Consider the following 256584-nt stretch of genomic DNA (forward strand, 5'->3'; position numbering starts at 1 on the left):
TTTTAGAGCTTCAATGGTGCCATCCTGCTTTAGTAGTGCAAATGCTTTCTTTTTACTGTTAATTGCCTGTCTTACTTCTTTGTTTAGCCACATTGGGTTTTTCCTATTTCTAGTCCTGTAGTAGGAGGCAGTGGTCAACTGTGGAAAGAAGAGGACAGGTCTAGAAGGAGTATAGAGTATTGATAGTTAGCTTAGGATAACAAGTAATCACCAGTCTTGTTGTGTTGATTGCAAGTCAGCAGCCAGGAAGGGATATTTAGTCTATAAGCACTTTGTGCCACACAAGATTTGACAAAGAATATATAAATTGTAAATGCTTACCTTCAATCGTTGTGCAAGGATGAGCACAACCCTATTAAAAAGTATGGGGTGCTGCAAGATGTTCCTTCTACTCGGAGCTTGTTGGATGAAATGCTGCACTGAATATAGATTTGATAAATCTTTCAAGGAAGAAAAGGGATACATCCAAGGGCACACTTGTGAAAAAAAAGCTCAAATGTGGTGGTATACTTTCATTAAAAATGACATTACTTCTAGGAGGAGCTAGATTTTCAGTTCTAACACTTTACCAATGGAAAAGTGACTACAGCATTTTAAGCACCCAAGAACCATAGACAAACATGGTTTTTTTCACATGAAATTGAACAGAACACAACTTTATTCATATAAAATTTTTTATTAATATTTACTCTTCATACTCAGTTTTTTACAGAAAAAAAAGGATCTAGTGGTATTGAATTACAACACAATCTCACAATTCAAGGCCGTACAGTTACTTATAAACCTGTCAATCAGCACAAAAGATCTTTCAGGCTGGTCATATGGAAGTATGTGTCCACCTCCCCTGACTATTACCTAGAAAAAGAAAGAAAATGGATTAATTCAGCAGTAATAAAAATGACCAATGAAGTGAGTCAGTACAAGTACATAGGACACATGCAATTAGCATGCAAATACATGAAATCATTAGGGGCACAGAACATTGCAGCATTTTAATGTGGCAGAACATTTTTCACAGTCAGATGTTTAAGTCAGTATGAAGCCATGTTCTCTTCCCTTGTAGTGGAAAAGTTACCGGTTCAAGCAAACAAGCAAAAGCACAAAGTGGATTTGCCTTCATGAAACTCCCTTCCACGGTGCTTAAAAATGTTGTGAGACTGGTATTTTGGTGTATATTTCCATTTAACTATATTGGGAGCGCCCACCCCCAAAAAGAAAAAAAGATGTACTTTAGGAACTGCAATTGTGTTTCTAGAGTGCAGAACAGCACTTTTCACATTTGAAAGTCCATAACTTTGTATTATCTTATCAGAGAAATCGGCTTTTCCTTTATCAGGACTAATTACAGATTATATCTATGAATTTTTGAAAATGACAATTCAGTAAAGTAGCTGCCATCAACTTTCTCAGCAATGAAAAAATTTGTAACAATGTCTTCATTTAGCGCCTTGACTATTCATTAAAATGTGGGTGCCTCTAAAATCAGCGTGTAGATCACTTGTTTTATGAACCCAGGATATTATATATAATATAAATCTGTCTAGGCCCCAACAATCAGACTGAATCAAATGCTTTGTCCCAATTAATTTGCACAGCACTGTATAAGTAAAATCGTAAGTTGGTTACCAGTCATTGATTCAAACCAGTTTTAACCCCTTCCCAACCTGTGACACAGCGTATGCGTCATTAAAGTCGGTGCCAATCCGACCTGTGACGCATATGCTGTGTCACAGAAAGATCGCGTCCCTGCAGATCGGGTGAAAGGGTTAACTCCCATTTCACCCGATCTGCAGGGACAGGGGGAGTGGTACTTTAGCCCAGGGGGGGTGGCTTCACCCCCTCGTGGCTACGATCGCTCTGATTGGCAGTTTCACTTTCAACAGCCAATCAGAGCGATTTGTAATATTTCACCTAAAAAACTGGTGAAATATTACAATCCAGCCATGGCCGATGCTGCAATATCATCGGCCATGGCTGGAAATACTAATGTGCACCCACCCCACCCATCGCCCCCCCAGCCCCCCGATCTGTGCAGCGCTCCCCTCCGTCCAGTGCTCCGCTCCCCCGTCCTCCTGTCCGCTCCCCCCGTGCTCCAATCACACCCCCGTGCTCCAATGAAACCCCCCCGTGCTCCGATTCCCCCCCGCACAGCGATCCCCCCCCGTGCTCCGATCCACCCCCCTGCACAGCGATCCCCCACCCCGTGCTCCAATCCACCCGCACACCGATCCTCATCCATGCTCCGACGCCCCCCCCCGTGCTCCGACGCCTCCCCCCGTGCTCCGACGCCCCCCCCCTTATACTTACCGAGCCTGCCGGTGTCCGTCTTCTTTCCCGGGCGCCGCCATCTTCCAAAATGGCGGGCGCATGTGCAGTGCGCCCGCCGAATCTGCCGGCCGGCAGATTCGTTCCAGAGTGAATTTTGATCACTGAGATATAATCTCAGTGATCAAAATAAAAAAAATAGTAAATGACCCCCCCCTTTGTCACCCCCATAGGTAGGGACAATAAAAAAAATAAATAATTTTTTTTTTCCACTAAGGTTGGGGTAAGAACTAGGGTTAGGGGTAGGGGTAGGGTTCGGGATGTGCACACGTATTCTGGTCCTCTGCGGATTTTTCCGCAGAGGATTTGATAAATCCGCAGTGCTAAACCGCTGTGGATTTACCGCGGTTTTTCTGCGCATTTCACTGCGGTTTTACAACTGCGATTTTCTATTGGAGCAGTTGTAAAACCACTGCGGAATCCGCAGAAAGAAGCGACATGCTGCGGAATGTAAACCGCTGCGTTTCCGTGCAGTTTTTCCGCAGCATGTGTACAGCGATTTTTGTTTCCCATAGGTTTACATTGAACTGTAAACTCATGGGAAACTGCTGCGGATCCGCAGCGTTTTCCACAGCGTGTGCACATACCTTTAGAATTAGGCTATGTTCACACGGTGCGGATTTGGCTGCGGATTCGCAGCAGTGTTCCATCAGGTTTACAGTACCATGTAAACATATGGAAAACCTAATCCGCTGTGCCCATGGTGCGGAAAATACCGCGCGGAAACGCTGTGTTGTATTTTCCGCAGCATGTCAATTCTTTGTGTGGAATACGCAGCGTTTTACACTTGTTCCTCAATAGGAATCCACAGGTGAAATCCGCACAAAAAAACACTGGAAATCCGCGGAAAATCCGCAGGTAAAACACTGCCTTTTACCCGCGGATTTTTCAAAAATGGTGCTAAAAAATCTCATACGAATCCGCAACGTTGGCACATAGCCTTAGGGTTAGGGTTGGGTTGGAATTAGGGTTGTGGTTAGGGGTGTGTTGGGGTTAGGGTTGTGATTAGGGTTCTGGCTACAGTTGGGATAAGGTTTAGGGGTGTGTTGGAGTTAGAATTGAGGGGTTTCCACTGTTTAGGCACATCAGGGGGTCTCCAAACGCAACATGGCGCCACCATTGATTCCAGCCAATCTTGTATTCAAAAAGTCAAATGGTGCTCCCTCACTTCCGAGCCCCGACGTGTGCCCAAACAGTGGTTTACCCCCACATATGGGGTACCAGCATACTCAGGACAAACTGCGCAACAATTATTGGGGTCCAATTTCTCCTGTTACCCTTGAGAAAATAAAAAATTGCTTGCTAAAACATCATTTTTGAGGAAAGAAAAATTATTTTTTATTTTCACGGCTCTGCGTTGTAAACGTCTGTGAAGCACTTGGGGGTTCAAAGTGCTCAGCACATATCTAGATAAGTTCCTTGGGGGGTCTAGTTTCCAAAATGGGGTCACTTGTGGGGGGTTTCTACTGTTTAGGCACACCAGGGGCTCTGCAAACGCAACGTGACGTCCGCAGACCATTCCATCAAAGTCTGCATTTCAAAAGTCACTTCTTCCCTTCTGAGCCCCGACGTGTGCCCAAACAGTGGTTTACCCCCACACAAGGGGTATCAGCTTACTCAGGAGAAACTGGACAAAAACTTTTGTGGTCCAATTTCCCCTGTAACCCTTGGGAAAATAAAAAATTCTGGGCTAAAAAATCATTTTTGAGAAAAGAAATTTTTTATTTTATTTTCATGGCTCTGCATTATAAACTTCTGTGAAGCACTTGAGGGTTCAAAGTGCTCACCACACATCTAGATTAGTTCCTTTGGGGGTCTAGTTTCCAAAATGGGGTCATTTGTGGGGGATCTCCAATGTTTAGGCACACAGGGGCTCTCCAAACGTGACATGGTGTCCGCTAATGATTGGAGCTAATTTTCCATTTAAAAAGCCAAATGGCGTGCCTTCCCTTCTGAGCCCTGCCGTGCGCCCAAACAGTGGTTTACCCCCACATATGGGGTATCTGCGTACTCAGGACAAACTGGACAACAATATTTGGGGTCCAATTTCTCCTATTACCATTGGCAAAATAGGAAATTCTGGGCTAAAAAATCATTTTTGAGAAAAGAAATTTTTTATTTTATTTTCATGGCTCTGCATTATAAACTTCTGTGAAGCACTTGGGGGTTTAAAGTGCTCAGTATGCATCTAGATAAGTTCCTTGGGGGGTCTAGTTTCCAAAATGGGGTCACTTGTGGGGGAGCTCCATTGCATAGGCACACAGGGGCGCTCCAAATGCGACATGGTGTCCGCTAACAATTGGAGCTAATTTTCCATTCAAAAAGTCAAAAGGCGCGCCTTCCCTTCCGAGCCCTGCCTTGTGCCCAAACAGTGGTTTACCCCCACATATGAGGTATCGGCATACTCGGGAGAAATTGCTCAACAAATTTTAGGATCCATTTTATCCTATTGCCCATGTGAAAATGAAAAAATTGAGGCGAAAAGAAATTTTTTGTGAAAAAAAAAAAAAAGTACTTTTTCATTTTTACGGATCAATTTGTGAAGCACCTGAGGGTTTAAAGTGCTCACTAGGCATCTATATAAGTTCCTTGGGGGGTCCAGTTTCCAAAATGGGGTCACTTGTGGGGGAGCTCCAATGTTTAAGCACACAGGGTCTCTCCAAACGTGACATGGTGTCCGCTAAAGAGTGGAGCCAATTTTTCATTCAAAAAGTCAAATGGCGCTCCTTCCCTTCCAAGCCCTGCCGTGCGCCGAAACAGTGGTTTACCCCCACATATGAGGTATCAGCGTACTCAGGACAAATTGGACAACAACTTTCGTGGTTCAGTTTCTCCTTTTACCATTCGGAAAATAAAAAAATTGTTGCTGAAAGATCATTTTTGAGACTAAAAAGTAAAATGTTCATTTTTTCCTTTCATGTTGCTTCTGCTGCTGTGAAGCACCTGAAGGGTTAATAAACTTCTGGAATGTGGTTTTGTGCACCTTGAGGGGTGCAGTTTTTAGAATGGTGTCACTTTTGTATTTTCAGCCATATAGACCCCTCAAACTGACTTCAAATGTGAGGTGGTCCCTAAAAAAAATGGTTTTGTAAATTTCGTTGTAAAAATGAGAAATCGCTGGTCAAATTTTAACCCTTATAACTTCCTAGCAAAAAAAAATTTTGTTTCCAAAATTGTGCTGATGTAAAGTAGACGTGTGGGAAATGTTATTTATTAACTATTTTGTGTCACATAACTCTCTGGTTTAACAGAATAAAAATTAAAAATGTGAAAATTGCGACATTTTCAAAATTTTCGCCAAATTTCCATTTTTATCACAAATAAACACAGAATTTATTGACCTAAATTTACCACTAACATGAAGCCCAATATGTCACGAAAAAACAATCTCAGAACCGCTAGGATCCGTTGAAGCGTTCCCGAGTTATTACCTCATAAAGGGACACTGGTCAGAATTGCAAAAAACGGCAAGGTCTTTAAGGTCAAAATAGGCTGGGTCATGAAGGGGTTAATATTTAATAAATATTGGTTAACTAGCCAGTGGAAAAAAAAGTAATTTTCAGAATTCGTATGCAACAGTGCACTATTTTTTGCTTTGTCCCAATTAATTTGAACAGCACTGTAAATGGGTCACATGGGTACATTAACAGGAAACATACAGATATTCTGGAAAATAACTTCTAGTCAACATATTCGGAATGACAGATGTGACTATTGGAACCAATCACAATCTGCCATGGTGATTAAGGTCTTTTTCACAAGGGCAGCACGGTGGCTCAGTGGTTAGCACAGTCCCTTGCAGCACTGGGGTCCTGGGTTCAAATCCTGCCAAGGAAAACATTTAAGTAGTTTGTTTCCAAGTTGGTATGTCCTTCCACACTCCAGAGACTGAGCCCCAATGGGAAAAATTATGCCTGTAAAGTGTTGTGGAATTAATGGTGCTACACAAGAGTTGTACCAATTCTTCATATGTTTAGTGTGACTCCGGCCTGAGTCTCCCTGCCGAAAGCTGCGCAAGTGTCATGCGAGTACAAACTGATTTCACACCCAGCATCCAGTTTACATCAAAAATCGCATTGCAATCGCACTGCATTCTAACATGTGCTTTTGCATACAGCAATTCTGTCATTTACAGTTTTCAAAAGCTAGAAAAGGCTGTCTTCCTGGAGCACAACAATATTGTATCATACAATTATTAGGTTCTGTAGAAGGACGTAGATCTGGGGATTTATTATGATGGAATATAGGCTGAACTGGATGGACAAATGTCTTTTTTCGGCCTTACTAACTAGGTTACCCTGTTACTATGTAGAAATGTATAAAAAAAAAGCACATCCGCACTCTGAATGCCAAGGAAATAACTTCCAACTGCATTGTCCCTCAGCAAGATGAATTGGCCAATTCATGTGTGCCCATCAAGCACAGCAAGGTGACACTTCTGATGGGTCTCAACCCTTCCCAACCTACTGTACATGCCACTTTTGGGCTAAAAAGCCTACAATAATGGACAAACATGTCTTTCCTGGGCTGCAAGCCTACAATTTGAATGGGCAAGTAGAATTGGTTGAGAATACCTGCCGGTCAAGGGGAGGAAGTTTTCCCACGGAGCTCACATTGACATCAGAAAGGTGAAGAGAGTTCATTGGCTGTGAACTCACAGGACCTGTCTGACAGCACCGTGAGCAGGAGAAATTTATGCTCGTGTTGCCATCACATAGTAATAGGAGTTCACATGGAGGCACCAAGAACACTGCTCAGTCTCTGCTGGAGGACAGGCTGTACGGTCGCATCATGCAACCATAGTATAGTATCCATGGCCCCTTCCTAGGCTATTAAATTCAGCCCACAGCTATATGCTTAGCCTTTGCTGGTTATTAATTATAGGGGACCCTACATCTTTTAGGGTCCCTCATTTTAATAGCCAGTAAAGGCTAAGTATACAGCTGTGAGCTGAATTTAATAGCCTGGGAAGCTCCATAGGTATTACCCCCTTGCCAGGCTATAAACATTGACCCTCAGCCATCAGCTTTCCTTCTGCTGGTTACAAAAATTGCTTTGGAGCCCACGCCATTTTTTCAGAAAAAAAAATCTAATACATGAACAGTAAGCTACTGTACCAATTGTATTAGTCAGACATTTATATATCTACTTATTCCATTTGTATATACTGTATGTAATCCATCTATCCTGTCTGCTCCTGCAGTGATTTTACAGTATGTGGCTGATGACTTGCCGGCTGCATGTGTATGTATATACATATGTGTATATACCATACATATACAGCAAGTGTGTCACTGACATCTATATATCTATGTATTCTGTCAATTCTATTTTAACCTGTCTGAAAATCTGGCAATTCACATGCTGCATACAGTAAAATCAAAAGGACACTGAATAAAAATTTTACAGCACTCATTGTCCGAGTGCTGTGCGATTTTTTTCTCTCGCACCCATAGTCTTGCAGTGGGGGTCTCAGACAATATGGGTACAATGCCAGCCTGCTGCGATTTTACACGCATGTCGAATACACCTGAGAAAATAAATGGAGACGTGAGCTGCTCCATAGATCAACACTGGTCCGAGTGCTATGCAATGTTTCCTCGCATAGCACTCACCCATAATCTATAGTAGCGTGACGCAGACCTAAAATAAAATGGAAGCAAATGAGCTCAGTTTATTATGGGATCTGTCTAAATGCCATTTAGTGTAGTATTGCCATTTTTTATTTTAAAAGGAAAACAAGTAGAAAGTCCTGTATGTTGCACTTTGGATACCACGCAGTATCAGCTGTTGGTAAAACCCACTTGGCAGTGTCTAATGAGTTGGCTATTAACACAATTTTCTTATGCAGAAGAGCCAGGTAGTCTTCATAGAACAAGTTACAATAAACAGTTTCAGTTCGAGAGTAAAGAATATTCCACATTAAAGTGCACAACAATATTCCCAATCTACACCCCATCCTTACAATAGTCCCTCATCCCTTATTCTTCACATCCCCCTACATTCCTAAATTACAACCAGCCAACATGAGATAATTACTCCACAAAACTTGTACAAATACAGCCATTTCCCATAGCTACACTGATGCTATACAGATGTAGAAGAGCATGTCCAGGAAAGGCCATACTGGGCCCCTGGCCCTCAAGGGAGGCCAGCATGACAGGGTCACAGGGAATGGCAGAGCCTCAGGGTGGGCAAGGGCAAGTCGGGGTTAAATAGTTTACTTAGGCTGTGTACTTTTGAATTTGGACAGAGGGGGCACGCTTTGGATGAGGCAGGGAGGAGCAAGGGGGGGGGGGGGGAGCTTACTGAGGGGGTGATTTGGATAAGAAACTGCCAGTTTCACCTCAGCAACTGCCACGCTCACCTGCTGGTCCGGCGGTGGCTGAAATCCACACCCACTCCTTTTTTCTTGCTTCGATTTTGTTTAATCGAGTTTATTTTAAGGTTATGTTTTTGTTTAAGGGGAAGGAGTAATTTTTCATGATCTTCTCTACTCATCTCTTCCTCCCACAACCGCATCCAAGACTTCTCCCGTGCTTCCCCCATACTCTGGAACTCTCTACCCCAACACATCAGGCTCACACCTAACATGGAAACCTCCAAAAGGAACCTGAAGACCCACCTCTTCCGACAAGCCTACAGCCTGCAGTGATCCCCAGTCTACTGAACCGCCACATGACCAGCTCTACCCTCACCTAGTGTATCCTCACCCATCCCCTGTAGACGGTCAGCCCTCGCGGGAAGGGTCCTCTCCTCCTGTACTTGTGTGCGTGCCTTGTTTTACTCATGTGTACTTGTCTATATTTGCCTTATTCACATGTAAAGCGCCATGGAATAAATGGTGCTATAAAAATGTATAATAAATAAATAATATCTGGTTCAGGTGATCGCTCCCCTTAGCGAAAAACAAACAAAAAGACAAGATTCTTCCTAGACATCAGTTGATTATTGGGGTATGGAATCTTGCAGGCAACAATATGGCTGAATCACTTGAAAGTTTGCTCAGAAGAAGTACCACCTATGGAGCAGCTATCGAAAGTCCATGATCCATTAATTCTAGCAACCTGATCAGGGAGAAATACCATGCCAGAAATTAATCTGCAGACACTGATGCTTTTACCCCTCATCAGTGCAAAGCACAGATCAGCTGGTTGAGAGCAATGTCCTTGAGGTGACATGGCAGGGGGAGAGCTGGCTTTTTGCTTTAACTTTTTAATTTTGCCCATCTGGCAATAGACTCCACATGTTTCAGTATTTTACCCCTTCAATGTAGAACAGTCTGCATGAGCATCTGGCTTGCCATTCATCCTTGGTCATGTTGCAAGGCTCTTTAGAGGGTCAAACATTAAATTGGAGTAGCTGATGGGGTACACATATATACACACGCTCTAACACATTTATGGGTATGTGCATGTAATATGCAGGTACTGAGTATGTCACCACGGAGCAGACAGACCAACAGTTGAGGGGTTTAATAACAGTAATAAGGTTCTCCTCGCAGGGAGGAAGCAATGGAAAATAACTAGCAATAAAACAGTGCAAAAATATGGGAGTCAAACAGTGACAGAATTAAGCAGGAATTTTCTTGAGAAAAGAACACTTAGTCTGATGGGGACTTGCTTGAAGGGTTGTCTTCTCCTACGTAGGCGCCGAGAAACAGCGGCACTTGTCGTTCTTCTGTTCTCCGTAGGCTGAGTAGTCTCTAGGAGCCTGCTGCCTTGGGTTTCAGGAGTTAATGAGATATGCACAAGTTCCGAGTCTTTAGCCTTTACAGCACAGCAGGAAACAGGGGCTCTGCACGGTTAAGTCTCTGTACCAGGAATCACAGTCTCTGGCCCGTATAAATACTGATTCCTGGTACAATTGTACTCTCAAAGCGCCCCTCACCATTCACAGCAGATATGGCTTTCAGGTACTCACAAGATGCAGTCTTTCTGGACAATCTCCCTGTATTTGTCCTCTGACCGGGGGATTTCTCTCTCCCAGAGCGCAGCTGCACCATGCTCTGATCTCTGCTCACGCTGCTCTGTCTCTTGTCTGCGTGCCTTTCCCGCTCTCTGCCTGGCTTTCTTCCTATACCAGTCTCTAAGTCTGTCCCCTCGGGAACCTGCAGCACAGCTCAATGGTTCCAGGCACAGAGCTGAGAAAGTAACCACCCCCCAGACTCATTGTGCTTCACCTCCTTACATGCACACATCGCGGATTTGGCTACGGATCAGCAGCAGTTTTCCATGTGTTGTACAGTACAATGTGAACCTATGGAAAACCAAATCCACTGTGCACATGATGCGGAAAATTCAGCGTGGAAACGCTGCGGATTTTCCACAGCATGTCAATTCTTTGTGCGGATTCCACAGCATTTTACACCTGCTCCATAATAGGAACCCGCAGGTGTAAATGCAGGCGAAATCCACATCAAACCCGCAGGTCATTTTACCTGCAGAATCCACACAGAAATATCCACAATGGAATCCACAACGTGTGCACATACCCTTAATGGTCCCCTTCTTGCACTGCCTGATCTTAGTTAAGAGACTGCTGATCTGTTTAAAGATTGCTGATTACCATAATTTGCAGGACAACCAGAAACCTAGTTCTGTGCATAGAACGATAGATCATGTAAACAATGCATACAGAACAATGTTATCTAACCAGTGAATATGGGACTTCTGCTGTGATGCACTTACAAGTTACATTTTTTAAAGTGCGCTTAAATTGTACCCTTAAAACAAGCATTTTGCTTATTTAATGGCCAATAGAGGGTCGCTATTATCAGACCTTTTAAACGTGCTCATCTGAAACAAGTATTCATGCCCATGATCAGACCATCTAAATGGGTTTATCGTTTTAGTTCTGTGAGCCAACTTGCATAACTTCATGCCTTTAATTAGCAACATTAAGTGCAAAGACACAAATTAGATCCATTTCTATGCATGCCGAGAAGTTCGTAAATGTATGACAGATACATTTCTATGTATAGTAATAATTTGTGAATGATTTTGAATGTTGGGCTAAATTGATAATTGTTGGATCAAGTCACTGGAGAGAAAATCAGGGCACATTTTACAAAATTTTGTGTTCTACTCCTATCAAGGTTAGAAGTTAAGAAAAAAGCAGAGTCTGATGATCACATCCTCATGTTTTCCCCGTGTATTTGTTCTTCTCCTCATGGTCACAGAAGACCAAATGTCACCCTGTAGAGCCAACAGCAGCCCCTTGATAAACTGCAGCAGATGGAAACTGTAAATATGGTTTTTATTTTGTGGGATTCTCATGCTCATAAGTTAACCCTATCGTTATATTGCAGACTTCAGCCATGTATAGTCGACAACTTTCTTCTAGAATATATATATATATATCAGAATCCCAACAGTGATTTTCTTTGGAGGTATTGCAGTAATTGTGTGGGGTATAAATCAATTGCTTAGAGCTTCTGCACAACAATTAACCATTTTCTGAGAGCGTGAATAGTCAAAGATGTGAGTAGGTGGTAGATTCTCAGATTTTATACAATGCCCTGGAGAGCTGACCATTGGCACCAAGGTATCAGGGCTCCGGGAAGCAGCATCGAGCCCTTTTCACTGAACAAATGGACAATGACTTACATGGTCCGGCAGTGCACCTCACACATTGTTTGCGTAGCTGCCAAGTAACTAGTCCTCATCAAAAATGTTCAAACCACTTTTCCTTTGCAGTGTCTGCTAGACTTTATCAAGCCGAATGCCTATACAAAGGGCTCCATATCCATCCAAGCCCTTTCTCATACGATGCTAGAGATCGTAGTGGGTTGTACACCAGATCCTTCACCCCGCTATCCTTCAGGATGGCAAAATATCGTTATTTTATTCATCCTCAATCATACAGAAAGTGCATAAAGCTCATGAAGAGCTAGCTACAGCTCCACTAGCTACTGACACCTCAACCTGTCTATGTATAGACATGTGGATCATGAGATTTGATGAAGATGGATGGCATATTTGAGGACAGGCTAATATTTAGAAACCATAAGCCCTCTTAATTCAGTGTTCTATTAGCAGTGACCTCGATAGATCAATAGTTCATGACCGAAGAGGTTTCTTTGGACTGCCATGTATACATATTTACAATGGACTTGTGTCACTTATGCAGGATGTGAGAAACAGTATTGACTTTTTGGGGAATAGACCATGCTGCACATAGCCATATCATTTAAGTAAAAACTTTATGGCACATTCATCGTGGTGGTGTCTTACCTGAGCAAACTCTCCAGCCACACGGACATAACCAGCCACCTCAGTGTCTGTTGACCTGATCTTCCAGACTGACCGCTCAGCCGCCTTATATTCTTCAAGTCTTGACCAAGGTACAGTTTGCAGGAATCGTTCAGTAAGCGGAGCTGCGACTATAACATCTAGCTGACCACTGTACATCAGGACCTGATGAAAAAGGAGGTGATCACTTTTCCTATACTATATTTGAATTAAGTTATTGGTACTAAACCATAAAAATAATGCATTAGAAATTCATCCTAATAGGTAGGTAGCCTTTAATACATTACCTGATCCTGGCCTGATTCAAATTCACAGCTTGTATTACAGTCCAGCCAATCCTATCCATACTAGTGTACTCGGTGAACAATTCAACTACATTGACATCACTTTAGGTTTACCTTTGGCATTTGTATCTAGAGAGCTGGGGGGTGAGTAAGGAGTAGATCAGAAATAACAGATGCTTTATGACTCAATATTAAGATCAATGGCCCCACTCCCCATAAAGACTGCAGTCTGTCAAAGCTGGAGTTGCGATTTAGCAAATTGCATTATCTTACCATAATGAAAACCTGAATTCTTAGGGTACTTTCACACTAGCGTTTTTTTAAATCCGTCACAATGCGTCGTTTTGCAGAAAAAACGCATCCTGCAAAAGTGCTTGCAGGATGCGTTTTTTCCCCATAGACTTCTATTGATGCCGCATTTGCGACGGATTGGCACACTTCGCATCCGTCTTGCAACAGATGCGTCGTGCTTTGGCGGACCGTCGGAAGAAAATACCCTACATGTAACGTTTTTTTCTCCCGACGGACCGCCCCTACCTCCCAGGACCTTACAATGGGGCAGCGGATGCGCTGGAAAAATGCATCCGCTGCACCCATTGTGCAATGCAGTAAACGCTAGCGTCGGAAGATTCCGACGCTAGTGTGAAAGAAGCCTTAAATGACAAAAAATGCGCCTTCTAAGGCTGGTCATATGTTTTACAGTGAGCTCCTCCATCATGGAAAGTCATGCCTCAAATGACATCCTCACACTGCAGATGGGATACTATGTAGAACAATGGGGTATAAGAGGAATTACTTCCATACTACATGATGGCATACTGTAATGCTTGAATTCATGGTGCCGACTAGTTCTGAATGCACGAGTAGCCGAAGCCAAGAGCGTTCAGTGGATGACCACAAACCGGGCATCAGTAGTCATGTGTAAAATATTATCAGGCCAATAACCTATCAATATGAAGTCATTAAACAAAAAAAAAAAAAAAAAAAAAAGCAAAATGTTCAAAAACACATGGTTATGCCCATATCTGTGCTTTTAAAAGTAAACAATTCAAAACAGATATGGGCATAGCCATGTGTTTTACGTGGAGACTTCTAAAGGAAGACAGTCTCCAATTCAAGAGTTTCAGAAAACAAAGAAAAAAAAAAAAAAAGATTCAGGTCCATGACTAAACAAACAAAGGCTCACAGGAGAACGAAAAAAAAAAGTCAAAACATCTTTACCTGACTGCAGAAAAACCCCCCAACTCTGCTATATAGTATAAGTGCTGATAAATATGGAATGTGTACTGCATCTAATCCATTATCCAAGCTCCCAAGCCAAATCGAGAGACCACATAGGAGACATTTTTCTTCACATAGGAGGTTGAGGCCTCCCTTTTCTCTTGCAGATCTCACTCCACATCTGCTGGCCAGAAGATCATTGTGTGGGACAGTGAAAATATCAGCCATGGGGAATATACAGCCATAGGTCTAAGCGAAATGCAAAGCTTACATGGACAGTGATCCAGCAGTGTACAGGGTCTTCCAAGGACCAATATCTCTTATACAATGCCTCTGTGTGTATATATTAGTTTCTTCAGAAACGGTTAGGTCCCTTCCTCGGGCATGGTATAAGTCCTGAAAGCTTGTTTTGTAGCATCATTTATTTTATTTTTGATAGCAATAAACAAAATCATCATAACTAAGATTATCTTGTTTTGCCCACAGATCAAGATTTTATCAACTGGCTAACACTGTACAAAACCCCTTTTTTTAACTATAATATCTTTATATACATACACTTGATGCATGATCATTGGTGGGGAAAACTAAAGTGTTACAATGTGCAGGATTCAATTTCTATGCACCTACATCTGTTTCTACCACCAGTGTGATTCTGGTATGTTGGGGGGCTGGATCTACCCGACATCTGAACGTGCCCATGAAATATAGTGGGCACATGTTCTAGCCATGAAAAACGCAACTAGAACATGTATGAAAAAACGTGTTGATGGGGCCTTTGACCATTCCTGACATTGCCGATTTCAGTTTAGAAAATATGTAACTAATGTACCCAGCTAAAATTGGTAGGAACTCAATATTGAATGAAAGGCATCAGAAGCAGCTCCTGCCATAGTACGAAGCTGTAGTGACTTCCTGCTCATTTAAAGGGCTTCCCCAGATGGGTCATCAATAGATTGTTGGGTGGGGCAGCACCATGGGCGCCCCCAACAATTGGCTATGCTCTCCGGCCAGATGAAAACAGAGCTTAATAGCATGGCTCTACAGGGCATTGTCCTGTGCCAGGAACTGCAGATCAGCTCTTATTCTCAGCAAATTCAGTCAAAGAACCACATTTTGTTATAAAGAAAATTGCTTTAAAAAAAAAAGTATATATTTTTGGGAGGGTGAGAAGGAGATTGCCAAAATGAATTTACTGTATGTAGGGATAACTGGAGTCAGGCTTTGCAATCTAGAGCAATTGCTGTGGCTCATCCTATAATAAACTTCAAACCTGTTTGTCCTTTCTAACAAGGCAACAAATGGTCCCTTAATTATACTTTTGTGAATGAAGTGTGGCAAACTGAGGCCCATTTTCTTTTAAAGGTACCGTTACACTAAACGACTTATTAACGATCACGACCAGCGATACAACCTGGCCGTGATCGTTGGCAAGTCGTTTGGTCGCTGGGGAGCTGTCACAGACAGCTCTCCAGCGACCAACGATCAGGGGAATGACTTCGGCATCGTTTAAACTGTCTTCAACGATGCCGAAGTCCCCCTGCAGCACCCGGGTAACCAGGGTAAACATCGGGTTACTAAGTGCAGGGCCGTGCTTAGTAACCCGATATTTACCCTGGTCACCATTGTAAAAGTAGAAAAAAAAAAACACAACATACTTACATTCCGATGTCTGTCACGTCCCCCGCCGTCAGCTTCCCGCACTGACTGTCTCAGCACCGGCCGTAAAGCAGAGCACAGCGGTGATGTCACCGCTGTGCTCTGCTTTACGGCCGGCGCTTACAGTCAGTGCAGGGAAGCTGACGGCGGGGGACGTGACAGACATCGGAATGTAAGTATGTTGTGTTTTTTTTTTCTACTTTTACAATGGTGACCAGGGTAAATATCGGGTTACTAAGCGCGGCCCTGTGCTTAGTAACCCGATGTTTACCCTGGTTACAAGTGAAAACATCGCTGGATCAGTGTCACACGCCGATCCAGCGATGACAGTGGGTGATCAGCGACCAAAAAAAAAAAAAAGGTCCTGATCATTCCCTACGACCAACGATCTCCCAGCAGAGGCCTGATAGTTGGTCGCTGTCACACATAACGAGATAGTTAGTGGGATTGTTGCTACGTCACAAAAATTGTGACGTTGCAACGATATCGTTAACGAAATAGTTATGTGTGAAGGTACCTTAAGATTGCCCAGGAGCAACAGTTCACACAAAGGTAAACTGACGCCTCCTCTGACAAGTGGCAGCAAATCAATTGCTACATGGATATGTTTAACTAAGGCCAAGTTCACATTTGCGTTGTTAGGCGCAGCGTCGTCGCAATGCACAACGCAGCGTTTTTTGACGCATGCGTTGTCCTATACAATTGAAGCTCAAAAACGCCCCCAAAAAATACATTTAGTCAAAAGGCGCATGCGTCAAAAAACGCAGCTCAATGCAGGCACCTGCCCCCTATGTGTTTCAGACACTTTTTGGCGCATTTACGATGCAGGTGCGTTGCATGCGTTTTTCTTTGGAAATGTGACGCATCAAAACTGTCAAATGTAGAGTCGTCCGCGCTTTGTCTGGTGCGCCAAAAAAAGCATGCATCATACAACGCATGACAAAGCATACCGGCGCATGTCCATGCGCCCCCCATGTTAAAGATAGGGGTGCATGACGCATACGTCGGTATCCGCCGACGACGCTGCGCCCAAAGACGCAAATGTGAACGTAGCCTAAGAGGGAACTCATTATGGTGATCAAACAGAACACGACCGGATGGTGCCACAAGTTATGTCAGGCATCATGTGCACATTTCAACATTTAGCTCAGTTCACATTAAAAAGCACATTTAGAGGAGTCCATAATCAGCAAACCATCGGGTGATCAGGCAAGATGTAAAAGTGAGGAAATAAAATGCTTGATTAAAAAAGTAAACGGAGCAAAGCAAAAAACTGCACACAGGAATAAAAAATGAATAAATGAATAGTAGTAAAGGTTGAGATTTCAGGACAATAATGTTCTATACGCTGCCAAAAACTTCAAACCACTAAGCAGCAAACAAGAAGGCAATTAGATGGGATTTAACGAGCTGCAGATGAGAAAATGACAGTTTCTACAGCTTTATAACCATCATTTCCTGCCTAGGTAATCTCTAAACAGGCTGCTCCTGTCCTGAGGCACATGAACCATCACAATGTAGCCTGCATGTCCTGAACTAATGTCATTAACATGGGGGATTTTTTTACTGTATGTTTAGGTATCAATTATTTACTATTTAGCAATCTGACAATTCTGTCCATAGAAGAATTTTCCAATGTAAAATATTACATAGTCAGCATTTAGTGCAACAAAGACCAGAGGGTCCATAGCACAAATGGCCAAATGTGGCCATAGGTTACACATACGAGCTGCATTTGAGATAGTTAAAGTCCTGGATAAACCCTTGAACAATGCGCCCAAAAACTAACAGGCAGGTAGTTAACTACCTGCCTCTTCTACTGTGCGCTAGGACAGACCGGTTACTGACTGCTCCTGCCAGCGATTCAGCTAATCAGAGCAGCTATTTTCCAGGCTGCTGTCGACAGGGGTGCGACTGCCAAAATGCTGATTGACAGACCGCTCCTTGCAGTCAGGCAACGGGGAGCCGGCTGTCAAACAACGCCAGCAGTCATGCTCCGTCAGAGCAAAGCATTAGCCACTGCTCTGTAGACATGACATCAGTGGAAATTACTGAGTCACTGGCCTGTGTGGTCTTATCACTGCCAGCAGAAATCGGGATTGGGCACAGTCAGGTAAGGCTACTTTCACACTAGCGTTTTTTGCAATACGTCGCAATGTGTCGTTTATGGCAAAAAACGCATCCTGCAAAGTTGTTTGCAGGATGCGTTTTTGCCCCATAGATTAACATTAGCGACGCATTGCCACACGTCGCAACAGTCGTGCGACGGTTGCACCGTGTTGTGGTGGACCGCCGGGAGCAAAGAATGTTAAATGTAATGTTGTTTGCTCCTGACAGACCGCTTTTTCCGACAGCGCATGCGTGGCTGGAACTCCGCCCCCACCTTACAATGGGGCAGCGGATGCGCCAGAGAAATGCCTCCGTTGTGCAGCGCATCAAACGCTAGCGTCGGAATCTCGGCCCGACGCATTGCGACGGGGAGATTCCGACGCTAGTGTGAAAGTAGCCTAAGTAGCAACTACTTGTCCCCTAGTTTATATGTCCATAGTAATATGCCAAACATGGAAATATGGGGCCCCATTTATAGGACAATGCAATATTACTACATGGCCATACCAAGTCTTGATCTGTTGACCACTTCTAGTATAGAAACTACATCAGAACAGCTACATACAAAAAAGCATTTGTGTCCAGATGGTTGGGGCTGCACAAACTGGCATTGTTGACCACACATCTCCCCAGGATGTAGGTTGTGTTGTGTACTCCTACTTTAGAAGGCTCTCACTTGATGCATGCTGCCCAAGATTTGACAAATGCTGGAGTGTTTCAGAGTAAATAGTTTGAAGACACTGAGAACCGTAGGGGAAGACCCAGCTAGTCGTTTAGTCTGGTGCCACCCTTGGCAATCAGGCCAGTCTCAATCACTACAGTCCCCAGCCAGTTCTTCAAACTATGAACAACATATCTGGATATAACTGCAACAAAGCTCAGATTCATCCTGCCTGTGGTTTGGGCAGCATAAATTGTGTGTCAGATTCCCTGTAGATACAGAAGTACATCACTTGTACTTTTATGTGGGACTTTATGTGCAACTTTAGTTGCTTCTGAACACTTGTTCCTCTAATAGCCATGCTGTACAAATAGGCTGCTCCTTCGTAGTGTGGAATGATCTTTTGGGTTGCTGAGAAGATAGATTTTGACAGCATGTGTAAATAAAACATGGGCAGCTAAAAAGAAAGAAAAATTATGCATATAGAACAATTACGGTTTGTTCGGAGAGAAAAGTAAAGTGAACCTGTCAGCAGTTTTGGCTGATATAAGGAATTGTCACCTTTCAGGGCCGATATATGGCATTCTAGAATGCTGTATATCTGCCCCCAGCCTGACCTGTAAGAAGATGGATAAATTACTCACCTGTGGGGCAGTCCAGACCAATGGGTGTCACTGGTCTTGGTTCAGCACCTCCCTGAGGCCACGCTCCTGCTTGCTTTGTGGATGCTACCCTGCATTGCGCTCCTGCACAGGCGCACTTCTGTCCTGTTGAGGGCAGAGCAAAGTACTGCAGTGCGCACGTAGCGGGGCTCTGACCTTTTCCCAGCACCTGCGAACTGCAGTACTTTGCTCTGCCCTCAACAGGGCAGAGAAGTGCACCTGTGCAGGAGCGCAATTCCAGGGAGCCTGTGTGGATGATGCAGGGTCATGTCATCCACAAGAAGCAAGCAGGAGGGTGGCGATCATAAAAAGGGAGGCGACGGACCAAGACCAGCGACACCCATCAGGCCAGACCACCCTGCAGGTGAGTATAAGACTTATTTTTCAATTCTTCCAGGTCAGGTTGGGGGCTTATGTACAGCATTCTATAATGTATATCAGCCTTGAAAAGTGATGACCGTATCTTATAGCGGCCAAAACTGCTTTCAAGTTCTCTTCAAATTCAGTCTGAATCTGAGGTTGCCAAATGTGTTTGTATAAAAAGGCCATTAGACAGTCATTTAATGGTGCTGATAGGGTAGTGAAAATCTGGCCACATGTAGAGGACCATCACCACGGAGGTTAAAAAAGGACAACTTTGTAGTTTAGTCACCAGTGAACAATGAGACCAGAGACCTAATTTGTACATTAAGATTTGGAGCATGCATGCACATTAGAAAGCTACCCAAGTGAAAATGATCATGTAATTGCAATAGTCAAACTATTTCATACCTCCCAACTTAAAGAAGGACAGTATGTGGCACACGTAGCAGCAAAGTTTTAGACTGACTAAGCACACCCATTTAAATTTTTCAATCTCGCCTGGCCAAAGATATTTGGAAATTGTTAATGGACAACCGTTTGAAGGCCCTGTTGACACTACTGCTACACTTCTGTCCATTATAAGAGCAGAACAATGGAAATCTGCAGGGGATGGATCAGCCATAAAATGCACAACAGAGCAGGACCATCTCCACTGACTAATGAGTCCCTATCAACTTTGTCCAGGCGTCCACCATATTTCAAACAAGTTCTTGTTCCCATCATTCCACACTCAGGCAGTCTCCACCGAACACATTTCATGTATCCACATGTGTTTTGTTGTGGGGCATTGCTACCTTTAAAAAGCAGAGTTCATAGATTTCTGGGGGACATTTCTTTACCACCCAAGTTTTCCACCATCTGAGGCATCTAGGAGCTTCAGAAAACATTTAGTGAAGTCACTGGCATAGATGACCTGGGTGAGCTACGATCCACCAGTTCTGCTCTGCTAGGCAGGGACCAAACAATTGTGGGAGAACTTGGGTCTAAGGGTACCGTCACACAGTGCAATTTTGATCGCTACGACGGCACGATTCGTGACGTTCGAGCGATATAGTTACGATATCGCAGTGTCTGACACGCTCCTGCGATCAGGGACCCGGCTGAGAATCGTACGTCGTAGCAGATCGTTTGAAACTTTCTTTCGTCGTCTAGTGTCCCGCTGTGGCGGCATGATCGCATGGTGTAACATATATCGTATACGATGTGCGAATAGTAACCAACGTCTTCTACATCGCACATACGTCATGAAATTATCGCTCCAGCGTCGTAGATTGCAAAGTGTGACAGCAGTCTACGACGCTGGAGCGATATTGTTACGATGCTGGAGCGTCACGGATCGTACCGTTGTAGCGATGAAAATTGCACTGTGTGACGGTACCCTACAGAAGCCTGGGTAAAGCTTTGCAGAGGCCAATATTCAGCACACAGGGGTCATTGAGCGCTCTGTCTCTAGGTCAACTGCTTTTGTAGTCTCATGGAGATGCTGAAGCTCCTGGCAGTGCTGTAAAATGCTGCACACAAGTCCACTAATCTATGCAGTGCTGCCCAGAGCAAATTCAGTGCTCATGCTATACAGCACTACCCTGATGACAGGCTGGGACATTTAACATCACCTGGAACAGAGACCCAATTCCAGGATGGTTTTGATGGATCGTTGGGGAGCTGGGCCATTTTAAAAATCAGGATTATTTGAAGGACAGCCATAGGAAAACCAATCAGTGCTCTTGAGGCATTGTAGTCGAGGGTGTCTTGATTTCTACAAGTGATGTGAGTATTAACAGCAAAGATGCACTGAATGCTTTTTTAGTAAATTCAAAAGGATAGGCAACTATGGAAATTTGATAATTTAAAAAACAAAAAACATTGTCACCAGGCTAATCCTGTTATCTACAAGATTATTGTAGCTGAAAATGAGACAATATACATGTTCATTAAACCTGTATAAAAAAAAAAAATAAATAAATCAATGTAATTTTATGTTCTAAAATATTTTTGTTACCCAGGGTTTAATAACTGAAGGCATAGAAGCCTATATACATATTAATGAATGTCTAAGCCCACTGATTGGACCAGCTTTCCATTTGATGGAAGTGGGGGCCTTTCTGCAAAGGATCAGGCAAGAGAAAGATCATGAACTGCTGCCAGAGCCTTTCCTCCACTACCTCCCCCCATTAAAACCTGTGAACACTCAACCAAGGGCTTCTGTCTGTGGGAGAGTCAGGACAGCCATTTGCTGCAAACAGCAAATACAAAACCCGGCACTCAACTTTGTGGTGTGAAGAAATTAAAGATTTATTATCCCAAATCAGAAAACGTTTCGGTCCCACAGCTGGACCTTCATCAGGCTGCTGTCGACAGGGGTGTGACTGCCAAAATGCTAAAAAGTTACAGCCTATATAGGTGCTGTGATCGCGGCGTCCACCGCTGACCTGCTATTCAGCGGTGGACGCCGCGATGACAGCACCTATATAGGCTGTAACTTTTCTCTGGATATCCAATACTATATTGGTAGCAACCTCTGGGCAGGCCATATAGCCACTTGAATCTATACATTGTCCCAGTAAACGTTACTGATGAAGGTCCAGCTGTGGGACCGAAACGTTTTCGGATTTGGGATAATAAATCTTTTATTTCTTCACACCAAAGTTGAGTGCCGGGTTTTGTATTATTTGCTGATTACGGTTTGGGAACCTACCCGTGCACCTCATACGGTTGTGCACACGTGTTTCTAACTACATTTGCTGCAAACAGGCATCTTGTATGGTCATTTGTAGACTAGAAGGGGATTTGGCTCTTGGCACCACCATCCAATAAATTGTCTGAAGAGGCTGCAGAGTTCTGATGAGCGCTGTAGTCTCTTCAGTTTACATCAGCTTTTATGCTGCACATTTCATAGGGTTCGTGCCAAGTGTTGCAGTAGGGACATGTACACAGTGGAAAAAAAAGCGTGCGAGTATGAACCACTAAATCTGATTTATACAGTGAAGAACTAACATGGCTCCGTGCAGCACTGCAGCCTTTCTAGCAGCTTTTTGGCAAGGGTGCCAAGATTTAGACTCCCAAATATTCATGGGCTATCCACAAGAATAAAGTTATTTTGGAGTCAAAATTACTGGAACAAGTGAACAAATCACGTACCACAAACCTAACAGTCTCCAGCTGTGGAAGGAGAACTATGACATGTAGTTCAAAGGCCATTTAATGAGATGCACCAATGTCCACACTTGTCAGAACAGGCATCCCTGGAGCGTTGATCACCTCATTTTGGTGTGGTGTGCTATAATGCAATAAATCATTGTGAACTTCCCATATTGCAGAACCCTTTTCCTGCTCTGGCTCATGGGGAGAAGTGGAGGGTTCTGCTTTCATCTTAATTTAAAGGCCAGTTAAACCTACTGACCTTGAAGCAACAGAGGCCTTCTCCTGATGGTTAGAGAGTAATGAGATTTAAAGCAGCAGAACACTTACCCTATAATTATCCATTAGCACCACCAGCCATGGCGTTATGGTCTTCATCACATCAGAAAGCAAATGTTTTGCAACTTCAGATCCATCATTAAAGGTCAGGTTACCAACGTGGATTGACCGCCTCACTTCTGAGCATGCCAAAAATGGCACAAAATACCTCTGATCTGTCGGCTCCTAACATACAATTTGAAAAGAGGGTTAGAGACAAGAAATTTAACAAAAAAAAAAAAAAACACTATTAGTTCATTTCATAGTTCCAGCTTGCAGCTTAATCCATTGATGTGAAAAGAAAGACTGAAAAATGTTGTCATTAGATGGCACCCCCACACGATCACCTCATCTTCATGGTCTAGAATTCACTGCAGACTTCTAGCATAGGTATTTTAGGAATTTTTACTACCTCACATTCAAAAGAAAAAACACAAACATAAACACCAAGTTTGGCATTTAAGTGGTGGAAAAAATGTGGAATTTCGTATGAATATTATTAAATCGTACTGTGCTTTAATGGATTAACATTAACTGAGTGCTACCAAAAAACTCAGTTTTAAAGCTTTGTTACATAACAAATATTTTTGATAGCTTGGACCTTTATGGCTAGAGCAATACCAAATATGCATATTTTTGTAGCCATCATAAGGTGGATATGGGTGGGAAAGCTTAAAAACTAAACCACAATTTCAGCTTTAGTCTAACATGATCCCAAGGTCATAGTTACTTGTACTCCATATACTATTGTATTGCAATGTGTATATTGAATTATGGCAGGTTGGTCTTCAGCAGAGCCAGCTGCTATTGCAATGCATTGGCAGCCCACAATCCGGTTGTGTGGGGGGGGGGATGAGTGGCTCTATGGGTGCATGTAACTGCGCACCACCAGGCCCCGCACGGTAATGGCTACTGTTAGAGACTGACCGCAGCAAGTAAGTGGTTAGTAACAGGCAGAGCTGCAGCCACTGATAATGGATGCACAGCTCCTCAGCTTCCATAAGAACAGGGACCAGACGTATGACGCACTAGTAGGCCAAGTGTCAGGAAGGCGATAAAGGTTGTTCCACTAAGGAGATCTTGATTACGCAGCCTTAAAAAGATGGCACAGTCTACACAGATTCAGTGTTCAAACCAAGCTCCATCGCTTCACAGCAGGGCCGATTACACCTTCCCACCTGCTTGTTTAGATGGAAACCACACAGGTGGGAAGGTGTCGTTAAATCATTGGCCCAACTGAAGCACAGAGTGCTGTGCTTGGTTTGAACAGTCATTCTGTGCCAACAGTCCCTTTAACCCCTTTACCTCCAAGGGTGGTTTGCACATTAATGACCGGGCCAATTTTTACAATTCTGACCACTGTTCCTTTGAGGTTATAACTCTGGAACGCTTGAGATCCAGGCACTTTTCTCGTGACATATTGTACTTCATGATAGTGGTAACATTTTTGATATTACCTGCATTTACTTGTGAAAAAAACGGAAATTTGGCGAAAATTTAGCAATTTTCCAACTATGAATTTTTATGCCCTTAAATCAGAGATGTCACAAAATACATAAGTAACATTTCCCACATGTCTACTTTACATCAGCTCAATTTTGGAACCAAAATTGTTTTTTGTGAGGGAGATAAGGGTTAAAAGTTGACCAGCAATTTCTCATTTTTACACCATTTTTTTAATTTTTTTATTTTTTAGGGACCACACCACATTTGAAGTCACTTTGAGGGGTCTATATGATGGGTATTTCTAAGTGTGACACCATTCTAAAAACTGTACATCTCAAGGTACTCAAAACCGCATTCAAGAAGTTTATTAACCCTTCATGTGTTTTCACATGAATATTTGGAATATTTAAAAAAAACACATTTAACTTTGGAGCTGAAGTAAAAAATTTTGCGACAATTTGTTTTATTTTACCAAGGGTAACAGAACAAATTTGACAGCAACTTTTGGGGTCCAATTTCTCCCGAGTACGCCGATACCCCATATGTTGGGGTAAACCCCTGTTCGGGCGCACAGGAGAGCTCGGAAGGGAAGAAGCACTGTTTACTTTTTCAATGCAGAATTGGCAGGAGGTGAGATCAGATGCCATGTCGCGTTTGGAGAGCCCCTGATGTGCCTAAACAGTGGAAAACCCCCCCCCCCATTATAACTGAAACCCTAACCCTAATCCCAACTGTAAATGTAATCCAAACCCCAACATGGAAATACATACATTTTTTAAAGTTGTATTTTTCTTTAACTTAGGCCGATTTCACATTAGTGTTCACCTGATCTGCGTCGGACTGCAGACTTCCTCAGTGAAGCCCTGCCCTCGGCTGCACCTCCGCCGCTAGCTCTGCCTACTTCTGCATGCGGCCTGCGTACCTATCTTTAACTGTAGGTACGCAGGTCATGCGGCTGTATGCGGATCCTTCCGCATGCGTCGTTTTGACGATGCGGCGACCAGGGTAGGACGCAGCCTGTAGCTTTTTTTTCTCCGCATCGTCAAAACGATGCATGCGGAAGGATGCGCATACAGCCGCACGACCGGTGTACTTACAGTTAAAGATAGGTACGCAGGCTGCATGCAGAAGTAGGTGGAGCTAGCGGCGGAGGTGCGGCCAAGGGCGGGGCTTCACGGAGGAAGTCCGCAGCCCGACGCAGATCAGGTAAACGCTAGTGTGAAACTAGCCTAAGGGGGTGATGAATTTTTTATTTTTTTATTTACTTTTATAGCTGGTTTCTTTAGAGGATTTTTATGATTGGCACCTGTCACAATAAAAGATGCTTTTTATTGCAAAATAGAGTTTTTGCGTCTCCACATTTTGAGAGCTATAATTTTTCCATATTTTGGTTCAGTCATGAGATCTTGTTTTTTTGCGGGATTAAGTTGATGTTTTTATTGGTACCATTTTCGGGCACGTGACATTTTTTAATCGCTTTTTATTCCTATTTTTGTGAGGTAGAATGAAAAGCCAGCTATTCATGAATTTTTGGGGCGCTTATACTGTTTCAAGTCTGGTAAAATTTATAAAGCAGTTTTATTCTTTGGGTCAGTACGATTACAGCGATACCTCATTTATATAATTTTTTTTATGTTATGGTGCTTTTATACCATAACTTATAAAAAAAATTCTTGCATCGCTTTATTCTGAGGACTATAACTTATTTTTTCGTTGATGACGCTGTGTGGCGCCTTTTTTTCCAGGACAAGATTACGTTTTCAGCGGTACCATGGTTATTTACATCCATCTTTTTGATCGAGTGTTATTCCACTTTGTTTGGCCATTTTGGATCCAGCCTGCAGGAAGGAGGAGGTAGGAGACCCTCGGAGCAAGGCGATCACATCGCGTTGCTCTGAGGGTCTCAGGGAAGCACGCAGGGAGCCCCCTCCCTGCGCAATGCTTCCCTATGCCGCCATAACGCTGCGATCATGTTTGATCACTGTGTTCTGGGGGTTAATGTGGCAGGAGCGGTTTGTGAATGCTCCTGGCACAGTGCTGGATGTCAGCTCCGATAGTCAGCTGACACCTGGCCCCGATTGACCGCACTCCCCCCCGTGAGCACAGCTGATCGGTGATGACGTAGTATTCCGTCGGTGGTCATACGGGCCCATACCACCTTGACGGGATAGAACATCATATGTCAGATAGGGGTTAAAATGAGTAAAAGATTGTGGGGGCCTAGCACCCCCAGAAAGTCAGCAGTTCCCAGCACTGGCCAGATGCAAGTAGTTGCTCACCTGAACAGTACAGCTCCATCAAATGTTCAGCCAGGGCCAGCAGAAAGGAGGAGGATCCGCAGTGGTAACTAAGCAGTTCAGCTCTGCAACTACTTGTTTCGGACCGCTGCTCGTGCTGACAACTGATCGGTGGAGGTACCAGGTTTAGAACCCCACCATGACTAGGACATTATTTTAAGCAGAGGAGAATGATTGATGTGTCTGGTCACAAGCACCTGCATCAGTCATGTGGCATACAGGAGAGGTGTGCAGTATGGAACGAGTAACCCCTTTATAGGGTGCAGTTATCCAAGCTACTGAAACGGGACTCCTACATTGGACTTCCAGATGTATGAAAATAGAATTAGTTCTTACCGGTAATTCGGTTTCTAGGAACCTTCCACAACAGCCACTGCGGAGGTTGTCTTACCCGCCCTAATAGGGGACAGGAACACAAAGAGGTTAAATACCCCTCCCCTTCTTGCACCGCCAGTGTTTTCCTGGACACAGTAGCATGTATAATTACCACAAAAGTGCAGGAATCATCCAATAAGGATATCAGATAGGGAGGGAAATTAGTGCTGTCGTGGAAGGTTCCTAGAAACCGAATTACCGGTAAGAACCAATTCTATTTTCTCTAGTCACCTTCCACGACAGCCACTTCGGAGTAGTACCAACAGCTAATTTCTCTAGGGAGGGACCACAGCCTGCAGAACACGTCTGCCAAATGTTAAATCCCTATTGAAATTTAGCCGGTAATGTCTGGTCAACGTATGGATGGATGACCAGGTGGCGGCTCTGCATATCTGCTCTGATGAGGCATTCCCCCTCTCTGCCCATGATGATGCCATCGCTCGGGTAGAGTGCTTTCAGAGAGGCAGGTGGATCCAGTCCCTGTGATGAATATGCCAGACAAATAGACTGTTTGATGCAGTTTGCTATAGTGTTTTTTGCCGCCTTCTTTCCCTTGTTTCATCCTGAGAACTGGATGAATATATTTTGATCAGCTCGCCAGGCTTCAGTCTGTTGTAAGATAGGACCACCCTGCGAACATCCAAGGTGTGGAAGGTCTGTTCTTTAGGGTTGGAGGGGTTCGGACAAAATGAAGGTAGTAGAGTGTCCTGATCTCTGTGGAAATTCGAGACCACCTTAGGTAAAAAGGATCGGTCTAGTTTTAGTATAATGCTATCCGTAGTGAACGTTCGATCAGGTTATTGTATTTACAGGGCCTGTAACTCACCAATACGTCTAGCCGTAGTGATTGCGACTAGAAAGACTGGTTTCAAAGTTAAGTTCTTTATTGTTATAGCATCCAGGGGTTCAAATGGATCCTGGGATAGTGCGTCAAGTACTCTATTGAGGTCCCAGGAAGGCACCCTACTACGGAGCGTAGGACGAATTCTGGATGCTGCTGTCATAATTCGCTTGATTTAAATTCGAATCAAAGCTACTAAGGGCCGATACTTGCACTTTGAGTGTGCTAGGGGTAAGTCCTATTTCCAAGCCCTTCTGTAAAAATTGTAAGATTTTCACTATATCAGGATTGAAGGGGTCTGGAACTTCTGGGGAGCACCAGGACGTATTTTTTTTCCAGACCTTAGTATAGATGGCATTGGTTACCGCCTTTCTACTTTTTTGGAGGGTCTGATTTACGTAATCCGAGAGTCCTTTAGCTTTTAAGATGGTGGCTTTAGTAGCCATGCTGCCAAGTTCAACCTGTTTAGGTCCAGATGTAGTAGGGGACCGTGGTGTAGGAGATCGAGCTTGAGGTAGAAAGCAGGGACCTTCCAGGGCCATATCTAATAGGGCACCATACCAACTCCTCCCGGGCCACAATGGGGCAATCAAGACTGTGGTCACTGTCCGTTCTGATCTTTTGCAGAGTTTTTGCCAGCATGGGAATGGGAGGAAAGGCATATGCAAGGTTGAACTTCCACTGCTGTGAGAAGGCATCATTCCCTGTACCTTGTCTTTGTGATGAAGGGAGAAAAATGTTTCTACCTTCGCATTTTGCCTGTTGGCGAATAGATCTACCTCTGGGAGTACCCCATTTTCAGGTTTGGGACCGAAACACCGTTTGGTCTAGGGACCACTCTCCTGGATGAACGTCTTTCCTGCTGAGGAAATCCACCTGAGACTTGTCCAAGCCCCTCAGATGTACCGCTGTGACTGACAAGGTTTTTCTCTGCCCAGAAAAATATTCTTGCAGCTACTTCCTTTAGAGAGGCATACTTTGTTCCCCCGGTGTTGTAGATAGGCTACTGTGGTCATATTGTCCGAGTAAATACAAACGTGATGATTTTTGATCAGTGTAGATGATGCCTTTAGGGCTTCCTCTACAGCTTTCAGTTTTAGATTCTTGGAGCTGCTGTGGATATTAGAGTCCCATTGTCCCTGAAAGTGGAAACTACCACCACACCCCAGCCTCTTTTGCTGGCATCTGAGCGGAGTGTTTTTAGGAGAAGGTGATCCCAGCTGACTCCTCTGGAGATTTTGGTAATCTAGCCACCATTTTAGAGCCGATATCACATGGCCAGGGAGAAGAATCTTTTGACTCAATGGAGTCTGGTGTCTCCTGGAATGTAAAAGCTCGTACGTCTGGAGAGCTCAGGGCCCAGGAAACTGATTGTATACATGCGGTCAGGGACCCTAGTACAGACCGATTCTCTGAGGGTCGGTGCACGCTGGCCTCTGAATTTGGCTACTTTGCGGACAAGGTTGATTTGATGATCTTTGGGCAGAAACGATGTTCTTACTTCCGAGTCCAATAGCACCCTCAGAAATTTCCTTCTTGTGGAGGGATGGATCTCTGATTTTTCCAGATTTGGGATCCAACCCGGGGTTTGTAATCTCTCTAGGGTCTTTGATAGGTCTGTTTCCAGACAGGGGGCAGATGGAGCCATAAGGAAGTCGTCTAAATACAGGACGATGCATATTCCTGGTTGACGGATGAAGATTATTGCTTCTGCCATAATTTGTGAAAACCCGTGGGGCCAAAGATGCCGAAGGGGAGAACATTGAACTGGAAATGTTCGATCTGGTGACCCTTGGAGACTGCAAATCTGAGGAATTTCCTGTGCTCTGGGTGGATTGGCACATGGTAATACGCATCCCTCGGATCCACAGTTGCCATCATCCAATTTTGACCGATGACTGGGCTTACTGATTTGACTGTCCATTTTGAATCTCCTGTACCGGACTGATTCGTTTAAGGGTTTCAAATTTATGATAATTCTGTTCTTCCCTGGTGGCTTGGTTATCAGAAAAAGGCGTGAATAATGACCACGTCCTTCTTCCAATTTCGGTACCTGCGAGTTCACATTTGATTGCAGTAGTTTTTGTAGATCTTGTAACAAGGAGTTTGAGGTCTGGGTTTTGAAGGGAGGTTATCCTTAAGCATTGTGGGGTGGTCTCACGAATTCCATTTTTAGTCCCTCTTGAACGGTACGAAGGACCCACTGATTTGAGGAGATGGTCTGCCACTTGGTGAAAAAAAGTGAGAGTAGACCCCTGACCGGAGCACAGTCATTGCTTATCTGGGGTTTGCTGGGTCTGAGGGGCCAGGATATTTTTGCCACCGCCTCCCTTGGGATAGCTCCACCTTCCCGTTTTGCCTTTTCCTCTCTGCAAAGATTGGTCACGGGAGGGACGAAAAAAGCATATAGGAATCTTCTGCTCAGGGAAAGATTTCTTTTTATCTGCCGCCTTATCCAAAATATCATCCAGAACGGGTCCAAATACATTATGATCCTGAAAGGGTATGCTACATAATTTGGAATTTGGATAAAATCCTGGGGAGGCAATTTTGTTTCCAAGTGCTCTCCTGGAGGAGTTAGAGAGGACAGCAGCTTTCGCGGCTACTCGGAACGATTCAGCAGAAGCATCGGCTAGGAGCCCCGTTGCTTTTTGTAGCAAGGGTAGAGAGTCTAAAATTTCCTCTCTTGGGGTGCCCTATGTCAAGTGATCCTCAATCTTGCGTAACCAGACAAAGATCTGGCCATGCAAGTGGAGGCTATATTGGACTTCACTCAATTTGTGGAGGTGTCCCAGGGCTTTTTTAATAAACTATTTTACGATCCATCGGATCCTCGAGTTGAGAAGAGTCCTCAAAAGGGAAGGGTTGTTTTGTTAGTTACCCTGGACACCTGTACATCCACTTTCGGGGTCTCCCACAAGGAGTTATCCCCGTCCAATGGACACCGGTTCTTTAGCTCTGATGGCACAGTCAGACCTTTTTCAGGGAGGTCCCATTCATGCAGAATTAGATCTCGTAAATTCTTATGTACTGGAAACCATTTTTGATCTTTGGGTTTCAGACCCTCAAACATCTCATCTTTTACTGTGAGTGTAACTTCATCCTCTACCCCCATGGTGCCTCTTACTAAACTGATTAGGTCACTCATGACCTCAGAATTAAAATAGTATTTTTTGTTTTCTGGTTTAAAAGGTGGGAGTAGAAGTGGAGCCTTCATTTTCCCAATTATCCTCCGAACCAGAGGACTGGATCTCTCCCGAGTCTGGGTCGGATTCTACTGGGGCTTTTATCCTCTTTTGGAGGGGGTGGCTGAGGCACAGACATTTGTGAGAAGGTGGCCATAGAAGAATGGACCTCATCTTTAATGAGTGATATGATGCTATCCAGCAGCGAGGGTTGTTCAGCATGTAGGACCTCATCCGTACAGGACTGGCAGAACTTTTCCCGTATGTTGATGGAAGTTTGGCCGTACACACTTTACATTTGCGGCTTGACCTCTTAGGATCAGAAACCTTTTCTCCCTATAAGAGAAAGAGGGTTTGCTAAGCCACTTAGGGGTATATAGCTACATTTATACAAACGCATATACGGGATAGCTGGGCCCGACACATGCTACCTTCTTTGGTAGGAGGTGGAACGCTGGCATCTGCAGATGCAGAGCAAGGGGGTCTGTCACCGTCCATGTCCGTCATGTAGTTTAACAGTCAGACAGCTTACCTGGCTACCCGGATCTCTTATGTAGGATCGATGGCCCAGCGTCATGGTGCTCCTCTCCCCCCCCCCCCATGTTGCCCGATTGGGGAGGGTCCGCTGGAACACCCCCAAAAACGCTGCCTGCATGGCATGTTTGCTGCTCGGACACCATTGAGCACGCCGACCGGTGTGCACTCCATTCTGGAACGCACTTGGGTGAACCGGAAGTGACGTGCGTTAACCCAGAAGTGACCCAGCCATCTCCCGGCCACAGACTCCGGGACACGCGCCACCTCCAGCGCTGCAGCCAGGGAGGAGGGAACCGGGGGGCTGCAGGAGGCCCCGGGTACGCACATCACCGCTCCGCATTACCCCGCAAAGGGAGCGCAGGAGGGGCGGGAAGGTCCGAGTCCCTCCAAAGAGAGGAGACGGGAGCAGCGTTTTGAGGAGGGAACGCAGACCTCCAGCTGCCCGGCTTATCTGGTAAGTGGAGCTCCGGTCGCCGGCCACCCCTTCAGAATTTCATGCCCTATAGGGGACAGGAAAACACTGGCGGGGCAGGAAGGGGAGGGGTATTTAACCTCTTTGTGTTCCTGTCCCCTATTAGGGCAGGGAAGACAAGCTCCGAAGTGCCTGTCGTGGAAGGTGACTAGAGAAAGTGTTATTGCTCATGTCTGGACACCTTAGACCAAATGTATTCTACTCAACGCTCTAGAACTACCCTTCCTGGATACATGTGCCAGTGTTGATGGGATGGTGAGCACAGAATGACTGCTGAAACAAAGTCCCGCTGCCCTGTGAGTCATGGCAGGGCCAGTCATTTATATACACCTTCCCACCTGCTTGTTTTCCCCATCTCCACACCCCTCTGACTTCATAGAGCCAGAGAAGGCCAGAGGGGGAAAACAAGCAGGTGGAAAAGTAAATAAATGACTGGCCCCGCCATGACAGAGCAACAGGACTTTGAACAGTAATTCTGTGTGGACCGTCCCTTAAGTTCATTACAGGCCTCAAGATCAGTGACACTTACCCGACATTGCAGAAAGTTTAAGTAATTTGTGCAGCCTGTAACATTTTGATAGAAGGAAGGATATGAAGACCGGTCGCCAAGCAGTAATGCATCAAATACCTACAAGAAAAAAAATAAATACCATATATACTCAAGTATAAGCCAACCCCCCTAATTTTGCCACAAAAAAAAAAAACCGGGAACTTAATGACTCGAGTATAAGCCTAGGGTGGGAAATGCAGCAGCTACCGGTAAAGGTTAAAAGTAAAAATACCAATAAAAGTAAAATTAACACATCAGTAGGTTAAGTGTTTTTGAATATCCATATTGAATCAGGAGCCCCATATAATGCTCCATACAGTCACTTGACCCATTTGCTGCGATAAAAAAAACAAACAATAAACAAACAAAAATCACTCACCTCACCGTCGCTCAGGCCCCTGACACTTTCAATATTCACCTGACTTCATTCCAGCGCCGCTTCATCTTCAGCGTCTTCTGCACCGACGTTCAGCAGAGGGCGCTTACTAACAAGTCACCGCGCCCTCTGTTCTGAGCGTCACTGCAGAAGACGGAGCGGCGCCGGAATGAGGAGCAGGTGAATATCGCACAGCGATGCATTCCCCTCCCTGTTATACACACCTGCTCCTGGCGCTGTCCCTGCAGCTGCTTCCTGTACTGAGCGGTCACCGTTACTGCTCATTACAGTAATGAATATGCGGCTCCACCCCTATAGGAGGTGGAGCCACATATTCATTACTGTAATGAGCGGTACCATGTGACCGCTCAGTACAGGAAGAAAAATTGACAAGAGATTTCAATGCAAGATTGTGTGGATGTTGGATAAAGAACCTCAACTAACATCCAAATAAGTTCAAGCTGCCCTGCAGTCCGAAGGTTCAAGTGTCAACCCGTACTATCCATCGGCGTCTGAATGAAAAGGGACTGTATGGTAGGACACCCAGGAAGTCCCCACTTCTTACCCCGAGACAAAGCCAGGCTGGAGTTTGCCAAAACTTACCTGAAAAAGCCTAAAATGTTTTGGAAGAATGTTCTCTGGTCAGATGAGACAAAAGTAGAGCTTTTTGGGCAAAGGCATCAACATATTTTACAGGAGAAAAAAAAAGGCATTCAAAGAAAAGAACACGGTCCCTACAGTCAAACATGGCAGAGGTTCCCTGATGTTTTGAGGTTGCTTTGCTTCCTCTGGTACGGGACTGCTTGACTGTGTGCATAGCATTATGAAGTCTGAAGACTACCAACAAATTTTGCAGCATAATGTAGGGCCCAGTGTGAGAAAGCTGGGTCTCCCTCAGAGGTCATGGGTCTTCCAGCAGGACAATGATCCAAAACATACTTCAAAAAGCACTAAAAAATGGTTTGAGAGAAAGCACTGGAGACTTCTAAGGTGGCCAGCAATGAGACCAGACCAGAATGCCATAGAACACCTGTGGAGAGATCTAAAAATGGCAGTTTGGAGAAGGCACCCTTCAAATATCAAGGACCTGGAGCAGTTTGCCAAAGAAGAATGGTCTAAAATTCCAGCAGAGCATTGTAAGAAACTCATTGATGGTTACCGGAAGTGGTTGGTCGCAGTTATTTTGGCTAAAGGTTGTGCAACCAAGTATTAGGCTGAGGGTGCCAATACTTTTGTCTGGCCCATTTATGGAGTTGTGTGAAATGATCAATGTTTTGCTTTTTGCTTCATTCTCTTTTGTGTTTTTTCATTTAAGACTAATTAAGTGAAGATAATACCAAAGAATGTGTTTGCAATCATTTTCAGGAAGAAACTGAGTATTTGACAGAATTGCAGGGGTGTCAATACTTTTGGCCACAACTATATGCTCAGGTTGTTTTATCTGTAACCACCGAAACCAATTTACCTTCAACTAAATTTTCCTGAGTTAATGCAAGACATTAGAAGTAGAGCAATTTAAGTGCATAATAAAGAAATCTAACCTCAAATCTAGAACACTCAAATCAGGCTCAATGGAGAAAGCATTAAGCTACTTACCGGTAGTGTTTTCGGAGGCCCATGACAGCATCACGAGAGAGGGGGATCTGCCCTTCAGGAACAGGAAACCTACAGATACAAAAGGGCGGCACCTCTCCCACGTATCAGTTGTATTTCAGAGCCCGAGAGGACTACCGTGGTTAGAAGCACAAATATAATATACACAATCTTATATAATCTGCAAGCCAGATATCACATGTGAAGAAACGCTTTATATTTACTTAAGGAAGTGCAAGCCCCACATGAAAAGGGAGGGAACTAAGGGTGCCATCATGGGCCTCCAAAAAACACTGCTACCGGTAAGTAGCTTAATGCTTTATTCAGACTCCCATGACAGCACCACAAGAGATTTACAGAGATGTAAGCCACCTTAGGGAGGGACTATAGCCTGCAGCACCCTTAACCCGAAGGGGAGATCTGAGGAGCAACCCAAGTCCAACCGATAGTGTTTAAAAAGGTGGAAGGGGATGACCATGTGGCCGCCTTACATATTTGTTCGATTGATACTCCAGATCTTTCCGCCCAGGATGATGCCATGGCCCGGGTGGAATGCGCCCTCAGATTCTGTGGAGCCGGACCCCCACCTGCTGTATAAGCCAGAGAGATAGCCTCCCTAATCCATCTAGCTAGTGTGCACCTTGACGCTCTAAACCCTTTCCTCGTACCTTGAAAGGATAAGAATAACGCATTCTCTCTTCCAAGTATCAGTGACATATTGCAGAATACATCTTCTGACATCTAATGTATGGAGTTCCTCTTTAGAGTTAGAAGGAGTAGGGAGAAATGATGGTAGAACTATTTCCTGAGACCTGTGGAAATGGGGTGCTACTTTTGGCAAATAAGCTGGGTCTGTCCTGAAGACCACCCTATCCTGCAAGAATTCAGTATAAGGGGGAAGCCTGGAAACTGCCTGGATGTCTCCTACTCTATGTGCAGATGTTATCGCTACCAGGAAAGCCGTTTTAAGGGATAGCATCTTTATTGAGGCTGTTTGTAGGAGTTCGAAGGGTTCTTTTGTCAAAGATTAACCCCATCAAGTCGCGGCCCTTTTTCATTTTTGCGTTTTCGTTTCACTTCCCTCCTTCCCTGAGCCATAACTTTTTTATTTTTCCGTCAATATGGTCATGTGAGGGCTTATTTTTTGTGGGACAAGTTGTACTTTTGAACGACACCATTGGTTTTACCATGTTTTTTTACTAGAAAACGGGAAAAAAAAATTCCAAGTGCGGTGAAATTGCAAAAAAGTGCAATCCCACACTTTTTGTTTGGCTTTTTTGCTAGGTTCACTAAATGCTAAAACTGACCTGCCATTATGATTCTCTAGGTCATTACGAGTTCATAATAAATATAGAAAAACTGACTGAACAGCAATCTAATCTGAACTGGTGCATAACCAAAAAAGTCATATCAAATAGATTAATGGCTGCACTCAAAATGAATCTGTGCTAGTGCAAGGAAATGTGTGATACATGAAATGGGAATAGCATAATGGCTTGTGAAAAATATGAAAAAACACGAGATTCTTAGCACAAGATTTGGCCAAAAGTTGTGAGCCCATCCACCAATCGTCAAAGTAATCTCAGAACGGATGGGTACCTGAGCTGACTTGTGCTAAGAATCTCATGTGTTTTCTCATATTTTTCACAAGCCATTATGCTATTCCCATTTCATGTATCACACATTTCCTTCCTCTAGCACAGATTCATTTTGAGTGCAGCCATTAATCTATTTGATATTACGAGTTCATAGATAAATAACCTAGTCATGTTAGGTGTCTAAGTGGTGAAAAAAAATTCCAAACTTTGCTAAAAAAAAAAAAGCCAGTTTCCGATACCCGTAGCGTCTCTATTTTTCGAGATCTGGGGTCGGGTGAGGGCTTATTTTTTGCGTGCCGAGCTGATGTTTTTAATGATACCATTTTTGCGCAGATACGTTTTTTTGATCGCCCGTTATTGCATTTTAATGCAATGTCGCGGCGACCAAAAAAACGTAATTCTGGTGTTTCGGATTTTTTCTCGCTACGCCGTTTAGCGATCAGGTTAATGCTTTTTTTTAATTGATAGATCGGGCGATTCTGAACACGGCGATACCAAATATGTGTATGTTTGTTTTTTTTATTGTTTTATTTAGGATGGGGCGCTGCTATGTAGCTGAAGTGCAGGTGTGCTGTGAGCGCCGACCACAGGGTGGCGCTCACAGCAGGCCTGCATCAGTAACCATAGAGGTCTCAAGGACCTCTATGGTTACCTTCCTGATGCATCGCCGACCCCCGATCATGTGACGGGGGACGGCGATGACGTCATTTCCAGCCGCCCGGCCGGATGCGATAGTTAAATGCCGCTGTCTGTTTGACAGCGGCATTTAACAGGTCAATAGCGGCGGGTGAATAGCGATTTCACCCGCCGCTATTGCGCGCACATGTCAGCTGTACAAAACAGCTGACATGTCGCGACTGATGTGGGCTCACCGCCGGAGCCCACATCAAAGGGGGATTCACGGCATGCGCAGTACTAGTACGGCGCATGTTGTGAAGGGGTTAAAGGACTAGATTAAGATCCCACGGAACAGTCATTCTTATGTATGGGTCTAGATCTGCCAACAGCCGTAATAAACCTCGAAACCCAATAATTGTTGGCAATATTACAAGAGAACAGGGCTCCCAGGGCTGAGACCTGTTCTTTTAGTGTACTCGTGGAAAGATTTCCAATCCCTTCTGCAGAAATTCTAAGATCTGCACGCCATCTTTTACGAGAAGTCTGATATGGACAGGAACTTCCAAGTTCTAGAGTCGATCATAGTTGTGATCTGTTTCCTACTCTTAAGAAGGGCATCTACAAAATTCAGGGAGAAGCCTCCGTCTTAACAACGACCGCTCAAACTCAATGCTGTTAAGTGGAGTCCCTTAACGTGTGGATGGCTGATCAGACCTTGGTAGAGCAAGTTTGGGATGTCTAGAAGTACCCAGGGATAGTCTACCAACATTGTCCTGAGCCATACGAACCAGGTCCTCCTGGCCAGAATAGGGCAATCAGTATAACTTTTGCCCCATCCTCCCCGATTTTCCTCACCACTAGAGGCAGCAGGTTCAATGGTGGGAAAGCGTAGGCCAAATGAAAATCCAATGTTATCAGGAAGGCGTCCACAGCCAGAGGATTCTCCCTGGGATTCAAGGAACATTTTCTTACTTTTCTGTTGCGTTTGGTGGCAAAGAGGTCCACCTCTGGTTGACCCATTTGCGGACAATCAGATTGAAGATGTCCCAGTTTAAAGACCATTCTCCTTGCCTAGGGTATTGCGGCTGAGAAAGTCTGCCTTTACATTTTCTTTTCCTCTGATGTGGAGTGCAGTTAGAGATTGAAAATGTGTCTCTGCTGTCTGGAAGGATCCTGACGTGGTGACCCTGTAGATATGAGGAGTTTAACCGATAACTCAGCCATCAACTCCCTCTGGTTGGATGAAGCCATTGTGAGGGAGTCCCACTGTCCCTGAACCACAATGTCACCCATGTCTGCCCCCCACCCCAGGTGGGTAGCATCTGTGGTTATCACGCAAGTTATATCTGTTACCTAAAGAACACCTGCAGCTAATTTATCCCTGTCTGAACCCATTAACCCTTAGAATGGTGGCTAATGTCATCTTCCCATGTAAGGACCCTCCCAAGGCCCTATCATTAATCAAAACCTTTTTGAAGGGGTCTAATGTGAAGCTAAGCCCACTTGACAGCCGGAATACATTATGTCAGGAACCCCAAGAGGGACATGGCCTGTCTAAGGGTCATGGTGGGTTTATTAATTGCTTTTAACACCTGATGCTGAATCTGGACTGACTTATCCGGGGAAAGACAGCACTGCTGGGTAGCTTAATCCAACAGCAGACCCAGGAACCTCTGAACTGGGGCTGTAACAGATTTCTCAATTTATTATCCAGCCTTAATGATCTAGCTTCCTCCCAGCCACCTCCAATTGCGATAGTGGGGAATTCCGCGGATCATTGCCTATGAGAAAATAATCTAACTATGGGATAATGAGAATATTGGATTCCAGTAAATGTGCCATAACCTCCGCAACTATTTTTGTAAGTACTCTGGGGGCAGCCGACAACCCAAAGGGAAGCGCCGTATATTGAAAGTGGCGAACTACTCCCCCCATAAAAAGCACCACCCTTAAGAATTGTTGGGAATCTGCATGGATGGGTACATGATTATGAGTCTTTTATCCACTACTACCATGAAATAGTCTAAACAGCAGTTTTATTGTTGAACTAATAGTTTTCTGGTCAAACATACATTTAAAATGGAATCTATTAAAGGACCTAAGGTTTATGATGGTCCTAAAGGTTTTATCGGTTTCTGGATAACAGGAGAGTAAAATCCTCTCCCTCTTTCAGACTCTGGAATTTCTATCAGAACATTTTTTTTTTTTTGACAGAGCCGTGACTTCCGATTCAAACGCCAATTGATCAAGGGGAGAAGAGCGCAAGGGAGTAAGTTTAAAGTTCTCCTGGGTTACGATTAAACTCAAGTTTGAGTCCCTGAGATAACACATCACACCCAGTCACTATTTGTGATTTCTGACCATGCTGCAGAAGAGGCCAACAACCTCCCCCCTACGGCATTGCTAGTCATTCGTCTGGCTTCTTCCTTTCCCTCGAGGAATGATGGAACATAAATCCTGTACTTCTATGCCTTTCTCCCCCTCGGTCTCTAGAGGGTGAAAATGTACGTTTTCTTCCCTGACCAAATATTTTCTTGTTGAAGGGACGGTAGGATATGGATAAATTAGGGAACTTCTTATCGTCCCCAGCATTCTCTAGCAATTCATCCAATGCCGGACCAAATACTCTCCTTTGCATGGAATGGCGCAGAGTTTTGATCTTGCCTGAATGCCCCGACCAGCATTTCAACCACAGGGCTCTCCTAGCAGCATTAGAGAGACCCACCGCCCTAGCCGCCATCTTAATTGAGTTGAGAGAAGCATCTGATAAGGCAGCGGCCTCCTGGATCACTGGCAGAGCACTATAGTGTCTCTAGAAGCCCCTTCCTTTAATTGGGATTCTAATTGGTCCAGCCAGACCATCTTTGATCTGGCCATACATATTGATGCTACGGCTGGCCTTAAGGAGCCAGCTGCCATTTCCCAGGCTCCCTTAAGGATCCACTTGACAGAAAGGCAGACTCCTTCCTTAAGAGACCCCATATCCTCAAAGGGCAGCGAGGCTCGTTTTGAAACTTTTGCCACTGCCACATCTAGCTTAGGGGCCTTGTCCCAAGTGCTGACTGCTGGGTCGTCAAAGGGGTATCTACGCTTTAAAGCTGGTGGCAGGGAACCTTTCTTCAGGTTTCTTCCGTTCCCTATAAATAAGTTCCTGAATCTTTTCATTCAATGGAAAAAAAAACACTACGTTTCTTCTGTTCCAGTCCACTGAATATGATCTCTTCCCTGGATAATTGTGGTTTGGGATCTGCTATGCCCATCATCCCCCTGACTGACTTGACTAACTTGTCAATCCTATCAAGGGGTCAACAAAAGCGGCCAGAATCTTCTTCCAACGAGGAGGCCGAGTTGTAGGAGCCTTCATCCCCTGAAGAATCAGAGACCAGGGGGCCCTTGGATTTTGAGGATCCTGCTTGAGACAGGGACTTCGAGACTGCTTAACTTCTGCCCTGATCATCTCCTTCAGGCTTGCCACCATATTAGTAGATTCTTCTGCTACCTGAGGGAGTATAATAAGGCAATATAGTCTTTCTAGACCTAGTGCCACTCCACCCCTTCCCCTCCGAGACCACAGTCTGCTGGATACAGGGGTCACAGTTTTGAGCATGAATCTGTTAAGGGGACTCCACAGAGGGCACATTCCTTACCGATGCACTTCTTCCCCCAAAAAAACAAATATAAGGGGGACTGCGTCACTGAGTGAACTTTCTCAGATCACTTACCAGTGGCCGCAGAAAACAAAGATACCGGAATACGAGGGGGGTCCATTCTGGATGATGCATTCAATCCTTGTTTGAAGGAGCTTTTACAACCGTCACTTCTCCTAATATGGTCCTTAGCTTTGGGCTTCTGACGAATCTCCTCTGCCAGCTGGGCCTGCTGCTCATGGTCACTCCATCCTCACCTTGAGGCCAGAAGCAAGGGTCCAGGTCTGGAGCCTGCTTAAATCCCCTTCTGTTCAGCAGAATTGCACGGCACTGCCCCCTGATTCACTGTCTGCCCCCAGGTGCAGGTGACAGCCTCCAGCACCACCATACACCCCATGGAAAACAATGAGGGGGAACATACTCACCTCACGCCAGCTTGGAGATGGAAAAGACCGCTGGCCACCGCTCCCTGTTGTGAGCATCACCGCCGTGCAGCCCTGCCAGGACCACCGTGACGCCTTCAGGAACTCTGCACCGGCTGAGGTAGGAGACCCCCCCTCGCTACCCGAGTCGGCCGGCCTGGAATCCATTCTTTTGTAGGATCCAGTCCTTATAGGAACAGGAAGCCAACTGATACGTGGGAGAGGTGCTGCCCTTTTGTATCTGTAGGTTTTTTGTTCCTGAAGGGCAGATCTCTCTCGTGGTGCTGTCATGGGAGTCAGAATAAAATCTATGTCTACATTTACCTTAAAATTGCTAACAAGACTGAAACTTGAAAAAAGTTGACTTTTGATTCAAGATTAATTTGTACATCGCCAATACATACGTCAAAAGAATCAATCCACTTCTGCTGCTGGATATACTGTATCACTAGGTCACACTGCTGTTGGACATAGGCCTTCTGGTTTTCGTCCACGATGCCAATTTGGAACATGAAGTCCGCGTAGCCAGCAAACATCTGGTAAACACACAATAGTCATTAGAATAATTGATTGCCCTTGCCGTGTGGTTTGTGTGTAATCCTAATCAGCTAAAGCAATAAGAAACATTAAATCCTTTTCGACCTAAACTTTGTAATGCATCGTTAAGTGTTTCAGATCAGAAGTCTTAAGGGGACGAGCATACTTTATGAAAACAGTGTGCAAGGGAAGAAAGGAATTCCACCCCTTTTAGTAGATCACAAGAAAGAAAATGGAATTAAAATGTCCTACCACTTCAGGATCACAGAGCCCGTCTCCAATGGCTATCCCCTTGAAGTTGATTTTAACCTTAGCGGATGGGTTGAGAGTGTGGATATAATAGCCGATAGCAGGAACATACTTCCCAGCGTAGGACTGGAAAAAAAAAACAAATAAGCCATGATAATATAGGCCAACGACTGCGTACAACACTGAGGATGGTGCCCACATGTTCACAATACCAACATTTGTGCAGACAGCATTACGGTATGTGCAGTGTGTTTGAAGTGGATTTTTCCTATGCGTTTTGGTGCATTTTTAATGCCAATTTTAGTGGTGTTTTGCAGTACCAGCTAGGTCAGATTTCAGAAATCTGTTTTTTGCCCTTAGGTTTTGCAGAATAGTCATTTTTTTCACCCACTGATGAGCACAATGGCAGCCTAGACACTGAGCGATCTATTGCAAATTGTTCAGTGCACATGGTTAAGTGTAGATTGTTTAACACTGCCAAATCAGGTATTGTAAACCCAACTAAAGACATTACAGATCTCACGGACTCCGGACTGTAAATATGGAGGAGATGGGAGCAAGAGTCATGCAGCCTGCCATTGTCACAGATCTTGAACATAAAGGAATGGAGGATCGAGCCTTTTGCCCTTCTGCCTAAAATTTTAGGTAAGATTACCACTGTATGGCCATGCAGTCATTACATAGACAGCAAAGATATAGAAGTGTCATGTTAATAGCTGGAAGAAAGCCAGAAGTAGGAATAAAGTGAATACTTCCAGAGACATTTGCCATGGAGCATAAGGGGACAGCATGGATCGCCTTCCTCCACTTGTATTCATGTGTAAAGCCTTTTTCACACGCTTAATGTAAGGCCATAAACATTGCAGGCAAACGTGGACAGACATTGAAATTGAACTTAAATAACACAGATTCGCCCACAGTACCAAGGCATTCTTATTTTAATTGTTTGCTGCCACTAAACAATAAAGATCTCCTCCTGCTGTGCAGCTAAAACTTCCTTTTCAATGCAATAAACTACCAAGAATGGCCTCGGCTACAGAGACAGAAGAATGCCAGGAATATTCAATGCCTCTACAGTCCCTCGCAGCCATAAACTGCTGGTAAGGTTGGTCCATTTCTACCAGCAATGTTCTTTTTAAATTCCCTCACTGGAGACATGATGAGTGACTACCACCAGGCTGGTTTTACATTCTTACAAAGCGCCATTAATTCCGCAGCACTTTACAGACACTGTCCCCATTGGGGCTTGCAATGTAAGTTCCCTAGCAGTATGTCTGGAGTGTGGGAGGAAAAAGGAGAATCTGGCAGAAACCCACGCAGACATGGAGAGAACAGACTCCTTGCAGATATTGTCCTTGGTGGGATTTGAACCCAAGACCCCAGAGCTGTAATACCGTCCCAACCACTGATGCACCATGCTGCCCTGTATTACAGGGAACCTGTCACCCCCAAAATCGAAGGCGAGCTAAGCCCACCAGCATCAGGGGCTTATCTACAGCATTCTCTTATGCTGTGGATAAGCCCCTGATGTAGTTGGATTGCCCCCAGACGCAGGGCCATGGGTTACTCGGTACCGGTCCTCTGTCTCAGTTCTGGGGTTGTCACGGTGGCTGGACCTGGTCCGTGACCCTGCTAAGGGGCGTCCAATAAAAGGAATGATGAAAGTCGGCCAAGGTTTCGTGACGCCACCTGTGGTATTCGGTCAGGGTGACCGACGCTGCTTGGGGCTCACTGGGGTGGTGTTATGGCAGCTAGATGGTATTCCTTACCACAGGTGAAGTATATCCCCAGGGCTTCCCAGTAGTGTAGGTGGTGATGGTGTGAGGCACAGTTAATCACGAGGACACAGGATTGCAGTCTTTTTACCTTTTACTGAAGACTTCAGGATCCGCAATCCAGAGCACTGCTTACCGGGCTGGCTGAGTCCGGCCGGTCCGAAGGCACATCCAGAGTTCCCTTTGCAGGTGGAAATCTGTGCCTACCACTAGCGCCTGTGTGTTGTAGTTCTACCCTGCTGAGCATTTGGGATGGTCCTCAACTTCTGTTCTCGTTCTCTCTCTCTCTCTCCCCGTCCCCCAAGTTTATCTGGATAGGACGCACCCGTTTGACAGGCAGGCTCGGAGCTATTCTGGGACCCTAGAGACGCCCCTCTCCACGCTTGCCCCCTATGTCTGCTTAGGTGATGTATGGTAGACAGCCAACCTATAATCAACTGTCCTGCGGTATTTGAAGTAATTCAGTTAGTAAGTCAGTTACTTCCTTGGCGTTCTGGTCACCGGCTACACGCCTCAGTAGGGTGTTGCCGTTCTCGGGGCACGACTCCTACTGGCTCTCCTTTGTGCCTTGATCTTGTTTCTCACTCTTCCACTATATCCTTCTCTTCGTGTCCTTTCTTAGGATACCGCTGCAAGGTAGTGCAGGCGCGGTTCCATCCCTTTCTATTCTTTCCGCTAGGCCCCTGTCAGGAACCCACCCCTTACAGGTCCTCCCTGGAGCTCTCCCAGGTTGCGTTCTCCCCAACTTCCTATCCAACCCCTAGTTTTACTAGTGTGAGGAGTGGGCCAATACATAGTGCCTTTTGCTCCCCCTGGTGGCCGGAATGTGAAGTGTAATGTGTGACCGATACCTGGTCAGGTGAACTACTTTAGTGCAATCAGACACAACATCACTCCCCTTAGTGGCAGAGTGACATTACTGCAACGACCAGGACTCTGGGGCGCGGTGCTGCACCCCTCTTCCCCCCGGTTAAATCCAGTACTCCCAGACTGGGAAAAGAATAGATATTAGAAAAAGACATGCAAAATTTTGGGAATGCTTTGAACAATGTAAACATTACAATACTTCCCTTTATGGGAGGTGAGGTCACTTAAACGTTACAAACAGAAACATGTTTAAATTTTTAAATAACATTCTATTCTACTGACTATAAATAGTAGAATACCCGGCTGGGTAATAGAAACTAAGTGCAAATCTTTGAACAATAATTTAACTTCTCCTTTAAGGGCGTATACGCTGAACCCACTAAAGGCTTACTATAAAACATTACAGTACAAATCTAACATTTTCTTTATTTCTTCTAACTTCACACAGATGTAGGACTGCCTGGTTATTCGTCCGGGCCTACTGCCTTTCTTGGTCCACAGCAACCATCTCTCTATGGTTCTCAGACTCACTAACCCCTACAGGTTCACTTTCTAGCTCTTCTAGCTACATGGCATCTACTATGCAAACATCACTATCATACTACTTAAGGCATCATTATCAAAAGGCAACAAACATTCCCTTTAGGAGGGGAAATCAGTCTTCTCTGAGGTAGTGCAAACAATCAACAAGTCACTAAGGAACTGCAAGACTCAAGAAACTTCCACGTAGTCATCTGCAATAGTTTCTTTGCAAAGTCTTCCTTCCTTGCAAAACCAGTAGAGAGCACCTTTAAGAAGGTGCAAACTATTTACAACACAGTTTGTGAATCATTCACAGTCCATGATTCAGCAGTCTTTAGTAGAAAAATAGCAAAACTTGAAATAGAGATCCCGGGTCAACAAAGGGATCCCTTTAAGAGAACCTTAAACGGGTTTAGGCAGCAAAAGAGCAGGAACCAAACAGTTAACCATTTACATTTGTCGGGGTTTCGAGGTTTATTCTCGCGACGGTAGGTTGCAAGGCATCAGTTGGTAGCAAACACTTCCTGGCCTGGGAAGATCCGTGTTCGATTTCTCATCCGATGCGGTATCAATGTCACTAATCGGTTTTTCAGGTATAATCTGGGTTCGAATGTCAATTTTGGTAGGTTCAGTAGCGGCAATAATGCCCACTGTGGTAGTATTAGGATTTGTCAGTTCAGAGTTAGTCTTAGTCATGGCAGCAGGCGGCGCTGCTACGGGGCCTTCCAGTAGGTCTTCTGTCACTGGGGCAGGGTCGGCGTCCTTACCTGCCACCACGGTGTCCCGGGGGTCAGCCGACTCCCATCTCTGCTGGGATCTGTAATGCCGACTGCGGGGTCTTGCACTGTGGCATTGTCATCTCCATTTGCAATATCCCTCTTTCCGGCAGGGCCTTGCTTTCAGGCTTCGGAGCGCTGGAACTTCTTTCTTGCTTTGGACCAGACGAGGCTGCAGACACATCTGGTGATGCCCCCAGTGACGGTCTCCTTCCACCTGGCCTCAGCTGCGTCTGCCGGAGTTGATCGCTGAGCTCATCCACTCCAGCCTGCAGGAAGTCGGGGCTCACAGGTGATGCTTGGCCGCGGTATCTCTCTGGGTAGCTGGGGAATTCCTCTGCTCCGACCCCACGCTCCGATCCCGGTCGGCTGGCCATGGCATCTCCCACGTGGCTCACTTCTCCCTCGTCCTTTTCCCGCTCTCTCCTCTGTGGGCGGTTTCGTTTTCTTTGTCTCTGCCCGCCATTGATGATCAGGAGGCGGATCTCGGCTGCTGATGGACATGTCCTCAAGGTAGAGAAATATTTAGACTGGGTGGCCATTACTTTTCACGCTTCTCAGTTTGTTCAAGCCCTTCTCCTGCGCTCCTCGTGGCACTGTAATGGCAGCAGTTTTGGCAGGAATCATGGTGGCAAATAGCAATACACAGTCTTTGCAATAAGTTACAGTTCCAAGGCACACATGACCTGATTCTTCAGGCTTAAGTACATCCTGTTCGTGACGCCAAGTTGGAGCGCCCCCAGACACAGGGCCGTGGGTTACTCTGTACCGGTCCTCTGTTTCAGTTCTGGGGTTGTCACGGTGGCTGGACCTGGTCCGTGACCCTGCTAAGGGGCGTCCAATAAAAGGGGTGATGAAAGTCGGCCAAGGTTTCGTGACGCCACCTGTGGTATTTGGTCAGAATGACAGACGCTGCTCGGGGCCCACTGGGGTGGTGTTATGGCAGCTAGATGGTATTCCTTCCCACAGGTGAAGTATATCCCCAGGTGTGAGGCGCAGTTATTAACGAGGACACAGGATTGCAGTCTCTTTACCTTTTACTGAAGACTTCGGGATCCGCAATCCAGAGCATTGCTAACCGGGCTGGCTGAGTCTGGCTGGTCCGAAGGCACATCCAGAGTTCCCTTTGCAGGTGGAAATCAGTGTCTACCACTAGCGCCTGTGTTGTAGTTCTTCCCTGCTGAGAATTCAGGATAGTCCTCACAACTTCTGTTCTTGTGTTCTCTCTCTCTGTCCCCCAAGTTTATCTGGATAGGACGCACCCGTTTGACGGGCAGGCTCGGAGCTATTCTGGGACCCTAGAGACGCCCCTCTCCACGCTTGCCCCCTATGTCTGCTTAGGTGATGTATGGTAGACAGCCAACCTATAATCAACTGTCCTGCGGTATTTGAAGTAATTCAGTTAGTAAGTCAGTTACTTCCTCGGCGTTCCGGTCACCGGCTACGCGCCTCAGTAGGATGTTGCCGTTCTCGGGGCACGACTCCTACTGGCTCTCCTTTGTGCTTTGATCTTGTTTCTCACTGTTCCACAATATCCTTCTCTTTGTGTCCTTTCGTAGGATACTGCCGCAAGGTAGTGCAGGCGCGGTTCCGTCGCTTTCTATTCTTTCTGCTAGGCCCCTGTCAGGAACCCACCCCTGACAGGTCCTCCCTGGAGCTCTCCCAGGCTGCGTTCTCCCTAACTTCCTATCCGACCCCTAGTTTTACCAGTGTGAGGAGTGGCCTAATACATAGTGCCTTTTGCTCCCCTAGTGGCCAGAGTGTGAAGTGCAATGTGTGCTTGTGATACCTGGTCAGGTGAACTCCTTTAGTGCAATCAGACATAACATCACTCCCCTTAGTGGCAGAGCTTTTCTACTGGATTCTAAGCAACTTCTAAAGGAATGTAGTTCCCTTAATTGGGAAAAAGATTATTTCTTTATTACACTAGATGTGAATGCTTTATATTCCAACATAGAACACAATAGGGGAATCGAAGCAGTAGCATACCATTTATCCGGGATTCTAGATATGCCACCAATCCAGAGAGATTTTCTCCAACAGGTTTAAGATTCATATTGGAGCACAATGTTTTTGAATTCCAGGGTGAGCTGTTCCTGCAGCAATTTGGCACCACGATGGGGACTCTTGTCATGCCCAGTTTTGCAAATCTCTTTATGGGGCGATTCGAGTCCTCATCGCCTCAGCTAAACACCTTATAAAGAAGACATTGCTATACAGGTGTTATATAAGTGATCTTATCTTTTGGAAGGGCACTGAAAAAAAATTAGCAATCTCACTTGTAGAAGAACTCAAAAATAATTGGGGCGTTTCCTTCACATACAATATAAAGAGAAAAGCTATTTTGATCTAGAAATCAGTCACTCAGGCAAAAAAAAAAAAAAAAATTATGACCAAAACAGATTCTAATGGTTTTTTGGATTTTCGGAGCGCACACTATTCTAAATAGAAAATATACCGTTTAGTCAACATCGGCGCATCCGTAAAAATAATACGGTAGACAGACTATGTAGAACAATCCAAAATTTAGACAAAAAAAGTTCTTGGATAAAAAAATACCCGAAAAAACTCATAGCAGAAGCTTATGAAACAAACTTAAAAAAAAAAAATCAAAATTAGTGTCTGTACAAGAAACAAACCATAAACAACCTCCTAGTTCAAACATCGAACAAACGAAGACGTGCAAAAACAAAAATGAAAACACTATAGAAGAAAATACTAGATGGGAATATAATTTCATCACAGCTTTTAATCAGGGAAGCGTGCAAGAAAGACAGATTTTAAATAAGTATTGGTACATCATAGGTAACCATTGTTTTAAAAAAAGAATCTTTTCTTAAGTATCCCGGTATCACATTTTGGAGGGGAGTTACAATTGAAAACATCATTGCTCCTAGTAATTTGGGGAAACCCCTTTCCTCTTTAAATACTAAAGAGACTCCTATACAACATCCTTTTGGAGTTTTCAAATGTGGATCTAAAATGTGTCACTGCTGCAACATCAGCCATAAACAAGACTGTATAATATCAAGCAGTACAGGAGAAACCATAAATATAAATCAACAACTCACTTGTGATAGTAACTGTTATTTATGTGATCACTTGTGCTTGTGGCCTTCAATACGTGGGTCGCACCACACACAGTGCGATTGCGTATGAATGGCCACAGGCACAACACCAAAAAAGGTTTTTTTAAACATAGTCTGTCCAGACACCTTCTGGTCAAACATCACAAAAAAATACATGAACAGAATCCAGAAATTAAATAGAAAGGAGTCCTATTGGATTTTCCGATTGAAAACCTTATATCCCGATGGCCTCAATGAAACAGTGGAAAATGTATAGAGATTTGCAATGGAGAGGGAGAAGAGGTAAATGAAAGATGAAGGGGAAAAGGGAGAGAAAGAAAATGGAGGAAAGATAAAAAAAAGGGATAGATCGATAGATAGAAGTATGTGTGTGTATAAGTATGTATATTTTCTCCCTTCTGAATTCTGCTAAAATGTTATGTAATTGAAAGGTTTTATAAATATTTGTGGAAAGGATTACAGGATTTACTGTGTAGTTTTGCAGTTTATAATGTGCTTCGCATATTTATTAAACTTATATTTTTATTTAAATTTTTTATTTTTTCCTAACTTTTAAATTTTGCTAAGACGATATGTAATTTAATTGTTTTTTACATACTTTTCAAAAGGATTTACTGTGTAACTTTACACTTTATAATGTCTTGTATATTTACATATATATTTTTTTTTTTATTATACCATTATAATATTTGATACACCAGGATTGGTTTAAGATCTCACTGACTCACTTGGGGTGGAGTGTTAATCCTAATTAATTCAGGCACACCCTGCTATGTGTTAGGAGTCACCAGTCTATGAAGAGAACTTTCTTTTAAAACATTTTTAAAAGCACATATAATACCTGATGAAGGCTGTTGTGGGCTGAAACGCGTTTTGTTCTGAAAGTGTCCTAATAAATTTGGTACTGAGCAAGTTCTCAACCTTCAAAACTACACTTATCTTCCGGAAGCGCCAAGAAAGGAACATTTTTTTTCCCCTCTAACCATTGTATTCACATGTAATCCTTGGATCACGGCTGGCATAGTTCCTGCAATAGTGCTGCATACCGGAATATTATAAGGCGTGGATCCATCATACGGATCAATTGAATGTACATACAAAACATCCAAAGGGTGAGTGCAACAATATATATCTCTTGCTGTGAATATACACCTACATTTAGACTCTGCGCCCCTTTTATATCTCCTTCCAATATCCTTAGTGGCAGAGCGTCATTACTGCAACGACAAGGACTCTGGGGCGTTGCATATCCTAAAAGATGAGAAAAAGGTTCGATTATACTCACCCAGGGGCAGTCACTGTTCTGATCTGGTCCGATGGGAGGCCCTGGACCGCAACTCCCCATCTTCTTACGATGACGTCCTCTTGTCTTTACACCTTCACAGGAGCCGTAGCGTGCTTTGTCTGCCCTGTTGAGGGCAGAGCAAAGTACTGTAGTGTGCAGGCGCTGGGCCTCTGACCTTTCCTGGCGCCTGTGCACAGCAGTACTTTGCTCTGCCCTCAACAGGGAAGACAAAGTACGCCTGCGCCGGAGCATGAAGACAAGAAGAGGATGTCATTGTAAGAAGATGGGAGGCCCAGGGCACCCATCGGACCAAACTGCCCCTGGGTGAGTAAATATAACCTCTCATCTTTCAGGATACATCAGGGGCTTATCTACAGCATTACAGAATGCTGTAGATAAGCCCGTGATGCCGGTGGGCTTAGCGCACCTTTGATTTTGGGGGTGACAGGTTCCCTTTAAGAGAAGATCTTGATATAATATAGGGACACCTATTCACAGGATGAGGGGCCCCACTGATCACTGGAATAGGAGGTCCTGAACTTCAATTACTACATACTGAACGACGTCAGTGAGGAGGAGTGATGTCCTAGTTAATTCTGTGCCATGCATCTCCATTCATTTCTATGAGACCCTTAACAGTACATCACTTGGCAGTGTCTCAGGCTCATTAGGTGGGAATACCTTTTTAAATGAACATTTTTCGAGTGACTAACCCAGAGCCAAGCCCAGGAGAGGATCTGAGTAAGGAATACACATTTAGGAAGTTTTAACATTAAAGCTCCAGAAGGGGCAAACACTTCTAAGGCAGCTTATGGAAAGGAGATTCACCCATTTTAATGCCCTTATGAAATGTGAAAATATGCATTTTGTCAGAAGACGACAATGATCACCTCAAATAAGCTTTAAGATTTGCCATGTTAAGTGCCTCTCACTCGAAATCTAAATGTTTGATCAGGTATTTTTTGCCCACCCCAACCTACTGATTCTACCGTGTGTGACTGACAAGTGGGTGTTTTCAAGGGGAAAACAAATGTTCAAATTCTTTAGAGAGGAAGAGTATGTGAACTCTAGTGCCACCTATTGGAAGCAGCAATCCTACAACTGCCACTTCCAGTAGGTGGCACTAGAGTTCAAGTCCTCTTCCTCTCTGGGAAATTAAATACACAATGTTCTCTTTTCAGAGGAGCATGCAAGGTGTTCAAGCCTCATACTGGCAGGCCACTCTCCACAAGGAGAAACCTTATCCCATAGATCCACAGGGAGAAGAGAAAGTCAGTGCCAGACACATCTGGCAGAGGCTAGTCTCTCCTGAAAAAAGTGTACTTTTAGGCCAGCTTCACACTCAGCGTATGAAAATACGGTCTGTATATTACAGCCGTAATACGCTGAAAAGTCCCGAAAATAGTGGTCCGTAGCTCCTCCGTAGGCAGGGTGTGTCAGCGTTTTTTGCGCATGGCATCCTCCGTATGTAATCCGTACTGCGTGTTTTTATCGCAGGCTTGCAAAACCGACATACCGCTATAGAAGGGATCCATGTGTAAAAAAAAAAGAGAAAAAACATACTGAGAGAGATAGAGAGAATAAAATTATATATAAAGTCAGTAGACACATATGTATATATTAATATTTCATTTAGCGCGATATAGCAGAAAGCCGGTAATTCAATTACCGGCTTTTGCTTTCTCCTTCCTAAACCCGACATATGAGACCTGGTTTACATACAGTAAACCATCTCATATCACCATTTTTTTGCATATTCCACACTACTAATAGTAGTGTGTATGCAAAATTTGGCCGTTCTAGCTAGTAAATTAAGGGGTTAAATGGCAGAAAAAATTGGCGTGGGCTCCCGCACAATTTTCTCCACCAGAGTAGTAAAGCCAGTGACTGAGGGCAGATATTAATAGCCTGGAGAGGGTCCACGGTTATTGGCCCCCCCCTGGCTAAAAAACCTGCCCCCAGCCACCCCAGAAAAGGCACATCTGGAAGATGCGACTATCCTGGCACTTGGCCACTCATCCCATTCCCGTGTAGCGGTGGGATATGGGGTAATGAAGGGTTAATGCCACCTTGCTATTGTAAGGTGACATTAAGCCTAATTAATAATGGAGAGGCGTCAATTATGACACCTATCCATTATTAATCCAATACTAGTAAATGGTTAAAAAAATACACAAACACATTAAAATTCATTTTAATGAAATAAAAACAAAGGTTGTTTTAATATTTTATTGAACACCCAATCCAATCACTGAAGACCCTTGTTCTGTAACAAAAAAAATAAACCAACAATATCCTTACCTTCCGCTGATCTGTTAAGTCCAACGATGTAAATCCATCTGAAGGGGTTAAAATATTTTGCAGCCACGAGCTTTGCTAATGCAATGTTGCTCATGTCTGCAAAACCCCGGAGAATGAAGGTAAAGTAGGTCAATGACCTATATTTACCTGCATTTGCGGTGAGGCGCCCTCTGGCTGTTCCTAGATCGTGGGAACTTTCCTAGAAAGCTCCCTGGCTCGAGATCATAAGAGGGCGCCCTCTGCTGGTTGTCCTCATATGAACTCGAGCCAGGGAGCCTTCTAGGAAAATTCCCACGATCTAGGAACAGCCAGCAGAGGGCGCCTCACCGCAAATGCAGGTAAATATAGGTCAATTACCTACTTTATGTACACATTTATTCTACCTATTCTACTGGAAGCTGTCAGTGCGATTTTACTGTACACCGCAATGAATTACCGACTTTTCTCTCTAACACTGCTGCGTATTTCTCGCAAGTCACACTGCTGGTCCGTGTGTGATCCGTATTTTTGGGGCTTCCATAGACTTTCATTGACGTTTTATTTGCGCAATACGGTGACAAACGCAGCATGCTGCGATTTTCTATGGCCGTAGAAAGCCGTATAATACTGATCAGTTTAATACGGCAGATAGGAGCAGGGGCATAGAGAATAATTGTGCCGTATGTTTTGCGAGTTTTACGGATGTAGTTTCTGCGCTCTTACGTCCGTAAAACTCGCAAGTGTGAAGTCGGCCTTAAGATGTATTTATGCAGATGGGTGAAACTGGGTCAAGAGACCTTCACTGATTAACTGAAACTGGGGGGAAGGGAGGGGTAGACTTTGCTCATTTTTTAATTTATTGTTTCATCTAAAACCAGGTCAGTATGAAGGTTCTGTCCTGGTTATAAGGAACAATTATTAGATGTCCTTGTCTGTAGGACTTAGTATTTTTCAGGCAATTGGGCTATTAAATCTGCACATATTTAAAGGGGAAGTTGCTACAGCAGAAAAACTACTAGGATATTGGGTAACATTGCTGCAGCAGTTTTTGGTTCACAAAGGCCTGAAGCAAGAGACAGATTTACTCAGCAATAATGGTCTACATGCTTACTGTACAGGGTAGGCAGCTTCTCATTTCTGTTAGAGCACCACCTATTGGCAAGACAAGCTTACAGACTGGATGCGTTACTATATGGCTCATTCTCAAAATACTCACTTGTCCTGTGGCATAAAAATCATTTTTCTGATATTCTGGGAAGATCTGGAAAAATTGAGTGAGTGCACTAAAAGTGAAAAAAAATAAATTACGAGTTTGTGGACATGACGACCATCCCTTAGTTCAACTAGAATAAATTTTCCACAAATAGTCCAAGATAGCAGACGGTGAAATCAGAAAACTGAGCCTATGCTTAAAACTAAGGGTAGCGCTCCTGCAAGAATCAGTGCCGAGCTGTACTCAGGCAGGAGTTTCTTCCTGAAATACATTTTGTCTAGTGACTGTTCTCATAGCCATGTTTGTTAAGGGAGCATTAACAATGACCAAACCATGCACAGGAGACTAAAGGTACCGTCACACTAGACGATATCGCTAGCGATCCGTGACGTTGCAGCGTCCTGGCTAGCGATATCGTCCAGTGTGACAGGCAGCAGCGATCAGGCCCCTGCTGTGATGTCGCTGGTCGGGGATGAAAGTCCAGAACTATATTTCGTCGCTGGATCTCCCGCTGACATCGCTGAATCGGCGTGTGTGACGGCAATTCAGCGATGTCTTCACTGGTAACTAGGGTAAACATCGGGTTACTAAGCGCAGGGCTGCGCTTAGTAACCCGATGTTTACCCTGGTTACCATCATTAAAGTAAAAAAACAACCACTTCATACTTACCTACCGCTGTCTGTCCCCGGCGCTCTGCTTCTCTGCACTCCTCCTGTACTGGCTGTAAGCACAGCGGCCGGAAAGCAGAGCGGTGACGTCACCGCTCTGCTTTCCGGCTGACCGGCGCTCACAGCCAGAGCAGAGAAGCACAGCGCCGGGGACAGACAGCGTTAGGCAAGTATGAAGTGGTTGTTTTTTTTACTTTAACGATGGTAACCAGGGTAAACATCGGGTTACTAAGCGCGGCCCTGCACTTAGTAACCTGATGTTTACCTTGGTTACCAGCGAAGACATCGCTGAATTGGTGTCACACGCCGATTCAGCGATGTCAGCGACGAAATAAAGTTCTGGACTTTCTTCCCCGACCAGCGACATCACAGCAGGGGCCTGATCGCTGCTGCCTGTCACACTGGACGATATCGCTAGCCAGGACGCTGCAACGTCACGGATCGCTAGCGATATCGTCTAGTGTGACGGTACCTTTATACCCTCTTGCTTTTTAATCCAGCGCCACCAACCTTTGGCTATTAAAACCAGAGCTGGTAATCCAGAACTGCAGATATGGATGGCAAACAAGTAGCTGGGAAGTTGTACTGAACAAGTTGGCAACACTAGGGTTGGACAAGAAGTGAACAGTGGCTCTTGGACTGAACTTGCCTTAGAGATGTATTCCCATCTTCAAGATCCTATCCCAATATGTAGTAATAGCAAATACCTCCAATTAGAAATGTAGTATAGTTCTTCTGATTTACTGTCTTTCCTCATGTGCAGGCATTGCAAGACCACAGGTATCCATGGTTAAGACCACTAGCAACTAGCAAAGTCACTTCATGAGTAGATGCAACTATAGATATTTAAGGTCCTGCACATGAGGAAAGAAAGCAAATCAGGAGAACTATACTAAATTTCTAATTGGAGGTATTTGCCAATATACCCACTACATATTGGGATATGATCTTCGTGATTAATTCTTATTTAATGAGAACATTGATAGTCATCTCTGCAGCAAGGTGAGCAACCACCACAAGGAGTATTTTAATTTTATTTTTTTATTAAAGGCTATTGCCTCTATTTAGGAACTAATCTTTAGATCTTCGAAAACAAAACAGAAAATCACACATCAGATCTGCTGGAAACCTTTAAAATAGCATTTTATCCAATCCCGGAGGTGGAACTTTGTTACCTGTACAAATCTCTGCCGACATCATCCTGATTTACCGCATAACCCTGGTCATCTTTTGTGAAGCTAAAACCAGTTCCAACCTAAAAGTAAGATAAGTTACAAACTATTCGTTAGTATCAGTACGCTTTACTGAGTAAAAAGATACAATGCAGACTGAATAATCTAGGTTTGCCTTCTTAGTTTAGGCTACTTTCACACTAGCGTTTTTCTGCAATATGTCGCAATGCGTAGTTTATGAGAAAAACGCATCCTGCAAAGTTGTTTGCAGGATGCATTTTTGCCCCATAGATTAACATTAGCGACGCATTGACACGTCGCAACCGTTGTGCGACGGTTGCACCGTATTGTGGCAGACCGCCAGGAGCAAAAACGTTACATGTAACGTTTGCTGCCGACGGACTGCTTTTTCCGACCGCGTATGCGCGGCCGTAACTCTGCCCTCACCTCCCAATGGGGCAGCAGATGTGCCGGAAAAATGCATGCGCTGCCTCCGTTGTGCAGCGCATTCACTGCTAGCGTCGGAACCTTGGCCCGACGCACTGTGACGGGCCAAGTCCGACGCTAATGTGAGAATAGCCTTAGGCCCACCAGCTTTATAGGAAAGTAGTCCGTTCCATGCACAGAGCTACAGTGGCTGTCAGTTAGGTAAGAAGTAAAAGACCCTGCTAAACCATCACTGTGCACCCCCCACACCCATTCTTCATCAGTGGGCTACCTAGTGGGCAGACCGCTCCCACAGTAAGGCAATTGCAGATCCTTGTGAAACCTCAACACTTTATATGCTGGGAAACCCCTATTGGAATGGATGGGACTGTAAGACCACCAGCAATACCGGCATCTGCAGGTCAGTACTGCAGCTGTGAAAATGAATCTGGGTTTAAGGCAGTGTGCACACGTTGCTTTATTTTTATAAAAACGCTATAAAACTGCAAAAAGAAAAAAAAAGGCATACAATAAGCATCCCATCATTTAGAATGAATTCTGCATGTTTTGTGCACATGATGCGTTTTTTTCCATGAAAAAACGCATTGCGGTAAAAAACGCAGCATGTTCATTAATTTTGCGGGTTTTTTTTGCAGATTTCTTACTACAAAATGCATTGGGAAGTGTCTGGAAAAAACGCATCAAAATGCACCAAAAACGCATGCAGATTTCTTGCAGAAAATTCAGGTTTTTCTGCGAGAAATCCTGAACGTGTGCACAGCCTTAACCTTTTATACAGAATTTCCAATACATCAAGCCCTATCCTGTGCCATTTATGATTTAGACAAACATCACAGAAGTGTTGACTATCGTCCTAATGCCCATAAGGTGATGGAGAGTGCCAACAGTGTCCATAGTTCGCCCATAAAGAGACTCCTATATAGCAACCACTGCCGTCATCTTTATAAACCATGTTGCTGAGTATATTTAGGTCACTTTTGTATCTATAGTTCTATAAAAATCGGAGCGCTCCCTTAAGAGCCAAAGTTCATTAATTGATTTATGCCCTTAAATAGAATAAATTACTTACAGGGTTATCAATATACAACATGGAATATTTGTTTGTCCAGGCAAACTCCCGATGAACCACTATAAGGACAAAAGAGCAGGAACATGTGGTCATTACTGAACGTGATCATGAATATCCCCAAAGCAGATGTTTCACTACAAATCCCCCTCAGTAGATGAAGCAGTGACCTCCCATAACCACTTGGAGGAAAAAGATTCTTTAGCTATTTATTTACAAGAGGAGGCCTGACCCCCCCCCCCTATAGTCTGCATTGGAGATCCTCCCCCCCTTCCATTTCAGAAGAGTTCATTACTGGATTCTATGTGTAGCCATTCCAGTGTAACCAGCATTAAAACTAACTAAGCCTTCCAAAATTGAAATGAGTGTCAGCAGGATTCCATGCATTAAACTATGTGTGCTTGTAGTTCTTTGAAAGACAAGTCCAATAATACCTTTACATGGCCGGTCTGTTCCTCCATTACTGAGAAATAAGCCTCTTTGCATATCAATACACATACTGAATGCCGATGGTAGATGTGAAGCCTCTGTCACTCCAGCTCTATTCCCGCAGTGTGCCGCCTCCTCCTTGATTGACCGCCTCTATGCAGAGTGACTTCAGGCAGAGTAGCCGTCAAGCAGGCGGTAGAGAGTCACTAGCGCTATTCTCCGGTCAGAGGATTCAGATCAATCAGTCCTCTTGCCTCATTTGCATATTAGCGCAAACACTGGGTTTCTTTTTAAACTGGTCATGTAATGTATTGCTGGACTTTGAAAGAACTACAGATTCATAGATTTGGGTGTGAAATCCCAATCACTAATTCTTTAAGGTTTAATAGAGAAGATAAACCCAAAACGACTACTAGTCAGCAATAGACTACTGGCCTTAGGCTACGAGTCTGCAATCACTGACTGCAGACTTGTGAATCCTCACATGTTCACTGTGTTCTGAGGATTCTCTGGCGCCAGGAGCGGGTGGTCATGTGCCCACATGTGCAATCTGCATCCTTCCAGACACATCGAGTGGGCACACGCTCACATGTATGCAAGTTACATCTTGGGCACATGCCGGCTGCTGAAGTCTGCAGACATGTAGCCCAAGGCCAGACAAACCCCAAGGCTCTTTTTCACTTTTGCGCAAACTCAGTATTTTACAGTAACTAACATTAATGCATTTTTTTTAAAAACTGCATTCCATTCACATGGTGCTTTTTCTTTTTTTTTTTTCTTTACAGAGCATGTGGAGGGGAATCCAATTTGTATTTAGCTGGGCTTGCACTGCTAATTGTAGAAAATCCTGAGAATCTGTGAGCATGACTAAGAGCTTTCAACTAGTGATGAGCGCATATACTTGTTGCTCGAGATTTCCTGAGCACGTTCGGGGGTCCTCCGAGTATTTGTAAGTGCTCAGATTTAGTTTGTTGACGCAGCTGAATGATTTACAGCTGCTAGCCAGCCTGAGTACATGTGGGGGTTGCCTGGTTGCTAGGGAATCCCCACATGTACTCAGGCTGGCTAACAGATGTAAATCATTCAGCTGGGACAAGAAAAACTAAAACTTCGAGCACCAAAAATACTCGGAGGACACCCGAGCGTGCTCAGGAAACCTGAGTAACAAGTATATTCCCTCATCACTACTTCCAACTCAACTCCCTTCTTCTGAGCCGACTGAAAGCCATAAAGTGCAGTTCAAGTTTCATGTGGTAATATATCACCTCAGAAGCCAAGACCAAAATTTAGAGGCACAAACTATTAGTCAGTGAGCTCTGGTATCTGCATCCAGCAGTAATGCAACACAGCCTGTAAAACACTAAGGAAACCAAAGGGCAAAAAAGGTAACTACGGGAATCCAAAAATACACAATACAGATATTCAGAGTTGTCCATGTTTACATCCCTGAAAGATACTGGGCAGCATGGTGGCTCAGTGGTTAGCAGCACTGGGGTCAAGTCCCACCAAGGACAACATCTGCATGTTCTACATGTTTTGTGGATTTCCTCTGGAATGGGAGGAAACCAGAGACCTTGATCGGCATTCTAGAATGAGCCCCAGTGTGGACGGGGATAATAAAGTCTATGAAGTGCCGTGATATGTGATGGTGCTATGAAAAATATTTTAAAAAAAAGGATTAAATGTATATTTTATTTTTCATTTTTAGGTCTGGGGTAGTGGTTTTACCTCATGCCAATATTTTGGTGTGACTTCACTGACCCCTCTTCTGGCTGTGATACTGTATATACACAGCTCACATCTAGTAAAATGGACATAAAAGCTGTTAGCCGGAGTATTACCACAGCAGCGCGTGTTACTTCATATAAGCAGCAGAATCCAACGTAAGGCAAACTGTGTTTAATATATGCAGCTTGAACTGGAACAAAAATAAGAAAGCTTTGACAGTAACTACCGATATAATCTAGTCCATGTAACACATGTCTCTCTGTGAAGGAAACAGCAGCAGAATGATGCAATCAGTGAGAGTCCTCTGACCTTTTTGTACAAACTTTAACAATCACAGCATAGCTGACAAATGAACACTCATAGACATTCAATGCAGACTACAACAGGAATGGAGTTGTTGCATTTAAACTTATTCCAACACCCCCACTCAACAACTGCTTATCCTGTTAGTCCCATTGCAGTTCTGAATTCTTCAAACTTGGCTCTTGACAATGGCTTTGTCAAAACATCTGCTAACATCTTGTCAGATTCACAGTAAACAAACTTTAGAACTTCACGCTCTACTAAGTCACGCAAGTGATGATGTTTAACATCAATGTGCTTTGTTCTTGCACTTATCCTTTCACTGCTGGCGAGCTTGATACATCCTTGGTTGTCCTCATAGATAACAGTTGGTTCAGCTAGTGGTTTGCCGAATTCTTCCAAAAGTTGCTTCAACCAAATTAACTCTTGACTTGCATGAGCAGCTGATGTATATTCTGCTTCTGTAGAAGACAATGCAACTGACACTTGTTTTCTACTGGACCATGAGATTGAAGTGTGTCCTAACTTGAACAAGTAACCACTTGTTGATCTTCGATCACTTGAGTCTCCAGCCCAATCTGCATCTACATATCCTCTGAGAATTAGATCTCCTGATGCAGAAATCTTTAGACTTAACTCTTGGGTTGCCTTAAGATACTGAAGAAGTCTCTTAATTGCATTCCAATCTCTTTGGCGTGGCTTGCTTACACGTCGGCAGAGAATTCCCACTGTGGCTGAGATATCTGGACGGGTTGTGGTTGCTATGTATAGAAGTGCCCCCACTGCTTGTCTGTAACTGTCATTTGTGGGTAGCAGATCTTCTTCTCCTTCCAATTTTAGGTAAGATGGATCCATTGGAGTTGATATGCCTTTGGCTTCTGACATTCCAAACTGGTTTAGAACTGTGGAGATTTTAGAATTTTGATTAAGAAGAAAACTTCCATCTTCCTCTCTCTGGATTTGGATTCCCAAATAGTATGTCACATCTCCAAGGTCCTTGGTCTCGAAATGCTTGTTCAGAATTTGACCTAGTTTTGAAATTTCTCTCTCTTCTTGATGCGCTATTATTACATCATCCACATATAGAATAACATACATCCAATCTTGTGATACACCTTTTGTATACAAACATGGATCCGCTTGAGACCTTTTAAATCCTTCGTCGATTAACACTTTGTTCATCTTAGTGTTCCATGCTCTTGCTGATTGCTTAAGGCCGTAGAGAGATTTTTGCATTCTGCAAACAAGGTTCTCTTTACCCCTTTTAACATAGCCTTCTGGTTGAGTCATGTACAGCTCTTCTTCAATGTCTCCATGTAGAAAGGCTGTTTTGATGTCAAAATGTCTTACTTTCATCTGCTGAACAGCAGCTATGGATAATAAAGTTCTGAATGTAGTTTGCTTGGCAACTGGAGCAAAAGTAGCATCATAATCTTCACCATATTTTTGTGAATATCCTTTTGCGACCAATCTTGCTTTAAAACGGTGAACATTACCTTCGGAGTCATATTTGTTCTTAAAGACCCACTTACATCCAATTGCTTTCTTGCCTTGAGGTAGCTCTGTGAGCTCCCATGTTTTGAGCTTATGAAGGGATTCCATTTCTTCATCAGCAGCTTTTATCCATTTTTTGCTTCTTATGAATAGGCAGTTTTTGCATTTCCTGCCATGACTGTGGCTCTTCTTCTGGAATTGATCTGACCATATAAGAAAGGCGTTTAGCTGGAATTCCTTTATTTGATCTTCCTGATCTTCTGATCTCCTGAGGTTGGCTTGGTTCTTCTGTTTCTTTTTCAGTACTTTCAGAGCATATCCAGACTTCAGTATTTTCTTTGAGATTCTCTTCAATGTCTGGAATCACTGACTGAAATTCTTGTTCCTTAGGTTGAATTATTTGCGTAACCTCATGAAATTTGAGCGATACTGAGTTTTCATCAATCACTACATCTCTGCTGATTGTTACTGTGTTGGTCTGTGGGTGCAGGATTCTGTATCCTTTCTGAGTTTCACTGTACCCCACAAGAACTCCTTCCTTTGCATGAGATTCCCACTTAGAACGTTTTTCTTTGGGAACATGCACAAAAGTTTTGCTTCCGAATATCCTGAGATGCTTCAGGTTGGGCTTCTCACAGTTCCATAGCTCATATGGAGTTTTACTTGTAGCTTTACTTGGCAGTCGATTTTGAAGATAGGTAGCAGTCATGATGGCTTCTCCCCAATATGTTGTAGGTAGGTTTCCATCAAATAGCATACTTCTTCCACTTTCACAAAGAGTTCGGTTCTTTCTCTCTGCTGTGCCATTCTGCTCTGGGTTGTATGGAACGGTTGTCTGGAACACGATTCCATTCTTTTTCAGGATGGTTTGCACTTTACCACTTGTATATTCAGTTCCATTATCTGCTCGCAGTACCTTTGGTATTCTTCCAAATTTGTTAAGAACTGCAGCAAGATATTCTTCAAGTTTCTGTGGAACTTCATCTTTACTTTGAAGTAGGTAAGTAACAGTATATCTGGAATAATCATCAATGAATGTGAGAAAATCTCTTCTTGCTGGGAGTAAGAACACTCATTGGACCACACACATCTGTATGTATCAAATCCAGTATCTGTGCAGATTTAGTAGTGCTTACTTTAGGAAACGATTTTCTGGACATTTTCCCTTTTAGGCAACTTGTGCACTTCATTGTTTGATTACACTGGTTGATTGCAATACCATTTGCAAGTTGAGCTAGTTTCTTTACTGCTTCTGGATCTCTGTGGCCTAGGCGTCTGTGCCACACATGAATACAGTCCTTATGAAAATCTTGTCTAGCACTGTAAACAGTTTCATTGCATTTCAGCTGATAAAGTTCATCTTTGATTTTTCCTTCGGCAAGGGTATGACCCTTCTTTGAAATGATGCATCTGTCATCCTTAAATGTAACTATATTTCCCTGTTGTGCAAGCTTCTTTACAGATAAAAGGTTACTTTCAAGTTTGGGAACATACAGCACGTCTTTAACTGGGATTTTTCTGACTTGTGCTGAGGATTGAACTTGACAATGGAGATAACCATCTCCTATTCCTTCTGATGTCATATAGTGACCATTAGCTAAAATTACCTTTTCAGACTTGCTTTCATCTAGATTAATGAAGAAATCTTTATCACGTGTCATGTGAGCAGTCGCTCCAGAGTCAATACACCAAACATGGTTTGCATATGGGCTTGTGCTGACCCCAAATGCAGTCGCAATACATGCATCTTCCTTCTTTACAGCTGTTTTAACCTTTTGATGACTGTCCTGCTTTTTAAACTGATTCATTCTTGCTTTCCACACTCTGCAGTCTGCTTTAAGGTGACCAGGCTTTTTACAGACAAAACATTCACGAGTTTCCTTTAAATGACTCTGAGCTTTAGAAAAGTACTGTGTCTTTAATGCTGCTTCTGCTTTGCATATATTATTGCTAATAGTCTCTGACTTTCTCTTGTATTCATCTGCAAGTTTCCCTTTCACATATTCTAGTGTGAGTTCATCATCTGGTCTGGCATCTAATGCAGTCACAAGCGTGTCATAACTTTCTGGAAGACCACTTAATAGTAATGCAGCAACATGAAACTCTTTAATTTCTTCACCAATACCCCTTAGGCGCTCCACAATCTCTAGGGTGTTTCTGATATAGTCCTGCATATGCTGGCCATCACTTAATTTAGACTGATACAGCTTTCTCATAAGATATAGCTTATTGCTGAGATTTGACCTTTCATGCACTTTCTGTAATTCTTCCCACATTTTCTTTGCAGTATCACATTTGCATACATGTACAATCTGGTTATCATCTATGCTGAGGGAAATAGTGCTTTGTGCTTTCTGATCAGTCTCTAGCCAATCACCCGGTACTGGGTCAGGCACAGGCTGTTCAATACATTTCCATGTACCCTCTCTTATAAGTAACATCTTTACCTTGAATTTCCAGGAGCTGTAATTGTGATTTGTGAGACTTGGCACTGTGTACTTCACTGCATTCCTTTCTGTAGACATTCTTGTCTCTTGTACCTTTTTTTTTTTTTTTTTTGTTACTGGCCCTTTAAGCTGCGCTGTCCGGTGCTCTGTACACTGCGGTACCTTTGCGTTCCGGTGTCCTTGTATTCCGGGGGTTCCTCTGTGCTGTCTGCGCTTGGCTCGCTGCTTATTCCGGTGACTGGGCTTTTTACCATTTACTTTCCGGTGGCTGGGCCCATAACCTGTTAGCCGGAGTATTACCACAGCAGCGCGTGTTACTTCATATAAGCAGCAGAATCCAACGTAAGGCAAACTGTGTTTAATATATGCAGCTTGAACTGGAACAAAAATAAGAAAGCTTTGACAGTAACTACCGATATAATCTAGTCCATGTAACACATGTCTCTCTGTGAAGGAAACAGCAGCAGAATGATGCAATCAGTGAGAGTCCTCTGACCTTTTTGTACAAACTTTAACAATCACAGCATAGCTGACAAATGAACACTCATAGACATTCAATGCAGACTACAACAGGAATGGAGTTGTTGCATTTAAACTTATTCCAACAAAAGCGCTTACATGTCAGGTTCTTATTCACAACATAAGGTCCATGCTCCACGAAGAGGCCAAACATGGATGAGCTTCCTGGTCCTCCCTGTAGCCAAAGCAAAACTGGGGCAGACTCCGGACTGAGCTATAGGGAGGGGGATACAAGAAGAAAGTTCACAGTAAGGCATGGCGGTGTGTTCTTATTCTTCTGTTGCACCAAAAGAAGCCATTAATTACTATACCATGCTGTAGATGTTTTCTACTGGACAAAAAAAAATATAAAGTAAAACATGATGAATCTAGCAAGAAGAACAGTGTCATTTAACTCTTTTGACCAAGCTCCTTGTTTTGGCTCAAATAATTGCATGTGTGACTCCAGCCAACAACAACTTACCTTTGTGGTACATAAAAGCAGGTGTTTGTATGTCAGTAAAACTATGCACCCACTAACAAAGCAAGTGCGTCTTTAGAATGGAGAGTTGACAAAGCAAATAGCATCAATATCAAGACTTAATAGCATCATGTCGCTATAAGTAGTAAGACATCGCCATCTGCTGCTCAAACTCCATAATGGAGAAAAGGTTCTCAAGTGAATCAATCCCAGAATTCATAACGTTTCAGTCTCACATTTAGACCTTCATCAGACTAAGAATAAAAAAGATAAATAGAACACAAGATCACATGAAGTTGCAAAGCATAACATTATATGGTATACTCGAATATTCCAAAAGTAATAAGGATGAATCCAATATCACTGACAAATCACCAAATAGTCAAACATAATATAGTATAATACATACTATGGAAATTAAGCCATGCGGTCAGTTGTATAACCACACGCTATGGTACCATATAAAAACTAGTGGCTATACAACTGACCACATGGCTTAATTTCCACATGTATGTTATACACTGGCTACCCATTTGCTACAGGGTCCAGTATAAACTCATCTCACCCACAAAGCTCTCCACAGTTCTGCACCGCCTTAGGCTACTTTCACACTTGCGTCAGTACGGGTCTATTGCAATGCATCAGGCTGACATACATTGTGAAAGATTTGAACAGGGGTGGCGGATGCAGTTTTTCAACGCATCCGCTGCCCCATTGTAATGTCCGGGGAGGAGGGGGCCCTCCGTTCTACAAGTGACCCAAGACTAACATCCCTGTAATCCAAACCTCACATCTCTGTCTCCAAGACTTCTCTCGTGCTGCGCCAGCTCTCTGGAATGCTCTTCCCAGACGATCAGACTTTCTTCAAAAAAGCCTACCACATCAACTACTCAGTAAACTACTTTGCCCTGTTCCCTCCTTCCAAGTATTATTTTGAATTTGCACCCTACTATTCATCTGTCTCCACACCCTACATGCACACGATAACTGCACTTGATACTTGACTATTGCACTTATACACACGGGCTGATGACCGGATCATGCAGCTTTATATGAAAATCCCCATTTATTATAATTGCCAGACCTGAAATAACAAGCACTTTTCACCTATTGTGTCCCCCCATTTCCTTGTAGATTGTGAGCTTGTGAGCAGGGACCTCACCCCTAATGTCACTGTTTAAATTGTCTTAGCTTGTACTGAATTTATTGTTTGTACATGTCCCCGCTTAATTGTAAAGTGCTGCAGAATATGTTGGCGCTATATAAATTATATTATATGTTTGATTATTTGGTGATTTATCAGTCAGTGACATTGGATTCATCTTTATTACTTTTGGAATATTCATGTATACCATATAATGTTATGCTTTGCACCTTCGTGTGATCATACAATATATATTCTTTTTGTACCTTATTGTGTGGAAGGCATGTACTGATGCACCGGTTTATTCATTTTCTGTTTTGGTCCTAGTCTGATGAAGGTCTAAATGTAAGACCGAAATGTTATGGATTCTGGGATTGCTTCACTTGAATATACTTTTTTGCTTATCATATGAGTGATGCAATTTTTGATATGTATTGAGGGAGTGGTATCCTTCCCCGAGCACCTACTTGAGTACGGAGTGATGTGTATCCAATTCTTTTTTTATGTGACCACACTGCTGCCGTCACTCCTCGGCACTGCATATGTGAAGGAGTTGTGTGGCAAGTGCTCCACTGGAGCTGAAGACAGTGAAGATTTAAAGTAATTAGAGCAAGGGAAAAGAAATGCAAGTACATCGAATGGAGAGGGACGTGCATGGACAGTATGGAAACACTAGCCGACTCCCCTGTTCTCTCCCCCTTTTTTGGCCGGATGGAGAGGGTGTTGGGGAATGGGTGCAGACAGTATGGAGTGGGGGGGGGGGGGGGAAATGTGTCAGGAGACCATATAGGATGAGAAAAATGTGAGGAGCACAGAATAGAGACTGGGCAGTATGGGGGAGGTAGTATGGAGAGGAGGGGGGATAGTGTGATGCCACAGCAAAGGGACAGTATGCTGATAAGGGGTGGGGGGTGATGAGTGCAGTAGATGCTGAGTAGTATAGGGGGACAGTGAAGATGGGCTCCAGCATGGCAAGGAGAGGGTAATGTGGAGTGTGTCATTTTGAGCAGGGAACACGAGCAGCAATTATTTACTCAGGGACTCCATGTAGGGTAGAATTTTTTTTTATTTTGGAGCATTATAATGACACTGCTATTTAAAGGGAGCCCGTCACCCTTTTACAATTTGAGATAAAAATATGGTGCAATTGTGTATGAGCTCTGCATTACAGCAGTACCTTTCATATCCTCCGATTCCCCACATTTGCTGAGAAAACACCTTTGTAATTTCTCCGTTTTTTAATGTAAATTACCCTGGTTCGGTCTGATGGGTGGGGTCTATTTGCCATCTCCCCCCCCACTCCTCGGCATTTGACGTAAAGAGGCACAGATCCCGTACAGTTTGTGCGTGCGCATTGAATTGGCCCCTAGCGCCTGCACAGCATGCTTTGCCCAACTGTGGTCAAAGCATAAAATCACTATTGCACATACGCCCACATTTTTCATTATGTTTTATGCCCCTTTGGATGGCAAGACTTCCGAGGCACAGAATGTTATGTAAAATTGCGCATGCGTAATAATGATTTTTATGCTTTACCCACTGTTCGGCAAAACTTACTGCGCACGCGAGAGGCCACTTCAATGCACAGGAGCAGGAAAATAACGCCAACGGAGGAAAGTAGAAAAATTAATGCGTAGAGCAAGGCAGGAGATGGGGAGAAATGGTGACTAGGCCCCGCCCAGCGGACCAGGGTAATTTACATAGGAAAACGGAGAGATTACAAAGGTATTTTCTCAGGAAAGGTGGGGAATTGGGGGATATGAAAGGTACTGCTGTAATGCAGAGCTCATGCACAATTGCACCATATGTTTATCTCAAATCGAAAAAAAAAGGGCAACAGGTTCCCTTTAAGGGCTTTGTGTGAGGGATGTGCTGCACGACACCAGAAAAGATGATAGTCTGAAATAAGCTGTGGCTGTTAACGTACTCCTGGGGTCTGGACCAGATTAAGAAAAGACAAACAATGTCATGTATAAAATGTTAGTGATGCTGACTAATTCTCATCACTACAGTGGTTCCTGTATCACCCACATTCAGATGACAAATCGCAACAACTGTCAGTATCTCCTACCATTGTTAGGGACGTACTGGAAGTTGTAGGTTCATGAGATACAAATGTATATTGTCTGACCTGACATTACAGTTGATGTACTGATGGTGGTTGTGATGGTGTGATATGCTATGTGGGTATCATTTTTCTGTATATTTCTATTTTACTTGTTGTCATAGTTTTCTCTTGTAGAAGGAGTTGTTTGCTAATTGATGAATGGTTGTTGCTGCCATCTGATCAGCCCCCACAGTATTGTTTGCTAATATGCTAATGACATATTGAACTAGCTTGTTGAAAGAATAAGCCCCTGCGACCCACCCCACTAAAGGTACAGTCACACTAAGCGACGCTGCAGCGATACCGACAATGATGTCGATCGCTGCAGCGCCGCTGTTTGGTCGCTGGAGAGCTGTCACACAGACAGCTCTCCAGCGACCAACGATCCCAAAGTCCCCGGGTAACCATCGGGTTACTAAGCGCAGGGCCGCGCTTAGTAACCCAATGTTTACCCTGGTTACTGTTGTAAATGTAAAAAAAAAACAAACACTACATACTTACATTCCCGGTGTCTGGTCATGTCCCTCGCCTTCAGCTTCCCACACTGACTGAGCGCCGGCTGTAAAGTACAGCGGTGACGTCACCGCTGTGCTGTACTTTACGGCCAGCGCTCACCAGTCAGTGCGGGAAGCTGACGGCGGGGGACATGACCAGACACCGGGAATGTAAATATGTAGTGTTTTTTTTTACATTTACAATGGTAACCAGGGTAAACATCGGGTTACTAAGTGCGGCCCTGCGCTTAGTAACCCGATGTTTACCCTGGTTACCAGTGAAGACATCGCTGGATCGGCGTCACACACGCCGATTCAGCGATGTCAGCGGGAGATCCAGCGACAAAATAAAGTGCTGGACTTTCCCCAGTGACCAACGATCTCCCAGCTGGGGCCTGACCGTTGGTTGCTGTCACAACGATTTCATTAACGATATCATTGTGTGGCGGTACCTTTACCTGTGAATGAGGAGAGGGACACAGTCCTGTGTGGAATGTGGACACAACAGATGAGTGAGAAGGAAGAGAATATGGGCTACGCCATCCTCTGCTGGATTGTTAGACTTATCCTGTTACTGAACTGCAACTGAACTGCATTTGTGTTCTGGACTATTTTATCCTTTGTGTGGTGGATCATATATGGACCTTTCGTATTTTTGCCTAAATAAAGGTCTTGGAATTGTTTACTATACTCTAGCTCTGTTGATTGTGTGGTATTGGAGAAGGACCCCGTGACAGTGGTCCTAGTGATGTATGCATGTAGTAATGGTAACATGACAATTGCACAACCTGTGTAACGAGGGGGGGGGGGGGGGTTGTGGCAAACATCCTACATATACCACTGTAATCCTCTACAGAGTCCTAAACAGATTAGTAAACCCAAACTAAAAACAAAAAAAACAAAAATTATAAGACTTTTAAGTCCTATCAATGGTCTAATTTTCTAGTGATTGTCCTAGTGAGGTGATATACAGGTGAGCGAGCTGAATAATCCAGTGCCTGCATTTCCACAATACCTGTCAAGTGGCCACATACACCATGGAGTTCTATAGCATTTTGTAGCTGGGGCTTCATTGGCAAGAAAACGTAGAAGTGGAAGAAATGCAGGAGTCAAAATAGAGAAGGCAGATTCCATTCCTACCAGTGCAGGGACAAACCAGAAGAAGAGGTTGCTGTCATAGGTCTGGTTCACGGTGAGGTATCCCGAGTAACTTCTCACATTTGCTCCTGGCAGTTCTCCTACAAGGCTCAACTCCCGAGCTGAAATTAAAGTTATTACTTGTCAGGCAAATATAAGAGAAATCATACAGATCAGAAAACCTATGAGACCTTGTGTTATTCAGATTTACATTGATTGCCATTCATAGTGGTATACATGAATGAGGGGGTGGTGTGACATTACATGGTGGCTGCCTTGAAAGACAGGATTTGTAGGAAGGCCCCTTACTAGTTACTAGATCTTGCTTTTGTGGTCTGCCAAAAAAAAAGAAAAAAAAAAGTGATTAAGGTCTTTCAGTACCAGCTACTTTAAGTTGGACTCCTGGCCTTCATGAAAAAAACATTTGGCCACAAAATTTATTGCATTTGCACCGTGGTCTAGTTTTTGGTGTTTTTCCCCAGTTGCACCTTATTAAGTCATTGTGGGCAGATTAGGCTTTTTGGATTAATTCATCAATTGTGACTTGTTAAAATTGTTGTACACATGTACTGCAGACCTCTGCCTGCAGTGCACACCTGAGTTCTTGCAACATTTTAGCAAAAAACAGACTCAGCAGGGTATGGCACAGTACCACTGCAGCCATCACTGCTGCACGGCAAAGACCTCCAGGAAGCAACAGAGCAGCTGCAGGGAATTTATCAGGTAATAAATGGTTATTTGCCATTTTATGGCTTTTCACCCCTTCAGCCAATTTTTTAATCTCAAACCTTTCATCCGTTTTCTCAGGAATGGTTTGTCATTTGCCACCTTTGATCTTATGTTCTGTGTGTCTAGATGGTTGGCATTGAACAGCAGTCTGGCTCTCGGTGTGAAACTGATGGCACAGCATGCTGGGAGTTGTAGTGTCACAGGTTGGCAACTGCTGGAGCAGCACAATATAGTTAAGAGATTCAGAGTTTGCTCCCATTCTGCTTAACTAATGCCTCCAAAAACACAAGTACTAAATATGGGGAACTCAAGGAAAATGACAATTGTTCCTCACCTTCATCGATCTTCCCACTGTCCAGATAAGGAGTGAGGAATAGAGGATTCCCCGGATCCTTTTTAGTTGGAGGAACCTTCTCTCCATTAATCCGATGACTGAAGAAACTCCTAACATGTCCTGATCCCAGGTTAACCACCACCAACACAAGCGTCAGAAGTCTGAGACCGTCCATTCTGGTTCTCTGGAGGGAAAAACAAAGATGTACTAGAAATGTGATGAATCTGAACCTCACTCAGGACCAAGTGGTTACAACACTTCCATTCAGCATAGATTACGCCTTATTCATACTGTACATTTTGAACCTAAACATAACATGTTTAATGCAACTAATCTGTTATTTAAATTAATTATTTTTTTATGTATTTATTTATTTTTTTTTAAATTACATCAAAGCTGGATGTACCATACTTGGGTGTGGATAAAGATAGTCAATTGCATTAGTTGCCTTTACACAACAGCCAGGAAACCATTTATAAGATTGCAAGAAAAACACATTCAACAAGAACAAGCAGCACCGTCTCAGGGGGCAAATCCTCTTCCATTTAATAGAGCAAAGGCAGAGGAAGCACTTCAAAAGTTAGAGATAAAGAATATGCTTTTAACTCCAAAAGGAAAAACAAAATTATGCATTCCCAATTCTACCAAGTCATTTTCATGAGCATGGAATTAAATCAGGAATGACAAATCAACGTGAGCAGTGGGTGCAGCCGGCCATGGGTTGTAAGCTAGGAGCACTGAGCCAACACTGGTTCATGTGCAGCAGCCACTCAGTCACTACTGCCGGCATGGTGCCAGGCATAGTGGTGTGGGTGTAGATGAGAGCTTCCTTATCCCCAAAACACTGTACATTCCTGCACTGCTATGAGTGCACCTCCTGCTACACTGGTGAAGGGGGTGGCACAGCATAGTTCAACTGCCACCCCACAGGTGTCAAGATGTCCACTACAGCAGTGTTTTTCAACCAGTGTGCCGCGACACATGGTCGGGTGTGCCACGGGGAACGGGCTGTTCTCTGTGCCGACTGTCAAGCTGACAGCCGGCACAGAGAAGCTGCAGCGTGCCGGCTCCCGGAGATCAATTGTACTCGCAGACATCTACCAGCTGCGAGTACAATTCAGGCTCTGACCGCTGGGTCAGAGTGACGCCAGCAGCGTGATCAAGTCATGTGATCACGCTGCTGACGTCACTATCCGGCGCGCAGGAGACAGAAGACACTTGGTGGTAAGTGCTCCTGTGCTGTGGAGCTGAAGACACCGTAGATTCAGCATGGGGTGGGTTTATGGGGAGTATGTGGGGGGATTTATTAAGTGTGGGGGATTTATTCAGTGTGTGGGGGGGATTTATTCAGTGTGGGGGGGGGATTTATTCAGTGTGTACGTGGGGGGGGCTGGAATTTATTTAGCATGTGTGGGGCAGGGTGCATTTATTCTGTGGAAGGGGATGGATTTATTCTATCGGAAGGGCAGTGGATATATTCTGTGGGGGTGAGTGGGGAGATGGGGGTGGACACAGTAGCGAGGGGAAAAATGTGTGCTGACAGTACTGGGAGCAACGGTGATTTGATGTGTGAGGACAGTATGGGGAGTCGGGGGAATGTGTGAGGGGGGAATGTGTGAGGAGGAAATATGGAGAGAGCAAAGGGGTATGTTAGCAGGGGGGGGGGATGTACAGGAGGAGGCTATTAGAAATGTGTGCAGACAGTATGGGGGGATGAAAGTGTGAGTGGACACATAATAGATACTGAGTAGTGTGAGGGTAACAGCCAGGAGGAGACAGTATGCCAAGTAGGAGGAGTGTAATGAAGGGGCACAGTAGAGAGACTGGGCTCTCTATGAGGGACACCGTATGAGAAGGCAGTGTGAAGTATAGAAAAGAGAGAGGGTAGTGTGGATAGCATGTACCATAAGAGGGACAGTGAGGGTCATATTATGTGCTGGGAATAAAGTGAGGGGCAATTATTTACTCAGGGGCTCAGCCTAGGGCAGATATTGTTATTCCGGAGCATTATAATAACACTGCTATCTTTAAGGGTGTTGTGTCGGGATGTGCTGCAGAAGACAGGAGAAGATGGAAGTCTGCAGAAACGAGCTCTGCCGGTGGATGAGAAGAGTCATCATGGCATCTGGACAAGGTGAAGATGAAAAGAAAGAGGCGACTCCACAAACAACGTCATCTATCAGGTACCTGGATGTAAATGTGTTTTTTTTGTGATACTAATTCTCATTTTTATTTGTTAGGAACATTAAAGGGGATGTCCAAGGTTGTGATGAGTCTGCAGTCATACTATGTGACTGCAGACTTCTGAATTCTCACAGTGCACACTGCTATCATAATTCTCTGATGTTGGTGATTTACATACATGCGGTCACATGCTGACTAGACATGTGTGGCCTCATTCAATGAAAATGAATTGACTGAGGCCGGACACGTCTAGTTAGAATGTGGCCAGAAGTATCCAAATCACATACTTGTGCTGTCATGACCGTCCACTCTGGCCACCCGCAAGGGAGAATCCTGAAAGTGTGCAGTGCTTGCGCTGTGAGAATTCAGAAGCCTGCAGTCACATAGAATGACTGCAGACTTTCATCTCAAACCTGGACGCACCATTTTGTGCCATTTTGGTTGGTGGTGTGCCTCGGGATTTTTTAAGTATAAAAAGTGTGCCGCGGCTCAAAAAAGGTTGAAAATCACTGCACTACAGTATAAACAATTAGGTGTAAAAGGTCCCCCCTCCAATGGCCCAAAAAATAAAAATGTCAGTAGCATGGCATATGGTCAGGGCCGGACTGGGACTAAAATTCAGCCCTGGCATTTGAAGTTACACAGGCCCACTTGTCACATGGTGACGTATAATATCTTTGTACACTTTTAGGTTACAAGTAGTGAGGGGAGTGTAACACTATATAACATAATTACAGCTGTATCCAGCATTACAGCTTAGTCCTAATTATTGCTTTTAGTTGCAGCACCAAGAAAAGCCGCTACTTTACCTACATAACTGGATCTCGTAGATAATGAAGGGATTGAGACGACCAAAGCTATGGAACCTCATCCTGATGCTCCATATACTTTGCTTACAGCCACTTTTGGTTCCACTGCGCAGCACGAGACCCGACGACATCAGTAACGTCACCACTTCAGATATTCTGGGTATTGCACGGAGCTCGGCAACTGTTAAGAGCGGTACTGTTACTACTGCCACCGCTCTTCAGAGTCGCTCGGTCTCGCGACACCTCTCCATTACTTACACCATGGATTGATAGCTGACATTATGCAGCTGACCAACCCTAAAAATTATTACACATATCAGAATTAAATGCTCTAATGGCTGAAAAAGTAGTAGAGTTAGCACTATTCCCAGGCGCCATCTACAACGGTAGTCATCCTTGCCTCATCTCCCTGCGAAGCATTTCTATTGTATTTACATGCGCCGATCTCAGGCTGCTAAACGAGTGATCAATACTGAAGTCATTCGCTTGTTTCCCAGCCTTATAACACCAACTGAGAGAATGAAGGGAACAGAACAATCACAATTAGATCAATCTGTCCCCATACAGTATCATGTTAGCAGCACATCTCCAGTTTACACCGGTGATGTGCTGCTGAGAACAAGGATTTCTGTTCCCACAAACAATCCAATCACTGGATGAATAGGCAGCATTTTGCTTGTTTAGTATAATACACCCCATAGTCCTCCATATATTATAATGTGCACCTCAGTCCCCCATATAGTATAATACACTCCTCAGTCCTCCATATAATAATAATAATAATATAAATAAAGATTATTATTATAGCGCCAACATATTCCGCAGCGCTTTACAGTTTAACAGTTTCAAACACAAAAGTCATAAGTAACAACATTAACAATACAATAGTTAAAGCAAAATAAGACGACCCTGCTCGTGAGAGCTTACAATCTACAATGAGGTGGGGGAGATACTCCATATATTAAATTACACTGCAATCCTCCATATAGTATAATACACTCCTCCATATAGTATAATGTACTGCCACAGTCCTCCATATAATAGAATATACTCCTCAGTCCTCCAAATAGTATAATACATTCCTCAGTGCTCCATATAGTATAATGCCCCGCCATTGTCATCCAAGTAGTACAATTCATTTCCCATAGTATAATGCACCTCATAGTTCTTATATTATAATGTATTCCCTTCCCCATAGTCCTCGATACAGTATAATGCAGCCCACATAGTATGATGCCACCCCACAGAATATAATGTAACCCCCGAGAAAATAATGCAGCCCCTGCATATATAATATATGGTAGCCCCCTCAGAGCATAATGCAGCCCCATACAATATGATGTAGCCCCTCCATAGAATACAATGCAGCCCTCATAGTATAATGCAGCTCCCCATAGAATATAATGTAGCCCCCGGAGAATGTAATACAGCCAGCCCCCATAGAATGTAATACAGCCTCCCCAATAGCCCCACAATCCAGTTATCTATCCAGTTAATCCATGATCTTTAAAAAAAAAAATTCCCCTCTCCTCAGGCCCTGCGCTGCTCCTGGCTCCGGTCTCAGCTGCAGTCTGCCCGACACAGCAGGTGCACGATGGTATGATGTCATCGTGCACCCGCAGTGTCAGAGGCAGAGTGGGGAATGATGGGAAAGTGAGTGACAGCGGATGCTCTCCATTGCATTCAACTGTACCGGTGTCTCGTCGGTATAGTTAAATGCGCTGGTGGGGGGGTGGAGAGTTGGCACTGGTGGGGGGGTGAGGGGAGTGTCTGCACTGGCGAGCGGCCCACTACTGCCACAGGCCCTTCTGGCATTTGCCAGAAGTGCCCGATGGCCAGTCCGGCCCTGCATGTGGTCATCCAACCACATGATGGCAGTGTTGGTTACAAATGATGTGGTGCACCTGGGGTCCAGTCGCCACAGAGGTACTATACCGCATCTAATGGTGTATCCACTCTTGCAGGAGCACTACCCAGGACAAACTCACATCCAACACACCAGTTCAGTTGGGGCAAATGGGTATACCCTTAGGGAGGAATGCCTCATCCCAGGCTGGATAGGAATGGGTGTTGGGAGGGGTGGGATAGGTAGAGTAGGGGAGGAGCTAATCAGGGTGGGGGGGGGGGGAGTGAGTGAGAAGGAGGAAGTGGAGGTCTGCAGCTCCTGATGGACAGAACAGAAGAAGTGGAAATGGAGATAGAAAGAAGCTCCCTGAAAGACAGAAGGGGTCCTAGGGGCATGGAAAGTGCAGAAGCAACCTGTGGGGCCCGCATGCAGAATCGGAGGGACCAAGTCACTGTCAGGGGACCAGCCCCAACTTAGTGAGAAACTGAAAGTCTAGCTAAGGAACCGGAGGCTGTGGCTTCTGCAAGAGTCAGTCTCATCCACCCATACTTTGCCAAAATGGCAGCCATAGAGAATCCAGGGGACAGAACATCGCCCGACCAGGTTCATGGCTGCTGACTTGGGACACTGTGGGTAAGGCGCTGGGCAGGAGAAGAGGAAAGCCAGCATAGAGAGATGGCTAAAGGAAGGCATATGAAGGGAGTCCTGAAGGGTGCATCCCAAACTACCTGAGAGTTTGCTGGGCCACAGACCCAAAGAACAGCACACCCAGCTGGGTGCCATAAGGGCGCAAGCGCCGTCTCCTAGTTCACCCCAGAAGCTTTTGCTTCACTTCTGGGGGATGACACCGGGCCAAATGACCACGCGTATGCCTGCCGAGCATGGCGACGCGCTTACCTGTGTGTGCTTTGCCCTCCACAGGCCACACCCCAAACCTGGCCTCATGGTGCCTGCCAGCAAAGGGGGGAGCTGACGATAGGACCCCCGACGCTGCTCCCAGCTCTGGAGCCCTTGCTGTCCTTAAGGTAAACTGCGCAAGTGGCATCCAGGCTAGGTATCCTCTTCTCTCCATGAGTTCCCTTAGGAACAGGAAACCAACTGTGAGAGTGAGAGGGACCGCCCCTTTTATCTCCATAGGGTTTCCTGTTTTTAGGTGTGGATCTCCTCTCTTATGTGGGTGCCGTCATGGCGAAGAGAAGAAAAAAAAAAAAAAGATACAGATAACACCCATCAGAGGAATATAGCAGCCTCACCAGCTAAGGTGCAGGTTCCAGCCTCAAGGTCTGAAGAAGCCCACAACAACCCGCCTTGTTATTCTGCATTAAGAAAAAAAGACTCCAGTTGAGAAGCCGGTGTCAGCGAAGTGTTGTAATAGTTCTATTAGCAAATTAACCACAGTACCAGGACTGCACACAAGATCTGCAGTAGCAGAAGGCAGGGATTTCCAATAGAAAATCCTCTTATTAGAATGTGGTAATGCAGCATATAGGAAAGCTCACGACATTGCCTAGAATATGGGAATAACTTGCAGCTGTGTGTGAACAGGACAAGTTCAGTCTAGAAAGTTGTGAACAAGGTGTACGGGACAGGTACAACCAAAAATATAAATAAGCGGCTTTTGATCAACAGTGGATTTGCAACACAACAGTTCTACTCCTAGAGTAGGTAGGTGATAAAGTTATGTCAGCTTAGGTCATGAAACACATGAAGTTAGCAGTTTTTTTTTAGCACATCCAGCAATACATTTTGCACATACCAATGCCATGGCTCAAATACGCATCAGCTGTTCTTCCCCAGGTTGAAAGCCCTGTGCAAGCAACTCCTTTCTTAAAGGGTTGTTCACTAATGGGACAACCTCTAACTAAATGTTCAGTCCTGAAAACAGCCTATACACCCCCGCCCCCCATGCCAGTGCTCAACCCATGCTGTAAGCACTTGCTCTCCCTGGGGCTGTGATGTGGAGTTGTGCCACATGTTGCCAGTGCCCGATCAGCGCTGGGGTCACTGTCTACACCTTTGTACAAACTGAACATTTGGAGGAAGCCAAAGATGCAGCTTATCCCTGGATTCCTCTTCATGTTCAGTAGTGTCTGTAGGTGAAGACTGACGCCAGCGCCAATTGAGCACCGATCACCACGTGTCATTTCACTGCATCACAATCCCCAAGACCACAGGTGCCAACTCTGCTGGACCGCTGCCGACATGGGAGGAGTATAGGCTTGGTTATTTTATCGGGATCTGAACATTTAGTTTAAGGAGGGACTGTCCTAGTAGTGGACAAACCCTTTAAAGATGTCTTCCCATCTTGCCAACAATGAGGCTTAGTAGCAGATCCACAGAAATGGATGTGCAAAACTGGCCTAAGGCTATGTTCACATGTTTTGTAGGGTTGCAGGCAAAACCTGCTCTCTTGGCAGTAAGGCTGTGTGCCCACGAGCCAGAGTAGCAGTGGTTTGGACACCGCTCACCTGCACTGCATCCAAAACGCTGCGATCTAGGTTACAAGCACAGTGGACTGGATTAATAGAAATCACATGCCTGCTATGCTTCTATTTGACGCTGCGTAAAACATTGCTATATCCTGATCGTGGGCACTTAGCCTAAAGAAGCTGGGTTGTGCTCGTTGGAGGTTTTTTGTTTGGAGTATGTGTTTGTCTATAGTATGTTTAATAAAGTTAATCAAAAATGCACTGGAAAAAAAAGTCTAAAAAAAAATGTATAAATGCTGATAGAATTGACATGCTGCAGATACAAGAACACTGCAGTTTTTCAATTCAGTTGGGTGTGCATGAGTTTACAGAAATTGTTTTTTTCTAGTAAAAAGCAGCTTTTAATTTGTCTAAAAATAAAATGTGAACATAGTCGTTATGGATTAATTTGTCCCGTTAGGCTTTTGTTGCTCCTCAGCCTTGGAAGTGCAGAGTGGGTGCAGATCAGGAAGTTTTCAGTCAGACTATAAGGAACTAGGCCAGGTGTGTACCAAAGGCCAAACAATTTTGGAAGTCTGTTCCACTACTGCTCCAGGTAATTCAACTATATCCGTTTTTCACGACTTCCTTGTCACAGTGCCCCCCTCAAGGTCAGAAGGCGACCCCATTTGCTGTATATTGTTTTGTGATGTAACAGCTGCTAGAGGTGCAAAAACCAAGATTTATTGATTAAGAAAATAAAGTTACAGGGCAAGGAAAATTGCAACAAGGAGAATTGTATTTAAAAAAATAATACTGCTTGTTACTGCTGTAATCCCTGTCCTGGAGAATCATTGCCAGGTAAAAAAACAACTGAGGAGTTTTCCCTTTCGGTTTGTATGTGGATAGAAAGACAGTTACAGCTCTTGCAAGAACAGAAGGAAAAAACTAAAGCACAGAAGGCTCACTCACATGAGCACATAACATGGCGGCGTGCTGTCCGATGCTTTATCAGATAGCCCTCAGCCCAATGCTATACTATGAGGAAGTGCAGATCCGCCATTATTTTCTCATGCAGATTTGGCATGAGAAGATCTCAGCATGCTGGGGGTGCAGCCGAGAATCAGATCGCACTCACCCATACAAGTTTATGGGTGCATGCCAAAGTCTTAGTTACTCACCGGTTAACAGTGTTTTTCAGAGTCCATGCTAGCACAACAGAGGGGATCTGCCCTTCAGGAACAGGAAACCTACAGATACATAAGGGCAGCACCTCTCCCTCGCATCAGTTAGTTTACAAAGCACAAGGGGACCACCAAGGTTAATAGCATACTTAATAAGCAACGATACAACTACTAACTATTCACTACCGTGAATTATTTAAACAAAGGAAGAGGTGTACACCCAGAACTGAAGACGGGAGGGTATGTACGGGTGTTGTCTTGGACTCTGAAAAACACCATTAACCGGTGAGTAACAGACCATCGGTCGTCCATGACAGCACCATGGAGAGAATTACAGAGTAACTGTTTTAGGGAGGGACTACGGCTTGCAGCACCCATACACCGATAGAGAGGTCAGAAGAGGCACCCAGGTTCAATTTATAATGGTTATAGAAAGTGTTTGGAGAAGACCAAGTAGCAGCCTTAAAAATTTGATAGACACCTCCAACCTTTCCACCCACAAGGCCGCCATAGCTCTAGTGGAATGCGCTTTTAGACCTCCAGGCGCTGGTTTGCCTTTTGAGATGTATGCCAGCGAAATAGCCTCCCTGATCCATCTAGCTGATGTAGATTTTGATGCTCTATGACCTTTCCTGCTACCCTGATGGACACGAATAGGGCGTTATCCATTTTTTAAGGATCAGTCACTGCTAGATACATCTTTTTACATCTAAAGTGTGTAGTTTCCTTTCCCTATTAGTAGGATTAGGGAGGAAAGATGGAAGAACCATCTCCTGTGTTCTGTGGAATCTGGACACTACCTTAGGAAGATATGCTGGATCAGGGGACAGTATCACCATCATCTCTAGGTTGCATGTAAGGGGGAACCCTGTATAACGCCTGGATGTTGCCTATCCCACACGCCGACGTTAGGGTCACCAGGAAAGCTACTTTAAGAGACAGGTCTTTAATAGAGGCTGAAGAGATTGGCTCAAATGGGGCCTCATGCCTGAGAGGACTAGGTTTAGGTCCCACAGCATGACCCTATTCTTCACCATTGGCCTAGACCGTTTTGTTGCCCTGATGAGTCTCCTGACCCAGTAATTTTCAGCAATGTTGCAGCCAAAGAGGACCCCTAAGGCTGACCCCTGTACTTTTAAGAGTATTTGGGGATAACCCCATATCCAACCCCTTTTGCAAGAATTCCAAAATCTGGTCTATTGGTGTTGACTGACCAGCTACTACCCCTGAGTTGTGATATTTAACTGATGCTACCACTACACAATGTCCCATCTTTTTATTCCCTACCGTCTGTCGCACACACAACTGACAGTCTTTTAGGGTAGGCGTCTGGCAAAGGGCAACCGCATAGTGCGCATTCCTTATTCTTTACCAGCGCATTTTTTCCCCTAAGGAAATAAACATAGGAAAAAACTGCATCAGGGTGCGTTCACAAAGATCTCTTAACCAGGCAGTAGCGGTAGGTACTGGATTACTGGGGGAGCGAACCGGATCCTTCAGTTTAGATCTGCCACTGGGCTGGTTAAGGCATCTGCGGGTCTTTGGCTGGGGGTTTGCAATGGACCTTTCTGAGGCTCTGCCCTGCTCCAGCAGACAGATGGCAGCTTCTGGCTCATCCATAGCTGCAGATGGGCTCACAAGCAGCCCTGCAGCGTTCTGTTTGGCTATATATAGCCCTTCCCCCAGATCCTGTGCAGGTGTGTGGCCAGCCACCCAGTGCCGGTCACTTCCCCACCCCCTATGGCCTCTGACCGCTCCCATCGCTGCATGAGGCTGCAGCACAGCGGTGCTCCTAGCAGAAACCAGCTGGCGTTTGACTTCCAGTCCCGACTCCGCCCCTTGCGTGTCACCTCCGGTACCGGACTGTGTACAGGGATGCGCCGGGAAGCTGGGGTACGGCGCCGTCGGCCGACCCCTCCATTGCTGCACATGGCCGCAGCCAGGGGCAGATTATCAGAGGGTCAATATGTGCAGTAGCCCAGGGCCCAGTGGTGTGGGGGGGGCTCTGGGCTACTGCACAGATTGCTGGCGCCATTTGTGTGCCCCTGACACGGTAGGCAGAAAGGGGCCCCGCATCGGGCCCCATCTCATCTGCTCACCAAGCCCCTTCCGGCGCTGCCTGCGGCAGTTTCCTATTGACGTGTGGGTGCGCACCCGCACATCAATAGTTAACAGCCGCCAGCCAATTGGAGGCTGGCAGCTGATGTCAGCTGCAGGCGCAGCACCCACGTTGACGGCGTCTGATGTCATTGTCAGTCACCGGCGAGTGTGCGCTGCTGGAGGGAGCTCGCTGCTGGAGCGCACAGGTCAGGTGAGGAGACTGTTTTTTGTTTTGTTTTGTTTTTCAATAACATTGATGCTGGACACACCGGGGGCAGATTGATGCTGGACACACCGGGGGCAGATTGATGCTGGACACACCGGGGGCAGATTGATGCTGGACACACCGGGGGCAGATTGATGCTGGACACACCGGGGGCAGATTGATGCTGGACACACCGGGGGCAGATTGATGCTGGACACACCGGGGGCAGATTGATGCTGGACACACCGGGGGCAGATTGATGCTGGACACACCGGGGGCAGATTGATGCTGGACACACCGGGGGCAGATTGATGCTGGACACACCGGGGGCAGATTGATGCTGGACACACCGGGGGCAGATTGATGCTGGACACACCGGGGGCAGATTGATGCTGGACACACCGGGGGCAGATTGATGCTGGACACACCGGGGGCAGATTGATGCTGGACACACCGGGGGCAGATTGATGCTGGACACACCGGGGGCAGATTGATGCTGGACACACCGGGGGCAGATTGATGCTGGACACACCGGGGGCAGATTGTATCATGGGGCAGGATGGAGACGGATGGGGCAGGATGTGGAGATCATATGGGGCAGAATGGATACTCATGAGGGAAGGATGCGAGAACATATGGCTGGAGCCAGGAATGAGATAAACGGGGCCAGGGTGGGGAATATTATTACCATAGGGTCTAATTAAGGGATATTATTACTGCAGTGATGTATATTTTATTTTTTGAGGACACTGTTTTAAATGGGGGGTGGTCCTGTTACTGTGCAGAGTGATACTATATCGCTTTTTTTCTTCATGTGGTGTAATGTAGAAGTTGTGAGAAATTAAGTAATGTGTTCAGCAAACGGAGCTCGAGATAACTGTTATTTCCTGCAGAAACGAGTCCTGGCTGGAAGAAATTATAGCGGTCTGTGCTGGATTAAAGATGAAGGACTTCACCTAGAGACGTCACTGGTGAGTCAGTGTTACCTATACACTGACACTACACTGTATACTATATACAGAGGTCCTGTGTACAATGTCACCAGTGATCACTGTATTACCTGTACATTGTATACAGAGCTCCTGTGTATAATATTACCAGTGCTCTCCATTACCTCTACACAGACACTGCATACAAAGTACAGATCTCCTGTGAATACTGGCACTTGTGATGCATTGTGTTTTGTTTTTGTTTTTTTATTACTGATCAGTATTGTAGTATTCAATCACTATGTGGTGGTAATATGTGGTCTGGAAGTGGTGTTGTGGTATTTGTCCCTTGTATGTGCTATTTGGTCACCAAGTGGTGGTAATATGTGGTCTGGTCATGGTGCGGTGGTATTTGTTCCTTGTATGTGATATTATTGGTCAAAATATACCTAAATTGTATTGCAGATTTTAACAAATATTTAATAGGTTACAGTAGAGTAGGGCCCGGCCATTTTTCTGGAATAATCTGGTTTGGGTATATCATGACCCCCGTCACATGACCGGGGGGGCCCACAGTGTCTGAACAGCCCAGGACCCTGGCTACCCTTACTCCACCCCTGGCCGCAGCATAGTGGTTTTCACAGCAGAAGCCAGCCCGCGTCTCACTTCCGGTCCCACCACATCATTTCCGGTCCCGGAAAGAGCGCACAGGGATGTGCTGGGAAGCCTGGGCACGGCGATGCCGACCAACCCTGCCGCACAAGCCCTGCCCCTCCAGAGGACAATGACCAGATGTAGGGGTAGTAGAGGCACCAGGAGACTGAACGGACCCCCAGGGGGAGAAAATACTCACCTTCACTGGCATCTGGAGACAGACCTCCTCTGGACTCTGCTCCTCTGCACTGCTCACTGTCATGGAACCCTACCCAGACCCACCGTGGCACTTCCAGGGACCCACACTGCCCGAGGTAGGAGACCCCCTCACTACCCGAGTCGGACAGCCGGCCTGGGTATTTACAGATTAAACTGCAGATATCTGTAGGGCATCCTGTCCTCCAGGAACAGGAAACCAACTGATGCGTGGGAGAGATGCTGCCCTTATGCATCTGTAGGTTTCCTGTTCCTGAAGGGCAGATCCCCTCTCTGTGGTGCTGTCGGACGACCGATAAACATCGGACGCACTCACCATCGCCCATGTTGATTGTGTTATAAAATGGCAGCCTACAGCCCATTAGAGATTTTCAGCTGACAAGGTGCAGACAACACCCACACAATGCAGATGAGGACACAGAAGTCTAAACAGTTATTGTTGTGGTAAATGTAGTGGTGGAGGAGACAGCAGAACAAGCTACAGAAACCCAGACAACTTATCACTTCCTATTCCAATAGAAAAAGGTCATAAAAATTCCAGGAAACTTAATTGAATCAGAAATGCTGTATGCAAGGTAAAATGCCATCACTTTTTCAGTTTCCCATGTATGACATAAGCCATCAGCACAGGAACTGCTGAAGCGCAGCAAGCACGAAACGGCCGTCTTCATTCTTTCCTCCATAATTCTCCCCATCTCCATGCTTTTAAGGACATAACATTTACTTTTTTCTCACAAGTACATTGAGTGCCACCTGTCTCTCCTTCTCTAGACTGAGGTTTTGTATTTTTCCAGTGAGCACCCAGTCTGTGCCACATAACAGTGTGGATCCACTGAGCTTACAGATCATTACAGCAACAGGTGACTTTGGTGCCAGGCTTTTTTCTGTTACAAGCTGACATATCAGTATCCTGCTTAAGTACAGACTGGGGCAGAAATTCAGCCCTGGCATTTGAAATCACACAGACCCATGTTGTCCCCATCCCCATGAACCAGTTGGGATATATTACCCTGGATGGGGGAAAGGAAGATTTACTATAAGACCACCATTTCTAACTATATGGAGGCCCGATGCCATCACATCGGGAGGACGGTAATGTCGCGATGGGGTAGGCTTTGCAACATTTAGAATCTATGCCCCCATGTGCACAGCCCCGCTCTCCACTCGCAGCCCCGCTTTGTCCCTCCAAAGCCCTGCTCTCCACCCACTGACCCGCAATCTCAACCCCACTGTCCACCCACCGTCCCACTGTGTTCTATCACATACCCCGTGTCCACTGGCCATCCTGCTTTCTCCCTCAGCAGCTCCGCAGCCCAGCTGTCCATCTACCACCACACTTCTGCAGCCCCACTCTACAATCGCCATCCTGCATTCTCCCTGCACAGCTCCGCTCTCCAATCGCCGTGCCCCTCTGCCTCCCATGTGTCCGCTGGCCGTCCTGCTCTCTACCTCAGCAGCCCCGTCGATGACTCGCTGGTGGTACTGCGCAAGGGCCCGGTACCACCAGCAGGTGCCATATTGGAATACCTATCACTTGGGTATTCCATTACGGCGGTCGGTGAACTTCCAGTGTGGCGCAGTGGATTGTGGGATTTGAGGACGTCCAGATGGAAGTGGATGACCGACAATTTAAGGCAATTATTGGCCTGCTGGGGTAAGTGATGGAGTCAGCCACTTTGTGCTCCATCACAACTCTTAATATGGGTGTCTTGAGAACAACAATTCTGTTAATATTGTAGCAGACAAGGCGGCCCACAACCAGACAGGCCCTTCTGTTATTTGCCAGATGGCCAGTCCGGCCCTGATCCAGCCTAAAGTATCTACAAACTGAACTGCCACAATACTGCTGTATGGGTACATGGAGAGATAGGGGCACAGGACATATGTTTTGGAGTATTCTGTTCCAATGTGTCTTAAGATAATAGAAATAAAGCGTTACGCTTTTAAAGCCAAAGTGCTGGATTGAGATATATAGATATAGTCTGTATACTGAAAACAAGTCTTAGACCTGCTGACATATCCATACTTGCATAAATCATGAGTCCAACTGAATTGTACAGTTTTGCATCAGTGTCCTTTAGTTGTAAGTGAATCGTGCATTTCTATGCCACCCACATTAAAAAACACCACATTATGATAGGTCACAAATTATAATATATTCTGATCAGTACCACCAACATGTAGCGCTTTCCTGGGACATAACGAGGCCTGCAGCTCACAGTACCACCATCATGCAAAGTGTCTTAAAAGGGAACTTTTCACCTACATTTTTGACCCCCTTCCCTCTGCAGCCAGTTTTGATATTTACACTGTATTACCCTCACGTATCACAGGGGTCATAATTTAATACTCCATTGACATGAAGAGGGGTTTTATTGTTAGTAGGAAGATCTGGCGAGTCACAACTATCAATGGCACCAGTCACTTTGCATATAATATACTCTTAAATTGGGAGAAAAATTCCAGGCACAGAAATGACCTGATATTTCAGGTCAGGAAAAGTAGCGTGCATTTGGCAATCCCGCTAGCGCAGATCCCCTATCTGCGCTAGCGAAGAACGGACCCTGAACACTACAAGCAGCGTTCGAGGTCCGTCCGAAGCCAACAGCACATTGCTGACGCATGCCAAAAATGGTATACGTTAGCGATGCGTTAGCACATTGCAGTCAATGGGTGCGCTTATGGATCTGTTACATGACGTTAATTGTGACAATTTCACCATGTAACAGATTCCATTAGCGGACACCCACTAACACAATGTGAACCTAGCCTTACAGCAACTACTCTATATGTGGTTTATTCACCACTTCCTGCTGACCTAGTTATTTTAGTTACTGTACATAGAGTGAAAAACCTCATTCCATCAAGTTCAACCTTCTTCCACCAATTGTATATTTGGTGACTAAATTACCTATAACCCACAATATTAAGTGTAATGAGGAAATCACCCCCGCTGCGTCACTTACATGCCCCCCTCACACTACACACGGCCGGCCATAGCCGGCAGCAGAGCCCAGCCTCACCTCCATAGCTCCAGGCGGCAGCAGGGAGGCAGTGGCTGGCAGCGGCTTATTATACTGCTCACATGAGAGCACAGCTGCCTCTGCTACAAACACAATTAGGTGCAATCTCGCACTTGTCCAGTAGATGGAGCTGGAGATCACAGGGATTCTGGCGCTGTGCAGTCATTAGAGACTTCACAGGTGTAACTAGAATCCATAGGGGTCCAGAGCAGAATGAGGGGGCTGCCAGCCTCTAATGGTGGGAAACGGAAATACCAGCAGAAGTAGCAAGAAATACAGGTATGGATAATGGAGTCATATATGTGACGGTGTGTGTAAAGCACTAAGGAACTTACTGGCTCTATATGTGTGTGCAAATAAAAAATAAATGAATAGCAAAATTCACATAATATTGTCAGAAAGCAGAAAAGTCCCAACCTGTAATAATATTATAGGAATTTTTTTTTTTTTGCACTTGAGTGCACCCCTGTAACCCGTGTGGAGCAATAGCCCCTGATATTGGAGATCAGTATTTGGTCAGTATTTTACCTCAGTATCTGTAAGTCAACACCAGGAGTGGGTGATAAATACAGAAGGGATAACATGTTTCTATTATTCTTTCCCTCTGATTGTTCCTCTCCTGATTTAGGCTTACAGATCCTGAGGTAAAATACTGACCGTGTGAACGTGGCCTAAGGGCTCGTTCACACCAGTATATAATCAGTATTGTCCGTACGCAAAATTGATAACACACAGACAGAACACTGACCAATGGAAGTCAATGTAGTAGCTCATATGAACGATTTTCTCGATGGTCTGACTGTAAAAAGCCGCAGCACGCACCACTTTGATCCGCATTTTGGATCACGCGCTCCCATTACAAGTCAATGAGTTGAAAAATAATGGGTCATATACGGGGTTAACATTGTATGACATCTGTGTCTCTGCAATTATTAAGAAAACTGTATTTCACCTTTTATTATTAATGACATTGTTGATGTTTTTACATGTTTTTACCTGTTTTTACATCAGATGCCGTATGTATCTATAAAAGAAAACACGGACCTACGGATGGCAGAAAATGGTCTGGTTTTTCTGGATGACAGTCGGACTGTTTTCCACTTGTTGTTCTGGATCCGGCTTTCCACATTGGTTAAATTTCCATATGGCGCATATTGCATGCAGCACCCTGCCGATAAATAGGGTTATCCAGCCGCACTCACAAACCATGGAAAAAAGCCGAATGAACTGTACTGAGGATTGTCAAATCAACAAGAAGCGTTTGCCATGGATCTGCGCATATTACGATCAATTCACACTTCTCAGTCACATCATGTTCATTGTGAAGATTTTCACATAGTCATTAACAAATGTCATACTGCCAAAAAACTATGATCACAAGGTATTAACCCCTTCATGACCTTGGGATTCTCCGTTTTTCCGTGTTCGTTTTTCGCTCCCCTCCTTCCCAGAGCCATAACTTTTTTATTTTTTCCATCAATATGGCCATGTGAGGGCTTATTTTTTGCGGGACGAGTTGTACTTTTGAACGACATCATTGATTTTACCATGTCAAGTACTACAAAACGGGAAAAAAATTCCAAGTGTGGTGAAATTGCAAAAAAAGTGCAATCCCACACTTGTTTTTTGTTTGCCTTTTTTGCTAGGTTCACTAAATGCTAAAACTGACCTGATATTATGATTCTCCAGGTCATTACGAGTTCACAGACCCCAAATATGTGTAGGTTCTCTTTAATCTAAGTGGTGAAAAAAATTCCAAACTTTGCTAAACAAAAAAAAACTGTGCCATTTTCCGATACCCGTAGCACCTCCATTTTTCGGGATCTGGGGTCGGTTGAGGGCTTATTTTTTGCGTTCCAAGCTGATGTTTTTATTGATACCACATTTGTGCAGATACGTTCATTTGATCGCCTGTTATTGCATTTTAATGTAATGTCACGGCGACCAAAAAAAACGTAATTCTGACGTTTCGAATATTTTTCTCGCTACGCTGTTTAGCGATCAGGTTAATGCTTTTTTTGATTGATAGATCGGGCGATTCTGAATGCGGCGATACCAAATATGTGTAGGTTTTATTTTTTTCTATTTTATTTTGAATGGGATGAAAGGGGGGTGATTTAACCCCTTTACCCCCAAGGGTGGTTTGCACGTCAATGACCAGGCCAATTTTTACAATTCTGACCACTGTCCCTTTATGAGGTTATAACTCTGGAACGCTTCAACGGATCCTGGTGATTCTGACATTGTTTTCTCGTGACATATTGTACTTCATGATAGTGGTAAAATTTCTTTGATAGTACCAGCGTTTATTTGTGAAAAAAACGGAAATTTGGCGAAAATTTTGAAAATTTCGCAATTTTCAAACTTTGAATTTTTATGCAATTAAATCACAGAGATATGTCACACAAAATACTTAATAAGTAACATTTCCCACATGTCTCCTTTACATCAGCATAATTTTGGAACCAAATTTTTTTTTTGTTAGGGAGTTATAAGGGTTAAAAGTTGACCAGCAATTTCTCATTTTTACAACACCATTTTTTTTTTAGGGACCACATCACATTTGAAGTCATTTTGAGGGGTCTATATGATAGAAAATACCCAAGTGTGACACCATTCTAAAAACTGCACCCCTCAAGGTGCTCAAAACCACATTCAAGAAGTTTATTAACCCTTCAGGTGTTTAATAGGAATTTTTGGAATGTTTAAATAAAAATGAACATTTAACTTTTTTACACAAAAAATTTACTTCAGCTCCAATTTGTTTTATTTTACCAAGGGTAACAGGAGAAAATGGACCCCAAAAGTTGTTGTACAATTTGTCCTGAGTACGCTGATACCCCATATGTGGCAGTAAACCACTGTTTGGGCGCATGGGAGAGCTCGGAAGGGAAGGAGCGCCGTTTGACTTTTCAGTGCAAAATTGACAGGAATTGAGATGGGACGCCATGTTGCGTTTGGAGAGCCACTGATGTGCCTAAACATTGAAACCCCCCACAAGTGACACCATTTTGGAAAGTAGACCCCCTAAGGATCTTATCTAGAGGTGTGGTGAGCACTTTGACCCACCAAGTGCTTCACAGAAGTTTATAATGCAGAACCGTAAAAATAAAAAATCATATTTTTTCACAAAAATTATATTTTTGCCCCCAATTTTTTATTTTTCCAAGGGTAAGAGAAGAAATTGGACCTCAAAAGTTGTTGTCCAATTTGTCCTGTCTATGCTGATACCCCATATGTGGGGGTAAACCACTGTTTGGGCGGATGGGAGAGCTCGGAAGGGAAGGAGCGCCGTTTGACTTTTCAATGCAAAATTGACAGGAATTGAGATGGGACGCCATGTTGCGTTTGGAGAGCCACTGATGTGCCTAAACATTGAAACCCCCCTCAAGTGACACCATTTTGGAAAGTAGACCCCCTAAGGAACTTATCTGGATGTGTGGTGAGCACTTTGACCCACCAAGGGCTTCACAGAAGTTTATAATGCAGAGCCATAAAAATAAAACATTTTTTTCCCACAAAAATTATATTTTAGCCCCCAGTTTTGTATTTTCCCTAGGGTAACAGGAGAAATTGGACCCCAAAAGTTGTTGTCCAATTTGTCCTGAGTACGCTGATACCCCATATGTGGGGGGGGAACCACCGTTTGGGCGCATGGGAGGGCTCGGAAGGGAAGGAGCGCCATTTGGAATGCAGACTTAGATGGATTGGTCTGCAGGCATCACATTGCGTTTGCAGAGCCCCTAATGTACCTAAACAGTAGAAACCCCCCACATGTGACCCCATATTGGAAACTAGACCCCCCAGGGAACTCATCTAGATTTGTTGTGAAAACTTTGAACCCCCAAGTGTTTCACTACAGTTTATAACGCAGAGCCGTGAAAATAAAAAATCTTTTTGTTTTCCCACAAAAATTATTTTTTAGCCCCCAGTTTTGTATTTTCCAAAGGGTAACAGGAGAAATTGGACCACAAAAGTTGTTGTCCTATTTGTCCTGAGTACGCTGATACCCCATATGTTGGGGTAAACCCCTGTTTGGGCACACGGGAGAGCTCGGAAGAGAAGGAGCACTGTTTTACTTTTTCAACGCAGAATTGGCTGGAATTGAGATCGGACGCCATGTCGTGTTTGGAGAGCCCCTGATGTGCCGAAACAGTGGAAACCCCCCAATTATAACTGAAACCCTAATCTAAACACACCCCTAACCCTAATTCCAACGGTAACCCTAACCACACCTCTAACCCTGACACACCCCTAACCCTAATCCCAACCCTATTCCCAACCGTAAATGTAATCTAAACCCTAACTTTAGCCCCAACCCGAACCCTAACTGTAGCCCCAACCCTAACCCTAGCCCTAACCCTAGCCCTAACCCTAGCCCTAACCCTAGCCCTAACCCTAATCCTAGCCCTAACCCTAACCCTAGCCCTAACCCTAGCCCTAACCCTAGCCCTAATTCTAGCCCTAACCCTAACCCTAGCCCTAATCCTAACCCTAGCCCTAGCCCTAACCCTAGCCCTAATGGGAAAATGGAAATAAATACATTTTTTTAATTTTTCCCTAACTAAGGGGGTGATGAAGGGGGGTTTGATTTACTTTTATAGCTAGTTTTTTAGCGAATTTTTATGATTGGCAGCCGTCACACACTGAAAGACGCTTTTTATTGCAAAAAATATTTTTTGCAATACCACATTTTGAGAGCTATAATTTTTCCATATTTTGGTCCACAGAGTCATGTGAGGTCTTGTTTTTTGCGGGACGAGTTGACGTTTTTATTGAAAACATTTTCGGGCACGTTACATTTTTTGATCGCTTTTTATTCCGATTTTTGTGAGGAAGAATGACCAAAAACCAGCTATTCATGAATTTCTATTGGGGGAGGCGTTTATACCGTTCCGCGTTTGGTAAAATTGATAAAGCAGTTTTATTCTTCGGGTCAGTACGATTACAGCGACACCTCATTTATATCATTTTTTTATGTTTTGGCGCTTTTATACGATAAAAACTATTTTACAGAAAAAATAATTATTTTCGCATCGCTTTATTCTCAGGACTATAACTTTTTTATTTTTTTGCTGATGATGCTGTATGGCGGCTCGTTTTTTGTGGGACAAGATGACGTTTTCAGCGGTACCATGATTATTTATATCTGTCTTTTTGATCGCGTGTTATTCCACTTTTTGTTCGGCGGTATGATAATAAAGCGTTGTTTTTTGCCTCGTTTTTTTTTTTTTCCTTACGGTGTTTACTGAAGGGGTTAACTAGTGGGACAGTTTTATAGGTCGGGTCGTTACGGACGCGGCGATACTAAATATGTGCACTTTTATTGGTTTTTTTTTTATTTAGATGAAGAAATGTATTTATGGGAATAATATATATTTTTTTTTCATTATTTTGGAATATTTTTTTTTTTTTTTTACACATTTGGAAAAAAATTTTTTAACTTTTTTACTTTGTCCCAGGGGGGGACATCACAGATCAGTGATCTGACAGTTTGCACAGCACTCTGTCAGATCACTGATCTGACTAGCAGCGCTGCAGGCTTCACAGTGCCTGCTCTGAGCAGGCTCTGTGAGGCCACCTCCCTCCCTGCAAGACCCGGATCCGCGGCCATCTTGGATCCGGGGCTAGAGCAGGGAGGGAGGGAGGTAAGACCCCCGCAGCAACGCGATCACATCGCGTTGCTGCGGGGGGGCTCAGGGAAGCCCGCAGGGAGCCCCCTCCCTGCGCGGTGCTTCCCTGCACCGCCGGCACATCACGATCATGTTTGATCGCGGTGTGCCAGGGGTTAATGTGCCGGGGGCTGTCCGTGACCGCTCCTGGCACATAGTGCCGGATGTCAGCTGCGATAAGCAGCTGACACCCGGCCGCGATCGGCGGCGCTCCCCCCGTGAGCGCTGCCGATCGCTATGACGTACTATCCCGTCCAGGGTCAGATAAGCCCAGGGCACCTCGACGGGATAGTACGTCTAAGGTCACAGAGGGGTTAAAGTTTTATATATTTTTTTCTTTTTTTTCACATTTTTTTAACTTTTTTTAGACTTTTGCAATTCTTCTATAGCATCCATGGGAGGCTAGAAGTTGGCACAACTAGTTCGGCTCTGCTACATGATGATCGCTGCTATGTAGCTGAATTGCAGGCTTGCTATGAGCGCCGTCCACAGGGTGGCGCTCACAGCAAACTGGCATCAGTAACCATAGAGGTCTCAAGGACCTCTATGGTTACTATGCAAAAGCATCGCTGACCCCTGATCACGTGACGGGGGTCGGCAATGCGCTCATTTCCGGCCCGATGGCCGGAAGCGCTGGTTAAATGCTGCTGTCTGCCTTTGACAGCGGCATTTAACTAGTTAATAGCGGTGGGTGAGTCGCGATTTCACCCGCCGCTATTGCGGGCACATGTCAGCTGTTCATAACAGCTGACATGTCCCGGCTTTGATGCAGGCTCACCGCTGGAGCCCGCATCAAAGCGGGGGTTCTGACCTCGGACCTACTATCCCGCCCGAAGTCAGAAATGGGTTAATTGTCCTGTAAGGCCAGGATCACACACAGCGAGATACGGCCGAGTCTCGCAGGTTAAAACCAAGCTCTGGCACCTGCACTCCAGAGCGGAGCGTGCGGCCGTATAGCAATACATGGAGCCGCACGCTCTGCTCCGGAGTGCCAATGCCAGAGCTTGTTTTTAACCTGCGAGACTCGGCCGTATCTCGCTGTAGTGTGACTCTGGCCTAAGCCTGTATTCACACATTAGCAGATTTGTTGGAGATTTTTCTTCAGTAATGTGCATTCGATAATATCTCGTTTACTACAACTGCTGTAAATTCGTAACGTGTGTATTTTGCTATAATAGCAATCAAAAAATATCTTTTCTAAAATACAGCTGAAACCAGAATTTTACATACACTATATGAAAAGACACATATTCATGTTTTCCTCAATATTGGACATGAAATCAGAATAAACCTTTCCCGTTTTAGGTCAATTAGGATTACCATAATTATTAATATTTGCCAAATGACAGAATAATGAGAGAGAGAATGTTTTAAGGCATTTTTATTACTTACTGCAAAGTTACAAGTTTACATACATTTCATTAGTATTTGGTACCATTGCCCTTAAACTGAATGACTTGGGATATCCTTCCACAAGCTTCTCACAATAGTTGGAATTTGGTCCCATTCCTCCTGACAAAACTGGTGTAACTGATCCAGGTTTGTAGGTCGCCTTGCTCGCATCGGCCTTTTCAGCTTTCCCATAAACTTTCAATAGGATTCAGATCAGGGCTTTGTGATGCCACACCAAAACATTGACTTTATCATTAACCCCTTCATGACCCAGCCTATTTTGACCTTAAAGACCTTGCCGTTTTTTGCAATTCTGACCAGTGTCCCTTTATGAGGTAATAACTCAGGAACGCTTCAACGGATCCTAGCGGTTCTGAGATTGTTTTTTCGTGACATATTGGGCTTCATGTTAGTGGTAAATTTAGGTCAATAAATTCTGCGTTTATTTGTGATAAAAACGGAAATTTGGCGAAAATTTTGAAAATTTCACAATTTTCACATTTTGAATTTTTATTCTGTTAAACCAGAGAGATATGTGACACAAAATAGTTAATAAATAACATTTCCCACATGTTTACTTTACATCAGCACAATTTTGGAAACAAAATTTTTTTTTGTTAGGAAGTTATAAGGGTTAAAATTTGACCAGCGATTTGTCATTTTTACAATGAAATTTACAAAACCATTTTTTTAGGGACCACCTCACATTTGAAGTCAGTTTGAGGGGTCTATATGGCTGAAAATACCCAAAAGTGACACCATTCTAAAAACTGCACCCCTCAAGGTACTCAAAACCACATTCAAGAAGTTTATTAACCCTTCAGGTGCTTCACAGCAGCAGAAGCAACATGGAAGGAAAAAATGAACATTTAACTTTTTAGTCACAAAAATTATCTTTTAGCAACAATTTTTTTATTTTCCCAATGGTAAAAGGAGAAACTGAACCACGAAAGTTGTTGTCCAATTTGTCCTGAGTACGCTGATACCTCATATGTGGGGGTAAACCACTGTTTGGGCGCACGGCAGGGCTTGGAAGGGAAGGAGCGCCATTTGACTTTTTGAATCAAAAATTGGCTCCACTCTTTAGCGGACACCATGTCACGTTTGGAGAGCACCCGTGTGCCTAAAAATTGGAGCTCCCCCACAAGTGACCCCATTTTGGAAACTAGACGCCCCAAGGAACTTATCTAGATGCATAGTGAGCACTTTGAACCCCCAGGTGCTTCACAAATTGATCCGTAAAAATGAAAAAGTACTTTTTTTTCACAAAAAAATTCTTTTAGCCTCAATTTTTTCATTTTCACATGGGCAACAGGATAAAATGGATCCTAAAATGTGTTGGGCAATTTCTCCTGAGTACACCAATACCTCACATGTGGGGGTAAACCACTGTTTGGGCACATGGTAAGGCTCGGAAGGGAAGGAGCGCCATTTGACGTTTTGAATGAAAAATTATTTCCATCGTTAGCGGACACCATGTCGCGTTTGGATAGCTCCTGTGTGCCTAAACATTGGCGCTCCCCCACAAGTGACCCCATTTTGGAAACTAGACCCCCCAATGAACTTATTTAGATGCCTAGTGAGCACTTTAAACCCTCAGGTGCTTCACAAATTGATCTGTAAAAATGAAAAAGTACTTTTTTTTCACAAAAAAATTATTTTCGCCTCAATTTTTTCATTTTCACATGGGCAGTAGGATAAAATGGATCATAAAATTTGTTGGGCAATTTCTCCCGAGTACGCCGATACCTCATATGTGGGGGTAAACCACTGTTTTGGCACTCGGCAGGGCTCGGAAGGGAAGGCGCGCCATTTAACTTTTTGAATGGAAAATTAGCTCCAATTGTTAGCGGACACCATGTCGCGTTTGGAGAGCCCCTGTGTGCCTAAACATTGGAGCTCCCCCACAAGTGACCCCATTTTGGAAACTAGACCCCCCAAGGAACTTATCTAGATCAGTCCAGAAAAAAAGAAATCACGGGTGGCACAGCTTGTCAACGGTACAAAGTGTCCACTAATATCGACTGTTAGTTAATCCGACTCCATGGAACACAGCTATCGTATCCGAGTCCGAGTTCTCCCCTGCTCACACGACCTGCGGCGCTGCAGGCTTTGACCATGTTTTTTATGTGAAGACGTTTAAATAAAAGTTTCGAATCCTGTGAAGACTGGTGAGTGCCCTCATTTCCTTCTTCTGCCGTATAGACTTATCTAGATGCATATTGAGCACTTTAAACCCCCAGGTGCTTCACAGAAGTTTATAACGCAGAGCCATGAAAATAAAAAATAATTTTTCTTTCCTCAAAAATGATTTTTTAGCCTGGAATTTCCTATTTTGCCAAGGATAATAGAAGAAATTGGACCCCAAATATTGTTGTCCAGTTTGTCCTGAGTATGCTGATACCCCATATGTGGGGGTAAACCACTGTTTGGGCGCACGGCAGGGCTCGGAAGGGATGGCACGCCATTTGGCTTTTTAAATGGAAAATTAGCTCCAATCATTAGCGGACACCATGTCACGTTTGGAGAGCCCCTGTGTGCCTAAACATTGGAGATCCCCCAGAAATGACCCCATTTTGGAAACTAAACCCCCAAAGGAACTAATCTAGATGTGTGGTGAGGACTTTGAACCCCCAAGTGCTTCACAGAAGTTTATAACTCAGAGCCATGAAAATAATAAAAAAAAAAAATTATTTTCTCAAAAATGATCTTTTAGCCTGCAATTTTTTATTTTCCCAAGGGTAACAGGAGAAATTTGACCCCAAAAGTTGTTGTCCAGTTTCTCCTGAGTACGCTGATACCCCATATGTGGGGGTAAATCACTGTTTGGGCACATGCCGGGGCTCGGAAGTGAAGTAGTGACGTTTTGAAATGCAGACTTTGATGGAATGCTCTGTGGGCGTCACGTTGCGTTTGCAGAGCCCCTGATGTGGCTTAACAGTAGAAACCCCCCCACAAGTGACCCCATTTTGGAAACTAGACCCCGAAAGGAACTTATCTAGATGTGTGGTGAGCACTTTGAACCCCCAAGTGCTTCATAGAAGTTTATAATGCAGAGCCGTGAAAATAATAAATACGTTTTCTTTCCTCAAAAATAATTATTTAGCCCAGAATTTTTTAATTTTCCCAAGGGTAACAGGAGAAATTTGACCCCAATATTTATTGTCCAGTTTCTCCGGAGTACGGTGATACCCCATATGTGGGGGTAAACCACTGTTTGGGCACACGTTGGGGCTCGGAAGTGAAGTAGTGACGTTTTGAAATGCAGACTTTGATGGAATGCTCTGCGGGCGTCACGTTGCGTTTGCAGAGCCCCTGATGTGCCTAAACAGTAGAAACCCCCCACAAGTGACCCCATTTTGGAAACTAGACCCCGAAAGGAACTTATCTAGATGTGTGGTGAGCACTTTGAACCCCCAAGTGCTTCATAGAAGTTTATAATGCAGAGCCGTGAAAATAATAAATACGTTTTCTTTCCTCAAAAATAATTATTTAGCCCAGAATTTTTTATTTTCCCAAGGGTAACAGGAGAAATTGGACCCCAATATTTGTTTTCCAGTTTCTCCTGAGTACGCTGATACCCCATGTGTGGGGGTAAACCACTGTTTGGGCACACGTCGGGGCTCAGAAGGGAAGTAGTGACTTTTGAAATGCAGACTTTGATGGAATGGTCTGCTGGCGTCACATTGCGTTTGCAGAGCCCCTGGTGTGCCTAAACAGTAGAAACCCCCCACAAGTGACCACATTTTAGAAACTAGACCCCCGAAGGAACTTATCTAGATATGTGGTGAGCACTTTGAACCCCCAAGTGCTTCACAGACGTTTACAACGCAGAGCCGTGAAAATAAAAAATCATTTTTCTTTCCTCAAAAATGATGTTTTAGCAAGCATTTTTTTAGATTCACAAGGGTAACAGGAGAAATTGGACCCCAGTAATTGTTGCGCAGTTTATCCTGAGTACACTGATACCCCATATGTGGGGGTAAACCACTGTTTGGGCACACGTCAGGGCTCGGAAGTGAGGGAGCACCATTTGACTTTTTGAATACGAGATTGGCTGGAATCAATGGTGGCGCCATGTTGCGTTTGGAGACCCCTGATGTGCCTAAACAGTGGTAACCCCTCAATTCTACCTCCAACACTAACCCCAACACACTCCTAACCCTAATCCCAACTGTAGCCATAACCCTAATCACAACCCTAACCACAACCCTAATTCCAACCCTAACCCTAAGGCTATGTGCCCACGTTGCGGATTCGTGTGAGATATTTCCGCACCATTTTTGAAAAATCCGCGGGTAAAAGGCACTGCGTTTTACCTGCGGATTTTCCGCGGATTTCCAGTGTTTTTTGTGCGGATTTCACCTGCGGATTCCTATTGAGGAACAGGTGTAAAACGCCGCGGAATCCGCACAAAGAATTGACATGCTGCGGAAAATACAACGCAGCGTTTCCGCGCGGTATTTTCTGCACCATGGGCACAGCGGATTTGGTTTTTCATATGTTTACATGGTACTGTAAACCTGATGGAATACTGCTGCGAATCCGCAGCGGCCAATCCGCAGCCAAATCCGCACCGTGTGCACATAGCCTAATTCTAAAGGTATGTGCACACTGCGGAAAATGCTGCAGATCCGCAGCAGTTTCCCATGAGTTTACAGTTCAATGTAAACCTATGGGAAACAAAAATCGCTGTACACATGCTGCGGAAAAACTGCACGGAAACGCAGCGGTTTACATTCCGCAGCATGTCACTTCTTTGTGCGGATTCCGCAGCGGTTTTACAACTGCTCAAATAGAAAATCGCAATTGTAAAACCGCAGTGAAATGCGCAGAAAAAACGCGGTAAATCCGCCATAAATCCGCAGCGGTTTAGCACTGCGGATTTATCAAATCCGCAGCGGAAAAATCCGCAGAGGACCAGAATACGTGTGCACATACCGAAACCCTAACCCTAGCCCTAACCCTACCCCTAACCCTAACCCTACCCCTAACCCTACCTCTAGCCCTACCCCTAACTCTAACCCTAACCCTAGCCCTACCCCTAACCCTACCCCTAACCCTACCCCTAACCCTACCCCTAGCCCTACCCCTAACCCTACCCCTAACCCTACCCCTAACCCTACCCCTAACCCTAACCCTGCCCCTAACCCTAACCCTATTCTAACATTAGTGGAAAAAAAAATGTTCTTTATTTTTTGATTGTCCCTACCTATGGGGGTGACAAAGGGGGGGGGGGGGTCATTTATTATTTTTTTTATTTTGATCACTGAGATATAATCTATCTCAGTGATCAAAATGCACTTTGGAACGAATCTGCCGGCCGGCAGATTCGGCGGGCGCACTGCGCATGCGCCCACCATTTTGGAAGATGGCGGCGCCCAGGGAGAAGATGGACGGGACCCCGGCAGGATCGGTAAGTATGATGGGGTGGGGGGGACCACAGGGGGGGGATCGGAGCACGGGGGGGAATCGGAGCGCGGCAGGCGTGGAACGGAGCATGGGGGCGTGGAACGGAGCACGGGGGGGCTGGAACGGAGCACGGGGGGTGGAACGGAGCACGGGGGGGTGGATCGGAATGCAGGGGGGGTGATTGGAGCATGGGGGGAGCGGACAAGAGCACGGGGGGGAGCGGAGCACTGGATGGAGGGAGCCGGAGCAGTGTACCGGCCAGATCGGGGGGTTGGGGGGGCGATCGGTGGGGTGGGGTGGGGGCACATTAGTATTTCCAGCCATGGCCGATGATATTGCAGCATCGGCCATGGCTGGATTGTAATATTTCACCCGTTATAATAGGTGAAATATTACAAATCGCTCTGATTGGCAGTTTCACTTTCAACAGCCAATCAGAGCGATCGTAGCCACGAGGGGGTGAAGCCACCCCCCCTGGGCTAAACTACCACTCCCCCTGTCCCTGCAGATCGGGTGAAATGGGAGTTAACCCTTTCACCGGATCTGCAGGGACGCGATCTTTCCATGACGCCACATAGGCGTCATGGGTCGGATTGGCACCGACTTTCATGACGCCTACGTGGCGTCATGGGTCGGGAAGGGGTTAAGCCACTTTGTTACCATTTTGGCAGTATGCTTCAGGTCATTGTCCATCTGGAAGACATATTTCCGCCCAAGCTTTAGCTTCCTGGCTGATGTCTTGAGATGTTGCTTCAGTATTGCCACATAATCTTCTTTTCTCATGATGTCATCTATTTTGTGAAGTGCACCAGCCCCTCCTGCAGCAAAACAACGCCACAACATGATGCTGCCACCCCCGTGTTTCACAGTTGGGATGGTGTTCTTAGGCTTCCAATCCTCTCCCTTTTTCCTCCAAACGTAACGATGGTCATTATGCCCAAAAAGTTCAATTTTACTTTCATCAGACCACAGGACATGTCTCCAAAAATTAAGGTCTTTGTTCCTGTGTACATTTACAAACATTAAGCTGACTTTTTATGTTTCTTTTGGAGTAATGGCTTCTTCCTGGCAGAGTGGCCTTTCAGCCCATGTTGATACAGTATTTCTTTCCACCATCATCTTGACAATGTCTTTTGCTTTTGTTGTTGGGTTGATATGCACATGTCAGGCGAAAGCATATTCATGTCAGGGACACAGAACCCATCTCCTTCCTGAGCGGAATGATGGCTGGACATTCCCATCTTGTTTCTACTTGTGTATAATTGTTTGTACAGATGAACGAGGCACCTTCAGGTATCTTGAAATTGTACCCAAGGATGAGCCAGGCTTGTGCAAGTCCACAATTCTCTTCCTGATATCTTGGCTGATTTCTTTAGACTTTCCCATGATGCTACACAAAGAAGCAGTGTTTTTCAGGTGTGCATTAAAATACATCCACAGGTATTTCTCTATTCAACCCAGATATTGCCAAAAAACAGAAGCTTCCAAACACATGACATCATCATATGGACAGTCCAGAATTGTTTAACCCCTTTACCCCTGAGGGTGGCTTGCACGCTAATGACAATTTTTACAATTCTGACCACTGTCCCTTTATAGGGTAATAACTCTGGAATGCTTCAATGGATCTTGGCGATTCTGAGAAAATTTTTTCGTGACATATTGTACTTCACATTAGTGGTAACATTTCTTTGATATAACTTGCGTTTATTTGTGTAAAAAATGGATATTTGGCAAATTTAGCAATTTTCAAACTTTGAATTTTTATGCCCTTAAAACAGAGTAATATGTCACACAAAATAGTTAATCATTAACATTTCCCACATGTCTATTTTACATCAGCACAATTTTGGAAACAAAATTTTTTTTATTAGGAAGTTATAAGGGTTAAAAGATGACCACTGATTTCTCATTTTTACAACGAAATTTACAAAACCATTTTTTAGGGACCACCTCACTTTTGAAGTCACTTTGAGGGGTCTATATGGCAGAAAATACCACAAAGTGACACCATTCTAAAAACTGCACCTCTCAAGCTAATCAAAACCACATTCAAGAAGTTTATTAACCCTTCATGTGTTTTCACAGGAGCAGAAGCAACATGTAAGGAAAAAATGAACATTTAACTTTTTAGTCACAAAAATGATCTATTAGCAACACTTTTTTATTTTCACAAGAGAAAAAGAAGAAAATGAAGAGAAAAAGTTGTCCAATATGTCCTGAGTACGCTGATACCCCATATTTGGGGGGAACCACTGTTTGGGCGCACGGGAGGGCTCGGAAGGGAAGGAGTGCTGTCTGACTTTTTCAAACCAAAATTGGCTGGAATTGAGATCGGACGCAATGTTGCATTTGGAGAGCCCCTGATGTGCCTAAACAGTAGAAACCCCCCACAAGTGACCCCATTTTGGAAAGCAGATCCTCCAAGGAACTTATCTAGATGTGTGGTGAGCACTTTGAACCCCCAAGTATTTCACTAAAGTTTATAACGTAGAGCCGTAAAAATAAAAAATCTTATTTTTTCCACTAACATGATCTTTTAGTCCCCAATTTTTTATTTTCCCAAGGGTATCAGGAGAAATTGGACCCCAAAAGTTGTTGTCCAATTTGTCTTGAGCATGGTGATACCCCATATGTGGGGGTAAACCACTATTTGGGCGCATGGCAGAGCTCGGAAGGGAAGGAGCACCGTTTGAATTTTTCAAACTCAAATTGGCTGGAATTGAGATCGTGCGCCATGTCGCATTTGGAGAGCCCCTGATGTGCCTAAACAGTGGAAACCCCCATGTAGCAACTCTGCTGGCATCACGGCATGGCCTCTCATCTCTCACACTATCTTACCCACTGCTCCAGGTCATGATGTGGCTTCTGTTTCTTGCCAGCTCCATATTCTGTGCCTCTGCTCTCTGTATGCTTTCTGGCTGTGTGCATAGGGGGGCGGCGCCTAAACTCTCTGGTTCTTATAGGAATCAGTTGCACCTGTCTGGTCTGTTCTTGACCAATTACCAAGAGGCCTCCAGTATTTAGTGCAGCACCACATAGTGGACTGGGCCTGTGCAATGTGTGAGCTCAGTTTGTGTTTAGCTTCTGAGTTTGCCAGGCCTTGCTCTGTGTTACTTCCTCTCTAGAGGCTTTTCTCAGTGTTCTTGCCTTGATCTTGTTGTCCGCCCTTCAGGAGACAGAATATCCAGGTCCCTGTGTCTTTGTTCTTGTACCTTGTTTTGTTCCATTACATTGTCTGAACTTAGTCCTATCTCTGTCTCCTTGTCTGTGACTTCCTTCCCTGCTGTGTCTTTCCTTGTGTTCTCAGTCTGCTTATGCTCCGCAATCTTGCGGCTCTGCCTGCTCTGAACCCTTGTGACTTTGACTGGGCTCTGCTCTCTTGCACCTTTGCCTTTGCTCTGCACTCCTGCAATTCTGCTCTGTTTTACTCTGCCGTACCTGCCAGCCCTGTGTCTCTGCTGTACCTGCCAACCTGTGTCTCTGTCATTCCTGCAAGTCCTGTGTCTTTGCCAGCTCTGTGTCTCAGGCGTGCCAGCCTACTCGTCTGAGTTTCATCTGTGCTCATCTGTTATTCCTGCCTGATGCCCGCACCAATCCTGGTGTTCCTGTTTCCCAAGTAGGATCAGCAGCCACAGCCAGACACCCCCCTGGAGTAGCACCTGGCAGCTGCCTGCCGCACAAGCCTGACCTAACCATCAGAGGCTCCAGTGAAGACCAAGGCAGCTGTCATAGTCATGCCCCTTCCAGGGTTGTCTGGTTCGTGGCACAGTGGGGCCACAAACCCCCGAGTTCACGCCCACCAGTCAGGACGTGAACGTGACACCCCATAAGTGACCCCATTTTGGAAAATAGACCGCCCAAAGAACTTATCTAGATGTGTGTTGAGCACTTTGAACCCCCAAGTATTTCACTAAAGTTTATAACGTAGAGCCGTAAAAATATAAAATCATATTTTTTCCACAAACATGATATTTTAGTCCCCAATTTTTTATTTTCCCAAGGGTATCAGGAGAAATTGGACCGCAAAAGTTGTTGTCCAATTTGTCTTGAGCATGGTGATACCCCATATGTGGGGGTAAACCACTATTTGGGCGCATGGCAGAGCTCGGAAGGGAAGGAGCACCGTTTGACTTTTTCAAACAAAAATTGGCTGGAAATGAAATCGGATACCATGTCGCATTTGAAGAGCCCCTGATGTGCCTAAATGGTGGAAATGCCCCCCACAAGTGACCCCATTTTGGAAACTAAACCCCCCAGGAACTTATCTAGATGTGTGGTGAGCACTTTGAACCCCCAAGTGTTTCACTAAAGTTTATAATGCCCAGCCGTGAAAAAAAAAAAACATTTTTTCCCACAAAAATTATTTTTTAAGCCCCCAGTTTTTTTATTTTTCCAAGGGTAATAGGATAAATTGGACCCCAAAAGTTGTTGTCCAATTTGTCCTGAGTACGCTGGTACCCAATATGTGGCAGAAAACTTAGATAGGTATGTGAATTAAAGACAATTTTTTGTTGTGGGGTTGGTGAGGGCAACAAGACTATGCTTCTCTACAGGTTTTGTATAAAAAGATAGGTGTGCTATCAACTTTGCCAAAAACAGGAACAAATCCCAGTTGGAGGGAGAAAGAAACAAATTGCAGCTTCCTGCTGTTATGATCTGTTCCTATTTTTTTTGCAAAGAATATGGATGTAATATGATTATGATACCTGTTGTGAATTCTGTGGCAGAGCTCCCTCCTGTGGTCACAAGTGGAACTTCGGCTGATTCTCTCTGTGAGCTTCCGTTGGTGGAGGAAAGTGGTACTGCGGCTTCTGAGTTTCCTTCCTCAGGTGATGTGGTGAAGTTGTTAGGTGCTGCTCTATTTAACTCCACCTAGTGCTTTGATCCTGGCCTCCAGTCAATGTTCTAGTATTGGACCTGTTTCCTCCTGGATCGTTCCTGTGGCCTGCTGCTCTGCATAGCTAAGTTCTGCTTTGCTATTTTGTTTGCTGTTTTTTCTGTCCAGCTTGTATATTTGTTTTTTCTTGCTTGCTGGAAGCTCTGGGACGCAGAGGGTGTACCTCCGTGCCGTTAGTTCGGTACGGAGGGTCTTTTTGCCCCCTTTGCGTGGTTTTTGTAGTGTTTTGTGTTGACCGCAAAGTTACCTTTCCTATCCTCGCTCTGTTCAGAAAGTCGGGCCTCACTTTGCTAAATCTATTTCATCTCTACGTTTGTCTTTTCATCTTAACTCACAGTCATTATATGTGGGGGCTGCCTTTTCCTTTGGGGTATTTCTCTGAGGCAAGGTAGGCTTATTTTCTATCTTTAGGCTAGCTAGTTTCTCAGGCTGTGCCGAGTTGCATAGGGAGCGTTAGGCGCAATCCACGGCTGCCTCTAGTGTGGTTGGAGAGGATTAGGGATTGCGGTCAGCAGAGTTCCCACGTCTCAGAGCTCGTTCAATGTTTTTGGGTTATTGTCAGGTCACTGTATGTGCTCTGACCTCTATGTCCATTGTGGTACTGACTTGCCTTATCATAACAGATACCTAACACTAAGGGGAAGCAGCAGAAGGGAAGATGAATATTGAATTCTGAAATGTTTTCACATATAAGGACTCGCTCACACTAGCGTTTAACACAGCCGAGTGATAATCCATGTTTTATCAGATTGCATCCGATAATTGGATCATGTGCATCCATACAATTCTATGGGTGTAAAACATCGGACTACACGCTGATATCATCGGACAATGCAGAAATTAAGTTCTCCATCTAGTCCACACCTGTGCTGCGATTCTCGCATATGAGAGAATAGGACAGTGCTCAACTCTGACAGTTTGAGAAGAGTGTCATTAGCATAATCAGCCCAATTTCCTCGCATGAGAGAACATATGGCCGTCTGACCGTAGCCTAAATGTAGTCTTTTCTCCATAGACTGGTAAAAATTTGCATCTAGAGTTGGAAGCTAAATACAGTGGGGCAAAAAAGTATTTAGTCAGTCAGCAATAGTGCAAGTTTCACCACTTAAAAAGATGAGAGGCGTCTGTAATTTACATCATAGGTAGACCTCAACTATGGGAGACAAACTGAGAAAAAAAATCCAGAAAATCACATTGTCTGTTTTTTTAACATTTTATTTGCATATTATGGTGGAAAATAAGTATTTGGTCAGAAACAAAATTTCATCTCAATACTTTGTAATATATCCTTTGTTGGCAATGGCAGAGGTCAAACATTTTCTGTAAGTCTTCACAAGGTTGCCACACACTGTTGTTGGTATGTTGGCCCATTCCTCCATGCAGATCTCCTCTAGAGCAGTGATGTTTTTGGCTTTTTGCTTGGCAACACGGACTTTCAACTCCCTCCAAAGGTTTTCTATAGGGTTGAGATCTGGAGACTGGCTAGGCCACTCCAGGACCTTGAAATGCTTCTTACGAAGCCACTCCTTCGTTGCCCTGGCGGTGTGCTTTGGATCATTGTCATGTTGAAAGACCCAGCCACGTTTCATCTTCAATGCCCTTGCTGATGGAAGGAGGTTTGCACTCAAAATCTCACAATACATGGCCCCATTCATTCATTCATGTACCCGGATCAGTCGTCCTGGCCCCTTTGCAGAGAAACAGCCCCAAAGCATGATGTTTCCACCACCATGCTTTACAGTAGGTATGGTGTTTGATGGATGCAACTCAATATTCTTTTTCCTCCAAACACAACAAGTTGTGTTTCTACCAAACAGTTCCAGTTTGGTTTCATCAGACCATAGGACATTCTCCCAAAACTCCTCTGGATCATCCAAATGCTCTCTAGCAAACTTCAGACGGGCCCGGACATGTACTGGCTTAAGCAGTGGGACACGTCTGGCACTGCAGGATCTGAGTCCATGGTGGCGTAGTGTGTTACTTATGGTAGGCCTTGTTACATTGGTCCCAGCTCTCTGCAGTTCATTCACTAGGTCCCCCCGCGTGGTTCTGGGATTTTTGCTCACCGTTCTTGTGATCATTCTGACCCCACGGGGTGGGATTTTGCGTGGAGCCCCAGATCGAGGGAGATTATCAGTGGTCTTGTATGTCTTCCATTTTCTAATTATTGCTCCCACTGTTGATTTCTTCACTCCAAGCTGGTTGGCTATTGCAGATTCAGTCTTCCCAGCCTGGTGCAGGGCTACAATTTTGTTTCTGGTGTCCTTTGACAGCTCTTTGGTCTTCACCATAGTGGAGTTTGGAGTCAGACTGTTTGAGGGTGTGCACAGGTGTCTTTTTATACTGATAACAAGTTTAAACAGGTGCCATTCCTACAGGTAATGAGTGGAGGAAAGAGGAGACTCTTAAAGAAGAAGTTACAGGTCTGTGAGAGCCAGAAATCTTGATTGTTTGTTTCTGACCAAATACTTATTTTCCACCATAATATGCAAATAAAATGTTAAAAAAACAGACAATGTGATTTTCTGGATTTTTTTTTCTCAGTTTGTCTCCCATAGTTGAGGTCTACCTATGATGTAAATTACAGACGCCTCTCATCTTTTTAAGTGGTGGAACTTGCACTATTGCTGACTGACTAAATACTTTTTTGCCCCACTGTATATGTAACCCTTAACATTGCAAGTGCCCTTACTCACGCCCATACAAATGTTATAACGTTATGTTGTGTTGTTACAACAGGTTGCAGCGAGCAGTTGTGGGATTGACAGTTTTTGGCGCTGTGAGTTATTAAGTAGGATGGTATAGATGGAGCATCAGTTCAGAATGAGCTTATTCCAGGTTATGCATAATAAAGCTAATGCAGCGTGCCACCATGATTTAACAGGGCCATCGATTGCAGGATTTTTGAGATGCAGATGAATGGAAAGATTTGCCTGAGAGAGCTTATCTGGATGGTTTATTGAGCCTAGTGAAGATGTTATTGGCCTGAAAGCTACAAGGCTTCAGCCTGTTTCCCTATTGGAAAGTGGGAGGCAGATAGCAGAGAGAGGATGTTATTGTGGTCTGTGAAGGAGATTCAGTGGCCTGAGTGGAGTTAGTTCTGATGTGACGGCCTTTTGTGGTTGTGAAAATTGTCAACCTAAAAGAAACAAATGTGTGGAGTGAGCGTGGTGATGAGCTCAGACCAAGGATAGGCTATTACCAAGCTTGATCAGGGTTAAATGTGCCTATATTAAGGGTGTTAGAATGCAGTTATGTGTATGACTTCTTCCCTGGGGGCCTGGAGAGGGACCTAGTTGGTCCAGTTGCATTCAGGCATCTTCTAATACAATGTGAAGTATTCACGTCAGTTGCCTGGTATATTGGTAATGAGTGAACTGTTGTTTTGGACAGGTTTGATTGAATAGTGTCCTTGAGAGGATAGTCTTAGGGTACCATCACACAGTGGCATTTTGATCGCTACGACGGCACGATTTGTGACGTTCCAGCGATATATCCGTGACGTTCCAGCGATCTCGCTGTGTCTGACACGCTCCTGCGATCAGGGACCCCGCTGAGAATCGTACGTCGTAGCAGATCGTTTGAAACTTTATTTCGTCGTCTAGTGTCCCGCTGTGGCGGCATGATCGCATGGTGTAACAAAGGTGTGCACGATATTGTATACGATGTGCGCATAGTAACCAACGGTTCTACATCGCACATACGTCATGAAATTATCGCTCCAGCGTCGTACTGTTATGGCTGGCAATCAGGCAACACAGCGTGCAGTAATCAGCGCACATACAGAGATCTGGCAATAACCAAAAACAATAGGACGAGCTCTGAGACGTGGAATCTCTGTAGACTGCAGTACCTGATCTATCCTCACACAACTATAAGCAGCAGTGGATTGCGCCTATAACTACCTATGCAACTCGGCACTGCCTGAGGAGCTGACTAGCCTGAAGATAGAAATACAAGCCTGACTTACCTCAGAGAAATACCCCAAAGGAATAGGCAGCCCCCCACATATAATGACTGTTAGCAAGATGAAAAGACAAACGTAGGAATGAAATAGATTCAGCAAAGTGAGGCCCGATATTCTAGACAGAGCGAGGATAGCAAAGAGAACTATGCAGTCTACAAAAAACCCTAAAACGAAAACCACGCAAAGGGGCAAAAAGACCCACCGTGCCGAACTAACAGCACGGCGGTGCACCCCTTTGCTTCTCAGAGCTTCCAGCAAAAGATAATAGCAAGCTGGACAGAAAAAACAGAAAACAAACTAGAAGCACTTATCTAGCAGAGCAGCAGGCCCAAGGAAAGATGCAGTAGCTCAGATCCAACACTGGAACATTGACAAGGAGCAAGGAAGACAGACTCAGGTGGAGCTAAATAGCAAGGCAGCCAACGAGCTCACCAAAACACCTGAGGGAGGAAGCCCAGAGACTGCAATACCACTTGTGACCACAGAAGTGAACTCAGCCACAGAATTCACAACAGTACCCCCCCCTTGAGGAGGGGTCACCGAACCCTCACCAGAACCCCCAGGCCGACCAGGATGAGCCACATGAAAGGCACGAACAAGATCTGGGGCATGGACATCAGAGGCAAAAACCCAGGAATTATCTTCCTGAGCATAACCCTTCCATTTGACCAGATACTGGAGTTTCCGTCTAGAGACACGAGAATCCAAAATCTTCTCCACAATATACTCCAATTCCCCCTCCACCAAAACAGGGGCAGGAGGCTCCACAGATGGAACCATAGGTGCCACGTATCTCCTCAACAACGACCTATGGAATACATTATGTATGGAAAAGGAGTCTGGGAGGGTCAGACGAAAAGACACCGGATTGAGAATCTCAGAAATCCTATACGGACCAATAAAACGAGGTTTAAATTTAGGAGAGGAAACCTTCATAGGAATATGACGAGAAGATAACCAAACCAGATCCCCAACACGAAGTCGGGGTCCCACACGGCGTCTGCGATTGGCGAAAAGCTGAGCCTTCTCCTGGGACAAGGTCAAATTGTCCACCACCTGAGTCCAGATCTGCTGCAACCTGTCCACCACAGAATCCACACCAGGACAGTATGAAGACTCAACCTGTCCTGAAGAGAAACGAGGATGGAACCCAGAATTGCAGAAAAATGGAGAGACCAAGGTAGCCGAGCTGGCCCGATTATTAAGGGCGAACTCAGCCAACGGCAAAAATGACACCCAATCATCCTGGTCAGCGGAAACAAAACATCTCAGATATGTTTCCAAGGTCTGATTGGTTCGTTCGGTCTGGCCATTAGTCTGAGGATGGAAGGCCGAGGAGAAAGATAGGTCAATGCCCATCCTACCACAAAAGGCTCGCCAGAACCTCGAGACAAACTGGGAACCTCTGTCAGAAACAATATTCTCAGGAATGCCATGTAAACGAACCACATGCTGGAAGAACAAAGGCACCAAATCAGGGGAGGAAGGCAATTTAACCAAGGGCACCAGATGGACCATTTTAGAAAAGCGATCACAGACCACCCAAATGACCGACATTTTTTGAGAAACGGGAAGGTCAGAAATGAAATCCATCGAAATATGTGTCCAAGGCCTCTTCGGGACCGGCAAGGGCAAAAGCAACCCACTGGCACGTGAACAGCAGGGCTTAGCCCTAGCACAAATTCCACAGGACTGCACAAAAGCACGCACATCCCGTGACAGAGATGGCCACCAGAAGGATCTAGCAACCAACTCCCTGGTACCAAAGATTCCTGGATGACCGGCCAGCACCGAACAATGAAGTTCAGAGATAACTTTACTAGTCCACCTATCAGGGACGAACAGTTTCTCGGCCGGACAACGATCAGGTTTATTAGCCTGAAATTTCTGCAACACTCTCCGCAAATCAGGGGAGATGGCAGACACAATGACTCCTTCCTTGAGGATACTCGCCGGCTCAGATAACCCCGGAGAGTCGGGCACAAAACTCCTAGACAGAGCATCCGCCTTCACATTTTTAGAGCCCGGAAGGTATGAAATCACAAAATCAAAACGAGCAAAAAATAACGACCAACGGGCCTGTCTAGGATTCAAGCGCTTGGCAGACTCAAGATAAGTAAGGTTCTTATGATCAGTCAAAACCACCACGCGATGCTTAGCACCCTCAAGCCAATGACGCCACTCCTCGAATGCCCACTTCATGGCCAGCAACTCTCGGTTGCCCACATCATAATTACGCTCAGCAGCAGAAAATTTCCTGGAAAAGAAAGCACATGGTTTGAACACTGAGCAACCAGAACCTCTCTGTGACAAAACCGCCCCTGCACCAATCTCAGAAGCATCAACCTCGACCTGGAACGGAAGAGAAACATCAGGTTGACACAACACAGGGGCACAGCAAAAACGACGCTTCAACTCCTGAAAAGCTTCCACGGCAGCAGAAGACCAATTAACCAAATCAGCACCCTTCTTGGTCAAATCGGTCAATGGTCTGGCAATGCTAGAAAAATTACAGATGAAGCGACGATAAAAATTAGCAAAGCCCAGGAATTTCTGCAGACTTTTTAGAGATGTCGGCTGAGTCCAATCCTGGATGGCCTGAACCTTAACCGGATCCATCTCGATAGTAGAAGGGGAAAAGATGAACCCCAAAAATGAAACTTTCTGCACACCGAAGAGACACTTTGATCCCTTCACGAACAAGGAATTAGCACGCAGTACCTGGAAAACCATTCTGACTTGCTTCACATGAGACTCCCAATCATCTGAGAAGATCAAAATGTCATCCAAGTAAACAATCAAGAATTTATCCAGATACTCACGGAAAATGTCATGCATAAAAGACTGAAAAACAGATGGAGCATTGGCAAGTCCGAACGGCATCACCAGATACTCAAAATGACCCTCGGGCGTATTAAATGCCGTTTTCCATTCATCTCCCTGCCTGATTCTCACCAGATTATACGCACCACGAAGATCTATCTTGGTGAACCAACTAGCCCCCTTAATCCGAGCAAACAAGTCAGAAATCAATGGCAAGGGATACTGAAACTTAACAGTGATCTTATTAAGAAGGCGGTAATCAATACACGGTCTTAGCGAACCATCCTTCTTGGCTACAAAAAAGAACCCTGCTCCCAATGGTGACGACGATGGGCGAATATGTCCCTTCTCCAGGGACTCCTTCACATAACTGCGCATAGCGGTGTGTTCAGGTACGGACAAATTAAATAAACGACCCTTAGGGAATTTACTACCAGGAATCAAATCGATAGCACAATCACAATTCCTATGCGGAGGTAGGGCATCAGACTTGGACTCTTCAAATACATCCTGAAAGTCCGACAAGAACTCTGGGATGTCAGAAGGAATGGATGACGAAATAGACAAAAATGGAACATCACCATGTACTCCCTGACAACCCCAGCTGGTTACCGACATAGAGTTCCAATCCAATACTGGATTATGGGTTTGTAGCCATGGCAACCCCAACACGACCACATCATGCAAATTATGCAGTACCAGAAAGCGAATAACTTCCTGATGTGCAGGAGCCATGCACATGGTCAGCTGGGCCCAGTACTGAGGCTTATTCTTGGCCAAAGGTGTAGCATCAATTCCTCTCAACGGAATAGGACACCGCAAAGGCTCCAAGAAAAATCCACAACGTTTAGCATAATCCAAATCCATCAGATTCAGGGCAGCGCCTGAATCCACAAATGCCATGACAGAATACGATGACAAAGAGCACATTAAGGTAATGGACAAAAGGAATTTGGACTGTACAGTACCAATAACGGCAGAGCTATCGAACCGCCTAGTGCGTTTAGGACAATCAGAAATAGCATGAGTAGAATCACCACAAAAGAAACACAGTCTGTTCAGACGTCTGTGTTCTTGCCGTTCTACTTTAGTCATAGTCCTGTCGCACTGCATAGGCTCAGATTTACTCTCAGACAATACCGCCAGATGGTGCACAGATTTACGCTCGCGCAAGCGACGACCGATCTGAATGGCCAAGGACATAGACTCATTCAAACCAGCAGGCATAGGAAATCCCACCATTACATCCTTAAGAGCTTCAGAGAGACCCTTTCTGAACAAAGCCGCTAGTGCAGATTCATTCCACAGAGTGAGTACTGACCACTTTCTAAATTTCTGACAATATACTTCTACATCATCCTGACCCTGGCATAAAGCCAGCAGATTTTTCTCAGCCTGATCCACTGAATTAGGCTCATCGTAAAGCAATCCCAGCGCCTGGAAAAATGCATCAACATTACTCAATGCAGAATCTCCTGGTGCAAGAGAAAACGCCCAGTCCTGTGGGTCGCCGCGCAAAAAAGAAATAATAATCAAAACCTGTTGAATAGGATTACCAGAAGAATGAGGTTTCAAGGCCAAAAATAGCTTACAATTATTTCTGAAGCTCAGGAACTTAGTTCTGTCACCAAAAAACAAATCAGGAATCGGAATTCTTGGTTCTAGCATCGATTTCTGATCAATAGTATCTTGAATCTTTTGTACATTTACAACGAGATTATCCATTGAGGAGCACAGAGCCTGAATATCCATGTCCACAGCTGTGTCCTGAAGCACTCTAATGTCTAGGGGAAAAAAAAGACTGAAGACAGAGCTAAGAAAAAAAAATGATGTCAGGATTTCTTTTTTCCCTCTATTGGGAATCATTGGTGTGGCTCCTTGTACTGTTATGGCTGGCAATCAGGCAACACAGCGTGCGGTAATCAGCGCACATACAGAGATCTGGCAATAACCAAAAACAATAGGACGAGCTCTGAGACGTGGAATCTCTGTAGACTGCAGTACCTGATCTATCCTCACACAACTATAAGCAGCAGTGGATTGCGCCTATAACTACCTATGCAACTCGGCACTGCCTGAGGAGCTGACTAGCCTGAAGATAGAAATACAAGCCTGACTTACCTCAGAGAAATACCCCAAAGGAATAGGCAGCCCCCCACATATAATGACTGTTAGCAAGATGAAAAGACAAACGTAGGAATGAAATAGATTCAGCAAAGTGAGGCCCGATATTCTAGACAGAGCGAGGATAGCAAAGAGAACTATGCAGTCTACAAAAAACCCTAAAACGAAAACCACGCAAAGGGGCAAAAAGACCCACCGTGCCGAACTAACAGCACGGCGGTGCACCCCTTTGCTTCTCAGAGCTTCCAGCAAAAGATAATAGCAAGCTGGACAGAAAAAACAGAAAACAAACTAGAAGCACTTATCTAGCAGAGCAGCAGGCCCAAGGAAAGATGCAGTAGCTCAGATCCAACACTGGAACATTGACAAGGAGCAAGGAAGACAGACTCAGGTGGAGCTAAATAGCAAGGCAGCCAACGAGCTCACCAAAACACCTGAGGGAGGAAGCCCAGAGACTGCAATACCACTTGTGACCACAGAAGTGAACTCAGCCACAGAATTCACAACATCGTACATTGCAAAGTGTGACAGCAGTCTACGACGCTGGAGCGATATTGTTACGATGCTGGAGCGTCACAGATCGTGCCGTCGTAGCGATCAAAATGCCACTGTGTGACGGTACCCTTAGATAGTACGCCATCAAATGGTAAGTTGTAACCCTATGTGACATGCAGAAGTAGTGCTGAGTGCTGTTGCTTCAAAAACATCCAGCAAACATCTAACAACTAGAGGGGTTAACAGAGACACAGGAGACAGGGAGTGGTTAGCAGAGCCCCAGGGGGATTGTGGGGAACTTGTTTACTATTCTAGCAGCAGCCGAAGGGATGAGTGGTGTGTGATCTGTCTCTCACAAAAGTTCAGGCAAGTGAACCATAGGGACGCAGGATTCCTTTAAAGGTAAGGTACCGCGTTTGTAGATCATTAATAAATCACTGTAATGTAGTTTAACATGCTGCTATAAGCAAGTCTTAAATGCATGTGAAACAGATTTCATGTGTTATATGAGTTTAAAGAATGCACTGTGGTTGACATCTTGGTTTTGCAGCAGTAGCAGGTCAGATTACGGCACTCCATGGACATAGGAGATAATAGACCGCCGAGGACCCTATCTCTAACATTGTAGCAGCATTAGCAGTGAGATGGGCACGCCTCTGTGGGCTGCACAACTCACTGCTGTAGGTGTGACTAGCTGCCATTTTATTACAGCCCTGTGCTATCTGCCGAGCTCCACTTACTCTCTATCGCAGGACAGAAGAAGCCCTCACTGCTCCTCTGTACTCCAGGCAGGCACACATCCTCTGCTCCTCACATGCTGCCCTGTGTGCTTCTCCTGCTGTCTCTCCGCCTCCCACTCACACACAGTCCCGGTGATCTCCGGTAAGCTGCGCTCACAGCCTGCAGAGAGAGGAGGTGACACCTGGAGAGAGAGAGAGCAGGGCAGCTGACAGGACAGGGATTAAGGTGGGGGAAGGAGGATGACAAGAATGTTATTCACAAAAAATGCTGCTGAGCCCACTGTGTTCTGTTCCTCTGTAAACAAGCTGTGCCTCTGATGCAGTAACTGCTGGTGATAGCAGGTCACCGGGCAGTCACACACAAAATGGCGCTGCCCTGTGATGCTGCTCTTCATTCTGCCCCGGGATATTAGACCACCCAGAAGGGGAGGGAAATGGTGATGTCAGCAGTTACTGCCCCAATTTTTCTGCTAACAGTAAAGCTCGTAAATCTTACTATAGCTGCTTGAGGTCTAAAACGGAAAATGCTCCCCCTAGTGGTAAATATGTACATTTGTAAAAAAATATATATATATAATATTTTTCATATAGAAATGTTTGCAAACAGTGCAACCATTCCATTAATACATTTTAACCCCTTAATCCCATATGACATACTATCCCGTCGAGGTGGGGTGGGCTTTAATTCCCACCGACGGGATAGTACGTCATAGGCGATCGGCCACGCTCATGGAGGGAGCGCGGCCGGGTGTCAGCTGCCTATCGCAGCTGACATACGGCACTATGTGCCAGGAGCGGTTACGGACTGCCCCCGGCACATTAACCCCGGCACACCACGATCAAACATGATCGCGATGTGCCGGCGGTATAGGGAAGCATCGCGCAGGGAGGGGGCTCCCTGCGAGCTTCCCTGAGCCCCCCGCAGCAACGCGATGTGCAAGGGTCTCCTACCTCCTTCCTCCTTGCTGGAACCGGATCCAAGATGGCCGCGGCATCCAGGTCCTGCAGGAAGGGAGGTGGCTTCACAGAGCCTGCTCAGAGCAGGCACTTTGAAGCCTGCAGTGCTGCATGTCAGATGGGTGATCTGACAGAGTGCTGTGCAAACTGTCAGATCATCGATCTGTGATGTCCCCCCCTGGGACAAAGTAAAAAAGTAAAAAACAATTTTCCAAATGTGTAAAAAAAAATTAAAAAAAATATTCCTAAATAATGAAAAAAAAAAATATTATTCCCATAAATACATTTCTTTATCTAAATAATAAAAAAAAAACAATAAAAGTACACATATTTAGTATCGCCGTGTCCGTACCTATAAAACTGGCTCACTAGTTAACCCCTTCAGTAAACACAGTAAGAAAAAAAAAAAAACGAGGCAAAAAACCACGCTTTATTATCATACCGCCAAAGAAAAAAGGGAATAGCACACGATCAAAAAGACAGATATAAATAACCATGGTACCGCTGAAAGCGTCATCTTGTCGCTCAAAAAACGAGCCACCATACAGCATCATCAGCAAAAAAATAAAAAAGTTATAGTCCTGAGAATAAAGCGATGCAAAAATAATTATTTTTTCTGTAAAATAGTTTTTATCGTATAAAAGCGCCAAAACATAAAAAAATGATTTAAATGAGGTATCGCTGTAATCGTACTGACCTGAAGAATAAAACTGCTTTATCAATTTTACCAAACGCAGAACGGTATAAACGCCTCCCCCAAAAGAAATCCATGAATAGCTGGTTTTTGGTCATTCTGCCTCACAAAAATTATAATAAAAAGCAATCTAAAAATGTCACGTGCCCAAAAATGTTACCAATAAAAACTTCAACTCGTCCCACAAAAAACAAGATCTCACATGACTCTATGGACCAAAATATGGAAAAATTATATCTCTCAAAATGTGGTAACACAAAAAAATATTTTTTGCAATAAAAAGCGTCTTTCAGTGTGTGATGGCTGCCAATCATAAAAAACCCGCTATAAAAGTAAATCAAACCCCCCTTCGTCACCCCCTTCGTTAGGGAAAAATTAAAAAAATGTATTTATTTCCATTTTCCCATTAGGGTTAGGGTTAGGGCTAGGGTTAGGGTTAGGGCTAGGGTTAGGGCTAGGGTTAGGGCTAGGGTTAGTGTTAGGGCTAGGGTTAGGGATAGGGTTAGGGTTAGGGTTGGGGCCACAGTTAGGGTTGGGGCCACAGTTAGGGTTGGGGCTAAAGTTAGGGTTAGGGTTGGGGCTAAAGTTACGGTTAGGGTTTAGATTACATTTACAGTTGGGAATAGGGTTGGGATTAGGGTTAGGGGTGTGTCAGGGTTAGAGGTGTGGTTAGGGTTACTGTTGGGATTAGGGTTAGGGGTGTGTTTGGATTAGGGTTTCAGTTATAATTGAAGGGTTTCCACTGTTTAGGCACATCAGGGGCTCTCCAAACGCGACATGGCGTCCGATCTCAATTCCAGCCAATTCTGCGTTAAAAAAGTAAAACAGTGCTCCTTCCCTTCCGAGCTCTCCCGTGTGCCCAAACAGGGGTTTACCCCAACATATGGGGTATCACCGTACTCAGGACAAATAGGACAACAACTTTTGGGGTCCAATTTCTCCTGTTACCCTTGGGAAAATACAAAACTGGGGGCTAAAAAATATTTTATTCAGTCGCCATGACAGCACAACGAGAGAGGGGATCCGCCCTTCAGGGACAGGAAACCTACAGACATAAAAGGGCGGTACCTCTCTCCCACGTCAGTTGGTTTCCTGTCCCTGACAGCGGAACCTCTTCAGACAGGCCTGTGAAGAAGGTCGAAGGTATGACACGTCCCCACCCCTGGCAGGCCGATACTGGTAGCGGGGGCCCCCTACCTCGGCCTGATCAGGGGGCAGGAAGCACCACACGGCAGGGGGACTGTTGGTGTAGGTGGTAGCAGGAGGAAGCAGCCTCACACATATATGCTGGCTTCTATGGTGTCCGCAGTAAAGGGGTACCTGTGGAGGATCTGGAGGAGGGAGTCTACGCTTGGTGCGGCTGCTGGGTCCTCGGAGTCCGTCTGTGCCTAACGGGGGTCGGTATCGGTCCGGTGAGGTGTCTGCTGCCGTCCTGGTCCGCGTGTCTGCTTGGCGCCGCTGCCGCGTCCGGAAGGGGCGTGTCCGGATGACGCGGCGAGCGGCGCGGCCGAATGACGTGGCCGGGCATGCGCAGTAGCGCTGGTTTCTTCCGGCCAATGGCGGCGCCCAGCTGGGGGCAATCCGGGCTTCGGGGATGGTCTGACGGAGGTTTTTCTGTCGGGCGGGGGCGGCGCAGCACGGAGCGGTGGCGGTCCTTCATCGATTAAGGCGGCACCTAGGATTCCCTGCTAACCCCCATCGGGGGCGGTACCCTGGGGGCCTTTTTTAAACGCTGCACACATGGTGGCTGGTGTTCCTGTTCCATTCCGTAATGGAGTCGCCAGAAGGAACACAGAGCAGCCAGCAGCAGCAGCACCAGCAGCAGCAGCAGGAGCTTCAGCAGTTAGAGAAGCCTCGGAGGAGCTCCCAGCGTCGGTCTAGTGGCAGTAGCCGCGCTGGTGGAGCTAAGGAGGCTCAAACTTTAAGACCAAAGTCCTCAAGCCGTAAGGAATTGCCGGCTGCGAAGGACCCCCCATCTACGGTACCACTCATTACTGGCGGGGTAAGTGATCTTCGTGAAAGTTCACTTAGTGATTATTTGTTCCCCTTATTTTCCCTCTCTCCTTATTAGGGGAGGAAAAGTTTAACTAAGGTCAAACATAGGCAGTGTGCCGAATGTGCAGAGCCACTTCCAGACGGGCATTTAAGAAAATTGTGCAAATCATGTATACAACGTTTGCTGGAGGATGAGGCTCCTGATCTGACCTCCACAATTAGAGAGATGGTTAGACACGAAGTGAGAAGTTCTGTAAAGTCCAAGTCTCGGGTGACGGAAGTTGAAAGGTCATCCCCTTTATGTGATGTAAATTCGGACTCGGGTGAGCTGAGCTCTGGGTCCCTCCCGTCTTCCTCCTCCTCTGAAGATCTGGAGTCTAGTCGGGCCTGTTTGTCCTTGGATAGGGTTAACCATCTTGTTAAAGCAGTTAACAGTACAATGGGGATAGAGGACGCCCAATCAGAATGCTCCATTCAGGATGTTATGTTCAAAGGTATTGAGCGGAAGTCCCGTAGAGCCTTTCCAGTGGTTGACAAGATTAAATCACTAATTTCAAAAGAATGGAAGAAACCCGAGAGAAAGGGGTCACTTCCGCCTGCATTTAAAAGAAGATATCCCTTTGAGGAGGAGGCTTCATCCTCATGGGATAAGGTCCCAAAGCTGGATGCGGCAGTCGCCAAAGCATGCAAAAAAACATCTCTCCCCTTTGACGACTTGGGGAACCTAAAGGACCCATTAGACAGGAAAGCTGATACTTTTCTTAAAGGAGCTTGGGAGACTTCGGCTGGGTCCTTGAGACCAGCTATAGCAGCCACCTGTACAGCCCGGTCCTTGATGGTATGGTTAGGACACCTCGAAGATCAGCTCAAAGATAAGGTTCCCAGAACTGAAATATTATCCTCTATGCCTATAATCCAGGATGCGGCAGCTTTCCTTTCGGACGCATCAGCAGACTCGGTCAGGTTGGCCGCCAGGTCCTCAGCGTTATCTAACGCAGCCCGGAGAGCGCTATGGATAAAATGCTGGCCAGGGGACTTACAGGCCAGAACAAAGTTATGTAGCATCCCCTGTGAAGGAGCTCACTTATTCGGACCGGTCCTAGATGAATTATTGGAAAAAGCAGGGGATAATAAAAAACGCTTCCCTTTCCTAGGAAGACCCTTTTACAGACGGGACTACAATAGAGGATGGTCTAGCCGTAGAAGGCCGTATAGAGATTCTAACAGGGAATCTACCAGATACGACAGCAACAGAAGAAGGGGTAAAGGATTTATGTTTAATCCTTCACGAGAATTTAAGAAACCGCAATGACTGGTGGACCAGGTGGGGGGTAGGCTTTCGGCCTTCTACCCGGCCTGGGTACGGATCACGAGTAGCCCATGGATTCTAGGCATCGTGGAAAAAGGCCTAAAGTTTGACTTCCACCATATTCCTCGGGACAAGTTTATGTTGACACCTGTTCGTTCCTCCTCTACAGAGCAGTTGGCGCTGGAGTCTGAGGTCCGGGAACTTCAACAAAAGAAAGTTTTGGTCAGAGTCCCTACGGGAGAGGAAGGTAGGGGGTTTTATTCCCCTCTATTCCTGATCAAAAAACCTGACGGTTCATATCGCACTATTATTAATTTGAAAGGCCTGAACAATTTTTTGTTGGTTCCCTCCTTCAAGATGGAGTCGGTTAAAACAGCAATAAAGTTACTCTTTAACCATTGTTTTATGGTTGTCTTAGATCTCAAAGACGCCTACTACCATGTTCCAATACATGTAGATCATCAAAAGTTTCTTAGGGTGGCGGTTTCACTAGCTGGCACGATAGAACATTTTCAATATCAGGTACTTCCCTTCGGAGTCGCAGTTGCACCCAGGGTGTTCACAAAAATCATGGTGGAGGTTATGGCACACTTACATGAACAAGACATATTAGTAATCCCATACCTAGATGATTTACTAATTGTAGGTCACTCAGAATCACATTGCAAGGACCAGCTAGAAAAAGTGATGAGAGCTTTGAGCGACTTGGGCTGGATAATCAATCTCAAAAACTCACGTCTTCAGCCCCTAAAAATACAAGAGTTTCTGGGATTTATTGTAGACTCTAGTCGGCAGGAGTGTCGCCTGCCGGACGCAAAGGTAGCTAAGGTTCAACAGCTGGTCACCAGGGCGATTGGCAATCCCTTAGTGTCAGTTAGAAGTGCAATGTCTCTCTTGGGCACTCTTACGTCTTGCATCCCGGCGGTCCTCTGGGCCCAGTTCCACACAAGGACACTACAATGGGACGTTTTACACAATTCCCGTCGTCTAGGGGCTCACCTCGATAGTAAATTTACACTTTCTGCGGAGACTACACATTCACTTGTTTGGTGGACTCACGCTTCAAATCTACATAGGGGGGTCCCTTGGATAAATCATGTTTCTAGAGTTTTGTCTACGGATGCTAGCCCTAAGGGATGGGGGGCTCACTTAGGGGAGGATTGGGTTCCGGGGCTATGGCCTCAGTCTGAAGAGGACTCCTCCTCCAATCTAAATGAGCTGTTGGCTGTAAAACATGCCTTAAATAAATTCCTTGTACCCCTACAGGGTCGACACGTCAGACTATTATCGGACAATCGGGTAACTGTGGCCTACATTAATCGTCAAGGTGGTACACGATCCAGTTCATTGATGAAGGTCGCAAATCATATTTTTCAGGTGGCCGAAGAACATCTTCTCTCTCTGACGGCACTTCATATAAGAGGAAGTATCAATACCAAAGCCGACTACTTAAGCCGCAACAGACTCAGACAGGGAGAGTGGTCGCTAAATCCAGCCGTCTTCAAGCAGATCATTCAGTTATGGGGTTGTCCAGAGATAGACCTTTTTGCCAGCAGGGGGAACAAAAAATTGCACCATGTCTGCTCCCTAAATCCAAAAGACAACCCATATGCGGTGGACGCTCTACTAATATCTTGGCGCTTCAGTCTCGCATATGCCTTTCCCCCTCTAAACCTAATACCATTAGTTCTGAGGAAGATTCGGGAGGACAGGGCCCAGGTAATCTTGATAGCCCCATTCTGGCCCAAGAGGCCATGGTTTCCTTGGCTGAGGAAGATGTCTGTCTGCCAACCATGGATTCTCCCAGAACTGCCAGATCTAGTCTCCCAAGGCCCAAACCTCCATCCACGAGTAGCCAACTTACACCCAGCGGCATGGAACTTGAAAGGTCTTTACTGAGGGGGAAGGGATTCTCTCAGAATTTAGTAAATACACTCCTTAAAAGTAGGAAACCCTCTACAACGAGCATCTATGTTAGAGTGTGGAGAAAATTTCTGTCATGTTCAGGGGCTCAAATTGACCAGAAACCATGTATAAACCAGATTCTTGAATTTTTACAGAAAGGACTAGAGATGGGCTTGGCCGCAAGTACTCTCAGAGTACAAGTGTCGGCTCTGGGGGCACTATACAATCTTAACTTAGCCAGTAATCACTGGATATCCAGATTTTTCAAAGCAGTCACTAGGTCCAGACCAATCATCAAACAAAGGTTAGTCCCATGGGATCTGAATCTGGTTCTCTCAGCCCTAACGCAAGCCCCATTCGAGCCTATCGATACCATTCCTATAAAAATCCTTTCAATCAAAACAGCCCTCTTGGTTGCACTCACATCTCCTAGAAGGGTTAGTGATCTGCAGGCTCTTTCCAGACATCCACCATACATACAGTTCAGGGAGGATAGAGTAATCTTGAAACCCGATCCCCTCTATCTTCCGAAAGTTGCGTCAAAATTCCACAGGGTACAGGAGGTAGTCCTACCCTCATTTTGCTCCAACCCTGCTAACGATAAAGAACGTAAATATCATTGCTTAGATGTAAGAAGATGCCTCCTTAGATATATTACAGTTTCAGATTCCTGGAAAAAAGATAACTCTCTGTTTGTAGCCTATCAAGGGGTGAGGAAAGGTCTTAGAGTATCTAAAAACTCTCTAGCTAGATGGATCAGGGAGGCGATCTCTCTCGCTTATACAGCAGGTGGCAAAGAAGTTCCAGATGGTATAAAGGCACACTCCACGCGGGCTGTAGCATCTTCCTGGGCGGAGAGGTCAGAAGTATCGATCGAAGATATATGTAAGGCGGCCACATGGTCTTCTCCTTCTACCTTTCTTAAACACTACAGATTAGATCTGGGTAGTTCCTCAGACCTTACGTTTGGGAGAAGGGTGCTGGAGGCTATTATCCCCCCCTAGTCTTCCTTGTTTTCTCTGAAAGTCTCTCGTTGTGCTGTCATGGCGACTGAATAAATACGTACGCTACTCACCTGGTAGCAGTGTTTTTTCAGGAGCCATGACAGCACCCGTAGATTCCCTACCCTATTTTTTGGATGATTCAACACCCTTTCTGTTTTCCTTATAATTGCTTGTTCACTTACATAATAAAATGTATTGGTTTATATGCTGCATCTGTGTTATTAACCTTGGTGGTCCTCTCATGCTCTGGAACCAACTGACGTGGGAGAGAGGTACCACCCTTTTATGTCTGTAGGTTTCCTGTCCCTGAAGGGCGGATCCCCTCTCTCGTTGTGCTGTCATGGCTCCTGAAAAAACACTGCTACCAGGTGAGTAGCGTACGTATTTTTGTGACAAAAAAAAGATTTTTTATTTTCAAGGCTCTGCGTTATAAACTGTAGTGAAACACTTGGGCGTTCAAAGTTCTCACAACACATCTAGATGAGTTCCCTGGGGGGTCTAGTTTCCAATATGGGGTCACTTGTGGGGGGTTTCTACTGTTTAGGTGCATTAGGGGCTCTGCAAACGCAATGTGACACCTGCAGACCATTCCATCTAAGTCTGCATTCCAAATGGCGCTCCTTCCCTTCCGAGCCCCCCCCATGCAGCCAAACAGTGGTTCCCCCCCCACATATGGGGTATCAGCACACTCAGGACAAATTGGACAACAACTTTTGGGGTCGAATTTCTCTTCTTACCCTCGGGAAAATACAAAACTGGGGGCTAAAAAATAATTTTTGTGAAAAAATATGATTTTTTATTTTTACGGTTCTGCATTATAAACTTCTGTGAAACACTTGGTGGGTCAAAGTGCTCACCACACCTCTATATAAGTTCCTTAGGGGGTCTACTTTCCATAATGGTGTCACTTGTGGGGGGTTTCAATGTTTAGGCACATCAGTGGCTCTCCAAACGCAACATGGTGTCCCATCTCAATTCCTGTCAATTTTGCATTGAAAAGTCAAACGGCGCTCCTTCCCTTCTGAGCTCTCCCATGCACCCAAACAGTGGTTTACCCCCACATATGGGGTATCAGCATACTCAGGACAAATTGTACAACAACTTTTGGCATCCAATTTCTTCTCTTACCCTTGGGAAAATAAAAAATTGGGGGCGAAAAGATAATTTTTGTGAAAAAATATGATTTTTTATTTTTACGGTTCTGCATTATAAACTTCTGTGAAGCACTTGGTGGGTCAAAGTGCTCACCACACCTCTAGATAAGTTCCTTAGGGGGTCTACTTTCCAAAATGGTGTCACTTGTGGGGGGTTTCAATGTTTAGGCACATCAGTGGCTCTCCAAACGCAACATGGCGTCCCATCTCGATTCCAGTCAATTTTGCATTGAAAAGTCAAATGGCGCTCCTTCGCTTCCGAGCTCTGTCATGCGCCCAGTGGTTTACCCCCACATATGGGGTACCGGTGAACTCAGGACAAATTGTACAACAACTTTTGGGGTCCATTTTCTCCTGTTACCCTTGGTAAAATAAAACAAATTGGAGCTGAAGTAAATTTTTTGTGAAAAAAAGTTAAATGTTCATTTTTATTTAAACATTCCAAAAATTCCTGTGAAGCACCAGAAGGGTTAATAAACTTCTTGAATATGGTTTTGAGCACCTTGAAGGGTGCAGTTTTTAGAATGGTGTCACACTTGGGTATTTTCTATCCTATAGACCCCTCAAAATGACTTCAAATGAGATGTTGTGTTGTAAAAATGAGAAATTGCTGGTCAACTTTTAACCCTTATAACTCCCTAACAAAAAAAAATTTTGGTTCCAAATTTGTGCTGATGTAAAGTAAACATGTGGGAAATGTTACTTATTAAGTATTTTGTGTGATATATCTCTGTGATTGAAAATCCAACTAGCCTATCCCACTTCCTCTTGTTCCTGGAAAAGATCTAAGTAGCAAATCAAATAACCACTTACAAATATGCAACGAGATCGCATCATAATCCAGCGCCATCCAGCGGGTCACATGACCATAGAACACTCAGGGACACCATGTCGTATATGGCTGCGCACCATAGCAACAGCCGGCCCCCTCACGTGAACTCAAGGAAAGGATCCGCCCCGCCACCACGCGACCAGATGTCATCCCTGCGAGAGAGGAACCGCGGTCGTGCGCACGCGCAGCACCGCCGGAACCCGCAGCATCGCAAACGCGATACAAGCATATCCAGCGGCGCCGCGAGCGCCACAGCCCCCCGGACTCCTCCCACAAAAAGGAGACACAGGCGCGCCGCCGCCGGGACATCCCAACCGCGACGTCGCGATCTTTTCCAGGAACAAGAGGAAGTGGGATAGGCTAGTTGGATTTTTGGCGCTATCCACAGGAAGGATCTGGATTGGCTAAGAGGATCGACGCTATGACCTTCTCATTGGGCCCTTGTATCCATGGTTATGACTATGCCGGAACCTAATTGGTTGGACGGAATATAAACACTGCAGTATGGTTATATTATCTATGTGTTGAATTCTGCTTTTCTCTTTTTATATACTGCAGACATTGTGTGTATCCATTTTAACGCTTTTTTGTGTTGTCTGATGGATGTTATTTGTTGTGCCTATATATGTAATTAGTGGCTGGTTGGTGATTGGTGCCTTGCATGGTATCCACACCATTTAAGCCGACACATTGTACTCAGTTGTATGCTTGACAAAGACCAGGATACTGGTCGAAACGTTGCTCTTTCATGGACCAATAAAGATTTCGTTTTGATACTACAACACCCGTTTGGAGCGCTGTTCATCTCTTCTCTTTGGATTACACGTATATCCAGGTTGGTTCCCTGGACCAAGGAACGAGCGCCCTTCTGTGTGAGTGCTGTCAGCCCCATCTTTCTTTACTACATGGCAACTCTGAGGTCAAACCTGTCTCCTGGCAGATCGGAGAGTTTGTGTCTCTGGCGTTCACTTTATAAGATGTCATTGAATGTGCTTGATATATTGCAATAGACAGAAGAACTGTCTGAAATGTTGCCTTCCACTCAGGAGGCTTGAAATATAGGAGTACCCAGAAAGGGCAGTCGGCCAAATTACTACCAGCTAATCCTTGACCCAAAAGAACATCTGCAGAGCTAAGGAAGCTTTTGACAGAGTTTAGAGTATATCTATTCTGTGCAGTTTCTAACCTCCGTCCTCTTTTAATCGCCAATCCCACTCTACCCACGTTGCAAGAGCACTTAATTAACAGCTCCAAAAAAAAAAGAATTAAGCATAGAATTTTAATTGCATCAAACAGACGCACAAGCTGTAATCCAAATGTGGTTGGTAATAGTAATTAAAAGTGATGAAAGTGATCTTCACTTGATAGAACTTTATTATATGTTTGGCTCAAGAATGAGAAAATTAAAATGCGCTTTTATTTAATATGGGCATGTAATTTGTACAACTGTCACTTATACCAGGCCTAATATAAAGCAGTTCCATAAATGCATACTATATTATAGGGAAACAAGGAAGCTTTATGCCAAAAAAACAAGTATATTTTATTAATCAAAAAAGGATTAAAAAACCTTTCAAATTGTATGTCAATCAATGGGAATACATATGTAGAATATACTGTCTGCACCAGAAAATACACCACCATATACCTATAAATAATCAAGTGATCAGAATGCCTATAACAAAAAGTATGCAGAGACCACAATATAATACACCCAGCTGATATACAATCTTCTATATATATAATTGTCTAAGGGTCACTTCCGTCTGTCTGTCTTTCTGTCACAGATATTCATTGGTCACGGCCTCTGTCTGTCATGGAAATCCAAGTCGCTGATTGGTCGCAGCAAAACAGCCACGACCAATCAGCGACGGGCACAGTCCGGCGGAAAAATGGACGCTCCTTACTCCCTGCAGTCACTGCCCAGCACCCGCTCCATACTCCCCTCCAGTCACCGTTCACACAGAGTTAATGCCGGCGGTAACGGACCTCGTTATGCCGCAGGTAACGCACTCCGTTACCGCTGCTATTATAAAGTTGGGAACAACCCTGTGTGTCCCCAACTTTTTACTATTGATGCTGCCTATGCGCCATCAATAGTAAAAAGATCTAATGTTAAAAATAATAAAAGAAACAAAAGATCATTATATACTCACCTTCAGCCGCATTTCACGCTCCTCGCGACGCTTCGGTAACCGCTCCATGCAAGCGGCAGGTTCCGGTGGCAAGGATGCTATGCGACAAGGACCTGCCATGACGTCACAGTCATGTGACCGCGACTTCATCACAGGTCCTGCGCGCCTGCGCGAGAAGGACCTGCCATGACGTCACAGTCATGTGATCGCGACGTCATCACGGGTCCTGCGCTACCAACCCTGGGACCGGAAGCTGCCAATTGCACCGCACACAGGCGACATGACTACAAGGGCTCCTTCGGAGGGTGAGTATATGTTTATTTTTTATTTCTTAACCTGTGACATACGTGGCGGGGCAATATACTACGTAGCTGAGCAATATACTACGTGACTGGCCAATATACTACGTGGCTTGGCAATATACTACATGGCTCTGTGCTGTATACTACGTGTCTGTGCAATATACTACGTGTCTGTGCAGTATACTACGTGTCTGTGCAGTATACTACGTGGCTGGGCAATATACTACGTGGCTGTGCAATATACTACGTGTCTGTGCAGTATACTACGTGGCTGGGGAATATACTACATGGCTGGGCAATATACTACGTGGCTGGGCAATATACTACGTGGCTGGGCAATATACCACGTGGCTGGGCAATATACTACGTGGCTGGGCAATATACTACGTGGGTACGTGGGCTGTGCAATATACTACGTGGACATGCATATTCTAGAATACCCGATGCGTTAGAATCAGGCCACCATCTAGTAAAAAGATAAAGCACCCAAAAATCACAGCGGAAAAAAAAATATATATATATATATATATATATATATATATATATATATATATATATATATATACTAATACATAGTCACCTTGTTGGAAATATGCATACACAGTGTAAAGGGAGCGAGCCAAGTGGACAAATAAATAGTAAAAGCTCCTAGATGAACATATGTTATGCTGTCTAGATTTAAGTGCAAAAATGCAAAAAAATATATATATTTTTTTTCAAAGAAAAAACAGATTGCCGCACCAACCGCTAGTGGATCTACCTGTGCATATGTGTGCCAGATATCCAGCGTGAATGCCAATTTCAGGAATCGGGTGCTGCCACAGAAAAATAGTCCATAAATAGCAAAATCATAGAAAAGAGTGGGCACTCACCATCCGCTAATATTCAGTCTTTATTGTGACCACATGTCAGTTGCAGGAATAGCAGGGAGAAACGTGATATAAAAAGACGACGGCCGTTTCGCGGTGCCGCGCTTCCACGAGTCTTGATGGTTTTGCTATATATATATATATATATGCCCCAATGGACAAAAATGGTATAACATGTATCTATATAAAGCGTGGGTGTTTGTGACTATCCCCCTGGACGAAGCATCACGCGAAACGCGCGTCGGGGACCCAAACTGCGCTGCATCTATAGGTAGTACACCCATGCCCTATTTCATGCCTTTTACTACGCACTAGAGACACTTTTTTGCTATATGTTGCACATATGTGAGTCTTTTCCATTGAGCTATGTGCCATATGTATACCTCTATGATTTAGCTGCAAGGACTTGAGACGCCATATTACTTGTACTTGGCACATATATATTCTTGAGTTAATGACCTAATGGTAATTCTTCCACTGAACCAGGTGTTGTATAACTATTATCACAATCTCATGGCGATGATTAGGAACTTTATCAACATGTATGAAGCTGAAGGAAAAGAAAGTAAATAAATCTTTATCCAAATTTGATCAATAAATTAGTTCCAAAATAACCAAGTCTCTATGAATTTATCTGTAGAGTTGGGAAGCATGGCTGTAAAATGTTCCATTGAATGCATATCTTTTATTCAGAAGAGATCGGACATAGTGGGAGGTACAACTTTTTTTCCAAAATTAAGGAATCAAACTTTTTTACTGCTGTTAGTAGTCGGTAGTAAGAGTAAAAGTCTGGCCCTAGGCTAATCCCTGTCTTTCAGAAACACGTTTAGTGTATATCAGGATCTAGAGGAATATGCTTCCCTAGCACATTTTTGGTGAGGTTCTCCACCTTCTTACAATAATTTGTTATCAAGGGGTATGTGGATTAGGGAAATGCAGTAGATATAGTATATTTTGACTTCAGCAAAGCATTTGATAAAGTATCTCATACTATCCTTATTGAAAAAATGACCAAGTAATGGATTGACAAGGCTATGGTTTGGTGCATTCATAACTGGCTCAGTGATCGTTCTCAAAGAGTAGTGATAAATGGTTGCACATCCAATTGGAAAAGTGTTTCTAGTTGGGTACCACAAGGCTCTGTCCTGGCCCCAGTGTTGTTCAACATTTTTTTTATAAATGATCTAGATAAGGGAACTGAATGGAAACTGATAAAATTTGTAGACGATGAAAAGCTAGGAGGGATAGCTAACACTAGAGAAGACAGAGAAAGGATTCAGAAGGTTCTAGGTAAGCTAGATCAGTGGGCAGGGACTAATGGAATGATATTTAACAGTGAGAAATGTAAGATTCTACATCTGGGCAAGAAAAACAAAAATTCCATCTACAGAATGGGAGGAATAGAACTAAGCAACAGCACGTGTAAGGACTTGAGTATACTAATAGATCACAGGCTACATATGAGTCACCAGTGTGATGCAGCAGCAAAAAAGAAAACACGGTTCTAGGATGTATTAAGAGATGCATAGAGTCTAGATTACATGAAGTAATCATCCCCCCTACTCCTCCTTGGTCAGACCTCAATACTGGACACCACATTTAACCCCTTCCCGACCTCCGCCGTACTAGTACTGCGGAGGTTGCATCTCTTCCTTTGATGCGGGCTCCAGCGGTGAGCCCGCAACAAAGCCGGGACATGGCAGCTGTTTTGTACAGTTGACATGTGCCCGCAATAGTTAAATGCCGCTGTCAAACTCTGACAGCAGCATTTAAGAAATGCTGCCGGCTGCGTGGCCAGAAGTACGCGGACCGCTGACCCCGTCACATGAACGGTGGTCATTGGTGCGTTGCCATCACAACCAGAGGTCTCCTCGAGACCTCAATGGTTATTGATGGCAGATTGCTATGAGTGCCACCCTTTGGTCGGCGCTCATAGCAAGCCTGTAACTCTGCTGCATAGAGGTGATCTGTGCATCACCTCTATGACTATAAACATAAGGATGAATGACCTCGGGGAGATCAAAACATCCAACACCGCGGAGACACAATCATGTGTTTCTCAACGCAGTGACCCAAAACACTGCCCCCATCTCTTATGGGAAATATGCAAATGCATGTAGAAAAGCCGTGGAGACACCATCACGTGTTTCTCAACACAAGCAATAAATAGCCAGGTCTTTCACCGGGAAGGAACAACCACGGGAAGGGCAGCATTCAAAAAGGAAAGGCTATTTATTGCTTGCGTTGAGAAACACGTGATGGTGTCTCCACGGCTTTTCTACATGCATCGCCTCTATGAAGCAGAGGCGATCGCGCTATGGCAGCTTCTAGTGTGCTATGGAAGCTATTGAAGCATGGCAAAAGTTAAAAAAAATGTTTTAAAAAATATGAAAAAATAAAAAAAAATTAAAGTTCAGAACACCCCCATTTCGCCCCATTCAAAATATAACAATAAAAAAATCAAACCTACACATATTTGGTATCGCCGCTTTCAGAATCAACCGATCTATCAACAAAAAAAGGATTAACCTGATCGCTAAATGGCGTAGCGAGAAAAAAATTCAAAATGCCAGAATTTTGGTCACACGACATTGAAATAAAATGCAATAACTGGCAATCAAAAGAATGTATCTGCACCAAAATGGTATCATTAAAAACATCAGGTCAGCATGCAAAAAATAAGCCCTCACCCAACCCCAGATCACGAAAAATAAAGATGCTATGGGTAACGGAAAATTGTGCAATTTTTTAGCAAAGTTTGGAATTTGTTTCACCACTTAGGCTACTTTCACACTAGCGTTTTTTTAAATCCGTCACAATGCGTCGTTTTGCAGAAAAAACGCATCCTGCAAAAGTGCTTGCAGGATGCGTTTTTTCCCCATACACTTCTATTGACGACGCATTTGCGACGGATTTGCACACTTCGCATCCGTCTTGCGACGAATGCGTCATGCTTTGGCCGACCGTCGGGAGAAAAAAACCCTACATGTAACGTTTTTTTCTCCCGACGGACCGCTTTTTCCGACCGCGCATGCGCGGCCGGAACTCCGCCCCCACCTCCCAATGGGGCAGCGGATGCGCCGGAAAAATGCATCCGCTGCCTCCATTGTGCTATGCAGCAAACGCTAGCGTCGGAATCTCTCCCCGACGCATTGCGACGGGGAGATTCCGACGCTAGTGTGAAAGAAGCCTTAGATAAAAAAGAACCTAGACATGTTTGGTATCAATTAACTCATAATGAACTGGAGAATCAATCATAATGGCATGGTTCAGGGGGGCGAAGCTTCTGAGTGGGCCCCTAACCAGGTAACCTTCATTGCAATTCGGTGACGCACCCTAATAGTGGAGGAAATCCTCAGCAGATGACCGTGCTATTACTGAAGATAATCTCTATACAACAACCAACATGGATATTACAGCCATATGGTCAGTGGTAGATCACAGCACAGTTACAGATAATGTCTTACCGCTGATGTTCTGTGATGGAATCGTTCACTTTTCCCGTCTTTTCCATCTGGCCCAGACCGACATGACAACTTCTTCCACCCAGGACTCGTCTGCAGAGAATACAACAAAGACACATTTCACTTCTCATATTCCAGCCCCATCACCATCTATTCCCAACCTGCACAAACTCCTCATCCTGCTGATACCCCAATACTGAGCCACTGCTGCTGTATGCGTCCCTATTACTGCCCCTGATACCCCAATACTGAGCCGCTGCTGCTGTATGTGTCCCTATTACTGCCCCTGATACCCCAATACTGAGCCACTGCTGCTGTATGTGTCCCTGTTACTGCCCTTGATACCCCAATACTGAGCCGCTGCTGCCATAGGTGTCCCTATTACTGCACCTGCTGTGTTGTTGTCTGTGCCTTCTAAATTCTAAAGCACCCTTCTATAATATAGTAATGCCGGGTGCAAGTGCCCTGGAAAACAGTGCCCATATTTTGTTCCCTAGAAAGTAATATTGCCATGTGTGCCCCTTTGATAGTCACAGTAACCTGAGATGCCCTATAACAAGAATTGCCCAGTCTCCCCCCTGTACAGCTCCCCTATACAGTATAATGCCCCCTCACTGTGTTAAGGGGAGAATGTATGGCATATGAAGATATACTTAAATCAAACCAATATGGACTCTTGGCTTAACATTAGACTTGTGTAGCTTTAAGGTTTTCTGATTCACTGTCACAAGACTAAATTCTGTTGATCACTCTGTACCAGGATGTACCAGGATACACCTAGTATCCAGATGGACTTTAAGAAAGGCTGTGTAAATCCCCTACCCTTATCTAGAGTAAATGTATCTGCATGAAGGTGAATCGATCCCCAATAAACCAAAGATAAGTAGAATACGTGCAGAGACAGATGTCAGCTTGACCCAAGAGGCGCCATTAGGGCGATAACGGTACAGACATAGACTAAAAGCAATAATCATTAGAATATGGTACTATAGTAATAAAGATAATAACATAAGAACATGTAAGATCAAAGAGTTTTCTGATAAGTGTTAAGTTGGGAAAACCCATGATGTAATGTGCTGAGACTGCCCAATTTTTCCATAAAAAGAGCGGTCCCACAAATAAAGAACCAGAAGTCTTTGAGAGACAATTGCTTGCATTTGTGTCCTGATTTCTCCGGCCGTAATACCTCACATCCAATTTGGCAGCAGACAACTAAGATGAGAACACACGCATCCCGTGTGCCCTAACATTTGGCGTCCGAACGTGGGGCTAGGACGAAAGTTCGAACCTGACCAGCCGCGAAGACGACCTCCAATCTTGGACCGGACCACTCGAGGGTGGAGAAGTGCACCTCCTACTAGGTAAGAAAATCATTCATCTTACCTATAACCCTCCAGTGTTTCCGTGCCGAGATAAAGGTCAGTCGGCTGTCAGACTCGGACATAGTGACCGATCTGACAAGTCCTAGCACCAAAAACCCACCCTGGTCACGATTTCCTTAATTGTCTGCCTTATCTGTTTTTGCTTTTGCCTCTCTGCTTTGCTGTTTTGTTGGTTTGCATATGTGGTACTACCTCAGCCAGCCTGACAAAGATAGGGAGACGTACTGAGCAATTTCACTGTCACTCTGGTTCCGGTCCTGCTCTCAGCTTGACCGATGGTCGCAGAAGTCTGAACTGTGTCTCTCCCAGTGGGCAAGTGGGAGTAGCGGATTGATTACTCTGAGTGATTTTACAACCTCTAAGTGGTTGGTGACTTCTTGCGGATGCCCACCGGAGATCACCTGGCTATGGTGATGATGTTTTGGCTGCAGCGTAAGTTCATAGGTTTTATTCTATAAGGGTGGAAGGGTAATTACAATTACCGTATTGATGTGACTGAGTGATTGCTCTCTCCCTGTCTACCTAAAGTGTGTTCTGCCCAGGTATAGACCTTTTATCTCTACAGATCAGGCTGGCATATAGATTGATAAATTTTGAAGTGTTTTGTTGTCAGGGATTCACAGTATCTGACATCAGTGCTAGTTTAAGCTGTCTTTTGTCTGTTTGTATGGTATATGGTTTGCCGGTAGGAGGCGTACTAACATATGGTTAAAGTTTTCAATTCATTCTGTATATATATATATATATATGTTGTGAGATTAGAGAATTAGTTAACCGGTTTTGATTTGCATACTTTAGAATTGTAAAGTTAGTTGTTAAATGTGTTCATATAGGAAGAGAATTCCTTGAATGGTAATTGCTTTTACTTGTACAGATATCTCTGGTAGTGTGAGATCCAAAGTCCATTGTTACTCTTTAGTTAATGTTTGACTAACGTCACTGCATTTTTCTGTGAGATGGTTTTTGAAATGATTTTTGGTGAAGTGAAAGTGTTGTGGAAGCAGATATTCTAGCAATTTATCTGGCATTTTTAGACTCCGCATTTTTCCGGGTATAGAAGAATTGTTAAATACCCTGGTGGTAATTGTTAGCCAACTTCCTATATCACTGTGTTCAAAATACTAGACATCACAATATCACGGTGGCAGCAATAGGGCAGCACGGTGGCGCAGTGGTTAGCACAGCAGCCTTGCAGCGCTGGGGTCCTGGGTTCTAATCCCACCCAGGACAACATCTGCAAAGAGTTTGTATGTTCTCTCCGTGTTTGCGTGGGTTTCCTCCGGGCACTCCGGTTTCCTCCCACATTCCAAAGACATAGTGATAGGGATTCTAGATTGTGAGCCCCATCGGGGACAGTGGTGATAATGTGTGCAAAACTGTAAAGCGCTGCGGAATATGTTAGCGCTATATAAAAATAAAGATTATTATTATTATTATCACTGAAGACTCCTTTCCTTTGACATAAGGAGTACATACAGCTTTCACAGTCACATAGTCAACTGTTCAAAACCTCGTGGGAACTTGTCTCAAGAGATAGACACACATGTCCCTCAGACGCACTCAGAATTCAGATGATAGAATGGGAGGGAGTAGTCAGTCAACACACATAAGACAGACGCGACCCATAGGGGAGCAAGGAAAGAAAACGCACCTTAAGAAGAACTCTCCGACCCCAAAGGGAGGAGGATTAGATAAGAAGGTATGGAAGAATGTGTTAATGAGTAGAGAGCAGGGTCCTAGGCTTAGATATTATGAAATCCTACAGGACCCTGAAGAATTTTATAAGATGGTAAAGAAAGTCAGAAGACAGGCATGGAGAGGGGAATATGACAAGGATACTGAATTTTCTGCCAAACAGGCGCCTACAGAAAATGTGTCAGTTGCAACATCTGCATTACAGTCATTGATACCGCCCATATACATTCCCGACGACTGGACATGTAACAGCTGTCAAACGCAGAATGCAGAATATCGTGAGACTTGTTCTGACTGTCAGATGACCAACCCAAATAGCCCTACTTTCTATCCAACTATATATGTAGACGGAATACCTTATGCTACATCCTGTCCAGCATCCACTATAGCTCCATTAATTAATGCAGTCTATAAAAAGAATACTGAAGGAGAAGATGAACATGACATGGAGGTACATGATCAAGCAGAAGAGGGAAAACAGGAATCAACAGCTCAGACTGATAATCCACAGCATCCACCACTATATGGTGGGAGTACATCATCATCATCTTCTAAACCTCAAAGCTTACACTCTCGCACACTACCTACTCCACACAAGGACCCCTGGAAATACCAGGATACAGACACCCTAGTGAGCAGCTTGCCAGACCCAGTGCAACATCCCATGCCATTTTATAAAAGGATGCATCAAATACAAAAGGCACACTCTGCCTCATGGACATATTTAGAAAGGCTCACTCAAATTGCAGCAGGATGTTCCCTTTGGTCAAGGATGCGACTAGCCCTTGAGCCTGACAACCTCCATGTAGAATGGCTTGAGTCACCTATATCCGGAGAATATTTCCTCCATAAGCTTTACGTCTGGACTAAGAACCGCCTGCCAGCCCAGACCCCCACTCTCCAGGATGTCATGCAGGGGAAAGGAGAACCTGTTGATAGTTTCTTCCATCGATGTAATCAAAAGTTTCAGGATCTCAGATTTGAAATGCAAGTTAATCAATTAAAAGGAACTGTGATACCCACCACTACCAAGCTCCAGACCCTGATAGGGTATTGGCATACTGAATCCGCAATCTATGAAAGTACGTATACCCTTACAGTCCACAAAAATACCCGAGAGAAGCATAATCAGGAACATTGACTTACCAGACCCAGACTTTCTCACGGATGCAGTAGTGCCTTTTGTGGGGGTGGATGGTAACACACGGTACACTCCAAGAATCAGACCCCTACACAAAGGCCTACAACCTGCAGAGTATGCTGTCTCAATTGGTTGTCTCATCCACCTACCCTGTCAGTTTTACTAGGATCAGATCTACTACCAAAAATCCAAGCCAGCATTCTGTTTCATAAGGACGAACTGTCACTTTCACAGGAGCAGTCTGCAGAAGTGTATGGTCTCTTCTCTTTACAGGACACACCTGTAGATCATGTGGACATTGAACTGATGGCATTGATCCCAGACTAACTGTGGACACGAGGCCTGGAAGAAATTGGCAGCCTCAAAGTCCAGCCTATGAAGATGGAACTGGAGTCAGGAGCCCTGCTGCCATGGAAACTGCAATGCCCACCTTCCATTTCGTAATCTGCCACCATTATACAACAACTGGAAATATAACTGAAGCCCTGGAAGATGACACATCCCACTGAAGACAGGAAAGGAGCTGTCCAGCACATACCTCTGGCAGCCAAGCCAACACAGCTACAGTCCTTCATTGGACTAGTTTCCTGCCATCCCTGGAGCCTTGATGCCTCAAGGACACTCTTCAGTTCAACCAAGGAAGCCATCGACGGGGTTGACATGCTAATCTGCACTCACATCCTCTCTTGCTCTAGGACTGCCAGACTATAACAAACTGTTCTGCCTGTTTTGTCATGGAGAAGCAAGCCATGCAACTGGAGTCCTGACACAGCTTCCCGGAAGGAGACAACGCCCTCCTGGGTACTACTCTTAACCCAGTGGCCCGTGGAGTCCCAACCTGCATGAGAACCATGTTGCAACCCACCTGTACTGGACAAGGCTTCTGACATCATTATGGGTCACCAGTTGAAGATCCTGGCCCATAGCACCTGTTTGCCATAGCACCTGCTACATCTGCAATGCCCTACTCTGCTCAAACGTCACTGTCTCCAGATGTGCTGTTCATAACCCAGCTACTCTCCTACCTCTGCCAAGGGGGGAGAAGGTGAAGATCACATCTCTGACACATCAGTGGAAGAGGTAGTCGACTCTGAAATGGCTCAACGCGATTGTCTCGCTGTCATGAGACAAGAAGACCTCTGGAAGATCCTGACCTGACGCTCTTTGTGGTTTGACCAAGGTATGCAGACCAAGAAGGCTGTTCGCACACTGGTATAGCAGTAGTTACAGAAGATACCTGCTGCCAGCAAAACCGCTGCCTCCACCCAAAGGCAGGACTGCGGGCCTTGATAGAAGCATGCAACAGGTCCATTCAACACACAGCCACGACAAATCTGGAGGGAAAGAGACTTCATCATGGCTAATGGAACGCCGGTCAGAGACAGCCAAAGCCATACAAGAACGAATGGAGTCCTTGTTGATGCCAGGAAGAGTTGCGGTGGTAAAAGGTGAAGACGCACACACACTGGAGACACCTCAAGGGAAGCAGTGGGCAGCAGACTAACTGAAGCAACAGCAAAAGAAGCAGCAATGATACTACTTGACACAGGAACATCTCATCTGTACTCTAATATGGATCCAAAAATGGAGGAAAAAAGGCTATCCCTGGAAAAAGATGTCCTAACATTCCAGAAGCAAGCATCCAAAGAAGAGAAGAAGAAAAGGGACCAAGATGGAGCCACACCGATGAAGCACGTCTAAGGATGAACAAGGGAAATTGAAGGCCTCAAACAATTGACCCTACATATTAATGCTAGACAGGAAACAGTGGAGCTACAGCATAAGGAGTTTTAGTTTTTCCCTTAGGTCTCACATACGCATGTGCACACACACACACACACACTAGCATGTCCTACAAACTCAGCACTATAGGACCCTACTAATATTCCCAGTTTAGGATTATACCTTTTCTAACTACAGTTGTCTATATGCAGACTAAGTTTATTGTTAAATAAGGCATGTGACTAAATTTGTTCTCAAGTTCCATCCATCCCAGATCCTGAGGACCTAGAAGGTGCCCACCAGAACCTGCTCGATGACTGATTCCTCATCACCAAGAGGTTCAACAGACGTACCCTCAAACCTAGAGATGACAGCCCGCTCCAAGTCCTGTCTACTACCACAGCAGTCCATGGGTCCACGCTTCCCACTGCAAGGAGATGCCAGATCCAGAATCCAGTGGCGGCTGCCACTCTTCATCCGTCTGACACTTATCCTTCACCTAGTCCAAGGGGTAGCCAGTCACCAAGGGGTAGTCACTCATGAGGAGGGTATAGTGACATTTTGGTGTAATATCTCCACCCCAAGAGTAACATATCAATTTGACTACTGCCTCATAGTAGAATGCCCAGGCCCCATGGCACAGTTTGACATCTGGCTAAACACACAATGCACAAAAGGTAAATTTTGGCTAAGAAGCATAGATACCAGTGGGGGCACACAGGGGGTACCTGATAGATTCAAAGCCAGGAACAAGACAGCAGTTGGGCTTAACCCCATCATTCCCATAAATAAGAACATACAGTGGATAAACTACCTATACTATAATCAACAACGGTTTATAACATACACTAGGGATACCATAAAGGCACTTATTGACCCATTAAGTTTGCAATAGCTATTCTATCTGTTTTAACTATATTAAGCCTTAATTCTCTACCTGCATAGCTACATGTCTTAAGAAAATGATGATGAGGACCATGGAAACCAAAGTGATGATGACCATACATGCTGATTTCAAAGATCCCCTAGATGAAAGAAGCTGCTGTGAAAACCATGAGAGGATCCACATCCCCCGGAATACGTCTGCCTGAAGCACACCGATGAGGGAGGGACTAGGATCTGACTCCTCCTGTGCAAAGTCCGTTAGAAGGGGGTCCATCTACTAGAGATGGACAGTCTCGTTTATACGGTGAAAATTAGTTAGTTAGATAGGCTTCAGGTTTAGGCACAACGGAGCAGATCGATAGGCTCGACGAGATCAGAGTTTTGATTTTGAATATCTCCAAAGGGGGGACTGTTAAGGGGAGAATGTATGGCATATGAAGATATACTTAAATCAAACCAATATGGACTCTTGGCTTAACATTAGACTTGTGTAGCTTTAAGGTTTTCTGATTCACTGTCACAAGACTAAATTCTGTTGATCACTCTGTACCAGGATGTACCAGGATACACCTAGTATCCAGATGGACTTTAAGAAAGGCTGTGTAAATCCCCTACCCTTATCTAGAGTAAATGTATCTGCATGAAGGTGAATCGATCCCCAATAAACCAAAGATAAGTAGAATACGTGCAGAGACAGATGTCAGCTTGACCCAAGAGGCGCCATTAGGGCGATAACGGTACAGACATAGACTAAAAGCAATAATCATTAGAATATGGTACTATAGTAATAAAGATAATAACATAAGAACATGTAAGATCAAAGAGTTTTCTGATAAGTGTTAAGTTGGGAAAACCCATGATGTAATGTGCTGAGACTGCCCAATTTTTCCATAAAAAGAGCGGTCCCACGAATAAAGAACCAGAAGTCTTTGAGAGACAATTGCTTGCATTTGTGTCCTGATTTCTCCGGCCGTAATACCTCACATCCAATTTGGCAGCAGACAACTAAGATGAGAACACACGCATCCCGTGTGCCCTAACAACTGTATAGTACCATCCACACAGTATACTGACCCATTAGTAGCCCCCAAACTGATTGGCTCCAACACGGTATGATGGCCCCTTCACTGTAGTCTCCACACTGTATGATGGCCCACTAGATGGCCTCCATATAGTATAATGCACCAGATCATCCTAAATATGGTATAATGGTATAATGCACTCCCCATAGGTCTCCATATAGTATAATGCACCCCCCCATAAGCCTCCATATAGTATAATGCACGCCCCATAGGATTCCATAGAGTATAATTCACTCCACATAGGACTCCATATAGTATAATGCACTCCCCATAGGCCTACTCTATAGCACAAGGCAGCACCAATAGGCAGACTCTGTAGTATAAGACAGCACCCCATAGGCAGACCCTGTAGCATAAGGCAGCACCCAATAGGCAGATCCTGTAGTATAAGGCAGCACCCCATAGGAAGATTCTGAAGTATAAGGCAGCACCCATATAAGCCGACCCTGAAGTATAAGGCAGCCCCTATAGACAGACTCTAGTAAAAGGCAGTACCCCATAGGCAGACTCTAGTAAAAGGCAGCACCCCATAGGCAGATTCTGAAGTATAAGGCAGCACCCATATAGGCAGATCCTGAAGTTTAAGGCAGCATTCCTATAGGCAGATCCTGAAGTATAAGGCAGCCCCCCCATAGGCAGATCCTGAAGTATAAGGCAGCCCCCCTATAGGCAGATGATGAAGTATAAGCCAGCCCCCCTATAGGCAGATCATGAAGTATAAGGCAGCCCCCTTATAGGCAGATCCTGAAGTTTAAGGCAGCACCCTTATAGGCAGATCCTGAAGTTTAGGGCAGCCCCCCCTATAGGCAGATCCTGAAGTATAAGGCAGCCCCCCTATAGGCAGATCCTGAAGTATAAGGCAGCCCCCCTATAGGCAGATCCTGAAGTAATGTGTGATAATGTGTGCAAAACTGTAAAGCGCTGCGGAATATGTTAGTGCTATATAAAAATAAAGATTATTATTAAGTATAAGGCAGCACCTTGCCTATCAGGCAGCCCCCATAAAAAAAACAATAAATAAATGCTCACCTCTCTTCCTCCTTGTTCCAGCGGTGCGCCGACCTCCCGCTCATCTTATGAAAGCGGGCGCAGGGTGGTGACATCATAGCACCAACTGTCAGCGTCGGCGTTGGTGACGCCAGACGCTGACAGGGGGGTGATGGGAGAAGGAGCGCAGCGCATCTCTCCTTTCCTCATCAGTGCGGTCACGGGCGGGGCCCCACTACTGGCACTGCCCCCCCCCCCCGGCCTGCTCAGGTGCCCCATAGAGATGGTAGTGCCATTTGCACAAGCAGCAAAAGTTAAAGAGGCTTTCCCACAAAGTACAATTTAATTTAATAGATGTTGGAATTAAAAAAAAAAAGTTCCTCAATTGGATGTGTTTACATAAAATGTTCCTGTGCTGAGATAATCTTATAAATGTGCCTCTGCTGTGTACTGTGTAATGGCCGTGTCTGACCGTACAGGGAAATGGTCTGATCATACTACAGGTCCTGGGCAGGGGAGGAAGCAAATGAGAGTATACAGACACTACAGCACAGGATCACGGCTGATTCTTTCTGTGAGGTAAACATTTCACTGCCTGTTTTTAGGTAATGCGTCCTTCCCTTTCACCGCCCAATCCCCCCTCCATCACGACTCATATACATCAGCTCCTCACTCCTTCCCTCTCCCATGTACAGCTCCCATGCACGTCTCACCTTCTTGAAAAACCTCACTCCATCTTACCCAAACACACGGCACAAAAAAACTTCATACAATTCCAAAAACTACTTGCTCTTTATCTTCCTGCTCCTACTGATTTCAGGGGATATCTCCCCCAACCCCGGTCCCCCATCCCCCAACCTCAACCCCTACCCTACCTCACATCGAAATCTTAATAATCTTACTAATATTATTTGCACTCCTTCATCTCCTTCGTTTAATTGTGCCCTTTGGAATCCACGGTCTGTTTGCAACAAGCTTCCTTTCCTTCACAATTACTTTCTGAAAAACTCTCCGAATCTGTTGGCCCTCATGGAAACCTGGATTCAGGATTCTGACACTGTCTCTCCTGCTGCCATTTCCTATGGTGGCTTACAATTCTCCAATTCCCCGAGACCCACAAATAGACCTGGTGGTGGAGTCGGCATACTCCTGTCCCCACAATGCACTTTCCAGGTCATCCCCCCAGTTCCGTCACTCTCATTCCCTTCTTTTGAAGTCCACACCATCAGGCTCTTCCGTTCCCTCTCCCTCAGAGTAGCGGTCATATACTGGCGCCCAGGCTCACCCACCCACTTCCTGGACCATTTCTCTGCCTAGCTGCCGCACTTCATGTCCTCAGAACTACCAACCCTTATCCTGGGAGACTTCAACATCCCCATAAACAGCCCCACTTCCACATCTGCATCCCAGCTTCTATCACTAACCACTTCTCTAGGTCTCTCACAGCTCTCAACCTCTGAAACACACAAAGACGGTAACACCAGGGAGTCACAAAAACACTGAACTTTAGGAAGGCAAAGTTTGACCAGCTTAGAGATGCCCTTAATCTGGTAGACTGGGACAATATCCTCAGAAATAAGAATACAGATAATAATTGGGAAATGTTTAAGAACCTCCTAAATAGGCAGTGTAAGCGGTTTATACCTTGTGGGAATAAAAGGACTAGAAATAGGAAAAACCCAATGTGGCTAAACAAAGAAGTAAGACAGGCAATTAACAGTAAAAAGAAAGCATTTGCACTACTAAAGCAGGATGGCACCATTGAAGCTCTAAAAAACTATAGGGAGAAAAATACTTTATCTAAAAAACTAATTAAAGCTGCCAAAAAGGAAACAGAGAAGCACATTGCTAAGGAGAGTAAAACTAATCCCAAACTGTTCTTCAACTATATCAATAGTAAAAGAATAAAAACTGAAAATGTAGGCCCCTTAAAAAATAGTGAGGAAAGAATGGTTGTAGATGACGAGGAAAAAGCTAACATATTAAACACCTTCTTCTCCACTGTATTCACGGTGGAAAATGAAATGCTAGGTGAAATCCCAAGAAACAATGAAAACCCTATATTAAGGGTCACCAATCTAACCCAAGAAGAGGTGCGAAACCGGCTAAATAAGATTAAAATAGATAAATCTCCGGGTCCGGATGGCATACACCCACGAGTACTAAGAGAACTAAGTAATGTAATAGATAAACCATTATTTCTTATTTTTAGGGACTCTATAGCGACAGGGTCTGTTCCACAGGATTGGCGCATAGCAAATGTGGTGCCAATATTCAAAAAGGGCTCTAAAAGTGAACCTGGAAATTATAGGCCAGTAAGTCTAACCTCTATTGTTGGTAAAATATTTGAAGGGTTTCTGAGGGATGTTATTCTGGATTATCTCAATGAGAATAACTGTTTAACTCCATATCAGCATGGGTTTATGAGAAATCGCTCCTGTCAAACCAATCTAATCAGTTTTTATGAAGAGGTAAGCTATAGGCTGGACCACGGTGAGTCATTGGACGTGGTATATCTCGATTTTTCCAAAGCGTTTGATACCGTGCCGCACAAGAGGTTGGTACACAAAATGAGAATGCTTGGTCTGGGGGAAAATGTGTGTAAATGGGTTAGTAACTGGCTTAGTGATAGAAAGCAGAGGGTGGTTATAAATGGTATAGTCTCTAACTGGGTCGCTGTGACCAGTGGGGTACCGCAGGGGTCAGTATTGGGACCTGTTCTCTTCAACATATTCATTAATGATCTGGTAGAAGGTGTACACAGTAAAATATCGATATTTGCAGATGATACAAAACTATGTAAAGCAGTTAATACAAGAGAAGATAGTATTCTGCTACAGATGGATCTGGATAAGTTGGAAACTTGGGCTGAAAGGTGGCAGATGAGGTTTAACAATGATAAATGTAAGGTTATACACATGGGAAGAAGGAATCAATATCACCATTACACACTGAATGGGAAACCACTGGGTAAATCTGACAGGGAGAAGGACTTGGGGATCCTAGTTAATGATAAACTTACCTGGAGCAGCCAGTGCCAGGCAGCAGCTGCCAAGGCAAACAGGGTCATGGGGTGCATTAAAAGAGGTCTGGATACACATGATGAGAGCATTATACTGCCTCTGTACAAATCCCTAGTTAGACCGCACATGGAGTACTGTGTCCAGTTTTGGGCACCGGTGCTCAGGAAGGATATAATGGAACTAGAGAGAGTACAAAGGAGGGCAACAAAATTAATAAAGGGGATGGGAGAACTACAATACCCAGATAGATTAGCGAAATTAGGATTATTTAGTCTAGAAAAAAGACGACTGAGGGGCGATCTAATAACCATGTATAAGTATATAAGGGGACAATACAAATATCTCGCTGAGGATCTGTTTATACCAAGGAAGGTGACGGGCACAAGGGGGCATTCTTTGCGTCTGGAGGAGAGAAGGTTTTTCCACCAACATAGAAGAGGATTCTTTACTGTTAGGGCAGTGAGAATCTGGAATTGCTTGCCTGAGGAGGTGGTGATGGCGAACTGAGTCGAGCGGTTCAAGAGAGGCCTGGATGTCTTCCTGGAGCAGAACAATATTGTATCATACAATTAGGTTCTGTAGAAGGACGTAGATCTGGGGATTTATTATGATGGAATATAGGCTGAACTGGATGGACAAATGTATTTTTTCAGCCTTACTAACTATGTTACTATGTTACTATGTTACCCTGGACATGGTTTTCGCCCGGCTCTGCTCAATTAACTACCTTGATAACTCACCGCTTCCCCTCTCTGACCACAACATTCTCTCTTTAATACTCACAAATCCTCGCTCACCCTAGCACCCTCCTACCTACCATTCACTCAGAAATCTACACGCCATTAACTCTCATACACTTTCAGACTCCCTACGCTCATCATTGTCCCCAATCTCTTCTTTTTCCTGTCCTGATTTGGCCGTACATCACTTCAATGACACTCTTAGAAGCACCCTTGACCAAGTAGCGCCCCTCACCCTCAGAACCTCCAAACACAGAGTGAAACAGCCCTGGCTCACATCGCAAACCCGATTTCTCCAGCGATGCTCTAGGTGTGCTGAACGCTTATGGAGGAAAACACGCACACCAGAAGACTTCATACACTTCAAATTTATGTTAAGGACCTATAACTCTGCCCTTCACCTCGCCAAACAGACCTACTTCACCACCCTGATCTTCTCACTATCCAATAACCCCAAGAAACTTTTTGACACCTTTCACTCCCTCCTCAGGCCAAAAGCACAATCCCCTATCACAGACATTTGTGATGATGACCTTGCCTCCCACTTTATAGAGAAAATAGACAATATCCTTCAAGAAATCCGCTCCCAATCACCAAGAAATGGCCGCGGGATGCCGCGCGTGCGCAGGTGGACATTGCGGCGGCCATTTTCCTGAAGCCGAGATTCGAACTCGGCTTCAGGAAAATGGCCGCCGCGATGTCCATCTGCGCACGCGCGGCATCCCGCGGCCATTTTCCTGAAGCCCCGGGAAGCAGGAGACTCCATCTGCGCACGCGCGGCCTCAGGAAGATGGCCGCGCCCACCAAGAAACCGCTGAATAGCGGCGAGCGCGCTCTTTTTCTACAGCTGTGCAGTGCATTCGGCACTTGTGCATGCGAGAAGCACTACGCCACCAACGGGAACATAAGCAAGATGTGGGGGAGAAACATTGCTGTGACCACGTCCATCCGACCTGACCAGCCTGATTGACAGGCGAAAAAGGCCACTTTTGTAAGGTATTTCGGCAGCATAGGTAGGGAATCAGGGGACAAAAAATACCCTATTGTAAAGCACAGCTCAGGCCCTATTTAATGGTATTTTTATCTCCTACTGAGAAAACGGGGTGACAGGTTCCCTTTAAACTGTAAAGCGCTGCGGAATATGTTGGCGCTATATAAATAAAGATTATTATTAAGATTATTATTATTATTCCCTGTTTAGGAGTTGTGCTATGATCAGACCATGTTCCTACACGGTCATTACACATTTTATTAAGCAAAGGGGATGATTTGAGTCAGCACTGCTATGTGTTGCAAAAATCCCTATCTCCTATGAACGCCAAGTACAGACTGCCTTTCATAGGAGAATTGTCATGTTAAGCATGAAGGTCTTCACCCCTGGCTGTCATGGCAACCTCTTGGCACCCTGCGATCCTGTGACAGGCATGCTCATAGGCACGTGGAATGACATGTCCTCTGCTAGCGCATTTTAAATAGAATCTGTCACCCCCAGGATGTTTTTAACCTATTAATATGGATATACAGGTGATGGAACGGTTAACTAGTCATACCTGTATGACTTCTGTCTTGTTGTTGAGAAATCATGTTCTATTTCTTTATGCTAATGATCTCTTCCAAGCTATGGGGCCTGTAGAGCCTGGAAGAAAACTCTGCCTCCGGACTTCATTCACCCATTGTCCTGTGTAAACATGTGATGTGCTGCATGTATTGAGGCTCTATCAGTGTTTGCCTGACAGCTATAAAGATGGCTATCATGTACAGGCTCAGCGCTAGCTACTCTGTTTACAAGATCCAAGCCGTTGCCCAGGCCTTCACTTTTTAATCCCTGTACCATTATCTGCCCTTACACAGGGGTATCTGGGCTGGGACCTCAGTGTAGGTGGCTGGCTGGTGGGACAAGCTGGCAGAAGTGGTTAAATAAATAGGTCAGATCTAGGAGGGCAGTTAAGGCATAAAATCGGAAGATACAAGAGAAGACAGTAAACAGCCCAAGGTCAGGACAGAAAAACGATGGGCAAAACAGGAGCTTGGAGGTGCCCGCAAACTAGAGGAAGAACAGACTACTGTATATCTGGCAGCTACCAGCAGTAATGTATGGTCGTTTGCAACTGGAAGAAGCATGGAGCTGATAACTACATCTAGCAGATACTACCAAACTTAATGGTATTATAGGTCCCAGTAATCTGGCAGATACTGCCAAACTTAATGGAAGTACAGGTCCCAGTTAGTCTAATATTAGTGACTGGGTAGAGCTTACACCATTCAGAATTTCCAGTAATAACATCTCCTTCATCGCTATTCTCTTCCATATATTGGCCTATACAAGTCTAAGTGTGCGCAACAAAATCTGATCCAATAAAGATCATCCAAATAGAATCCAATTTTTACTGATAAATTGCAATGATCAACCTAGGAATCTGTATTTGATCATTTGAATTTTAAACTGTTGACGTATAAGTTCAGATATCACCATGGATGTAAAATGCAGATACACTTATTATTATTATTCATTTTTATAGCGCCATTTATTCCATGGCGCTTTACATGTAAAAAAAGGGGCATACATAGACAAGTACAATAAACATGAGCAATACAAGGCACACACAAGTACAGAAGGAGAGAACACCCTGCCCGCGAGGGCTCACAGTCTACAGGGGATGGGTGAGGATACACTAGGAGAGGATAGAGCTGGTCGTGCGGCGGTTCAGTAGACTAAGGATCACTGCAGGCTGTAGGCTTGTCAGAAGAGGTGGGTCTTCAGGTCCTTTTGAAGGTTTCTGTGGTAGGCGAAAGTCTGATATGTTGGGACAGAGCGTTTCACAGTTTGGGGGGAGCAGTCTTGTATGGGACGTCATGGGACCTTGTTGTGGGAAGAAGAAATAAGAGGGGAGTAGAGAAGGAGATCTTGAGAGGATCGAAGGTTGCATGTAGGTAAGTACCAGGAGACCATGTCACAGATGTATGGAGAAGACAGGTTGTGGATGGCTTTGTATGTCATAGTTAGGGTTTTGAACTGGAGCCTCTGAACAATAGGAAGCCAGTGAAGGGCTTGGCAGAGAGGAGAGGCTGGGGAATAACTGGGAGACAGGTGGATTAGTCAGGCAGCAGAGTTTAGGATAGATTGGAGTGGTGCAAGAGTGCTAAAGGGGAGGCCAGAGAGTAGGATGCTTCAGTAGTCGAGGTGGGAGATCATAAGGGCGTGCACGAGCATTTTTGCAGTTTCTTGGTCAAGGAATGTACGGATCCGGGAAATGTTTTTCAGTTGGAGTCGGCAGGAGGAGGCAAGGGCTTGGATATGTGGCTTGAAAGAGAGGGCAGAGTGGAGGATCACCCCGAGGCACTGAATTGTGGGACTGGGGAAAGTGAGCAGCCATTGACATTGATGGATAGGTCGGGTGAAGGGGTAGACTGAGATGGGGAAAGATGATGAATTCTGTTTTGTCCATGTTCAGTTTTAGAAAGCGAGCAGAAAAGAAAGATGAAATAGCAGACAGACATCGTGGGATTTTGGTCAGTAAAGAGGTGAGGTCAGGTCCAGATAGGTAGATCTGCGTGTCATCGGCATAGAGATGGTACTGCAAACCATGGGATTCTATGAGCTGTCCCAGGCCGAAGGTGTAATATTGTTATTTATCAGGCAAGTAATATGATAATCATATGAAAGTGGAATAAATTATACTTTGATATCTGAGATCCAATGTCTTAGTCCACTGGGGATCCACAATTGAGCCTGTCTACCGCAAAGAGCCAAACACAGCCCAGGCCTAAACAGCTCAATGTGAGAACTAGGCTATGTATTAGCCACTACACTATTTTGAGTGGGATGGGTGACACTGCAGTGTTGTGACATTATACTGCGTACGAAGGGATGCACTGTGGGGGCATCTTACTGTGTCAGAGAATGCACAGGAGGCTACAGGTCCTCTTTAAGGATGGGTGTGACGTTTAAAAGAAGAAGAGATACAACCAGTGATAGTTGAAGACATGAGATAGTGTTAGTCAAAAAATGCTTTTAAATACATTCTTAATGTTTCGGCAACAACTTCTTTAAGGAACACATACAAAACAAAGAGAAAGCACACAATTATTTTAATGAAAAGGTTATTAAGGGGGAATTTCCAGGTTTCAGAAAACCCCTCTCCCTTGGCTGCAGACTGCTTTGTAAAACAAAATATCATTTAGTCTCCGAGGCCAGTGCTGAGTCTCTGTCATTGTTCCCAGTGTCTGTTGTAGTCTGCAGTGCTGAAATAATGTCGCTGCTGCCAGAAACTGAGGTCAGCAGCTCTGCTTGAGTGTAAGGCACGAACCGCTGAGCTTACCGATTGGCTACACTTTCAACGTCCATGCAACAGCCAATAAGACACCGGAGCAGCGTCGGAGACTCAGGTCTGGACCTGGGGAGGGTGTTTATTTAAAACAATCTGCAACCAGGCAAGAGGAGTTTTCCAAAACTCATATTCTCATATTTACACTTATTATCACAGAAGAAAACGGACTATATGTCCATAAAAACATTACAAGTTTATTAGTTACAAAAATTTACAACAATGAATATATCTAACAAATATAGTCCATCAACAAGTTGACCGCCCACTGACGAAGCTGATGCGAAACGCGCGTTGGGGCCACGGCGTGGATCTCCTCTGTTGCCACTATATGGGTAAGGACTTGGGGTGGGTTTTCCCTCTTGACTGCCTACCTAGTTATTTGATTAGAGCCTGTGCGCCGGGCTCAGGGACCTTACCATACGGACCCGCTATAATCTATTTAGACTGTATATACTGTGGTCCTATACCTGTTTACTTTTTGCACTATGCACTTTAGAATGACAATAATGGCATCAAGTTTTTCCACGGTGTTTTCGATCTACTTTTACCTTCTCCTTGCTTGTAACAACTTGTTGTTGGACTATATTTATTAGATATATTCATTGTTGTAAATTTTTGTAACTAATAATGTTTTTATGGACATATACTCCGTTTTCTTCTCTATGATATCAATTGTGGGAGTGTTCTATATGCAATTGTGAGAGATATTTCTCCTCAGTAAGCTCCCCCACTGGGGTTGTGAGCATGGTGGAGAATTTTGGAAGCATATTTTTCAATTTGGGCTTGTTTTGTCACATTTACACTTGTATTATCTAACAGAGACAATAAAAACACCGACATGTGGATGAAAACAATGACAATTCTAAATAGACCGGACATGGCAACCTGCTAAGCGTACACATTGGGAATTGTACAATATAAAATCTCCTGCAACTTTGCTTTACTTAAAAAATAAGTATATCATATTCCATCCCTAATTAATTAAGACTACCAGTCTGAGGTTGCCCCTTTTATTTAACGGAAATATGGCAGAAGGACTTCACTCTCCCCTAAACTATTTATGTGTACATGCCGCGCCCTAAAAAGACGAGTCCAGAAATTCCTTAATCAGTGTTTGAATTGAAATGCAAATGAAGCCGAAGTGCCAGGGCAAATCCGACGCCCCCATCACTCCAGCTCCACACCCCGTCCTGCACTGCCTACTACTGCGTGACTGACAGATGTCACAGATGACACAAGGATGGAATACGGCGGATGACAATTTGGATGAAGATTAAGAGTTTTATGGATGAAATTCAGATGTTTTTACATAAGCCCATCTGACCCCAGCCTAGCACTTAGATTTTGCCCTACATTTAGGAAATTATGAGAACAGGACACCTGACTGTGCCCTGCGGACTATCTATTACTGAATCCTATTGAATGAGTTTTACTTCTCCCACAGGGAGTTTTGGCTGTAGGACTTCAATGTTCCTGTAGTCAGTGATACTTTTCACTATACAAAAGAAAATGTAATTTGAAGAACAGTATTCCCATGTGATAATACACAGATATTCTGGTTTTTTTCTGACAGTCAGCTTTGCAGGCTCCTAGTTCTATATGACATCTTATAAAATTAGCAGATGATTGTACTTTTATAACACCTCTCTTGTGTGTTATTAGCTTTGCTTATATTTTTGTGCAAACATTTTAGACAGATGTGGAAATAATGTTGCAATCTAAGAATTCTTTTAAAAATAGAAGTGTTAATAGTTTATTTTTAGAATTTAACAAAATGCTACGTGAATGAACACAAGATAAATCTAAATAAAATCAATATTTGTCATGACTGCCTCGTGGCTTAAAAACAGCATTAACGCATCAATTCTTCTAGGTACAGTTGTACACAGTTTTGAAGGAATTCAGCAGGGAGGTTGTTCCAAACACTTTGGAGAACCACAGATCTCCTGTGGATGTAGGGTTGTGCTGATCCCTCTGTCTCCAAGTAATTCCACACACACTCGATGTTCAGATCAGGGCTCTGTGGGGCATATAGCATCATTTTCAGGACTAATTCTTCTTTATGCTGGAAATAGTTTTTAATAATATTGACTGCATCCTTCAGCTAATCCCAAGGTTATCTATTTGTAAATCCTAAGGACTATCGCAAACACATATTGTCCACATGTTGTATAGAAGCCTAAGCTTCCTTTTCAGAATAGGTGTACACCCAAAAGGAAATTAGATTGCCCTATGGTAAGTATGGTAACGAGAATGGTCACTTAATGCACATGATGTGGGAGTGCGTTTCCACAGAAGCCTTTGGGAACGGAGCCTTGGATTTTGTGGAGAGAGTATTTGGGGTCAGACTAGAACCAGAGCCCAGAAGATTCGTATACTGGGTCTTTTGGGGGAAAATATAGACATAGACTCCAATGGCTCTGAGCACCTCAAGGATTCTTTTTCAGGCACGTAAACTAATGGCATATTATTGGCTAGAGCCAAACCCTCCAAACTTAATGAAATTAAATATAAAATTAATAATATTATATTTATGGAGAAATTAGTGTATCAAAAGAGAAAAGCCATGCATAAATGAGTCAATGTGGGGACCCTGGTTTAATACTCCCGATTTGCCTTCCTACGTACTAATAAGAGATAGAGAGATCCTTTCTGTTCTCTGTCCTCTTACACATAGCCCTTGAGAAAAAGGAAAAAAGGAATATTAGAATTAGAACCCTATGACAGAACAGTTATTGAGAATCAGCTCTTGGATAGATGGATGGATTTGGTCTCTACTCAAAGGCTATGCAACACTTAAGGTACCGTTACACTAAACAACTTACCAACGATCACAACCAGCGATACTACCTGGCCGTGATCGTTGGTAAGTCGTTGTGTGGTCGCTGGGGAGCTGTCACACAGACAGCTCAATCCAGCGACCAACGATCAGGGGAAAGACTTCGGCATCGTTGAAACTGTCTTCAACGATGCCGAAGTTCCCCTGCAGTACCCGGGTAACCAGGGTAAACATCGGGTTACTAAGTGCAGGGCCATGCTTAGTAACCCAATACTTACCCTGGTTACCATTGTAAAAGTAAAAAAAAAAAAAAAAAAAAAAAAAAACACTATATAGTCACATTCCGATGTCTGTCATGTCCCCCGGCGTCAGCTTCCCGTACTGACTGTCAGTGCCGGCCGTAAAGCAGAGCACAGCGGTGACGTCAACGCTGTGCTCTGCTTTTGCTTTACGGCCGGCGCTGAGTCAGTGCAGGGAAGCTGACGGCGGGGGACGTGACAGACATCAGAATGTAAGTATGTAGTGTTTTTTTAACTTTTACAATGGTAACCAGGGTAAATATCGGGTTACTAAGCACGGCCCTGCACTTAGTAACCCGATGTTTACCCTGGTTACAGGTGAACACATCGCTAGATAGGCGTCACACACGCCGATCTAGCGATGACAGCGGGTGATCAGCAACCAAAAAAAAGGTCCTGATCATTCCCCACGACCAACGATCTCCCAGCAGGGGCCTGATCGTTGGTCGCTGTCACACAAAGATATCGTTAGAGGGATCATTGCTACGTCACAAAAAGTGTGACATGTAAAGCAAAACAATGGAAACAGATCCTATACATATCACCTAAGAATGATTCCTGCGATAACAGCCTCGTGGCACGCTGAGACCCTGTTAACCCCGACGCGCGTTTCGCATCTGCTTCCTCGCCCCCATGATCTGTTTCCATTGTTTTGCTTTACATGTATTTTGCTTGTGTGGAGCTTCACTTGTCTTTGGCAGTATGGGAACTGTGATTCATAGGTAGATGGATTTGTCTGCTGGGCTGGATCTGTTTACATTTCGGGGTGAGGGTTTTTTACCCTCTTTATCATAGGCGCCAAGCTGTGGGGTTCTTTTCCTTGGTATTTGGCAGTCTGCTACAAGGTGTATAGACCTACAGGCTTGTCCATATAAGATAGGCGTATTTACGTCCTTTGCCGGGCAATTTTTTTCCCCGCTTGCATGGAATCTTTAGCCCCTTGTCTATGATCCGTACTGGTATTAGCAGTAGGAGATAGGCTTTTTTCAGCATACAGTGGCGCCGTTAGATAGTTCTATCTATACCCAGCTTACATAGTCACCTGTACATAATTTATTTCTGGGTCTTATTACTTAAGTTGAAAGCATATGTTCTGCACTTTACAACATCAATAGTGATGATATCTGGATAGATTTATACCTGCTTTTCTGGCTGATCTCTGAATTGTTTATTATTTGTAACTGAGGCATTTTTTAATTGTTTGTGGTTTTTTGTGTTAATAAAGTTATTTGATCTGTTTAACGCTTCATGATCTGATGGAGTTTAATAATTCCGTGATCAGTATGATCTAAATCACATGGTTCTGGACACTTCTCCACATTCCAGCCTACAGTGGGAGTCACCAATATCAACAGCACCAAAAATATAGCCTTCGCCATCTCACCTGGGTCTTTGTATAGATGAACCCTGTACTAAGCATCTCCTCCCAGTGGTCAGGCTTTTAAATCTCCTTCCAAAACTATTTAGAATTGAGTCCTCAATGGTTGATACCTTTTAATGGCTAATTGAAAAGATGTTAACAAATTGCAAGCTTTCAAGACTACTCAGGCCTCTTCATCAGGCATAGACTAAAAAATTCTGGAGAATCACATATTTTTGCACAAAACATTACGAGAAAAAAAAAACCATGGATAACGCAGGTGACGTGAAGCAGAATTACCATGGGTGAAACCGTTTTGCACTCATCATCAGTCCCCGATGGGGCTCACAATCTAGAATCCCTATCAGTACGTCTTTGGAATGTGGGAGGAAACCGGAGTGCCCGGAGGAAACCCACGCAAACACGGAGAGAACATACAAACTCTTTGCAGATGTTGTCCTGGGTGGGATTAGAACCCAGGACGCCAGCGCTGCAAGGCTGCAGTGCTAACCACTGTGCCACCATGCTGCCCCTTATAGGTTTTGGGTTGTAGCAGCTCTGGTGTTGGTGAGGTGGTAGCGGGGCAATTGCAGGCTGTGGGTTCTCTTGAAGAGGTGGGTTTTCAGGTTCCATCTGAAGGATCCGAATGTGGCTGATTGTTGGGGCACAGAATTCTAGAGGATGGGAGATATTTGGGAGAAGTCTTGGAGGCTGTTAGCTGAGGAGCGAATCAGTGTGGAGGAGAGAAGGAGGTCTTGGGAGGACCGTAGATTATGTGAGGTTAGATATTGGGAGATTAGGTCAGATATATGGAGGAGACAGGTTATGGATGGCTTTTGTAGGTCATTAGTAGTTTGAACTGGATACGCTGAGGGAATGCGAGCTAGTGAAGAGATTTGCAGTGGGGAGAAGCGGTGGAGTAGCAAGGAGAGAGATGAATTAGTAGGGCAGCAGAGATAAGGATGGACTGAAGAGGTGCGAGAGTTAGCAGGGAGGCCACAGAAAAGGATGTTGCAGTAGTTGAGGCGGGAGATGAGGGCATGCACAAGCATTTTAGTAGATTGAGGGTTGACAAAAGGACAGATTCTGGAGATATTTGAGCATGGATATTTGAGCTGGAGGTGACATGGGTGGAAAGAGCTTGGATGTATGGTTTGAAGGACAGGGCAGAATCAAAGGTTACTCACAGGGAGCAGAGTTCCAGTACAGGGGATAGCATGTCATTAATTATATTTCATTATATCAGACTCACCTACCATCAGAACCTTCAAAAAGAGCCTGAAGACCCACCTCTTCCGACAAGCCTATAACCTGCAGTAACCACCAATCGACCAAACCGCTGCATGACCAGCTCTACCCTCGCCTACAGTATTCTCACCCATCCCTTGTAGATTGTGAGCCTTCGGACAGATTCTGGAGATATTTTTGAGCTGGAGGCGACAGGAGGTGGAAAGCTTGGATGTACGGTTTGATGGACAGGGCAGAATCAAAGGTTGCTTAGAGGAAGCCAATTTCCATACAGGGGAAAGCATGATGTCATTAATGTAGATAGAAGTTTTGTGAGATTGAGGAAAGATGAGGAGTTCAGATTTGTCCACATTGAGTTTGAGGAAGCAAGAGGAGAAGGAGGATATGGCTAATCAACACTCCAGGATTCTGGACAGCAGAGAGGCAACGTCTGGCCCAGAGAGGTAGATCTGAGTGTCATCAGCATACAGGTGGTACTGGAATCCATGTGACTTTATGAGTTGTCCCAGGCCAAGTGTATAGATTGTTCTAGAACCCTTTCTCTACTCAGCCTTGGGGGACTCCAACAGTGTGTTTTATGAGGAGGTGGTGTGAGAGATTCTGAATGTGCGGTTAGAAAGGTAGGAGGAGATCCAGGCTAGGAAAGAGGTCCTTGATGCCAAAGGAGGAGAAGATCTGTAGTAGGAGGCAGTGGTCAACTGTGGAAAGAAGAGGACAGGTCTAGAAGGAGTATAGAGTATTGATAGTTAGCTTAGGATAACAAGTAATCACCAGTCTTGTTGTGTTGATTGCAAGTCAGCAGCCAGGAAGGGATATTTAGTCTATGAGCACTTTGTGCCACACAAGATTTGACAAAGAATATATAAATTGTAAATGCTTACCTTCAATCGTTGTGCAAGGATGAGCACAACCCTATTAAAAATTATGGGGTGCTGCAAGATGTTCCTTCTACTCGGAGCTTGTTGGATGAAATGCTGCACTGAATATAGATTTGATAAATCTTTCAAGGAAGAAAAGGGATACATCCAAGGGCACACTTGTGAAAAAAAGCTCAAATGTGGTGGTATACCTTCATTAAAAATGACAACTTCTAGGAGGATCTAGATTTTCAGTTCTAACACTTTACCAATGGAAAAGTGACTACAGCATTTTAAGCACCCAAGAACCATAGACAAACATGTTTTTTTCACATGAAATTGAACAGAACACAACTTTATTCGTATAAAATTTTTTATTAATATTTACTCTTCATACTCAGTTTTTTACAGAAAAAAAAAAGGATCTAGTGGTATTGAATTACAACACAATCTCACAATTCAAGGCCGTACAGTTACTTATAAACCTGTCAATCAGCACAAAAGATCTTTCAGGCTGGTCATATGGAAGTATGTGGCCACCTCCCCTGACTATTACCTAGAAAAAGAAAGAAAATGGATTAATTCAGCAGTAATAAAAATGACCAATGAAGTGAGTCAGTACAAGTACATAGGACACATGCAATTAGCATGCAAATACATGAAATCATTAGGGGCACAGAACATTGCAGCATTTTAATGTGGCAGAACATTTTTCACAGTCAGATGTTTAAGTCAGTATGAAGCCTTGTTCTCTTCCCTTGTAGTGGAAAAGTTACCGGTTGAAGCAAACAAGCAAAAGCACAAAGTGGATTTGCCTTCATGAAACTCCCTTCCACGGTGCTTAAAAATGTTGTGAGACTGGTATTTTGGTGTATATTTCCATTTAACTATATTGGGAGCGCCCACCCCCAAAAAGAAAAAAAAATGATGTACTTTAGGAACTGCAATTGTGTTTCTAGAGTGCAGAACAGCACTTTTCACATTTGAAAGTCCATAACTTTGTAATATCTTATCAGAGAAATCGGCTTTTTCTTTATCAGGACTAATTACAGATTATATCTATGAATTTTTGAAAATGACAATTCTGTAAAGTAGCTGCCATCAACTTTCTCAGCAATGAAAAAATTTGTAACAATTTGTCTTCATTTAGCGCCTTGACCATTCATTAAAATGTGGGTGCCTCTAAAATCAGCGTGTAGATCACTTGTTTTATGAACCCAGGATATTATATATAATATATAAATCTGTCTAGGCCCCAACAATCAGACTGAATCAAATGCTTTGTCCCTATTAATTTGCACAGCACTGTATAAGTAAAATCGTAAGTTGGTTACCAGTCATTGATTCAAACCAGTTTTAATATTTAATAAATATTGGTTAACTAGCCAGTGGAAAAAAAAAAGTAATTTTCAGAATTAGTATGCAACAGTGCACTATTTTATTTTTTGCTTTGTCCCAATTAATTTGCACAGCACTGTAAATAGGTCACATGGGTACATTAACAGGAAACATACAGATATTCTGGAAAATAACTTCTAGTCAACATATTGGGAATGACAGATGTGACTTGGAACCAATCACAATCTGCCATGGTGATTAAGGTCTTTTTCACAAGGGCAGCACGGTGGCTCAGTGGTTAGCACAGTCTCTTGCAGCACTGGGGTCCTGGGTTCAAATCCTGCCAAGGAAAACATTTAAGTAGTTTGTTTCCAAGTTGGTATGTCCTTCCACACTCCAGAGACTGAGCCCCAATGGGAAAAATTATGCCTGTAAAGTGTTGTGGAATTAATTGTGCTACACAAGAGTTGTACCAATTCTTCATATGTTTAGTGTGACTCCGGCCTGAGTCTCCCTGCCGAAAGCTGCGCAAGTGTCATGCGAGTACAAACTGATTTCACACCCAGCATCCAGTTTACATCAAAATCGCATTGCAATCGCACTGCATTCTAACATGTGCTTTTGCATACAGCAATTCTGTCATTTACAGTTTTCAAAAGCTAGAAAAGGCTGTCTTCCTGGAGCAGAACAATATTGTATCATACAATTATTAGGTTCTGTAGAAGGACGTAGATCTGGGGATTTATTATGATGGAATATAGGCTGAACTGGATGGACAAATGTCTTTTTTCGGCCTTACTAACTAGGTTACCCTGTTACTATGTAGAAATGTATAAAAAAGCACATCCGCACTCTGAATGCCAAGGCATCTTGTCAATGGAAATAACTTCCAACTGCATTGTCCCTCAGCAAGATGAATTGGCCAATTCATGTGTGCCCATCAACCACAGCAAGGTGACACTTCTGATGGGTCCAATCATAACCCTTCCTAACCTACTGCACATGCCACTTTTGGGCTAAAAAGCCTACAATAATGGACAAACCTGTCTTTCCTGGGCTGCAAGCCTACAATTTGAATGGGCAAGTAGAATTGGTTGAGAATACCTGCCGGTCAAGGGGAGGAAGTTTTCCCACGGAGCTCACATTGACATCAGAAAGGTGAAGAGAGTTCATTGGCTGTGAACTCACAGGACCTGTCTGACAGCACCGTGAGCAGGAGAAATTTATGCTCGTGTTGCCATCACATAGTAATAGGAGTTCACATGGAGGCACCAAGAACACTGCTCAGTCTCTGCTGGAGGACAGGCTGTACGGTCGCATCATGCAACCATAGTATAGTATCCATGGCCCCTTCCTAGGCTATTAAATTCAGCCCACAGCTATATGCTTAGCCTTTGCTGGTTATTAATTATAGGGGACCCTACATCTTTTAGGGTCCCTCATTTTAATAGCCAGTAAAGGCTAAGTATACAGCTGTGAGCTGAATTTAATAGCCTGGGAAGCTCCATAGGTATTACCCCCTTGCCAGGCTATAAACATTGGCCCTCAGCCATCAGCTTTCCCTCTGCTGGTTACAAAAATTGCTTTGGAGCCCACGCCATTTTTTCAGAAAAAAAAATCTAATACATGAACAGTAAGCTACTGTACCAATTATATTAGTCAGACATTTATATATCTACTTATTCCATTTGTATATACTGTATGTAATCCATCTCTATCCTGTCTGCTCCTGCAGTGATTTTACAGTATGTGGCTGATGACTTGCCGGCTGCATGTGTATTTATATACATATGTGTATATACCATACATATACAGCAAGTGTGTCACTGACATCTATATATCTATGTATTCTGTCAATTCTATTTTAACCTGTCTGAAAATCTGGCAATTCGCATGCTGCATACAGTAAAATCAAAAGGACACTGAATAAAAATTTTTACAGCACTCATTGTCCGAGTGCTGTGCGATTTTTTTCTCTCGCACCCATAGGCTTGCAATGGAGAGTCTCAGACAATATGGGTACAATGCCAGCCTGCTGCGATTTTACACGCATGTCGAATACACCTGAGAAAATAAATGGAGACGTGAGCTGCTCCATAGATCAACACTGGTCCGAGTGCTATGCAAGGTTTCCTCGCATAGCACTCACCCATAATCTATAGTAGCGTGACGCAGACCTAAAATAAAATGGAAGCAGATGAGCTCAGTTTATTATGGGATCTGTCTGAATGCCATTTAGTGTAGTATTGCCATTTTTTATTTTAAAAGGAAAACAAGTAGAAAGTCCTGTATGTTGCACTTTGGATACCACGCAGTATCAGCTGTTGGTAAAACCCACTTGGCAGTGTCTAATGAGTTGGCTATTAACACAATTTTCTTATGCAGAAGAGCCAGGTAGTCTTCATAGAACAAGTTACAATAAACAGTTTCAGTTATAGAGTAAAGAATATTCCACATTAAAGTGCACAAAAATATTCCCAATCTACACCACATCCTTACAATAGTCCCTCATCCCTTATTCTTCACATCCCCCTACATTCCTAAATTACAACCAATATGAGATAATTACTCCACAAAACCTGTACAAATACAGCCATTTCCCATAGCTACACTGATGCTATACAGATGTAGAAGAGCATGTCCAGGAAAGGCCATACTGGGCCCCTGGCCCTCAAGGGAGGCCAGCATGACAGGGTCACAGGGAATGGCAGAGCCTCAGGGTGGGCAAGGGCAAGTCGGGGTTAAATAGTTTGCTTAGGCTGTGTACTTTTGAATTTGGACAGAGGGGGCACGCTTTGGATGAGGCAGGGAGGAGCAAGCGGGGGGGGGAGCTTACTGAGGGGGTGATTTGGATAAGAAACTGCCAGTTTCACCTCAGCAACTGCCACGCTCACCTGCTGGTCCGGCAGTGGCTGAAATCCACACCCACTCTCCTTTTTTCTTGTTTCGATTTTGTTTAATCGAGTTTATTTTAAGGTTATGTTTTTGTTTAAGGGGAAGGAGTAATTTTTCATGATCTTCTCTACTCCTCATCTCTTCCTCCCACAACCGCATCCAAGACTTCTCCCGTGCTTCCTCCATACTCTGGAACTCTCTACCCCAACACATCAGGCTCACACCCAACATGGAAACCTCCAAAAGGAACCTGAAGACCCACCTCTTCCGACAAGCCTGCAGCCTGCAGTGATCCCCAGTCTACTGAACCGCCACATGACCAGCTCTACCCTCACCTAGTGTATCCTCACCCATCCCCTGTACACGGTCAGCCCTCGCGGGAAGGGTCCTCTCCTCCTGTACCTGTGTGCGCGCGCCTTGTTTTACTCATGTGTACTTGTCTATATTTGCCTTATTCACATGTAAAGCGCCATGGAATAAATGGCGCTATAAAAATGTATAATAAATAAATACTAAATAATATCTGGTTCAGGTGATCGCTCCCCTTAGCGAAAAAACAAAAAGACAAGATTCTTCCTAGGCATCAGTTGATTATTGGGGTATGGAATCTTACAGGCAACAATATGGCTGAAACACTTGAAAGTTTGCTCAGTAGAAGTACCACCTATGGAGCAGCTATCGAAAGTCATGATCCATTAATTCTAGCAACCTGATCAGGGAGAAAGCATTAAGCTACTTACTGGTAGCGGCATTTTTCGGAGGCCCATGACAGCACTACGAGAGAGGGGATCTGCCCTTAAGGAACAGGAAACCTACAGATACAAAAGGGCGGCACCTCTCCCATGCATCAGTTGTATTTCAGAGCCTGAGATGACTACCGCGGTTAGTGGTACACAAACATACATTATATACATTTGGAAACAAAAAATAATCTACTATATTGTAACCAGACACCATATGTGAGATTTACATACTACACTATTTACATATCAGGAAGTGCTACCCCCACGTGAATAGGGAGGGAACTAAGGGTGCTGTCATGGGCCTCCGAAAAATGCCGCTACCAGTAAGTAGCTTAATGCTTTATTCGGACTCCCATGACAGCACTACGAGAGATTTACAGAGATGTAAGCTACCTTAGGGAGGGACTATAGTCTGTAGCACCCTTAACCCAAAGGAGAGATCAGAGGAGGACCCCAAATCCAACCGATAGTGTTTAAAGAAAGTGGAAGGAGATGACCAAGTGGCCGCCTTACATATTTGCTCCACTGACACTCCAGATCTCTCTGCCCAGGATGACGCCATGGCCCGGGTGGAATGTGCCTTTAGATTCTGCGGAGCTGGCCCCCCACCTGCTGTGTAAGCTAGAGATATAGTTTCCCTAATCCATTTGGCTAGTGAATATTTTGACACTAAATCCTTTCCTTGGACCTTGGAATGAAAGAAACAGTGCTCCATCTTTCATCCAATTATCAGTAGCTGAGATATACTGAAGGAGAGATCTCCTAACGTCTAACGTATGAAGCTCCTGCTCTTTAGGATTAGAGGGATTAGGAATAAAGGATGGCAAAACTATCTACTGTGATCTATGGAAACGTGACGCTACCTTCGGCAGATATGCCGGGTCTGGTCTAAGGACTACTCTGTCTGATAAGATTTCTGTGTATGGAGGAGCTCTGGAAAGCGCCTGGATATCCCCTATCCTGCGAGCTGAGGTTATGGCAATCAGGAAGGCGGTCTTAAGTGTCAACATTTTGATTGAGGCCTCTTGCAGAGGTTCAAAGGGGGGTTTGTTAGAGAGGACAGAACTAAATTTAAATCCCATGGAACTGTCCTATCCTTATATACCGGTCTAGATCTACTAACTGCCTTCATAAACCTCGCTATCCAATAATTGTTTGCTATATTGCATGAAAACAGGGCACCCAGAGCTGAGACCTGTACTCTAAGGGTACTAGTAGAGAGTTTTAACTCGAAACCCCTCTGTAGGAACTCTAAGATTTGTTGTATTGGTATCCCGTCTTGGATGTCAAATCTTGAACAAGACAAGAACTTCCTCCAAGTTCTAGAGTAGATTTTTGTAGTTACTTGCTTTCTACTCTTTAGGAGTGTCTCGACTAAATTTGGAGAGAAGCCTTTCTCCACTAATAGTGACCGTTCAAACTCCACGCCGTTAAATGGAGTGCTGCCACTTGTGGATGGGAGATCGGTCCCTGAGAAAGCAGGTTCGGGATCTCTGGTAGTACCCAGGGAACCGATACAGACATTGTCTTGAGCCAGGCAAACCAGGTTCTTCTGGGCCAAAAGGGGGCGATAAGGATGACTTTTGCTCGATCCTCCCTGATTTTCCTCACCACTAGAGGTATCAGGTTCAGTGGTGGGAAAGCATAGGCCAGTGGAAAATCCCATTTTATCAGAAACGCGTCCACCGCCAAGGGATTTTCCCTGGGATTTAGCGAGCAAAAAAGTTTTACTTTTCTGTTGTTTCTGGTGGCGAACAGGTCTACCACTGGTTGACCCCATCTGCAGACGATCAGATTGAAAATGTCTTCGTTGAGAGACCACTCTCCTTGCCTTAACATGTTTCGGCTGAGGAAATCTGCTGCCACATTTTCCTTTCCTTTGATGTGGAGAGCCGTAAAAGATAGAAAATTGAGCTCTGCCATCTGGAACAATCGATCCGTGATTTGCATCAATGTCTCGGAACGAGTTCCCCCTTGCCGGTTTATGTAAGCGACTGCAACTCTGTTGTCCGACAGAATTCTGACGTGCTGGCCCTGCAGATATATGAGGAATTTTTTAACAGCCAATTCAACCGCCAACAACTCCCTCTGGTTGGATGAGAATGTTGTGAAGGGTTCCCATTGTCCCTGGACCACCATGTCCCCCATGTAGGCTCCCCACCCTGAAGAGCTGGCATCCGTGGTTATCACCCGGGACACATTTACTATCCAGGGGACCCCTGCTGATAAATTCTTTTTATCTGACCACCACCTAAGGGAATCTAGCGTGGTTGGCTCTAACGTTATTTTCCCATTTAACGCGCCTCCCAAGGCTCTGTCATGGAACAAGACTTCTCTTTGTAGGGATCTGGTGTGGAACTGAGCCCACTTAACTGCTGGAATGCAAGATGTGAGTGACCCAAGTAGGGACATTGCTTGCCTAAGTGTCATGGAAGGTGTATTAATTGCATTTAACATAAATTTGAATTAGATCTATTTTTTCTATGGGGAGGAGACACGGTTGTGTCACTGAATCCAACATTAGACCCAGGAACTTTTGAATATTTAGGGGCTGTAACTTAGATTTTTCGAAGTTTATGATCCAACCCAGGTGTTCTAGCTTGGCTTTAGTAACCTCCCATTGTGACAGACGGTGATCTATAGAGTTCCCTACAATGAGGAAATCATCCAAGTAAGGAATTATAAGGACGTTTGATTCTCTTAAGTGTGCCATGACTTCAGCGATTATTTTAGTGAACACTCGGAGCAGAAGTTATCCCGAAGGGGAGTGCCCTGAACTTGAAAATGTTGAATCCTACCCCCCATTAGTACTGCTACCCTTAGGTATCGTTGGAAATCAGCGTGAATGGGTACATGATAGTAGGCATCTTTCAAATCCACTACTACCATAAAACAATTGTTGAAAAGCATTTTTATTGTTGAATTGATGGACTCCATTTTGAAGGTATGTTTCACCAAAAACTTATTGAGACCCTTAAGGTTTATAATGGTCCTATAAGACATATCCGGCTTTTGAATTAGGAAAAGGGGAGAGTAGAACCCTTCCCCTGCCTGAGAATACGGCACTTCAATCAAAACATTTTTGGAGCAAAGAGTCCTCACTTCCTCTTCTAAGGCAAATTGTTCAGTGGGAGATGAGCGCCAGGGTGTTAACTGGAATTTGTCCCGTGGGGTATGGACAAACTCAAGTCTGAGACCATGGGAAACAGTGTCTTTTATCCAAACACTGTTTGTGATTTTTGACCACTCTGCCGAGAAACGCGACAGTCTCCCTCCCACCGGGATTGCCAGTCATTGGTCTTGTTTTTTGTTTTCCGTCGGGTTACGGCGAAACATGAGACCTGTGCCTCTTTTTCGCTTATCATCCCATCTGGAACGATCCCTACCCGGTGAGAAGGTCCGCCTTCCTCCCCGATTGAACCTTCTTTTGTTGAAGGGACGACGATATGGATTGAAAAGGTTAGGAAATTTTTTCTTATCATCTCCTGCCTTCTCCAGGAGTTCGTCCAGGGTAGGTCCGAATAGATACTCGCCCTTACAAGGGATAGCGCAGAGTTTTGTTTTTGCCTGCATATCCCCCGGCCAGCATTTCAACCATAGGGCTCTTCTCGCAGCATTAGAAAGACCTGCTGCCCTAGCTGCCAATTTAACAGACTCAATTGAGGCATCCGATAAAAAAGCTGCCCCCTCCTGGATTACTGGTAACGCTGCAAGTATGGAATCTCTAGAGGCCCCCTGTTTTAATTGGGTTTCTAACTGGTCCAGCCAGACCATTATTGACCTTGCCGTGCAGGTTGACGCCACCGCAGGTTTTAAGGAGCCGGCTGCCATCTCCCAGGTTCCTTTTAGGAAGGTATCCACTTTCCTATCCAGGGGGTCTTTAAGCGTACCCATATCCTCAAACGGGAGAGAGGATCGCTTTGCCACCTTGGCAATTGCCGCGTCCAGCTTTGGGGCCTTTTCCCAATTACCCACTGCTGGGTCATCAAAGGGATACCGACGCTTCTGCGCAGGTGGTAAGGAGCCTTTCCTCTCCGGTTTTCTCCACTCCCTGTTGATAAGTTCCTGTATCTTTTCATTCAGGGGAAAGACTCTGCGCTTCCTCTGTTCTAGGCCGCTGAACATCATTTGTTCCTTAGATAGCTGAGGCTTGGGTTCTGTTATACCCATTGTGCCTCTGACCGCTTTTATTAATTTGTCTATCCTCTCTATGGGTAAACAAAACCGGGCAGCGTCTTCCCCCGACGAGGAAGATGATGCTGCTGAATCATCCGATTCTTCACTCTTGTCTTTATCCACAGATGAATCAGATGCCCACTGAGTTCTCTGCTTAGAGCCTGACTGTGAAAGATCCTTAATGGATTGCTTGACCTCCCTTCTAACCATTTCCTTCAGACTGGCCACCATAGAAGAGGATTCTTCTGCCACCTACAGGGATAAGTAAGGTAGACTAGAGTGTAAGATCTACATGCTATATCCCCTCCCTACTTTCCAGGACCTCACCGTCTGCTGGATACAGGGGTCACATAGTTTTTTAGGGTGTGAGTCAGGCAAGGGGACCCCGCAGATGGCACACTCCCTATGCTTCGCCTTACTGACGCTTTTCTTTCCCTGCATAAAACATATGAGGGGAAACTAGTCACTAAGTGAACTTTCTCGAAGATCACTTACCAGAGGCTGCCCACACCCATAGAGATACCGGAGCACGAGGGGGGATCTTTTTTGGCTGATGCTCCAGACCCCTGTCTGGAGGAGCTTCTGCGGCCAGATCCATCGCTCCTTTTCTCACGTTCCTTCTCCATAAGCTTCTGGGGTTCTTCATCCAGCAACAGAGGCTGCTGATCCTGATCAGACTCCATCTGAAGCAGTTTGGAGACCAGGAGCAAGGAATGCGCACCTGGAGCCGATATATAGCCCCTCCTTCGGCCAGCGTAATTGCACCGCGCTTCCAGTTGCTCCCCTTCCGCCCATGCAGCTGCAGGGGGATCAGCCGACACCTGAGGGTGATGAGCGCACATTTGCCGGTGGGCGCCACCATCTTGGAGCTCCTGCGCATGCGCAGAAGCTCCGTGACCCGGAAGTCACAGCTGGCTCCGCCTTCCGACGTCACCCCCGGCCCACAGCGCTTCCTGTTAGCGCTGTGAACAACGTGGGACGCCAAGACTTGCCACGAGACTCCGGGTGGCGCCCCCTCAATGGCGCCGACCCCTCAGAGCCTCCCCTAAGCCGCTCAAGGGAGGGAAACAGTACACTCACCAAGCGCCGGCTTTGGAGATCGGACACCCCCTGGCGACCGCTCCACGCTGATGAGACACTGCCGTGCAGCCCCCCAGAGCCACCGTGTCTCCTTCAGGTACCCCGCACCGGCCGAGGTAGGAGACCCTCTCGCTACCTAATTCGGCCCGGCCGGCCTGGAATTCTAGTATCTTCCGTAGGATCCAGTCCCTTCAGGAACAGGAAACCAACTGATGCATGGGAGAGGTGCCGCCCTTTTGTATCTGTAGGTTTCCTGTTCCTTAAGGGCGGATCCCCTCTCTCGTAGTGCTGTCATGGGAATCCGAATAAATACCATGCCAGAAATTAATCTGCAGACACTGATGCTTTTATCCCTCATCAGTGCAAAGCACAGATCAGCTGGTTGAGTGCAATGTCCTTGAGGTGACATGGCAGGGGGAGAGCTGGCTTTTTGCTTTAACTTTTTAATTTTGCCCATCTGGCAATAGACTCCACATGTTTCAGTATTTTACCCCTTCAATGTAGAACAGTCTGCATGAGCATCTGGCTTGCCATACATCCTTGGTCATGTTGCAAGGCTCTTTAGAGGGTCAAACATTAAATTGGAGTAGCTGATGGGGTACACATATATACACATACACACGTTCTAACACATTTATGGGTATGTGCATGTAATATGCAGGTACTGAGTATGTCACCACGGAGCAGACAGACCAACAGTTGAGGGGTTTAATAACAGTAATAAGGTTCTCCTTGCAGGGAGGAAGCAATGGAAAATAACTAGCAATAAAACAGTGCAAAAATATGGGAGTCAAACAGTGACAGAATTAAGCAGCAATTTTCTTGAGAAAAGAACACTTAGTCTGATGGGGATTTGCTTTAAGGGTTGTCTTCTCCTACGTAGGCGCCGAGAAACAGCGGCACTTGTTCTTCTGTTCTCCGTAGGCTGAGTAGTCTCTAGGAGCCTGCTGCCTTGGGTTTCAGGAGTTAATGAGATATGCACAAGTTCTGAGTCTTTAGCCTTTACAGCACAGCAGGAAACAGGGGCTCTGCACGGTTAAGTCTCTGTACCAGGAATCACAGTCTCTGGCCCGTATAAAGACTGATTCCTGGTACAATGTCTCTACATGGGTCTCAAAGCGCCTCTCACCATTCACAGCAGATATGGCTTTCAGGTACTCACAAGATGCAGTCTTTCTGGACAATCTCCCTGTATTTGTCCTCTGACCGGGGGATTTCTCTCTCCCAGAGCGCAGCTGCACCATGCTCTGATCTCTGCTCACGCTGCTCTGTCTCTTGTCTGCGTGCCTTTCCCGCTCTCTGCCTGGCTTTCTTCCTATACCAGTCTCTAAGTCTGTCCCCTCGGGAACCTGCAGCACAGCTCAATGGTTCCAGGCACAGAGCTGAGAAAGTAACCACCCCCAGACTCATTGTGCTTCACCTCCTTACATGCACACGTCGCGGATTTGGCTACGGATCAGCAGCAGTTTTCCATGTGTTGTACAGTACAATGTGAACCTATGGAAAACCAAATCCACTGTGCACATGATGTGGAAAATTCAGCGTGGAAACGCTGCGGATTTTCCACAGCATGTCAATTTTGTGCGGATTCCACAGCATTTTACACCTGCTCCATAATAGGAACCCGCAGGTGTAAAAATGCAGGCGAAATCCACATCAAACCCGCAGGTCATTTTACCTGCAGAATCCACGCAGAAATATCCACAATGGAATCCACAACGTGTGCACATACCCTTAATGGTCCCCTTCTTGCACTGCCTGATCTTAGTTAAGAGACTGCTGATCTGTTTAAAGATTGCTGATTACCATAATTTGCAGGACAACCAGAAACCTAGTTCTGTGCATAGAACGATAGATCATGTAAACAATGCATACAGAACAATGTTATCTAACCAGTGAATATGGAACTTATGCTGTGATGCACTTACAAGTTACATTTTTTAAAGTCCGCTTAAATTGTACCCTTAAAACAAGCATTTTGCTTATTTAATGGCCAATAGAGGGTCGCTATTATCGGACCTTTTAAACGTGCTCATCTGAAACAAGTATTCATGCCCATGATCAGACCATCTAAATGGGTTTATCGTTTTGGTTCTGTGAGCCAACTTGCATAACTTCATGCCTTTAATTAGCAACATTAAGTGCAAAGACACAAATTAGATCCATTTCTATGCATGCCGAGAAGTTCGTAAATGTATGACAGATACATTTCTATGTAAAGTAATAATTTGTGAATGATTTTGAATGTTGGGCTAAATTGATAATTGTTGGATCAAGTCACTGGAGAGAAAATCAGGGCACATTTTACAAAATTTTGTGTTCTACTCCTATCAAGGTTAGAAGTTAAGAAAAAAGCAGAGTCTGATGATCACATCCTCATGTTTTCCCCGTGTATTTGTTCTTCTCCTCATGGTCACAGAAGACCAAATGTCACCCTGTAGAGCCAACAGCAGCCCCTTGATAAACTGCAGCAGATGGAAACTGTAAATATGGTTTTTATTTTGTGGGATTCTCATGCTCATAAGTTAACCCTATCGTTATATTGCAGACTTCAGCCATGTATAGTCCGACAACTTTCTTCTAGAATAATATATATATCAGAATCCCAACAGTGATTTTCTTTGGAGGTATTGCAGTATTTGTGTGGGGTATAAATCAATTGCTTAGAGCTTCTGCACAACAATTAACCATTTTCTGAGAGCGTGAATAGTCAAAGATGTGAGTAGGTGGTAGATTCTCAGATTTTATACAATGCCCTGGAGAGCTGACCATTGGCACCAAGGAATCAGGGCTCCGGGAAGCAGCATCGAGCCCTTTTCACTGAACAAATGGACAATGACTTACACGGTCCGGCAGTGCACCTCACACATTGTTTGCGTAGCTGCCAAGTAACTAGTCCTCATCAAAAATGTTCAAACCACTTTTCCTTTGCAGTGTCTGCTAGACTATCAAGCCGAATGCCTATACAAAGGGCTCCATATCCATCCAAGCCCTTTCTCATACGATGCTAGAGATCGCAGTGGGTTGTACACCAGATCCTTCACCCCGCTATCCTTCAGGATGGCAAAATATCGTTATTTTATTCATCCTCAATCATACAGAAAGTGCATAAAGCTCATGAAGAGCTAGCTACAGCTCCACTAGCTACTGACACCTCAACCTCCTGTCTGTATGTATAGACATGTGGATCATGAGATTTGATGAAGATGGATGGCATATTTGAGGACAGGCTAATATTTAGAAGCCATAAACCCTCTTAATTCAGTGTTCTATTAGCAGTGACCTCGATAGATCAATAGTTCTTCATGACCGAAGAGGTTTCTTTGGACTGCCATGTATACATATTTACAATGGACTTGTTTCTCACATCCTGCATAAGTGACACAGTATTGACTTTTTGGGGATTAGACCATGCTGCACGTAGCCATATCATTTAAGTAAAAACTTTATGGCACATTCATCGTGGTGGTGTCTTACCTGAGCAAACTCTCCAGCCACACGGACATAACCAGCCACCTCAGTGTCTGTTGACCTGATCTTCCAGACTGACCGCTCAGCCGCCTTATATTCTTCAAGTCTTGACCAAGGTACAGTTTGCAGGAATCGTTCAGTAAGCGGAGCTGCGACTATAACATCTAGCTGACCACTGTACATCAGGACCTGATGAAAAAGGAGGTGATCACTTTTCCTATACTATATTCGAATTAAGTTATTGGTACTAAACCATAAAAATAATGCATTAGAAATTCATCCTAATAGGTAGGTAGCCTTTAATACATTACCTGATCCTGGCCGGATTCAAATTCACAGCTTGTATTGCAGTCCAGCCAATCCTATCCATACTAGTGTACTCGGTGAACAATTCAACTACATTGACATCACTATGTTTACCTTTGGCATTTGTATCTAGAGAGCTGGGGGGTGAGTAAGGAGTAGATCAGAAATAACAGATGCTTTATGACTCAATATTAAGATCAATGTCCCCACTCCCCATAAAGACTGCAGTCTGTCAAAGCTGGAATTGCGATTTAACAAATTGCATTATCTTACCATAATGAAAACCTGAATTCTTCGATTACCAAAAAATGCGCCTTCTAAGGCTGGTCATATATGTTTTACAGTGAGCTCCTCCATCATGGAAAGTCATGCCTCAAATGACATCCTCACACTGCAGATGGGATACTATGTAGAACAATGGGGTATAAGAGGAATTACTTCCATACTACATGATGGCATGCTGTAATGCTTGAATTCATGGTGCCGACTAGTTCTGAATGCACGAGTAGCCGAAGCCAAGAGCGTTCAGTGGATGACCACAAACCGGGCATCAGTAGTCATGTGTAAAATATTATCAGGCCAATAACCTATCAATATGAAGTCATTAAACAAAAAAAAAAAAAAAGGAAAATGTTCAAAAACACATGGTTATGCCCATATCTGTGCTTTTAAAAGTAAACAATTCAAAACAGATATGGGCATAGCCATGTGTTTTACGTGGAGACTTCTAAAGGAAGACAGTCTCCAATTCAAGAGTTTCAGAAAACAAAGAAAAAAAAAAAAAAGATTCAGGTCCATGACTAAACAGACAAAGGCTCACAGGAGAATGAAAAAAAAAAGTCAAAACATCTTTACCTGACTGCAGAAAAAAACCCCAACTCTGCTATATAGTATAAGTGCTGATAAATATGGAATGTGTACTGCATCTAATCCATTATCCAAGCTCCCAAGCCAAATCGAGAGACCACATAGGAGACATTTTTTCTTCACATAGGAGGTTGAGGCCTCCCTTATCTCTTGCAGATCTCATTCCACATCTGCTGGCCAGAAGATCATTGTGTGGGACAGTGAAAATATCAGCCATGGGGAATATACAGCCATAGGTCTAAGCGAAATGCAAAGCTTACATGGACAGTGATCCAGCAGTGTACAGGGTCTTCCAAGGACCAATATCTCTTATACAATGCCTCTGTGTATATATTCGTTTCTTCAGAAACGGTTAGGTCCCTTCCTCAGGCATGGTATAAGTCCTGAAAGCTTGTTTTGTAGCATCATTTATTTTATTTTTGATAGCAATAAACAAAATCATCATAACTATAAGATTATCTTGTTTCGCCCACAGATCATCATTTTATCAACTGGCTAACACTGTACAAAACCCCTTTTTTCTTTTAACTATAATATCTTTATATACAGGTCCTTCTCAAAAATTTAGCATATATAGTGTTAAATTTCATTATTTACCATAATGTAATGATTACAATTACACTTTCATATATTATAGCTTCATTATCCACCAACTGAAATTTGTCAGGTCTTATTGTTTTAATACTGATGATTTTGGCATACAACTCCTGATAACCCAAAAAACTTGTCTCAATAAATTAGCATATCAAGAAAAGGTTCTCTAAACGACCTATTACCCTAATCTTCTGAATCAACTAACTAACTCTAAACACATGCAAAAGATACCTGAGGCTTTTATAAACTCCCTGCCTGGTTCATTGCTCAAAACCCCCATCATGGGTAAGACTAGCGACCTGACAGATGTCAAGAAGGCCATCATTGACACCCTCAAGCAAGAGGGTAAGACCCAGAAAGAAATTTCTCAACAAATAGGCTGTTCCCAGAGTGCTGTATCAAGGCACCTCAATGGTAAGTCTGTTGGAAGGAAACAATGTGGCAGAAAACGCTGTACAACGAGAAGAGGAGACCGGACCCTGAGGAAGATTGTGGAGAAGGACCGATTCCAGACCTTGGGGAACCTGAGGAAGCAGTGGACCGAGTCTGGTGTGGAAACATCCAGAGCCACCGTGCACAGGCGTGTGCAGGAAATGGGCTACAGGTGCCGCATTCCCCAGGTAAAGCCACTTTTGAACCATAAACAGCGGCAGAGGCGCCTGACCTGGGCTACAGAGAAGCAGCACTGGACTGTTGCTAAGTGGTCCCAAGTACTTTTTTCTGATGAAAGCAAATTTTGCATGTCATTCGGAAATCAAGGTGCCAGAGTCTGGAGGAAGACTGGGGAGAAGGAAATGCCAAAATGCCTGAAGTCCAGTGTCAAGTACCCACAGTCAGTGATGGTGTGGGGTGCCATGTCAGCTGCTGGTGTTGGTCCACTGTGTTTCATCAAGGGCAGGGTCAATGCAGCTAGCTATCAGGAGATTTTGGAGCACTTCATGCTTCCATCGGCTGAAATGCTTTATGGAGATGAAGATTTCATTTTTCAGCACGACCTGGCACCTGCTCACAGTGCCAAAACCACTGGTAAATGGTTTACTGACCATGGTATTACTGTGCTCAATTGGCCTGCCAACTCTCCTGACCTGAACCCCGTAGAGAATCTGTGGGATATTGTGAAGAGAAAGTTGAGAGACGCAAGACCCAACACTCTGGATGAGCTTAAGGCCGCTATTGATGCATCCTGGGCCTCCATAACATCTCAGCAGTGTCACAGGCTGATTGCCTCCATGCCACGCCGCATTGAAGCAGTCATTTCTGCCAAAGGATTCCCGACCAAGTATTGAGTGCATAACTGAACATTATTTGATGGTTTTTTTGTTTGTTATTAAAAAACACTTATTTGATTGGATGGGTGAAATATGCTAATTTATTGAGACAGGTTTTTGGGGTTATCAGGAGTTGTATGCCAAAATCATCAGTATTAAAACAATAAAAGACCTGACAAATTTCAGTTGGTGGATAATGAATCTATAATATATGAAAGTTTAATTGTAATCATTACATTATGGTAAATAATGAAATTTAACACTATATGCTAATTTTTTGAGAAGGACCTGTACATACACTTGACACATGATCATTGGTGGGGATAACTAAAGTGGAACAGTGTGCAGGATTCAATTTCCATGCACCTACATCTGTTTCTGGGGTGATTCTGGTATGTTGGGGGGCTGGATCTACCCGACATCTGAACGTGCCCATGAAATATAGTGGGCACATGTTCTAGCCATGAAAAACGCAACTAGAACATGTATGAAAAAACGTGTTGATGGGCCTTTGACCATTCCTGACATTGCCGATTTCAGTTTAGAAAATATGTAACTAATGCACCCAGCTAAAATTGGTAGGAACTCAATATTGAATGAAAGGCATCAGAAGCAGCTCCTGCCATAGTACGAAGCTGTAGTGACTTCCTGCTCATTTAAAGGGCTTCCCCAGATGGGTCACCAATAGATTGTTGGGTGGGGCAGCACCATGGGCGCCCCCAACAATTGGCTATGCTCTCCAGCCAGATGTGAACAGAGCTGAATAGCACGGCTCTACAGGGCATTGTCCTGTGCCAGGAACTGCAGATCAGCTCTTATTCTCAGCAAATTCAGTCTAAGAACCACATTTTGTTATAAAGAAAATTGCTTTAAAAAAAAAAAAAGTATCTATTTTTGGGAGGGTGAGAAGGAGATTGCCAAAATGAATTTACTGTATGTAGAGATAACTGGAGTCAGGCTTTGTAAGTAGCAATCAAGAGCAATTGCTGTGGCTCATCCTATAATAAACTTCAAACCTGTTTGTCCTTTCTAACAAGGCAACAAATGGTCCCTTAATTATACTTTTGTGAATGAAGTGTGGCAAACTGAGGCCCATTTTCTTTTAAAGGTACAGTTACACTAAATGACTTACCAACGATCACGACCAGCGATACGACCTGGCCGTGATCGTTGGTAAGTCGTGTGGTCGCTGGGGAGCTGTCACAGACCGCTCTCCAGCGACCAACGATCAGGGGAATGACTTCCGCATCGTTGAAACTGTCTTCAACGATGCGTAAGTCCCCCTGCAGCACCTGGGTAACCAGGGTAAACATCGGGTTACTAAGTGCAGGGCCGCGCTTAGTAACCCGATATTTACCCTGGTTACCATTGTAAAAAAAACAAAAAAAAACCAAAACACTACATTCCGATGTCCGTCACGTCCCCCGCCCTCAGCTTCCCGCACTGACTGTCTCAGCACCGGCCGTAAAGCAGAGCACAGCGGTGATGTCACCACTGCTCTGCTTTACGGCTGGCGCTTACAGTCAGTGCAGGGAAGCTGACGGCGGGGGACGTGACGGACATCGGAATGTAAGTATGTAGTGTTTTGGGTTTTTTTTTTTTTTTTTTTTTTTACTATGGTAACCAGGGTAAATATTGGGTTACCAAGCGCGGCCCTGTGCTTAGAAACCCGATGTTTACCCTGGTTACAAGTGAAAACGTCGCTGGATCGGTGTCACACGCTGATCCAGCGATGACAGCGGGTGATCAGCGACCAAAAATAAGGTCCTGATCATTCCCCACGATCAACGATCTCCCAGCAGGGGCCTGATAGTTAGTGGGATTGTTGCTACGTCACAAAAAGCGTGACGTTGCAACGATATCGTTAACGAAATCGTTATGTGTGAAGGTACCTTAAGATTGCCCATGGGGCAACAGTTCACACAAAGGTAAACTGACACCTCATCTGACAAGTGGCAGCAAATCAATTGCTACATGGATATGTTTAACTAAGGCCAAGTTCACATTTGCGTTGTTTGGCGCAGCGTCGTCGCAATGCACAACGCAGCGTTTTTTGACGCATGCGTTGTCCTATACAATTGAAGATCAAAAACGCCCCCCAAAAATACATTTAGTCAAAAGGCGCATGCGTCAAAAAACGCGGCTCAATGCAGGCACCTGCGCCCTATGTGTTTCAGACACTTTTTGGCGCATTTACGACGCAGGTGCGTTGCATGTGTTTTTCTTCGGAAATGTGACGCATCAAAACTGTCAAATGTAGAGTCGTCTGCGCTTTGTCTGGTGTGCCAAAAAAACGCATGCGTCATACAACGCATGACAAAGCATACCGGTGCATGTCCATGCGCCCCCCATGTTAAAGATAGGGGTGCATGACGCATGCGTCGGTATCCGTCAACGACGCTGCGCCCAAAGACGCAAATGTGAACGTAGCCCAAGAGCGAACTCATTATGGTGATCAAACAGAACACGACCGGATGGTGCCACAAGTTATGTAAGGCATCATGTGTACATTTCAGCATTTAGCTCAGTTCACATTAAAAAGCACATTTAGAGGAGTCCATAATCAGCAAACCATCGGGTGATCAGGCAAGAAGTAAAAGTGAGGAAATAAAATGCTTGATTAAAAAAGTAAACTGGAGCAAAGCAAAAAACTGCACACAGGAATAAAAAAAATGAATAAATGAATAGTAGTAAAGGTTGAGATTTCAGGACAATAATGTTCCATACGCTGCCAAAAACTTCAAACCACTAAGCAGCAAACAAGGAGGCAATGAGATGGGATTTAAGGAGCTGCAGATGAGAAAATGACAGTTTCTACAGCTTTATACCCATCATTTCCTGCCTAGGTAATCTCTAAACAGGCTGCTCCTGTCCTGAGGCACATGAACCATCACAATGTAGCCTGCATGTCCTGAACTAATGTCATTAACATGGGGGATGTGTATCAGGAGAAGGTGTTTGGGGCAATTTTACTGTATGTTTAGGTATCAATTATTTACCATTTAGCCATCTGACAATTCTGTCCATACAAGAATTTTCCAATGTAAAATATTACATAGTCAGCATTTAGTGCAACACAAAGACCAGAGGGTCCATAGCACATAAATGGCCAAATGTGGCCATAGGTTACACATACGAGCTGCATTTGAGATAGTTAAAGTCCTGGATAAACCCTTGAACAATGCGCCCAAATACTAACAGGCAGGTAGTTAACTCATCTACTGGGCGCTAGGACAGACCGGTTACTGACTGCTCCGGCCAGCGATTCAGCTGATCAGAGCAGCTATTTTCCAGGCTGCTGTTGACAGGGGTGCGACTGCCAAAATGCTCATTGACAGACTGCTCCTAGCAGTCAGGCAACGGGGAGCTGGCTGTCAAACAATGCCAGCAGTCATGCTCCGTCAGAGCAAAGCATTAGCAGCTGCTCTGTAGACATGTCATCAGTGGAAATTACAGAGTCACTGGCCTGTGTGGTCTGATCACTGCCAGCAGAAATCGGGATTGGGCACAGTCAGGTAAGTAGCAACTAACATAGTAACATAGTAACATAGTTAGTAAGGCCGAAAAAAGACATTTGTCCATCCAGTTCAGCCTATATTCCATCATAATAAATACCCAGGTCTACGTCCTTCTACAGAACCTAATAATTGTATGATACAATATTGTTCTGCTCCAGGAAGACATCCAGGCCTCTCTTGAACCCCTCGACTGAGTTCGCCATCACCACCTCCTCAGGCAAGCAATTCCAGATTCTCACTGCCCTAACAGTAAAGAATCCTCTTCTATGTTGGTGGAAAAACCTTCTCTCCTCCAGACGCAAAGAATGCCCCCTTGTGCCCGTCACCTTCCTTGGTATAAACAGATCCTCAGCGAGATATTTGTATTGTCCCCTTATATACTTATACATGGTTATTAGATCGCCCCTCAGTCGTCTTTTTTCTAGACTAAATAATCCTAATTTCGCTAATCTATCTGGGTATTGTAGTTCTCCCATCCCCTTTATTAATTTTGTTGCCCTCCTTTGTACTCTCTCTAGTTCCATTATATCCTTCCTGAGCACCGGTGCCCAAAACTGGACACAGTACTCCATGTGCGGTCTAACTAGGGATTTGTACAGAGGCAGTATAATGCTCTCATCATGTGTATCCAGACCTCTTTTAATGCACCCCATGATCCTGTTTGCCTTGGCAGCTGCTGCCTGGCACTGGCTGCTCCAGGTAAGTTTATCATTAACTAGGATCCCCAAGTGCTTCTCCCTGTCAGATTTACCCAGTGGTTTCCCGTTCAGTGTGTAATGGTGATATTGATTCCCTCTTCCCATGTGTATAACCTTACATTTATCATTGTTAAACCTCATCTGCCACCTTTCAGCCCAAGTTTCCAACTTATCCAGATCCATCTGTAGCAGAATACTATCTTCTCTTGTATTAACTGCTTTACATAGTTTTGTATCATCTGCAAATATCGATATTTTACTGTGTAAACCTTCTACCAGATCATTAATGAATATGTTGAAGAGAACAGGTCCCAATACTGACCCCTGCGGTACCCCACTGGTCACAGCGACCCAGTTAGAGACTATACCATTTATAACCACCCTCTGCTTTCTATCACTAAGCCAGTTACTAACCCATTTACACACATTTTCCCCCAGACCAAGCATTCTCATTTTGTGTACCAAGCTCTTGTGCGGCACGGTATCAAACGCTTTGGAAAAATCGAGATATACCACGTCCAATGACTCACCTTGGTCCAACTACTTATCCCCTAGTTTATATGTCCATAGTAATATGCCAAACATGGAAATATGGGGCCCCATTTATAGGACAATGCAATATTACTACATGGCCATACCAAGTCTTGATCTGTTGACCACTTCTAGTGTAGAAACTACATCAGAACAGCTACATACAGAAAAGCATTTGTGTCCAGATGGTTGGGGCAGCACAAACTGGCATTGTTGACCACACATCTCCCCAGGATGTAGGTTGTGTTGTGTACTCCTACTTTAGAAGGCTCTCACTTGATGCATGCTGCCCAAGATTTGACAAATGCTGGAGTGTTTCAGAGTAAATAGTTTGAAGACACTGAGAACCGTAGGGGAAGACCCAGCTAGTCGTTTAGTCTGGTGCCACCCTTGGCAATCAGGCCAGTCTCAATCACTACAGTCCCCAGCCAGTTCTTCAAACTATGAACATCATATCTGGATATAACTGCAACAAAGCTCAGATTCATCCTGCCTGCGGTTTGGGCAGCATAAATTGTGTGTCAGATTCCCTGTAGATACAGAAGTAACTCATTGCTTGTACTTTTATGTGGGACTTGATGTGCAACTTGAATTGCTTATGAACACTTGTTTCTCTAATAGCCATGCTGTACAAATAGGCTGCTCCTTCGTAGTGTGGAATGATCTTTTGGGTTGCTGAGAAGATTGTGGGACACCGCGGTATTCCCGCTGTCCCCTGACTGCAGGGCCTCAACATGGCTCTTACCTGGTCTCCCACGGGGTGACGTCGCTGTGCTCCTGGGGGCCGGGCTTTTTCATGGGGCGGGGCCCCATTCAAAAAGGAGTGGGCGTGTTCTCCCTGCTCTTTCCGGATCCCCTCACTCGAACCCGGACCTGTCTCCCTCCCTCCCTTGTGTTTTTGTTTTTTCTTTTCAGTCGCAGCGGCGGAATGGGTGGATATGATGGTGGTGATGATACCTGCACGGGGAGTCCGGAAGGCAGTCAATCTCCCTACACCTGATTGTTTGGCAAATTTTTGCCGGTTTTAAGCTGCGACCTTAATTATTAAGCCAAAAGAGAAAAAATTGAAGTTGATATTAGCAAGTTATTTTATAAAGAGAAATAAAAGTTATATTGTGAAATATCCGTGTGTGGCGTCACTTTGTGGGAGAATAGTTTCTATGGGTCGCTGCACTCAGATTTTGACAGCACGTGTAAATAAAACATGGGCAGCTAAAAAGAAAGAAAAATTATGCATATAGAACAATTACGGTTTGTTCGGAGAGAAAAGTAAAGTGAACCTGTCAGCAGTTTTGGCTGATATAAGGAATAGTCATCACCTTTCAGGGCCGATATATGGCATTCTAGAATGCTGTATATCTGCCCCCAGCCTGACCTGTAAGAAGATGGATAAATTACTCACCTGTGGGGCAGTCCGGACCAATGGGTGTCACTGGTCTTGGTTCAGCACCTCCCTGAGGCCACGCTCCTGCTTGCTTTGTGGATGCTACCCTGCATTGCGCTCCTGCACAGGCGCACTTCTGTCCTGTTGAGGGCAGAGCAAAGTACTGCAGTGCGCACGTAGCGGGGCTCTGACCTTTTCCCAGCACCTGCGAACTGCAGTACTTTGCTCTGCCCTCAACAGGGCAGAGAAGTGCGCCTGTGCAGGAGCGCAATTCCAGGGAGCCTGTGTAGATGATGCAGGGTCATGTCATCCACAAGAAGCAAGCAGGAGGGTGGCGATCATAAAAAGGGAGGCGACGGACCAAGACCAGCGACACCCATCAGGCCAGACCACCCTGCAGGTGAGTATAAGACTTATTTTTCAATTCTTCCAGGTCAGGGTGGGGGCTCATGTACAGCATTCTATAATGTATATCAGCCTTGAAAAGTGATGACCGTATCTTATAGCGGCCAAAACTGCTTTCAAGTTCTCTTCAAATTCAGTCTGAATCTGAGGTTGTCTAATGGCCTTTTTATACAAACACATTTGGCAGTCATTTAATGGTGCTGATAGGGTAGTGAAAATCTGGCCACATGTAGAGGACCATCACCACGGAGGTTAAAAAAGGACAACTTTGTAGTTTAGTCACCAGTGAACAATGAGACCAGAGACCTAATTTGTACATTAAGATTTGGAGCATGCATGCACATTAGAAAGCTACCCAAGTGAAAATGATCATGTAATTGCAATAGTCAAACTATTTCATACCTCCCAACTTAAAGAAGGTCAGTATGTGGCACACGTAGCAGCAAAGTTTTAGACTGACTAAGCACACCCATTTAAATTTTTCAATCTCGCCTGGCCAAAGATATTTGGAAATGGTTAATGGACAACCGTTTGAAGGCCCTGTTGACACTACTGCTACACTTCTGTCCATTATAAGAGCAGAACAATGGAAATCTGCAGGGGATGGATCAGCCATAAAATGCACAACAGAGCAGGACCATCTCCACTGACTAATGAGTCCCTATCAACTTTGTCCAGGCGTCCACCATATTTCAAACAAGTTCTTGTTCCCATCATTCCACACTCAGGCAGTCTCCACCGAACACATTTCATGTATCCACATGTGTTTAATATTGTGGGGCATTGCTACCTTTAAAAAGCAGAGTTCATAGATTTCTGGGGGACATTTCTTTACCACCCAAGTTTTCCACCATCTGAGGCATCTAGGAGCTTTAGAAAACATCCAGTGAAGTCACTGGCATAGATGACCTGGGTGAGCTAGGATCCACCAGTTCTGCTCTGCTAGGCAGGGACCAAACAATTGTGTGAGAATTTGGGTCTAACAGAAGCCTGGGTAAAGCTTTACAGAGGCCAATATTCAGCACACAGGGCTCATTGAGCGCTCTGTCTCTAGGTCAACTGCTTTTGTAGTCTCATGGAGATGCTGAAGCTCCTGGCAGTGCTGTAAAATGCTGCACACAAGTCCACTAATCTATGCAGTGCTGCCCAGAGCAGATTCAGTGCTCATGTTATACAGCACTATCCTGACGACAGGCTGGGACATTTAACATCACCTGGAACAGAGACCCAATTCCAGGATGGTTTTGATGGATCGTTGGGAGCTGGGCCATTTTAAAATCAGGATTATTTGAAGGAGAATGTTTTCTGATGACAGCCATAGGAAAACCAATCAGTGCTCTTGAGGCATTGTAGTCGAGGGTGTCTTGATTTCTACAAGTGATGTGAGTATTAACAGCAAAGATGCACTGAATGCTTTTTTAGTAAATTCAAAAGGCTAGGCAACTATGGAAATTTGATAATTTAAAAAACAAAAAACATTGTCACCAGGCTAATCCTGTTATCTACAAGATTATTGTAGCAGAAAATGACATGTTCATTAACCGGTAAAAAAAAAAAAAAGAAAATGTTACAACCCACAATTACATTGGTTACCCAGGGTTTAATAACTGAAGGCATAGAAGCCTATATACAGATTAATGAATGTCTAAGCCCACCGATTGGACCAGCTTTCCATTTGATGGAATTAGGGGCCTTTCAGCAAAGGATCAGGCAAGAGAAAGATCATGAACTGCTGCCAAAGCCTTTCCTCCACTACCTCCCCCATTAAAACCTGTGAACACTCAACCAAGGGCTTCGGTCTGTGGGAGAGTCAGGACAGCCATTTGCAGCAAACCGGCTTCTTGTATGGTCATTTGTAGACTAGAAGGGGATTTGGCTCTTGGCACCACCATCCAATAAATTGTCTGAAGAGGCTGCAGAGTTCTGATGAGCGCTGTAGTCTCTTCAGTTTACATCAGCTTTTATGCTGCACATTTCATAGGGCTCGTGCCAAGTGTTGCAGTAGGGACATGTACACAGTAAAAAAAAAAAGCGTGCGAGTATGAACCACTAAATCTGATTTATACAGTGAAGAACTAACATGGCTCCGTGCAGCACTGCAGCCTTTCTAGTAGCTTTTTGGCAATGGTGCCAAGATTTAGACTCCCAAATATTCATGGGCTATCCACACGAATAAAGTTATTTTGGAGTCAATTACTGGAACAAGTGAACAAATCACGTACCACAAACCTAACAGTCTCCAGCTGTGGAAGGAGAACTATGACATGTAGTTCAAAGGCCATTTAATGAGATGCACCAATGTCCACACTTGTCAGAACAGGCATCCCTGGAGCGTTGATCACCTCATTTTGGTGTGGTGTGCTATAATGCAATAAATAATTGTGAACTTCCCATATTGCAGAACCCTTTTCCTGCTCTGGCTCATGGGGAGAAGTGGAGGGTTCTGCTTTCATCTTAATTTAAAGGCCAGTTAAACCTACTGACCTTGAAGCAACAGAGGCCTTCTCCTGATGGCTAGAGAGAGAGTAATGAGATTTGAAGCAGGACACTTACCCTATAATTATCCATTAGCACCACCAACCATGGCGTTATGGTCTTCATCACATCAGAAAGCAAATGTTTTGCAACTTCAGATCCATCATTAAAGGTCAGGTTACCAACATGGATTGACCGCCTCACTTCTGAGCATGCCAAAAATGGCACAAAATACCTCTGATCTGTCGGCTCCTAACATACAATTTGAAAAGAGGGTTAGAGACAGGATATTTAAAAAAAACAAAAAACCACTTCATTTCATCGTTCCAGCTTGCAGCTTAATCCATTGATGTGAAAAGAAAGACTGAAAAATGTTGTCATTAGATGGCACCCCCACACGATCACCTCATCTTCATGGTCTAGAATTCACTGCAGACTTCTAGCATAGGTATTTTAGGAATTTTTTTACTACCTCACATTCAAAAGAAAAAACACAAACATAAACACCAAGTTTGGCATTTAAGTGGTGGAAAAAATGTGGAATTTCGTATGAATATTTTTAAATCGTACTGTGCTTTAATGGATTAACATTAACTGAGTGCTACCAAAAAAACTCAGTTTTAAAGCTTTATTGTTACATATCAAATATTTTTGATATCTTTGACCTTTATGGCTAGAGCAATACCAAATATGCATATTTTTGGATATGGGTGGGAAAGCTTAAAAACTAAACCACAATTTCAGCTTTAGTCTAACATGATCACAAGGTCATACAGTTACTTGTACTCCATATACTATCGTATTGCAATGTGTATATTGAATTATGGCAGTTTGGTCTTCAAAGAAGCTCAGTCATGGCAGGGACAGTTGTCTTCAGCGGAGCCAGCTGCTATAGCAATGCATTGGCAGCCCACAATCCGGTTGTGTGGGGGGGATAAGTGGCTCGATGGGTGCATGTAACTGCGCACCACCAGGCCCCGCACGGTAATGGCTGCTGATAGAGACTGACCGCAGCAAGTAAGTCTTAATAACAGGCAGAGCTGCAGCCACTGATAATGGATGCACAGCTCCTCAGCTTGCATAAGAACAGGGACCAGACATATGACGCACTAGTAGGCCAAGTGTCAGGAAGGGGATAAAGGTTGTTCCACTAAGGAGATCTTGATTACGCAGCCTTAAAAAGATGGTACAGTCTACACAGATTCAGTGTTCAAACCAAGCTCCACAGCAGGGCCGATTAAACAAGCAGGTGGGAAGGTGTAGACGGAAACCACACAGGTGGGAAGGTGTAGTTAAAGCATTGGCCCAACTGAAGCACAGAGTGCTGTGCTTGGTTCGAACAGTCATTCTGTGCCAAGTGTCCCTTTAACCCCTTTACCTCCAATGGTGGTTTGCACATTAATGACTGGGCCAATTTTTACAATTCTGACCACTGTCCCTTTGAGGTTATAACTCTGGAACGCTTCAATAGATCCAGACACTTTTCTCGTGACATATTGTACTTCATGATAGTGGTAACTAGGGTTGAGCGAAACGGATCGTTCATTTTCAAAAGTCGCCGACTTTTGGCAAAGTCGGGTTTCATGAAACCCGACCCGATCCCTGTGTGGGGTCGGCCATGCGGTACGCGACTTTCGCGCCAAAGTCGCGTTTCATATGACACGCTTGGCGCCATTTTTTCAGCCAATGAAAAGGAGCGTGGGCATAGTGTTGACATAGGTCTTAGGGGCGTGGACGCCTATCGTCATCTTGTCGCTTGTGCGCTGTAGCGATTTGAAATGTGTTCAGGGAAGGAGAGGGAGAGGGAAAAAAAAAAAAATTCCCCTTGACTTTGCATTGGGTTTCGTGTTTGTCGATCCCTGACTTTGCCATAATCGGCCGATTTCACTCGACTCGACTTTAGAGATAGTCGGGTTTCGCAAAACCTGACTCGACCCTAAAAAAGTAAAAGTCGCTCAACCCTAGTGGTAACATTTTTGATGTTACCTGCTTTTACTTGTGAAAAAAAACGGAAATTTGGCGAAAATTTAGCAGTTTTCCAGCTATGAATTTTTATGCCCTTAAATCAGAGATATGTCACAATACATAAGTAACATTTCCCACATGTCTACTTTACATCAGCTCAATTTTGGAACCAGAATTGGTTTGTGAGGGAGATGAGGGTTAAAAGTTGACTAGCAATTTCTCATTTTTACAACACCATTTTTTTTTTTTTTTTTTTTTAGGGACCACATCACATTTGAAGTCACTTTGAGGGGTCTATATGATGGGTATTTCTTTCTAAGTGTGACACCATTCTAAAAACTGCACATCTCAGGGTACTCAAAACCACATTCAAGAAGTTTATTAACCCTTCATGTGTTTTCACATTAATTTTTGGAATGTTTAAAAAAAAAAAAAAAAAAACACATTTAACTTGGGAGCTGAAGTAAAAATTTTTGCGACAATTTGTTTTATTTTACCAAGGGTAACAGGAGAAATTGGACCCCAAAAGTTGTTGTCCAATTTGTTCTGAGTACGTCGATACCCCATATGTTGGGGTAAACCCCTGTTCGGGCACACAGGAGAGCACGGAAGGGAAGAAGCACTGTTTACTTTTTCAATGCAGAATTGGCTGGAGTTGAGATCAGACGCCATGTCGCGTTTGGAGAGCCCCTGATGTGCCTAAACAGTGGAAACCCCCCAATTATAACTGAAACCCTAATCCAAACACCCCTAACCCTAATCCCAACTGTAAATGTAATCCAAACCCCAACATGGAAATAAATACATTTTTTAAAGTTGTATTTTTCTTTAACTTAGGCCGATTTCACATTAGCGTTCACCTGATCTGCGTCGGACTGCAGACTTCCTCAGTGAAGCCCTGCCCTCGGCTGCACCTCCGCCGCTAGCTCTGCCTACTTCTGCATGCGGCCTGCGTACCCATCTTTAACTGTAGGTACGCAGGTCGTGTGGCTGTATGCGGATCCTTCCGCATGCGTCGTTTTGACGATGCGGCGACCAGGGTAGGACGCAGCCTGTAGCTTTTTTTCTCCGCATCGTCAAAACAATGCATGCGGAAGGATCCGCATACAGCCGCACGACCTGCGTACCTACAGTTAAAGATAGGTACGCAGGCTGCATGCAGAAGAAGGCGGAGCTAGCAGCGGAGGTGCGGCCGAGGGCGGGGCTTCACGGAGGAAGTCCGCAGCCCGACGCAGATCAGGTAAACGCTAGTGTGAAACTAGCCTAAGGGGGTGATGAATTTTTTATTTTTTTATTTACTTTTATAGCTGGTTTCTTTAGTGGATTTTTATGATTGGCAACTGTCACAATAAAAGATGCTTTTTATTGCAAAATAGAGTTTTTGCGTCTCAACATTTTGAGAGCTATAATTTTTCCATATTTTGGTACAGTCATGAGGTCTAGTTTTTTGCGGGATGAAGTTGACGTTTTTATTGGTACCATTTTCGGGCACGTGACATTTTTTGATCACTTTTTATTCCTATTTTTGTGAGGTAGAATGAACAAAAGCCAGCTATTCATGAATTTTTGGGGGCGTTTATACCATTCCAAGTCTGGTAAAATTTATAAAGCAGTTTTATTCTTTGGGTCAGTACGATTACAGCGAAACCTCATTTATATCATTTTTTTATGTTATGGTGCTTTTATACCATAACATAAAAAAATTCTTGCATCGCTTTATTCTGAGGACTAACTTATTTTTTCGTTGATGACGCTGTATGGCGCCTTTTTTTTGCAGGCGCCTTTTTTTTGCAGGACAATATGATGTTTTCAGCGGTACCATGGTTATTTACATCCATCTTTTTGATCGCATGTTATTCCACTTTTTGTTTGGCGGTATGATAAAGCGTCATGTTTTTGCCTTTACGGTGTTCACTGAAGGGGTTAACTAGTGGGACAGTTTCATAGGTTGGGCCGTTAGATGCGGCGATACCAAGTATGTTTACTTTGCCCTGGGGAGGGGAACGTCACAGTAAACAGATCGCTGATCTGACGCTTTGCTGTGCACTGAGCAGGTGCTTGGAAGCCACCTCCCTGCAGGACCCGGAAGGCCCCCCGTGGCCATTTTGGATCCGGCCTGCAGGGAGGAGGTAGGAGACCCTCGGAGCAAGGCGATCACATAGTGTTGCTCTGAGGGTCTCAGGGAAGCATGCAGGGAGCCCCCTCCCTGCGCAATGCTTCCCTATGCCGCCAGAACGCTGCGATCATGTTTGATCGCAGTGTTCTGGGGGTTAATGTGCCAGGAGCGGTCTGTGAATGCTCCTGGCACATAGTGCCGGATGTCAGCTGCGATAGTCAGCCGACACCCGGCCCCGATTGACCGCACTCCCCCCCGTGAGCACAGCTGATCGGTGAGGACGTAGTATTCCGTCGGTGGTCATACGGGCCCATACCACCTCGACGGGATAGAACATCATATGTCAGATAGGGGTTAAAATGAGTAAAAGATTGTGGGGGCCTAGCACCCCCAGAAAGTCAGCAGTTCCCAGCACTGGCCAGATGCAAGTAGTTGCTCACCTGAACAGTACAGCTCCATCAAATGTTCAGCCAGGGCCAGCAGAAAGGAGGAGGATCCGCAGTGGTAACTAAGCAGTTCAGCTCTGCAACTACTTGTTTCGGACCGCTGCTTGTGCTGACAACTGATCGGTGGAGGTACCAGGTTTAGAACACCCCACCATGACTAGGACATTATTTTAAGCAGAGGAGAATGATTGATGTGTCTGGTCACAAGCACCTGCATCAGTCATGTGGCATACAGGAGAGGTGTGCAGTATGGAACGAGTAACCCCTTTATAGGGTGCAGTTATCCAAGCTACTGAAACGGGACTCCTACATTGGACTTCCAGATGTATGAAAATAGAATTAGTTCTTACCGGTAATTCGGTTTCTAGGAACCTTCCACGACAGCTACTGTGGAGGTTGTCTTCCCCGCCCTAATAGGGGACAGGAACACAAAGAGGTTAAATACCCCTCCCCTTCCTGCACCGCCAGTGTTTTCCTGGACACAGTAGCATGTATAATTACCACAAAAGTGCAGGAATCATCCAATAAGAATATCAGATAGGGAGGGAAATTAGTGCTGTTGTGGAAGGTTCCTAGAAACCGAATTACCGGTAAGAACCAATTCTATTTTCTCTAGTCACCTTCCACGACAGCCACTTCGGAGTAGTACCAACAGCTAATTTCTCTAGGGAGGGACCACGGCCTGCAGAACAAGTCTGCCAAAGGTTAAATGCCTATTGAAATTTAGCCGGTAATGTCTGGTGAACGTATGGATGGATGACCAGGTGGCGGCTCTGCATATCTGCTCTGAGGCATTCCCCCTCTCTGCCCATGATGTTGCCATCACTCAGGTAGAGTGCTTTCAGAGAGGCAGGTGGATCCAGTCCCTGTGATGAATATGCCAAACAAATAGACTGTTTGATCCTGTTTGCGAGTGTTTTTTGCCGCCTTCTTTCCCTTCTTTCATCCAGAGAACTGGATGAATACATTTTGATCAGCTCGCCAGGCTTCAGTCTGTTGTAAGATAGGACCACCCTGTGAACATCCAAGGTGTGGAAGGTCTGTTCTTTAGGGTTGGAGGGGTTCGGACAAAATGAAGGTAGTAGAGTGTCCTGATCTCTGTGGAAATTCAAGACCACCTTAGGTAAAAGGGATCGGTCTAGTTTTAGTATAATGCTATCCGTAGTGAATGTTCGATCAGGCTATTGCATTTACAGGGCCTGTAACTCACCAATACGTCTAGCCGTAGTGATTGCGACTAGAAAGACTGGTTTCAAAGTTAAGTTCTTTATTGTTATAGCATCCAGGGGTTCAAATGGATCCTGGGATAGTGCGTTAAGTACTCTATTGAGGTCCCAGGAAGGCACCCTACTACGGAGCGTAGGATGAGTTCTGGATGCTGCTGTCATAATTCGCTTGATCCAGTGGTGATTGGCTAAATTCGAATCAAAAAAGCTACTAAGGGCAAGTAAGTCCTATTTCCAAGCCCTTCTGTAAAAATTGTAAGATTTTCACTAAATCAGGATTGAAGGGGTCTGGAACTTCTGGGGAGCACCAGGACGTAATTTTTTTTTCCAGACCTTAGTATAGATGGCATTGGTTACCGCCTTTCTGCTTTTTTGGAGGGTCTGATTTACGTCATCCGAGAGTCCTTTAGCTTTTAAGATGGTGGCTTCAGTAGCCATGCTGCCAAGTTCAACCTGTTTAGGTCCAGATGTAGTAGGGGACCGTGGTGTAGGAGATCGAGCTTGAGGTAGAAAGTAGGGACCTTCCAGGGCCATATCTAATAGGGCACCGTACCAACTCCTCCCGGGCCACAATGGGGCAATCAAGATTGTGGTCACTGTCCGTTCTGATCTTTTGCAGAGTTTTTGCCAGCATGGGAATGGGAGGAAAGGCATATGCAAGGTTGAACTTCCACTGCTGTGAGAAGGCATCTATTCCTTGTCTTTGTGATGAAGGGAGAAAAATGTTTCTACCTTTGCATTTTGCCTGTTGGCGAATAGATCCACCTCTGGGAGTACCCCATTTTGAGGTTAGGGCCCGAAACACTGTTTGGTCTAGGGACCACTCTCCTGGATGAACGTCTTTCCTGCTGAGGAAATCCACCTGAGACTTGTCCAAGCCCCTCAGATGTACCGCTGTGACTGACAAGGTTTTTCTCTGCCCAGAAAAATGTTCTTGCAGCTACTTCCTTTAGAGAGGCATACTTTGTTCCCCCGGTGTTGTAGATAGGCTACTGTGGTCATATTGTCCGAGTAAATACAAACGTGATGATTTTTGATCAGTGTAGATGACGCCTTTAAAACTGAAAGCTGTAGAGGAAGCCCTAGATTTGAGGAGCTGCTGCTGATATTAGAGTCCCATTGTCCCTGAAAGTGGAAACCCTCTACCACCGCACCCCAGCCTCTTTTGCTGGCATCTGAGCGGAGTGTTTTTAGGGGAAGGTGATCCCAGCTGACTCCTCTGGAGATTTTGGTAATCTAGCCACCATTTTAGAGCCGATATCACATGGCCAGGGAGAAGAATCTTTTGACTCAATGGAGTCGGATGTCTCCTGGAATGTAGAAGCACGTACGTCTGGAGAGCTCAGGGCCCAGGAAACTGATTGCATACATGCGGTCAGGGACCCTAGTACAGACATCGATTCTCTGAGGGTCGGTGCACGCTGGCCTCTGAATTTGGCTACTTTGCGGACAAGGTTGATTTCATGATCTTTGGGCAGAAACGATGTTCTTACTTCGAGTCCAATAGCACCCTCAGAAATTTCCTTCTTGGAGGGATGGATCTCTGATTTTTCCAGATTTGGGATCCAACCCAGGGTTTGTAATATCTCTAGGGTCTTTGATAAGTCTGTTTCCAGACAGGGGGCAGATGGAGCCATAATAAGGAAGTCGTCTAAATACAGGACGATGCATATTCCTTGTTGACGGATGATTATTGCTTCCGCCATAATTTTCGTGAAAACCCGTGGGGCCAATGAGATGCCGAAGGGGAGAACATTGAACTGGAAATGTTCGATCTGGTGACCCTTGGAGACTGCAAATCTGAGGAATTTTCTGTGCTCTGGGTGGATTGGCAAATGGTAATACGCATCCCTCAGATCCAGTCGCCATCATCCAATTTTGACCGATGACGGGGCTTACTGATTTGACTGTCCATTTTGAATCTCCTGTTCCGGACTGATTCGTTTAAGGGTTTCAAATTTATGATAATTCTGTTCTTCCCTGGTGGCTTGGTTATCAGAAAAAGGCGTGAATAATGACCACGTCCTTCTTCCAATTTCAGTACCTGCGAGTTCACATTTGATTGCAGTAGTTTTTGTAGATCTTGTAACAAGGAGTTTGAGGTCTGGGTTTTGAAGGGAGGTTATCCTTAACCCCTTAGTGACAGAGCCAATTTGGTACTTAAAGGGACACTGTCACCTGAATTTGGAGGGAACAATCTTCAGCCATGGAGGCGGGGTTTTTGATTCACCCTTTCCTTACCCGCTGGCTGCAATATTGGATTGAAGTTCATTCTCTGTCCTCCATAGTACACTCCTGCGCAAGGCAAGATTACCTTGCGCAGGCATGTACTACGGAGGACAGAGAATGAACTTCAATCCAATATTGCGGCCAGTATGCAGCTAGCGGGTAAGGAAAGGGTGAATCAAAAACCCCAAAACCCCGCCTCCATGGCTGAAGATTGTTCCCTCCAAATTCAGGTGACAGTGTCCCTTTAATGACCGAGCCAATTTTTACAATTCTGACCACTGTCACTTTATGAGGTTATAACTCTGGAACGCTTTAACGGATCCCGCTGATTCTGAAATTGTTTTTTTCGTGACATTGTACTTCATGTTAGTGGTAACATTTCTTTGATATGACTTGCGATTATTTATGAAAAAAACGGAAATATGTCGAAAATTTTTAAAATTTTGCTATTTTCAAACTTTGTATTTTTATGCCCTTAAATCAGAGAGATATGTCACGAAAAATAGTTAATAAACAACATTTCCCACATGTCTTTACATCAGCACAATTTTGGAAACAAAATTTTTTTGTGTTAGGGAGTTATAAGGTTTAAAAGTTGACCAGCAATTTCTCATTTTTACAACACCATTTTTTTTTTTTAGGGACCACATCACATTTGAAGTCATTTTGAGGGGTCTATATGATAGAAAATAATGAAGTGTGACACCATTGCACCCCTCAAGGTTCTCAAAACCACATTCAAGAAGTTTATTAACCCTTTACGTGCTTCACAGAAACTGAAAAAATGTGGAAGGAAAAAATGAACATTTAACTTTTTTTGCAAACATCTTAATTCAGAACCATTTTTTTTATTTTCACAAGTGTAAAAACAGAAATGTAACCATAAATTTTGTTATGCAATTTCTCCTGAATACGCCAATACCCCATATGTGGGGGTAAACCACTGTTTGGGCGCACTGCAGAGCTTGGAAGTGAAGGAGCGCCGTTTGACTTTTTCAATGCAGAATTGGCTGGAATTGAGATCGGACGCCATGTCACGTTTAGAGAGCCCCTGATGTGCCTAAACAGTGGAAACCCCCCACAAGTGACACCATTTTGGAAACTAGACCCCTTAAGGAACTTATCTAGATGTGTGGTGATCTCTTTGAATGCCCAAGTGCTTCACGGAAGTTTATAACAGAGCCATTTAAATAAAAATAAAAAAATAAATAGCTTTTGTTTACACAAAAATGATTGTTTGCCCCCAAATTTTTATTTTCACAAGGGTAACAGGAGAAATTAGACCACAAAAGTTGTGCGATTTCTCCTGAGTACATCGATATCCAATATGTGGGGGTAAACCACTGTTTGGGCGCACCACAGAGCTTGGAAGAGAAGGAGTGCCGTTTTACTTTTTCAATGTAAAATTGGCTGGAATTGAGATTGGACGCCATGTTGCGTTTGGAGAGCCCCTGATGTGCCTAAACAGTAGAAACCCCCCACAAGTGACCACATTTTGGAAACTAGACCCCCCATGGAACTTATCTAGATGTGTGGTGAGAACTTTGAATGCCCAAGTGCTTCACAGAAGTTTAGAATGCAGAGTCGTGAAAATAAAAAATATTTTTTTCTCCCCAAAAAAGATATTGTGGCCCCCAAGTTTTTATTTTCACAAGGGTAACAGGAGAAATTGGACCACTAAAGTTGTTGTCCAATTTATCCTGAGTATGCTGATGCCACATATGTGGGGGTAAACCACTGTTTGGGCGCACTGCAGAACTCGGAAGGGAAGGAGCGCAGTTTTGGAATGTAGACTTAGATAGAATGGCCTGTGGGCGTTATGTTGTGTTTGCAGAGCCCCTGATGTACCTAAACAGTGGAAACCCCCCAATTCTAGCTCCAACCCTAACCCCAACACACCCCTAACCCTAATCCCAACCCGATCCATAATCCTAATCACTAACCCTAACCATAATCACAACCCTTACCCCAAAACAACCCTAATGTCAACCCTAACCATAACCCTAATCAAAACCCTAAATCCAACACACCCCTAATCCTAATCTCAACCCTAACCTCAAACCTAACCCTAATCCCAATACACCCCTAACCTTAACCCCAACTCTAACCCTAACTTTAGCCCCAACCCTAGCCCTAACTTTAGCCCCAACCCTAAGGCTTACACACTTGCGTCGTTTGGCATCTGTCGCAATCCGTCGTTTTGGACAAGAAACGGATCCTGCAAGTGTACCCGCAGGATGCGTTTTTTGCCCATAGACTTGTATTGCCGACGGATCGTGACCGATGGCCACACATCGCGTCCGTCGTGCACTGGATCAGTGTTTTGGCGGACCGTCAGCACAAAGTTCAATGTAATTTTTTTTGTACGTCGCATCTGCCATTTCTGACCACGCATGCGTGGCCGTAACTCCGCCCCCTCCTCCCCAGGACATAGATTTGGTAGCGGATGCGTTGAAAAACTACATCCGCTGCCCATGTTGTGCACAATTTTCACAACGTGCGTCGGTATGTCGGGCCGACGCATTGCGACGTAAGTGTGAAAGAAGCCTAACCCTAAATTTAGCACCAACCCTAACCCTAAATTTAGCCCCAACCCTAACTCTAAATTTAGCCCCAACTGCTCTTCTGCCAGCCGATGGAGACAGATGGCGGGCGCACTGCGCATGTGCCCGCCATTTTCTTTTCACCGGCGGCCAGGAGGAGCAGCAGGAGGACCCAGGGACACCGGTGAGTATGATAGGGTCCCCAAATCCCCCTATTTCTCTGTCCTCTGATGTGCGATCACATCAGAGGACAGAATTACACTTTGCTTTTTCTTTTTTGTGATCGCCGGTAAACAGTTAATTACCGGCGATCGCAAAACAGGGGTCGGTAAAACCGACCCCGATCATGCTCTTTGGGGTCTTGGCTACCCCCAGTAGCCGAGACCCCAAAGATTCTCCCGGGGCCGGCCGGTGGGCGCACTGCGCATGCGCCCGCCATTTTAAAGATGGCGGCGCCCATCGGGAGCCACGAGGAGCACCGGGGGAGACAGGTGAGTATCGGGGGGGCGATCGGGGACCCCTTTTCTCTGTCCTCTGATGTGCGATCACATCGGAGGACAGAGAAATTAAAGAAATCGCATTTTTTTTTGCGATCGCGGGTAAACAGTTAATTACCGGCGATCACAAATGTGGGGTCGGTACAAAAGCCCCCGAATCATGTTCTCTGGGGTCTCGGCTACCCCCGGCAGCCGAGACCCCAGAGAAAATCCGACTCTGGGGGGGGCGCTATTTACCTTTTCCACAGCGCTGTTAATTAACGGCGCTGTGGTTTAAGTACCCTTAGCGGCCGCCGTTAAAAGGCGTATCGGCGGTCGCTAAGGGGTTAAGCATTGTGGGGTGGTCTCACAAATCCTATTTTTAGTCCCTCTCGGGCCGGTTTCACACGTCAGTGGCTCCGGTACGTGAGGTGTCAGATTCCTCACATACCGGAGCCACTGACATGTAGACACATTAAAATCAATGCATCTTTTCAGATGTCATTGATTTTTTGCGGACAGTGTCTCCGTGTGCCAAACACAGACATGTCAGTGTTCGTGGGAGCGCACGGATTACACGGACCCATTAAAGTCAATGGGTCCGTGTAAAACATGTACCGCACACGGACGTTGTCCGTGTGCAGTCCGTGTGCCATGCAGGAGACAGCGCTACATTAAGCGCTGTCGCCCCCCCCCCCCACTAGTGCTGAAGCCGCCATTCATATCTTCCCTGCAGCAGCGTTTGCTGTAGCAAAGATATGAATATTAGTGTGTTAAATGCAGATGCAGGTCATCACCCCCTCCCACCCCCTGTGTGCCCCAACCCCCGCTGTGATTAAAATACTCACCTAGCTTCCGGATCCCTCACAGCGTCCTGTTCTGGCCGGATCTACTGTATGAGCAGTCACGTGGCGCTGCCGATTACAATCATGAATATGCGGCTCCACCTCCCAAAGGGGTGGAGCCGCATATTCATTACTGTAAATGAGCGGCCCCACATGACCGCTCATACAGTACATGGTGCGGCCAGAACAGGACGCTGTGAGGGATCCGGAAGCTAGGTGAGTATTTTAATCACAGCAGGGGTGGGAGGGGGTGATGACCTGGATCTGCATTTTACACACTAATATTCATATCTTCGCTACAGCAAACGCTGCTGCAGGGAAGATAAGAATGGGGCTTCAGCACGATGCTGAGGACAGCGCTAAACTTTAGCGCTGTCTCTGGCACGGTGCGTGTGGTACCCAGTGGGCACACGTGTGCCACACTGATGTGCCACAGAAACGCACCGGCACACGGACACATATTTCCGGTACCGGAATTATCTGGATGTGTGAGACTGGCCTTGAACAGTACGAAGGACCCACTGATTTGTCTACTGAAAAAGTGAGAGTCGACCCCCGACCGGAGCACAGTCATTGCTTATCTAGGGTTTGCTGGGTCTGAGGGGCCAGGATTTTTTTGCCCCCGCCTCCCTTGGGATAGCTCCACCTTCCCGTTTTGCCTTTTCCTCTCTGCAAAGATTGGTCACGGGAGGGGCGAAAAAAAGCATATAGGAATCTTCTGCTCAGGGAGAGATTTCTTTTTATCTGCCGCCTTATCCAAAATATCATCCAGAACGGGTCTAAATACATTATGATCCTGAAAGGATATGCTACATAATTTGGAATTTGGATAAAATCCTGGGGAGGCAATTTTGTTTCCAAGTGCTCTCCTGGAGGAGTTAGAGAGGACAGCAGCTTTCGCGGCTACTCGGAATGATTCAGCAGAAGCATCGGCTAGGAGCCCCGTTGCTTTTTGTAGCAAGGGTAGAGAGTCTCAAATTTCCTCTTGGGGTGCCCTATGTCAAGTGATCCTCAATCTTGCGTAACCAGACAAAGATCTGGCCATGCAAGTGGAGGCTATATTGGACTTCAGTCAATTTGTGGAGGTGTCCCAGGGCTTTTAATAAACTCTATTTTACGATCCATCGGATCCTCGAGTTGAGAAGAGTCCTCAAAAGGGAAGGGTTGTTTTGTTAGTTACCCTGGACACCTGTACATCCACTTTCGGGGTCTCCCACAAGGAGTTATCCCCGTCCAATGGACACCGGTTCTTTAGCTCTGATGGCACCGTCAGACCTTTTTCAGGGAGAATTAGATCTCGTAAATTCTTATGTACTGGAAACCCATTTTGATCTTTGGGTTTCAGACCCTCAAACATCTCATCTTGTACTGTGAGTGTAACTTCATCCTCTTCCCCATGGTGCCTCTTACTAAACTGATTAGGTCACTCATGTCCTCAGAATTAAAATAGTATTTTTTGTTTTCTGGTTTAAAGGTGGGGGTAGAAGTGGAGCCTTCATTTTCCCAATTATCCTCCGAACCAGAGGACTGGATCTCTCCCGAGTCTGGGTCGGATTCTACCGGGGCTTTTATCCTCTTTTTTGGAGGGGGTGGCTGAGGCACCGACATTTGTGAGAAGGTGGCCATAGAAGAATGGACCTCATCTTTAATGAGTGATCTGATGCTATCCAGCAGCGAGGGTTGTTCAGCACGTAGGACCTCATCCATACAGGAATGGCAGAGCTTTTTCCTGTATGTTGATGGGAGTTTGGCCATACACCCTTTACATTTGCGGCTTGACCTCTTAGGATCAGAAACCTTTTCTCCCTATGAGAAAGAGGGTTTGCTAAGCCACATATACATACATATATACGGGATAGCTGGGCCTGACACCTGCTACCTACTTTGGTAGGAGGGGGAACGCTGGCATCTGCAGATGCAGAGCAAGGGGGTCTGTCACTGTCCATGTCCGTCACGTAGTTTAACAGTCGGACAGCTTACCCGGCTACCCGGATCTCTTATGTAGGATCGATGGCCCAGCATCATGGTGCTCCTCCACCCCCCCCCCCCCACCCCATGTTGCCCGATTGGGGAGGGTCCGCTGGTACACCACCAAAAACGCTGCCTGCATGGCATGTTTGCTGCTCGGGCACCATTGAGCACGCTGGCCGGTGTGCACTCCATTCTGGAATGCACCTGAGTGAACCGGAAGTGACGTGCATTAACCCATAAGTGACCCAGCCATCGGCCGGCCACAGACTCCGGGACATGCACCACCTCCAGCGCTACAGCCAGGGAGGAGGGAACCGGGGGGCTGCAGGAGGCCCCCGGTACGCACATCACCGCTCCGCATTACCCCACAAAGGGAGCGCAGGAGGGGCAGGAAGGTCCGAGTCCCTCCGAAGAGAGGAGACGGGAGCAGCGTTTTGAGGAGGGAACGCCGACCTCCAGCTGCCCGGCTTATCTGGTAAGTGGAGCTCCGGTCGCCAACCATGGCAGCCCCTTCAGAATCTCATGCCCTATAGGGGACAGGAAAACACTGGCGGGGCAGGAAGGAGAGGGGTATTTAACCCCTTTGTGTTCCTGTCCCCTATTAGGGCGGGGAAGACAACCTCTGAAGTGCCTGTTGTGGAAGGTGACTAGAGAAAGTGTTATTGCTCATGTCTGGACACCTTAGACCAAATGTCTTCTACTCACGCTGTAGAACTACCCTTCCTGGATACATGTGCCAGTGTTGATGGGATGGTGAGCACAGAATGCCTGCTGAAACAAAAGTCCCGCTGCTCTGTGAGTCATGGCAGGGCCAGTCATTTATATACACCTTCCCACCTGCTTGTTTTCCCCATCTCCACACCCCTCTGACTTCATAGAGCCAGAGAAGGACAGAGGGGGAAAACAAGCAGGTGGGAAAGTAAATAAATGACTGGCCCCGCCATGACAGAGCAACAGGACTTTGAACAGTAATTCTGTGTGGACCGTCCCTTAAGTTCATTACAGGCCTCAAGATCAGTGACACTTACCCGACATTGCAGAAAGTTTAAGTAATTTGTGCAGCCTGTAACATTTTGATAGAAGGAAGGATATGAAGACCGGTCGCCAAGCAGTAATGCATCAAATACCTACAAGAAAAAAATAAATACCATATATACTCAAGTATAAGCCAACCCTCCTAATTTTGCCACAAAAAAAAAAAAAAACTGGGAACTTAATGACTTGAGTATAAGCCTAGGGTGGGAAATGCAGCAGCTACCGGTAAAGGTTAAAAGTAAAAATACCAATAAAAGTAAAATTAACACATCAGTAAGTTAAGTGTTTTTGAATATCCATATTGAATCAGGAGCCCCATATAATGCTCCACACAGTCCATGATGGCCCCATAAGATGTTCCATATTAAAATATGCCCCATATAATCCTGCATAAAGGTTAACAATGGTCCCATAAGATGCTCCACAAAGATATTTGCACCATATGGCGCTGCACAAACGTTATGGCCCCATAAGATGCTCCATACAGTCACTTGACTTATTTGCTGCGATAAAAAAAAAAAAAAAAAAAAAAAACTCACCTCTCCGTCGCTCAGGTCCCTGACACTTTCAATAATCACCTGACTTCGTTCCAGCGCCGCTTCATCTTCAGCACTGACGTTCAGCAGAGGGCGCGCATTAACCACGTCACCGCGCCCTCTGACTTGAGCGTCACAGTAGGAGGAGCGGTCCCTGCAGCTGCTTCCTGTACTGAGCGGTCACCGTTACTGCTCATTACAGTAATGAATATGTGGCTCCACCCCTATAGGAGGTGGAGCCACATATTCATTACTGTAATGAGTGGTACCATGTGACCGCTCAGTACAGGAAGAAGCTGCCGGCGCCAGGGAAGCCAGGGACCTGCTGGGACCACACCAGGAGCAGGTGAGTATAATTAGACAGCCCCCGCACCTGCCGACCCCTGGGTATGACTCAAGTATAAGCCAAGAGGGGGACTTTCAGCCCCCCAAAAATGGGCTGAAAATCTCAGCTTATACTCTATTGATTCGGTGGTTTTACTGTATATACTCGAGTCCAGTGACTGGCAAGTATCTCAGCCTTTCCTTTGATTGTACCCACAATGGGGTAACTACTTGGCACATAAGGGTTTAAAGAGAACCTGTCAGTTTTAAAATTGGCAGGATTTGCCATTTTAATCCTGCTTCTCCATAGTAATTTTATTTTTTAAAGGAGCTAGAGATACGGCCTTTGTAGTTTGTGCCCTTTTGCAAGGGGTTGTGGGTAATGGGACTCTCCAGGGGTTTCTGGCATGCTCTAAGCAATGTACCTTTGGTAAAGTCAATAAATAAATTTAATACATATATTTCTGGAACACCAAGTAGCAAGAATAAACATGAGCTAGACACCACACGTGGGACGTGCCTTTACCTCCCTCTACGTGAAGCAGACATTGCAGTGGATGCATAAAGCACTCGGCTCTAGCGTTCAGATCATTCCATACACAGCAGAAGCTGGCTGTAATAGACTCCCACGTTTCTAGCAGTTCGCATGGACTTGCGGTGGATGCCGCGTCCCCTTCAGACCAGACTTGCAGGCTCTAGATCTTCTAAGGTTATCTGCCGGATTCAGCTACACTCCTGAGACACGGACTGCATCCACCTTCTGCTACGACTTTACTGAGAACCCACAATCCTGTGGGTCCATCTGTTTTTATTCACAACTTACCTCTGACTGATGAAGGTCCGGCTAATAGGACCGAATTTTTTTTTGCTACTAAGCGTGGATACAATTAAACCACTTATAAAGCCAAGTTTGAGTGCTGAGTTTTTTGCTACACCAATTAAAAATCAGAGCCTGTGTGATGACAAGCAGACCAAATAAAAGATCACTGTAGGATAGACCGACACCTCTCCTGTCAGCTTCCTCCCTCTGTTCTCTATGGGAGTCGCTGCCAGACACTGGTGGTTATGGCATCTTCCTGCTGAACAAGGATCTCCTGTGGAAAATGCCTTTCCCCCCACCACCACTCGTAAGACACACCATGACTGGCCGATCCTGCTGAAATTTGCATCCTTGGACAACCTTACATGTATAGGTGCAATGAGGATTGCATTGTGTTTGTACCAACAGGAATCCAGGAAATCCTCACAACCTTATCCCAAGTCAAACATGACACTTGTCCAGTCAAACCAGAATATAGTTGGTCTTACAGTGTTATGGAAGACCAGAAACAATATTGTGAAACCAGTGCCCAGATGTAGCACAAACTCTTCTTTGTAAGGGAATGTGCACACGTTCAGGATTTCTTGCAGAAGTTTCCTGACAAAAACCAGACAAATCTACCAGAAATCTGCATGTTTTTTTTGCATTTTATCCCAATGCATTAAATAGTGGGAAAAATGTGAAAAATCTGCAAAATTAATGAACATGCTGCTTTTTTTACCACAATGAGTTTTTTTTTGCAAAAAACGCATCATGTGAACAAAAATTGCAGAATGCTTTCTAAATGATAAAAATGCATACATATGCATCCTATTGCGAAAAAAAAAAAGCAGAAAAACCTGAACGTGTGCACATCGCCTTACAGTACAAGGAGAAGACATTGTAAAAATCGATGTTCATTTGTTAGAAGTGCAGCAAACTCTACTATGTCCCATCTGCGCACACTGAGTTTTACAGTATTTGTGGTTGTGCATAAATATTGCATGCTGTCAGTGTAGCAGAGCTCAGTGTCAGCAGTAAGTTTGTATAAACTTTTTTTTAAAGACAGTTACACATGCATCATGGAGTTTTCAACTTTGGTTTTACATTGGACTGCAGGAAACCCTACACTATTCCAATGCACAGAACAAATAGTTGACAGTCTGCTCTGCTGACAACATCATATTTCACACTGCAGGAGATCCTGGGCTAGTGAAGAGCAGAGTCTCTCCTTGGAGATGTTTCTACATGGCATCTGCCCCCTGATTAAATACCAGCCTTTTGCCGGAGTACAGGGGAAGTCTCATGCATAGCAATACACATTTATAAAGAGAATAAACAGCTTGCACAGGCATTGGAAACTTACAGGCATTAGGACCCCTGGCTAGTGAAGATGGGCAGCAGGCATGACACCCTACTGGCAAACTGTGGAAAGCAGCCTCCAGATACTCCTGCCCCATGGCAGACACTGGTTAAAGGGGTCAGCCACTACTGTACACGTGTCACGTGAACTAACTGCCATAGATAAGCATTGTACACACCAGGAGATGGTGCAGGGGCGGTGTGATTCTGGAAGAGGAGTAGGAAGGGTTTAGGTGGAGTTACAGGGTTACAGGTCTGTGCTCACTGGTGGCTTACAGCCCAGCACAAGAAATGATGGGAAGTGTAGTCCTAAGGGAGCAGAGTATTCTGAATATAAAGCGATCGCTATGACAGCACAGGAAGAAAAAGCATAAAACAATGAAACCGATATATGGGGATCTTTAGGTGTATTAACCTTAAAGCGTAACCTAGTTTTATTTTTATTCCATAAATTTGCACACATGAAAATTAAAATATCTGAGAAATCTGCCTCTTGCTCTTCAAGGAATGATCTTTATTCTCAGTTTCTGGGTAAAGTCTGTATTCAGCCAATTACTGAGATGAGAATGCAATGTCATGGACCAAGCTTGGGTCAAAGCCAAGTAAGGCAACGTCTAAGGCATTTACAGTTGTGGCCAAAAGTATTGACACCCCTGCAATTCTGTCAGATAATACTCAGTTTCTTCCTGAAAATGATTGCAAACACAAATTCTTTGTCATCTTCATTTAATTCGTCTTAAATGAAAAAAGAATTCTCCTAAAGCCAAATTGGATATAATTCCACACCAAACAAAAAAGTTAGTGGACAAAAGTATTGGCACCGTTTGAAAAATCATGATGCTTCTCTAATTTGTGTAATTAACAGCACCTGTAACTTACCTGTGGCACCCAACAGGTGTTGGCAATAACTAAGTCACACTTGCAGCCAGTTGACATGGATTAAAGTTGACTCAACCGCTGTCCTGGGCCCTTGTGTGTACCACATTGGTCTTTTTTTCTCCATGCTCAAAGAACTGTCTGAGGACTGAGAAACCAAATTGTGAGGAAGCATGAGCAATCTCAAGGCTACAAGTCCATCTCCAAAGACCTGAATGTTCCTATGTCTACCGTGCGCAGTGTCATCAAGAAGAAGTTTAAAGCCCATTGCACTGTGGCCAACCTCTCTAGATGTGGACGGAAAAGAAAAATTGACAAGAGATATCAATGCAAGATTGTGCGGATGTTGGATAAAGAACCTCAACTTACATCCAAACAAGTTCAAGCTGCCCTGCAGTCCGAAGGTACAAGTGTCAACCCGTACTATTCGTCGGCATCTGAATGAAAAGGGACTGTATGGTAGGAGACCCAGGAAGACCCCACTTCTTACCCCGAGACATAAAGCCAGGCTGGAGTTTGCCAAAACTTACCTGAAAAACCCTAAAATGTTTTGGAAGAATGTTCTCTGGTCAGATGAGACAAAAGTAGAGCTTTTTGGGCAAAGGCATGAACAGATTTTACAGGAGAAAAAAAAATGCATTCAAAGAAAAGAACACGGTCCCTACAGTCAAACATGGCGGAGGTTCCCTGATGTTTTGAGGTTGCTTTGCTTCCTCTGGCACGGGACTGCTTGACTGTGCATGGCATTATGAAGTCTGAAGACTACCAACAAATTTTGCAGCATAATGTAGGGCCCAGTGTGAGAAAGCTGGGTCTCCCTCAGAGGTCATGGGTCTTCCAGCAGGACAATGACCCAAAACACTTCAAAAAGCACTAGAAAATGGTTTGAGAGAAAGCACTGGAGACTTCTAAGGTGGCCAGCAATGAGTCCAGACCTGAATCCCATAGAACACCTGTGGAGAGATCTAAAAATGGTAGTTTGGAGAAGGCACCCTTCAAATATCAGGGACCTGGAGCAGTTTGCCAAAGAAGAATGGTCTAAAATTCCAGCAGAGCATTGTAAGAAACTCATTGATGGTTACCGGAAGTGGTTGGTCGCAGTTATTTTGGCTAAAGGTTGTGCAACCAAGTATTAGGCTGAGGGTACCAATACTTTTGTCTGGCCCATTTTTGGAGTTGTGTGAAATGATCAATGTTTTGCTTTTTGCTTCATTCTCTTGTGTTTTTTCATTTAAGACAAATTAAGTGAAGATAATACCAAAGAATTTGTGTTTGCAATCATTTTCAGGAAGAAACTGAGTATTATCTGACATAATTGCAGGGGTGTCAATACTTTTGGCCACAACTATATGCTCAGGTTGTTTTATCTGTAACCACCGAAACCAATTTACTTTCAACTAAATTTTCCTGAGTTAATGCAAGACATTAGAAGTAGAGCAATTTAAGTGCATAATAAAGAAATCTAACCTCAAATCTAAAACACTTAAATCAGGCTCCATGGAGAAAGCATTAAGCTACTTACCGGTAGCAGTGTTTTTTCAGAGGCCCATGACAGCACCACGAGAGAGGGGATCTCCCCTTCAGGAACAGGAAACCTACAGATACAAAAGGGCGGCACCTCTCCCACGTATCAGTTGTATTTCAGAGCCCGAGAGGACTACCGTGGTTAGAAGCACAAATATAATACACACAAAATCTTATATAATCTGCAAGCCAGATATCACACGTGAAGAAACGCTTTATATTTACTTAAGGAAGTGCAAGCCCCACATGAAAAGGGAGGGAACTAAGGGTGCCGTCATGGGCCTCCAAAAAAAACACTGCTACCGGTAAGTAGCTTAATGCATTATTCAGAGTCCTATGACAGCACCACAAGAGATTTACAGAGATGTAAGCTACCTTAGGAAGGGACTATAGCCTGCAGCACCCTTAACCCGAAGGTGAGATCTGAGGAGCAACCCAAGTCCAACCGATAGTGTTTTAAAAAAAAAGGTGGAAGGGGATGACCAGGTGGCCACCTTACATATTTGTTCAATTGATACTCCAGATCTTTCTGTCCAGGATGATGCCATGGCCTGGGTGGAATGCGCCCTCAGATTCTGTGGAGCCGGACCCCCACCTGCTGTATAAGCCAGAGAGATAGCCTCCCTAATCCATCTAGCTAGTGTGCACCTTGATACTCTAAACCCTTTCCTCGTACCTTGAAAGTATCAGTGACATATTGCAGAATACATCTTCTGACATCTAATGTATGGAGTTCCTCTTTAGAGTTAGAAGGAGTAGGGAGAAATGGTAGAACCATTTCCTGAGACCTGTGGAAATGGGGTGCTACTTTTGGCAAGTAAGCTGGGTCCGGCCTGAGGACCACCCTATCCTGCAAGAATTCAGTATAAGGGGGAAGCCTGGAAACTGCCTGGATGTCTCCTACTCTATGTGCAGATGTTATCGCTACCAGGAAAGCTGTTTTAAGGGATAGCATCTTTATTGAGGCTGATTGTAGGAGTTCGAAGGGTTCTTTTGTCAAAGATGAAAGGACTAGATTAAGATCCCACGGAACAGTCATATTCTTATGTATGGGTCTAGATCTGCCAACAGCCTTAATAAACCTCGAAACCCAATAATTGTTGGCAATATTACAAGAGAACAGGGCTCCCAGGGCTGAGACCTGTTCTTTTAGTGTACTCGTGGAAAGATTTCCAATCCCTTCTGCAGAAATTCTAAGATCTGCATGCCATCTTTTACGAGAAGTCTGATATGGACAGGAACTTCCAAGTTCTAGAGTCGATCATAGTTGTGATCTGTTTCCTACTCTTAAGAAGGGCATCTACTAAATTCAGGGAGAAGCCTCCGTCTTAACAACGACCGCTCAAACTCAATGCTGTTAAGTGGAGTCCCTTAACTTGTGGATGGCTGATCAGACCTTGGTAGAGCAAGTTTGGGATGTCTAGAAGTACCCAGGGATAGTCTACCAACATTGTCCTGAGCCATACGAACCAGGTCCTCCTGGCCAGAATGGGGCAATCAGTATAACTTTTGCCCCATCCTCCCCGATTTTCCTCACCACTAGAGGCAGCAGGTTCAATGGTGGGAAAGCGTAGGCCAAATGAAAATCCAATGTTATCAGGAAGGCGTCTACAGCCAGAGGATTCTCCCTGGGATTCAAGGAACATTTTCTTACTTTTCTGTTGCGTTTGGTGGCAAAGAGGTCCACCTCTGGTTGACCCATTTGCGGACAATCAGATTGAAGATGTCCCAGTTTAAAGACCATTCTCCTTGCCTAGGGTATTGCGGCTGAGAAAGTCTGCCTTTACATTTTCTTTTCCTCTGATGTGGAGCGCAGTTAGAGATTGAAAATGTGTCTCTGCTGTCTGGAAGGATCCGGACATGGTGACCCTGTAGATATATGAGGAGTTTTTTAACCGATAACTCAGCCATCAACTCCCTCTGGTTGGATGAAGCCATTGTGAGGGAGTCCCACTGTCCCTGAACCACAATGTCACCCATGTCGGCCCCCCCACCCCAAGGGGTTAGCATCTGTGGTTATCACGCAAGTTATATCTGTTACCTAAAGAACACCTGCAGCTAATTTATCCCTGTCTAGCCACCATTCTAAGGGTTAATGGGTTCAATGTTATCTTCCCATGTAAGGACCCTACCAAGGCCCTATCAATCAAAACCTTTTTGAAGGGGTCTAATATGAAGCTAAGCCCACTTGACAGCCGGAATACATGATGTCAGGAACCCCAAGAGGGACATGGCCTGTCTAAGGGTCATGGTGGGTTTATTAATTGCTTTTAACACCTGATGCTGAATCTGAACTGACTTATCAGGGGGAAGACCGCACTGCTGGGTAGCTTAATCCAACAGCAGACCCAAACCTCTGAACTGGGGCTGTTCCAGCCTTAATGATCTAGCTTCCTCCCAGCCACCTCCAATTGTGATAGTGGGGAATTGAGCGGATCATTGCCTATGAGAAAATAATCTAAGGCTACGTTCACATTAGCGTTGCGCCGCTGTTGCGTCGGCGACGCAGCGGCGACGCGCCCCTATGTTTAACATAGGGGACGCGTGCGTTTTTTGGGTGGCGTTTTTCGCCACGTGCGTCATTTCCGACGCTAGCGTCGGACGCAAGAAAATGCAACAAGTTGCATTTTCTGTGCGTCCGATTTTCGTCAAAAACGACGCACGCGTCGCAAAACGCGCGCGTTTTTGCGCGCGTTTTAACATGCGTTGCGCGTTGCGTCACCGACGCAGGGCGGCGCAACGCTAATGTGAACGTAGCCTAACTATGGGACAATGAGAATATTGGATTCCAGTAAATGTGTCATAACCTCAGCAACTATTTTTGTAAGTACTCTGGGGGCAGCTGACAACCCAAAGGGAAGCGCCGTATATTGAAAGTGGCGAACTACTCCCCCCATAAAAAGCACCACCCTTAAGAATTGTTGGGAATCCGCATGGATGGGTACATGATTATGAGTCTTTTATCCACTACTACCATGAAATAGTCTAAACAGCATTTTTATTGAACTAATAGTTTTCTGGTCAAACATACCTTTAAAATGGAATCTATTAAAGGACTTAAGGTTTATGATGGTCCTAAAGGTTTTATCGGGTTTCTGGATAACAGGAGAGTAAAATCATCTCCCTCTTTCAGACTCTGGAATTTCTATCAGAACATTTTTTTTTTTTTTTAGACAGCCGTGACTTCCGATTCAAACGCCAATTGTTCAAGGGGAGAAAAGCACAAGTGAGTAAGTTTAAAGTTCTCCTGGGTTACGATTAAACTCAAGTTTGAGTCCCTGAGATAACACATCACACCCAGTCACTATTTGTAATTTCTGACCATGCTGCAGAAAAGGCCAACAACCTCCCCCCTACGGCATTGCTAGTCATTGGTCTGGCTTCTTCCTTTCCCTCAAGGAATGATGGAACATAAATCCTGTACCTCTATGCCTTTCTCCCCCTCGGTCTCTAAAGGGTGAAAATGTACGTTTTCTTCCCTGACCAAATATTTTCTTGTTGAAGGGACGACGGTAGGATATGGATAAATTAGGGAACTTCTTATCGTCCCCAGCATTCTCTAGCAATTCATCCAATGCCGGACCAAATAAATACTCCTTTTCATGGAATGGCACAGAGTTTTGATCTTGCCTGAATGTCCCGACCAGCATTTCAACCACAGGGCTCTCCTAGCAGCATTAGAGAGACCCACCGCCCTAGCCGCCATCTTAATTGAGTTGAGAGAAGCATCTGATAAGGCAGCGGCCTCCTGGATCACTGGCAGAGCACTATAGTGTCTCTAGAAGCCCCTTCCTTTAATTGGGATTCTAATTGGTCCAGCCAGACCATCTTTGATCTGGCCATACATATTGATGCTACTGCTGGCCTTAAGAAGCCAGCTGCCATTTCACTTGACAGAAAGGCAGACTCCTTCCTTAAGAGACCCCATATCCTCAAAGGGCAGCAAGGCTCGTTTTGAAACTTTTGCCACTGCCACATCTAGCTTAGGGGCCTTGTCCCAAGTGCTGACTGCTGGGTCGTCAAAGGGGTATCTACGCTTTAAAGCTGGTGGCAGGGAACCTTTCCTCTCAGGTTTCTTCCATTCCCTATAAATAAGTTCCTGAATCTTTTCATTCAATGGAAAAAAAACTACGTTTCTTCTGTTCCAGTCCACTGAACATGATCTCTTCCCCCTGACTGACTTGACTAACTTGTCAATCCTATCAAGGGGTCAACAAAAGCGGCCAGAATCTTCTCCCGATGAGGAGGCCGAATTGTAGGAGCCTTCATCCCCTGAAGAATCAGAGACCAGGGGGCCCTTGGATTTTGAGGTTCCTGCTTGAGACAGGGACTTCGAGACTGCTTAACTTCTGCCCTGATCATCTCCTTCAGGCTTGCCACCATATTAGTAGATTCTTCTGCTACCTGAGGGAGTATAGTAAGGCAATATAGTCTTTCTAGACCTAGTGCCACTCCACCCCTTCCCCTCCAAGACCTCACAGTCTGCTGGATACAAGGGGCACAGTTTTTTTGAGCATGAATCTGTTAAGGGGACTCCACAGAGGGCACATTCCTTGTGTTTAGCCTTACCGATGCACTTCTTCCCCCCAAAACAACAAATATAAGGGGGACTGCGTCACTGAGTGAACTTTCTCAGATCACTTACCAGTGGCTGCAGAAAACAAAGATACCGGAATACGAGGGGGGTCCATTCTGGATGATGCATCCAATCCTTGTTTGAAGGAGCTTTTACAACCGGAACAGTCACTTCTCCTAATACGGTCCTTAGCTTTAAGCTTCTGACGAATCTCCTCCGGCAGCTGGGCCTGCTGCTCATAGTCACTCCATCCTCACCTTGAGGCCAGAAGCAAGGGTCCGGGTCTGGAGCCTGCTTAAATCCCCTTCTGTTCAGCAGAATTGCACAGCACTGCCCCCTGATTCACTGTCTGCACCCAGGTGCAGGTGACAGGCTGGAAAGCCCGCGCTTTGCTCAGCGTGCAATTACCGGTGGGCGCCGCCATGTGTGGCGGCCCCTGACCCGGAAACACGCCGGCTCTGCCCCTAGATGTCACCGCAGCCCCCAGCGCTTCCTGTCGGCGCCGAGAGCTGCACGGGACGCCTGGCCAGCCAGCGGTTCCCCGGACGGCTTCCCCACAGGAACAGTCAGCCTCCAGCACCACCATACACCCCAGGGAAAACAATGAGGGGGAACATACTCACCTCACGCCAGGTTGGAGATGGAAAAGACTGCTGGCCACCGCTCCCTGCTGTGAGCATCACCGCCGTGCAGCCCTGCCAGGACCACCGTGACGCCTTCAGGAACTCTGCACCGGCTGAGGTAGGAGACCCCCTCGCTACCTGAGTCGGCCGGCCTGGAATCCATTCTTCTGTAGGATCCAGTCCCTATAGGAACAGGAAGCCAACTGATACGTGGGAGAGGTGCTGCCCTTTTGTATCTGTAGGTTTTTTGTTCCTGAAGGGCAGATCCCCTCTCTCGTGGTGCTGTCATGGGAGTCAGAATAAAATCTATTTCTACGTTTACCTTGAAATTGCTGACAAGACTGAAACGTAAAAAGTTCACTTGATTCAAGATTAATTTGTACATCGCCAATACATACGTCAAAAGAATCAATCCACTTCTGCTGCTGGATATACTGTATCACTAGGTCACACTGCTGTTGGACATAGGCCTTCTGGTTTTCGTCCACGAGGCCAGTTTGGAACATGAAGTCCGCGTAGCCAGCAAACATCTGGTAAACACACAATAGTCATTAGAATAATGGATTGCCCTCGCCGTGTGGTTTGTGTGTAATCCTAATCAGCTAAAGCAATAAGAAACATTAAATCCTTTTCGACCTAAACTTTGTAATGCATCGTTAACAAGTGTTTCAGATCAGAAGTCTTAAGGGGACGAGCATACTTTATGAAAACAGTGTGCAAGGGAAGAAAAGAATTCCACCCCTTTTAGTAGATCACAAGAAAGAAAATGGAATTAAAATGTCCTACCACTTCAGGATCACAGAGCCCATCTCCAATGGCTATCCCCTTGAAGTTGATTTTAACCTTAGCAGTTGGATTGAGAGTGTGGATATAATAACCGATAGCAGGAACATACTTCCCAGCGTAGGACTGGAAAAAAGACAAATAAGCCATGAGAATATAGGCCAATGACTGCGTACAACACTGAGGATGATGCCCACATGTTCACAATACCAACATTTGTGCAGACAGCATTATGGTATGTGCAGTGTGTTTGAAGTGGATTTTTCCTATGTTTTGGTGCATTTAATGCCAATTTTAGTGGTGTTTTGCAGTACCAGCTAGGTCAGATTTCAGAAATCTGTTCTTGCCCTCAGCATCATGTGCAAAACCTTAGGTTTTGCAGAATAGTCAGTTTATTCACCCACTGATTAGCACAATGGCAGCCTATAGACACTGAGCGATCTATTGCAATTGTTCAGTGCACATGGTTAAGTGTAGATTGTTAAACACTGCCAAATCAGGTAATGTAAACCCAACTAAAGACATTACAGTAGGATGTTGCCGTTCTCGGCGCACGACTCCTACTGGCTCTCCTTTGTGCTTTGATCTCGTTTCTCACTGTTCCACAATATCCTTCTCTTAATGTCCTTTCTTAGGATACCGCTGCAAGGTAGTGCAGGCGCGGTTCTGTCCCTTTCTATTCTTTTTGCTAGGCCCCTGTCAGGAACCCACCCCTTACAGGTCCTCCCTGGAGCTCTCCCAGGCTGCGTTCTCCCCAACTTCCTATCCAACCCCTAGTTTTACTAGTGTGAGGAGTGGCCTAATACATAGTGCCTTTTGCTCCCCCTGGTGGCCGGAATGTGAAGTGTAATGTGTGACCGATACCTGGTCAGGTGAACTACTTTAGTGCAATCAGACACAACATCACTCCTTTTAGTGGCAGAGCGACATTACTGCAACGACCAGGACTCTGGGGCGCTGCACTTCCCTCCCCCCCGGTTAAATCTAGTACTCCCAGACTGGGAAAAGAATAGATATTAGAAAAAGACATGCAAAATTTTGGGAATGCTTTGAACAATGTAAACATTACAATACTTCCCTTTATGGGAGGCGAGGTCACTTAAACGTTACAAACAGAAACATGTTTAAATTTTTTAAATAACATTCTATTCTACTGACTATAAATAGTAGAATAACCGGCTGGGTAATAGAAACTAAGTGCAAATCTTTGAACAATAATTTAACTTCTCCTTTAAGGGCGTATACGCTGAACCCACTAAAGGCTTACTATAAAACATTACAGTACAAATCTAACATTTTCTTTATTTCTTCTAACTTCACACAGATGTAGGACTGCCTGGTTATTCGTCCGGGCCTACTGCCTCTCTTGGTCCACAGCAACCATCTCTCTATGGTTCTCAGACTCACTAACCCCTACAGGTTCACTTTCTAGCTCTTCTAGCTACATGGCATCTACTATGCAAACATCACTATCATACTACTTAAGGCATCATTATCAAAAGGCAACAAACATTCCCTTTAGGAGGGGAAATCAGTCTTCTCTGAGGTAGTGCAAACAATCAACAAGTCACTAAGGAACTGCAAGACTCAAGAAACTTCCACGTAGTCATCTGCAATAGTTTCTTTGCAAAGTCTTCCTTCCTTGCAAAACCAGTAGAGAGCACCTTTAAGAAGGTGCAAACTATTTACAACAGTTTGTGAATCATTCACCGTCCATGATTCAGCAGTCTTTAGTAGAAAAATAGCAAAACTCGAAATAGAGATCCCGGGTCAACAAAGGGATCCCTTTAAGAGAACCCTAAACGGGTTTAGGCAGCAAAAGAGCAGGAACCAAACAGTTAACTATTTACATTTGTTGGGGTTTCGAGGTTTATTCTCGCGACGGTAGGTTGCAAGGCATCAGTTGGTAGCGAACACTTCCTGGCCTGGGAAGATCCGTGTTCGATTTCTCATCCGATGCGGTATCAATGTCACTAATCGGTTTTTCAGGTATAATCTGGGTTCGAATGTCAATTTTGGTAGTAGGTTCAGTATCGGCAATAATGCCCACTGTGGTTGTAGTATTAGGATTTGTCAGTTCAGAGTTAGTCTTAGTCATGGCAGCAGGTGGCGCTGCTACGGGGCCTTCCAGTAGGTCTTCTGTCACTGGGGCAGGGTCGGCATCCTTACCTGCCACCACGGTGTCCCGGGGTCAGCCGACTCCCATCTCTGCTGGGATCTGTAACGCCGACTGCGGGGCCTTGCGCTGTGGCGTTGTCATCTCCGTTTGCAATATCCTGCTTCCTGGCAGGGCCTTGCTTTCTGGCTTCGGAGCGCTGGAACTTTCTTGCTCCAGACCAGACGAGGCTGCCGACACATCTGGTGAGGCCCCCGGTGACTGTCTCCTTCCACCCGGCCTCAGTGCTCAGCTGCGTCTGCCGGAGTTGATCGCTGAGCTCATCCACTCCAGCCTGCAGGAAGTCGGGGCTCACAGGTGATGCTTGGCCGCGGTATCTCTCTGGGTAGCTGATGGGGGGGGGGGGGGGGGGGGAGTACTCTGCTCCGACCCCACGCTCCGATCCCGGTCGGCTGGGCATGGCATCTCCCACGTGGCTCACTTCTCCCTCGTCCTTTTCCCGCTCTCTCCTCCGTGGGCGGTTTCGTTTTCTTTGTCTCTGCCCGCCATTGAGAATCAGGAGGCGGATCTCGGCTGCTGACGGACACGTCCTCAAGGTAGAGAAATATTTAGACTGGGTGGCCATAAATTTTCACGCTTCTCAGTTTGTTCACGCCCATAACTCCACACCCTTCTCGGCACTAATGGCGGCAGTTATGGCAGGAATCATGGTGGCAAATAGCAATACACAGTCTTTGCAATAAGTCACAGTTCCAAGGCACACATGACCTGATTCTTCAGGCTTAAGTACATCCTGTTCGTGACGCCAAGTTGGAGCGCCCCCAGACACAGGGCCGTGGGTTACTCTGTACCGGTCCTCTCTGTCTCAGTTCTGGGGTTGTCACGGTGGCTGGACCTGGTCTGTGACCCTGCTAAGGGGCATCCAATAAAAGGGGTGATGAAAGTCGGCCAAGGTTTCGTGACGCCACCTGTGGTATTCGATCAGAATGACAGATGCTGCTCGGGGCCAACTGGGGTGGTGTTATGGCAGCTAGATGGTATTCCTTCCCACAGGTGAAGTATATCCCCAGGTGTGACGCGCAGTTATTAACGAGGACACAGGATTGCAGTCTCTTTACCTTTTACTGAAGACTTCGGGATCCGCAATCCAGAGCACTGCTAACCGGGCTGGCTGAGTCCGGCTGGTCCGAAGGCACATCCAGAGTTCCCTTTGCAGGTGGAAATCAGTGTCTACCACTAGCGCCTGTGTGTTGTAGTTCTTCCCTGCTGAGAATTCGGGATAGTCCTCACAACTTCTGTTCTCGTGTTCTCTCTCTCCGTCCCCCAAGTCTATCTTGATAGGACGCACCCATTTGATGGGAAAGCTCAGAGCTATTCTGGGACCCTAGAGACGCCCCCTCTCCACGCTTGCCCCCTATGTCTGCTTAGGTGATGTATGGTAGACAGCCAACCTATAATCAACTGTCCTGTGGTATTTGAAGTAACGCATTGAGTCAGTTACTTCCTCGGTGTCCCAGTCACCGGCTACGCGCCTCAGTAGGATGTTACCGTTCTCGGGGCACGACTCCTACTGGCTCCTTTGTGCTTTGATCTCGTTTCTCACTGTTCCACGATATCCTTCTCTTCGTGTCCTTTCTTAGGATACTGCCGCAAGGTAGTGCAGGCACGGTTCTGTCGCTTTCTATTCTTTCTGCTAGGCCTTTGTCAGTAACCCACCCCTGACAGGTCCTCCCTGGAGCTCTCCCAGGCTGCGTTCTCCCCAACTTCCTATCCGACCCCTAGTTTTACCAGTGTGAGGAGTAGCCTAATACATATTGCCTTTTGCTCCCCTAGTGGCCAGAGTGTGAAGTGCAATGTGTGCTTGTGATACCTGGTCAGGTGAACTCCTTTAGTGCAATCAGACATATCACTCCCCTTAGTGGCAGAGCTTTTCTACTGGATTCTAAGCAACTTCTAAAGGAATGTAGTTCCCTAAATTGGGAAAAAGATTATTTCTTTATTACACTAGATGTGAATGCTCTATATTCCAACATAGAACACAATAGGGGAATCGAAGCAGTAGCATACTATCTATCTGGGATTACACCAAAAAAGGTTTTTTAAAACAGTCTGTCCAGACACCTTCTGGTCAAACATCACAAAAAATTTGACATAAGGCAACCCCTGTGGAGCAAATACCACAGAATGACATCAACAGAATCCAGAAATTAAATAGAAAGGAGTCCTATTGGATTTTCCGATTGAAAACCTTATATCCCGATGGCCTCAATGAAACAGTGGAAAATGTATAGAGATTTGCAATGGAGAGGGGAGGAGGAGGGAGAGGGAGAAGAGGTAAATGAAAGATGAAGGGGAAAAGGGAGAGAAAGAAAATGGAGGAAAGATAAAAAAAAGGGATAGATCGATAGATAGAAGTATGTGTGTGTATAAGTATGTATATTTTCTCCCTTCTGAATTCTGCTAAAATGTTATGTAATTGAAAGGTTTTATAAATATTTGTGGAAAGGATTACAGGATTTACTGTGTAGTTTTGCAGTTTATAATGTGCTTCGCATATTTATTAAACTTATATTTTTATTTAAATTTTTTATTTTTTCCTAACTTTTAAGTTTTGCTAAGACGATATGTAATTTAATTGTTTTTTTTTAAATACTTTTCAAAAAGGATTTACTGTGTAACTTTACACTTTATAATGTCTTGTATATTTACATATATATAATTTTTTTTATTTTACCATTATAACATTTGATACACCAGGATTGGTTTAAGATCACACTGACTCACTTGGGGTGGAGTGTTAATTTTAATTAATTCAGGCACACCCTGCTATGTGTTAGGAGTCACCAGTCTATGAAGAGAACTTTCTTTTAAAACATTTTTAAAAGCACATATAATACCTGATGAAGGCCGTTGTGGGCTGAAACACGTTTTGTTCTGAAAGTGTCCTAATAAATTTGGTACTGAGCAAATTATCTCAACCTTCAAACTATACTTGTCTTCTGGAAGCGCAAAGGAAATTTTTGTTTCCCCTCTAACCATTGTATTCACATGCAATCCTTGGATCACGGCTGGCATAGTTCCTGCAATAGTGCTGCATACCGGAATATTATAAGGCGTGGATCCATCATACGGATCAATTGAATGTACATACAAGACATCCAAAGGGTGAGTGCAACAATATATATCTCTTGCTGTGAATATACACCTACATTTTGACTCTGCGCCCCTTGTCTCCCCTTTTATATCTCCTTCCAATATCCTTAGTGGCAGAGCGTCATTACTGCAACGACCAGTACTCTGCATATCCTTAAAGATGAGAAAAAGAGGTTCGATTATACTCACCCAGGGGCAGTCACTGTTCTGATCTGGTCCGATGGGAGGCCCTGGACCGCAACTCCCATCTTCTTACGATGACGTCCTCTTGTCTTTACACCTTCACAGGAGCCGTGGCGTGCTTTGTCTGCCCTGTTGAGGGCAGAGCAAAGTACTGCAGTGTGCAGGCGCTAGGCCTCTGACCTTCCCTGGCGCCTGTGCACAGCAGTACTTTGCTCTGCCCTCAACAGGGAAGACAAAGTACGCCTGCGTCGGAGCGTGAAGACAAGAAGAGGATGTCATTGTAAGAAGATGGGAGGCCCAGGGCACCCATCGGACCAAACTGCCCCTGGGTGAGTAAATATAACCTCTCATCTTTCAGGATACATCAGGGGCTTATCTACAGCATTACAGAATGCTGTAGATAAGCCCGTGATGCCGGTGGGCTTAGCGCACCTTTGATTTTGGGGGTGACAGGTTCCCTTTAAGAGAAGATCTTGATACAATATAGGGACACCTATTCACAGGATGAGGGGCCCCACTGATCACTGGAATAGGAGGTCCTGAATTTCAATTACTACATACTGAACGACCTCAGTGAGGAGGAGTGATGTCCTAGTTAATTCTGTGCCATGCATCTCCATTCATTTCTATGAGACCCTTAACAGTACATCACTTGGCAGTGTCTCAGGCTCATTAGGTGGGAATACCTTTTTAAATGAACATTTTTCGAGTGACTAACCCAGAGCCAAGCCCAGGGGAGGATCTGAGTAAGGAATACACATTTAGGAAGGGAGGGATCCCCCACTGAGAAAGTTTTAACATTAAGGGTATGTTCACACGTTCCTGATTTCCATCCTTTTTTTTCAGGACTTTTTTAAAAAAAACTGCAGCTCTTGGCAGAAAACGCAGGTTTTTTTTGGTCCTTTTTTTGATCCTTTTTTTGATCTTTTTTTGATCCTTTTTTTGATGCAGTTTTCTATGCAGAGTCTGTTTTCTAGGAAGTTTTTTAGGGTTAAAATGGCTGAAAATACCCTAACCCTACCCCTAACCCTAGTGGAAAAAAAAAATTAATTTTTTTATTGTCCCTACCTATGGGGGTGACAAAGGGGGGGTGTCATTTACTATTTTTTTTTATTTTGATCACTGAGATATAATCTCTCAGTGATCAAAATGCACTTTGGAACGAATCTGCCGGCAGATTCGGCGGGCGCACTGCGCATGCGCCCGCCATTTTGCAAGATGGCAGCGCCCAGGGAGAAGACGGCCGGACGGACACCGGGGGGAGATTAGGGCATGGGGGGGGGCATCGGAGCACTGGGGGGGCATCGGAGCACGGGGCGGTGGGATTGGAGCACGGGGGGGCAGCCACACTCCGCCCACTTCCCCGCACTTCCTGCTGCAGCGGTTCTGCACCACAAACCGCAATAAAACCCGCAGATATTTTTTTCATCTGCGGGTTTTACTGCGGGTTTGACCTCACAATGGAGGTCAATGGGTGCAGAACCGCTGCAGCTCCGAAAAAAAGAAGTGACATGGTACTTCTTTTTTCCTGCAGCTATTCAGCGCGGCTTTTTTTTTTTTTATTTTCCGCATTGTGGGCACAGCAGTTCCTGTTTTCCATAGGGTACAACGTAATGTACCCTGCATGGAAAACAGCTGCGGACCCGCAGAGGGAAAATCGCGGCAATTCCGCATGAAAAAAAAGGATCGTGTGAACATGGCCTAAAGCTCCAGAAGGGGCAAACACTTCTAAGGCAGCTTATGGAAAGGTGATTCACCCATTTTAATGCCCTTATGAAATGTGAAAATATGCATTTTGTCAGAAGACGACAATGATCACCTCAAATAAGCTTTAAGATTTGCCATGTTAAGTGCCTCTCACTCGAAATCTAAATGTTTGATCAGGTATTTTTTGCCCACCCCAACCTACGGATTCTACCGTGTGTGACAGACAAGTGGGTGTGTTCAAGGGGAAAACAAATGTTCAAATTCTTTAGAGAGGAAGAGTATGTGAACTCTAGTGCCACCTATTGGAAGCAGCAATCCTACAACTGCCACTTCCAGTAGGTGGCACTAGAGTTCAAGTCCTGTTCCTCTCTGGGAAATTAAATACGCAATGTTCACTTTTCAGAGGAGCATGCAAGGTGTTCAAGCCTCATACTGGCAGGCCACTCTCCACAAGGAGAAACCTTATCCCATAGATCCACAGGGAGAAGAGAAAGTCAGTGCCAGACACATTTGGCAGAGGCTAGTCTCTCCTGAAGAATGTACTTTTAAGATTTATTTGTGCAGATGGGTGAAACTGGGTCAAGACACCTTCACTGATTAACTGAAACTGGGGGGGGGGGGAAGGGAGGGGTAGACGTTGCTATTTTTTTAATTTATTGTTTTATCTAAAACCAGGTCAGTATGAAGGTTCTGTCCTGGTTATAAGGAACAATTATTAGATGTCCTTGTCTGTAGGACTTAGTATTTTTCAGGCAATTGGGCTATTAAATCTGCACATATTTAAAGGGGAAGTTGCTACAGCAGAAAAACTACTAGGATATTGGGTAACATTGCTGCAGCAGTTCTTGGTTCAAAGGCCTGAAGCAAGAGACAGATTTCCTCAGCAATAATGGTCTACATGCTTACTGTACAGGGTAGGCAGCTTCTCATTTCTGTTAGAGCACCACCTATTGGCAAGACAAGCTTACAGACTGGATGCGTTACTCACTATATGGCTCATTCTCAAAATACTCACTTGTCCTGTGGCATAAAATTCATTTTTCTGATATTCTGGGAAGATCTGGAAAAATTGAGTGAGTGCACTAAAAGTGAAAAAAAAAATTACAAGTTTGTGGACATGACGACCATCCCTTAGTTCAACTAGAATAAATTTTCCACAAATAGTCCAAGATAGCAGACGGTGAAATCCGCAAACTGAGCCTATGCTTAAAACTAAGGGTAGCGCTCCTGCAAGAATCAGTGCCGAGCTGTACTCAGGCAGGAGTTTATTCCTGAAATACATTTTGTCTAGTGACTGTTCTCAGCCATGTTTGTTAAGGGAGCATTAACAATGACCAAACCATGCACAGGAGACTTATGCACTTTTGTCGTTGCCAGACTGCTTAGTGCACCATCCTACCCTCTTGCTTTTTAATCCAGCGCCACCAACCTTTGGCTATTAAAACCAGAGCTGGTAATCCAGAACTGCAGATATGGATGGCAAACAAGTAGCTGGGAAGTTGTACTGAACAAGTTGGCAACACTAGGGTTGGACAAGAAGTGAACAGTGGCTCTTGGACTAAACTTGCCTTAGAGATGTATTCCCATCTTCAAGATCCTATCCCAATATGTAGTAATAGCAAATACCTCCAATTAGAAATGTAGTATAGTTCTTCTGATTTGCTGTCTTTCCTCATGTGCAGGCGTTGCAAGACCACAGGTATCCATGGTTAAGACCACTAGCAACTAGCCAAGTCACTTCATGAGTAGACGCAACTATAGATATTTAAGGTCCTGCACATGAGGAAAGAAAGCAAATCAGGAGAACTATACTAAATTTCTAATTGGAGGTATTTGCCAATATACCCACTACATATTGGGATATGATCTTCGTGATTAATTCTTATTTAAGGAGAACATTGACAGTCATCTCTGCAGCAAGGTGAGCAACCACCACAAGGAGTATTTTTATTTTATTTTTTTTATTAAAGGCTATTGCCTCTATTTAGGAACTAATCTTTAGATCTTCGAAAACAAAACAGAAAATCACACATCAGATCTGCTGGAAACCTTTAAAATAGCATTTTATCCAATCCCGGAGGTGGAACTTTGTTACCTGTACAAATCTCTGCCGACATCATCCTGATTTACCGCATAACCCCGGTCATCTTTTGTGAAGCTAAAACCAGTTCCAACCTAAAAGTAAGATAAGTTACAAACTATTCGTTAGTATCAGTACGCTTTACTGAGTAAAAAGATACAATGCAGACTGAATAATCTAGGTTTGCCTTCTTAGTTTAGGCTACTTTCACACTAGCGTTTTTCTGCAATATGTTGCAATGCGTAGTTTATGGGAAAAAACACATCCTGCAAAGTTGTTTGCAGGATGCGTTTTTGCCCCATAGATTAACATAAGCGACGCATTGACAGTGCGCAACCGTTGCGCCGTGTTGTGGCAGACCGCCGGGAGCAAAAAGTTACATGTAACGTTTGCTGCCGACGGACTGCTTTTTCCGACCGTGCATGCGCGGCCGGAACTCCGCACCCACCTCCCAATGGGGCAGCAGATGTGCCGGAAAAATGCATGCGCTGCCTCCGTTGTGCAGCGCATTCACTGCTAGCGTCGGAACCTTGGCCCGACGCACTGTGATGGGCCAAGTCCGACGCTAATGTGAGAATAGCCTTAGGCCCACCGGCTTTATAGGAAAGTAGTCCGTTCCATGCACAGAGCTACAGTGGCTGTCCGTTGGGTAAGAAGTAAAAGACCCTGCTAAACCATCACTGTGCACCCCCCACACCCATTCTTCATCAGTGGGCTACCTAGTGGGCAGACCGCTCCCACAGTAAGGCGATTGCAGATCCTTGTGAAACCCCACCACTTTATATGCTGGGAAACCCCTATTGGAATGGATGGGACTGTAAGACCACCAGCAATACCGGCATCTGCAGGTCAGTACTGCAGCTGTGAAAATGAATCTGGGTTTAAGGCCGTGTGCACACGTTGCTGTTTTTTTCCCTGATAAAAACGCTATAACAGCAAAAAAAAGGCATACAATAAGCATCCCATCATTTAGAATGAATTCTGCATGTTTTGTGCACATTATGTTTTTTCCACGAAAAAAACGCATTGCGGTAAAAAACGCAGCATGTTCTTTAATTTTGCGTTTTTTGCGGATTTCCCACTACAAATAGCATTGGGAAATGTCTGGATAAAATGCACCAAAAACGCATGCAGATTTCTTGCAGAAAATTTCAGTTTTTTCTTAGGAATTTTCTGCGAGAAATCCTGAACGTGTGCACAGCCTTAACCTTTTATACAGAATTTCCAATACATCAAGCCCTATCCTGTGCCATTTATGATTTAGACAAACATCACAGAAGTGTTGACTATCGTCCTAATGCCCATAAGGTGATGGAGAGTGCCAACAGTGTCCATAGTTCGCCCATAAAGAGACTCCTATATAGCAACCACTGCCGTCATCTTTATAAACCATGTTGCTGAGTATATTTAGGTCACTTTTGTATCTATAGTTCTATAAAAATCGGAGCGCTCCCTTAAGAGCCAAAGTTCATTAATTGATTTATGCCCTTAAATAGAATAAATTACTTACAGGGTTATCAATATACAACACGGAATATTTGTTTGTCCAGGCAAACTCCCGATGAACCACTATAAGGACAAAAGAGAAGGAACATGTGGTCATTACTGAACGTGATCATGAATATCCCCAAAGCAGATGTTTCACTACAAATCCCCCTCAGTAGATGAAGCAGTGACCTCCCATAACCACTTGGAGGAAAAAGATTCTTTAGCTATTTATTTGCAAGAGGAGGCCTGACCCCCCACCCACCCTATAGTCTGCATTGGAGATTCTACCTCCCCCCCCCCCCTTCCGTTTCAGAAGAGTTCATTACTGGATTCTATGTGTAGCCATTCCAGTGTAACCAGCATTAAAACTAACTAAGCCTTCCAAAATTGAAATGAGTCTGTCAGCAGGATTCCATGCATTAAACTATGTGTGCTTGTAGTTCTTTCAAAGACAAGTCCAACAATACCTTTACATGGCCGGTCTGTTCCTCCATTACTGAGAAATAAGCCTCTTTGCATATCAATACAAATACTGAATGCCGATGGTAGATGTGAAGCCTCTGTCACTCCAGCTCTATTCCCGCAGTGTGCCGCCTCCTCCTTGACTGACCGCCTCTATGCAGAGTGACTTCAGGCAGAGTAGCCGTCAAGCAGGCGGTAGAGAGTCACTAGCGCTATTCTCCGGTCAGAGGATTCAGATCAATCAGTCCTCTTGCCTCATTTGCATATTAGCGCAAACACTGGGTTTCTTTTTAAACTGGTCATGTAATGTATTGCTGGACTTTGAAAGAACTACAGATTCATAGATTTGGGTGTGAAATCCCAATCACTAATTCTCTAAGGTTTAATAGAGAAGATAAACCCAAAACGACTAGTCTGCAATAGACTACTGGCCTTAGGCTACGGGTCTGCAATCACTGACTGCAGACTTGTGAATCCACACATGTTCACTGTGTTCTGAGGATTCTCTGGTGCCAGGAGCGGGTGGTCATGTGCCCACATGTGCAATCTGCATCCTTCCAGACACATCTAGTGGGCACACGATCACATGTATGCAAGTTACATCTTGGGCACATGCTGGCTGCTGAAGTCTGCAGACATGTAGCCCAAGGCCAGACAAACCCCAAGGCTCTTATTCACTTTTGCGCAAACTCAGTATTTTACAGTAACTAACTAATGCATTTTTTTAAAAACTGCATTCCATTCACATGGTGCTTTTTTTCTCTACAGAGCATGTGGAGGGGAATCCAACTTGTATTTAGCTGGGCTTGCACTGCTAATTGTAGAAAATCCTGAGAATCTGTGAGCATGACTAAGAGCTTCCAACTAGTGATGAGCGCGTACACTTGTTGCTCGAGATTTCCTGAGCACGTTCGGGGGTCCTCCGAGTATTTGTAAGTGCTCAGAGATTTAGTTTGTTGACGCAGCTGAATGATTTACAGCTGCTAGCCAGCCTGAGTACATGAGGGGGTTGCCTGGTTGCTAGGGAATCCCCACATGTACTCAGGCTGGCTAACAGATGTAAATCATTCAGCTGGGACAAGAAAAACTAAAACTGAGCACCAAAAATACTCGGAGGACACCCGAGCGTGCTCAGGAAACCTGAGTAACGAGTATATTCCCTCATCACTACTTCCAACTCAACTCCCTTCTTCTGAGCCGACTGAAAGCCATAAAGTGCAGTTCAACTTTCATGTGGTAATATATCACCTCAGAAGCCAAGACCAAAATTAGAGGTACAAACTATTAGTCAGTGAGCTCTGGTATCTGCATCCAGCAGTAATGCAACACAGCCTGTAAAACACTAAGGAAACCCAAGGGCAAAAAAGGCAACTACAGGAATCCAAAAATACACGATACAGATATTCAGAGTTGTCCATGTTTACATCCCTGAAAGATACTGGGCAGCATGGTGGCTCAGTGGTTAGCAGCACTGGGGTCAAGTCCCACCAAGGACAACATCTGCAAGGAGTTTCCATGTTCTACATGTTTTGTGGATTTCCTCTGGAATGGGAGGAAACCAGAGACCTTGATCGGCATTCTAGAATGAGCCCCAGTGTGGACGGGGATAACGTCTATGAAGTGCCGTGGTATGTGATGGCGCTATGAAAAATCTAAAAAAATTATTAAATGTATATTTTATTTTTCATTTTTAGGTCTGGCGTAGTGGTTTTATCTCATGCCAATATTTTGGTGTGACTTCACTGACCCCTCTTCTGGCTGTGATACTGTATATACACAGCTCACATCTAGTAAAATGGACATGAAAGCGCTTACATGTCAGGTTCTTATTCACGACATAAGGTCCATGCTCCACGAAGAGGCCAAACATGGATGAGCTTCCTGGTCCTCCCTGTAGCCAAAGCAAAACTGGGGCAGACTCCGGACTGAGCTATAGGGAGGGGGATACAAGAAGAAAGTTCACAGTAAGGCATGGCGGTGTGTTCTTATTCTTCTGTTGCACCAAAAGAAGCCATTAATTACTATACCATGCTGTAGATGTTTTCTACTGGACAAAAAAAATATAAAATAAAACATGATGAATCTAGCAAGAAGAACAGTGTCATTTAACTTTCTTTTGACCAAGCTCCTTGTTTTGGCTCAAATAATTGCATGTGTGACTCCAGCCAACAACAACTTACCGTACCTTTGTGGTACATAAAAGCAGATGTTTGTATGTCAGTAAAACTATGCACCCACTAACAAAGCAAGTGTGTCTTTAGAATGGAGAGTTGACAAAGCAAATAGCGTCAATATCAAGACTTAATAGCATCATGTCGCTATAAGTAGTAACAGGAAAGAAATATATATTGGTACCGTGTTAGCCAGTATATAGAAAAATATTTAGAATTGAGAGTCCTCAGTGGTTGATACCTTTTAATGGCTAACTGAAAAGATGGTAACAAATTGCAAGCTTTCGAGACTACTCAGGTCTCTTCATCAGGCAAAGACTAAAACAAATTCTGAAGAATCACATATTTATGCACAACATAGTATAGGAGAAAAAAAAAAAAAAAAAAAAAGGGAAAAAACCCATGGATAAGCCAGGTGACATGAAGCAGAATTAGCATGGGTGATAAACAGTTACGTCCATAAATATTGATAAATATTTATGGACGTAACTGTTTATCACCCATGGTAATTCTGCTTCATGTCACCTGGCTTATCCATGGGTTTTTTTCCCTTTTTTTTTTCTATACTATGTTGTGCATAAATATGTGATTCTTAAGAATTCGTTTTAGTCTTTGCCTGATGAAGAGACCTGTGTAGTCTCGAAAGCTTGCAATTTGTTACCATCTTTTCAGTTAGCCATTAAAAGGTATCAACCACTGAGGACTCAATTCTAAATATTTTTTATAAGTAGTAAGACAGCGCCATCTGCTGCTCAAACTTCATCAGACTAGGAACAAAAAAGAAAAATAGAACACAAGATCACATAAAGTTGCAAAGCATAACATTATATGGTATACTTGAATATTCCAAAAGTAATAAGGATGAATCCAATATCACTGACTGAAATCACCAAGTAGTCAAACAAGTAGTATAATACATACATGTGGATATTAAGCCATGCGGTCAGTTGTATAACCACACGCTATGGTACCATATAAAAACTAGTGGCTATACAACTGACCACATGGCTTAATTTCCACATGTATGTTATACACTGGCTACCCATTTGCTACAGGGTCCAGTATAAACTCATCTCACCCACAAAGCTCTCCACAGTTCTGCACCGCCTTAGGCTACTTTCACACTTGCGTCAGTACGGGTCTATTGCAATGCATCAGGCCGACATACATTGTGAAAGATTTGAACAGGGGCAGCAGATGCAGTTTTTCAACGCATCCGCTGCCCCATTGTAATGTCCGGGGAGGAGGGGGCCCTCCGTTCTACAAGTGACCCAAGACTAACATCCCCGTAATCCAAACCTCGCATCCCCGTCTCCAAGACTTCACTCGTGCTGCGCCAGCTCTCTGGAATGCTCTTCCCAGACGATCAGACTTTCTCTCAAAAAGCCTACCACATCAACTACTCAGTAGACTAACTTTGCCCTGTTCCCTCCTTCCAAATATTCTGCATCGGCACCCTACTATTCATCTGTCTCCACACCCTACATGCACACGATAACTGCACTTGATACTTGACTATTGCACTTATACACATGGGCTGATGACCGGATCATGCAGCTTTATATGAAAATCCCCATTTACTATAATTGCCAGACCTGAAATAAGCACTTTTCACCTATTGTGTCCCCCCATTTCCTTGTAGATTGTAAGCTTGTGAGCAGGGACCTCACCCCTAATGTCACTGTTTAAATTGTCTTAGCTTGTACTGAATTTATTGTTTGTACATGTCCCCGCTTAATTGTGAAGTGCTGCAGAATATGTTGGCGCTATATAAATTATATTATATGTTTGATTATTTGGTGATTTATCAGTCAGTGACATTGGATTCATCTTTATTACTTTTGGAATATTCATGTATACCATATAATGTTATGCTTTGCACCTTCATGTGATCATACAATATATTTTTTGTACCTTATTGTGTGGAAGGCATGTACTGATGCACCGGTTTCTCCATTTTCTATTTTGGTCCTAGTCTGATGAAGGTCTAAATGTAAGACCGAAACGTTATGGATTCTGGGATTGCTTCACTTGAATATACTTTTTTGCTTATCATATGAGTGATGCAATTTTTGATATGTATTGAGGGAGTGGTATCCCCCCGAGCACCTACTTGAGTACGGAGTGATGTGTATCCAATTCTTTTTTTATGTGACCACACTGCTGCCGTCACTCCTCGGCACTGCATATGTGAAGGAGTTGTGTGGCAAGTGCTCCACTGGAGCTGAAGACAGTGAAGATTTAAAGTAATTAGAGCAAGGGAGAAGAAATGCAAGTACATCGAATGGAGAGGGGGAGGGGAGAGGGATGTGCATGGACACGCTAGCTGACTCCCCTGTTCTCTCCCCTTTTTTGGCCGGATGGAGAGGGTGTTGGGGAATGGGTGCAGACAGTATGGAGTGGGGGGGGGGGAATGTGTCAGGAGACCATATAGGATGAGAAAAATGTGATGAGCACAGAATAGAGACTGGGCAGTATGGGGGGAGGTAGTATGGAGAGGAGGTAGCATGGGGGGGGGGGGGAAGAGATAGTGTGATGCCACAGCAAAGGAAAGGACAGTATGCTGATAAGGGGTGGGGGGTGATGAGTGCAGTAGATGCTGAGTAGTATAGGGGGACAGTGAGGACAGTGAAGATGGGCTCCAGCATGGCAAGGAGAGGGTAATGTGGAGTGTGTCATTTTGAGCAGGGAACACGAGCAGCAATTATTTACTCAGGGACTCCATGTAGGGTAGAATTTTTTTTATTTTGGAGCATTATAATGACACTGCTATTTAAAGGGAGCCCGTCACCCTTTTACGATTTGAGATAAAAATATGGTGCAATTGTGTATGAGCTCTGCATTACAGCAGTACCTTTCATATCCTCCGATTCCCCACATTTGCTGAGAAAACACCTTTGTAATTTCTCCGTTTTTTAATGTAAATTACCCTGGTTCGGTCTGATGGGTGCGGCCTATTTGCCATCTCTCCCCCCACTCCTCGGCATTTGATGTAAAGAGGCACAGATCCCGTACAGTTTGTGCGTGCGCATTGAATTGGCCCCTAGCGCCTGCACAGCATGCTTTGCCCAACTGTGGTCAAAGCATAAAATCACTATTGCACATATGCCCGCATTTTTCATTATGTTTTATGCCCCCTTGGATGGCAAGACTTCCGAGGCAAAGAATGTAATGTAAAATGGCGCATGCATAATGATTTTTCTGCTTTACCCACTGTTTGGCAAAACTTACTGCGCACGCGAGAGGCCAATTCAATGCACAGGAGCAGGAAAACAACGCCAACGGAGGAAAGTAGAAAAATTAATGCGTAGAGCAAGGCAGGAGATGGGAGAAATGGTGACTAGGCCCCGCCCAGCGGACCGGGTAATTTACATAGGAAAACGGAGAGATTACAAAGGTATTTTCTCAGGAAAGGTGGGGAATTGGGGGATATGAAAGGTACTGCTGTAATGCAGAGCTCATGCACAATTGCACCATATGTTTATCTCAAATCGAAAAAAAAAGGGCAACAGGTTCCCTTTAAGGGCTTTGTGTGAGGGATGTGCTGCACGACACCAGAAAATATAGTAGTCTGAAATAAGCTGTGGCTGTTAATGTACTCCTGGGGTCTGGACCAGATTAAGAAAAGACAAACAATGTCATGTATAAAATGTTAGTGATGCTGACTAATTCTCATCACTACAGTGGTTCCTGTATCACCCACATTCAGATGACAAATCGCAACAACTGTCAGTATCTCCTACCATTGTTAGGGACGTACTGGAAGTTGTAGGTTCATGAGATACAAATGTATATTGTCTGACCTGACATTACAGTTGATGTACTGATTGTGGTTGTGATGGTGTGATATGCTATGTGGGTATCATTTTTCTGTATATTTCTATTTTACTTGTTGTCATGGTGTCCTCTTGTAGAAGGAGTAGTTTGCCAATTGATAAATGGCTGTTGCTGCCATCTGATCAGCCCCCACAGTATTGTTTGCTAATATGCTAATGACATATTGAACTAGCTTGTTGAAAGAATAAGCCCCTGTGACCCACCCCACTAACCTGTGAATGAGGAGAGGGACAGTCCTGTGTGGAATGATGATGTGGACACAGCAGATGAGCGAGAAGGAAGAGAATATGGGCTACGCTATCCTCTGCTGGATTGTTAGACTTATCCTGTTACTGAAATGCATTTGTGTTCTGGACCATTTTATTTTTTGTGTGGTGGATCATATATGGACCTTTCGTATTTTTGCCTAAATAAAGGTCTTGGAATTGTTTACTATACTCTAGCTCTGTTGATTGTGTGGTATTGGAGAAGGACCCCGTGACAGTGGTCCTAGTGATGTATGCATGTAGTAATGGTAACATGACAATTGCACAACCTGTGTAAGGAGGGGGGGTTGTGGCAAACATCCTACATATACCACTGTAATCCTCTACAGAGTCCTAAACACAGATCAGTAAACTCAAAATAAAAAAAAACAAACAAAGACTTTTAAGTCCTATCAATGGTTTAATTTTCCAGTGATTGTCCTAGTGAGGTGATATACAGGTGAGCGAGCTGAATAATCCAGTGCCTGCATTTCCACAATACCTGTCCCGTGGCCACATACACCATGGAGTTCTATAGCATTTTGTAGCTGGGGCTTCATTGGCAAGAAAACGTAGAAGTGGAAGAAATGCAGGAGTCAAAATAGAGAAGGCAGATTCCATTCCTACCAGTGCAGGGACAAACCAGAAGAAGAGGTTGCTGTCATAGGTCTGGTTCACGGTGAGGTATCCCGAGTAACTTCTCACATTTGCTCCTGGCAGTTCTCCTACAAGGCTCAACTCCCGAGCTGAAATTAAAGTTATTACATGTCAGGCAAATATAAGAAATCATACAGATCAGAAAACCTATGAGACCTTGTGTTATTCAGATTTAAATCGATTGCCATTCATAGTGGTATACATGAATGAGGGGTGGGGGGACATTACATGGTGGCTGCCTTGAAAGACAGGATTTGTAGGAAGGCCCCTTACTAGATCTTGCTTTTGCGGTCTGCCAAAAAAAATAAAGAGTGATTAAGGTCTTTCAGTACCAGCTACTTTAAGTTGGACTCCTGGCCTTCATGAAAAAACATTTGGCCACAAAATTTATTGCATTTGCACCGTGGTCTAGTTTTTGGTGTTTTCCCCAGTTGCACCTTATTAAGTCATTGTGGGCAGTTTGGGCTTTTCAGATTTCGTCGTTTTGGGTTAATCCATCAATTGTGACTTGTTAAAATTGTTGTACACGTGTACTGCAGACCTCTGCCTGCAGTGCACACCTGAGTTCTTGCAACATTTAAGTAAAAAACAAAGACTCAGCAGCGTATGGCACAGTACCACTGCAGCCATCACTGCTGCACGGCAAAGACCACCAGGAAGCAACAGAGCAGCTGCAGGGAATTTATCAGGTAATAAATGGTTATTTGACATTTTATGGCTTTTCACCCCTTCAGCCAATTTTTTCATCTCTAAAACCTTTCATCCGTTTCCTCAGGAATGGTTTGTCATTTGCCACCTTTGATCTTATGTTCTGTGTGTCTAGATGGTTGGCATTGAACAGCAGTCTGGCTCTTGGTGTGAAACTGATGGCACAGCATGCTGGGAGTTGTAGTGTCACAGGATGGCAACTGCTGGAGCAGCACAATATAGTTAAGAGATTCAGAGTTTGCTCCCATTCTGCTTAACGGATGCCTCCAAAAACACCAGTAATAAACATGGGGAACGCACAAGGAAAATGACAATTGTTCCTCACCTTCATCGATCTCTCCACTCTCCAGATAAGGAGTGAGGAATAGCGGATTCCCTGGATCCCCGTTAGTTGTTGGAGGAGCCTTCACTCCATTAATCCGGTGACTGAAGAAACTAGTAACATGTCCTGGTCCCAGGTTACCCACCACCAACACAAGCGTCAGAAGTCTGAGACCGTCCATTCTGGTTCTCTGGAGGGAAAAACAAAGATTTACTAGAAATGTGATGAATCTGAACCTCACTCAGGACCAAGTGGTTACAACACTTCCATTCAGCATAGATTAGGCCTTATTCATACTGTACATTTTGAACCTAAACATAACATGTTTAATGCAACTAATCTGTTATTTAAATTAATTTTTTATTTTTTTAATTACATCAAAGCTGGACGTACCATACTTGGGTGTGGATAAAGATAGTCAATTGCATTAGTTGCCTGTTTACACAACAGCCAGGAAACCATTTATAAGATTGCATGAAAACATAACAAGAACAAGCAGCACTGTCTCAGGGGGCAAATCCTCTTCCATTTAATAGAGCAAAAGCAGAGGAAGCACTTCAAAAGTTAGAGATGAAGAATATGCATTTAACTCCAAAAGGAAAAACAAAATTATGCATTCCCAATTCTACCAAGTCATTTTCATGAGCATGGAACGAAATCAGGAATGACAAATCAACGTGAGCAGTGGGTGCAGCCGGCCATGGGTTGTAAGCTAGGAGCACTGAGCCAACACTGGTTCATGTGCAGCAGCCACTCAGTCACTACTGCCGGCATGGTGCCAGGCATAGTGGGTGTAGACGAGAGCTTCCTTATCCCCAAAACACTGTACACTCCTGCACTGCTATGAGCGCACCTCCTGCTACACTGGTGAAGGGGGTGGCACAGCATAGTTCTTCAACTGCCACCCCATAGGTGTCAAGATGTCCACTACAGTATAAACAATTAGGTGTAAAAGGTCCCCCCTCCAATGGCCCAAAAAATAAAAATGTCAGTAGCATGGCATTTGGTTAGGGCTGGACTGGGACTAAAATTCAGCCCTGGCATTTGAAGTTACACAGGCCCACTTGTCACATGGTGACTGTATAATATCTTTGTACGCTTGTAGGTTACAATAAAGAACAAGACCCCAAAATGAAAATCAAACATATTGTTATATACCAAAAAAGAAGAATGAAGGAAGGCAAATATGGTATAACAAAATTATATCTTTATTAGATCATAAAGTGGCACTACAAAAGTGTGCCTGTGCTTGGAGATACAATAAATATGTGCTATCAAAATGGCCTATAAAAAGGAAAATAATCCAATTCTTATAGCACAAAAAAGTGAACGGACACAACAGAAGGTAAAATTACAATACTCATGAAAAGACCGCTTCATCACTTGGACCTCCTGGCATGCAATGATGTATGTAAAGACATATATGCATATAAATGCAGAGGGAGCCCAAATTATAAATCCTATGTGCTACAGGGTATATAAACCAAAAAGGTGCAAAGTACTAACAATATATACACAATGTAGAAATATGTACATGATCTAAAAATCAAGGAAATATGCAATAAAAATGTGTATAAAGTAACACAATAAAGTGTCTCAGTGCAAAATACTATACCGCTGAATGCGTATTATGTGCCCAACAATCGGGGGGGATGTTTATGAAAACCAACCAATGCTGCCTAACTCAGTCTGTCAATAGTCAATATAGCAAAACATATGCCCTAGACACACACCAAAACCGCCAGGCTCCAAGTCATGATAGATAGATAGATAGATATATATATATATATATATATATATATATATATATATATATATATATATATTCATAGATCAAATATATATATAATGCTCATAAAGGATAATGGTCACTACCTTCAAAAGGTCCGTTCCGCCAAGCACGGCGCAAGGTTACAAGTAGTGAGGGGAGTGTAACACTATATAACATAATTACAGCTGTACGCAGCATTACAGCTTAGTCCTATTTATTGCTTTTAGTTGAAGCACCAAGAAAAGCCGTTACTTTACCTACATAACTGGATCTCGTAGATAATGAAGGGATTGAGACGACCAAAGGCTATAGAGCCTTATTCTGATGCTCCATATACTTTGCCTACAGCCACTTTTGGTTCCACTGCGCAGCACGAGACCCGATGTCATCAGTAACGTCACCACTTCAGATATTCCGGGTCTTGCACTGAGCTCGGTGACTTAAGAGCGGTACTGTTATTACTGTCACTGCTCTTCAGAGTCGCTTGGTCTCACCAGGTCTGAGCTAGTAGTGGGGGGTGTCTGATAAGACACCTCCATTACTTACACTAGGGATTGATAGCTGACATTATGCAGCTGACATCAACCCTAAAAATCATTACATACCAGAATTAAATGCTCTGGTGGCTGGAAAAGCAGTAGAGTTAGCGCTATTCCTAGGCACCGGGTGCGATCTACAACTGTCGTTATCCTTGCCTCATCTCCCTGCGAAGCATTTCTGTTGTATTTATATGCGCCGATCTCAGGCTGCTAAACGAGTGTGATCGAAAATACTGAAGTTGTTTGCTTGTTTCCCAGCCTTATAACACCAACTGAGAGAATGAAGGGAACAGAACAATCACAATTAGATCAATCTGTCCCCATACAGTATCATGTTCGCAGCACATCTCCAGTTTACACTGGTGATGTGCTGCTGAGAACAAGGATTTCTGTTCCCACATAACCAATCCAATCACTCGATGAATAGGCAGCATTTTGCTTGTTTAGTATAATACACCCCATAGTCCTCAATATATTATATGCACCTCAGTCCTCCATATAATATAATACACTCCTCATAGTTCTCCATTTATTAAATTACACTGCAATCCTCCATATAGTATAATACACTCCTCCATATAGTATAATACACTCCTCCATATAGTATAATGTACTGCCACAGTCCTCCATATAGTAGAATAGTAGAATATACTCCAAATAGTATAATACATTCCTCATAGTGCTCCATATAGTATAATGCCCAGCCATTGTCATCCAAGTAGTACAATTCACTTCCCATTGTATAATACACCCCAAAGTTCTTCATATATTAATGTATTCCCCATAGTCCTCAATACAGTATAACACAGCCCACATGTAGTATAATGATTCCACCCCACAGAATATATTGTAGCCCCCTGAGTATAATGTAACCCCCAAGAATATAATGCAGCCCCTGCATATATAATATATGGTAGCCCCCATACAATATGATGTAGCCCCTCCATAGAATACAGTGCAGCCCTCCTCCTAGTATAATGCAGCTCCCCATAGAATATAATGTAGCCCCCAGAGAATGAAATACAGCCTCCCCAATAGCCTCACAATGATCTATTAAAAAAAAATTAAACTCCCCTCTCCTCATGCCCCGCACTGCTCCTGGCTCCGGTCTCAGCGGCTGCAGTCTGCCCGACACAGCAGGTGCATGATATGATGTCATCGCACACCTGCAGTGTCAGAGGCAGAGCGGGGAATGTGTTGTGAATTCTGCTCTTGGGCTCCCTCCGGTGGTTATGAGTGGTAGTGCTGCGGTAGTTGGATCCCAGCATTTATCAGGTGTATTTATTTTTTGCAATCTGGGCTATATAGCCTTGCTTGATCCTTTAGTCAGTGCCAGTTGTCCATTGTTTTTGGAGGATTCACATCCCTTCTGGTCTCTCCTGTTCGCTGTGCTTTTATTCAAAGATAAGTCCTGGCTTTGTTTTTGCTGTCCACCTGCTGTGGACCTAATAGTTCTGTGCATTTTTCATGTTTTGTCTTGTCCAGCTTTGTTGTGAAGGATTTTTTGCAGCCTAGCTGTGTCTCTGGAGATGCAGATATACCCTCCATGTCTTTAGTCAGATGTGGTGTTTTGTATTTTCTGTGGTGGATATTTTCTAGTGTTTTATACTGACCGCATAGTACTCTGTTCTATCCTCTCTTTTTAGCTTGTATGGCCTCCTATGCTAAATCCTGATTTCATTTCTGCGTATGTTATTTCCTCCGTCAATATTTGTGGGGGGCTGTCTATCCTTTGGGGATTTTCTCTGAGGCAAGATAGGTTTCCTTTTTCTGTCTTTAGGGGTAGTTAATTCTTAGGCTGTGTCGAGGGGTCTAGGGAGCGTTAGGTACCCCCCACGGCTACTTCTAGTTGCGCTGCCAAGTTCAGGGTTTGCGGTCAGTACAGGTGCCACCTTCTCCAGAGTACATCTCATGCTGCTCCAAGGCCACCAGATCATAACAGGAATGATGGGAGAGGGAGTGACAGCAGACGCTCTCCTTTGCATTCAACTGTACCGGTGTCTCGTCAGTATAGTTAAATGCGCTGGTGGGGGGGTGAGGGCAGTGTCTGTACTGGCGAGTGGCTCACTACTGCCATAGGCCCTTCTGGCATTTGCCAGAAGTGCCCGATGGCCAGTCCGGCCCTGCATGTGGTCATCCAACCACATGATGGCAGTGTGTTGGTTACAAATGATGTGGTGCACCTGGCGTCCAGTCGCCACAGAGGTACTATACCTCATCCAGTGGTGTGGTATCCCACTCTTGAGGGAGCACTACCCAGGACTAACTCATTTCCAACACCAGTTCAGTCGGGGCAAATGGGTATACCCTTAGGGAGGAAGGCCTCATCCCAGGCTGGATAGGAATGGGTGTTGGGAGGGGTGGGATAGGTAGAGTAGGGGAGGAGCTAATGGGGGGGGGGGGGGAGTGAGGAGGGAGGAAGTGGAGCTAAGCTGAAGTGCAGGTCTGCAGCTCCTGATGGACAGAACAGAAGTGGAAATGGAGATCGAAAGAAGCTCCCTGAAAGACCGAAGTGGTCCTAGGGGCATGGGAAGCGTAGAAGCAACCTGTGGGGCCGACCTGCAGAATTGGAGGGACCAAGTCAGTCAGACTTCCTCTTCATGTTCAGTAGTGTCTGTAGGTGAAGACTGTGATGCCAGCGCTGATTGAGCACTGGGCATCATGTGTCATTTCACTGCATCACAATCTCCAAGACCACAGGTGCCAACTCTGCTGGACCGCTGCCGACATGGGAGTATAGGCTTTGTTATTTTATCGGGATCCAAACATTTAGTTTAAGAAGGGACTGTCCTAGTAGTGGACAACCCCTTTAAAGAAGTCTTCCCATCTTGCCAACAGTGAGGCTTCGTAGAAGATCCACAGAAATGGATGTGCAAAACTGGCCTAAAGCCATGTTCACATGTTTTGTAGGGTTGCAGGCAAAACCTGCTCTCTTGGCAGTAAAGCTGTGCCCACGATCTGGAGTAGCAGTGATTTGGACACCGCTCACCTGCACTGCATCCAAAGAGCTGCGTTCTAGGTTACAAGCACAGTGGACTGGATTAATAGAAATCACATGCCTGCTATGCTTCTGTTTGACGCTGCGTAAAACATTGCTATATCCTGATCGTGTGCACTTAGCCTAAAGAAGCTGGGTTGTGCTCATTGGAGGTTCTGTGGAGTTTGGCCACAGTATATGTTTACTAAAGTTAATCAAAAATGCACTCATTGATTTTCATTGGAAAAAAAAAAATCTAAAAAAAAAAAGCAAAAACGCTGATAGAATTGACATGCTGCAGATACAAAAACCCTGCAGTTTTCTAATTCAGTTGGGTGTGCATGAGTTTCCAGAAATCTGTTTTTCTGGTAAAAAGCAGCTTTTAATTTTTTTTTTTTTTTTTTTTTTTTTTATACAAAGTGTGAACATAGTCGTTATGGATTAATAAGTCCTGTTAGGCTTTTGTTGTTCCTCAGCCTTGGAAGTGCAGAGTGGGTGCAGATCAGGGAAGTTTTCAGTCGGACTATAAGGAACTAGGCCATGTATGTGTATTAAAGGATCAAATAAAAGTGTTCATGTATCAGAGTACATATAGGTACGCGCTAAATATCTAGCGCGTACCTATATGTACTCTGATACATATACACTTTTATTTGATTACTCATCTGTTACCGACTTAGTGTGGAGGTCAGTTAGGTAACGCAGCTGGGATTATTAGCCTTTTTAACACTTTCGCGCCACCATTTATATATATATTTTAATGTGTATTAAAGGCCAAACAATTTTGGAAGTTTCTGTTTTACTACTGCTCCAGGTAGTTCAACTGTATCTGTTTTTCACCACTTCCTTGTCACAGTGCCCCCCTCAAGGTTAGAAGGCGACCCCATTTGCTGTACATTGTTTTGTGATGTAACAGCTGCTAGAGGTGCAAAAAAAAAAGATTTATTTTCTTAACCAATAAATTTATGGGGCAAGGAAAGTTGTAAAAAAGCAGAATTGTATTTAAAAAAAATAATACTGTTTGTTACTGATAGGGAATTTAGATTGTGAGCCCCATCGGGGACAGTGATGATAATGTGTGCAAAAGTGTAAAGCGCTGCGGAATATGTTAGCGCTATATAAAATTAAAGATTATTATTATTATTACTGCTCTAATCCCTGTCCTGGAGAATCATTGCCAGGTAAAAAAAAACAACTGAGGAGTTTTCCCTTTCGGTTTGTATGTGGATAGAAAGACAGTTACAGCTCTTGCAAGAGCAGAAGGAAAAAACTAAAGCACAGAAGGCTCACTCACATGAGCACATAACATGGCGGCGTGCTGTCCGATGCTTTATCAGATAGCCCTCAGCCCAATGCTATACTATGGGGAAGTGCAGATCTGCCATTATTTTCTCATGCAGATTTGGCATGAGAAGATCTCAGCATGCTGGGGGTGCAGCCGAGAATCAGATCGCACTCACCCATACAAGTCTATGGGTGCGTGCGAAACATCGGACTGCACTCACCCATCGCCAGAGTCTGATCGTGTTATAAAATGGCAGCCTACAGCCCATTAGCAGAGATTTCCAGCTGACAAGGTGCAGACAACACCCACACAATGCAGATGAGGACACGGAAGTCTAAGCAGTTATTGTTGTGGTAAATGTAGTGGAGGAGACAGAAGAACGAGCTACAGAATCCCAGACAACTTATCACTTCCTATTCTAATAGAAAAAAGGTCATAAAAATTCCAGGAAACTTGAATTAAAAATGCAAAGTAGAATGCCATCACTTGTTCAGTTTACCATGTATGACAAGCCGACATCAGCACAGGACCCGCTGAAGCGCAGCAAGCACGAAACGGCCGTCTTCATTCTTTCCTCCATACTTCTCCCCATCTCCATGCTTTGAAGAACATAAAAATTTTTTTCTTACAAGTACATAGAGTGCCACCTGTCTCCCCTTCTCTAGACTGAGGTTTTGTATTTTTCTGGTGATCACCCAGTCTTTGCCACATAACCGTGTGGATCCACTCAGCTTACAGATTACAGCAACAGGTGATTTTGGTGCCGGGATTATCTCTGTTACAAGCTGACATATCAGTATCCTGCCCAAGTACAAACTGGGGCAGAAATTCAGCCCTGGCATTTGAAATCACACAGACCCATGTTATCCCCATCCCCATGAACCAGTTGGGATATATTACTAATATTACCCTGGATGGAGGAAAGGAAGATTTACTATAAGACCACTATTTCTAACTAGATTGAGGCCTGATGCCATCACATCAGGAGGACGGAAATGTCGCGATGGGGTAGGCTTTGCAGCATTGAGAATCTATGCCCCCATGTGCACATCCCAGCTCTCCCCTCACAGTCCCGCTTTGTCCCTCCAAAGCCCAGCTCTCCACCCACTGTCCCGCAGTCTCAGCAGCCCCACTGTCCATTCATCGTCCCACTGTGTTCTTTCACATACCCTGTGTCCACTGGCCATCCTGCTTTCTCCCTCAGCAGCTTCACAGCCCAGCTGTCCATCCACCATCACACTTTTGCAGCCTCACTCTACAATCGCCATCCTGCATTCTCCCTGTACAGCCCCGCTCTCCACTGGCCGTCCTGCTCTCCCCCTCTGCAGCCCCGCCGATGACTCGCTGGTGGTACTGCGCAAGGGCCTGGTACCACCAGCAGGTGCCATATTGGAATACCCATCACTTGGGTATTCCAATATGGTGGTCGGTGAACTTTTAGTGCTGCGCAGTGGATTGTGGGATTTGCGGACGTCCAGACGGAAGCGGATGACAGACAATTTAAGGCAATTATTGGCCTGCTGGGGTAAGTGATGGAGTCAGCCACTTTGTGCTCCATCACAACTCTTAATATGGGTGTCTTGAGAACACGGATTCTGTTAATGTAGCAGACAAGGCAGCCCATAACCAGACAGGCCCTTCCGTCATTTGCCAGATGGCCAGTCCGGCCCTGATCCAGCCTAAAGTATCTACAAACTGAACTGCCACAATACTGCTGTATGGGTACATGGAGAGATAGGGGCACAGGACATATGTTTTGGAGTATTCTGTTCCAATGTGTCTTAAGATAATAGAAATAAAGCGTTACGCTTTTAAAGCCAAAGTGCTGGATTGAGATATATAGATATAGTCTGTATACTGAAAACAAGTCTTAGACCTGCTGACATATCCATACTTGCATAAATCATGAGTCCAACTGAATTGTACAGTTTTGCATCAGTGTCCTTTAGTTGTAAGTGAATCGTGCATTTCTATGCCACCCACATTAAAAAACACCACATTATGATAGGTCACAAATTATAATATATTCTGATCAGTACCACCAACATGTAGCGCTTTCCTGGGACATAACGAGGTTTGGGGCTCACAGTACCACCATCATGCAAAGTGTCTTAAAAGGGAACTTTTCACCTACATTTTTGACCCCCTTCCCTCTGCAGCCAGTTTTCATATGTACACTGTTTTGTCCCTCACGTATCACAGGGGTCATAATTTAATACTCCATTGACATGAGGAGGGGTTTTATTGTTAGTAGGAAGATCTGGCGAGTCACAACTATCAATGGCACCAGTCACTTTGCATATAATATACTCTTAAATTGGGAGAAAAATTCCAGGCAGAGAAATGACCTGACTGATATTTCAGGTCAGGAAAAGTAGTGTGCAGTGAAAAAAAAATTAACTCAGTGTGCACAGAAACCGCAAGACAAAAGCACAATGTTGCTGTGGCTAAAAGCCGCAGCATGAACGCTGCATGTGAATACAGCCCAACTAGGAACACTTGTTCCCCAATTATATCAGCCAATCTAAGGCCAGCAGCAGATCAGCGAGGAGCAGGTGATGGAGATAACGGGATGGTGAATAGCATACAATGGGCGACTACTACTACAGAGGAGCCTGGGACTACACAGCGATAAGCGTGCGATCTGTCTGCGATGTGATATTAGAGATCAGACGTCGCTGCTAATAAGATCGGCCAATCTGCAGGAGTCACATGCAGATCTATGGTAAAGAGTCCTGGGCAACCAACAGCAGAAAATCCAACACATGTGGAACCATCTATGAGAGTCACAGGTCACAATGCAGAACACAAATTACATCCATTGTGACAAAGTATCACTGATTATAGTGATGATGTATCGCCCACAGCTTGTTAGATCTCCAGGAGGGGGTATAGATTATTACTGCGATTATTATCAGGGAGGAGGCTGGAGATTACAGCGACTACTATATATGTGGTTTATTCACCACTTCCTGCTGACCTAGTTATTTTAGTTACTGTACATAGAGTGAAAACCCTGGTCCATCAGGTTCAACCTTCTTCCACCAATTGTATATTTGGTCACTAAATTACCTGTAACCCACAATAGTAAGTGTAATGAGGAAATCACCCCCGCTGCGTCACTTCCATGCCCCCCTCACACTACACACGGCCGGCCATAGCCGGCAGCAGAGCCCAGCCTCACCTCCATAGCTCCAGGCGGCAGCAGGGAGGCAGTGGCTGGCAGCGGCTTATTATACTGCTCACATGAGAGCACAGCTGCCTCTGCTACAAACACAATTAGGTGCAATCTCGCACTTGTCCAGTAGATGGAGCTGGAGATCACAGGGATTCTGGCGCTGTGCAGTCATTAGAGACTTCACAGGTGTAACTAGAATCCATAGGGGTCCAGAGCAGAATGAGGGGGGCTGCCAGCCTCTAATGGTGGGAAACGGAAATACCAGCAGAAGTAGCAAGAAATACAGGTATGGATAATGGAGTCATATATGTGATGGACGGTGTGTGTAAAGCACTAAGGAACTTACTGGCTCTATATGTGTGTGCAAATAAAAAATAAATGAATAGCAAAATTCACATAATATTGTCAGAAAGCAGAAAAGTCCCAACCTGTAATAATATTATAGGAATATTTTATTTCTACTTGAGGGGAGCCATAGTCCCTGATATTGGATATCAGTATTTGGTCAGTATTTTACCTCAGTATTTGTAAGCCAACACCAGGAGTGGGTGATAAATACAGAAGTGGTGCATATGTTTCTATTAGGCCGGCGTCACACTAGCGAGTTTTACGGACGTATGAGCGCATAAAATACGTCCGTAAAACACGCCTAACAAACGTCCCAATTATTCTCTATGTCCCTGCTCCTATCTGCTGTATTTTACTGATCTGTATTATACGGCTTGCTACGGCCGTAGAAAATCGCAGCATGCTGCGTTTGTCACCGTATTGCACAAAAAAAACGCCAATGAAAGTCTATGGAAGCCCCAAAAATACGGATTACACACGGACCAGCAGTGTGACTTGCGAGAAATACGCAGCGGTGTTAGCGAGAAAAGCCGGTAATTCATTGCGGTGTACAGTAAAATCACGCTGACAGCTTACAGTAGAATAGGTAGAATAAATGTGTACACATAGAATAGGTATATATATTAATATTTCATACAGCGCTAGATAGCTTTAAAGCCGGTAATTCAATTACCGGCTTTTGCTTTCTCCTTCCTAAACCCGACATGATATGAGACCTGGTTTACATACAGTAAACCATCCTTGGCTAGATGAAGAGAATGGGGCATCAGACTGCGCTGCTCGCCTGTCAGGACAATGTACCAGAGAAGTCCAAATAGAAGTAGTAGAGAATAGACTTTATTTCTACGCGTTTCGTGGTGATCACACCACTTCCTCAGGACAGTCTATTAACATACACATACAGGGCCTTGTATTTATAGCAAAAGAAGGCACATGGAGACGCCTTTCAAAGGAAGAAAAAATAAATAAATAAATAAAAAACACAAACAAAAAACACCACACCCAGTGGGTGGGGAATCTGACTTAAAACACATATTCAAACATATATGTACATCATAAAACACACGAAACAATCATAAAATATAATTGAGTAAAGCACTTAAAACCATTGCTCATACATGTAAAAATCTAAATACATAAAAAACACATTAAAAAGAATAACTTTTACAAGCTGGGCGAGTGCTAGAACCTACAGTGTTAAAACATTTATTCTTTGTCAGGACCCTGCTACTGATGTTTTGAACCATTGAGCCATGGGTGGATTTGATTGGATTTTTCTGTTTAGTGGTAATTTCACAAGAGTCTGTGAAATCAAAGAGATAACAGTGGAAAGAAGAAAAGAAAAAAAAAAGGAATCCCTGAGAATTATTCTTTATTTTTATTCTTTTCCCTTTCAGTTGAACAAATCAGTTGTTTCGTTGAGCCCATGGGGATTTATGGTGTTCAGCTTGTGAATCCAGAAGATCACTTTTCTGTTGAGAGTCTGGACTCGATTAGAATTATCAAGGGGGAACATGTTCACACACCACCAAGAAACCTGAAGACACAAAAGAGAATGGTAAAACCAAAAACACTCAGTTTGAAAAAATGTTTGCAGTAATCCGCAAGTGCTAGTAAAAGATGTAAATAACAGGGTATTTGGTTGATACGTTTTTTGCAAAAAATGTATACTAAGCTGCTCTACCAATCTTCACGGTATACCCATATCAGAGCAGTCCTAACTAATGTATGCAATCCCTATCTGATGTATTTAAAAACCATTCTCTTTTGTGTCTCCAGCATCATTCATGATGCAAAAACTTTTTCATCAGACAGTGGAAATTCAGATGAGTTTCAAATCAAATACCATTTGACTTGCCAATCCAGTTTTGTCATCTATGTCATTATATGCGAATGTAAGAAATTATATGTGGGCAGGACAACGCAACAGCTGCATAAAAGAATAAACTCGCACAGGTATAATATAAAAGAAGGATTTTTACAGCATGGCCTTTCCAGGCATTATGCAATGTATCACAACAAAAGGATATCCTTCAGGGTGATCCCTATTGACCATGTCCCCCTTGATAATTCTAATCGAGTCCAGACTCTCAACAGAAAAGAGATCTTCTGGATTCACAAGCTGAACACCATAAATCCCCATGGACTCAACGAAACAACTGATTTGTTCAACTGAAAGGGAAAAGAATAAAAATAAAGAATAATTCTCAGGGATTCCTTTTTTTTTTTTTTTCTTCTTTCCACTGTTATCTCTTTTATTTCACAGACTCTTGTGAAATTACCACCAAACAGAAAAATCCAATCAAATCCACCCATGGCTCAATGGTTCAAAACATCAGTAGCAGGGTCCTGACAAAGAATAAATGTTTTAACACTGTAGGTTCTAGCACTCGCCCAGCTTGTAAAAGTTATTCTTTTTAATGTGTTTTTTATGTATTTAGATTTTTACATGTATGAGCAATGGTTTTAAGTGCTTTACTCAATTATATTTTATGATTGTTTCGTGTGTTTTATGATGTACATATATGTTTGAATATGTGTTTTAAGTCAGATTCCCCACCCACTGGGTGTGGTGTTTTTTGTTTGTGTTTTTTATTTATTTATTTATTTTTTCTTCCTTTGAAAGGCATCTCCATGTGCCTTCTTTTGCTATAAATACAAGGCCCTGTATGTGTATGTGTATAGACTGTCCTGAGGAAGTGGTGTGATCACCACGAAACGCGTAGAAATAAAGTCTATTCTCTACTACTTCTATTTGGACTTCTCTGGTACATTATCCTGACAGGCGAGCAGCGCAGTCTGATGCCCTATTCTCTTCATCTAGCCAAGGATCATCACATCGGGGCTTGCAGCAGTCGCCAATGCTAAGTGCAGTGGTTGTGTCTTACACAACCATAATAGGTGAGTGAATTTATACTATCTCTCACGAATATTCCCTTTATCTCGGATAAGACCCTATGTGCGCTCTGTATTCCTTCTAGCTACCTTGATACAGTAAACCATGTCATATTCCCATTTTTTTGCATATTCCACACTACTAATGTTAGTAGTGTGTATATGCAAAATTTGGCTGTTCTAGCTATTAAATTAAGGGGTTAAATGGCGGAAAAAATTGGCGTGGGCTCCCGCGCAATTTTCTCCGCCAGAGTAGTAAAGCCAGTGACTGAGGGCAGATATTAATAGCCTGGAGAGGGTCCATGGTTATTGGCCCCCCCTGGCTAAAAACATCTGCTCCCAGCCACCCCAGAAAAGGCACATCTGTAAGATGCGCCTATTCTGGCACTTGGCCACTCTCTTCCCATTCCCGTGTAGTGGTGGGATATGGGGTAATGAAGGGTTAATGCCACCTTGCTATTGTAAGGTGACATTAAGCCTAATTAATAATGGAGAGGCGTCAATTATGACACCTATCCATTATTAAACCAATACTAGTAAAGGGTTAAAAAAAACACACACACATTATTAAAAATTATTTTATTGAAATAAAAACAAAGGTTGTTGTAATAATTTATTCTACGCTCAATCCTTCTGAAGACCCTCGCTCTGTAACAAAGAAAAAATAATAAACCAACAATCTAACACATACTGAGGTAAAATACTGACCGTGTGAACGTGGCCTAAGGGCTCGTTCACACCAGTATATAATCAGTATTGTCCGTACGCAAAATTGATAACACACAGACAGAACACTGATCAATGAAAGTCAATGTAGTAGCTCATATGAACGATTTTCTCGATGGTCTGAGTGTAAACAGCCGCAGCACGCACCACTTTGATCTGCATTTTGGATCACGCTCTCCCATTACAAGTCAATGAGTTGAAAAATAATGGGTCATATACGGGGTTAACATTGTATGACATCTGTGTCTCTGCAATTATTAAGAAAACTGTATTACACCTTTTATTATTAATGACATTGTTGATGTAAAAAATCAGATGCCTTATGTATCTATAAAAGAAAACACGGACCTACGGATGGCAGAAAATGGTCTGGTTTTTCTGGATGACAGTCGGACTGTTTCCGCTTGTTGTTCTGGATCCGGCTTTCCACATTGGATAAATTCCCATATGGCGCATATTGCATGCAGCACCCTGCCGATAACTAGGGTTATCCAGCCGCACTCACAAACCATGGAAAAAAGCCGAATGAACTGTACTGAGGATTGTCAAATCAAAAAGAAGCGTTTGCCATGGATTTGCTGCATATTACGATCGATTCACACTTCTCAGTCACATCATGTTCATTGTGAAGATTTTCACATAGTCATTAACAAATGTCATACTGCCAAAAAACTATGATCACAAGGTATTAACCCCTTCATGACCTTGGAATTCTCCGTTTTTCTGTGTTCGTTTTTCGCTCCCCTCCTTCCCAGTGCCATAACTTTTTTATTTTTCCATCAATATGGCCATGTGAGGGCTTATTTTTTGCGGGACGAGTTGTACTTTTGATGAACGACATCATTGGTTTTACCATGTCAAGTACTACAAAACGGGAAAAAAATTCCAAGTGTGGTGAGATTGCAAAAAAAGTGCAATCCCACATTTGTTGTTTGTTTGGCATTTTTGCTAGGTTCACTAAATGCTAAAGCTGACCGGATATTATGATTCTCCAGATCATTACGAGTTCACAGACACCAAAAATGTCTAGGTTCTCTTTAATCTAAGTGGTGAAAAAAAAATCCAAACTTTGCTTAAAAAAAATTGCGCCATTTTCCGATACCCGTAGAGTCTCCATTTTTCATGATCTGGGGTCGGTTGAGGGTTTATTTTTTTGCGTTCCAAGCTTATGTTTTTATTGATACCACTTTTGTGCAGATACATTCATTTGATCGCCCGTTATTACATTTTAATGTAATGTCACAGCGTCCAAAAAAACTTAACTCTGGCATTTCGAATATTTTTCTTGCTACGCTGTTTAGCGATCAGATTAATGCTTTTTTTTAATTGATAGATCGGGCGATTCTGAATGCGGCGATACCAAATATGTGTAGGGTTGATTTTTTTTTTATTATTATTGTTTTATTTTGAATGGGGCGTATTTTTTTTACTTTTTTTAAAGTTTTTTTTAGACTTTTGCAATTCTTCAATAGCATCCATGGGAGGCTAGAAGTTGGCACAACTGGATCGGCTCTGCTACATAGCAGCGATCATCAGATCGCTGCTATGTAGCTGAATTGCAGGCTTGCTATGAGCGCCGACCACAGGGTGGCGCTCAAAGCAAACCGGCATCAGTAACCATAGAGGGCTCAAGGACCTCTATGGTTACTATGCAAAAGCATCGCTGACCCCTGATCACGTGACGGGGTCGGCAATGCGCTCATTTCCGGCCCGATGGCCGGAAGCGCTGGTTAAATGCCGCTGTCTGCCTTTGACAGCGGCATTTAACTAGTTAATAGTGGTGGGTGAATCACGATTTCACCCGCCGCTATTGCGGGCACATGTCAGCTGATCAAAACAGCTGACATGTCCCGGCTTTGATGCGGGCTCACCGCTGGAGCCCGCATCAAAGCGGGGGTTCTGACCTCGGACGTACTATCCCGTCCGAGGTCAGAAAGGGGTTAATTGTCCTGTAAGGCTGTATTCACACATTAGCAGATTTGTTGGAGATTTTTCTTCAGTAATGTGCATTCGATAAAATCTCGTTTACTACAACTGCTGTAAATTCGTAACGTGTGTATTTTGCTATAATAGCAATCAATAAATATATTTTCTAAAATACAGCTGAAACCAGAATTTTACATACACTATATAAAAAGACACATATTCATGTTTTTCTCAATATTGGACATGAAATCAGAATCAACCTTTCCCGTTTTAGGTTAGTGAAGATTACCATAATTATTAATATTTGCCAAATGCCCGAATAATTAGAGAGAGAGAATGTTTTAAGGCATTTTTAAATATTGCTTAATGCAAAGTTACAAGTTTACATACATTTCATTAGTATTTGGTACCATTGCCCTTAAACTGAATGACTTGGGATATCCTTCCACAAGCTTCTCACAATAGTTGGAATTTGGGCCCATTCCTCCTGACAAAACTGGTGTAACTGATTCAGGTTGGTAGGTCGCCTTGCTCGCATCGGCCTTTTCAGCTTTCCCATAAACTTTCAATAGGATTCAGATCAGGGCTTTGTGATGGCCGCTCCAAAACATTGACTTTATCATTAACCCCTTAACGACCGCCGATACGCCTTTTAACAGCGGCAGTTAAGGGTACTTAAACCACAGCGCCATTAATTAACGGCACTGTGGAAAAAGTAAATAGCGCCCCCCAGAGTCCGAATTTCTCCGGAGTCTCAGCTGCCGGGGGTAGCCGAGACCCCAGAGAACATGATTCGGGGGGGGTTTACCGACCCCGCTTTTGCGATCGCCGGTAATTAACCGTTTCCCGGCGATCGTAAAAAAAAAAACGCGATTTCCCTTTTAATTTCTCTGTCCTCTGATGTGATCGCACATCAGAGGACAGAGAAAAGGGGTCCCAGATAGCCCCCCGATACTCACCTGTCTCCCCCGGTGCTACTCGTGGCTCCCGATGGGCGCCACCATCTTTTTCCGGCAAAAAGATGGCGGGCGCATGCGCAGTGCGCCCGCCGGCCGGCACCGTTAGAATCTTTGGGGTCTCGGCTGCCGGAGGTATCCGAGACCCCAAAGAACATGATCCCCTGTTTTGCGATCACCGGTAATTAACTGTTTACCGGCGACCGCAAAAAAAAAAAGCAACGTGTAATTTTCTGTCCTCTGATGTGATCGCACATCAGAGGACAGAGAAATAGGGGGATTCGGGGACCCTATTATACTTACCGGTGTCCCTGGGTCCTCCTGCTTCTTCTCCTGCCCGCCGGCGTCTTCATGGGGAAAGAAAATGGCGGGCGCATGCGGAGTGCGCCCGCCATCTGTCGCCATCTGCCGGCCGGCAGGACAAGAGCAGTTGGGGCTAAAGTTAGGGTTAGGGCTAGGGTTAGGGCTAGGGTTAGGGCTAGGGTTAGGGTTGGGGCTAAATTTAGGGTTAGGGCTAAATTTAGGGTTGGGGCTAAATTTAGGGTTAGGGTTGGGGCTAAATTTAGGGTTAGGCTTCTTTCACACTTACGTCGGTACGGGGCCGTCGCAATGCGTCGGCCCGACATACCGATGCACGTTGTGAAAATTGTGCACAACGTGGGCAGCAGATGTAGTTTTTCAACGCATCCGCTGCCCAATCTATGTCCTGGGGAGGAGGGGGTGGAGTTACGGCCACGCATGTGCGGTCAGAAATGGCGGACGCGACGTACAAAAAACGTTACATTGAACGTTTTTTGTGTCGACGGTCCGCCAAAACACAACTGATCCCAGTGCACGACGGACGCAACGTGTGGCCATCCGTCGCAATCCGTCGGCAGTACAAGTCTATGGGCAAAAAACGCATCCTGCAGGCACATTTGCAGGATCCGTTTTTTGTCCAAAACGACGGATTGCGATGGATGCCAAACGACGCAAGTGTGAAAGTAGCCTTAGGGCTAGGGTTAGGGTTGGGGCTAAAGTTAGGGCTAGGATTAGGGTTTGGATTAGGGTTGGGATTAGGGTTAGGGTTGGCATTAGGGTTACGCTTAGGATTAGGGTTAGGTTTGGGATTAGGGTTAAGGTTAGGGTTGTGATTAGGGGTGTATTGGGATTAGGGTTAGGTTTGAGGTTAGGATTAGGGGTGTGTTGGATTTAGGGTTTTGATTAGGGTTATGGTTAGGGTTGACATTCGTGTTGTTTTGGGGTAAGGGTTGTGATTATCATTAGGGTTAGTGATTAGGATTATGGATCGGGTTGGGATTAGGGTTAGGGGTGTGTTGGGGTTAGGGTTGGAGCTAGAATTGGGGGGTTTCCACTGTTTAGGTACATCAGGGGGTCTCCAAACACGACAGCCAATTTTGCGCTCAAAAAGTCAAATGGTGCTCCCTCCTTTCTGAGCTCTGCCGTGCGCCCAAACAGTGGGTTACCCCCACATATGGGGCATCAGCGTACTCGGGATAAATTGGACAACAACTCTTGGGGTCCAATTTCTCCTGTTACCCTTGTGAAAATAAAAACTTGGGGGCTACAAAATCTTTTTTGTGGAAAAAAAAAATATTTTTTATTTTCATGACTCTGCATTATAAACTTCTGTGAAGCACTTGGGCATTCAAAGTTCTCACCACACATCTAGATATGTTCCTTGGGGGGTCTAGTTTCCAAAACGGGGTCACTTGTGGGGGGTTACTACTGTTTAGGTACATCAGGGGCTCTGCAAACGCAACATAACGCCCACAGACCATTCTATCTAAGTCTGCATTCCAAAACGGCGCTCCTTCCCTTCCGAGCTCTGCCGTGCGCCCAAACAGTGGTTTACCCCTACATATGAGGTACCAGCATACTCAGGACAAATTGGACAACAACTTTTGGGGTCCAATTTCTCTTGTTACCCTTGTGAAAATAAAAACTTGGGGGCTAAAAATCTTTTTTTGTGGAAAAAAATTTTTTTTTAATTTTCACTACTCTGCGTTCTAAACTTCTGTGAAGCGCTTGGGCATTCAAAGTTCTCACCACACATCTAGATAAGTTCCATGCGGGGTCTAGTTTCCAAAATGGGGTCTTTTGTGGGGGTTTTTACCGTTTAGGCACATCAGAGGCTCTCCAAACGCGACATGGCGTCCGATCTCAATTCCAGCCAATTCTACATTGAAAAAGCAAAACGGTACTCCTTCTCTTCAAAGCTCTGCGGTGCGCCCAAACAGTGGTTTACCCCCACATATGGGGTATTGACGTACTCAGGAGAAATTGCACAATAACTTTTGTGGTCTAACTTCTCCTGTTACCCTTGTGAAAATAAAAATTTGGGGGCAAAAAGATCATTTTTGTAGAAAAAATGTGATTTTTTTTATTTTCACAGCTCTACGTTATAAACTTCTGTGAAGCACATGGGGGTTCAAAGTGCTCACCACACATCTAGATAAGTTCCTTAAGGGGTCTAGTTTCCAAAATGGTGTCACTTTTGGATAGTTTCACTGTTTAGGCACATCAGGGGCTCTCTAAACGTGACATGGCGTCCAATCTCAATTCCAGCCAATTCTGCATTGAAAAAGTCAAACGGCGCTCCTTCACTTCCAAGTTCTGTGGTGCGCCCAAAAAGTGGTTTACCCCCACATATGGGGTATTGGCGTATTCAGAAGAAATTGCATAACAAAATTTATGGTTACATTTCTGTTTTTACATTTGTGAAAATAAAAAAAAATGATTCTGAATTAAAATGTTTGCAAAAAAAAGTTAAATGTTCATTTTTTCCTTCCACATTGTTTCAGTTCCTGTGAAGCACGTAAAGGGTCAATACACTTCTTGAATGTGGTTTTGAGAACCTTGAGGGGTGTAGTTTTTAGAATGGTGTCACACTTCATTATTTTCTATCATATAGACCCCTCAAAATGACTTCAAATGTGATGTGGTCCCTAAAAAAATGGTGTTGTAAAAATGAGAAATTGCTGGTCAACTTTTAACCCTTATAACTCCTTAACAAAAAAAAATATTGTTTCCAAAATTGTGCTGATGTAAAGTAGACATGTGGGAAATGTTATTTATTAACTATTTTTCGTGACATATCTCTCTGATTTAAGGGCATAAAAATACAAAATTTGAAAATTGCAAAATTATAAAAATGTTTGCCATATTTCCGTTTTTTTCATAAATAATCGCAAGTAATATCGAATAAATGTTACCACTAACATGAAGTACAATATATCACGAAAAAACAATCTCAGAATCAGCGGGATCCGTTGAAGCGTTCCAGAGTTATAACCTCATAAAGTGACAGTGGTCAGAATTGTAAAAATTGGCTCGGTCTTTAAGTACCAAATTGGCTCTGTCACTAAGGAGTTAAGCCACTTTGTTACCATTTTGGCAGTATGCTTCAGGTCATTGTTCATTTGGAAGACCTATTTCCGCCCAAGCTTTAGCTTCCTGGCTGATGTCTTAAGATGTTGCTTCAATATTTCCACATAATCTTCTTTTCTCATGATGTCATCTATTTTGTGAAGTGCACCAGTCCCTCCTGCAGCAAAACAACGCCACAACATGATGCTGCCACCCCCGTGTTTCACTGTTGGGATGGTGTTCTTAGGCATCCAATCCTCTCCCTTTTTCCTCCAAACGTAACGATGGTCATTATGCCCCAAAAGTTCAATTTTAGTTTCATCAAACCACAGGACATGTCTCCAAAAATTAAGGTCTTTGTTCCTGTGTACATTTACAAACATTAAGCTGACTTTTTTATGTTTCTTTTGGAGTAATGGCTTCTTCCTGGCAGAGTGGCCTTTCAGCCCATGTTGATACATTATTTCTTTCCACCATCATCTTGACAATGTCTTTTGCTTTTGTCGTTGGGTTGATATGCACATGTCAGACCAAAGCATATTCATGTCAGGGACACAGAACCCGTCTCCTTCCTGAGCGGTATGATGGCTGGACATTCCCATCTTGTTTTTACTTGTGTATAATTGTTTGTACAGATGAACGAGGCACCTTCAGGTATCTTGAACTTGTACCCAAGGATGAGCCAGGCTTGTGCAAGTCCACAATTCTCTTCCTGATATCTTGGCTGATTTCTTTAGACTTTCCCATGATGCTACACAAAGAAGCAGTGTTTTTCAGGTGTGCATTAAAATACATCCACAGGTATGTCTCTATTTAACTCAGGTGTTGCCAAAAAAACAGAAGCTTCCAAACACATGACATCATCATATGGACAGTCCAGAATTGTTTAACCCCTTTAGCCCTGAGGGTGGTTTGCACGTTATGGACCGGGCCAATTTTTACAATTCTGACCACTGTCCCTTTATGAGGTAATCACTATGGAACGCTTCAACGGATCTTGGCGATTCTGAGAATATTTTTTCGTGACATATTGTACTTCACATTAGTGGTAAAATTTCTTTGATATAACGTGTGTTTATTTGTGTAAAAAATTGAAATTTGGCAAATTTAGCCATTTTCAAACTTTCAATTTTTATGCCCTTAAAACAGTGTAATATGTCACCCAAAATAATTTATAATTAACATTTCCCACATCTCTACTTTACATCAGCACAATTTTGGAAACAAAAACAAGGAATTTATAAGGGTTAAAAGTTGACCACTGTTTTCTCATTTTTACAACAAAATTTACAAAACCATTTTTTAGGGACCACCTCACATTTGAAGTCACTTTGAGGGGTCTATATGGCAGAAAATACCCCAAAGTGACAGAAAGAAGTTTATTAACCCTTCATGTGTTTCACAGGAGCAGAAGCAACATGTAAGGAAAAATGAACATTTAACTTTCTAGTCATAAAAATGATCTTTTAGCAACACTTTTTTATTTTCACAAGAGAAAAAGAAGAAAATGAAGAGAATAAGTTGTCCAATTTGTCCTGAGTACGCTGATACCCCATATTTGGGGGGAACCACTGTTTGGGCACACGGAAGGGCTCGGAAGGGAAGGAGTGCTATCTGACTTTTTCAAACCAAAATTGGCTGGAATTGAAATTGGATGCCATGTCGCGTTTGGAGAGCCCATGATGTGCCTAAACAGTAGAAACCCCCCACAAGTGACCCCATTTTGGAAACAAGACCCCCCCAAGGAACTTATCTAGATGTGTGGTGAGCACCCCAATTATTTCACTAAAGTTTATAACGTAGAACCGTAAAAATAAAAAATCATATTTTTTCCACAACCATGATCTTTTAGTCCCCAATTTTTTTTTCTCCTGAGGGTAGCAGGAGAAATTGGACCCCAAAAGTTGTTGTCCAATTTGCCTTGAGCATGATGATACCCCATATGTGGGGGTAAACCACTATTTGGGCGCATGGCAGAGCTCGGAAGGGAAGGAGCGCCGTTTGACTTTTTCAAACCAAAATTGCCTGGAAATGAGATTGGACACCATGTCGCATTTGAAGAGCCCCTGATGTGCCTAAATAGTGGAAACGCCCCCCACAAGTGACCCTATTTTGGAAACTAGACCCCCCAAGGAACTTATCTAGATGTGTGGGGAGCATTTTGAACCCCCAAGTGTTTCACTAAAGTTTATAATGCCCAGCCGTGAAAAAAAAAACATTTTTTCCCACAAAAATTATTTTTTAAGCCCCCAGTTTTTTATTTTTCCAAGGGTAATAGGAGAAATTGGACCCCAAAAGTTGTCCAATTTGTCCTGAGTATGCTGGTACCCCATATGTGGTAGAAAACTTAGATAGGTATGTGAATTAAAGGCAATTTTTTTTGTTGTGGGGTTGGTGAGGGCAACAAGACTATGCTTCTCTACAGGTTTTGTATAAAAAGATAGGTGTGCTATCAACTTTGCCAAAAACAGGAACAAATCCCAGTTGGAGGGAGAAAGAAACAAATTGCTGCTTCCTGCTGTTATGATCTGTTCCTATTTTTTGCAAAGAATATGGATGTAATAAGCTTATGATACCTAACACTAAAGGTACCGTCACACTAGACGATATCACTAGCGATCCGTGACGTTGCAGCGTCCTCGCTAGCGATATCGTCCAGTGTGACAGGCAGCAGCGATCAGGATCCTGCTGTGATATCGCTGGTCGGGGAAGAAAGTCCAGAACTTTGTTTCGTTGCTGGACTCCCCGTAGACATCGCTGAATCGGCGTGTGTGACACCGATTCAGCGATGTCTTCGCTGGTAACCAGGGTAAACATCGGGTTACTAAGCGCAGGGCCGCGCTTAGCAACCCGATGTTTACCCTGGTTACCATCGTTAAAGTAAAAAAACAACCGCTACATACTTACCTACCGCTGTCTGTCCTCGGCACTCTGCTTCTCTGGTCTGGCTGTGAGCACAGCGGCCGCTTTCCGGCTGCCCGGCGCTCACAGCCAGACCAGAGAAGCAGAGCGCCGAGGACAGACAGCGGTAGGTAAGTATGTAGCGGTTGTTTTTTTACTTTTAGGATGGTAACCAGGGTAAACATCGGGTTACTAAGTGCGGCCCTGCGCTTAGTTACCCGATGTTTACCCTGGTTACCGGCATCGTTGGTCGCTGGAGAGCTGCCTGTGTGACAGCTCTCCAGCGACCAAACAGCGACGCTGCAGCGATCCGGATCGTTGTCGGTATCGCTGCAGCGTCGCTTAGTGTGACGGTACCTTAAGGGGAAGCAGCAGAAGGGAAGATGAATATTGAATTCTGAAATGTTTTCACATATAAGGACTAGCGTTTAACACAGCCGAGTGATAGTCCATGTTTTATCAGATTGCATCAGATAATTGGATCATGTGCATCCATACAATTCTATGGGTGTAAAACATCGGACTACACGCTGATATCATCGGACAATGCAAAAATTAAGTTCTCCATCTAGTCCACACCTGTGCTGCGATTCTCGCATATGAGAGACTAGGACAGTGCTCAACTCTGACAGTTTGAGAAGAGTATCAAATATTAATTGTAAAGCCGCACCCTATAATGGCAATGTCTCTATGGACAGCAGAGTGCACGTCCTCACCAGGGGATCCATCCCAGTAGGTAAATCCAGAAGCGCATGAAGAGAAGGACAGCACCACAGCAACTGTGAAAAAGGTCCACGGACCGAAACGTTGCAGATGGCAGAATAAATACGGGAGCTGTTTTTTTCACAATTGCTGTGGTGCTGTCCTTCTCTTCATGCGCAGAAGAGTGTCATTAGCATAATCAGCCCAATAACCTCGCATGAGAGAACATATGGCCGTCTGACCGTAGCCTAAATGTAGTCTTTTCTCGATAGACTGGTAAAAATTTGTATCTAGAGTTGGAAGCTAAATATATGTAACCCTTAAGATTGCAAGTGCCTTCACTCACGCCCATACAAATGTTATAACGTTATGTTGTGTTGGTATAACATTTGCAGTGAGCAGTTGTGGGATTGACAGTTTTTGGCGCTGTGAGTTATTAAGGAGGATGGTATAGATGGAGCATCAGTTCAGAATGAGCTTATTCCAGGTTATACATAATAAAGCTAATGCAGCGTGCCACCATGATTTAACAGGGCCATCGATTGCAGGATTTTTGAGATGCAGATGAATGGAAAGATTTGCCTGAGAGAGCTTATCTGGATGGTTTATTGAGCCTAGTGAAGATGTTATTGGCCTGAAAGCTACAAGGCTTCAGCCTGTTTCCCTATTGGAAAGTGGGAGGCAGATAGCAGAGAGAGGATGTTATTGTGGTCTGTGAAGGAGATTCAGTGGCCTGAGTGGAGTTAGTTCTGATGTGACGGCCTTTTGTGGTTGTGAAAATTGTCAACCTAAATGAAACAAATGTGGGGAGTGAGCGTGGTGATGAGCTCAGACCAAGGATAGGCTATTACCAAGCTTGGTCAGGGTTAAATGTGCCTATCTTAACCCCTTAGTGACGGAGCCAAATTTTTGAAATCTGACCAGTGTCACTTTATGTGGTAATAACTCTGCAATGCTTCAACAAATCCCAGTGATTTTGAGACTGTTTTTTCGTGATGCATTATACTTTATGATAATGATAAATTTAGGTCAATACGTTTTGTGTTTATAAAAAATATCAAATTTGAGAAAAATCTTAAAAAATTAGCAATTTCCTAATTTGAATGATTACCCCTTTAATCCAGATAGTCATACTACAGCAAACCATTAATAAATAACATTCCCCACATGTCGGCTTTACATCAGCACCATTTGTAAAATGTTATTTTATTTTGTAGGCATTTTAGGAGGTTTAAAAATGTAGCAGCAATTTTTCAAAGAAATTTACAAAATTTGTTTTTTTAGGGACTTATCCATGTTTGAAGTGACTTTAGGGGTCCCATATATTGGGAAACCCCCAAATGTGATACCATTTTAAAAACAGCACCCCTAGACGTATTGAAAACTGCCATCAGGTAGTTTATTAACCCTTCAGGTGCTTTACATGAATTAATGCAAAGTGGTATGACAGAAATGAAAATGTGCATTTTTACCACCTAAATGTCTCTAACTTCTGAACAGATTACTACAGCCGTCAGACTCTAAGGCCGCTATTTGGTCATGAATTGCCATTGCAAACATCAGTACCACAAAATAATTATCTGAGGGCACCAGTTTGGATAAAGAGGAAGCCCCCACATTCTGTTAACCATTTATAATGATGTAGTCACTATTGACAGCAGCAACTAAGAGGTTAAACAGATTTGGACGGTGCAAACACTGATCGTGGCTGATACAGCAAGTTGTCAGCTATAGTGGACAGCAGACAGCTACTGGATTGTCACCTGTATGGGGAGGCTATTCCCTTATATCTCAGGTCTGTTAAAAGATGTATTGGCTGTCATTAAGGGGTTAAGGGTGTTGGAACGCAGTTATGTATAGGACTTCTTCCCTGGGGGTCTGCAGAGGGACCTGGTTGGTCCAGTTGCATTCAGGCATCTTCTAATACAAGTGAAGTATTCACGTCAGTTGACTGGTATATTGGTAATGAGTGAACTGTTGTTTTGGATAGGTTTGATTGAATAGTGTCCTTGAGAGGTAAGTCTTAGATAGGGTTACAACTTACCATTTGATGGCGTACTATGTGACATGCAGAAGTAGTGCTGAGTGCTGTTGCTTCAAAAACATCCAGCAAACATCCAGCAACTAGAGCGGTTAACAGAGTCACAGGAGACAGGGAGTGGTTAGCAGAGCCCCAGGGGGATTGTGGGGAACTTGTTTACTATTCTGGCAGCAGCCAAAACTCTCACAAAAGTTCAGGCAAGTGAACCATAAGGACACAGGATTCCTTTAAAGAGTGAAGTTGGGCTAACCACTGTACTGCTAGTTCAGAAAGTCTATCAGGAGCAGGAAGATAAGGACTGGAAATAATTGTGTCACAGGGATCATCTCCCTCAGCAACCCCCCTCCATCTCACTGTGCTAGAAGGAATTCTGTGTACTACTGTGCCTTTGTAAAGAGTTCATGAAGAATTCATGAGACCTGTCTGCCCCTATCTGAACCTAGCAGCGTGTACGTAACAACTAGTTTAATGAGACGGCTGGGTCAATGCTTAATGACACGAATATTGGGGTGAATTGAACAGAAGTCAAAACTAAGAGGTTACAACACTGTTCTTGTTATATATGTTTGCAACATCCACGATATAATTGTCAACGGGTCACTTCCATCTTTCTGTCTGTCCTTCTGTCTGTCTGTCACGGAAATCCCAAGTCGCTGATTGGTTGCGGCAAAGCAGCCACGACCAATCAGCGACGGGCACAGTCCGGCGGCAAAATGGCTGCTCCTTACTCCCCGCAGTCAGTGCCCGCTCCATACTCCCCTCAAGTCAGCGCTCACACAGGGTTAATGGCAGCGTTAACGGACCGGGTTATGCCGCGGCGTAACGCAGTCCGTTAGCGCTGCGATTAACCCTGTGTGACCAACTTTTTACTATTGATGCTGCCTATGCAGCATCAATAGTAAAAAGATCTAATGTTAAAAAATAATTAAAAAAAATAAAAAATAGGTATATACTCACCGTCCGTCAGCCCCTCGGATCCAGAACAGGCCTTTCCCGCTCCTCGCAACGCTCCGGTGACCGCTCTATACATTGCGATCTCGCGAGATGATGATGTAGCGCTTTCGTGAGACCGCTACGTCATCATCTCGCGAGATCGCAATGCACTCTTGGGACAGGAGAGCGCGAGGAGCATCGGTAAACGCTTCGCCTGGATCCGGGGTCCGACGGAAGGTGAGTATATAACTATTTTTTATCTTAATTCTTTTTTTTAACAGGGATATGATGCCCACATTGCTATATACTACGTGGGCTGTGCAATATACTACGTGGGCTGTGCAATATACTACGTGACTGTGCAATATACTACGTGGCTGTGCAATATACGACGTGGGCTGTGCTATATACTATGTGGCTGTGTGATACACTACGTGGGCTGTGCAATATACTACCTGGCTGTGCTATGTACTACATGGCTGTGCTATTTACCACATGGGTTGCTATATACTACGTGGCTGTGCTGTATACTACGTGGCCGGCCATGAACAATCAGCGACAGGCGCAGTCCGTACACAAATTGGCGTAGGATTTGAACCACGCTTCGCTAATTGGTCGCGGCCGGCCGAATCCTGTGTATTCAATGTATTATTCTAAAATCTTCATAAGTACTGTAAACGACATACATATTCTAAAATGCCCGATGCGTTAGAATCGGGCTACCATCTAGTTTATGATAAATTGTTAACTTGTGTGTGTATGTAACCATTATGCCTTTTTATCTCTTCTGAGTAGTGCAACCATTAAGAGCATCATTTTCTTAAAGTGACTGCAACCATAAAGTCTGTGCAGCTCAATGATTGCTGAATGTCCAGTCATGTTTAGAAATTTTCAATTGCTTTCAATCAATCTGCTCAGCAATGGTCTTCTTTTAAGGGAAACTACTTGAGTATAATCACCTTACAGGAAACCCAATCAAGCAGGAGGTATGGGGACAATAATTCAAAGTCGTGGTAGGCTCCCAAGTTCTATTGATTTTTAGTATCACAATTATGTAATTTCCTTATTTGCCTTTATTGTATAATGATTTTACAACTCCAACTACCCGTGAGGTAATATTCTTTTTAATCATGCTTGGCTTCTTAGCTTTCTCAAGTTTATTTATGTAGAATAATTGCTTTAAGGGCAATGCTTAGTTGTGGCATAATTTAGCTGACATCCCCATTTTCTACATCAGAGCTGTGGGATAATATATTAATTTCTGAAGGGGCATTTTCCACAGAATCACTAGCAATTTGAATGACACATTTTATAGATAAAATATTCTGTTTTCCCCATGGTCCTGCAATCATAAACTCTGCTGTTGCGAGAGATATTTGTCATGATGGACATGGCAACTCTGAGGTCAAAACTGTCTCCTGGTAGATCGGAGAGTTTGTGTCTCTGGCGTTCACTTTATAAGATGTCATTGAATGTGCTTGATATATTGCAATAGACAGAAGAACTGTCGCCTTCCACTCAGGAGGCTTGAAATATAGGAGTACCCAGAAAGGGCAGTCGGCCAAATTACTACTAGTTAATCCTTAACCCAAAAGAACATCTGCAGAGCTAAGGAAGCTTTTGACAGAGTTTAGAGTATATCTATTCTGTGCAGTTTCTAACCTCCGTCCTCTTTTAATCGCCAATCCCACTATTACCCACGTTGCAAGAGCACTTAATTAACAGCTCCAAAAAAAAAAAGAATTAAGCATAGAATTTTATTTGCATCAAACAGACGCACAAGCTGCAATCCAAATGTGGTTGGTAATAGTAATTAAAAGTGATGAAAGTGATCTTCACTTGATAGAACTTTATTATATGTTCGGCTCAAGAATGAGAAAATTAAAATGGGCTTTTAGTTAATAAGGGCATGTAATTTGTACAACTGGTAGTAACAGTGCAGAAAAAATCTTTGATGAAGCTAAGAGATCATTTTAGTGAATTGATACCAGTGTGCCATTGTGTGTAATTTAGGACAGTTTGATGCATATAAAGTATATTATAATAAGCAGAACATACTCAACAAAACAAATGAACTGTAACTGAATTAATTACCATCATGACAATGCTCTCAGACATGTTGCTTAATTATTGGCTTTAGACCCCAGGATTTTATTGGTCATACACATTAGATAGCTATTGGCCGAATGATTGCTTGGTGGCAGCTGTCTCTGTGGACAAATAAATGCTTAGCAGATAACTCGTGTCCTCCATGAGAGCTGCTGCCAGAAGCGTCTTATCTCTACACCAAACAAAAGGTTCAACTTTATTTTTTATTTTATTTCCAGATTAGGATTAAAATGGTTACAATTCAGAAAAGAAAAGAAAACAGTAAAAAGAAAGCACATATGTTGTTACATTATATGTTAAATAGTCGTATAACTTGAGTTAATGACCTAATGGTATTTCTTCCACTGAACCAAGTGTTGTATAACTATTATCACAATCTCATGGCGATGATTAGGAACTTTATCAACATGTATGAAGCTGAAGGAAAAGAAAGTAAATAAATCTTTATCCAAATTTGATCAATAAATTAGTTCCAAAATTACCAAGTCTCTAGGAATTTATCTGTAGAGTTGGGAAGCATGGCTGTAAAATGTTCCATTGAATGCATATCTTTTATTCAGAAGAGATCGGACATAGTGGGAGGTACAACTTTTTTCCAAAATTAAGGAATCAAACATTTTTACTGCTGTTAGTAGTCGGTAGTAAGAGTAAAAGTCTGGCACTAGGCTTATCCATGTCTTTCAGAAACACGTTTAGTGTATATCAGGATCTAGAGGAATATGCTTCCCTAGCACATTTTTGGTGAGGTTCTCCACCTTCTTACAATAATTTGTTATCAAGGGGTATGTGCATTACGGAAATGCAGTAGATATACTATATTTTGACTTCAGCAAAGCATTTGATAAAGTATCTCATACTATCCTTATTGAAAAAAGTGACCAAGTAATGGATTGACAAGGCTATGGTTTGGTGCATTCATAACTGGCTCAGTGATCGTTCTCAAAGAGTAGTGATAAATGATTGCACATCCATTTGGAAAATTGTTTAAAGTTGGGTACCACAAGGCTCTGTCCTGGCCCCAGTGTTGTTCAACATTTTTTATATATGATCTAAATAAGGGAACTGAATTGAAACTGATAAAATTTGTAGACGATGAAAAGCTAGGAGGGATAGCTAACACTAGAGAAGACAGAGAAAGGATTCAGAAGGTTCTAGGTAAGCTTGATCAGTGGGCAGCGACTAATGGAATGATATTTAACAGTGAGAAATGTAAGATTCTACATCTGGGCAAGAAAAACTAAAATAACATCTACGGAATGGGAGGAATAGAACTAAGCAACAGCACGTGTAAAGACTTGAGTATACTAATAGATCACAGACTGCATATGAGTCAACAGTGTGATGCAGCAGGAAAAAGGCAAACATATTTCTAGGATGTATTAAGAGATGCATAGAGTCTAGATTACATGAAGTAATCATCCCCCCTACTCCTCCTTGGTCAGACCTCAATACTGGACACATTTAACCTCTTCCCGACCTCTGCCGTACTAGTACTGCGGAGGTCGCATCTCTTCCTTTGATGCGGGCTCCGGCGGTGAGCCCGCATGAAAGGCGGGACATGTCAGCTGTTTTGTACAGCTGACATGTGCCCGCAATAGTTAAATGCCGCTGTCAAACTCTGACAGCGGCATTTATGAAGTGCTCCCGGCCGCGCGGCCAGAAGTACGCGGACCGCTGACCCCGTCACATGATCGGTGGTCATCGGTGCATTGCCATCACAACCAGAGGTCTCTTCGAGACCTGTAATTCTGCTGCATAGAGGTGATCTGTGCATCACCTCTATGAAGCAGAGGTGATCACGCTATGGCAGCTTCTAGTCTCCTATGGAAGCTATTGAAGCATGGCAAAAGTTAAAAAAAAAATGTTTTAAAAAATATGAAAAAAAAAATATATATAAAAGTTCAGAACACCCCCATTTTTACCCATTCAAAATAAAACAATTAAAAAAAAAATCAAACCTACACATATTTGGTATTGCCGCTTTCAGAATTGACCGATCTATCAATAAAAAAAGGATTAACCTGATCGCTAAATGGCGTAGCGAGAAAAAAATTCAAAACGCCAGAATTTTGGTCGCCACGACATTGAATTAAGCTGCAATAACTGGCGATCAAAAGAATTTATCTGCACCAAAATGGTATCATTAAAAACATCAGCTCAGCATGCAAAAAATAATCCCTCACCCAACCCCAGATCACGAAAAATGAAGATGCTATGGGTAACAGAAAATTGCGCAATTTTTTTTAGCAAAGTTTGGAATTTTTTTCACCACTTAGATAATAAAGAACCTAGACATGTTTGGTATTAATGAACTCATAATGAACTGGAGAATCAATCATAATGGCATGGTTCAGGGGGGCAAAGCTTCTTAGTGGGCCCCTAACCAGGTAACCTCATTGCAATTCGGTGATGCACCCTAATAGTGGAGGAAATCCTCAGCAGAGGACAGTGCTATTACTTAAGATACGTAATCTCTATACAACAACCAACATGGATATTACAGCCATATGGTCAGTGGTAGATACCAGTCCTACAGAACCTATAAGAGATCACAGCACAGTTACAGATAATGTCTTACCACTGATGTTCTCTCATGGAATCGTTCACTTTCCCCATCTTTTCCATCTGGCCCAGACCGACATGACAACTTCTTCCACCCAGGACTTGTCTGCAGAGAATACAACAAAGACACATTTCACTTCTCATATTCCAGCCCCATCACCATCTATTCCCAACCTGCACAAACTCCTCATCCTGCTGATACCCCAACACTGAGCCGCTGCTGCCGTATGTTTCCCTATTACTGCCCCTGATACCCCAATAGTGAGCCTCTACTGCCATAGGTGTCCCTATTACTGCACCTGCTGTGCTGTTCTCTGTGCCTTCTAAATTCTAATGCACCCCTCTATAATATAGTAATGCCGGGTGCCCTAGAAAACAGTGCCCATATTTTGCTCCCTAGAAAGTAATATTGCCATGTGTGCCCCTTTGATAGTCACAGTAACCTGAGATGCTCTATACCAAGAAGTGCCCACTTTACATTTAATAATGTCCTGAGTCTCCCCCCTGTACAGCTCCCCTATACAGCATAATGCCTGTTATGGTCAGGTGACCTTGGAGCAGCATGAAAACTTTCACTGGAGTAGGTGGTAACTATACTGACCGCAAACCCTGATCTTAACACCGCAACTAGAAGTAGCCGTGGGGTGTGCCTAATAAAACCTAGACACCTCGTCACAACCGGAGGACTAAATACCCCTATAGATGGAAATAGGAAATCTACCTTGCCTCAGGGCAGAACCCCAAAGGATAGGCAGCCCCCCACAAATATTGACTGTGAGC

The 256584-nt window shown here is 44.3% G+C and overlaps 2 protein-coding genes and 1 long non-coding RNA gene across 5 annotated transcripts; 1 reads left to right on the top strand and 2 right to left on the bottom strand.

Moving 5' to 3' along the window:
- Positions 1 to 662: 662 nt before the first annotated feature.
- LOC138642034 (probable serine carboxypeptidase CPVL) lies at positions 663 to 134452 on the bottom strand. 3 transcript variants are annotated; one of them, XM_069729928.1, is made up of 13 exons: positions 134149 to 134452; positions 70223 to 70406; positions 69163 to 69281; positions 63917 to 64031; positions 56901 to 56959; positions 55388 to 55467; positions 53547 to 53613; positions 41740 to 41862; positions 41355 to 41486; positions 32676 to 32774; positions 23006 to 23179; positions 12561 to 12743; positions 663 to 855 (listed from the first exon to the last, which is right to left on the bottom strand). In XM_069729928.1, the coding sequence occupies exons 2-13, from the start codon at positions 70395 to 70397 to the stop codon at positions 739 to 741; spliced, it is 1443 nt and encodes a 480-aa protein (XP_069586029.1). In that variant the 5' UTR covers positions 70398 to 70406; positions 134149 to 134452; the 3' UTR covers positions 663 to 738. The 3 variants fall into 3 exon arrangements, with proteins under 3 accessions (XP_069586029.1, XP_069586026.1, XP_069586028.1); XM_069729925.1 differs by having other exon boundaries at positions 134293 to 134431; XM_069729927.1 differs by lacking the exon at positions 134149 to 134452 and adding an exon at positions 85781 to 85795.
- LOC138642035 (uncharacterized) lies at positions 112897 to 137690 on the top strand. Its single transcript, XR_011313987.1, has 2 exons — positions 112897 to 112967; positions 136125 to 137690. It is a non-coding gene; the product is annotated as an uncharacterized lncRNA (long non-coding RNA).
- Positions 137691 to 153087: 15397 nt separating this feature from the next.
- On the bottom strand, positions 153088 to 234357 carry LOC138642036 (probable serine carboxypeptidase CPVL). The gene is made up of 13 exons (XM_069729929.1): positions 234343 to 234357; positions 224590 to 224776; positions 223527 to 223645; positions 218462 to 218576; positions 216207 to 216265; positions 214712 to 214791; positions 213632 to 213698; positions 205461 to 205583; positions 205073 to 205204; positions 194048 to 194146; positions 179281 to 179454; positions 167163 to 167345; positions 153088 to 154009 (listed from the first exon to the last, which is right to left on the bottom strand). Exons 1-13 carry the CDS (start codon positions 234346 to 234348, stop codon positions 153893 to 153895), a joined length of 1461 nt encoding a protein of 486 aa, XP_069586030.1. The 5' UTR covers positions 234349 to 234357; the 3' UTR covers positions 153088 to 153892.
- Positions 234358 to 256584: the final 22227 nt, after the last annotated feature.

This window comes from Ranitomeya imitator, chromosome 6, assembly GCF_032444005.1.
Source record: "Ranitomeya imitator isolate aRanImi1 chromosome 6, aRanImi1.pri, whole genome shotgun sequence".
NCBI lineage: Eukaryota > Metazoa > Chordata > Amphibia > Anura > Dendrobatidae > Ranitomeya > Ranitomeya imitator.

Coding starts and splice junctions, on each gene's coding strand:
- LOC138642034 (XM_069729925.1), bottom strand. CDS start 134,343: ATGCTGGCTTGGATTTTTGGTAGTAGATCTGATCCTAGTAAAACTGAC. Junction 41,863..53,546: donor ATTTTTATGCCACAGGACAA/GTGAGTATTTTG, acceptor TTTTTTTTCCAG/TCCTACGCTGGGAAGTATGT. Junction 41,487..41,739: donor GGCTCTGTGATCCTGAAGTG/GTAGGACATTTT, acceptor TGTGTTTACCAG/ATGTTTGCTGGCTACGCGGA.
- LOC138642036 (XM_069729929.1), bottom strand. Junction 205,584..213,631: donor AATTTTATGCCACAGGACAA/GTGAGTATTTTG, acceptor TCTTTTTTCCAG/TCCTACGCTGGGAAGTATGT. Junction 194,147..205,072: donor AGTGGATTGATTCTTTTGAC/GTATGTATTGGC, acceptor TTTTTCTTGTAG/GTATTTGATGCATTACTGCT.